Here is a 288,358-nt window from a genome sequence, read left to right as displayed (position 1 = left end):
GGGTAAAGGCATGACGAGCCGAGTCGGGCTCAGTAAGTCCTAGTGCAAAAGTGCCATAAGCCACCATGCTGCCCAAAGCTTTGTCAGTTAAAGGAGCATGAGGCAGGATTTATGAAAAAAATTCGTATACGTTTTAAGTTTTCTAGTAATATTGTCAAATGAAGCGTTCCAATCCAAAAAGAATGAGCCCTCTAGCGTATCTCTCCGCTGCCTTGAACAGGCTGTGTGCTGCAAAATGTGCTGCAATTGTGGGGCCGAATTTCCCGCGCTGGGCTGCGGATGCGACGTCACATGACGCTGCATGCACGTTCTCCCCGTTCTCCCGTGCCGGCTTCACTGTTGGCTGCAGTACCCCCAACGGCCGTCGTGGCGAAGGGTGGCGCTAATGAGTCTCATTTCTTAAAAGGAGCCTCATGCTCCTTTAAACAAGGTTATCTGTGATCAGGCATGTTTATTCAGATTTAATGTCCATCATGCGTTGCTACATATGTAATATCTTTTTTTTTTTTTTTTTTTTTTTTTTCTTTTTTTTTTTTTTTACCTTGTCTGCACACATATTATTGATTGATACCATGACGGTAGAAACCAAAAGTGTATATACACTGCAGGAACACACGGAGACACACGTCAAGCACTGGAAATCTGCAACAAAAAACCACAAACAAAGCACGAAACCGGCACGGAGCCATCCAAAACACGAACAGCAATCGACCTAAATCTTGAGATCTGATCGCAGTCTGAGCTAAGCTATCGCTACCGCTACCTAAACCCAAAAACTAGAGAGCCAGCATGCAGGTGAACAAGCCAGTGTGTATGTCTATGTGTGTGTGTGTGTGTGTATGTATATGATCATGCATGTGTGTGTGTGTGTGTGTGTGTGTGTGTGTGTGTGTGTATGCATGTGACTAAATGACTATATGTGTGTGTGTGTGTGTGTGTGTGTGTGTGTGTGTGTGTGTGTGTGTGTGTGTGTGTGTGTGTGTGTGTGTGTAATAAACCAAACAAAGCTCCACCTGAAGTGTATCTATAGTGGGGGAGGGGGGGGAGCAACCCCGCCACCCGTGAGACCAGAGGCCGACAAGGAAGAGCCCGGAACCCAGGCCACCGGCAACCCCACAGAGGGGAGAAGTAGGAGGGAGGCAACCCACCGCCTGCGAGGCCCCCCCCCCACCCGGCGGCGGCCGAGGGGGCCCGCGGGCGGGGCCCCCACGGCGCGGAAAGAAGCAGCCAGGGATCCCGCGGCGGCGGACCGCGACCCAGGCAATCCCCGGCCACCCGGTCCGGGCCGGACACGTGGCCAGGAGGCCCTCACCCTTCAGGCCAACGACCCCCACCCGGCAGGGGGCCAGCCTGCCCGGAGAGACAGAGCCGCCCCGGCCGCCGACGCGGGCAGGCGCACCCGTCCCCCACGAAAGTGGCCCTCCAAGACCAGAGGGGCGCCCCGCCGTAGAGGCAGCGGGGGGGACCGGAGACGGGCCCGGAGAGAGGGAACCCCCCAACAAGGCGACACCCGCGCAGGCCCGACAACGGAGGGCCCCAGACCCAGGCATCCCATTCATTCATCCATTCACCTATCCGATACCTATACTAATAATAATATAATATACTATACATAATAATAATAATAATAATACTAATAATAATACTAATAATAATAATAATAATAACCATCTTTGTATAATATAATATTGATAAATTATTAAGTTTTTGATGTCCTGCCAATGGAGGCTCAAATCCTCCATGGCAGGACCCTTCCATACCGCATTCTCACCGACACAGACATACAATCACGCACCGTTTCCCTCTCCCCGGGGGGGTCCAGCACCGCCAGAAGGCACCCCAGGCTGCACGGCGGGCCCCGCCAGGCCCGGGTAACCCGACCCACCCGTCCCAGGCCCAGGCCGGTGAGGGAACGCGGGTGATGTGGGACCCCCTCCCGCCCCTTGTGTTGAGTGCATGTGATTAATGCCATAAAAACAGGGAGGAGGGAGGGCCAAGTATCGATTGACACCGACCCCCCCCCCCCTCCCGAACTACGTGTCCTTGTCAAGTGTATTTATAAAGTGTTGAATGTGCAGTGTCTATTTTGCTGTTAAAACCGTGAGGCGGGGAGTGCCAGGCCCCGCGGGACAGTGCCCCCCACGACCCGGACCCCCCGCCTTTCGCCTATGTGCGTATGAATCGTGTAGGGGGGGCAAGAGGGGGAGCGGAGGCCGAAGCCAGGAAGCAGGACCAGCAAAGCCGGCCCTGATAAGACACCCGCGTCCCCCCACCGGCCGTCCAGTAGACGGGGGCCGGCCCCCCGAGCCGGGCAAGGGCCCCACCGTACCTCCAAGGGCGCCCCCGGCGCCGCCGGAGCCCCCAGACGGAGGGGGAAACGGTCCAACATCCTCCCATTCATACTGACAACATAAGACATAGATACCTGGGAATGGTGCCACCCCGCCGTCGCGCCCGCCCGTGCAATTGCTTTCTAACGGTGCCTCTGAAACCTGGATGTCACATTTTATTAGATTTCTCCCAGACTTCTTAGCTCACACAACACTTGGTATGTATGAAGATGCAAGTAAAAAAAGGAACAGAGGACATCTCAGAAATGAAAAGAGACACAAATTTTTATTCTCATTTTCATGGTTGCAATTATAACAGCTGAAACATTTATTTGCAGCACATCTATTTTTTTTTTTTTTACATTGAATAACTAACTGCTGATGTTGTGGTGGAAACAAGGAAACTGACATTGCTGCATAGATATGATAGAAGCGGCAACAGCCGGAGTTTCAGTACTATCAGCAGGAAAGTGAGAAACTCCCAAATATCTGTTTGGTCTATTTATTTACTGTCTGGCACCTGAGGTATTGATGCTGTATGCCCAGAGGAAACTGTATGAACAGATCAGGCTTTCACTCAGCAGGTTCAGCTGCATAGAATGACTTACTATTGACTGTATGTGGACTATATAGTGAGTTTCCAATTTGTAGTGCCATCTGATTCTGTAATGGGTTTTTTTATGTCGTATATAGTGGACTTTTTTAATGCATTTTGAAATGTAGTGTACAGTCAGTGGTTGGTAATACATCAAATTGCAGCACAATACATCCAAAGAAAATGCATGAGACACGAATACAAGTTTTGACATGGGAATTTTCCATATACAATATTAATAATGTGATCCGCGCTAGAACTCTTAGCAGCATTGGTTTAAGTAAAGTATTAAAAAGTAGGGAAAATCACCAATAACCTAACAGAGTGATAGCATAAGATTAAGTTTCAACCCTTGAAAAAAAAGTACAATCTCAAGGATATGTCTTTTAATAAATTTTGTTTAACTTAATATGCTGTGCCTCCGAGGAATTATTTTTACAAATTACAAAGACCCATCCACTATCTCTACCCACTTTTTCCACTGCAAATCAGAGGGATCAACTGGAGCCTATCCCAGCTTTCTTCAGGCAAAAGGGACTGTACATCATGGACATGTTACTTCTCCATCTCAGGGCCACATACAGACAAACTATCACACACAATTTAGAGTCACCAATTACCTGAGATACATTTTTGGACTGTGAGGAAGGTGGTGTACCCAAAGAAAATCCATCTTATTTCAAATCCAAGCACTATGGGAGCATGCAGACTCCACACAGAAAGACTCCTACTAGGAGACAAACCAGGAACCCACTTGCTGTGAGGCAACATAGTAAACCACTATTGGCGCTTTTGCATTAGTCCGCCCGGCTTGGCTCGGTGCGGCCCCGTCTTGCACGTTTGCACTAGGGGCTGAGACGGGTAGAGCCGCTCCAAGCTGATACTATTTCTGTAACCATTCTGGCGAGGTTCTTTGCAGGCTGAGCCGGGATTATTTCTGACGTCACCACCCTCCTCACCACTGATTGATCAGGGGCGGGGCCGTCAGACGTTTGAATCAGGAAGCGGGAGTCAGCGCGAGAGCGACCCGCGGCTCGCGGCGATTTTATTATAAAGCGCAAAACGTCTGTTTGGTGATCCAACTCTGAGGTGCAGATGTTCATAAACCTGTTGACTGACGAGAGAATTAAAAAAGGGATGTAGACGGGCTGTTTTATTCTCAGCCGCTCGCGGCTCCAGCTGATTTCTCATCAGCGCCGACACAAACAAAGCGGTTGCGCAATCGAGTACGTCACAGTAGCTTCACCCCAACCTGCACGCTTCTCCCCTGGCTGTGGAAAAACAAACGGGTAGAGGCGGGTAAAGGCATGACGAGCCGAGTCGGGCTCAGTAAGTCCTAGTGCAAAAGTGCCATAAGCCACCATGCTGCCCAAAGCTTTGTCAGTTAAAGGAGCATGAGGCAGGATTTATGAAAAAAATTCGTATACGTTTTAAGTTTTCTAGTAATATTGTCAAATGAAGCGTTCCAATCCAAAAAGAATGAGCCCTCTAGCGTATCTCTCCGCTGCCTTGAACAGGCTGTGTGCTGCAAAATGTGCTGCAATTGTGGGGCCGAATTTCCCGCGCTGGGCTGCGGATGCGACGTCACATGACGCTGCATGCACGTTCTCCCCGTTCTCCCGTGCCGGCTTCACTGTTGGCTGCAGTACCCCCAACGGCCGTCGTGGCGAAGGGTGGCGCTAATGAGTCTCATTTCTTAAAAGGAGCCTCATGCTCCTTTAAACAAGGTTATCTGTGATCAGGCATGTTTATTCAGATTTAATGTCCATCATGCGTTGCTACATATGTAATATCTTTTTTTTTTTTTTTTTTTTTTTTTTCTTTTTTTTTTTTTTTACCTTGTCTGCACACATATTATTGATTGATACCATGACGGTAGAAACCAAAAGTGTATATACACTGCAGGAACACACGGAGACACACGTCAAGCACTGGAAATCTGCAACAAAAAACCACAAACAAAGCACGAAACCGGCACGGAGCCATCCAAAACACGAACAGCAATCGACCTAAATCTTGAGATCTGATCGCAGTCTGAGCTAAGCTATCGCTACCGCTACCTAAACCCAAAAACTAGAGAGCCAGCATGCAGGTGAACAAGCCAGTGTGTATGTCTATGTGTGTGTGTGTGTGTGTATGTATATGATCATGCATGTGTGTGTGTGTGTGTGTGTGTGTGTGTGTGTGTGTGTATGCATGTGACTAAATGACTATATGTGTGTGTGTGTGTGTGTGTGTGTGTGTGTGTGTGTGTGTGTGTGTGTGTGTGTGTGTGTGTGTGTAATAAACCAAACAAAGCTCCACCTGAAGTGTATCTATAGTGGGGGAGGGGGGGGAGCAACCCCGCCACCCGTGAGACCAGAGGCCGACAAGGAAGAGCCCGGAACCCAGGCCACCGGCAACCCCACAGAGGGGAGAAGTAGGAGGGAGGCAACCCACCGCCTGCGAGGCCCCCCCCCCACCCGGCGGCGGCCGAGGGGGCCCGCGGGCGGGGCCCCCACGGCGCGGAAAGAAGCAGCCAGGGATCCCGCGGCGGCGGACCGCGACCCAGGCAATCCCCGGCCACCCGGTCCGGGCCGGACACGTGGCCAGGAGGCCCTCACCCTTCAGGCCAACGACCCCCACCCGGCAGGGGGCCAGCCTGCCCGGAGAGACAGAGCCGCCCCGGCCGCCGACGCGGGCAGGCGCACCCGTCCCCCACGAAAGTGGCCCTCCAAGACCAGAGGGGCGCCCCGCCGTAGAGGCAGCGGGGGGGACCGGAGACGGGCCCGGAGAGAGGGAACCCCCCAACAAGGCGACACCCGCGCAGGCCCGACAACGGAGGGCCCCAGACCCAGGCATCCCATTCATTCATCCATTCACCTATCCGATACCTATACTAATAATAATATAATATACTATACATAATAATAATAATAATAATACTAATAATAATACTAATAATAATAATAATAATAACCATCTTTGTATAATATAATATTGATAAATTATTAAGTTTTTGATGTCCTGCCAATGGAGGCTCAAATCCTCCATGGCAGGACCCTTCCATACCGCATTCTCACCGACACAGACATACAATCACGCACCGTTTCCCTCTCCCCGGGGGGGTCCAGCACCGCCAGAAGGCACCCCAGGCTGCACGGCGGGCCCCGCCAGGCCCGGGTAACCCGACCCACCCGTCCCAGGCCCAGGCCGGTGAGGGAACGCGGGTGATGTGGGACCCCCTCCCGCCCCTTGTGTTGAGTGCATGTGATTAATGCCATAAAAACAGGGAGGAGGGAGGGCCAAGTATCGATTGACACCGACCCCCCCCCCCTCCCGAACTACGTGTCCTTGTCAAGTGTATTTATAAAGTGTTGAATGTGCAGTGTCTATTTTGCTGTTAAAACCGTGAGGCGGGGAGTGCCAGGCCCCGCGGGACAGTGCCCCCCACGACCCGGACCCCCCGCCTTTCGCCTATGTGCGTATGAATCGTGTAGGGGGGGCAAGAGGGGGAGCGGAGGCCGAAGCCAGGAAGCAGGACCAGCAAAGCCGGCCCTGATAAGACACCCGCGTCCCCCCACCGGCCGTCCAGTAGACGGGGGCCGGCCCCCCGAGCCGGGCAAGGGCCCCACCGTACCTCCAAGGGCGCCCCCGGCGCCGCCGGAGCCCCCAGACGGAGGGGGAAACGGTCCAACATCCTCCCATTCATACTGACAACATAAGACATAGATACCTGGGAATGGTGCCACCCCGCCGTCGCGCCCGCCCGTGCAATTGCTTTCTAACGGTGCCTCTGAAACCTGGATGTCACATTTTATTAGATTTCTCCCAGACTTCTTAGCTCACACAACACTTGGTATGTATGAAGATGCAAGTAAAAAAAGGAACAGAGGACATCTCAGAAATGAAAAGAGACACAAATTTTTATTCTCATTTTCATGGTTGCAATTATAACAGCTGAAACATTTATTTGCAGCACATCTATTTTTTTTTTTTTTACATTGAATAACTAACTGCTGATGTTGTGGTGGAAACAAGGAAACTGACATTGCTGCATAGATATGATAGAAGCGGCAACAGCCGGAGTTTCAGTACTATCAGCAGGAAAGTGAGAAACTCCCAAATATCTGTTTGGTCTATTTATTTACTGTCTGGCACCTGAGGTATTGATGCTGTATGCCCAGAGGAAACTGTATGAACAGATCAGGCTTTCACTCAGCAGGTTCAGCTGCATAGAATGACTTACTATTGACTGTATGTGGACTATATAGTGAGTTTCCAATTTGTAGTGCCATCTGATTCTGTAATGGGTTTTTTTATGTCGTATATAGTGGACTTTTTTAATGCATTTTGAAATGTAGTGTACAGTCAGTGGTTGGTAATACATCAAATTGCAGCACAATACATCCAAAGAAAATGCATGAGACACGAATACAAGTTTTGACATGGGAATTTTCCATATACAATATTAATAATGTGATCCGCGCTAGAACTCTTAGCAGCATTGGTTTAAGTAAAGTATTAAAAAGTAGGGAAAATCACCAATAACCTAACAGAGTGATAGCATAAGATTAAGTTTCAACCCTTGAAAAAAAAGTACAATCTCAAGGATATGTCTTTTAATAAATTTTGTTTAACTTAATATGCTGTGCCTCCGAGGAATTATTTTTACAAATTACAAAGACCCATCCACTATCTCTACCCACTTTTTCCACTGCAAATCAGAGGGATCAACTGGAGCCTATCCCAGCTTTCTTCAGGCAAAAGGGACTGTACATCATGGACATGTTACTTCTCCATCTCAGGGCCACATACAGACAAACTATCACACACAATTTAGAGTCACCAATTACCTGAGATACATTTTTGGACTGTGAGGAAGGTGGTGTACCCAAAGAAAATCCATCTTATTTCAAATCCAAGCACTATGGGAGCATGCAGACTCCACACAGAAAGACTCCTACTAGGAGACAAACCAGGAACCCACTTGCTGTGAGGCAACATAGTAAACCACTATTGGCGCTTTTGCATTAGTCCGCCCGGCTTGGCTCGGTGCGGCCCCGTCTTGCACGTTTGCACTAGGGGCTGAGACGGGTAGAGCCGCTCCAAGCTGATACTATTTCTGTAACCATTCTGGCGAGGTTCTTTGCAGGCTGAGCCGGGATTATTTCTGACGTCACCACCCTCCTCACCACTGATTGATCAGGGGCGGGGCCGTCAGACGTTTGAATCAGGAAGCGGGAGTCAGCGCGAGAGCGACCCGCGGCTCGCGGCGATTTTATTATAAAGCGCAAAACGTCTGTTTGGTGATCCAACTCTGAGGTGCAGATGTTCATAAACCTGTTGACTGACGAGAGAATTAAAAAAGGGATGTAGACGGGCTGTTTTATTCTCAGCCGCTCGCGGCTCCAGCTGATTTCTCATCAGCGCCGACACAAACAAAGCGGTTGCGCAATCGAGTACGTCACAGTAGCTTCACCCCAACCTGCACGCTTCTCCCCTGGCTGTGGAAAAACAAACGGGTAGAGGCGGGTAAAGGCATGACGAGCCGAGTCGGGCTCAGTAAGTCCTAGTGCAAAAGTGCCATAAGCCACCATGCTGCCCAAAGCTTTGTCAGTTAAAGGAGCATGAGGCAGGATTTATGAAAAAAATTCGTATACGTTTTAAGTTTTCTAGTAATATTGTCAAATGAAGCGTTCCAATCCAAAAAGAATGAGCCCTCTAGCGTATCTCTCCGCTGCCTTGAACAGGCTGTGTGCTGCAAAATGTGCTGCAATTGTGGGGCCGAATTTCCCGCGCTGGGCTGCGGATGCGACGTCACATGACGCTGCATGCACGTTCTCCCCGTTCTCCCGTGCCGGCTTCACTGTTGGCTGCAGTACCCCCAACGGCCGTCGTGGCGAAGGGTGGCGCTAATGAGTCTCATTTCTTAAAAGGAGCCTCATGCTCCTTTAAACAAGGTTATCTGTGATCAGGCATGTTTATTCAGATTTAATGTCCATCATGCGTTGCTACATATGTAATATCTTTTTTTTTTTTTTTTTTTTTTTTTCTTTTTTTTTTTTTTTACCTTGTCTGCACACATATTATTGATTGATACCATGACGGTAGAAACCAAAAGTGTATATACACTGCAGGAACACACGGAGACACACGTCAAGCACTGGAAATCTGCAACAAAAAACCACAAACAAAGCACGAAACCGGCACGGAGCCATCCAAAACACGAACAGCAATCGACCTAAATCTTGAGATCTGATCGCAGTCTGAGCTAAGCTATCGCTACCGCTACCTAAACCCAAAAACTAGAGAGCCAGCATGCAGGTGAACAAGCCAGTGTGTATGTCTATGTGTGTGTGTGTGTGTGTGTATGTATATGATCATGCATGTGTGTGTGTGTGTGTGTGTGTGTGTGTGTGTGTGTGTGTGTATGCATGTGACTAAATGACTATATGTGTGTGTGTGTGTGTGTGTGTGTGTGTGTGTGTGTGTGTGTGTGTGTGTGTGTGTGTGTGTGTGTGTAATAAACCAAACAAAGCTCCACCTGAAGTGTATCTATAGTGGGGGAGGGGGGGAGCAACCCCGCCACCCGTGAGACCAGAGGCCGACAAGGAAGAGCCCGGAACCCAGGCCACCGGCAACCCCACAGAGGGGAGAAGTAGGAGGGAGGCAACCCACCGCCTGCGAGGCCCCCCCCCCACCCGGCGGCGGCCGAGGGGGCCCGCGGGCGGGGCCCCCACGGCGCGGAAAGAAGCAGCCAGGGATCCCGCGGCGGCGGACCGCGACCCAGGCAATCCCCGGCCACCCGGTCCGGGCCGGACACGTGGCCAGGAGGCCCTCACCCTTCAGGCCAACGACCCCCACCCGGCAGGGGGCCAGCCTGCCCGGAGAGACAGAGCCGCCCCGGCCGCCGACGCGGGCAGGCGCACCCGTCCCCCACGAAAGTGGCCCTCCAAGACCAGAGGGGCGCCCCGCCGTAGAGGCAGCGGGGGGGACCGGAGACGGGCCCGGAGAGAGGGAACCCCCCAACAAGGCGACACCCGCGCAGGCCCGACAACGGAGGGCCCCAGACCCAGGCATCCCATTCATTCATCCATTCACCTATCCGATACCTATACTAATAATAATATAATATACTATACATAATAATAATAATAATACTAATAATAATACTAATAATAATAATAATAATAACCATCTTTGTATAATATAATATTGATAAATTATTAAGTTTTTGATGTCCTGCCAATGGAGGCTCAAATCCTCCATGGCAGGACCCTTCCATACCGCATTCTCACCGACACAGACATACAATCACGCACCGTTTCCCTCTCCCCGGGGGGGTCCAGCACCGCCAGAAGGCACCCCAGGCTGCACGGCGGGCCCCGCCAGGCCCGGGTAACCCGACCCACCCGTCCCAGGCCCAGGCCGGTGAGGGAGCGCGGGTGATGTGGGACCCCCTCCCGCCCCTTGTGTTGAGTGCATGTGATTAATGCCATAAAAACAGGGAGGAGGGAGGGCCAAGTATCGATTGACACCGACCCCCCCCCCCTCCCGAACTACGTGTCCTTGTCAAGTGTATTTATAAAGTGTTGAATGTGCAGTGTCTATTTTGCTGTTAAAACCGTGAGGCGGGGAGTGCCAGGCCCCGCGGGACAGTGCCCCCCACGACCCGGACCCCCCGCCTTTCGCCTATGTGCGTATGAATCGTGTAGGGGGGGCAAGAGGGGGAGCGGAGGCCGAAGCCAGGAAGCAGGACCAGCAAAGCCGGCCCTGATAAGACACCCGCGTCCCCCCACCGGCCGTCCAGTAGACGGGGGCCGGCCCCCCGAGCCGGGCAAGGGCCCCACCGTACCTCCAAGGGCGCCCCCGGCGCCGCCGGAGCCCCCAGACGGAGGGGGAAACGGTCCAACATCCTCCCATTCATACTGACAACATAAGACATAGATACCTGGGAATGGTGCCACCCCGCCGTCGCGCCCGCCCGTGCACCCCCCGGTCAGGGGAGGCCCGCTCCCCGGACCCGGCCCCACCCCCCCCCCCGAGGCCACCCCGGCGGACACCCCAAGGGTCCCGGAGTCCCCACATCCGCAGGGGCACTTGGCCCCCGCCCAGCAACGGAGGACCAAGGCAGCAATGCCCCCCCAGCGCAGACAGCCACCCCCCTACCAGGCAGGGCCGGGCCCTCCGGGTGGGACCCCCACGTCCACGGCCCCGCCCCCCCCGGGAGGCCCGGAGACGCCCCAGCCACAGCCCCCCGCCCGAGCCCTCCCCAGCCACCCCCCCCCACCGCCATGAGGTAACCCCCCCCACAGGCCCCCAAGGCCCCCACCGGCTAGGGACAGGGCCCCGCGGCCCCCCCCACCGCCCCCCAGGGGCCACCAGAGGCCCGCGCCCCAGACCCCCCAAACCGACCCCCAACCCCAAGGGCTACGAGATCACCACCCCCCCGCCCCCACTAGGTAACGAAGCCAATAAACGGGGACCACAGAGAGTGCAATTCAGCCGAATGTTGTTCAGTGGAGGCAGACATTATCTCACTACTAATATGATCTGATAAAAGATTCCTAAAATGGTTGATACATAAACTGGATTTTTGTTTCCAATTTACTAGAATGGTTTTCTTTGCGATACATAAGGCAGTGAGAACCCGGTGTGTCCAATTAGGATCTATTTGAGTGTCTCCCAGGTGACCTAATATACATACCGTGGGGCACACTGGGATTCTGTGGTTGATCCATGTGGATAAATCCTCACAAATCTCCTTCCAGAACCTCTGTACCGGTGTACAGAACCATAAAGCATGCATATAATTATCTGGGGTGTTCTCTGTGCACTGTGAACAGATATTAGAGGTGACAAAGCCCATCTGGAACATCCTTTGTCCAGTATAATGTATTCTATGAAGAACTTTGTACTGTATAAGTTGTAGGTTTGGGTTTTTAGTCATAGTAAACGTATTTAAGCATATTTGTGACCAAGAAAACTGGTCGGTATTAAGAGAGAGATCCGCCTCCCACTTAGAGATCGGGAGAGAGACTGAATCGTCCAGTTTAGACACTAACCTGTAGAGTTTTGATAACAACTTTAAAGTGCTTAGATTCAATAAATCTATTATCTTAGCGGGAAGTTGTAAATCTAATTGGCTAATTTTGTATGTTTTATTTATTATTGCCTTAAGTTGTTGATACTCTAAAAATGTATTCCTGCTAACTCCGTATTGAACAATAAGTGTATTGAAAGGTACAAACTGTCCTCCTACAATTACGTGCTGTAAGTACCGTATTCCTTGATCTCTCCATTGAACGAAGTTAACCATCTTTTTATCATTTTTCACGATGTCTGGGTTGTTCCATATGGGTGTACGGTCACATGGAAAAAGTGAAATTTTAGCTATTTTAAGAAATTCCCACCAAGCTGATAAAGTTGTGCTAATATTAATGCTTTTGAAACATTGATGACGTTTGATACTTTGACTAATAAATGGTAACTCTGAGATTTCTAGTTCATTACAAAACACTTGCTCTGAGTCCAGCCATTGACTATCTAAAGGATGATCTTTTGACCATTTTACAATATACTGTAACTTACTGGCTATGAAGTAATACTGAAAATTAGGTAATTCTAAACCTCCATATTCTTTGGATTTTTGCAATGTCTTTAAACTAATACGTGGAGTTTTATTTTTCCACAGAAATTTTGATACATATGAGTCCAACGATTTAAACCAGGAAAGAGGGGGTTTGCATGGTATCATTGAGAAAAAATAATTTACTTTTGGTAAAACCATCATTTTAATGGTGGCTATTCTACCCATGAGCGAAATGGGGAGAGAGCTCCATCTGGAAAGATCATCTTCTATTTTCTTTATAAGCTGAACATGATTTAATTTTATTAACTCTGACAGCCTAGGGGAGATGTTTATGCCTAAATATCTAATGTTCCCTGATTGTAATTGAGTATTTGTTATATTCCTAAAATTGCAGTTAACACACAAAACAGTGGATTTAGACCAATTAATAGAATAATCAGAATAATCACATATGTAATATCTATGATATCAGTTGTAACACCCATTCACCTGAGATACACTGGTGATTGCTCCCAGGCATACCCCCACCTTCCACCCACAAATAGCTTGGATAGGCCACTGTGACCTTCAACAGGATTAAAGTGTATAGGTAATGGACAGATGGATGAGTGGAAGGGGTGTAAAATTAGATCCAACTTTTATAATCCATTATCAGCTGATAATTTAAGAAATTAACCCCCCAGTGAGACATATATTTCAACTGACAAGGTCCCAATGACATAAGCTGTAAAATACTGAGGAACAATGATGCTATAATGCCATCAACACATCTTATGCGCCACCACTACACAACTCATTACTGTTCTGTTTCAGGAAGAACATTGATTTTTCTAATTCAAAGTTAATCCTGAGCATGTGAGAATCAATGTTTTGATAACCTTTCTTTTTACACGTTTAAATTCAGTCAATATTGTGTTTAAACTGACCATGAGTAAATTTAGAAACTCATGACCTGAAAACAACCTTTTCAGGTGTACCTCAGGGCTCTTATTACTTGGAGATGACACCAAATGCCGGAACAAAAACATTAAACTTGATTTAAGCAAATGACTAATATGAATGAAAAGAACCAAATTCCAGATTGTTCAGTATTAATTCACTTTTGCACAAGAGGGACACATCACAAAACTCACTGCATTATCTGCTTAAATACAAATGCAAATGTGCAACAAGAAAGACTGTTCATGGAAGCCATAAAGACGAAGATCATTATCAACATCATTATAATCATCATTCTACACATCTGCGTGTACAGTCTGTAATCAATTTCTTCGTCACATACTGAGTGTTTTGAGGCAGCAGAGCCAAGCACCATGCCTTTCCTCAGCAGGAGACAGAAGAGTGTTTCTAGGTTTCAAACCTGGTAGTGACCTTGGAATATCACAGCATTTAAAAAAGTTCAAATTTCACATTCCCCTCAACTCCATCACTCTAACTCCTTTTTCTCACTTTCATAGCGGCTGCACAGGCCTGAATGTTTATATAACATGCCCGTTCAAATACTAGCAGGACTTTAATATTTTGAAAAAGACTAGTCGCTTTGCATGAGTGCCCAGAGGACGTTCAAAGCGTCCTCTAAAGGGTTCTCCAATCTCTTCTTATCCCAGAGTGACAAATACTGCTTTTTTGTCAGAACTCTTTAGCATCCCTGAGAGGTGAACAAGACATTGCTGCACTGATGAACTGGCAGCACAATATTAGAAGTCGGTACAGTTTTGCTCAAAAACAAAGATAAAAGTGCTCCTAAAGGATATTGATGGAGAGCTAGTACAAAGCCACTGGAAGAAATTAGCTGATACAGTTAAGTTTTAACACCAGTAAAAGTGATTTTGTTACCAAAATAACATGTGTCTCACCGTACACACTAGTGCTTTTAATATTTACTGTACTTTCATGTATGCCCATACACTCATATAATCTGGGACATAAAAATAAGGCTATGCCTCAATATATTTACTGAAATAAAAAGATAAAAGATAAAGATGTACTTTATTGATCTCTAAATTATAGACCAGCAGAAAAATATACATGAATAATGTATTATTTATTCATCAAGTATATTAACACAGTGCGAAAACGCACACATACACAAACATAAGTGTTCACCAACTGCTTTAGGAAGTCAGTACATCTAATAAAGTGTATGTATATACTGTATAACACAACTTTAGAGCTATTATTAACCATCTAGCTTCAGATCTAAAGTTATAACTTTGTGATGCTTCATAGCTCCATAATCAGAGCTAAAATCACAACACTGGTGGTGATTCACTTTAGCTAACGTTACTCCTAGCTACTTTATTCGAGACAAATGCTATGTTGCTATACAAAGATTGCGATTAAAAAAAACTTTAAGTAACATTAGAGGTAGGGCAATTAGTTCTTGGATTCATCTTAGAACAAATGTAAACATCCTTGTTGATCCCCTGGATGTTGATTTGGCAGTTTAGTTCAAAGAAGACAGGCTTATCTGTCTTTGGATCGAAGAAATTTAATATAATTAACGTAATTCCCTCAGACAACAAGTAGCCTACTTTAGGTACAATTTTTTTTTTTTTTTTACTTTTTTTTGTTGGGGGGGTGGAATAAAACAGATGAGATTTCTGGATTTCCCAATGTTTTTCTGTGGAGCTGAAAGCTGATACTCGACAGCCATTGGGTCTTGGCTGATTGCACAATCTGCAGTGTGGGTAAAAAAAAGTACCTGGATGATGTACAAATTCAAATTCAATACTTTATTTATCCCCCAATTGGAAATTAATTAAAAGGTGTTGTACTTCTGGGAAAATGTCCATTAATACTGACAAGTTTCCCTCATATAATGTGTTTCGCAATTCAGTGCACCACTGCAGTGGTAGCTAGTCACAGCAGTCATAAGACCAGCTCTCATTTGTGTCATTGCACAGTTGCTTTTATGGTGGCGTTCTTAACAGCAGTTGCCAGACCTTTATGTATCCCCCCTTTGAACAAGTCAACTGGCTTATCTTTGTGCTGGATGATTTGTGTCCAAGTGGCATGTTAGCTTGTTCAGATACAAGCTGTCAAGAGCTAGTACTCTAAGACAGACAACACACTGCAGCCTCTCCTCATTATTACCCACCATAGGTGAAGCCAAAGGCAAGATATGTGTCGTCATTTCTTCTAGTCTTTACCTTGGAAGGAAATTGCTTTGGAAGGACATCTGGTGATGCTTCATCCTCTTTCATCCAGCTTTGCGTTTACGTGGGAGCTGCATCAAAAATCTGTCCATCTTATGCTAGCAGCGTGATTTAGCCTGCTGTATTTTCGTTCATTCAGCTCACATCCCGTGCCCCCCTGCAATTGCTCGGCACCTCCTCTAGGGGGTGCACCCCCCATTTTGGGAACACTGGTTCACACCAAGCATGTCCTGAAAATAGGTGTAGCCTATGTGACATTGTTGGACTGAGAATAGTCTGTGTACAGAGGTTGTCATTCAGAGCTCACTTTATTGATGCTTGCATGTCCTCATGTCATCTCTGCTGACCTGTACTGTGAATTCATGACTAATATTGTGAAAGAAAAGGGTCAGTAGAGACAGACAAAAGCAGCCAGTAGTAGTTGCTATTTTTCTGTTAGGTATTTGTATTTGCAAAAGTTTTAAAACATTTCAAAAATTTTGACTTTACACAAAATGTGAACTCAATGGAATATTTCACACTCTCAATTTACCAGTCAATATCTGTTTCAACCTTTACTATAGTGAATAGTAAAGTTTAGTATAGTAAATTTTATTTATATAGCGTTTATTACAACCAGAGTGCTAATAACTGTTGGTTATTAGAAAATGGAGGGTTCTTCAAAGAGGGGACGCTAACCCTTAGGGACAAAGTATGCAATCAAAAGTACCTCCAAGATATATCATTTCCTTGGTTTCTTAAATGTAAAAACTGAAAATGTAGAATTCGATACACGGAGTAACAACAAAAATAAAGTCCCTGAAAGTCCTGTTTTCTAAAATGTTTACTCCAATAGTTTTCTTTTCTAAAGTTCCAAACACATTTTGTTCAAATGCACATATTCCCCACATGTTTTTTTCCCCTTATACAACATCCCACAGCTGATACAGCCCCCTGACACTCACCTCAGATATTCACCTCAGCGAAACACATATCTTGTCTGACCGCTACAAACACATAATGCACCCAATCAGCCTATCTGAAGTTCTCCACAGCTGACAGTGTGAGAACAGCCGTCTGCTTATACAGTGTACGTGAAGAGCATTCAGGGTCTGGATTTACCTATTATGAACATTTCTCACCACCCCCACCTTTTTTTTCTCTCTCATTCTCTTTGATCCCTCCTCTCTAATGCTTTCCTCTCCCCCTCCCATCTGAGATCAATTTGAGACATTCTGGGAAAAAAGCTTTTCTCTACAAAGTTGTTCTACAGGGTTGTACCAGCCTGGAGCCACAGAGCTTTTATAAAGAAAAAATATTAATTATTTCTATATAACTTTGTTTATATAAATACACATCAAAGTTAAAATATGCATTTGCAAAACTACTGAATAACTACGGTTGTACAAGGCCAATAATGATTTCTATGCAGGGTTTATTTCAAAATATATAAACAGTACATTTGTTGACTCATTGTTACATTGTTACTTTGACAGGGTCTTGTGTTACAAATTCAGTTTTTCCAGGCTCTTCAGTTTATTGAGTTTTGTTTTGTTTCTTGACACAGTATCTAATTTTAGTAGCCAGTTACTCCAACAATGGACTATCTTTTACAGTTATAGTGATATGTTGGTTTATGGCATCCTTGGCTCTGAGGCTGAGGAGTTAGCAGACGTCCTTGATTAGTTATCAGCAAACCCCACCCAGGTCCCACCATTCCATGTCAATTTATTTACATGAGACCAAACCTGCGTTCAAATGTAACCTCAGAGGCGGGTTATTGAGGGGTCCGGCTCGACACATGACCATGTGTCCGTTAATGTAAAAAGGATAGGCGACACACTGATTTGGGATAAACATGGGGAATCCAGCAATATCAAAGGGGCTAAAGACTTGTCCACAAAGTTGTCAGAATGAAAGATGGCCCTTTCCTCCCTGGAGAAAGTTTTCTTCAATGCCTTTCTGCGTGGGCTGTTTTTCATTATTCCCTTAGCACTGGCTGGTCTCGATTCTTCAGGCATACAAAAGTAGCATCAAGAATTCCCTCTTTGAAGTCCACAAAACTCTCCAGGAAACCAAGAGTTTCAAACTTTAACAGGTGTTGTTCTTCCTGAAGTCTGGATGGATTCTGGGTTTGCAATCATTAACTCCACAGTCCAGGGACTCTAGTTTTTTTACTAGGTTACACCAATTTAGCTCAGTAGTGCTGATGAAAGCTTTTTACTAGTATTATACACTCATTATTCCAATACATCTTGACATTTTCAGTTTTTCAGAATAACATGAATGTCCATCACCCAGATTACATGAACTTCACCACATTTTCTGTTCACACTTTCATGCCTTGCTCATTACTTGTGGTTTTGAAAATTAATGAATAAACTGTCTTCATGTCCTCATGTAATCAGTATTTTCTGATTGACATTCCTCTTTGTATCCATCACCATGAGCACAGATTTCATGTTCTTCCAGGTCTGACACTTTATCAGGACCTTATAGAACAAAGACTTCATCCTCTTTGTTAAAATGATTCTCTTGCCTTCCTCACTTTGTTCATGAAGATCTGGATGATGTTTCACTTCATTAGGAATTACAGCTTCAAGTCCATTATAGATGCTTCAAGACAGGAACTTATTCAGTTGTTATTGGCAGGATCTATGAGTCTTCTTATAATCCAAAAAATAACTAGCCGTCTTTCACTGAGGTGTTGTTTCTGATTGTCTTTGGTTTCTCATCCTCATCTGAAGATGTCTGTTTGCTTTCTGTTATTCTTCTGAACTGACTGATTGGTAAGAAATGATATCTGTGCATTGCTCTCTTACCACCTTTTCTATCCCTAGGCTTGACACCATCAACTTTCAAGGGCCAGATTTCTGAGCAACACTTTGTCACTGGTGTCAATAGAATGAAAATGTATTTTCTGGTCAAATGTTCTTTTGTTTCTGTGGCTTATCTTTTGCTTTTGTGGTTGCTGTAAGGCTCAGTCAAAATTTCCCTTTAGATTCTTCATTGTTGTGCCACAACAACTAAACAGCAAAATCACTCTCAAAGTAGCTGTTATTCCATATGAGCTAGCCTGTTATCATGGGTGGCGTTACAGAATAACAGTGAAGGAAGGAGTCTGAGCACAGACCAACCAGCAGCCGTGAAAAATATGTATAAAATAAACACAAACAACTTATCTCATTCAAATGAATCAGAATTTATTTACACAAATGTTAAAAGATAATGAAACAACACTTGGGATAAATTCTGTTGCCTAAACTACACATAAACAACAACTAACTAAACATTAAACACAAACTTCATATCTCTACGTGAGGGTGTGAGGGTGTCGGGATGTGTACATCGCTATGTGTGTGTATGTCAGGACAACATCACATAACGTAGACCAAAAGGAAAATGGCGAACAACGTCACGTCATGTAAGACCCTCAAAGAGAGATAGCAGACACACGCTTTTCAAAAATGCCGAGGGAGGTTTCCTCCACCCAGTGGTAACTTGAAGTATTGGAGGCCTGATGGCCGGGATACTAACTTGTCCGTGTGGGTTAGTAAAGAGGGGAGGAAAACTGGTGTGATCTCTCACCACCGGTACCTTTATCATTCCACTGTTTCCCAGTGTGTGGAGCAAAATCCACCACACTCGCTTTAAGCTTTTGACGGGAAAACGGGAGCACGAACCGCTTCGGTAGTGACGAAACACGTTATATGGGTCCACTTACACTATATACCGGTATATATAAAGTAACGACCATCTGTCCGCTTGAGATATACATATATACATATATATATACATATATACACGAACGCACGCACGCACGCACGCACGCACGCACGCACGCACGCACGCACGCACGCACGCACGCACGCACGCACGCACGCACGCACAAGCTTATCAGCACTGGTGCCACACAATGTATAAACATGAAATAGTAAACTAAAACAAAAAGTGCAGAATAGTTCAATTAAAAAAAATCACTTCAAACGAGGTAGTTATACCTACTAGGTTCAAAAGTTGAATGACATCCAGCCAAACTCACAATCAGTAAGAAAAATTAAAATACATTTTGGCTTAACCTTAGTGCAGAATTCTCAACAGCATGAAATGAATAGCAGCAGCTTTTCATCGCGGCTGTTAGTTTTGGCCCTGCAAGGGAAGCAGAGACGCCCATGGAGCGCGAAAATCCCACAACAAGGAGGCATCCTGGCAAGCCCAACAGCAAAGAGTCCCAAACCCAGGTTAGACAACGCACAGCCATTCACACAGATAGATTAATATACACTCACTGACAAAGAGATGGACAATCATTCTCTCACCACTCCCATTTTCCCCTAGTGGCCTGGCAGCCCCCCCCACTCCCCCCAGGTAGCACAGTGAGCCCAGACCCGGGCCCGACTATCAGTACTTCCCCTTACAGAAGTGTTTTTAATTTAGCAGTTGGCACCATTTTCTGGATCTCTGCAATCCCAAGTGGTCAGAACCTATTAAAGCTGAGTTCGACTGGAACTCTGCTGTAGCGTCTCCTTTGCTCCCAACATAACAGCGTCCTCAAAAATTAAGCTGCTACCGTAGATAGGATAGCACTGTTCTGTTGTGTTCACTTCATACATACATACATACATACATACATGTTCTCTCAAGCTGGAAGTATGGAAGGCTTGTTGGGGTATGTAGACATGAGCCAGCAATTGTTTTTAAACCACTAATGTGTTGTTTTAATTATTGAAGTTATTTTACAAGAATACCTGTATAATGATCACATTGACTCATAACTCAATAACTTCATTTTATTTCATGCTATCAACATTCAGTCTTTGTAATCAAAAGTCAAAACCATATCATTCTCACTACAAATGTAAACTGTCTTAAATCAGGTGGTTATTATTAGGGCCCGAGCACTTACAGTGTATCTGTAGGAATTTTTCTTCTTTCTTTTTTTTTCCGATGAAAGGAGGGCCTTTTTGCCCCCCTAAATGTGCCCCAAAGTCACCAAATTTTGCACGCAAGCCAGGCCTGGCGATAAATTTGATATTTCATGGTTTGCAATAATGGCTCAACAGCACCCCCTAGAAAACTTTGTGCCTCAAGCCCCACAATACGGTTTGACGTACATGCACGAAAATCGGTTCACACCTGTATCATGTCGCAACTTAAAGAAAAGTCTCTTGGCGCCATGGCCGAAACCGAACAGGAAGTCAGCCATTTTTAATTAATCGTGTAATTTTGGCGCAATTTATGCCATTCCTTCGGCAGTTAATATGGCCCGAACCGTAACGTGCACCCAGGTGTGTTATACATCAAAATGTGCATTACTTTTCTCAGTCAAAAGCGTTAGAGTCATGGGTGGTGACATCGGACTCGGTATTGAGTACTTGACCTTCATTGGAATGAATTAGCCCCGTCCCTTCTTCTGATTGCTCAGTATTTGATAGTCCCTATTTTCTGGCATAACTTTTGAATGGTTTGACATAGAGTCGTGGGTGGTGTCATCTGACTCGGTTTTGGGTACTTGACATTCATTGGCATGAATTAGCCCCGCCCCTTCTTCTGATTGGGCGATATTTGATAGATCCTTTTTTCTGCCATAACTTTTAAATGGTATGACATACAGAGTCGTGGGTGGTGTCATCGGACTCGGTTTTGACTCCTTCACCTTAATTGGTGCAAATTAGCCACGCCCCTTCATCTGATTGGTCGATATCTGATAGTCCCTACTTTCTGCCATAACTTTTGAATGGTTTGATATAGAAAGTCGTGGGTGGTGTCATCCGCTAAATGTCCAAGCCTGAAGACATCTACATGCAAGTCATGCAAGCGCTTCCACTGCAGCACGCCTGAATGTGCACAAGGGTGCGAGGGCCCGTTCATCGCTGCTTGCAGCTTTAATTTGACATTGTATTCATGATTTTAAGTATGCATTAAAAAAAAAAGATATATATGTTACATGAAATGTATGCCCTGAATGGCTTGAATCAAATGTAACTATGATCATTCAAACTACTTTGTTGACCACAAGTCTGCTTGGTGATTCATATTCTAGAGTTATCCCCTTTACAGAAAAACAGTAATTTTTACTTTATGTTAAAGATTTTACAATATTATGCTAAATAATTAACAATACTGTGGATAGATAAAGTATATTAATACGATAAATTGTGTCTTTATCTGTGACTGTCATGTTTTCAACTATTAGTCTACTTTCAACTTAAAAATGTTCCTGATAAAAAGAGAAGAAATATATCATATTAAATTAAATTAATGGCAGAGAATGTTATTATGATGTACATTAAGACTTCTCTACATCTGCATCTTGACTGAAAATTACCACAACTTTTACACAATGCAAAATTCATGCAGGTCCTGGCTCAGCTCAGGCGATTTCCATATAACACATAGTATACCCACTATATACAATGGCCCGGTTTCCCAGATCAGTTAAGTAGTTCTTAACAGCGAAAGACTTCTTTCAAACCTTCTTAAGGAGCCTGTGCAGAGCCGGATTAACGCAAAGGCAGACTAGGCACGTGCCTAGGGCCCGACAGGGGGGGGGGCCCAGACAGAGGGACAAAAAAAAAAAAAAAAATTTTTTTTTTTTTTTTGTCTGCACACATATTAATGGTTAATAACATGCCGGTAAAAACCTAAGGCATATATATATATGTGCATTATTACTATATTTAGTATACATACATATATATATACGCATACATACGCACAGGGCCGCCGCAAGGGATGTGCGAACCGTGCGACCGCACGGGGCCTGGCGCCCCAAGGGGCCTGGCGCCCCAAGGGGCCTGGCGCCCCAAGGGGCCTGGCGCCCCAAGGGGCCTGGCGCTATGGGCCGTTTTTTTTTTCCCCCAATTTTTTTTTTTTTTCCTTATAAATATCAACAGTCACGTTCCATTACAGACCTAAATGTGTACTAGTCTGTGCATATCAATAAATATATGTGCAATGATGACGCGTGTCTGTTGTTCAATACAACTGATCAGACCAAGCGCGGACACAAGCTGCTCTGATCCAGACGGGTGGAGTTGGAACAAACTGTCACACAATGTCGAGAGAACGAGACAGATTCAGGAAATTTCCATCAGGGGATGAAAAAAGAAAAAAACAAAAGAAAATGGAAGAGTTTAATGCCTCTCTGAAAGGCACGTTTGATAAATTTGTTACAAAAATCACCGATCCGACCGGGTCTCAAGCAGCCGTGGGGCCCCGCGTCGAGGTAAGCCAAATGATGATGAGGCAGGGGAAGGTATCCAGTATTTTGCTAATTGGAGAGTTAAAATTGCGCATATAGACACCCGATCCGACCCGAAAAACCCAAAAATTTTGCGCGCGCTCGCTACGCTCACGCGCGAGGCCCCCCTGGCTATTTCACACAGGGCCTCGCAAATCTCTCAAACGGCTCTGCATACGCATACACATACATACATATACACATACAGACGTACGGTACATACTACAGCACACTTTGTCTTACTGCAAATTGTATTGGTCTTTGTAGATTTGACTTCTTATTTAACTATTCAATTTAATCAACACATTTAATTAAGATTTTATGCAAAATGCTCACAATCGATAAGATAAGGATAATTTAATAGCATTTAATAGAGCATTGTAATAACGTATAAATAATAAAAATCTAAAAATAGTCTGATAGACTGTTTAATATACAACACATGACTTATTTTAGAATACAAAGAACCAACTTGACTATGACTTTGCTATGTAAAATGTGAATTAAGTTTTATTAGTAACTTTGGTAAGTTTAAGATTTCATAAATAACATCGATGGAGGGGGGCCCAAAAATCACAGTCTGCCTAGTGTAGTCCATTTATTTAATCCGGCTCTGAGCCTGTGAAAGAAGTCTTTCGCTGTTAAGAACTACTTAACTGATCTGGGAAACCGGGCCAATGTCTTATAAGTCCCACTGAATGTGATGGACATTACCAAGCTGAAGAATTATAGTGGTGTAAAATGTTATGATTCTATGTAGTTTATACCTAAGTTTGGTTCACAAGGAAGGAAAAAAAAAAAATATTTTTTGACGTGATGAGCCACAAATGAGAGATGCTGTTGAAGTTTGTACATTGTTTAGAATAAGAGATGCTTATTGGCAATGAAGCCAAATGTTTATTGCAATGGGTCACCTATTAACCATTTTAATAATTTCCACAACATGACTGTGATGGCAAGCTGATGACCACCTGGCAGTGTCCCCACAGCAACAACAGCACCAGTAATATTAGACAAGTATTGATTATTGGTTCTCTATGTGTCAAGACATGTCAGTCAAAAAGTTACAATAAGTTGGTTATGAGGATTTCATTTGGTGAAATGTCAGTGTAGCAGGGCGAGTGCTACGGGGGCCTGACCGGCAGGATAGAGGAGGACACGGAGTTTAGTGCAGAACCCTTTTATTAGCAATATCACCGCCACACGTGCACAAGCACCTTCACACAGCTCCAGCTTCAGTCTGAACGAAGCCAGACGGTGCGTCCAGGACCACCCCCTCCTCCGTGACGCGGCCCCGCGCCGGCCGCTGGTCCGCCTCCAGGACCGCCTCCTCCGTCACGCCGCACTGCCCCGAAACTGGTGCGTCCAGGACCGCTTCCTCCTTGACGCAGCCCTGCTCCGGCTGCTGGTCCGCCTCCACCTCCGCAGCCGCCTCCGACTCCGCCTCCACCTGGCGACCTGCAGCCACTGCCTCCCGGCCGGTCGGCTGCAGCCCCGCCAGCACTGCCGCGGCAAACCTCAGGCGTGGTGCCGGGGTGGGCTGCTCCGGGGGTCCCACCGTCTCGGGAGCCGTCGCTTGGCGGCCCGCAGCTTCTGCCTCCTGGCCTCTCAGCTGCGGCGCCACCAGCCCCTCCCGCGCTGCTGCGGCGAACCTCAAGCGTGGTGCAGGTGTCGGTCGCTCCGCGGCCACAAGCGCTTCGCGAGCTGCTCTCCCTGGCCCTGAAGCACGGCTGCCAGGTCCGCCATGGCATGGGCGAGCGCATCCAGGGCCCGCTGCGTGCCTCCCTTCTCCATCCCGTCGGGCCCCACGTTGGGCGCCAGTGTAGCAGGGTGGATGCTACGGGGACCCGCCCGAAGGATGGAGAGACACGGAGTTTTCGTGCAGAACCTTTATTAACAGTAGATCACCCAGTGCACAAGCACCTCACGCAGCAGGTTCTTCATTCTGAGTCTCTCTCACAGCTGCAGTCTCCCAGTCCTTATCAAGGCTGGCAGGGTGGAGAGGCAGCCTGAGTGGCTGCAGCTACTCCACCCTGCCACACACCCCCAACGCCAACCTTGAGCCGGGGTCCGTCCGGCCGAGCCTAGCCGCCCCCCCCCCCCGCCCCCTCGGAGCGGGAGAGGAACTCTCCGGGCTTCCTGGTCGGGTGGTCGCCCCCGGCGTTGGCCTGAGCCGCGGAACGGTCGGGGTGGTCGCCCCGCGCACGACTGCCTCCTTCACCTCCAAGACGCAGCCCTACGCGGGCTGCTGGTCCGCCTCCAGGACCGACTCTTCCCCCACACTCTGCCCTGGCCGCAGGTCCCTGTCTCCGCGGGACCCGCCGTCGCTGGCGGCTGCGCCTCCGAAGCCGCCTCCCCTGCCAACTCCGCCTCCGCCTCCGCCTCCGTCTCCGCCTCCGTCCCGGGAGCCGTCGCCTGGCGGCCTGCAGCCACTGCCTCACGGCCGGTCGGCTGCAGCGCCACCAGCGCTCCCGCGGCAAACCTCAGACGGGGTGCAGGGGTGGGTCGCTCCGCGGGTCCCGCCGCCTCGGGAGCCGTCGCTTGGCGGCCCGCAGCTTCTGCCTCCCGGCCTCTCAGCTGCGGCGCCGCCAGCTCCTCCCGCGTTGCTGCGGCGGCCCTCAGACAGGGTGCAGGGGTGGGTCGCCCCGCGGCCACCAGGGCTTCTATGGCGGCCAGCTGCCGCTCGCCCTGGTCCCGGAAGGCGGCCGCCATGCCCGCCATGGCCCGGGCGAGCGCGTCCAGGGCCCGCTCCGTGCCTCTCTCGTCCATTCTTCGGGCCCCACGTTGGGCGCCAGATGTAGCAGGGTGGATGCTACGGGGGCCCGCCCGAAGGATGGAGAGACACAGAGTTTTCGTGCAGAACCTTTATTAACAGCAGATCACCCAGTGCACAAGCACCTCACGCAGCAGGTTCTTCATTCTGAGTCTCTCTCACAGCTGCAGTCTCCCAGTCCTTATCAAGGCTGGCAGGGTGGAGAGGCTGACGGGACACACCTGTGTCCCGTCAGCCTGAGTGGCTGCAGCTACTCCACCCTGCCACAGTCAGCATTGTAAGCTTTTTGCTTAGCTCAGGCAAAGAGCTACCCCTGTTGAAGCTGTTGCCTGGGCAACAATAGGGCAAATCTGTGTACATCCTTGAGCTCCTGTATCAAAAAGGACAACTCTTAGCATAGACTTCTGTTGCTGACAGCATTCGTCTGCAAGGCCACATTAGACATGTCAAGCTCCACAAGAACCATTCATTCAATTCAATACCGACTAAATGTTGCATATTTATGGAAATACACCAACTCGTTAAGAAATGTAAAGCATATTTCAATTATAGAGTTTTACGTACAGTATGTATCCATTCTGAAAAAAAAAAACCTGGTCTACAAATGATCAGCAATATTCAGTAGCTCTCAGTAGCTTTTACAATAACCATCAGCAGTAACAACATGCTTTTTTTTCTGGTGAAATAACAAAAAAAAATTAAAAAATCAGTTGACAGAAACTGAATTATTCAGTAGTAATCATGTTTTTAGCTGTTTATTTTGCCCACAAGGCAATGACAGCTCTCAAGTCAGGTTTTTTGTAAAGTGGGTTACAACATCAAAGACTGAAATTCTGATGCAAAACATCAAGCATAATGCTTAGCTGAATGAGCTTGATTGGAGGCTTGCTATTACACACACACACACACACACACACACACACACACACACACACACACACACACACACACACACACACACACACACACACACACAATATGTATGTATATGTATATGTATATGTATATATATATATATATATATATATATATATATATATATATATATATATATATATATAAATATATATATATATATATATAAAATAAATGCCAATATGCATGCAGTACATACCAAAGGTTTGGACACACCTTCTCATTCAAACAAAAGGCTATAGCTTATCCACGATATGGGGCCACAACCCATTTCTGATCTTTTTGTCTCTTATGGACCATATACAGCTCTGAAAGCTTTTGGGAGCAGTTAGCTGGAAGAACCTCATGTATGAACCAAAGAAGATTAAAATACATTTATCTACTGTCCTGTTGATAATAAATCAAGTACAGAGTTAAACTGAAAACTGCTGTGCTTTACTTTAATTTCTTGCTGCACCCATTAAAGCAGCATAACCGTCTGTGAATATTTGTGTTGTGTTTTTAGAAACTTTGTTTTTTATTACCTGTTTTATTCTAGTGTTTATGTAAAGCACACTGACTTATCTATATCCATGAATAAACAAAAATAATAATGGTGAAGTGGGGTGAACAGTGGCTTTGTAGTTAGCACTGTTGCCTCAAAGCAAGAGACTTCCTGGCCTGATTCCCCTCAGGGGTCTGTCTATGTGAGGTTTGTGTGTGCTCCCTGTGCTTGCATGGGTTTTCTCTAGGTACTCTGGCTTCCTCCTACAGTACAAGGACGTGTATGTCAGGGTAATTGGTGATTCTAAATTTCCCTTATAAGTGAGAATGTGTGGTTGTTTGTCTCTGTTGTCCTGGGATGGACTGCTGACCTGTCCAGGGTTTACCCCTGCCTCTCGCCAAATACAGCTGGGATAAGCTCCAGCAGATCAAAATTACCCTAAATTGGATTAAGCGGTTATAGATAATGGAAGGATGGCAAAGTGAATACTATTACTAATTTTGTAAAGATACATTACCACAGGAAAGGCATGAGGAATCTGCAACAAAGGTTATTTTCAGCACACTTTTCAGCCTGTTTCCACCTGTGTGTAATCATGGGAAATACAGTATTATGGTGTAATCCTGGAGGTCTTTTCCAACACTGAGGTGAGTAGCAAAGATGGAGATCACATTTGTTTTTTAAACTAACGTTTTTGACGGATAAGAACTAGCGCAGATATAAACCTTTGCCCAATTTGCACTGGATTAAAGTGATCTGAGGACTTGTGATGATTTGTAATAACTATAGAGGATGTCTGTGATTTTAATCCTGTGCGAATGCACCATGTCTGTGATTTGTAAAGTAAAAATTCCACTGCAAATTACCAGCAAACATAGAGGTCATGAGATTATTTTAATCCCATCCAAATGCACATCTCAGTAATTCTGTGACATTAAGGCTGGAATCTAGTTTTAAAAAAGATCTTCTTGTTGCATTTTCTGCATCTACCCCAGCATTATTATGGCACATCCAGTACATAGTCTGATGATGTATTAAAATTTTAGCCTACATGCACCACATATAGCGTAAAGATCGGCTATTTTTAGTAGTCTACCATATTAACATACAGAAATTCATCAACATTAAGGTTAACATGGAGACTTAGTAAACAGGAAGTCCAGATCAGCAGAAGAACGATGATGAGATGAAACTCAAATCCTCTCTGACAGCACACAACCTTTTAGGCTTCAATGAAAGCTCTGCTTGCAGATACTGTTTAGTTTATTGTAAGCACTTCAACACTTCAACGCACAGATTTTGTCCCTTGTAAAAATGTGATGTGTAGTCATTAATATGTAACTTTTGAGTGTTCGCATTTAAGGTGGCTTTTTACTCGACATTCAAAGTTACTGTTAAATAAAAGGTAATCGTTTGAAAAAAAAAATGCCTCAACGTCTCTTCCTGGATACATGTCGGTTAACTACAGTAAATCACAGACTTTATTTGTTCATTCCGCCAAATGGGCTGAACTAAATACAGATGTCTGTGTGTAACTTAAGAATTACTGCAGGTCCAGAGGTCATTTTAGTTAAGTGTGTTAGTACAATAGTTAACCTTGTTACTATTGCATTAATGTACTGGATTACTCTGCAGTCAGTTGTAACAGCTGCCTGACAGACAGTCTCAAGCTCAGAGGAGACCAGACAGGTACTGTCTAGTTTACAAACTAGTAGTGTGCAAGAATGCCGACTTCTCTCGTGGGATGTTTGTACGGTACATGCCTACATGATGACCTGGACAGCTGCCCATTTCCACTCACACCTAAATCCACCACTGCGTCTAACAAACGCAACATTGCCTCCCAGCTAAAGGTGTGGCTCTGACTATCAGAGGCCAAATATTCACTCCCCTTTTCATTATATGTTTTGTTTGCACAACCCCTGAGGGTTGTGCAACACAGTGAGCAACACAATTGCTCACTGTGATAAGCAGCTGGATGGTAAATGTATCTTTCTGTTATTTGGTGTCAAACATGAGGTGCGTCCAAGCACTTTTACTGAAAAAGCTGCTGGTGTAATTAAACTGAAAAAAGAAGCATGTTGAGGATTTTGTCAAAACAGATAGCAAACACAGCTAAAAAAGATCTATCTAAGGAAAATCATTATTGGAAATAGAATTATTTGAAAATGAAAATTTTAAGAGAAAATGAGAGTCTCTCTATATATAATGTTAATTCAATCCAGTGTTTCTCAATCCTGGTCCTCGTGTTCCCTGTCCTGCATGTTTTAGATGTTTCCCTGCACCAACACACCTGATTCTAATTAAAGGTCCTCATTAGCTTGTCACCAAGGTCTGCACAACTCTGTTGATGACACAGATACTTGTATCACGGTGTGTTGAAGCAGGGTAACATCTAAAACATGCAGGACACCGGGCCACGAGGACCAGGATTGCGAAACACTGATTTAATCCATTGTTCATTTTGAGTTAATGATACATTTATAATAGTGTGGTGTACTGGTGACCGGTCAAGGGTTTGCCATACCTCGCAGTGACTGGAACGATAGGCTTCAGCTGACCCGGAAGAGGACTACATAGATGTAGGAAATGGATGGATGTTCTTTCCAAAGATATAAGACAATATAAGCCCAGATAACTAGACAATGACAAACATTATTATAATAATTTTTCATCTCAACTGTTTATGCCACATTTTAATGATATTACTTATAATGGTTTTGACCTTTTAGCCTCCAGAGACAACTAACAGCTTCAGTGTTGTTTTGTTTGGTCACTGAGTGCCATTCAGGGATTTGTCACAATTTAGCTTCAACCTACACAGAGTATACTGTTATGTGGGTTGCTGTATGTTTTAGCTTGTTTTATCGATTTGGAAGGATGCACCCTAGGCTGTACACAACGTAATGCATGCTTTGTTGCTGTTCTTCACAGCAGGGGCTTTTTATAAACCATTTTAACTAAAGATTGTTGCCCAGGCTTTGTCTTCCTTGCTTGGCAGTGAAAGAGAAAACAAGTCCTACGAGACATTTAAGGTGCATTGTGGTATATGATTACATCTTCCAGAAGGGAATCAAACAAAATCAGTGATGAATTTGGCAAACTATGAGAAAGTCTATTTTGAATTTGTTGCTGACAGCTTCAGAAAAGAAGTCTGAATATGACATTTACATTGGTTATAACTCACAAGTGATGGATGTAGGCTGTGAATAGCAAATTGGCATTTTTTAAAGATGGACTGAGGAGATATAAACTACTCACAATGGGAAAATGAGTTGGAATTCATATAAAACACCCGCAGAAGGCGAATGTGGTGCTTGTAGAGAACATAATGAGCAGCAGATGAAGCCATGAGGCTGATAATCTGCGACAAGACTGTAAACAGAGTTTTGGGAATACAAATGTCAGCAAGCGAAATACATAAAAGAAGTAGCAGAAGAGAGCAAACAGAAATAACTCACACCTGAGAGGAAACATGTTCGTATGTGACAGATGGGGAACAGTTGGAGCAAGCACAACCAGAACAGACTAAAACAAACACGTAATCACAGATGCATTAGTCACTCATTGTACATGTGAAACGTCTGCACTGATTTTATAGGATTTTTTTTTTTGCAAGGATTCTAGCTTCTGTGTTTTTTTTCTTTTGATTTTCTGAACAAATGTATGCAGTGCAGATCTACAGTTGTTGAGTTAAAGGGAAAGTTTCGTTTTTTACAACCAGGGGCCTCATTTAAAATGGACTGCGTAGGAGTCATACTAAAAGTGCACGTACGCTCAAAAGCCGAAAATGCCGGGCGCAAAAAAAAATCCGGATCAATAAAACCATGTGCACGCAGATTTGCACGCAACGTTCCTTTATGAATCACAGACCTGCGCAGCTGAATCTGCCTCTAATCCCGCCCTCTACACGCCCATAAATGCATATGGATGAGCCTACGCCGTAGACCCTACACCCTACGCCGTAGGCTCTGCGTCGTTTTAACGCGGGACCCTAATTTAGGCACACCTGCACCTAAAGGTTTCACGCGCGCGTAAAACTCATATATATGAAAAAAAATCTGAGTCCCTTTAGGGGCTCCGTGGGGCTCCCTAAACGCAGCCCCTCATTTGTTCTGTCCTAAAGCGGGTGAAGAAGAGGCTGCAGCTCCAGCAGCAGCAGAGTCCTGACTGACTGAGCTTCACACACAGAGGACACGATCAGCGCTATTTTATTTTATTTTATTATTTTATTATTTCAAGTCTGATATATGTTGTGATATGTGATGACATTATTAAGAGTATGACATGAATCTGGCTTCATTTCACCACCTCAATCCCTGCGTCGCCAGTTCCCCGTGTCTTAAGTAAATTCTTACGGGAGGGTCAGAGTTGCCGTAAAGATAAGCAGATTTTTCGGTTAGTTTTTTCTTTTTAGATCCGAGGATTTCTGGCATTTTTTATGGTCGTATACTCACCCAGAAAAGTTTGCTGTCATTTGGAGTCCTTCGGAAGATATTAGGAGTTTTGTGCGAGCCGCTTCTCCATATAACGGTAGTGAACGGGGCACAGCGAGACACAGACGATGCAGCGTCTAAATAACACATTATTGCCGCGAAACTCGTTCATTTCTTTTATGAATCACTACATCTGCTTCTGGGCATCTTCCAGGACCTGTTGTCTACATCCGGGGCTGTGTGTGTAACAAATAAATCAGTTTGTAAACAAGACCTCTGAACTCATGACGTCATCTCTGTGCGCGCGTCCCAGACACAGCTCCGTGTACAGCTGGAGTTCGCTACTGTTAGTTTACTGTTAGTTATTTGAAACATGTCTGAATATTTGTCAAATTCTAAGGTTGTGGACGACGACTTTGAATATGATGGACGTCCTTACTGTTTTGTACCGTTTTGTACCGTTTTGTCTGTCCGGGATGCGAAGAAATGAACGAGTTTCGCGGCAATAATGTGTTATTTAGACGCTGCATCGTCTGTGTCCCGCGGTACCCCCATTCACTACCATTATATGGAGAAGCGGCTCGCACAAAACTCCTAATATCTTCCGAAGGACTCCAAATGACACCAAACTTTTCTGGGTGAGTATACGACCATAAAAAATGCCAGAAATAAGGTCCAGGTTGTAAAAAACGAAACTTTCCCTTTAAAGGAGCTTGAGGCCGGATTGTGGCAAGATTTATGAAAAAAATCCGTATACATTTTAAGTTTTCTAGTAATAATGTCAGATGAAGCGTTCCAAACCCAAAAGAATGAGCCCTCTAGCGTATCTCTCCTTTGCCTTGAACAGGCTGTGTGCTGCAAAATGTGCTGCAATTCGGTCCCGAATTTCCCGCGCTGGGCTGCGGATGTGACGTCACATGATGCTGCATGTGCGTTCTCCCCGTTCTCCCGTGCCGGCTTCACTGTTGGCTGCAGTACCCCCAACGGCCGTCGTGGTGAAGGGTGGCGCTAGAGAGTCTCATTTCTTAAAAGGAGCCTCAAGCTCCTTTAAGTTTAAAAAGTCTAATTCCACACTAAATCGTATCTGGTGCGCATCGGTTCTCACTTATAATCAATATGAACCACTGTCATGTTGATTAGGAAAAAAAAACTATCCCGACTATCTAAGACTATCTACTTATCTTTCATGTGAACTCATTTCATGTGGATGTTTCTCATCAGTTTTCAAAGCAGACAAATGCAGTATATTAGACATGTTTGTTGGATGAAACAGGCAGTTTCCACTTAAATATATTAAAATACAAAACAGCCGGTTTTAATCAGCCAGTTATCATAAATGTAGCTGACTCTCTAGCTGCGGTTCAGTTTTACAGTGGTTTTGCTCTGTCGTCACCCCGACTCAAGTCCCACAGGGAGCGCTCCACCACGCATGCTGGGACTATTCTCATTAACTAGAATGGTGGTGATTCTCAGGGCGTGTTACCTTTACGTTCCACGTCCTATGTAAGTCAAACTGTAACTGAAAATGTCATTTTGACCAAACTTTTGAATTTTAATGCTCTTTAAGTGGTACTGGAGAAAGAGCTATGAAGCCAATAGATTTGAACTCTGTGATTTATAAAGAAGAAAAGGAATAAAAGGAAGACATTTTCTGAACTTTGAATATTGACATTAGACATTGCTTTTGAATTGTGGTTCAACAGCCAAATTATTGAAATTGGCACCAAAAAAAATGATGGAACCCATATCCCGATTTGTCTTTTGAGGCGATCACTGCAATAAAGCGATTTCTGTAACCATCAATAAACGTTTTGCACCTGTAGACCGGTATTTTTGTACTCTCCCTGTAAGCAAACTACTCCAGCTGTCTCAGGTTTGAAGGATGCCATTCACCTCTTTCCGCAGATGTTCAATTGGATTTAAATCGGAGCTCATAAAAAGCCACTTCAGAATTGTCCAATGTTTTGTTGTTAGCCATTCTTAGGTATTTTAAGTTGTGTTTTGGTCATTATCTTGATGGAGGACCCATGGTGGATAATGGTGGGTACCATTCCCATTATGCACCTCTTCAAATCGTTATCAATTTTCCTCTTGCAGCCACATTCGGGGACATAGTCTATAGTCCTGTGAACCCTAAACTTCTGAATGAAATTTGCAACTGCAGTTACAGGAACATCAAGGTACTTAGAGATGGTCTAATAACATTTACCTTTAACATGATTGTCTCCAATTTTCTTTCTGATCTTCTCAGACAGCGCTCTTCTTTCCTATCTCTGGTCCATGTTCAGTGCGCTGAACACCGTGATACCAAATAGCAGAGAGATTACTTTTCACCCGTTACATAGACAGACAACAAGACTCAGGACAACTGTGATGTAGGCTTGGGCGGTATTACGGTAATACCGTATACTGTCGGTGTCTAAAAATAGCAGCGGTATCATTTTCAATACCGTCATGAAAAAATGCAGTGGACTTATATAAGAGATAACAATTAAATATCAAATAAAAGTCATTTAATGCCTAAAATTGATTCTATGTCCAGTAGCACTTATGTGTGGTTGGATTTTCAGTTTTACTTAAATAGTTGAATATGTTTTAGCCTACATTTTGAGACTTTCCATAAAGTTTATGAACGTGATATCATCACCTGACAGCGCGGAGGGGAGAGACGCACTGGGAGAGAGATGGGGAGAAAGATGGCAGGTCGCGCACCGAGTGATTTAGTGTCAAAAAAGAAAACAACCTCGAACTAACAAAGTCAATAAAAACTGCAATTCTAAAAAAGCTGGAGGCCAAGTATGAATCTGATTCAGTGCGCAAATGAATGCGAAAGTGCACTTTCCTCGACCCTCGTTACCGCGGAGGATATGAGACTGATGATAACGCACTGGCTGAAATCAAGGCTGAATTACAGGCTGAGAGAGACAGAGGCACAACCCGAACCCCCACGAAAAAGATGTCTCTGGGAACCCTCCTGCAAAAACGACCCGCTGCAGCGGCAGGTCTACTTTTAAACGGTCTAGGAGTAAAGCCTGATTTACGGTTCCGCGTTACACCAACGCAGAGCCTACGCCGTAGGGTACGCGGCGACGCACACAGTATGGTGATCCAGAAAGCTGCAGACAGAAAGCTGCAGACAGGAACTGAAAATTAGCAACAGAGATCATATTTCTCCAATTTTATCCTCATGTCATTTGTTTCTGATTGATTGATAGAATTCAAAAGTCTCCTCCTCACATAGGCCCTTAAGGGTTTGTCCTAGCTACTCCACACTTTGAGGAACTTATGGTTTCCTATCATACAATAAAGCACTCTCAAACTCCAAGCTGCTTGTAGTTCCTAGAGTTTCCAAAGGTGGAACTATAGGCAGAGCGTTCAGTTATTAAACTCCCATTTAGTGTTTGGGACACATAAACTATCTCTACCTTTTAAGATTAGGATTAAAACCTTTCTTTTTTTAATAGAATTTGTAGTTACAGATAGTATCATCGAATGGTGTGTATATACAACAAAGTGAAGATGTGATGCACTATTATGTAGTCTGTTGGGTTACTCAGCTCAGCTGTTTTTTATGATTTGGTATGACATGAAATTTGAATTTTTGACTCAGATGAAATGAAATGGATCATAAATTGGATCATGAGTTGGAATGAATTTAATTATGAACTGGAATTTATTGGTTTATGCATAAATTATAAGGAATTGGACTGAATTGGAGTTTGTAAACTTTGAGAAAAGTGCCTTCAGTTTAGTTTGTTGTGAACTGGCACTATTAATGTAAACTGAAATGAATTTAACTGTTACGGTTTATCAATATAACTTTTCTGAGACTTTGTGTTTCAGATTTCTTTGTTGTACTTTTCATTTGATAACCTACCTGGATTACTGGAAACCCAGTTCAACACTCAGGACTAATTCTATTCCATCGTGATCAAAGATGCAAAACTAAAATGTAGATTACAAAATAAAAAACCTAAAATGTGTCTTCATTTTTGTTGACCAAAACGAGACAAGATGAAATGTTATAACAAAGATCCTTAATATACATTTTTTAAGTTGTTTCCTCTGGTTTAGTGGCTGCTGCTGGGTGACGTCACTTCTTCAATCCCAGTCGCGGCCCGTGGGGAATTAGATCCAGTAAATGCAGCTGCAGTGGTTAGAGGCTATGGATGGATGGATGGATGGATGGATGGATGGATGGATGGATGGATGGATGGATGGATGGATGGATGGATGGATGGATGGATGGATGGATGGATGGATGGATGGATGGATGGATGGATGGATGGATGGATGGCCTGTGAGTTTCTGTGCTATCAATGTTTACTGTGAGTTGGAGATGTTTAGAAATCAGCTGCAGATCATTAACACCTATTCCAGAATAGGTAGAAGCTGCATTTCTTGGGGTTTTACAAGATTAAAGACCCACCACTTTCTGCAGCAATTCTTCCCACATTATCTTCTGCTCAAACCAACAAATCACCATCACTTCAGCCTGGGCTTGCTTTCAATGAGATATCAAATGCTAAATATGTCCCCATTCTGAAGCCTTGCCAAATCTTGTTACATAATGAAAGCTGAAATCGTATCCAAGCAGAGCAGATAGGAACTCCCAATAGTTTTGTATTAATTAATTGCAGTAAATGTCAGTAGCTGCTGGGCAAGGGTTCAGGGTGCTAAAAACAGTCATTATTTAGGAGGTCATGATTTTGATAAGGGCAATTAGACCACAAGCTACTAGAGAAAATCGATGGGCAAAGCAAGAGGCCACCTCTCAGAACTTGCCAGGAATAAGTTGGTGCTTAGTGGAGAGGAGGAGGAGGAAGAGGAGGGAGCATCACAACAAAGAGTTGTCACAATGGAACAGAGACGCATACAGATAATCCCTGGGGTATCTTAATATCTCTCCTCAAAAAGAAAGAAAAAAATGTTGATATTTGTGCAGAACAGGCCTATAACTTGTTACAAAACTGATGGATGAAAAAAGTGAGGAGATGAAACGAAGAACAATGTAAGGCTTTTACTCAAACACAATGAAACCGTGAAAAAGCTGAATGTCAAGTCATTTATTTCAATCTGTAAATAACGGATCATCTTCAGGAAACAACTGATATGTCGATAGAGGGCTTTCCCTCTCTTGCTCTTTGAGCATTCATCTCCATTCCTCTGATTATGTGAGCTCTGGCAGGTTTGGGTCACATTCATATGCATAATGCTGACAACTGATAAAGCATCTTGTGGTAATGAAATACTCCACGGTTGACAAATGGTAAGTCTCACAGCCCAAATCTTATTAGGTTTAGCCATCTTTAAATTTCTTCTTAGTGACTTGAAGAAAACATACCTCTCGGCTGTGAGGCATGCAGAACACGGATAATATTCTGGGCCATTGACTTTTCAGATGAAAAGCTTTATCCGCCTTATGTACTCATCTGCCTTTTGGCTGAAGACCATTCTCCTGTCACCCCTCAAGCACTGTGTAGGCATTAATGGCACCGCATTGGACTGGTTTAAATCCTACTTCGCAGATAGATCCTTCTATGTGCAGCTGGGACAGTTTTCCTCTTCGGTGGCCCCTCTGACCTGTGGGGTCCCCCAGGGGTCAGTTCTGGGTCCTCTACTGTTCTCCCTTTACAAGCTATCCCTAGGGTTGATATTTAAGAAGCATAATATTCCTTTTCACTGCTTCGCTGATGAGGTGCAGGTTTACTTGCCATTAAAGGCTCCTTCTAAGGAATCTCTTAATGCTGTGTTCAATTGCATGAGGGATAGTAAGGTATGGATGAAATTGCTTAAGATTAAATGAAAGCAAAACTGAAATTGTCCTGTTTGGTCTAGGTTCTTACCAGCTCCCTTGGTCCACTTGCCTGTGATATACGATCACAGCCTGTGGCCTTGCATTGGAATAACTGGGTACAGATAATGGACGGATTGATTAATGTCCTCATCTTCTTGAGATGCTGAAAATATTGTGATATTTACATTTTCCTGTACAGAGGTCAAAGTATCAACATGATTCAGGCACAAGAATTGTTCGGCTATATTTTACATATGTTGTTATTTAAATGAGAAATAAAACTGAACTGACTAGAGATACTTTCTATCATGTAAAAACTCATATGAGACCAGACAAAAAACAGAGGGTTTTTGTTGTTGTTTGTTTTGTCTTGTTTTGATTTTGAGTCAGCAGAGATTTGTCATATTATGGCAAAAGCCTTCGCTTTGCCCTTTAGCTTCAATAAAGTCAAACAGAAAGCATTCCTCACTGAAGCGATATCTTGCAATGTTGCCAGGTTTTGTGTGGTGTCCAAGAGGTGAAATTATTGTAGCATTTTATCTTTGAACGTGACAGAGTCACACACAAAAATAACAGTATGAGTAGATACTACACACTTATACACACTTGTTTAGCTTGTTCCCTTGGGATTCTTTTTAGATACTTTCTTGTCTTCTTAACAATACACAAAAATGTTAAATGCTATAGAATATAATATATATATATATATATATATGTATATATATATGTATATATATATATATATATATATATATATATATATATATATATATATATATATATATATATACTGTATATATAATTTTTTTTTTTATCAAATTCAGTGGAAAAAAACACTGTTTTTCTTTCTCGATTTTGTTCATTGTCTTGGTGGTTTATTATTTACCCATGTGCACCTGTGGTTCTGCTTTGTACAAGCCAAAGATAAGATACTTCTGACCAAAGTCTAATGGATGTACACTTGGCAACAAGCCATAAAAGCACATCTGGAGCATCTAAACTAAACTATGTCACAACCATCAGCAAACACGGACCGTTCTCAGTTGATTTCCATTGTCATTCTGGGGATGGTGTCTGTAATTATTACCAGATAACTGAAATAATACAAAATACAATTTTTAAAAGATAATTTAATTTATTACAGAGAAAACACTATCCAAATTAACCTGGTCCAATGTGAAAAAGTAATTTTCACAAAAAAAGAGCCTGACTGACGACATAAAGTTGGGTAAAAGATCTTAAAATAGCAACACATCATGCCCCAATCTAAAGAAATTGAAGAACCGATGAGGAACACAGTTATTGACATCTGTCAGTCCGGAAAGGATTACAAAACCATTTCTAAGTCTTCGGGACTCCAGCGAACCGCAGCGAGAGCTGTTATCCACAAATGGAGAAAAACACGTGACAAAAATTCCAAGGTGTGGCCAGGATAACAAAAGTACACCAAGGGAGCATTGACGACTCATAGAGGTCTCGAAAGAACCCCAGAACCGCATCTAAACCGCTGCAGGCCTCAGTTAACGCCTAACTTACCTCACTTTAGGTCAGTGTTCATGATTCAACAGTAAGAAAAAGACAGAGAAGAAAAACGCATCTTTGGGGGAGTTCCCAACGAACCACTGCTGACCATAAAGAACACAAAGCCAAATATTTGCCAAAAAAATGAACTTTTTCATGATACCAAAGATTTTTGGGAAAATATTGTGTGGACTGATGAGACAAAAGTGCGTCCCGTTACATCTTGCATAAAACTAACAGTGTTTCAGAAAAAGAACACCATAGTGACAGTCAACATGGTGCTGCTTTGCTGTTTCAGGACCAGGATGACTTGCCATAATTGGTGGAAACATGAATTCTGCTCTCTAACAGAAAGTCCTGAAGGAAAATGTCCAGCTATCGGTTTGTGACCTTAAGCTCAAGCTTGAATGGATGTATACTTTGGGGAGATACATTTAGGGGCAATGAGGGGAAGAGACACTAACCATGAAAGATCACCCATTTAACTGGATAAATGAAATGCATCGCAAAAAGATGCAAACGGATATTGCACAGACCTCAGCGTCGCAGGATGAACCATTTTTTACAAATGCAGGACAATAATGCGATGCCTACCTGAAGTCCACATCTGAATTACTCAAAATAAAAAAGTGAATGTTTCAGAGTAGCCCTGTCAAGGTCCGGACTTAAATCCAATTGAGATGCAGTGGCATGACTTTAAACAAGCTGTTCAAGCTCAAAAACCTTCCAATGACTGAGTTCTAAAATTCCTCTGCAGTGATTAGAAAGACTCACGGCCAGTTATCCAAAGCACTTCATAGCAATTGTTGTTGCTTATGGTAGCAGAAGTGGCTATTTTAGGCCGCAAGTATTTTTTCACAAAGTTACTTTGGATAACTTTATCATAATTTGAAAAGGGCATTTTTCATTTGGTCGGTTAGCTTTGTCTAATATCAATATGTGTTAGATGACCTGAAACAAGTAAGTGCGAACAAAAAATAAAGCAAGAACAGAAGAGATGTGTAAGGGAGCAAAGGCTGTTACACAGCGCTGTGACTGAGACATATTAAAGGAGTGATGTTCCCTGCATTTCCAGTAAGTCTGTAAACAACTGTGAATCTGTTTGTGCTGAGCAGCTTACAAGTGTAGATGTATGTCCATCCTTCAGCGCTTCTGCTTTACAAAGCCCAGGTGTTCTTTATGACTGTGGGTGTTCAAACAAAGGCAGAAGGCTGCTATAATGGAATCAAAGTAAACCAGTGGCACTGCTTGAAAAAAACTGAAACTGAAAAAATGCTGAATACAACAAATACAACAGAAATATTCAGCTTTTGGCTTTGAGGTAAAGAAAAAAAGTCTAGAAACTTTGACCATTCTTTCAGTTTTGAGCAGTTTAACAAAAAGCTTAGCAGGTTAACAAAGAAGGTAGAAAAAATGATATCAGTAACCTCTTTTGAATCTCAGTGGGTACTTTTCTTTTCTTTCTTTAATTTTTTTCCTGGATAGCAAATCCTTTTATTAATACCACGTCTGTATACTTTGGGGAGATACATTTAGGGGCAATGAGGGGAAGAGACACTAACCATGAAAGATCACCCATTTAACTGGATAAATGAAATGCATCGCAAAAAGATGCAAACGGATATTGCACAGACCTCAGCGTCGCAGGATGAACCATTTTTTACAAATGAGATGTCTACTCATCTTTTGCAGAGAAACAAAAGAGGGGAAAGGGCTGGCATATTAAGCACAGAGTATTCAATCACAATGTCTGACACAAAAATCACCCCAGGGTTTTTGGCTAGGCTAAATAGCTGTGCTTCTGTTGCCTAAAACACTATAACCATGGTCCATGACCAGAAAATTGCTGCCATTTATACAATAAACACTCTATTTTCTTAGTGTTTGGATGGCAACACATTAACGGAAAATGTTGCCAGTTCCAGCTGTGATCAAATGACAGTACAATTTATTCTTCTCTGTTTACTTTTTTCAATAATCTAGACGTATAAACACATTCATCATACTGTGACTATTCATTGTTCTACATCAATTTAAAAAGTGACATCACACAGTTGGATGAGTTTATAGAGGATGATTGTGTGGCAGGTTCATATCATGTAAGTGCAGTTGTAGTAGTCCATTGTCACCACAAGGACTGGTACAACTGGATCTGAAAGCAGATAGGAATAAACTGTTTGAAGGTTGTTGTGAAACTCCTGGAAGATGCAGACTACGCTGCAGCTTTGAGGAGAAAAGGTGAAAAACTGACTGATGAGGTCAACTGAGAGGTGAGTTAGTGAGCCTGCGAGCAAGCAGGCAGGTCAACAAGAGTCGTGGCAGGTGGTCTGGGCTGCCAGAGACTGCCAAAGAGCCAGTAACCACACACACACGCACGAAGGCACACACACACACACACACACACACACACACACACACACACACACACACACACACACACACACACACACACACACACACGCGCACACACACACAAGGTGTGTCAGAGCGAGGCAAGAAATCACCACTTTTGCATGGAAATTGCAGCATAAAAACACAGAAAATCAGTGTTGCCAAAACAGGAAGTTTTAATTTCATCAAGGTGCATTTACTCCTTCCTAGTCAGAGCATCTTGCTTTTTCAAGCCAAGCAGGGCTGGTGTTATGAGCTAAGTGCAAAATAAAGAACATAAATAGCAGGTAAAATATTTGATCCAAAAAGCTATTTATATAATAAACGCATCTTTCACAACAAGTTATTTAGTATGTTTAGTATGTGGAAACAGCACCTCCCACTCATGAAACAATGGTCATACGTCAGGGCACTCTGTTTCAGAGGCAACAGTCTATAATCTGGTATTACACTGCACTGTGTTACCATCAACTACGATTATATTGACTCCACTCCTTACTCAGGCTAGTCAGTCTGTGGAAGTTTCCGGCCTTGTTTTCATCTTTCAGCTGAAATCCCTTCATCTGAGCTCACCTCTGCCATCTCCCCTGCTTTAGCAGTGAGTCTGTTATAAATGCTTCGGTTGCATTGCTTTTTATGATAATCCTCGAGCCAATCCATGTGCTTAAAATATTTGGAAACACTGCTGGAGATAACTTCTTCATTTCTCATGCGCTCTTCAACTGTGGATTCGCAGTGATTTCACAAAGGCACGCTAACCCCCCTCTGGTCAGTGGCAGATTCATTCAGTCCTTGAATAAACCACAATGCAAAAATAAAGCTGACTAAAATAAATGAATAAAATGCTACCTATTTGTTCCCATGGGACACATAGCTGAGCTGGCCTCACCTTTGCTGTCACTACTGGCATTTGCAATGTGGCTGCAGGAGGGAGACACCTGCGTAACCAGTGTGGGCATGTAGAAGGACGTGTTATCCCTACATCAGCAACATTTATATGCCGCCAGACAGGTGTATTTTTCAAAAGGAGGACGGATGAACATCGGGATGACCCGGTTTTGCTTCTGGCAAAGCGATTTGCAGCGAATGGCAGCGTTGGTCAGTGTAAAAACTAGTGGCAAGCATTTTTAGCTTGCTTGACACGAGGCGTGATGCAACAGCTGGACTGGACGCCGTTGCCCGACTGCCTCAACACAGACTGCCTTAATGCAGACTCAACATCCCTATGACGGACAGATTTAAGCACTGCAGAATAAAGGTGCTCCAGGAGCAGAAGAGACTGGCTGTCCGCAAGGGGCTAATGACCCATTGAGGATAGGGAAACAAGAGGAAAGACACACCTAGCAATCTACAGATACCATGACATTTGCAGTGCTTTAGGCTGACATGTTCTTAGTGCAAAAAACACACCTCACTTTTTTTGCATTTCAAACAACTTAAGTTGAGGAATGCTGGTGTGCTCTTTGCCTTACAGCTGCGGGAAAGTATGTCCAGCGGTAAGGGAAAAGGAAAGAGAATGCCTTTTAAATGCAGATTGAAACTTTCATCTGCTAGAGTATATGTCACCCTGAAACTAAGTTATGGATGAGTCATCAAGATTCAATGTGCAGTCTCCCCCGTTGTGACCTGGCGGGCTTTTAACTTTCAAACCAGAAGTGAGACATATGCTGCATCAACATTTTCAAGAGAGATAAACTATCATAAATAAACATCACAGCATATTTAGTCATGCACTAAAAGTAGAACATTTTATTTCAGAATCCTTTTTATTTGATTTGTCAGATGATGAAAAATAAAATATTTTAGTGGGCAACTTCAGGTATTCCAGGTGGTTAGTGGAGTCTATCCAACCTGATATCAGGAAAGAGGCTGGTTACACCCTGAACAGGTCACCCGTGTAAATAGGCCCACACAGAGACAAATACTCATGTATCCTTACACTCACACCCACAGACAATTAGTGTGTCACTGATCAACCATCCTGCATGTTTCTGGACTGTAGGAGGTACCTGGAGAAAACCCACACGAACACGAGGAGAACAAACTGCACAAACAACAGGCCCAGATGGATTTATACTGTATTTGTGAACCTACATGGTTTGAGGTAATATTACTAATCACCACACCCAATACAACTTCAGATGAACAGCAACATACGACAAATCCCTGTTGTCATTCCTTAGTGAAAAATTAAGCCAAAATGGAAAATGTAAGTGAACTTTTACTGCACCTATTTAAATAAGGAGGGTGATCCACACAGCCAGATGCTGATAATCAAATGATCTTGATTCATTCATTATTACCAACATTTGTGTAAAGGTACAAGTTTTAAGCAGTTTTCTTGTCTGGAGCATTCTGGTCTGTGAACCTGATGTCAAAGTGGAAATAAATCCCCATTGATCTTAAAGAAGCAATTGTTTCTGGCTTTGAAGCTACTTCTAAACAACCCAAAATCCATCATTTTGCACTAAGAAAGATTATTCACAAGTGAAAGACAGGTTAGACCGGTTCCATTTATTATCATGAATTAGTTATTTCAATATGAAATTGAATCATGTTGGTGTACCTCTTTACACACAACTACTAATTACTGCTAATTAAATACTAATTTCCAACCTTCCATTTGTATCTAAAATTCTGGAAAAGGCAGTTTCAAGCCAGTTATGTGACTATTTGTATAGAAATGATCTGTTTGAAGTCTTTCAGTCTGGGTTCAGAATGCATCATAGCACAGAGACAGCACTGGTTCGAGTCACGAATGACCTCCTTATGGCCTGAGATAAGGGATTAGTGTCCATACTGGTTCTACTGGACCTCAGTGCTGCTTTTGACACTATAAATCATGGCATTTTACTGCACAGGTTAGAGCATGTTGTTGGGATTAAAGGGACAGCTTTACGTTGGTTTAAATCATATCTATCTGACAGGTTCCAGTTTGTTCATGTACATGAGGTTTCTTCAGAACAGTCAAGGGTCTGTTATGGTGTTCCGCAGGGTTCAGTGCTAGGGCCAATCTTGTTCAGTTTATACATGCAGCCATTGGGAAGTATATTCCAGAATCACGGCATACACTTTCATTGTTATGCTGATGATACGCAGCTCTACTTGTCTATGAAGCCGGATGAAACAGAACCGATATTAAGGTGGAAAAGTTACGTAGTGTCGCTTTAAACTTCAGGCCTGTCTTAGGGACATCAAGGACTGGATGTCCAGAAATTTCTTGCTTCTAAATTCAGATAAAACAGAGGTTATCATTCTTGGTCCAGAGCATCTTAGGAAGGGATTAGATGGTGTTGCGATGGCTTCCAGTGCAACTGTGAGGAACCTTGGTGTTGTTTTCGATCAGGATTTGTCGTTTAAACCATATGTTTATCAGGTTTGTAAAACCAATCTCCTTAATATTGCAAAGATTAGGAAAATCCTCTCGCAGAGTGATGCAGAGAAACTAGTTCATGCGTTTGTATCTTCTAGACTAGATTACTGTAATGTGTTATTGGCAGGATGTCCAAGTAATTTGATGAATAGGCTCCAGCTAATCAAAAATGCAGCAGTGCGAGTGCTGACAGGAATTAGCAGGAGAGACCACGTCTCTCCAGTGTTAGCGTCGCTCCATTGGCTACCCGTAAAATTCAGAATCCAATTTAAAATTGTATTACTTGCGTATAAAGCCCAAAACGGCTTAGCTCCGCATTATTTGCAAGACCTGATAGTACCTTATGTTCCTGGCAGAGCTCTCCGTTCTCTGAGTGCAGGTTAACTCATAGTTCCTAGAGTATCCAAATGTAGATTTGGAGGGCGGGCGTTCTGCTATCAGGCACCATTACTATGGAACCAACTTCCAATCTGGGTTAAGGAGGCTGACACCACCTCCACCTTTAAAACTAAACTTAAAACCTTTCTGTTTAGTAAAGCCTATAGTTAGTGTTTAGTAAACCTCTAGCTGGTGTTGGTAAATCTCTAGGTAGTGTAAACTGTGTTTAGAGTCGTTTAGAGTCGCTCCTGTAGTTTCTTGTGCTGGCCCACCTTTTTCTCCTCTTTTTTCTCTTTTTTCTCTTTTGTACATGGTGCAGCATCCTCTGCCGGCCTGGGACTTGCTGATTGGGCCGGAGCTTCGGGAGCTGCGTGCTGGCCTGCGGTCCCCACCCCCGGTCATCCCGTTGCTGCTTCCACCTGCCTGCTGTGCTGTTGACGTCCCCGACCCCCAGTCTGGCCCTCGGCAGGAGGGTCCCCCCTTATGAACCTGGTCCTGCTCAAGGTTTCTTCCCTCCGAAAGGGGAGTTTTTCCTTGCCACTGTTTGGCTTAAGGCTTTTCTCCCACTATGGGAGTTTTTACCTGCCATTGTTTATGTTTATGTAATAATTGCTCTGGGATCATGTTCTAGGTCTCTGGAAAGCGTCTAGAGACAACTTTTGTTGTATTAGACGCTATATAAATAAAATTGAATTGAATTGAATAAAATAATTAAGCGAGCAGATTAAGCAACTCAGATTGCAGACAAATCGAAGGAATCATCTCCTGCTTATTGTTGATAAGTGGGTGCATCTCACATGAAGACTCATTTCAGATATTCAGTGATTTTATTGAGAGCATAAAAGGTTATTTCACAGACCTCTGGCCGGGCTAATTCATTAAAAAGCCAGTTAAGACCCGTGCAAAGCAGTTTAAAACAAAAAGTAATTTGGATGATAAAGAAAACAAAGCAGAGAACAAGAACATCCACAGCTATTCAAGAAACAAATGCATAGTTATAGCAAAACACTCAGTCACCCTGACAAATGATCTAGTCTACACCAGTGTGAACATCCATGAACACACATCATCATCACATCAACACACACAAGTGTTCTGTTACTGGCCGTGACACAACAGGACTCCTTTTCTTCCCTACATATTTGCTCTGTGATGGACAGACCTTCTTTCACATAAACATCATAATCTCTTTGCAATCAAATATCTCTACAGGTCTTATCCAGAGGCGAGTCCTCCGCACTCCCCACAACCGAGCTGTATACCCAATTTTGTTTTGTTTTTGATTGTTCCAGATATTTTTTGTCACGTCTGCTTCAGCAAAGATGGAGATTCATTTTCTTTGTCATTCTTCCTCTGTGGGTCTTTCGTAACTTGTCCACATGGCTCCAGTTATCTTTTTTCTATCAACCACAGAACATTTAACAGGGCAATTCTCTGTAATATAGGGTTTAGACAATTGCTAAGCAACAATACAGCATTCACAATCCCATTCCCTGATTGTTTCAGGTGTGCTCAAATATTAGAAAAAAACAAAGTAAAAAAACACAGCAAAGTTTTCATTACAAAATACTTGGAAAAGTTAATTTGGTAATGCAAATACTATATTCTGAGAAATGGAGCATTGACTGTTTGGATGCACTTAACTGATGGTACAAATGGTACAATAAAATGCAGCATCACATCTTTGCATGGGGTTGAGCCACAAGATCTTTCCTACATCACAGGCTATGTTCACTGAAACAGGGAAAAATAATAATAAATAGAATAAACTCTGCGGTCTGCCAGATCCAGCATTGGCAGGACTCTACACCTGTAATAGCAAACCAAATTCTGTGGCTCGTAGGAGATTTTCCCCTGCTGTAGGCTTGTCAGTTGCCATAGTGAGAAAAACTCCTCCATTGGCTTGAAGTAAGGAGATTATGGTGAAGGCAAACATTTATAATGTGCTGGTTGTTGAAACACTGTCATAGTCGCAACAGAACGATGAAAACTGATGTCGTCCCAAAGTACAGCAGAGACCGGATGCCCTGCCTGGTCAAGATCCTGCTGCTCCTTCCCTAACAAGCCCACGGAGAAATGTAAGACTGTGTTATGAACCCAAAAGATTACACTGACTCTTCACTTAAAATTGATCCCCTGTTCTGAGCATGCACGAGGTGTAGCATTGTAATCCAACTGCCAAACTTTGAATCCAAGTCTATTCTCGATTCCCTAGAACAGTTATAATAGTTTAGAATTTTTTAACAGTTAGGATCTTTATTTCATTTTTCAGTTTGTGGGGCCCGCGCGGGTGTCGTCCTGTTGGGGGGTTCCCTCTCTCCGGGCCCGTCTCCAGTCCCCCCCACTGCCCGCACGGCGGGGCGCTCCTTTGGTCCTGGAGGGCCGCTTTCGTGGGGGCGGGTGCGCCTGCCCATGTCGGCGGCCGGGGCGACTCTGTCTCTCCGGGCAGGCTGGCTTCTCGCCGGGTGGGGATCATTGGCCTGGAGGGTGAGGGCCTCCCGGCCGCATGTCCGGCCCGTGCCGGATTGTTGGGGTTCGCCTGGGTCCCGGTCCGCCGCCGTGGGTTCCCTGGCTTCCTCTTCCCGTAGTCATGGGGGCCCCGCCTGCGGGTCCCCTCCCCGCTGGGAGGAGGCGGGCCTCACTGGCGGTGGGTTGCCTCCCGCCCTCTTCTCGCCCTCTGTGGGGTTGCTGGTGGCCTGGGTTCCGGGTTCTTCCTTGTCGGCCTCCGGTCTCGCGGGTGGCGGGGTTGCCCCCCCCCCCACTATAGATACACTTCAGGTGGAGCTTTGATAGGATTATTACACACACACAGACACAGACACACACACACACACACACACACACACACACACACACACACAGACACAGACACAGACACAGACACACACACACGCACACGCACACGCACACACACATATACACACATTCACACACACACATAGCCACACACATATACATCGGCTCGTTCACCTGCATGCTTGCTCTGTAGTTTTTGAGGTTAGTTAATCGCGGCAGCCTAGCTCAGATTGTGATTGGATCTCGAGACTTGGGACCGTTGCTGCTCGTGTTTTGGCCGGTTCCGTGCCTGTTTCGTGTCTGTTCTGTTTTTTTTTTTTTTTTTTTTTTTTCAGATTTCCAGGGCTCGACGTGCGCCTCCATGTCTGTTCTCGCATCCTGGATTAGCAGCGGATGTCTACTGCATTGGCAGGAGGAGGAGGAGGAATGCGCCTTGCTTATGGGAGACCCAAGAGCATTCAGTACCTTTATGAGCAAAAATGGAGAGACGTCATCTGTGCCGACAATCCCCTCCTGTCCCTGTTCCAAGGGTGGTCCCGGAAGCAACAACAAAAGTCTTTCATTTGGAGTGACAGAGAAGTGGAGTTACTTTTAAGTGTGACTTTAGAATATAAAACAGGTAAAATACAAGAAAATATTGTCGAGGCCCAAACAAATTGTAAACACAGGTCGCACACATGAGACTGGTGACATTTCTGTCACATAATGTGACGTTCTGAAGCCTAAAGGTCCGTTTCCCTCTGTTTACAAGCAAACGTGAAGACGGAGGTTTTGCAAATCTCCACTTTGGCCGGTTGGCCAGTTTTCAGAACTGATTGTTTTCGGTGACTTTGAGTTTCGTTTTCATGTAAACAAACGGCCAAAACGCATGAAAACACCACTGTTTTTGCTACGTGTAAACGGGGACTGATTGTCTGTTCTTTGTTCCTAACTGATCAATTGCACCTGTGTGTCGTCAAGATTTCTGTGTATATCTTGTCTTGAATTTCCCTTACTCCCTGGACATCCGTACTGTTCTCTCCACTATGTCTCTTGTTTTTTTGCAATCCTGCTCAGCATCGCTTTGGTTTTTTTAAGTTATTAAACCACGTTTTTTTTGGGGTCCTAATCATCCGAACCTTGACAGGTTACGCTCAAGGGTGAACTGTGGATTTGCTCTGTACTATCACTGTTGTGATGAAGGACATGTCAGATGTACAGAAGCATAATGCTGGCTGTTATGTCTTAAAAAATGTGTGTTGCCTAATAAGAACTTATTGTTGTATTTAATGCAAAGTGAGATGTGAAAGCCTACTCATGTTCCCAGATGACTGGACTCCCTCCACCCACACATGGCAGTCTTACAGTTATCAAATAAATGATAATACAAAGAAGAAGAAAATGACCATGCCATTACAAAAGTTACCTGGATTACAGTAAAGACAGTAATGTTCTTCTCTTTAACAAAACTCCACAAGCCATGTACTACACATCTATCACACGTTTAAAAGTCAAATACTGTCAACAATTACCTGGATACAAAAGGACGCTAGGACGCTAAGGACGGATTGTTTCCTTTGTTCTGCTTCTCTCAGGGCTGTCAATCACAACAGCTCTGATTACATCTGAAATGGCTGTCCTTGGTGTGACTCGTCCCGGTCCTCTTCATATACAACCCTCTTACACATCTCTGCCTCTTATTTCACATTATTTCTATCAATTCTTATTTTCAAGCTTGCCCTAATGTGTGCACGCTGAACCAGATTATATTGATCACATCACTCTCAGCCAGTGGAATCAGTTTTGAATGGTCATATGTTTTTGGTGTACCTCTGCAAGCTTTGGTGCAACACAGTGAACAATGTATTAGATTGGCTAAAATTACATTTAGCCTTTTGCAAAACAAGTAGATGAGATCTGCAAATTGAGTGCAACTGAGTGAAACTCATTAAGGTTTTTGCTGAAAGAGTGTTTGATTTTAAAAGAAATGGATTCAGGCTATTGGGGATCTGGCTCAGAGAATCAGTTTAGTGTATTAAAGTAGCTTTGATTGTGAATGTTCCCACTGATATTGCATCTCCCTGGTGTTGCATCATAATGATAAGTTCATCATCCCCTTGCAAAATGATGGTGTAATGGGAGTATGGATGCAGAGCCTTTGGGAGGTCCATGAAATTGAATCCTTCTCTGGTGTAATTCTTGTCCACCAAAACAGAGCGTCAATTACCTGCCTGCTGCCACATGCACATGAAACTCTGTGAACAAGAGAGAGAAAGAGAGAGGGAGAGATGAGGAGGGACTCTACAGAGCTGCTGGCAGCTTGTTTCTTATCTCCAGGCAGCAGTTACATCCCTCCTGCCTTGTGTCTGGTTTGTTGATTTCATATTTCTGCTACAAGTTCCCACTTAGTCAAACTGTCACTGGGGAGGAGAGGTCACCATACACAAGAGAAGGAAAAGGAGGAGGAGAGAAAGGTTAGGAAAAGGGAAGACAAGGAGTAAAGAGGGGAACGATGAGGATTGGTAGAATGGAAAGAAAAATAAGAGGAAAAAAATGACAGAAGGTGACTATGGGACAGGCAAAGGGGGTAATTGGAAAGATAAGAAGACAAAAGGAAAAGAGAAAAAAGATGAACAATAAAAAAATGTGAAGGGATAGATGGCGAAATAATAGAAAAAGAAAGGGGAAGAGCTGAATTCAAGAGAAATGGAAAGGAAAGCTGTTAAAAGAAGGAAAGGGATATACAACAACAATACATTTGAGGAGAGGAGGGACCATGGGGGGTGTGCAGTTCCAGAATAAACCTTGGCTGTTTATCGTTCAATCCCCTCAGGAAAGTTTGAAATCTTGTGAGAACTGACTACTGTGGAACCCTGGACAGACTCCATGTGGAGTCTCACACACACACACACACACACACACACACACACACACACACACACACACACACACACACACACACACACACACACACACACACACACACACACAGGCTACCATCACAACTCAGTGGGGCGCAAAGTGTTAAGAACTGTTGTGCAGCAGCTTGCAACCTGCTCAAAGTCTATTGTGACAGCTGAGATACTGATGGAACCGAAGATGTTCAGTGACAGTTTTATCAAGGCATAAAATTACAAGAATATGACTGTCAGGATGTTTATGATGAATCATGACGACCAAGAACCAGAATGTCAGCGTTACTTTCAGAAACTGATCAGGCTGCTCAAGTCAAAGTGTTTCTCATGCATTTGAAATATGAGGACATGTATTTTGACTTCATGCATGTCTCTGTAATTCTAGAGTAGTGCCCAACAACATGCTGAGAATGCTACTTTGACGCGTTTCTATTTTGCGTTTCATGTTATGGAAGATTGATGTCTGTATTTCCTGCAGACAACTCCCCCACGGTCCAAGTAATTCCCCCAGAAACAAACAAGAACTCAAAAAACGTGACGAAGCAAGAGTGCGAGTATGTGCCAGATGTCATCATCCCTGAAGCTCGGTTCAGTTTTTTTTCTTTTTTTGTCTCTTTCTTGTCTCCAAACCAGCCTGATTCGGTTCTATGTTCATGCACAATTACAAAACAAATGATTCTCCCATCAGTATTCCTGCCCAAGCTCTCTCCCCGCTGGCGTCTAATTCTCTGCTGCCCATCTGTTTTTGTAATATTCTCCAACTCATCTTTCAATTCAAATGGATGAGTGAAGGATCAATTAATTAATACATTATATTTGAATGATTAAGAATCTTAAAATTAGGATTAATGCAGGAAAAATAATAATTCAAAACAGTTTTAAATAGAAGAAAAAAATGTGTGCCTTATTTTTTGAGTTTCCTGAAAACTTATCCACATGGGATGCGAGGGGAAGAGGCAGATGGATGAGGTTAAAGGCCAGACACAGCACAGAGGATTCCGAGCAGATCTGGAAATCTTCTCCTTGTGTTTCTACTAGGATCAAAACATTTTGCAATGCAAATCTAAACGCTAGATTTAGTACACATAAATGCGAGGCCAGATCAGCAAAACACGCTAAGAAAAAGCACTGTATTGACTAACAGCGGTCTGTGAAGCTGAGGGCGAGTCATGTGGCTCCCTGTAGACTTGCTAAGAGAGCAATTTTAAGGCTGACCTTTTGTGGGAAGGGATGTTATGAATTCATTGGCATAGTTTAATAGCCTTTCTGCTGAAGACAACCTGAGCACAGATCAAGCGGAGAGGCTACACGGAGGAAAATCACTCCAATATGGTGGTTTGACGCTCGTGTGATAAAAAGAGGGGTCATTGGAAAACGTCATTACTCAGAGGAAGTAATTGCTTATTGGAACAATGCCTTAAAAACTGTTATTTATTCAGTACAATACAGTTTAATAGGCTGCAACAAAGCTCCACTGTCACTCAATTTGGATTTGATCAAATTGATTCAGTAGTAAAGTCAGGGTTCGGCCAACTCTTTTCTCCTTTTCCACTTAAAGTACAATTGTCCCCAAAATTACAATAACTACAGAGTTTGTGCACTTAAAAAATAAATAAATAAAGGCTGAGGTCTGCTACTTTTGTTTCAAGTGAAAAGAAAAAAAGGTATTCAAGTTAGTTACTTTTTTTGTTATTATTTTAAATCCTGGACATTATGTTTTATTGTAATTATTATTGTTATTATAATTATTATTATTATTATTTTTTTTTATTATTATTTTTATTATTGTTGTTTTATTTATTTTGAATTCTTTGTAAAGCACTGTGAATCACCCTGTTGATGTGCTGTATAAATAAACCTGCCTTGCCTTGCCTTACAAAAATGCAGCTGTTCTTGTAATGACTTTTTCAATTTTGCATAATGTCTCTAGGGTTCCAGACCCATTTTCTCTCAGCTGAAGCAATGTTTAATGTACACACTTCTAGTTTACTGGACCCTGGTTTGCTGGGAACCTTTCCAGAGAGAATACCTGTGGTTTTCTTCTTTGTGTTTGTCAGCCACATAACCCAATTCTCCCATAAATATGGGCTATCGTGTCCATTTTCCATGTCTGGGCCTCAGACTAATTTACCAGTTGCATTGATATGAAAGATGAGCCTTTTGTATCAGTGAAATAGGATTATTGTCATTGCTGGGAAAAGGCAGAATCACATCTGCCTTGACCAAAAAAAAAAGGAGGGGGATTGCTACAAGAGAGGATGATAGTCTGAACACAGTTTGGATAGGATGTAATATATACAGCAATTACAAGAGCTTGTACGGCTACAGAGGCTTCAAGGTCTTCTTCACACAAAATAGAGCCGGTTTTATCATATAGATGAGATGAAGCTTGTTTTCCTGCCAAAGCAAACTCACTTCCTTCTCTCTGAGGTCTCTTTCAGGCTTTTTCATTGATACATATAACAGGCAAGTGCTGCTTGCGAATTTTGGCTCATCTCAGTTAGCTGTTTGTTTTCATCATAATAAATCCTCCTGATAGTTTACCTTGTACTTTTTACCTTCCTCTGATCCTGTCTTTCCATTTTTCTTCTCCCCTTTTCACTCTCCTTATTGCATTTCAAGCAACATTTCCTCCCATTTGTCTCCCACGATACAAATAGGATCTATGTCTCGATAACACCCACATATTAGATAATCAGCATCATTTGGATTCATGCTCACCAGCACACCCCTTCCAATTTTCCACAATACAGATAATCACCTTTAATGTGTTTCTTTGTCTGGGATTTGCAACCTTCCACTTCTGCTTTTATTTTCACTGAAAGGTTTAAATTACACATAAAATAACATGACTCTGAATTATTCATATTTACCCTGTTGTGACACAACCGCTGCCCTTGCTGTATGTATTTATTTATATATTTATAATGAGTTTTGAGCGGACGAGAGACTGGGTGCACAAGAGAAAGTGAGTCAGATACATGACCGATACATGACATGGAATGACAAGTCTAACTGCCTCCAGAAGTGTGTATTATTGCATCCGTTTTTTAATTTATTTAAAAAAATATTTGTATCCCCTGATTTTTTTTTTTTTCACGCATTTTATCACCCAGTGCTTCTACCTAAGTATCAATCCTGGGCATTGCTCTCCTTCTGCCAACCCCGGGAGGCCCTGCACTGAGCTCAAGCCTCCTTCTTGCTTGAGGAGTGAGCAGGCCCTTCTTTTCACCCAGGTATCAAAATGAGGGTTTTGTGGATTTCTTGTCTGCTTGTTGGAGGCATCACCTGCTTGTCTCCACAATATGGTATTGGAGGTATGTACCCCATGTTTTCATCCTCTGGGCAAGGTCAATCCAAGCCAACCTACCAGAAACCTTCTGGACAGGACACTTGTTCTGGTAGTCGCAGTGGCACCAATACTGCTGGAGGTGCTGGGGGCTACTCTGTCGGCGATCAGGACAGTTAGTCTCATTACCAGGTTGCAGGGCTTCCCTGGCCTGATGTACCGCATGGAAGGATCACGTTATTCCAGCCAGTTCCTCCCCACTAGTTCCTCCCTGCCCCTTCGGGCTCCCCGATTGGCCAGAGGGGGCAGTGTACAGCCGTTTATGTAGATGCGTGTAGACGGAGGCAACTGGAGTTTTGCGTTTTCGAACGTCACATTATGCTCCAAAACAACAACAAATCTGCTCTGACGTGCGACTTTTGTTTATTACAAAACTACAGATGATCCAGCATCTGTTCTCCAAGCTATTTATTAAATAAATGGTCTCTGCTCTTGACCACCACTTACTGCGTTACACTGACACAGGGCCTACGGCGTAGGGTACGCGGCGATGCGCACTGTACACCGGACTCTACGGCATAGGGCTGCGTCGATAACGCAGCAGCTCCGTGGCGGGACACGGGGGGACTCGGGCTCGTTAACTGCGGCTTACCGAGAAGGAGACGCGCCGCAGATGATCTACAGGTTTAGAATGCTTATGAATGTGGTCGAAAACGCAGATCTTCGGTTACGTGTGGAAGGGTTTTTTTTTTAAAACGATGTAATGTGGATGCAAATTATTTTATAAACGGAGGGGGAGAAATATTCGGTTTTAAAAATACCCGGCTACGTGTGGACGGAGTGTTAGTTTATGACAGAGCTAAGAGCTTCAGCCACATGCTGCCAGCCTTAGGCCGTAAGGTGAACCTTATCGTTTAACCCCGCTCCCACCTTTGGGGACGACACAATCTTTACATCATAAAAAAGATTGATTCATGCTCACCTTATAAGTAAAAGTTTGGAGCTCAAAACCCTGCAAGAGTCCCGTGATCGGGACCGCAAAACGGTACTAGTTTCTTCTGAGCGTAGTAAAATTTTCGTCCGCGGGTGGAGGCGCGGTCGTCACGTGATCCCTCTGCACCATGCCAGGATGCGTGTTACTAGTAAACACAATATATTAATATTAATAACCCAATATCGCGCTACAGTTTGTCACCTCCACGACACGTATCGTGACGTTTTTGTATCGCGAAATTTCGTGGCACGATACATTGTTACACCCCTAAAATATATATATATATATATATATATATATATATATATATATATGTGTGTGTGTATGTATTGTGTCCCGCATCAAAATGTCACTTTTTCATTTGAAACCCACAAATCGAGAACCTTTCATCTACTTCTCTTTCCACATCTGTTAGTGTGGTGATGGCCATCTTATATCTTATATGTATGCATCAACGCTCCAAAAGTATGCCAATCAAAACCCACACATGCCTCTGTGACTGTGAGAAAATTAGAAGCTGTTTATGGGAGGCAGGTTTCCTCACCACAGAATACCACAGATCATGTATGGCATGCCTGTCTTTCTGGCCCTCATTGTTGTATGGCTACTCTTCCCTACAGTACATCCCTATACCTGCCCTCCAACATCTGCTGCAAAAAAGTTGCTGATGATGTAGATATGAACACAGCAGTCCCCCAAAAAAACGTGTCTGAGACTTCTACACATTCGACATCAGCCAGTGCCATGATTTAATTTATTTTTCTTGGCCCTCATAGCTTTTTCATTCGAAATTTATGTTTGGGTCCATTTAGACATGAGAAATTAAGGGGCTGGGGTAGAAGACACTGTATCACTCAAACTAATTAATTGGTGCGGATGTGGCTCAGGAGGCAGAGTAGTCATCTGCCAAACAGAAATCTGGTTCAGTTCCTGGCCTTGCAGTGCATATGTCCTTGGACCATGCACTTAGCCCCACATTAAAGGGAAATGGCAGGGATAGTGGATAAATGTAGTATCTAGTACATTTGTGTAGTTGTGGGTGTTCTGTATCGTATGGTAACTAGCAGCTAGCCTTAGTTAATATTAGAGGCATTATCTAGAAATGTAACATGGCCTGGTAGGACTCCTTCTTCAGCCTGACGGTATCCCTTACTTCCTGTGTCCACCACCAGGTTCTGGGGTTGCCGCAACATAAGGCACCAGAGACTTTGCGTCCACAGCTTCGACCTGCTGCTTTGACAATGGAGGCAGAGAACATGGTCCACTCGGACTCAATGTCCCCAACCTCCTTCGAAAGTTCTCTCGGAGATGAGAGTTGAAGACGTCCGTGACAGAGGGCTCAGCCAGACAATTCTAACAGACCCTCACAATAGATTTGGGTCTGCCCAGTCTGTCCAACTTCCTCCTCCACCAGTGTATCCAACTCACCACCAGGTGGTGATCAGTTGACAGCTCAGCCCCTCTCTTTACCCGAGTATCCAAGCCACATGGCCAAAGATCAGGTGAAACGACAACAAAGTCGATCCTTGACCACCGGCCTAGGGTGTCCTGTTGCCACGTGCACTGATGGACACCCTTATGTTGAACACGGTGTTCATTATGGACAAACTGTGACTAGCACAGAAGTTTAATAACAGAGCACCACTCGGGTTCAAATCGGGGAGGCCGTTCCTCCCAATCACGCCTCTCCAGGTATCACTGTCATTGCCCCCGTGAGCATTGAAGTCCCCCAGTAGAACAATGGAGTCCCCAGTTGGAGCACTATCGAGTACTCCTCCCAGGGACTCCAAGAAGGCAAAGTACTCCGTACTGCTGTTTGGCCCGTAGGCACAAACAACATTGAGAGACCTTTTCCTGACTCGAAGGCGCAAGGAAGCGACCCTCTCGTTCACCGGGGTACACTCCAACACATTGCGGCTGAGCTGGGGGGCTATAAACAAGGCCAGACCAGCTCTCCGCCTCTTACCCTGGGAAACTCCAGAGTAGTGAAGGTATGTGTGGAGGTGAGCCCGACTATCTCTGGCCGGTATCTCTCAACCTCACGCACAAGCTCCAGCTCCTTCCCCCCCAGCGAGGTGACATTCCATGTCCCTACTGAGAGGGTTTTGGTCCAGGGTTTTGGTCGTCGCAGCATCCCGCCAAGACTGCTACCCAGACGACATTGCACCAGTCTGTCATGGTCCTTCCTGCGGGTGGTGAGCTTACAGGAAGTAGAACCCCAAGGCCTGAAAAGCATATACAATGAACTATCAATCTGAAAAAAAGGAACACATGTGACTGAGAAGGCAGAGATCCTAGATTCAACAAGAAAATAGTTGTATTAACATAAACAAGCTAAAACAACCAGCTAAATCCTTAAATATTTAAATATAACAAAGCTGAAATGAGTGAGCTGGGGTCTTCGGTGGGAGACCACAGTGCCTAGCCTCCCACCTGATGACACCCAGTCCACACTGAAACAAGAACAAAAGGTTAATAAAATCCACAAAATACAACACAAATACAACCTCATATAACTCTATATATGAACTCATATATATGAAAAAAAATCTTAGTCCCTTTAGGGGCTCCGTGGGGCTCCCTAAACGCAGCCCCTCAGTTCTGTCCTAAAGCGGGTGAAGAAGAGGCTGCAGCTCCAGCAGCACCAGAGTCCTGACTGACTGAGCTTCACACAGAGGAACACGATCAGCGCTATTTTATTTTAGTATGACATGAATCTGGCTTCATTTCACCACCTCAATCCCTGCGTCGCCAGTTCTGCGTGTCTTAAGTAAATTCTTACGGGAGGGTCCGGGTTGCCGTAAAGATAAGCAGATTTTTCGGTTAGTTTTTTCTTTTTAGATCCGAGGATTTGCGTAGAAGGTGGCTTCCGCAACTTTCAGGCGCTTTTTCTGCGCAAGCAAGCTTTATAGATGAGGCTCCTGTACAGTAATTGCTCCTTTTTGGCTCCAAAGACAATTACCTCAGTTTCTTTTTTATTTAGTTGGAGAAGTTGTGGCAAATCCAATCATTAATCTTCTCAATTAATTTACCCAGAGCCTGTACAGGGCCCCGGTCTCCTGGGGACATTGTAATATATATGGTAGTTTATTTTGCTGTTCTTTATAATCTGTGCCAGTGGGATCATGTAGATGTCAAACAGAAGAGGTCCCAGGATGGAACCTTGGGGAACTCCACATCCTTCTTGTCTGCTCAGAAAAGTTACCTATTGACACAAAAGCACTTCCTGTTCTTTAAGTATGTTTTGAACCAGTTTAATACAGGTCTGGAAAGACTCGCCCAGTTCTCCAGTCATTTGAGTATATTGTAGACAACTGTATCAAATCCAACACTGAGATCCAGTCAAACTAGGACAGATATGTATCCACTGTCTGTTTTCAGACATATGTCAGTAAACACTTTGGAGCAGTTTCACCATGGAGACTTCTTGCTTCAAGAAATAACCTTGACCCTAATGGCAGCAATAGTGTCCATAGCATTTAACAGTTTAGGATTGAAGTTAAAATGTAAAATATAAACACAGTCCACTTATCTTTTACCTATTTATGCCAAATGATCGGCTGCAGTATAGAAGAAAAACGCCTGTGTTGACTCTCCACCATCTAGGCCCCAACTTCAGAAACTTCAGAGTCTTCAGAAAACCTCCAGGAGACATCGCCTGCGAGCTTGTACAGTTTTTCTTATAGTCTATGGCTATCATGAGTTTAGCCCCACACTGCTCCTTTAAAAAGTTATATATACAGTGGGGCAAAAAAGTATTTAGTCAGCCACCAATTGTGCAAGTTCTCCCACTTAAAAAGATGAGATATACCTGTAATTTTCATCACAGATATATCTCAACTATGAGAGACAAAATGAAAAAAAAAGAATGTATTTGCAAATTATAGTGGAGAATAAATATTTGGTCAATAACAAAAGTTAATCTCAATATAATACACTGTTGCTGGTATTTTGGCCCATTCCTCCATGCAGATCTCCTCTAGAGCAGGGATGGTTTGGGGCTGTGACTGGGCAACATGGACTTCCAACCCCTTCCAAAGATTTTCTATAGGGTTGAGATCCGGAGACTGGCTAGGCCACTCCAGGACCTTGAAATGTTTCCAACAAAGCCACTCCTTCGTTGCCTGGGTGGTGTGTTTGGGATCATTGTCATGCTGAATGACAGCACAATGCCCTCGCTGATGGAAGTAGGTTTTCACTCAAAATCTCACGATACATGGCCCCATTCATTCTTTCCCTTACACGGAACAGTCGTCCTGGTCCCTTTGCAGAAAAACATCCCCAACGCATGATGTTTCCACCCCCCTGGTTCACAGTAGGTATGCTGTTCTTTTGATGCAACTCAGCTTTCTTTCTCCTCCAAAAACGACAAGTTGTGTTTCTACCAAAAAGTAATATTTTGGTTTCATTTGACCATATAACATTCTCCCAATCCTCTTCTGCATCATCCAAATGCTCTCTAGCAAACTTCAGACGGGCCTGGACATGTACAGGCTTCAGCAGGGGAAACGTCTGGCACTGCAGGATCTGAGTCCCTGGTGGCGTAGTGTGTTACTGATGGTAGCCTTTGCTACTTTGGTCCCAGCTCTCTGCAGGTCATTCACTAGGTCCCCTGTGTGGTTCTGGGATTTTTACTCAATGTTCTTGTGATCATTTTTACCCCACGGGGTGAGATCTTGTGTGGAGCCCCAGATCGGGGGAGATTATCAGTGTCTTGTATGTCTTCCATTTTCTAAAAATTGCTCCCACAGTTGATTTCTTCACACCAAGCTGCTACCTATTGCAGATTCAGTCTTCCCAGCCTGGTGCAGGTCTACAATTTTGTTTCTCACATCCTTTGACAGCTCTTTGGTCTTGGTCATAGTGGAGTTTGGAGTGTGACTGTTTTAGGTTGTGGACAGGTATCTTTTATACTGATAACCAGTTAAACGAGTGGAGGACTGTCACGGCTCAAAAGACAGAGAACCCAAAAGCACAACACCAAACAGCGTATCAGAGTCCAAGATGCTTTAATCAGGTCAAAAATCCAAAAACCAGGAATCAGGCAAAGTAGCAGGCAGGCAGGCAGAAACAGACAGACTCAGGAACACTGGAAAGCTAGGCATGAACATTAGACAATCTGGCAGCGGGCATATGGAAGTGGGCCGGTATATAAAGGGGAACTGATGACCATGGAAACCAGGTGTGGAGATGGCCGGGGAAGCACAGGTGAGGGGAATGAGTAGATTGTCTGGCTGATGGGGGTGGCAGGATCTGGAATGACAGGAGAGTGAGTGATCATGTAAAAAACATATCCCCAACTGAGAAACCATGACAGAGGACAGAGGAGCCTCTTAAAGAAGAAGTTACAGGTTTGCAAAAGCCAGAAATCTTGCTTGTTTGTAGATGACCAAATACTTATTTTACCAAGGAATTTACCAATTCATTCAGTAGGAATTCTACAATGTAATTTCCTGGATTCTTTCCCCCCATTCTGTCTCTCATAGTTGAAGTGAACTTATTATGAAAATGACAGCCCTCTCTCATCTTTTTAAGTGGGAGAAGTTGCACAATTGGTGGCTGACTAAATACTTTTTTGCACCACTGTATCGCTGTTAGTTTTGAAATTGTGCCCACGTGGGAAATGTAAAACCAGTATTGGCTTTCTTTTAACTCTGTCAACCAGCAACTGGTGGAAAGATTTGGTTCTTCATCTTCGACATGTTCAACTCTTTTTCATGTTCAACTCTCTATTTAGTAACAGCCTGTTACTAAATACGTCCGTCAGCCTGGTTGTCCTGAGAGGTTAGTGTACAGCTGGCTTTTAGAGCAGTTTCGAGGATAACAGCCTCCTTTTCTTGCCAAACATGATGCAGTGAGAATTTGCCTGTACTAACATGTGTGATAGCAGAATCTGGCCCCCTCGAGGTTCATCATCACACAACTCTTCCCACATTGTCACATACTGTAGCTTTCATGCTGTCATTTCATATAAATAAATGTGATTGATGCTTAGTCAGTTATAGGCCTACTTAAGTAGTTGAGGGAATGACCTGAAAAACTGTTTACACAAGAGATTTTTCATCCAGCGTTATCTGCCGTTGCGTGACAGTTTGTTATAAAAAGCGCAGCCTAAAACTGACATTAACGGGTCACCGGGGTGCATCCAAAGAAACTATCTCATTAAAACTCACAAACACTTAAACAAATTAATGAACCAGCTGCTTTCATGTTTTCACTGTCGTTATGAGCTGCAGCAACGAAACAGCAGAGCGCCGCTTAGGTGTTATCTCCTTCAAACGCCCACTGGCCCGTCCATCAGCACACCGTAGTCATTACAGACTCTACAGCAACCCACTTCAAATGCCCTTTACCACACTCTACTGCTGCCATGTCACCGTACAAGTATTCTTCTCTGCTGTCAGTCATCTGTTAAATTGTGGGAAGCTCGAGAACAAAGAGCTGAAATAATGACAGCACTCGACTTAAAAAAAAAACAAAACTAATTTTATCTGCAATAATTAGAGAGTTCAGCATGCCCAGGACTACAAATCTGTTGGGGGATTTTTAATCTTCCACCTCTGTTAAACCCTTTTCCATAATGTTCTTTAAATCATGACTCTGCAAAAACGGCACTCTGATATATTAACTGATTGATTTGTGATTGATGTGTGACAGGCCGAGTGTTATAACATCGGTCTCAAAAGATGTGTTTAGAAGTAAACTCGGTTTTTAGAGAGTCTGTGTTCATGTACTGCTGAAAAGGAGACCCAGTTTATCAATTGGTTGTTAAAAAAATATTTTTTTTGTTGCGTTTGCTTTAATTAATCCATATATCCATGAGCCACCTGTTAACTTTGACTTTTCAGGTTGCAGGGGCAGCAGCCTAAGCAAAGAGGCCCAGACCTCCCTCTCTCTGGCCATCTCCTCCTCCTGCTCTTCTGGGGGGAAATAGCAAGTTTTCCATGCGAGCCAAGAGAGCTAATCTCTCCAGTGTGCCCTGGGTCTGACCTGGAGCCTTCGACCCGTTGGACATGTCAAGAACAGCTTTCTAAGGAGTTTTCCGGGGCTTCACAGTTTAACTATCATGTTGTGTAAGTACATGTAATAAGAACAGCTGGTTTAAATCCATTTGTCAGTTTAGTAAATCCAGTGACTTCATGAGTAGGAACATGTAGTAAGAATTAGATTTTTGAAACTTAAAGTATATATATTCAATTGAATAAAATTGTTTTGTACAGCTTAACACACACACACGCACGCACGCACGCACACACACACACACACACACACACACACACACACACACACACTTGTCACACTGCTTTGACATAGCATGAGGAAAAGAGGGCAGCTTCAACAACAAGAAATATGGATCCACACAAACCTTTTGTTGCTGAACAGACTGAGAGCATGCTGTAAATACACACATATGTGTGTGACATACTACAGCCTTATAATCATAAGCTTTATTAAAGAAATCCATTAAACCAGGGACTGGGAGAGATATCAGCCATCAGAGACACATTGGTTTATGCAATGAGGAGAACCGGCAAAGAACTGAAGTAGCATTTGGGTGACTTACATGAGTCAAAGATTGCTAAACTTACACAAAACAGCTAAACAGTACTGCAAAGTTTGCTATCTCATATTAGAGTATATCAAAACAAGAAGTGGGGATTTGCTGCTGAGTTATTAAACCAGACCAAAAACAAGACTGAATGGCAACGATCAGCTGGTAGGCTGTTAGTCATCTCACACATTGTTTCGGATAAAGTGACAAACCAGGAGAGCAAAAAGGTAATTTAGAAATGCAATCAGAACTGTTAGATTAGAAAGAAAGATTACAACGCACACCTCCTGTTTCTGCCGAGCTGGATCTCTCACTGTTGTGGAACCATTACTCCTGTGGTTGTACAGCATCGTCCCAGCAGGATGCTGACACTGGAAGCGCTGAAGCAGCTGCTTACACTCCAATGAACTGCTATCAGCTAACAATCTTAGACAATTCTGGTTACATCCCAACTGGAACTGCATCAAATCTCTAGGTGCATAATCCTCTCTAAAACGAGCACCACACACGGACGCCTTCAGATGAGGAGGTGAAGTATCATTTTTTCACTCTCAGAAATTGCACCCTGGGTGGAACGATTATTATTATTATTATTATTATTATTATTATTATTATTAGTAGTAGTAGTAGTAGTAGTAGTAGTATTATGTTAATAATAATAATAAGATGCTTTACAAAACAAGAGACAAAGAACAACAACACAAAAGGAAGAGAGGCTATTGTTGTAAACTGTAGGCAAGACGAAACAGGTGAGTTCTGAGGAGTGTTTTGAAGGCTACTAAAGAGTCCGAGTGAGTTCCAGAGGGTGAGGGCAGCAATGGAAAAGGCTCGATCCCACAAGGTCCCCAAGATTAGATTGTACCTTTTAAGGCTTCATGACTTTGATACTCACAGTAATGAAAATCATTTAAAAAAAATAAGAACATTCAACTACATAAAAACTGTTGTTTTATTGACAGTCACTGTACCTATACTGCACAAAATGTTGAAACACAAATGACAACCCTGTGAGACATGACAAGTTTTCTTTGAACTTTTCCACACACACATTTTCTTAAAATACCATTCATGTATTCAGAGAACTAGAAAACATCCATCAAAATGGCCTGAATTGAAAGTACTGCCGTGTAGCATTCCTGTAATATGTTCAAGTACTCTAAAGTGTCATTAGATCTGAATGTTACCGAGTTTTTCATTTGTAGATATTCCCCATTAAGATAACTCTTCAAACGGCAGGAATCCTTCACAAGTTTCCTTTGTGCATGCCGTTCGAGTGCCACTGCTCTTACTATATGGATGCCTTTCTATGCAAATAGAGAAGTGCTGCATATTTTGTAAAAGATTTGGTCCATAACTTACTCCTGTGAAGAATTTGATTTATGTTGTCTCGTTGAAACAAACTGTCCCTTCAATTTAAATGTGAGCATACCTTCAACTCCATATCCTAGCAATTTACTCCATTTTCTGAGTTTCCACGATTTTGTCAATTTAGCCACTTTGATTGATAAGCCATACATTCTCAGATCTGCAACTTAATTTAAAGCTTTTGTACATCACAGAATAACTCCTATGTCTCTGCTTGCTTTTTTTTCTCAGTTTTCTGTGCATGTAGTGGATAAACATGCTTGACGTGGATTTTCCTGATTTTACTACACTGACAACTCATTTCCAATACAAGTTGTCAAAGGACATATTTCCGAACTGAGGCCTTGCTGCTTCAGCACTTAAACATGGCTGCATAGGCCCCTTGAATGTCAAACCCTGCACCCTCTCCTTTCTTCATCCAGAGCGAATTGCTTCACAGGTGTAATAATCACGTCGCAGAATGCCACGTGTTCTCTGAGACGCTGAGAACTGATTGCTCTCGTTCATAATGAGCTCTTGGAAAACAGATTCGTCCAGACAAATTATTTTCTTGGGAAATATCCAGTGAGTTGTATGAGGTACCCAGTCACACCCAGAGGGACCGGCAGCTTGTCAGGCTGCTGATAATGAGACGAGGGCTCAATTCGAGATGACGTCTCAGAAAGCTCCCATGCACCCCAAAGTGGAGCTGACAGCAAACCACAAGCAGACTGTTTCTAAAATAAAATTTAGTAATATGTTCTCCGATGGTGTGAAGTTTGATTTAGATGACAAGCAGGCACTTCCTGTAAAGCTGCACGAAAGCAGGCAAATAAAAGTAGGAGCAAACAACGGTGAGTCATCACTGGGAATATACATGCATATTGCTGCCACCTCGAATGGGCGAATGTCACTAAAAAATATAAATAAAGAAGAAGAAAATATACAAAGGTTGTAGTATGTGGGTATGTGAGTGCTTCAGGAAAGCGTCATCATCGCCATGACCTGCCCACGTTGGCCACCTACAGCACATGTATAACACAGACACACCCCTCCTCCCACAGCCACTTATCAACACTCATCTTCGTGTTAACTACGACGTCATCCCCGCATGCATCCTCCAGCTGGAAATGTCTGTTTGTCCGCCTCACTTCTGAAGCTTCTGATATTCTGTCCCACGTGCATTTGAATGGTAGCCGCACTGAGCCGCCGTGCGAGGCATGGGGGCTTGGAGACGGATGTGCACTCTAACCTGATGATCCATGCCCTGATTCCCAGAGGCCAAATGTGTGTGCATTTGTGTGTGAGTGGGTGTGTGGAGAGGGGTCTGCAGACTTTTAACAGCTGGCTTCCTACAATAGGCTGTCAGCGAGCACATCCACCTAATGCTATCACCACTGTGTGTCTATGTGAGAGGTGGAGAGAGTTACACAGAGAGGAACGAGAGGACAAGATGAAACAAACATGCACATAGCGGGGGTGTGCTGTGCTCAGTTTATATGTAAATAAGCTATATTTGACATAATATTGTTGCATAAGATAATATTAGTAGTAAATATGAGGTTAACATTCACAGTTTTTCCAGTTTTGTTACATCAGTTTAAATGGTTTGTTTCAGTGCTATTACTAATCATTTTCTCTGCCATAAAAATATCAGTTATTGCTCTTTTTTCTGTAAAAAAAAAAAAAAAAAGCACTAGCTCTTCTGTGTGTCCAGCCAAGTCAGTCATTAATGTGATTTGCACAGTGATGTTTATCCAGGGTTGCCTAACATTAAGTAAGCTACCACTAGTACCAGATACACAACAGACGTGTAACCACACAACAAAATGTGCTTTTGCAAGAGGTAGAATGTGGAATTATTTCTCACAAAAGAATTTTCTTTTTAAAATTGTTCTTGATTTTTTTTTTTTTTTAATTTGAGGCATGTAGATTTTGACTTTTATTGCTTGGAATCTTGTTGCATATCAAGCACTCATTATTTGTATTTGGAATACTTGAAACATGTTTTTTTAGGTAGCAGGAAGGAGTTTAGTTTTTTTTTCATTTCCATCAAATTTACTTTCATATGAACAAATATTTGATTACAGGAGGTGCCGTCTCGCTCTCGAGATCTCCCGTAAATACTGTCAGCAAAAAAACACCCAGAAGGATTTCAGACTCCCATCCTGTTCATTTCTTGTGACAACTGCACGCTGCTTTACAGCTGTCATCGCATGGCACGGTACAGTGGACATCATGGCAGAACTGATAAACTGAAAACAAAAAAGTGGACGGCCGTGACACCGAGCCAGAGTAAATCTTGGACAGGGTAATAAAGTGTCCTCCCTCACCTAGAGGGGGGCCTATTGTCCTAAAACCTTAAACAGGCAATATCTAGTGTAATGCACAACTTAAAAACGATCACTGGGTGTCACATGAGTGCAGATAATTCTAACACCTAAAACCAAAACTGAAACTATCATGGAATTAAAACAAACATAAGTGGACTCAGATTGTACCTGCTCTTTGTTGGAAACTTTATAACCACAGAAGGTGCGTCATTCGGTAGAAGAAATGCAAACAGCCACCAGGATTGGGATTGAGGTAAAGTTTTGCAGAACAACAAACAAAGCTGCGTTAACCAGAGAGCACTTTTAAATCCCACGACTGCAAACATGTTTTGGTTGTAGTTTGTGTCCGCTGAAAACCTGGACAGACGAGTTCAAGAGGCCGCTGGACCGGTGATCAAGGCCGAGCTTTGATGCAAATTCTCAAACAGAGGTTCACAGATGTCAAGAAGCCTTTTGATGCATTCATAGATTAATTTGCTAGCTCTTCGGAGAGCCCTGTCCCTGTAAAGGAAAACAAAATTGCACAATCACAAGGAGGGCTCAGCTAATTTCTTGGAAAATTAGTGTTACTGCAACGTAACTGATCTTGTATTCTATTTTATGTCAACTGAATAAACTTCCTCTAAAAAAACAAACAAACACGAATCTCACACAGAAATTCCCCTCAGCATGACTTTGGGCTTGTGTGTCTTGTGAGAGTGCACCCCCTCTGTTTATATGTGAAGCAAGTACTCATGGACATTCTGAAGCACATAAACTCCTCCTGCACGTACACATTTATAAGCGTGCAGGGAAACACTTACAGCCTCTCCATGTGAGTATATATTGTACTCTTTAGTATGAAGTGCCTGGTGTACTGACAGAAATCTCCCTGAGGAACAATTAAATTTTCTGCAGATTGCACTGTGCGGCGTTCACACTGTCAAAAGGAATCTATTTACATTTTCTTCCTCCGCAGGATGGAGCTGCATTCTTTGTATTCAATGCACAGATGACAGCAGTTTTTTTTATCCATCCATTCTTCTCAACTTTATAAAGAGCACGGATACAAAAAAAAAAAAAGCAGCAGAGCTATACCAGTCAAACAGGTTATGGTTAGACGGAAACTGTGTCTTTAAGTTAGTGACACATAACAGAAAATGGTAAATGAGCCGCTACTTCTTTTACTTCCCTGATCCTCACATTACATCATCAAAGTTAATTCATAATCGTCCTGAAATTTGAGGTATACACACACTTGGAGGAATTGGGTGGGTGGGTCATTAAAAATGTAATTTAATTTGGGATTTTCACATCACAGACAGACCCCCATCTTATCTCAAGCATGATTAATCCTGAGACCAAAAACACATTTGCACATGATCTGTTCAGGCTCATTTAGAGCCGGACTGCTTGTTAACCTCCAGCTAAGGTCAGATTCAACAGACCAGTACATTTTTCTTTTACCAATCTGGATTCTCGAGTTCACTACACAGGACTACACTTTGCAGTAAACTGTCGGTTTTCCTCCCAGGAAACGACATGAAATTACAAATCTTCCAGTAATTCTACCAGTGCCCCTAAAGCCTGCTGGTGTGTGTGAATGTGTGCTGTCAAGAAGCAAACATCTGTAATGAGATGACATCAATGATCTGGTGGTTCACATGGATCATTGTGGCTCGTTCAGAAAATGTGCTCACTTTATTCATTAAAGAGTCTGCATTTTTACCACAAGTCATCATCACCGTCATCTTCTTAGGCATCATTGTCTTCATATCATACAAAACGGCACAATACTATCCATAACAATTCAAATAGACAAATAGACAGGTCATTTTGCACAACATACAAATTCAATACATATCATGGACTTATCTTTGTTAACTTATTTTATAAAAAATAAAAAATACAAATTAAAAACTGCATTTACAATAAAAACATGTTCTGGCTGTGATTCTTCTGCATGACTTAGGTCAGCGTCGAAGCTGCGGCGTGTGTGTTCTTTAAAAAGAAGATGTTGCACATCAGTGGCGGCTGGCGGTGGAAGCAGACTACCAACCTTTAAACTGTGACCCTGAATAAGCTTGAAATGTCCAGGAACAAGCTCATGGATATTTTTTACTTTTTCTTTTTTTAAATAAGCCCATATATTGATATTTATGGCAAATTCTGGGGGAAACAAATTTACAGATTGCAAGAACAGTACGTAACTAATTATTTTGATATAAATCCCTAACTTAGGTCCATCACTGAAGGACCTGTGCTCCATATTCAATTAACATATGTTTAGTTACAAAATGTATGAAGCTTATAAAATTCCAATGCTTTGTTAAAGACTACGTTTTATATAGAAGTGAAACTGAAGTGTTATACTTTTTTTTAACAAAAAATTTACTTAATAATCACTGATATGCTTTTTCACCTGACATTTCTATTTCTTGTGTTTTTACTGCTTTTTCTGTCATTATTCTTTCCATTTACAGGTTTGGACAAAGCAACCATTATCATAGGGGTCTTTCTGAGCTGGGAGACTATTTCATGACTATTAACTGAGAAAAGAATCAAAAAATGAGTGGCAATCAGTTCCAACATCCATTCATAGTTTTTCTGCACCTGTTTCTTCCTGTCCAGGTACACTGGCGGGGTCTGGGGGATGTTACGAGTCTATTCCATCTGTCCTCAGACAATTTACTTGTGAATGTCAATTTACTTGTATTTGTACTTTGGACAGAAGACTCAGATTCACTGCAGTATAAATCAAGGATAATTCACTGCAATTATATACCAAATCTATTACGCTCCAATTCATTCCAATAGAGTCGATATTCATAGTTCATAATAACATGAAGACAAGAGGTAAGGAACACCCTGAACATGTCACCAGTCCTCGGTAACAAGTAATATAATGTATGTATAGATACATGCATGAGCATAAAAGGAATGAGAGGACCTTCATTGCAAAAATAGTGATGGTGTTGTTTTGGTCATTTTTCTTCAGTAAAAACTCTAAATGCTTCTTCCACCAACGATAAAATAATGGTTAAAATCACGGCACTGATCTGACCGACTCCGTTGATCACTTTCACTGCCTGCTCCCTGACACCCTCATAGACCATTTACAGTCTATGGACTGTACGCCATGTCCCTCAGCAATTGAGGAAAAAAGAAAAAGAAAAAAGTATCCTTTAAAGGCCAGAGAACATGATGATGCAAAGATCCTGTCTCATTTGAATGCGATAAATAATCCACTATAACCTTGGAACACTGGGAACCTACAAATATTTATGACCAATCACAAAAACAGCTCACTTCGACAGAAATCCACTGAGCCATGAAGCAGAAGAAACTTGACTTAGAGCTTTAAATAATTTTACATTTGGCTGGTGACCACCACTGTTTGTACAACTTATTGTAGGTGTATCTGAACAATATTCAGCAACAACAAATGTAACAGCCAGTTGTTTTGTTTTGTTTTTTAAGGCTCCTCATCTGCTTAACTGGACGAGGCGCCACCGCTGCTCTTAAAGCTCCTCCAGGTTCAGCGAGAGCGCTCACCAACTGCTGGTCCATGCACAATGGGAAATATGCATTACAATGTATGTACACTTTACAGTAGACAGAAAGAAAGAATGTAAATGGAGTTACAAGTATCTTCTAGCGTCCCTCCTGCATAGTATCTTTTTGAACGATCTCCTAAAGTCGTTGTTGAAGATGGTGTAAATGATGGGGTTCAGTGCACTGTTGCAATAGCCAAACCAGAAGAAGAACTTGAACAGGGTCATAGGCACAGGACAGGACTCACACAATGTCATCAGCATGTATGTAAAGAAGAAGGGTAACCAGCAAATGACAAACACTCCAATGACTACAGCCAGGACGAAGGTGAAGCGTTTCTCTCGGTTCTGCCGGCCCTTCCAGCGGCTGCCCTTGCTGCTGCTCTGCACCCGCTTTGGAACGTCTGTGTCCCCCGGTTTTATTTGACTCAGTCTAGTTTTCCCCTTGGATGCTTTCTTTTTAATGGAACATGGATTGGTCACTTTGTGATCTGATGAGGACGACTCCTCGGCATCCACCCCATTGACCTCACCTTTCCCCTCATCTGCTCCCTCTTCCTCTCTCACTCCTTCCTTCAGCTCGAGGTCCTGTTCGCCGTTAATCTTCTCATGGCAGAGGCGATCCTCCGCATCACCCACACCATTCTCCTTCAGGTCGGCACCCCCAATGGCGGCTGGTTTGGACAGTTCTTTACTCTTCCGGTCTCCAGGTGGTGCACGTGTCCTCTTTTTGGCAATTTGGTAGATCCGTACATAGACCAGTACCATGATGATGCAAGGGAGGAAGAAGGAGCCAATGCAGGAGGAGATGACATACCATTTATCATTGTTGATCTTACATACAGGGATTTCTTCACTGTTCTCTTTCTCCATGGTGATCAGAGGCGGGAAGGAGATAACTGCAGAAAGGACCCACACAATGAAGATAATGCACTTGATGCGGCGTGGTGTTCTCTTCAGGTTGTACTCAATGGCCTGTGTGATGGACCAGTAGCGGTCCAAGCTGATAGCACAGAGGTGGGCGATGGAGGCAGTGCAGAAAAGAACATCAAGGGCGAGATAGATCTCACACCACACCTCACCAAAGTACCAGTATCCCATGAGTTCATTGGCCAAGGAGAAGGGCATCACAAGGGTGGCCACTAAAATGTCAGCTGATGCCAGAGACACCAGGAATAAGTTCTGTGGAGCCCGAAGGGCCCGGCTTGTAAAAACAGCTATGACCACCAGCACATTACCAAAAACTATCAGCAGAATCATCATCCCCACCAGCACAGTGATCGGCAGGGCAATCTGGACGCTGTACGGGGCCACACTTGACAAAGTCTGGTTGGTGTGGTTGTCAGACTCCATTGGAGCAGAGTGTTCTACTTCCTTTGTGAGTTCACTTCAGGTTAACAAATATCCACCAGAAAGGACGGAACTGGTAGCTCAAAGCAGGGCTGAGAAGAGACGCAACCACTCCTCTAAGGTTTTCCCAGATTATTCCTTTCCATCTTGAGCTGCCTCCTCCAAAACAAGCCCTTCTTATTTGCAAGGCAGTCAATTCATCTGAAAATATTGCAACAAGAGAAAGAAACACATTCTTCAGTGTTTTAAATTTGTATTTTGATTCAATTGTGACATACATTTGGCATCTTTACTAGTATAATCAGCTCAGGTTTTATGTTGACACTTAAGTTTACAGGATTCTTTTTTTTTCTGTTGATTATTTATTTATGCTTAAAGGAAATAAATACAAACCAAAGGAACAGATCATCCTACCTGAAACAAGGAGAGCTGACACAACCTCTCCGGTGCCGGAGACGCACGGACTCTAAAAAACTGTAAGCTCGTAACTTCTTCAGGCAAATCGACAGGACGCAGAGATGATCCATGTGGCGGATGAAGCGTTTCCTCTGCGTCTTCTTTTTCTCTCCTCACAATGATCTCTGTGCTGCATCTAGTTGTGCTCGGCAGCGGACTTAATAGAGCGCTAATCACGTTATCCCGGCGCTGCCGTGTCCCTGTGTGCGTGTGGAGTTTCTCTCCTCAGTGATGGGCGGTGCGCCACTCCCCTTACCATTAAGGCTGATTTATGGTTCCGCGTTACACCAACGCAGAACCTACGGCGTAGGGTACGCGGCGTCACGCACCGTACGCCGTAGGCTCTGCGTCGATTTAACGCAGAACCATAATTGAGGCTTTATAACCCGCTGCAAGAAGTGTCCCGTTCTCCGGCTCAGCCGCGCCGCGCACTGGCATCCTGCCGGGCCGTGTTTATAACAACAACAACAGCTGATAGTGTGTTGCAGGAAGAAAATAGACGGGGAAAAAGAATATCAGCAACGAGTCTCAGTGGCGGACTTTTTCTATGCGAGGAGCCGTCCAGGGGCCACGTACACTGGTACAAATATTGTGCTTGATCTACAATAAAAATAAGTCAACTTTTTGCATGAGATTATTATGTTGATCAAGTCAAGAAATACTTGTCTTTGTATAAACTACTTAATTTTATGTATGTGAATAATACATTTTGCAAGTACAGTCTTGTGTTAAATTTGCTTTATTTATCAAAATTAAGTTGACTTTACTTGCAAATGAATTTTGTACGTACTAAAAATGTTTTAGTTTATACAAAGACTAGTGTTTCTTGATCTACATAAAAATCTCATGCGAAAAAGTTGCCTTAATTTTTTTAAACTTAAACTTAAACTTTATTTATTTATATAGCACCAAATCATACAATATAAATGCAACACATGGTGCTTTACATGCAGAATAAAATAACAATAAAAAACACAATTTAAAACATCCCATACGAACCCACCCCCCACCCCCCACGCGTACACACACACTCACTCACACTCATACACATGTGCACACACTCACACGCCCACACACACACACACACACACACACACACACACACACACACACACACACACACACACACACACACACACACACACACACAGTAAGTGGACTGGTGACATGGCTTAAAGTAGATCAAGAAATATATTTTTTACTGTGGTGTTCTACTTAAACAAATAAAGCATGTTTCATCTTAAATGTTGGTCAGTCTGCCCAATAGATTCAAATTGTTCAACTAAAGGTAAATACAACAAGATCATTGCTTGTTGTTTGTGTGTAAATTAAAAGATTGCCTGGGATTACATAAATACTGCTTGTTAAGGAAAAAATGCAAAATGTCTTGTTTTTTGAACCAATGCAGATTACGTTCAAAACTAGATGTATTCATGTAAAGCAACAAACTTCATTTTTAATTGTTAATATCACAGATTTAAACATGTTATATTTACATGCGCTTAGATTTATTTTTTTCAGTGTATTCTTCCAACACCCTTTGCAGACAATCTTTCTTCACCTTTTTGGTGAGGTGTATATCTGTTTCAATAGTTACATCTTGTTCAAAAAACACTTCATGGGGAAAAAAAAGAGCTTAGATTGTAAACTCCTTAAAACATTTAATTGTTTTACTGTGCAAAGACAAAATACCTTCAAACTTACACAGCACATGCAGAACATGAATTAGATTTACTGGTGACAACAGAATGCTAACTTTCTTACCTAAACACAAGTTAGTTATTGTTAACTGATATCTAGTGACTGCTGGTAGATTAGTTCTGACTGACAGCAGTGAGTAAATTATGTTTTATACATAAAGTACACGGACAAGTATGTGGACATTTGTAATTAAACTGTTATAAATGCTTCAATGTAACAATTACACACTCAGTTTAGCTGTTATCTACTCTGTAATTGTCATTTATTGTTACGCCACTAAAGGAATGAGTTTGCTTTTGTTTTCTTCATTTATGCAGCTCAGACGAAGTCCCAAACATCTAGCTTCTAGGTTGAGACCATAGACTTGAGTTACTTGACGCATGGTTTCTGAAAAGGGTTTTGAGGCCCATTTTCCTTCATACAGGACACAGCCGTATTGCTTGCAAGTGGACGGGAAGACGCTCATCGTATATCAATCAAAGTTAGTTATGGCTACTAGCTCCATCAGCGGATCCCCGATAAAATGTCTCCAAACTCCCGGCAGATGTTTAGATATACCATTTAACATATCCTCAGAGGTCAAATCAAAAATTACTGTCACATTTAGTTTAGTATAAACAGCTGGTTGCTTCGCTAAGCATGGTAGCATGACAGTCACAGATGAGGAGTGATACTGGCTAGCATTGGCTGAGACGAATATCAATCACATTCGGAATTAATTTGATACTTTATATAGTTTTCCTGGCGTGGTACAAATAAATGAACCTCCCTCAGAGTTATCACAGGTGTGATATCACACGATTGAGACCAAAACAGTTTTTTGAGCCAGGCTGTAAATATGTTTATCTCTGCTTTAATGTTGGACATTTTTGGCACTTTCGCACTAGGACTTACTTGGCCCGACTCGGCTCGGTGCGGTACGGCACGGTTCCACACGTGTGTTTTCGCACTGCCAGGGGAGAAGTGTGCAGGTTGGGGTGAAGCTGCTGTGACGTACTCGATTGCGCAACCGCTTTGTTCATGTCGGCGCAGATGAGAAATCAGCTGGAGCCGCGAGCGGCTGAGAAAAAAACAGCCCGTCTACATCGCTTTTTAAATTTTTTCTCGACAGCCACCAGGTTTATGAACATCTGCACCTCAGAGTTGGATCACCAAACATACGTTTTGCGCTTTATAATAAAATCGCCGCGAGCCGCGGGTCGCTCTCGCACTGACTCCCGCTTCCTGATTCAAACGTCTGGCGGCCCCGCCCCCCGACCAATCAGAGGCGCGGAGGTGGTGACGTCAGAAATAGTCCCTGCTCAGCCCGCTTTCAGAACCTCATTGAAATGGTTACAGAAAAAAGTACCGACTTGGAGCGGCTCTACACGTCTCAGCCCTAGTGCGAAAGCGCAAACCGGGTAGAACCGAGCTGAGGTGGTACCAGTGCAAAAGCGGCATTTAACATGGACTTTCAGACCCATTCTCCAGCAGCCAGTCAAGGAACTACAATGAATCTTACGTCTGTATAAGACTCAATAAGTTATTTGCTGCCAACTACCTAACTTCTTGGTTGAGGCACATTGGGACTGCTAAATGCTGAGAGACAGCAATTTGTACTTACATTTCAATCATCTTCCTTCTACAGCTGTAAAGCAACAAAGGAGTGTAAATCTGTAGGCAGACATACAACACTACCAACCGTGCGTTACCGTTGGCATTGACCCGACACGTCGTAATGTTTTGGGGCTTGTCACTATAGTGCTTGTCGGACTAGGTTAAACGCATATTATTGGACATAAAATCACCCTTGGCATAACTGAAGAGCTATTTTGAAGCCTGTTTTCCACCTTATTGTGCGGTGTCATGGCACATGTGGGCGGGAGAAACAGGTTTATTAGCCTTTCTTGATCTCGCCCACCTTATGTCAATCAAACTTTGCTGTGGCTACCACCTCCTTCAGTCAATCCATCCGGAGACCAGACAGGGACACTTCAGGGGACCGATGGGTTTTCAGCTGTGACCAATGCCCCATGTAGCTCTGTCCATAGCAGCGCCCATGATTCAAGCCATATTAAAAGATACTATCATTATAATTTAAAATTAAATCCTAACAGTGATAATAAAAATAATAAATAATTAGAATAATGATAAGAAGAAGAAATTAAAGTAAAAGAGTGTCATAGTGTAAAGTTTCTTCACATAAAAGGGGGAACAAAAGTTATATGGTGTGAAGACAATACCGAACTTTCATTTACTGAAGCGTGAACTGCATTGACAGATATTTTTTGCAGTGCAGCTGCTACATTCTGTTGCTAAGCAGCAGCCAAAGCCACACAACGTGGACACCAATGGTGGCACTTTTTTTACTTTGTCCAAATTTCAATTGTTTAGGGCCCTCTTCAACTTTGGTACCGATAACTGTGATTTAGGAGCAGTGGATCAGAGAGGCAGACAGCGCAATCATCCTCCACACGAACAGTCTGAAGCCCCGCTCTTACTGTAGGTGAATTTAAGAGGAAGAAGATGACCTCTGACAGGGAGTCAGAGTTTACCTGGTGTCTGTTTATTTTGTAATATCATCTCATATGTATTTATGCATGTATTCTGCAGGACAATCAAGCGGATGTTTGAAGTTAAATATTTAACTTCATCTGACCCATGTTTTTTGATATGCCCGCGAGTGCTCAACCATCACATTTGGCTGTCAAACGCATTTAATCTTGTTTACTTTGTCCGCAGGATGAACATATGACAGGTGATGTTTGTCATGTGACAGCTTTAGTGAAGTGTTTTCTTTTCGCATGAGAAGAACTGGGAATAAGCGAGAAAATGAGCAAAATCTCCCATCCAGCTGTTATTCAATATAAAACTGAGGCTGAAAGGATGTGACACTTTAAAAATATGAAAATAAGGCCAACTGTTTCTGTATTCTAGCATGATACAGAGAAGAATATATTTGATAGAAATGTCAATGTCTGAGCAATTTTATCTCAACAGCAGAGTCAGTCATGATAGAGGTGGACGTGGGTGGGTGGAAATCACAGTCACATGACTTTACTAAATGTACAAACACCAATTTCTTTTTTTCAGCTTCATGAATAATTGATGAATAGCGATAGATAATCCATTTGAATGTGTCATTGTCTAGTCTACCAGAGTTTCCTTGAAGCTGGAGCTCCTTTTTCAGCATGAAAACCTCTCTGAAACCTCCGCTCGTGTTCCCCTCCCATGCAAATATAAAGTGACTCCAGGAAGGCGATTAGCAGGAGGATATTTCTGAAGAGTATTGGACTGAGCATCAGACTCAGCATTGTCACAGTGATTTGGACTCTGCTTGTGACTAGTACCATGTAAACGCTGCTAGTCCCACAGACACTGAGGTGTTACCCTCACAGCTTTAAAATGTGATATTAACTCCAAGGCCTTCAATGCAGGTACATGTGGGTCGAGGATGGACTCCAGGTTACAACCTTAGCCTTGATTTTTTTATTTTTTTATTATGCTGAATGCAATTTGTATTTAAAAAATGGGAATTAACAGGTCTGCTATTTCCAAAATAATTACCTGGGTATAACTTGAAAAAAAAAACACTTAATCTAATAAAAACAAACAAGGAAAATGAGGGCAGAGTTGAGTTTGTAAGTATTTTATTCATGGGTGTCGAAAACAGTCGAGCATGCAAAAACTGTTGAAACTACAACTAATCACTTATTTTTGTCACAATTAACTTAATTTCCGTAGCTCAAGTCTCACTAAGTCTCACAGCGACTTCTTTTGGTCCGAGCAAAATTCTGGGTGACTTTACAGGGAAGCGAAAGTGTGTCACACCGGTTCTGTTCTTCTCCACGGAGTATATATATAAAAAAAGAAAGAAAAGAAATAGCTTAATGGATTCTTAGATATTCTGATGATGCACTGTTGAAGCCGTAAGTGTATTTCACAATGTGTAAAGCAGGGCTATTCAATTGGCGGCCCGCGGGCCACATGCGGCCCGCCAGGAGCTTTTATGTGGCCCCTGGTCATATTTCAAAAAAGGGGGTGTTTGTTGGGAAAAAAAAAAATAAAAAAAATTGAATAATATTTTTATAACTGGCTACTATGGACTAAAATGGTTGTGCTCAATGCTTAATATAATGTTCAAATAAGGAAATCTTGGTGGAAAGTGGTGCTTTGTCATTAACGAGTGTTTTATTAAAAGTAGGTCAATATCAATTTCATTAAGTTTGCTCAATGCATGGTTTCAAAATGAACTTGCATTCAAAATAATATTTCTTTATCTGAATATTATATTTAACATTCACAATTACTAAATCTGGAGACAATTAATACATAATTCATATGTAAACTAGATATATTCAAATGTATAATACAAATGTATTATATTTACATAAGTCTTCGTCTTTGAGTGCAAAAATACATTTTGAAAACCCCCACATTTTCAAATTGTGCGGCCCTCTCCATACAGTCCTTTTGCAGATGTGGCCCCCGGCCGAATCTAGTTGAATACCCCTGGTGTAAAGGCTTTTAAATGGAACACGGTGAACATTAGAAGCGCCCACCTGCAAGGCGGTGCGCGTTCACACGATTCCTGACAACTGTCTGTGTGTGTGTGTGTGTGTGTGTGTGTGTGTGTGTGTGTGTGTGTGTGTGTGTGTGTGTGTGTGTGTGTGTGTGTGTGTGTGTGTGTGTGTGTGTGTGTGTGTGTGAGTCCAGGCTGGAACAGCAGCAGGCGCATCGGCCCAGTGTTTACGGGTAAACACCGCGCCGTGGCTCTAATTGAGCCATAAAGGCGCGCACAAAGCGCAAGCATACAGTGACACCTGTCGTCTGTGAAGACTGCAGAGACTCCTGCTGCAGCAGCCCGGCAGCCCCGGCACTGCCCTGGGAACAAACACAAACGCAAGAGTGTGAGCGAGTGATGGTCAGGCCAAGGAAGAGTCTCTGTTGGCTGCAGGATGTTTCTATCGGCGAGAGAGGACTGGCGGAGACAGCTCTGCAACTGCACTCACGTCAGTCAAACTAGACGAGTTGATTGACAGAGCTGCGGTTTTTTCATTGTTGTTTTTTTTTCTTAAAGAAAATCCTTTTATTATGTGCATATTTGTTGAGTTATTAAAGAAACGCAGGCTTGACAACTTTCAGTGATTCTTCAATGCACCAGCTGAGGGCAGTGTTGCACTGGACTCTATCTATCTATCTATCTATCTATCTATCTATCTATCTATCTATCTATCTATCTATCTATCTATCTATCTATCTATCTATCTATCTATCTATCTATCTATCTATCTATCTATCTATCTATCTATCTATCTATCTATCTATCTATCTATCTATCTATCTATCTTGTTTTCATCATACTCAGTACCGTTTGGTGGGTTGATTTTTTTATTTTAAGGATAATTATACAAGAATTCACTGGAAAAACACTCCATCTTTTCAACTTTTCCAACAGGAGGCCTTGGGGAAAAGCAACTCTATCTCCTTCACAGGTCAGTGGCAGCAAAGGCTGGAGTTATTCCTCAGTGTGAACACCAAGAATGACGGACATAGCAATTATTTGAGGAGTTTGCACTGAGTTGCTCAAAGATTCCAGTAATGTTTGGCAGGATAAATCCCCGGTGCTGGAGCACTGCTGAAAAGACCGTTGTGGTTCTGCTCCTGTAAAGCTGCAAACAGACGACAAAAGCTGTGTCCAAAATCTTCTCTCACTTACTATTTAGAGCACTACATTACTACATTTCAGGGCATCCCTCAAGGCATTGTGAGAAGTAATGTACAAATTAATTTTTACTTTATTAACTGATAGATATAAGCTCATTAATACTAAGCTCACTTCAAAGTGACTATGGAAAAGTACACTAGGTAATGAGTACATAGTGACTGCGGACACCGCACCTGACCATGTCAGAGGCGTGTTCCACTTGTGTCTGGAGAAGTGGGTCTACTCTTAATTTCTGGCCTGAATTTTTAAAGTGGCTCATCCAGGAAACTCTGAACAGTGACAGCATGGAAGCCTGCTTGGACATAACTAGTCCATCTGAAAAAGGGATCAGTGGTATTTTTACATAATTAACTGTGTGTGTGACTAGATGTCAAAGAGTAAGCCTCAGTACAACACGAGTGACTAAAACCCCAAGCCTAAACCTAACCAACCCCGTCAATAGGAAAGGCAAGCACAAGGCCTCCTCTCCTCCTCCTGCCCCCCCTACAGGACTCACACACACATAGTGCGAGGGGTTGGGGGGGTCCGGGGTGTGCAAGACACCATCTCTTGAAAATACAAACCACTACAATTTGTTGGGTTTGAATCACAGCTCAGAAACAAGGCTCAGAAGTCAAGAGTGCTATGCAGCAAAGTGATTACAGCCAGTCATTGGTTGTGTCGTCCGCCAATCAGAAGTCCAGGCCCTTATTTATAAATATGATTACTGCTGCAAATTATTTTACTTGATACAAAGAAATCCACCCCCTATATAGTTGTCATAGACGTGCACAACAGTTGTGGATCTCAGCAAATGTCTTTTAAGCCAGACTGTCAAATATGTCTATTTCTGAATTTAAAGGGGACCTATTATGGCATCTAATACCTATTTTAAACAGGCCTTGAATGTCTTAAAAAACAAGCTTTTGATTGTTTTTGCTAAATAAATTAGAAATTCAGCCTCTGAGGAATGTCTTTATCATTCCATTCTCTAACCTCATTATCTATGTGGGATTCTGAGTGGGCGGGGCTATGATAATGAGGCTCTGTGCTGATTGGCTGCCTGAATGACGCGATACACCGCTATGAAAAAATGGTGGAAGCTCCGGTGGAGTTAGTTGTGGGCGTGGATTCACGCATCGGAGGCCAACCTATGTAAATCGCTCCCGTCGTTACGAAATAGGGAGCAGAATCTGAATGGCTCGTAGAAGCCACATCACACTGGACGGCTCATCCGGGCGGCTGCAGAATTTGGTTTCTTTCCTCCTCCTCTGAGTTGGCAGGCTGAGGGGAGACCACTTTATATATGTTAAAGCAAGAAAAAAGATGTTTTTCATAATAGGTCTCCTTTAAGTTGAACATTTTAATGTTGGAGAGCAAGCTGGTAGTGGTCAGTAGAGGAACTGCACCCTTTCTTAGCTCCTTGTTGCCTTCAAAGTGGAAGTCTTGACTCAAACAAAACTCAACTTCTTCTTGCCAACAAGAAATAATATGATGTAGTGGATGCCTCCCACTGTGGCCCACATTGAACCGAGTTTCCTTGTTCTTGATTTTATTGACTGGAGAAGCTGAGTCACACAGGTATTATATGACGCTGTCATGTACCACAGGGAGCTACAGCCACCTGGCCCGCACACCTGGCAGTGGAAACCCATGCTATTGATTTACACGTATTGTTATTGTTGTGGATGTGTTTGTTTTTTGTAATTTTAATAAGAATTAGTGAAGTGCTTAAAGGAGACTTATTATGAAAAACACGTTTTCTCTTGCTTTAACATATATAAAGTGGTCTCCCCTCAGCCTGCCAACTCAGAGAAGGAGGAAAGCAACCAAATTCTGCAGTGTCTGTACAGCCGTCCGGATGAGCCGTCCAGTGTGATGCGGCTTCTACAAACCGTTCAGTTTCTGCTCGCGTCGTTATGTAACGATGGGAGCGATTTACATAGGTTGGCTTGGATTGGTTGGATTGGATTTAAATAGGTACTCTGCGCTCAGTGCGAGGTTTTGTGCCCTCCCCTGCTACGCGTCATTCAGGCAGCCAATCAGCACAGAGCCTCATTATTATAGCCTCCCCGCCCCTCAGAATCCCTCATAGATAATGAGGTTAGAGACTGGGAAGATAAAGACATGCCTCAGAGGCCGAATTTCTAATTTATTTAGCAAAAAAAATCAAAAGCTTGTTTTTAAGACATTCAAGGCCTGTTTAAAATAGGTATTAGATGCCATAATAGGTCCCCTTTAAGGTAAATAAATGCTTTCAAATAAAAAAATAATGCAAATCTAAGAAAATCCATCAAATACTTTACTTAACCTTATGAAGAAGTTTTTATTTTCTATGATCATGTTGGGAAGTGTTGTCAGACCCGCGTCCCTCTTCACTCAAATAACAACGCACAACTTCTGTTTGGCATTGAAATTTCCCGTGAAGGTAAGATACTGAAAACGGAAATATTCACACTCGTCAACAATTTGTAAATATTTATCAGTTTATTACAGTTAAAAAGATGTATATACATACAGAACATCACCAAACATGGTTGTTTTTACCCATTTGCAAAGTAGCGCTCTGCAACTAGTTGGTTTCATAATAACTGCCTTACAACGGGGCGACATTGATTAAGTTTATCACTTACAACCAAGCATGAAAATCAATGTAATTCTCTTCTTCTCCATTGGATAAATCATTGTTAATAAAAGCATATATCCAAAAGAGAACAATGAGAGGGAGCTTGGCAAGACAAACTGTTCATCTGCTCTTCTGAAACCCAAGTTCCGGCTTGATACGGGTCAGAACATCTCAGACTGGGTGTTGGTCACTGAAGACTAACTTAGAGGTAGTCGTGTCTGATTATGCTCATCTGGTCAAGAGACGAAAACTTCTCTGCAGTTCACATCTGTGCAACCCAACAACCCGCATCCTTTTATCTCATGTAAAAGAAACAAAGATACATGATTATCTGACTTTACTGATCAAATCAAATGGTCATAAAGGTTCTTAGTGCATGTAAGGCAGTCATGTAAATGTATGAGGGTACCGCTGAAGGGTGTGAGCAGAATTTAGGTAGATATTGAGAGTGGTCAAAAAGTGAACAGTCAACATCACATCAAAGGGCCATTCCACCAAAAAAAAAAAGGATTTAATTACAAGAGGTGGTGTTTTATGAAGCTACGTCTTCTTGTTATGGAAGTCGTCTAAAGAAAAAACAAACTTTTCTGAAAACTATCACTGCCTGTCTCATCTGGATCAACAGTTTTTAATAATTTATTCAAACTGTAACGCATAATTATTCAGACTTTAGCCACAAAAGTGACATGATTTGTGAGATGAATATAGAAAGAGAAAACATCTTTGCTGAAAATGGCTAAATTGTAACAAAACAGCAATGCAAGTCAGTTTTGGTGGAATTCCCCTTTAATGCCACAGACAAGTGAGATGCAAGCTAATGCACATTGACCTGGTAGCATAACGGCATTATCTTCCAATACACTTTTTTTTTCTTATAAAACTCATCACATTACAGATTTTGTAATACTGAGTCTACTGTAACATCAGATTACTGTACAGAGTAAAAGAAAAATAAGACAGAGGAAACTAGAGCCAAATTTACATCGTAACAACCAATTGCTCCCATCAATTACAGCCAGTGGCCATAGACACAAGGAATAGCCAAACAAACACATAAAAAGAGACCAGTAAGGCTGCTCATCAATGTAGATTAAGTAGTATAAGCATTGCAATGCAACGCTTCAACAACCTTTGCAATATACAAAAGGGGAGCATTTGCAGAAACACCAAATAGCCACTAAGCTGAAGTCGTCTATGCAAAAATGCCTGATTCTGACCCAAATAAAACAATCTCAGATGGGTTTCAAACATGCTTATTTTACCATGTTTGTTACAAAGTAACCAGGCAAGAACATGTCAGGTTGCATGATTCAGAAACGAAGGAGAGAAAAAAAAAAAAGCAGGAGTGAAATGTCTGACCCTGTGATGCGTTCCATGACTTAGAATAATAAACACAAACGCTGCACCGGTATGCAATATATCATCATTTTTATCAAGCAACATCTCAAGCTGAGTGACATCAGTGACCTCTTCTTCAGCACATTAAAACTACATTCCACAATCTGTTGAATGTGATGCTATTGATCAGTTCAATTCTTCTCCTGCCGCCCTGCGTCTTCATACATGGCATCCTCTACGTTGCAAAATGGCACGAGAAAAAAGTCAACACAGAGAATGAATGAAATAACGGGTCACAGCAGTAACGCTGCATACCTAATGCACATCTCACTTTTGAGTACTTATCAAAGGCATTTTTTTCCCCACACAATTGTATACAGTTAAAAGTAAATAAACACACAAAAAGAAACTTCCAAAGCTCTTTTATAAAACCCAGGAATGCAATGCCTCCGGTGTGTTGAGCATGATCACAGAAAGCCCTTTTTACAATTGTTTTGTCTTTTTCTGACAGTCTTGTACTATGACTGTGTCAAGCTCAAATATGCACCTTGTGTTGTCACATGACTGTGTCCGAAAGATTTGATCTGTGAGGAACCCGCCCAGCCTGGCATGAAACCGCAAAGGTCAGTGGGTTTGTCACTCGTTAGGTTCTTGAGGGAAGTCTTCCTGTGTGTCGAGGGTGGATCGCTGTCCCGCCTCCTGTCCTGAACCGGCTCCTGCCGTCTTGAAAAGCAAATGTTTCAGTCCATGAAAAGCAGCAAAAGGTTCTGCTGGTAAATTAGAAGCAGCGTGTCATCATTAGCCCCAAATCCGACCCAATCTAAAGGTGAGGCGTGGCGCTCTCAGGACCCGACTGTACCACGATCCACTAAACTGCTGTAATCAAGAAGACCCATTTCCACACAAACCTGAATCACGATTCAATACAAATAATATGGGTCCAAAAAACAAAAACGGAAAAAATAAGTGTTTAGCTTGTTTACCATTTTTATAGGGATTTTTAATATACTCAAAATTAAATGAAGTAAAAACACATTTAATCCTTTAAAAAGAAAAGAAAAACATGCTCATTTAAATTTTCTATATGTGATTTTTCTTGCATGACAGGAGGAATCAGAATTAAGACGGGAAAACCTTAAGATTGACAGGATTTACATATTTAACCTGTCCTTCTTTGACCATTTCAGCTTGTTCAGGGGGGATCATTGGAATCGTATCCCAGCTGTGACTGGGTACAACCCTGGACGGGTCACCAGTCCATCACAGGGCCAAACAGACAATAAGCACCCATGCTCACGTAACTGAGAATCACCATCCTAATGTGAATATTTCTGGACTGGAGGAGGCCACGATACCCAGAATATGCAAGTATGGAGAGCACATGCACAGTCCACACCACCCCTGCTGGGATTCAAACCTGGAACCTTGTTGTGAGAAGCAGTGATAACCACACCACCTTGCTTCCATGAATGATTAACCATTTGGCATAAAGATTTTCATGAGAATTAATGCCCCCCACTAAAAGGGAAAGGAAAAGAAACAACTGTGTTTGCGTTTAGGAAGAGGACGCCAAGAATTTAAAAATGTGCATAAAAGCAGCAGCATCGCCGGGACAGTGTGGGACAAACAATATATAGAAAGCATTAAATTACACATCAATTTAACAGTTTTCCAATATTCAATCAAAATGAGAAAAGCCTGTCAAAAAAAAGAAGAAATCTGAAAAAAAAAAAAAATACTGAAATATTAACAAAAATTGAACAAAAAGAAAGTGTCATGTGGAAGTTACCTGTCAAGATTTTATTATCAAATATTTTTGAAGCTCTGATACACTTACTACTTGCTCCAGAGCAGAGAAAATGTGTTAAAAAAAAAAAAAAACAACACTTGATATGTTGGTCAATGATCAACTGGATGACAGATAAGAAGACCAACACTGGAGATAATATCAAACAAGTAAACATAACTAAAAATTGCACTCAAGGCAACAACCATAAATTGCATACATATATAAAAACATCTATAATTTATTCCATCACCTATTTGACTTTTTTTTCGAATAGTTTTTTGATGCACATAATCAACGTACAGGGAGACACCTCACCACCCATTTTTGGGGGGACAAAAACAAAAAAATTAAGAAAAAAAGAAAAGGTCCAAGCTGTCCTCCCAAGAATGTATGTTGGTATTCCTCATATCTATACAAGTCTTGCTCCATGTTGAACAAATTCTGCTGCTATTTTTTAAAAGCGATCTCAAATAGTCATATTTTAAAATTGAAATCGCTTGCAAGACAGATTAATGCAACAGCAACACTTAAACCAAGTAAGAAAACTAAAAAGTAAAAAAAAAAACAGCAGTGATAAAGTATTTGAAATAATTTATATCTTTGTATTTTCATGAAGAAATTTGTTTAGAAATGAACCACTGGATCACTCTAAACATAGGCACAGTATTTTTTTAAACATTTAAGGTAAAAAAAAAAAAAAGGAAAAAAAATTAAGTGAGAAAAACAAAAAAAATATATATATAATAATCATAACCTGTACACCATCATTAGACCTTTGTTCTCTATGGTCAAAAAGCAATTAACACAAGTTATGACCTGGGAAAATGATGTTTAAAAATATTAAAGAAAGCACAAGATGACAAAGGTTGAAAGTATGGCAGCAGCAGAAAATGAGAAGTTCCAAAGACTTGTTTGTTTTTGCATACAGTTGTATCCTTGCTCACATAATAGATGTGATAATTACTGTAAGTACATTGGCAATGGGAGCATGGTTTAAACGTTTGAAATCTTGCCCTTTAGCTCACTTTATGTTTATGCATGTATGTATATATATATAAATATAAATATACACACACACGCACACACAATTTTGGCAAAACAGGTGGAGATATTTTCCTCTTGTATGATTTGGGATGGAGGATGAATGGGGTTGGTGACTGGGGTCCTAAACTGACTGATCAACTGTAGAGGAGCACAGGAGTAAAGTCTCGAAAAACATTTGCTTTGCTTCTGCCCAGAAGTAGAGAACAAAACATCTTCATAAACCTCCCCCTTCCTTGCCACTGACACTAACCGTGGCGAGTCCCTTTTCTTTACAGTGTATGATACACATAACAGGGGCAGGCAGGCAAGAGGGTGCTGAGAGAGCAGGTGGAAGGTATGCAGGACTGGCACCGAGCTGCTCCGAGGTCAGACCATGGCACGGTACGGTCCCTGCATCTTCAGGAACTGGATGATGAAAGAGGGGCCTCCTGCCACAATCTGAGGCGGCAGGTGTGTGAGGGGACAGTTCTCTATGCTCATTATGGACAACTTGCTGCAGAGGGCCAGCTCGAATGGGAGGCTGTGAAGGTTAGGGTTGTCGTTGAGGTACAGTTCCTCCAAATTCTCCAACGTGCCTATGGACAGACAATAGATGGTCTTGGTTTAGTATTTAATTGCAATCCACAGAAACCATATTTGTATTTATTGATTAATTGTTCCCACGGCTACAATTAATATAAAGTTTATGAAATGTTAAAGTGGACCTATTATGAAAAACACGTTTTCTCTTGCTTTAACATATATAAAGTGGTCTCCCCTCAGCCTGCCAACTCAGAGAAGGAGGAAAGCAACCAAATTCTGCAGTGTCTGTACAGCCGCCCGGATGAGCCGTCCAGTGTGATGTGGATCTACGAGCCGTTCAGATTCTGCGCATTTTCGTTACGTAACCAAAATGCAAACCACGCCCACAACTATAAAACCTTGTCCTAATCCAGCCTTCTGCATGCGAGCGTCCGACTATCACGTAGCACTGCGTGACATCGGACGCTCTCTGTCCATCTCCCTCCAGCCAGCTGCCACTTTATTGAGGTTTTTGTGGTGAAATGAGGAGGAATCATAGAGATAACTTCTCATTTCAACTAACTGGATCAGCTGTTCCTCATCCGTGACCGTTTCCTACAGCGCTTTCAACCGGCTTTCAACGTGAGCGACAGGAAGAAAATAGAAGCAGGGCATCCGACAAATGTTCAGCTCAAAACGGAGCGCCGCATAGCGTCGCTGTGGCCAGTTAGGACAGTCCAATAGAAAATAAAGGAATAGAAGTGATTTTGTCGCTGACGCTCGCATCGCACACGGTTTAAAGCTTGAATTATGGTTCCACGTTAAATCGACGCAGAGCCTAAGCCGTAAGGTTCGGCGTAGGTTACGCGACGACGCGTAACGTACGGTGTGCGTCGCCACGTACCCTACGCCGTAGGCTCTGCGTTGGTGTAACGCGGAACCATAAATCAGCCTTAATAGTGTACGCAGCCGCTGCTCTTCTGCCCGGAGAGAGGCTTTGTGCCCTCCCCTGCTACACGTCATTCAGGCAGCCAATCAGCACAGTGCTTCATTATCATAGCCCCGCCCACTCAGAATCCCACATAGATAATGAGGTTAGAGAATGGGAAGATAAAGACATAGTTTAGAGGCCGAATTTCTAATTTATTTAGCAAAAACAATCAAAAGCTTGTTTTTAAGACATTCAAGGCCTGTTTAAAATAGGGATTAGATGCCATAATGGGTCCCCTTTAAGAGTGTACAAAAATATTTATTCTAATTTACATAAGTGATTAATCAACTATCTTAGGAACTCTGATTAATATTTTGGGGATTGACTAAGTCTAATGATAATCTTTTGCTTTGCCAATGATGAAGTTAATGTCCCTGAAAGCTCTGGGTATTAATAAAGGATCATATTCATATTATCAACTATATAAATAGTCTGTTTAGCTTTTGTGAAACAATATGTATACATAAATGTGAAACCTGTAAGTAATGTAGCACCAATTTTTAATATTTCCTCGCCAACTGGAAACAAAGAATCCATTTCATTCACAATAGGTGTATTTAGATTAGATACTTTCCTAGGACAAAGAACTTCTGTTTAATGCACACTGGGCAGTGCACATGCAAGGGGTGTTATTTCTTCCCCGGTTGCCTGAAGCCAAGTGAGGGAATAGGAGGCGTTATCGAGTGGTACTGTGTAACATGACGACTCTGTCTGTTCGGTTGGCCTTGCCGGCTGTGCTGGGTGCAGGAGATGGAGTAGGTGCTGGATTCAGGCTGAATGACAGTGAGATTTAAGGAGTGGCTTCCTCTACAAATCACCTGATTGAAATATGACCAGCCCAGTGTTGTAGAACTTCTTTCTAACCGTGGATTCACACCAAAAGCGTCACGGATGTCATAGGCGTCCGGCTGCCATTCATTGTCTATGAAAGCTTGCTGCAAAAGGCGTCGGGAGCGGCGTGATGGAGGCGCCCAGAGCGTCAATTTGAATGAAAATGAGGAGCGGAGACGCCGAGGCAGCATCCAATCACAGACCGGGATTCCCAAAGCAAGAAGCCTCAATGCAGATTGTACTTTCATGTACACACAAACATACACTCGTTCACATGCATACATTAGCAGAGCTGTGCACTAACAAACTTATTTTATCAGGAATTAATATATTTAATATATTTCATCTAGAAAACATGCTCATTAATTACAAAACACAGTTTAAACATCCATCCATCCATCCATCGTCCCCCCGCTTATCCGTTCCTGGGTCGCGGGGGCAGCCGTCTCAACAGAGATGCCCAGACTTCTTTCACCCCAGACACTTCCTCCAGCTCTTCCTCCAACTCCTCCGAGGGGAGTCCGAGGCGTTCCCAGGCCAGCCGAGAGACATAGTCTCTCCAGCGTGTCCTGGGTCTTCCCCGGGGTCTCCTCCCGGTGGGACATGCCTGGAACACCTCCCTAGGGAGGCGTCCAGGAGGATCCGATACAGATGTCCAAGCCACCTCAGCTGACTCCTCTCAACGTGAAGGAGTAGCGGCTCGACTCCGAGCTCCTCCCGGGTGACGAACTCCTCACCCTATCTCTAAGGGAGCGTCCAGCCACCCTGCGGAGGAAACTCGCGATCTTGTCCTTTCGGTCACTACCCAAAGTTCATGACCATAGGTGAGGGTAGGGGCGTAGATTGACCGGTAAATCGAGAGCTTTGCCTTTCGACTCAGCTCCCTCTTCACCACGACGGTCCGGTACACCGCATGTTACAGTTTAAACAATATGACCAAATCCGCTACTCCCCGGTGTGTCAGTGGTGATCACTGCAGACAGACTGCAGCTTCACCGGGACCAATGGCTCTCTGATAGTTTCTGTTGATCCGCGGACCAACCTTGTTAAAGAGAGCATCAAACTCACTTATCTATGCGGAAATAACGCTGAAATATAAACAATGCTTCCCAAAGTGCGATCCATGGTGAGAGATGAAACCGAAGATGTGCATGCTATATATAAATAGATAGATTGATATATGTATATGTACTTATTTCCCCGCCAGTTCTGCAGCGCAGCTTGAAAGCCCCGCTTACTGCAGGCGTCGGCAAGCAGCGCGATGCAGGAGTCCTGAGTGACCACAGGCGACTTTTGACGCTTTCAGTGTGAATCTACAGTAAGGCTCTTTCTGAGTTTCATTTCTTGTAAAGCCTTGGTCTGTCATTTTAGTACCCAGTTGTATATTACGGGTCCCCTAATATGTCTCTTTATGGCTTCCAGCTCTGTTGGTGAGGAGCTTGCAGACTTGTTATAAATAAATCCCACCCATGTCCCGCATCAACCTATTTACACAAGAGCACATCTGTGTTTAAGTGTACCCACAGAGGTGGGCAAGTTAAGGGGCCAGCTCAACATCTGATCCCTTGTCAGTTAAAGGAGCTTGAGGCTCCTTTTATGAAATGAGACTCTCTAGCGCCACCCTTTGCCACGACGGCCGTTGGGGGTACTGCAGCCAACAGTGAAGCCGGCACGGGAGAACGGGGAGAACGCACATGCAGCGTCATGTGACGTCACATCCGCCGCCCAGCGCGGGAAATTCGGAGTCCGAATTGCAGCACATTTTGCAGCACACAGCCTGTTCAAGGCAAAGGAGAGATTACACTAGAGGGCTCATTCGTTTTGGTTTGGAACGCTTCATCCGACATTATTACTAGAAAACTTAAAACGTATACTAATTTTTTTCATAAATCTTGCCTCAATCCTGCCTCAAGCTCCTTTAATATAAAAAGGACAAGTGACACCCTACATTGGGGTAATTAACACAGGTTATTCTGAATGTAAAAGGGGCTATTAACAGCTCCTTGGATCAGTTCAATTCTTCACCATCAATGAGGAACGCTGTTGCCATGCTGTTACAAGCAGAGCGAGTAGCGTAACAAACAAGCACAGTAATGCAGTTGAAGGAACCACTTACCAATCTCCTCAGGAAGGTGTTGTAGAAGGTTCTCCCCCAAACCCAGATGGGTCAGGTTGGTGAGGTGTCCAATGCCTCTGGGTAACGTAGTCAGCTGATTATTGGTCAACACCAATTTCTGTCATGACAGGAGAGAGATGTGTATTATTGAAACAATGTTGATGTTAAACAATGTGTCTATCTGAAAAATAAAATCGTAAATTATCTGGAAAATAAAATCATGGAATCATTAAATTGTGACTTCTGTGTGCATTATGAAAATATAAGCCAATATACATCAGTCTAAAAAATAAAAGATTTAGGAAGGCTTGTCAAAGTGAGAGAACTTGAGCATTTATTTACGCAACATGACAGCTCAACAGTAAATGTAACTAATAGTCCACTATGAAAATAACCCTGCATTTATCATTAGACAATCCCTCTGCTCATGAGTCTACCATATGCAACATATGTAACAGGAAGGGTGGACAATGGTAGAAGAGAGGGGGGGGGGACTGATTTAAAAATGTATGAGTCTATTATTGTGAAATGATTCAATCTCATTCTATGGAAAACTAATCTAGAAAAAAAGTTAGTTTTAGTATTTAGTTAAATAATGTCACAGGGTAAAATGTCATGTTACTGCATATCTGAAAATGCATTCATCTCATTTCCAGATCAGTGAAAGACCAGATGATTTTATTACACCCCGACAGGCAAGAGTACTTTCTTTTATATGGCTGTGCATTGAAATGCGATCCAAACTACAATACTTGTGACTGATTCGCTGGGTGCTCCATGTTTATATGACAATGATCAAGAAACTACAGGGCTCAAAGATAGCACTTCTCTGACAAAAATGTCAGAAGGTGCAATTGTATTTGAATTACACATATTCCTGATTCACAAACCACACAATGGGCATCACAGAGTGAGGCAATCACATCGGCACAAAGATCAATGTGGCGGCACAGTGACCTAATACAATACATACAATCAAGGTTACATGGATATAGGATTTCTTGAAGCTTCAAATTTTGTCTGCATCTTAAATCACAAAGGATTTATGATGGGTAACTCAAAATGGGGCGATGAGAAGAGCAACTCAAAACTCGTACACCCAATTGTTTTTTCATTAAACAGTTACCAGGAAAAGCGTTGTAACATGGATGTTCTGCAGATGAGAGAAAAGCAATGACAAACTAATTGCCCGATGGAAAAGTCATGCAATGTAGGGATTTCTTTTTTAAAATACCGGAACCAATTCACATGTTGGCATTGTACTGTATCATCAAGCAAAGCAATGTCATCTGATCTATCCCACAATCATTGTGGAGGTTGGCAATTAGCCCACTTATAGAAGCAAACATCCAAGACCCTCTTCAGTAACAAAGAACAAGGGGTCCTAAAACAGATGGTATGACGGCCTTGGAGCTCTGGTCTTAGTATGCCAAGCACAGTTAAAAACTGTGTAAGCATACTAAGAATAACTGGTCCAGTTTCAAAGGCAATGTTGGGTAAAACCAAATACTGATAGACTTTATGTTTATCTTTACTCTGATTTGCAGAAAACTACAACATATAAAATTGTGCAAAATGTAAAAGGGTCTGAATTAACTACCATACTGCACTCCTCCAACTGTGTGAACAACCTGATAATTAATGGGTACCCAACATGTACAGTAACCGTGTACTGTGTGAAGGTACTTATTTTCTCTGCCTGCATTAGGTTATAAGGTTTGGGTAGTAGTGGCACATACCATCGTGCCAGTGGAGAAGCAGAGATTACACTTCTGCTTTTCCAAACAATCCACATTAATTTCATGTTTCTGATCAATTACGCAGCAGTTCTTAGACATGAAACGACAGTTTTACAAAGATGATGTGTCGAGAAAAATACACCCGTTTATTCTTTTATTTTACTGCAAAATTGAGCACAACTGGAAGAGCTGCACGTTTTGAAAACTTACCTGTAAATCTTTAAGGTAAGCGATTTCATTTGGTAGACATTCCAGCTTGTTTTCCTCCAAGTCAAGCTCTCGCAACTTTCTCAAATTCCCAATACCATGCGGCAACTTCTTGAGAAGATTATTGGACAATATTAACACCTGAGAAGATATTGAAGTTCAAACATTAAGAACAGATCTTAAGTGATTATTCTCATGCAGTAAAACGTCATTTGAACCATTTGGACCAGAGACACTTTGGTGTGAGTACATTTGATGAAGTTGGAGATTCTATTCTCTACTCTATTCTTTTTTTTCGTCTCCTTGTCTGCTGCTGGTCGTGTTTGCGAACAGCAAAATATGTGAGTTACTGCCACCTGTTGGTCGCTGGCGCTATTTTTTAGGGCTGAAACGATTCCTCGAATAATTCGAGTAATTCGATTACAAAAAATGATCGAGGAATTTTCTCTGCCTCGAGGAATCGTTTAATGTATTATTTTTTTTTCGTTTAATTTCACCAGCTCAAAGCCTCGTATTACGCCCGGACCACATTTAATGCGACACAACACGCTGACACTGCGCCGGACATCCATGCGCTGCGCACGTTAAAGGGGGGAGAAAGAGGCAGCGGGTATGTTTGGTTTTAGTAACATGCCATGCTCAGGCAGTCTGCAATGGCCCCGACGGGAGACTAATGTAGTTCAGTGCTTAACTTTTATTTTTAATCCACGCTATATTCTTCTGGTCCGTTCTCCTATGTTCCCCCTCTAAAGCCAAAATTATTGTTCCGCGTTAAATCGACGCAGAGCCTACGCCGCTCTCCGGCGAGGGCGGAGAGCGGCGGTCCGGCTGGCGTTGCCACGGCTACGGCGTAGGGTACGCAGCGACGCGCTACATTCTGCGTTGTTGTAACGTGGAACCATAAATCAGCCTTTACCCGGTATATAAACCTCTGTTCCCGCTACAGTTTTAACTAAAAGAAAAGGCAGAAAATGTCAGAAAAATAAAAACGTAATAAAGCTAACTGGGTAGTTTTCATTTCATTTGATCTCTGTAGTCATTCATGGATAAAACAAGCAGCACTGGTGCCTAATGTGCTCCAATACAGCAGGTCTCATTTTATTTTGAACACTGCCAAAACTCTAACTTAAAACTTAACTACAACTTAAAATTTGCTTGACACAAATGAAAGTTCAATTGAAACACGTGGGAAAACACCTAAAATTTTAAGTTATGTCTGATATCAGGTGTAGTGGCATTTTTAGGTTAGAAATAAGAATATTTCTTGGTAAGATCCTTAGTTTTTTGAGTGAAGGCAGTGAATTTAGTCAACTGGTGTAAGTTCAGGGTTTTTAAATGAACAGCCATGAACCTACTGTATTATATAATTTAGTCTTGATGTCAATTAACATCTAACATCTTATGTATATTTATAATTGCTCTTTAACTAAACAAATATATGTTTTATCCGATTTACTCGATTAATCGATGGAATTTTCAGTAGAATACTCGATTACTAAAATATTCGATAGCTGCAGCCCTACTATTTTTTCAGTCGACTGTTGTGTGTGGCTCTACAGCAGGGGTGTCCAAAGTCGGTCCTCGAGGGCCGCAGTCCTGCATGTTTTAGTTGTTTCCCTGCATCAGCACACCTGATTCTAATTAACGGTCGTCACCACCTTGTCATCAAAGTCTGGATAGTTCTGTTGATGACCAAGCTCCTTGTATCACGGTTTGATAAAAAAAGGGACACATCTAAAACATGCAGGACACCGGCCCTCGAGGACCGACTTTGGACACCCCTGCTCTACAGTGTAATGGAGATATGCCGGCTGAAGGGCCGGGGAGACGGTGGATCCTGTTAGAGGTTCCTGTCTGGCGAGTTTACCCTGAACTCCTGCTGTTAGAAACATGCCTATTTACATTAACAAAAGGATTAAAAAAAAAAAAAAGCCTTACACGTTAAAGTGGCAGTAGACCTGGGGCCTCATGTTCGAAACGTGCGTACGCCACTTTCTATGCTCATGGTCGAATGTTCGAAAAGTGATTTGAACGTAGAAAGTTGCAGTCTTTCACCCGCACATCATGTCTGGAGCACGCCCTTTTCTGAGGTTCTGTCCGTTGGCGACACTCACTGGTGATGCAGTGAAGTGCAGAATATGAGGAAACGTGACGTCAGCAATAAGTTCATGACCACAGGTGAAGGACACGACAGTCCCCACATCACCAGATAATTTACACACGAGTGGAGCTGCAACAATCTCACAATCAACCACATGATCTGAACAAACAACTAAAAGGAGCTCAACGATGGAACCTGCAAATCCTGATGGCAACCTTGGCTCCGTTAGAGGACCCTGCTGATGCATCAGATCACACCGACCTGCTGGTCCAGGAGTAAGACTGGACCATCAGCTGGTTTAGGTACCAAGAGGATCCTTCTGGATCTCTGCCCTGAACTGGACCAGCTGCTCCGGTTCAGACCAACATGATCTTTCAGCTGGAGCTGCTACAGGTTGGACATCTCTCAGTCGCCATGACGACCATGGGACGAATACTGGAGATTAAAGCCAGATCCTAAAACATCCCATAACTGTGTCTGGACAGAAAAACATTAAAATGCATTTTGCAGCCAAGAACCGGTTCTGTAAAGTTGTCTTTTAAAATAAAACTAAGATGTCATGGAAAGGTTGGTCTGTACGAACTGATGTGACTCAGCAATGAATTAATAAAGTTGTTATTGGATGTTTAGGCAACTTTCAGAGTCTGATATGGAGTCAGCTGCAGGTGCTGCAGGTCCAGAAAGTGTTTCTCCGATGATGGACCGGGACCTAGACCGGTCTCTCCTCCTGTGGATGCAACACTCTCGAGTTACAGCAACTTTGCTCTTTATTTCTCACGTTTGCACCTCGATAATCCTGTTGGCATAAGTTGTCTTTATTTCTGCAGCAGAGGAATCAGATTGTGATGCTTCAGGTTTTAAATATAAGTTTATATTGCTCACATTGTTATACTTATGATAGAGGTGATCGTGGACATCCACAATGTGTAAGACTCCATACACGTGTACATTGGTCTTAATCCGTCAGTATATATTGCGCGTGACAGTAAAGCGGAACGAGGAGCCGTTTTTCACCCACCAACTTAAGTTCTGGTGTCGGTTCTTAAAATACAAACAAGAGAAGGAGAGTGGGATGCACTAACGCTGCCCATAAACATTCACAAACCCTTACGATCATAATAAAACCACAACTCTTAACGGAATGCAACACAAAGCAAAGAACAACAATACCCATAATGCAATGCAGCTTCAATCGGAAGAAATGCCCCAAAATAAATAATTTTTTCCAGGCCTCAACTTTTGACAGGAATATCTCTAGCTCACAGCCGGTGATTTTTTTTTTTATTTGTTTTACCTGGTTTTGCAAGTTTCTTGTTAAGATGAGCGGTTTTTAATGGATAATTATCCTCATTATCATATTCAAATATATGTATTTGAGGGAGGAGACAGGGCGGAGTGTTGTGCTCCTGCATGTGCGCTCAGATCCACGCTGATTGTGATGTTCAAAGAAACCTACGTGGATTTGGACGAACGCACAGTTTTGAACATCTGAATTTTTTTTGCGTACGCAAAAATTCCACGCACGGATTCACGTTGAAATCCACGCACGTTTCGAACATGAGGCCCCTGGTCTTTCAATTTTTTTAGGAAATCTAGGTATATCTATAAAATCTGTTTTAAATTCAATCATAAAAAATTAAATTCAGGTATACCATTTTGGTGTCGGTGCAAGAAGGTCCCACCAACTAGCCTCAAAGCTGTCATAAGAAAACTGGTCCAGCATACTGCCAAATGGCACAATGTATGAGCAATAACTGGACACTGCACTGGTAAACTAAAAATCCTTACAGAAGCACATACCGTTTGTATTTGGGATGGCAGCCCAGGTGTATTGACGTGATATAAAAGTGTCTTACTGTAGAGCTGTGTGTGGGCACAGGGAAACACCAACAAACGTGTCTGCCAGCCTCACCTCCAGAGAGACAAGACCACAGACGTCTTCTGGGATCTTGGTCAGCTGATTGGTGGCCAGGTTAAGTTCAACCATGCTGGTCCACGTTCCAAAATCCAATGGTAAAGATGTTAGTTGGTTGTCCTGAGGAAGAAAACAATATACCTTTATCAGCAATGCGACAAATAATTCAATGACTCACAACAAGGACAACCCTGTTTTCAGAGGCTGAGCAGATCAAGGAATTGTGGCACGTGTTATTTTTGGTGCAGAGAAATGGGTTTGAGGGGACAATGAAATGCAAACATAAAAGAAAAGGATTAACTTTGCCCAGGTCTAGCCTCAAAAATTGTAGAGAAGGAGAAAGAGTTAAAGTAGAATTTACCAATCAACATGGATTTCAGAAAATCAAGGAGAGATTTAGAGGACATTTTACGGTAAATGGGATTATATACTTGTGGGAAGAAAAAAATACAAAGAGTTGGTGGATTTTGTTGCAGCTGCAGATCAGAGCAGAGGTATGACGATGTGGAAGACTGCGTACACATACATACATGACTAGCATAGTACCTAAATGTCTTTAACTTGTCAGCTGACAGTCACCGAATATGTAATTACATCAGGAAAGTCAATCCTTGGCAGTTGTCTAAGATTTTTTGTGAAACGCTTATCCATTCCACTAAGATCCATTCATCTTCATATAGACTTCACTTATAACGCTACATCTTTTGTGGTCTGAATTAGTGTGAGACCCTCTCGTGTGCTGTTTTCTTGGGTTCTTGGGTTACCTGTAATCAATTAACTAAGGATAGCTGCCACATGTTATTTGGATTAAAGTAACTGCATTAGTCTGGTCATATTTATCTGATAAGAGTCCAATTTGTTAATGTAAATGGATCATTTTCCCTTGTTTACCAGGGCAAGTGGGAGTTACACAGGGCTAAATACTTCGACCGATTCTTTTCACCTCATGTTCGCTTCCATTGGGTAATACTAGACAGCATGCCATAAATTTTCCTTGCTATCCTGATGATACACAGTTATAGCTGTCCATGAAACCAGTTGAAACGAACCAGTTGGTCTGACTATAAGAATGTCTTTAAAACATTAAGACCCAGATGGCTCAAAATCTTCTACAGCTAAATCTGAAGTTGTTGGATGGACATGAATGCTTTCGGGACATACTGGCTCGCTATACAGTTACTCTAGATGACATTACATTGGGCTCTACTACAGTGAGGAACCTGGGAGTTATTTTTGACCAGATATGTCCTTCAACTCACATGTTAAACAGCTTCTTAAGATTGCCTTCTCTCACCCTTTTTGATATTGCTAAAGTTAGGAAGATCCTGTCTCAGAGCGATGCAGAAAAACTGGTCCATGCATTTGTTACTTCAAAATTGGATTACTGTAATTCTTTATTATTGGGTTGTCACAAAAATTATCTACAAAACGTCCAGTTGATCAAAAACGCTGCAGCCAGTGTTCTAAGGAGAACTAGCAGGAGAGATCATGTTACTCTAATCTTAGCGTGTCTTCACTGGCTCTCTGTAAAATCCAGAATGGAATAAAAAAGAATCTTCTCCTCACTCATAAAGACCTTAATGATCGGACTCTGTCATATGTTAAAGTGCTTATAGTTCCATATTGTCCAAGCAGAGCACTTGACTGTCAGGCAGCAGGTTTAGTTGTAGTTCCTAGATTTTCTAACGGTAGAATGGGAGGTAGAGCTCTCAGTTATGAGGCCCCTCACTGTGGAACCAGCTGCCAGTGTGTGTTCTGGGAGCAAACGCCCTCTCTACCTTTATGATTAAGCGTAAAGCTTTCCTTTTTGATAGAGCATGGACTTGGAGCAAAGACTTAGGGGCTGCTAAAACATCCCTCATACTCAGATTATTTGAGTCACTTATGTCACTGTTGTGACTCCTTCCAGCAGGTGTTCTGATATGATGTTGTTCTTGTTTTCTCTCATCTTTCCTGTGCCCTCAAACCCCAACCAATCAAGGTGGATGTCTGTGCTCTTGTTTTTCCTTTCCACAGTGGCTTTGTGCATGGTCAGGATGGGACACTGTATTGTCTTGGTGCAATCTATTGACTTCCTTTGCCAGGCAGTTACTATTTTTTTCCCTTATTAATTGGACAAAATTGGAATGAGTTTAATTGCACTGAAGTGCCTAGAGATAACATTTGTTGCGATTTGGCACTAAATATTGAAAAACCCACAAGAAACTTGTGCTCTGAAGAAGAATCAGCACTCAGTAAAAGACTGGCACAACTCGACTACACTGGCCTGTGAGCAGCGATAAATAAAGCTCAACTGAACCGACCATTCGGAAATGTCCTTATTTTCACAATAAAACATTGCATTAAGTTCTGCTGTTGACTTTTTTTTTTTAAATTAAATTACAAATGTTTATTCAATCTCTGGTCACAAACAGTCAAGATGTTTTTCCAATTACACCTCCTGCTCTTAAGTGATTCTTCAACACAATCCTTTCAGGTTTTAATAATGCACTAGATAACTCTTAAACCAATTTTAGTAGTTTCAAATAATCTCCTTAGTTATTCTGTTTACTTGGCGCAGAGCAATAATTTGACCCTTCTCAAACAGAAATCTCTTTTCCACAAGCATAGGGTGTGTCTTGCAACATAGTTTAAGTAATAAGAAGCGACTTGGCATCAGTTAGGGTTAAATTCGTTTTTTCTAGCTTAAACATATAAATCACCGCACAGCTTTTCAAATGAGAGGCTCTTATCTGTTTGCTTACATAAGTCCAAAGACTAACTTTTTTTCCAGCCAAGCAGAAATATCTGTTTAAAAGTAGCTTTAAAAAGTGCTGCATTTGTGGAAAAAAACATTTTTTCGTTTGTTTGTTTTTTTGTAGTGGAAAATCAATATCTGTTATACAGGTTTAATAACTGTACCAGACCGCAGTAAACCAAATTGTTGTGTACGTCCCACACCTGCACTATACGTGCCTGAATGAGCAAAGGTCGAAGCAAATATGACTTTACAGGCAATGTTTTTCAATACACTTGTATTCTACACAACTTATCTACTAAGGAACACGGTCTTCTATGTTTTTCTAAGACTTATCCAGGGCTGTATGTTAACTTTTTGCCTGCAGCACTGCTGCTACAGGTCAGTGATCTTGTTCTATAAGGAAAAAAAAAACTTAAGACAAAGACTTGAGAAGATAAGGGATGAATGTGTGACTGTTTGTAAGGCCATTTTTCAAAATGATATGCCCTAGTACTAGTGCACACTGATTTTTACAAAAATGTAGAATGCAACATGCAATCTACACAACCTGCAGTACGTAAAAATTAGCCAAATGGCCACAAGAATGATCTCCATTATGCAACTGACCAGACTATCTTGCACAGTGTCTCCCATAACACAGTGCACAACATTGTTTACTTAACAGATTTTTTATTTATTTATTTAAAGCATTCTTAACATTGACCTACTATGCAATAATGATGACTGTAGCTTATGGGCTCAAAAACAGACTGTGAGGAAGTATGTCCTGCCACTTTTAGAAGGACAGCTGCTTTTCTGTTCCCCCAGGTCCCAAGGGTCCTTTTGATTAATTTCTATGAAATACTTGAAAATACTGTTTAATCTTTCTGCCACTAACTGCACTTTTAACTTGCTGACAGTTCAGGCTGCTGTGGAAATAGTGATGCTTATGGAGGAATTGGTGGAATTGGTGATGAATGCATGGACTCCAAGCAGGCACGGGATTACAACAAAGTACAGCTACTATGCACTTTATGACATTAAAATCGTGAGGAGCAATGACACATTTTCCTGTAGCATGTGCAACAAATATTTCACCGTACAGGCTTTATGCTCTTACAATTTTGTAGGACTCTGGTAACATATATCCCAGCGAATGACAAAGGTTCAACTGAGTTCACATCAATAAGTGAATTAAATAATGCCATTTGAATTCTACTGAGCTGCTTCAGTTTCAGCCTCTTACCATTGATTGTACACACTATGTCATTGCTGGAGTTTACTGAACTGCTTTAATAAAACAGGAACATTTTTAATGACAAGGAACACATGCAATTTCATGACAAACAACAGTCTTAAACATTCAGTTATGCCTATAATATTTTAACAACTGTTGCCAAAGAGTTTTAGAGAAGGGAGGACATACCTTCATGTTAAGCTTGCTTAGCACTTTGGCCCTGGAGAAGATACCAAATGGGATCTTGTTGATATAGTTGTGCTCCATGTTGAGAGAGTAGATGGTGGAGAACTGCGATGGTCCACCAACTGGGTAAGATTGGAAACAGTTTCTCGCCAGTGTTAGACTTGTCAGGTTTACCAAACTTGACAGCAGGCCCTTTTCAAACAAAAGACATCACATTAACTATCTGACTTAGACACAACTCTTCCCCAATAGATATGCAGAACTTTCAAGAACAATGTGTGTGTAACAAGTCTATCCATTATGGATGAATGATTTACCAAGCAAATAAGAGCACTGTCACAGAAGCATCTACATTTTGATATAATACTAATGATGTCCATTTTACATATTTGACAATATTGCAATAAACAAAACAAAAAAAGAAGCTAGTATTCATAATAAAATTATTCATTGTAACAATTTAACATTAATTTTGTGGCATGAACATGTGTGTTCTACTTACCTCTGGCAACACTGAGATGTTGTTGTTTTCAAGATTTAGCTCCTCCAGTTCTCTACATTTGGCTAATGACCTGGGAATGGCTGACAATCTATTATATCGCAGACCCAAGCGATTAATGCTTGCCAAATTACCTGAAACAACAAGAATATATTTTTTGATATATGCCTTCACTCCAGTTGTCATCTAGCTAGAGTTCAATGTTTACAAATTAAACCTGGAACCAAAAAGAGGAAAATTAAAACAATCCCAAACATCAAAATATATAAACTAAAATTACCTATAGTCTCTGGGAGGTCCAACAGCTCATTGTGCTGCAAGTCAAGGTTGGTTATCTGTGTGCAATTTCCAATCTCCTTCGGAAGATGTTCCAACTGGTTATGGGCAACATCCAGAGTAATGAGCCTGCATAGCTCCCCTGCAAAGATCCACAAAATATGATATTTTTTATTATTATTTAAAGTCATAATTCTTGCAGTACCATTAACCAGTGCATGTAACACAGCAGTGCCAATCACAACATCATTGTCTTTAATTTTGATTTGAAAAAAGTGTTTGCATCAAGAATATGTGAGTGCCACAGAATTACGTACACAGAAGCCTAAACCGTATAAAAACATGAACACCTATGCTCTAGATCAGGGGTCGGCAACCCAAAATGTTGAAAGAGCCATATTGGACCAAAAACACAAAAAACAAATGTGTCTGGAGCCGCAAAAAATGAAAAGTCTTGTATAAGCCTTAAAATGAAGGCAAATGGCAAAAGGCGAAATGTCGAGAAAAAAGTCGAAATGTCGAGAAAAAAGTCGAAATGTCGAGATTAATGTTGAAGTACAATCTCGAAAAAAAAAGTCGAAATGTCGAGAAAAGTCGAAATCTCGAGAAAAAAGTCGAAATGTCGAGAGAAAAAGTCGAAATACCGAGAAAAAAGTCAAAATTTCAAGAAAAAAGTCGAAATGTCGAAATTAATGTTGAAGTACAATCTCGAGAAAAAAGTCAAAATGTCGAGAAAAAAAGTCGAAATGTCGAGATTAAAAAGGAAAGAAAAAAGGAAAAAAAGGACAACAAAAGAAAAAAGAAGAAAAAAGGGGAAAAAAGGAAGAAAAAAAGGGAAAAAAAAGGTCAAATTTTTTTGAAAAAGCTCCAGGGAGCCACTAGGGCGGCGCTAAAGAGCCGCATGCGGCTCTAGAGCCGCGGGTTGCCGACCCCTGCTCTAGATGAAAAATGGCATTAAGGCCATCAACCAAAAGGTCTGTGGTTTACTTGTTCTAAAACCTGAGACACTCATCCCCTTGAACAAAAGGTTTTACTGACCTATCTCTGCCGGTAGCTGTTTAATCTTGTTCTCACGGATGCTTAGCATGGTGAGTTTAGACAGGTTTCGGATGTCCTTCTCCACTGTTGTGATGCGATTGAAGCGCAGGTACAGCGTGGTCAGGGATGTCAGTCGATAGACAACTGCAGGTATCTCTCTGAGCTTGTTGTGCCGGAGGTCAAGCATTTGAAGCATCTTCAATGAGTCCAGGGAGTCGGGCAAACTAGTCAAGGAGTTTTCGCTGAGGGCCAGAGTGACCAGCCCTGACAGGCAACCCACCTCTGCTGGTAGGCTCTGTAGCTTGTTGCTATACAAGTAGAGTTCTGCCAACTGACTCAGTTCCTTAATAGAGGTGGGTAGCATGTGAATAGACCGCTTCGATAGGTCCAGTCTCATTGAGTTCTCCTCCCGACATTTATTAAGCTCTTTGATAACCTCTGCATTACTTGATTTCTTGCGTGTACCTTGTGCCGGGTTTGGCCGTTTTATTGTATTGTCAACAGAAAAGGCAACACCCGGTGTCGAGCTGCTTGTGTCCTTCTTTCCGTCTTTGGCTTCTTTCCCTTTGGTCTTCGTGTCTTTGCCACCATCTTTGACTAAGCTGGCCAAAGCCTTAGCCTCTTTTTCCCTTTCTTTACCCACTGGACCACCTTTGGGGTCCTTTTCTTTAGAATCTTTTTCTTTGCCTAAAGTACTACTCATGTTGACGTTATTGGTCCACCAGCAGAGTTGCTCATGGGACTCTTTCGTCAGGTTACTTATTTAGAAATAAAGGGACACAGACAGTGAAGGAGACTTCTAAAGAAAACATCCCCATGCAAGCCAAAACATTTAGAGTTACCTTAGAAATAAAATCTCTGTCATCCAAAGGTCTGTCTTGTTTTTCTTTTTTTTGGTATACTTGTAATGCTGTGTTCCTTTGCTAAAAGGCCATGAGAGAAATAATCCTTTGAAGTAGGTCATTTGGGGTATATATGGGCCACATGCTTGAGCTTTGAACTGCATACAATCCCTGGACCTTCAGAGAGAAGTTCTTTCAGGCTGCAAAGTCCAACAAGATGTGTGTTTTTTTGTTTTTTAAACCGTCCTATATTTTCTGTTGAAGGGAAAAGAAAAAAAGAATTTTGTTAGCACTTCCAATTTCTCCTGCAAACTTTACAAACATTCTTTGCATTTTAAGTTTTACCAATTGAGATGGTCTGCCTTAACACATTTCTGGTCCAGAATCTATCAATTGTAGCAACAATTCTCATAAATATAAAAAAAGAAGAAAAAAAAAAGAGAACAAGTTCCCTTCTGAAAGGCTCAACCAGAAAGTATTTTTTTGAGTGTGCTCATTAACATCAGTGCTCTTAACGCAAGGAACTTAGATCAAATTATGTGTCTGGAGATGAAAGGCATGTGGAAAGAGTTTTAAAAATGGGCTGTTCCAGAAAACAGTAATTAATGAAACTAGCAACAGGAAAATACTTTCAAATACTAAATACTGGTGATAGCCAATCCAGACAGACAACCCCCCCCCCCCCCCCCCCGCCCCCCCCCCCAAAAAAAGGAACATACTGTTAGAAAATCCTCTTAAAGCCCTGGTATAAAACATGCATTATCCAGAAAAGGACAACAAAAACAAACCACTGATATATTTGTTTGTTTGTTTGCTAGCACCATGAAATACATGGATCAGCCATAAGGGGTAGATCCTACTTCTTTTTTTTTTATAAATATCATTTTGATTATAATTTTCCTCCAATAGGTGGTCTAGCATTTCACTCAGGTTTTTGTCTAATACTGCAAAAGAATGAAAATATATTTTGCTTAAATGGTGAGAGAGACTGTTCTGCCATGCATCTAAGCTGATTCATTGCCAATATAACCATTGTTTCCAGGTGCACAACCTCCCAGCAAAACCATGTTGCTGGAATAAAAATAATAAATCACATTTGTTTTCTGTCTGTATATGCCATCTGATGTCGAGATATATTTATGACAGTAAAGTAGAAATACATCAACACCATATAAGGAAATATCTGTTTACATATTGCAAGTAGGGTTGCAAAATTCCGGGAATTTTCAAAGTTGGAAACTTTCCATGGGAATTAACGGGAATATATGGGAATTAACGGGAAGTAACGGAAATTAACGGGAATAAATAAGAAATTTACAGAATTGAAGGTTGGCCCTTAACAGGGAACTTAAATATAGTTGGGGGAAATATATTGTAGCATAGTCTTGGCTAAAACAACCAGATTTAATGCAAGTACAATCCTCAATCACATGCACACAGCACATTGCTTACTGCAGGGCTATTGAGGCCACACCCCCTACATGCACTGTGCATTCCTCCATCACATGCACAGGTGATTTCTTGAAGCCTGGAGGCCACACATTTGAGCTCAAAGCACAAGACTATTGAAGCCACACATTTGAGCCCACGGACTATATAAAGTCAAGTAAGTTTTGATAATATTATGGGGTAAATATATTTGATCTATAATGGTATTAATGTTTAACTTGCAAATATTAAATAAAAATGTATTAACACAGTAGCTAGCTAGCTGGTAAGTTAGGTGCTAAATGAAAGCTATTTGTCATTTCATTGACCATTTAAGAGGCTAGCTTATTATGGTGGTAGCTACCTCAAATTTGATGCTGTTTTTTCTGACTCCAGCAAGACGGTTTTCTGTAACCATTCAAGAATTTATATATCAATTGTCAAATATTTTGAAGACCATTCCAGAGGCTATTGCCTGAAAGGTTTTGGCAAAAAAGCAGAACATGCAGAAACTAGGCTTGTGAAGCTTGAGGGAAGAGGCTTTTGTTTTACATGTTGAATGGGACTTTTTTGGAGGGAGTGGGGCTCCTTTCATTTAACATTTGGGACTTTTTTTGGGGGCGGGGGGTTGGGGTCATTTTACTTTTTGATTGGGTGGGGGAGTGGGGTGAGTTAGTATTTACTCAACATTCATGTTTTTGTTGTTCATTAAAATAATTGTTCATACAAGAATAAAAACTAAAGTTGTTTTTGTATTATCTTGCATGGATATCTGCTTATGACAAAATAAATATTTACATTTATGTTTGGATATGATACAGTTTGTTTAAATTACCCCCAATTTCCAGTTAATTCCCATAAATTCCCAATAATTCCCATAATTTCCATAATTCCCATGGAAAGTTTCCAATTTGGAATATTTCCAAAATTCCCCAGCTTAACTTCCCATGGAAAGTTTCCGGAAAGTTTCCGGAAATTTACCGGAAATTTTCCACCCCTTTGCAACCCTAATTGCAAGTCATATCAGTATTGCAATTTTCACCAAATGATATCACACATATAAATATCCTTAAGGTCTTGACATTCAAAAACAAGTCACTAGCCCTGTCTCTCTAGCCTCCTTTCTGTTTTTAGTCTCTGTTTCTGCTGAACCTCAATGACTGTGTAAAGCTCTCCGGCAGTAGTACAAGCTAAGCTGTGGCAAAAAGAGAAGTAGGATTGGCTTAGGATCTGAACCAAGAGAAAAGGTTAGGACTGCTGAGAGTAATCTTTAGAAGTGGCCTTCAAAGCATCAACTCCCAAACACAACAGGTCATATGACCTTTTAAGCAAGAGAATGAGAGAAAAAGTAAATGGTGACACACTCTACATGTTTGCATGCCTTACACTGTTTCTGTAAATAATAAAGGATAATTGTTTTCTTTTTATAAATAAGGACATGGACATGCAATGTTGGCTTTAGGAAGCATACCATTAAATGAGAATAGCCAGGCAAACCAGATTTGCTGGGGCCATGTAAACTTAACTGTGCAAGCCATTGCCTTTTATGGTTGTACTCTTTGTACTCTCCTTGTTCAGATATGTTGCTATCACTATAACAAACAATATCTGTGCAGATTTTTGTCTATGCTCAATGACTACTTGTTTGTCCCTGAAATAAATAAGGAAAAAAACTACAAAGAAAAATAAAAACAGAATTAATTGAAAATGCAATAAGATTTAAAATAACCATGTAAATATTAAGAATTTCGGGAAAATTACCCTTACTCATGAAAGAGCTTTTTGGATTTTATCAGGAGTCGTGGTAACAAATATCACCCATGCCAACCAGGTATACTCTTATTATTAGCATCTTTCAAATGAGTATAGTGTTTTTTTCAGTGACAACAGTATTCAAGTGTCCATAAATAGTAATCACCTCAAAATGGGGTAAAAAATGCAAGTTTTATTTATGATTTATTGATTTATGACATCCAATCACTCCACAATCTCTAATAAGGATTAAGTATGGAGCACATCATAAGCAGTGTCTTCATTGCATGCCAATTTCAGATATATTTGACATCTTTCATCAGGTAAAAACCTCTGGCACTGACAAAGTAAACCTTCCTTCCACAACAAATCTACACTTAAACACAGCTGAAACATTTAAACATTGCAATTTAAACAAACAATAAGGTGGATCTTTGGTAGTATAAGTAGGTCATATAAACTCCACAATGCAGAAAGAAAAGAATTCAACATACGGAAAGACCCACCAAACCGGTCTGAGCCCCCCTCCCAATCATTTCAAGACAAATTTGTTAAAGTTACTGCATAACCTCACATCAGCTTACTGACACTAAACAAACATGGCCCAATAGGTGTTAACATCACTGTAAACCTACAGCTCCACCTAAGCATACATTCATCTAGTTAGCAGTTTCCTCTAAAATCTGTAAAACTACCACCATGTACATTTCTGGTCTGGTTTAAGCACACAAAAAAAGGATAGTAAGACATTTAACTAACCAATTATATGAGCTTAAGGTGATGGGGTCCATCAACACTACCAAAGCACCACCATAAAAAGCTTCTTGGACTTCCCACATAAACACAAAAGTAGTTTCCATTAAGCATCTCTTGGGCCCATCTGCTAAAACCAGTGCAATTAGGCCAGAGTACAACCCTTGGCCATTCTCATTTGTTTATCCATTATAATGCCTTTATGATCCAATTTGATATGCCCTAACCTCTGTTAATCATAGGATAAACGAAACATGAGCACAGACTCAGAAGTGTTGTGATTTGACAAAATGCATTAGACTTGGAGGAAGGAAATCCCTCAGACCTCAGTCCAGCTCTAGTGATGTTGCATGACTTAACTGTTCCAGGGGCGTCAATTGGGTATGGCAAGGTACGGCAGCCGCCACACCTTGGCTTCAAGGGAAAATGTAAATGTTTGTTTTTTTAAATACATTTATGGAATTACTCTGTGTCTATTTGTATTGATTATTCTCTTACTTAATACATATAGAATAACTACAAATGCAAATCAGAAAAACATGATCGATTTCACTAGTTATTATACACTGCAAAAAATCTTAACAAGAATATTTGTCTTAATTCTAGTTAAAATGTCAAATTTTTAGTCAAAAAATCTCATTACATTTAAGACAAGACTCAAAAACAACCATTTTCACCTGTTTCAAGTAGATTTTCAATTAAAATAAGTGGAAAAATCTGCCAGTGGAACAAGATTTTTTTGCTTGTAATGAGAAGATAAATCTTGTCCCACTGGCAGATTTTTCTACTTATTTCAAATGAAAATTTACTTGAAACAGGTGAAAATGGTCAAATAACAAGTTATTTTTCTGGTGATGAATCTTGTTTTAAGTGTAATGAGATTTTTTGACTAAAAATGAGACATTTTAACTAGAAATAAGACAAATATTCCTGGTAAGATTTTGAGTTTTTGCAGTGAGCGAGACTGCATTTGAAAAAGTTCAAATTTTCTTGACCACACAGATCAGCTCCATAGCAGACTTCTGTGATGAGTATTTGCTGGACGTGTTGATTGATACTCTAGTTAAGTTCTGTGACTCGTAACGTTGCCATACCTTAGCTTCCACTGAATTGACGCCACTGGTAGGTTCACATCAAGAATAAGCTTAGCCTGTGACTTCTGGCGACTAGTTCTTGTGATATTCGTGGCAAAACAAGTAGAAAGCAGAGGTGAGGTGGCAGCCATGGCGACTGATACTACAAACTCCCCACATGACCCGCTAGCTGGGAGGCTGCTGTGCAGATAACAGATTCTTGGAAACAGATTACTGACAAAATCGGAAGCTACCAGGTCGAGAAGTCAAGTCGCCTTTAGAGATTAATTTATTTGCATAAGACGGACACCAAATAGGAAAAAAAAAAAAAAAAAAAAACCCATGCAGGGGATCAGGGTCACTTGGTGTCACAATCACAACTTTGACATTTATTACGTTGTGACTGCTCACCTATGATTGTCAAGTGGACGCTAAAAATGCACCACGGTTGCAGACACGAAATCTGGCCATTAAAACCATCTACACGCCAACAACTGGACGGCTATTTTAGACATAAGAAAAAAATACAAGCCCCAAGTCAAATTAGACGTCTGGCAAAAAAGGCAGAAAACGTCAAAAAGCAGAGCAAAACTCAGTTATGCGGACTGCTAGCGCTCAGCTAGCAGGCTAGTAGCCCCTAGTTAAGGCTGATTTATGGTTCCGCGTTACACCGACGCAGAGCCTACGGCGTACGGTGCGCGTCGCCGCGTAAGCCTACGCCGTAACCCTACGTGCGTAGACTCTACCATAATTCAGGCTTTAGCAGGGTTTCAACCACCCTTTTCAGTCAAACACCACTTTCACTCTGAATCCATTCAACAAACGGCTTTTGGTAGGACTGGTGCAGTGCACCGGGATGTGGCCGGGTGTGCCGGGGACCGGAGCTGAGCCCGGGCGGAGCGGGGCGGCGGGCCCGGGGAGAGCGCTCCTCCAGCCGCGGAGAGGGAGCTGCAGCCCCGGAGCCCCCGGAGCCCCCGCAGCCGGGCCCGGGCGGGCTCAGCAGCCCCGCCGAGGAGCCGCAGGAGACGCTCAATGTGCGGACCGACTCCATCAGCAGCGACCCTCACAGCAATTTCCGTGTTGAGCATTTGCGGGAGAAAAAAAAGAAAACACTCCGAAAAAAACAGCGGCCATTCCGAAGCTGAACAAAAGAGTGCGTTCGCGTTAGGAAGCCCCCAAAAAGGGCAATTTTGAGTTTAACACGCCGCCTTTAGAGGCACACCGGCCGCGTATACATTGACATTGGTGTAATGTTGCTGGGGGGAGAAAGGTTTAGTGTTAATGTGGTAAATCAGTGGTTTACCTTCAGAGGTGTGCCTCCGCCATCCCCGCTGCTTCCTCCTCTGCTACTCTGCTGCTGCTCAGGCCCCGCCCACACCCACCTGCGTCATCACCGACCCGACCAATGGGATCACGAGACTCTCACATCTCATTACATATTCAGTGATTTACACATATTTACATATTCAACAGACATATTCTATATCACAACTGTTATAGAAGGTATTTTATTTATAATTATAAAAAATTATGTTTACATGAATTACTAAAATAAAATGTGTAATATATATATATATATATATATATATATATATATATATATATATATATATATATATATATATATATATATATATATATATATATATATATATATATATCTATTCCTATATTCCTTGCCACTGTTTGGCTTAAGGCTTTTCTCCCACTATGGGAGTTTTTACCTGCCATTTTTTATGTAATAATTGCTCGGGGGTTTATGTTTATGTTTATGTTCATGTTCTGGATCTCTGGAAAGCGTCTAGAGACAACATCTGTTGTATTAGACGCTATATAAATAAAATTGAATCGAATATATATATATATATATATATATATATATATATATATATATATATATATATATATATATATATATATATATATATATATATATATATATACATATATATATATCCAAACAAAAGAAAGTACTCAGAGTACTCAGAAGGTTCATCTAAATCATGTGACGAAGGTGCTCTTGGGTGGGAAAAAGGTATATATATATTTATATATATATATATATATATATATATAATATATATATAAATGTATATATATAATTCTTTTTATATATATTTAAATATATATCAAAACATTATATATTAAATTGATATATTAAAATGCATATATATATATATATATATATATATATATATATATATATGCTTTAGGTTTTTACCAACTTGGTATTAACCATTAATATGTATGCAGACAAAAAAATAAAAAAATAATTATAAAAATATAATGATTATAATAAAAACATATGCTATACAGTAATTCACGTAGTGAATTTCAATTTATTTTAAAAACGCTGACTTTCTTTACAGACTCTCAAAATTCTCTGCTTGGAAGAACATATTATGGCTGCTCTATTTACCCATCAATTGAGGCACATACACACCCAGCATACATTGATTATAAAAGAAGTCAGTACAGTCTACTTCACATATTCATTAAGGAATCATTTAAAATGGAGTCACTTCCTAGAAATTAGATTTATAAAGCTGACAAGCACATACTTTTCTCAAGAAATCCACAACAAATACTCAAGAAAGACTAAGTTAAAAATGCACACTTCTAAATACACTTGATGTTATAGATGTATGCACCTGTTTTAACAGAAACACAAATTTAAATATTCGTGTTATCCGAATAAAAATTTGAGTACAATGTAACAATGCACCTTTCAATAACTATGCCAACCTCATACAGCTGCACTTTTCACTTTTTTTTTAAAATTGTATATATGTTAATAAGAGCCATTTGTCTATTTACTGTACAGGGAGCAAAAATAATCGAGTCAAATTCCCTATCTTGTGTGACCTGACTTGGCCAATAAACCTGATTATGATTATATGATTTTCAAATTGCTTATTTGCATAAAAATGATTTGTGAACATCATACATTTCTTGTCTTTGTAAGTGTTGATTGTGTTTACTGCATGTCTGGATTATTGCTACGCATGGAAATAATTGCCAGGAATGTCAAAATCTGATCAGTTATTTGAGATATTTCATAAGGTTTAAAAAAAAAAAAAAAAAAAAAAAAAAAAAAAAAAAAATATATATATATATATATATATATATATATATATATATATATATATATATATATATATATATATATATATATATATATATATATATATATATATATATATATATATATACTGAGACATAAAAGCATTAGAAAGGTACAGTGGCAATTGGAATGTGAAATACTTAAATATTTTAGATGCGACAAACAGAGGATCGATTTCCTCCAGCTCTTTGGGGCAAAATGTCAAAATTAAAACTTGACCAATAAGATCATGAGTAAGTAAACCATCAGGGCAGACAAAGTTGATTTTTTATGTAAAAGTTATTGTTTTTCTTCCCCGATTTTAAATGGGGTATAGATTCTGATGGCTTGAAACTGACCAGGACTTCCACAGGGAATACACAGTGTTATGATCTGGACCTGAAAGAGTGAAAAGATGCAGAAGAGAAGCTCTTTTGATAACGTCTTAAATGCCTGTAAATATACCAAAAACACTGGCAGACAAAAATCTGATATTCTCCAAGGGCTTGGCAGAAGAAGAATTTTCCTGGATGTCAATGACCCAACGAACAGTGCCAAAAATAAAAGCGAACAAGTGAAAACCAGGACTTGGCCAAGTACTGATGCCTGCCTTGAATCTAACAGACACCTCTGGTGTGTTTTAATGTGTAACGTAAAACACAACCTTTCAGCATTTAAACAAAAACAGCAAAAAAGGGAAAACTCAGAGAGCATCTTTATGGAAAATTGTGTAACACTGATATCCTCCATGTTAAGGGGGATTGAGTGTGTTAGAAAAGAGGTGTTGCAAAATACAATTTGTAAATGTATAGTGCACTAACATTTGCATTGCTCGTTTTCTGTGGGGCTCTGTGAATCTGAAATTACATGATGTATTTTATTTATTGGAATAAACACCAATTGTTCAATTTAGAACAATTTAGTTTAAGTTGCATTTTGCGGGGATGACTTTTTCATTTCAGGAGTGGCTGCCTGACACATGATGTGTCCTATTTGGCTGCAACATCAATGAACCCTTTAAGCACAGTAAAGTCTGAGCTGCTGCACTCACATAAACACAATGAGTAAATCTTCGAAAGTATTTACATACTCTAAAAACGTTAAAATCACTGATGATGGAGATCCATACTTTTCAGAGAGAGGCATACTCTTATATTATTTTCTAATTACTAGTGCAATATTTAGCTCCATATCAGCATTCATTTGGTTATTGTCTTGTGGACAACAAGCCCTATACTTGTGTAAATACAATTAGTCACATTCATGCTCAGTGGCGGTTCTCATACAAAATTTCATTTTTCATAAATTTAGATAATTTAATTGCTGGATTGTCAGTATTGTCATAAAAAACCTAAAATACAAATAATGAAAGTGCACATACTTGGGCATTTATTTAATTCAGCATCAAAATCCTGCAATTAGATAGTATTACTTGTATTTAGTATTTGCCCCTGGGCTATTTCTGTATTTTGTGCAATAAAGCTGAAAAATACTGCAATGATTAACTTCGCTTCGGGGATTAATGCAGTATTTTTGAACTGAATTGAAATTGAATTGCTAAAACAAGCCAATCAGAGCAATCTAATTTTAAAGTATCAATTAATACATCTAAATGATTAGTTGATGCTACAACGGCTCAAAGGAAAAGTATGCTCTAAGTCAATAATGCATAATAATAAGGGATGTGAAGGACAAGCGGAACATGTGTGGGTGCAGCTTGTGTGTAGGGTGGCCATTTCTACAACACCAAAAAGGAGGACACTTTGCCGCATTTAGTGAGAAAAGAAAAAATCGCAACATACAACTCTAGTGTACTACCCACTACAATATAATTTACAATACCACAGTGATTCTGAGGTACGCTGTTCATCACAAGACAATTTTATCTATCATATATCATGTATGTGTATGTGTAAGTGAAAGGTGAAAAGTCTTTGTTCACACAATTTGAATTTATTCAATACATTCAAAGTGCAGTACCAGTACAGCAGAACATGTATGGTCTGAAATGTGCAAATAATAAATGTACATAAAAATAAATAAATGTTTCAAAAAAATACATTCCGGTTCTTAAATAAATAAAAAAAACTTAAAAGTGCACCTGCTTTGAAAGCATATTTGGCATTAAATTGGCATAAAAAATAAATTAATGCAAAAAATACACATTCCAGGTCTTAACAAGCATAAAGAACATTTGTTTTATGTAAACAACAAAAGACTGAGAAAAAACACCATGTAACAGGTGAAAACAGTACCAGTAGCCTACAGCAGAACAAGTATGGTCTGAAATGTGCAAATAATAAATTTACATAAAAATAAATAAATGTTTAAAAAAAAATACATTCCGGTTCTTAAATAAATAAAAAAACTGGGCTGCACACAACTGTCAGTACTGGTCATGGATGTATTATGGTGCTGTTACTGACAGTTGTGTGCAGCCGCCTGCGTGTGTCAGTGAAGCCATGTTGTTATTCGCTTTGAGAAAGTCACGTGACTCTGGCGGAAGCGTTGGCTTGACAACTGCAGTAATCTTTACCTGCTGCTGCTGCGGCTGAAACAGAAGGTGCGATTTTATATTTGTACGAATTGATTTACATTTTCTCCACGTTATAATTAAAACCAAATCACAGTGTATTTTAAGAGATAGCTAACTAAGTTTTATTAGTGGTCCATAAAAGGCAATATACCGTTTATTTTGTGCATGGCGTCGCGCAGCTAGCTCTCTCGCCGGATCAGACTAGCGGCTATGCTGCTATAGGGTGATTTATGGTTCCGCGTTACACCGACGCAGAGCCTACGGCGTAGGGTACGCAGCGACGCGCACTGTACGCTGTACCTTCCGGCGTAGGCTCTGCGTCGATTTAACGCAGAACCATAAGGTTAAGGTTTAACTCTGTTTAACTAACTCTATTTCTCCAAAGGTTTATAATCCAGGTGCCATAAAGTAAAAATCCTGTCCAGCAGTTGTTCCAACCAGCTCCTCTGCAGGTAGATGGTAGGTTGTTAGTCAAAACACCTGTTTTAAATGTACTGGCTCATCCACAGGTATATGTTTTAATCAGCAAATATCATGTAAAGAAAATTATTTGACTAATGGTGCTTTGAGACTGACCCCATTTCAAAATGGGTCTTAATTTAAGATTGATTCAAAAATATATTTTTGATTTTGTAAAAACAAAAAACAAAAAAACATTAAAGCACATTCTCTTAATGTTGGTGAGCCCAACTGTTTAATCAGTTGATTTGTTTCTGTGGTAAAAGTCGTAACGCAAGGACAAGGCTTTTGCGTGGCCAGTTAATTTAATCTAAGAGTGAAATACATAATGCAAGACCTTCAAATATATAATCTTGATTTTTTTCAGTGGAAAGTAAACATAAAATAAATACACACGACGACACAGTGTAACATGTCATTTTTTTCATTAAGAGCTGTCTGATGCTGTACGAACTATAATAAGACATACATCTATGCAATTTTTCTTATTCATTATTCTCAGATCTCTATTGTGATTTAAAGCTTCGGTTAGATGGCAGGACTCTCAATTACTAAAGCTACCAAAAGTCACAAATCAAAGCAACATTCATTATGAAGTGTGAAATGCCAGTTACTGTAAGTAAAACAGTCTTCATGCTGTCCACTTACCTTTCAGCACACAGCAGGAGACACCATGCCAGAGGTCAAGTCAGTATTCAGAGAAGTTCTGCCCAAACAAGGTTTGTACAGCAGTGTTTACAAAATGTTTTGTGGCGCTCCATACACCAGGTGAACTGTTGAGAAATGTGCTCTGTTGTCTCTTTTAAACCTCAGATCAATTGAGTTTATTGTAATTAATGGGCTTTAGGTCAATACCATAGCTAGACAATGATAATGCACTTCTTATGTTGAAGGTTGTATTTCTGGGCTTTACCAGTGCACGTACAGTATACAATGTCCTTATTTCATTAAAAGGAGGATTGACCATCATTGATACAGGAATTTGAAACATCTATGAATACTGGAATAATTGGTCTCTGGAGTATCTGCAGATCTGCTTGGTGGTCATGGTTTCAATACTAGATAAATAAAGGCTCAGACATGACATGTTCTTTTGGTAACATCCACAGGACAGCTGTCCATGGAAGATGTCCCTACCATGGTTCTGTGTAAGCCAAAGCTGCTCCCACTTAAATCCGTCACACTCGAGAAGCTGGAGAAGATGCAGATGGAAGCTCAAGAAGCCGTCAAACAGCAGGAACTAGCAATGAAGGAGCAAGAGCCCTAGATACTCAGTGGAAGATTTTAACCCAATACATTTTTTTTTATTGTATCTATAATTTGGTGTTTGTGGATCCGTTTTTCTGATAGCTTTCTTTGCTTGAAGGTGAGGTAGCCACCTACATTTATGTGTGTAGCGCTGAGCTGTAATCTGTCGTAAATACTGTGGTTCAATGGTGACACTGAAACAGTCATACATTATTGAATAGGTATTTAATGAACAAACAAGGAGTAATATGGATGTATTTCACTCTCCTAATACAAAAATAAACACTCTTTACACGGTATGATGAAGTTACCCAACTGGCATTTGTTTTTTGATGTTCTGATATTATTTTACATCATTGTGTGATTTACCAGGTAAAGGAGAAAGTCAAGCACAACACCAGCTAGTTAAGGAGCGAATAAAGCGCTGAACCAACATTCTCCCTTTATTTTTGTTTTTTAGCCACACTTGGTAAAGCTAATAACACAAACCAGTTATCTCTGTACAAACACTTTTTGGAAAACACAAAAGGAGTGGCGGTGAAACCAGAAAATAAAATACTGCACAAAACAACATGGAATGACTGACACTGAGAGGTGTGGCACTTTAGGAATAGCTTATGTAAATGTTTCTATAAAAACACCTTGGATAAAATTATCTACTTCAGTTTTAATCAAAAGTGCAGTTTTTTTGTCTACCCCACCTCAATTTCAGAATTTTACTGTCAGAAGAGAGAAAACTTTACTCGACTATTTTTTTTAAAATATGTTCGTAAAAGAGTAGTCTCATCCTCTTCTTTACAGGAATTCTGGCACATAAAAAGGCCTCCTCAGTAAGATTCAAGTTTCACAACACCATCTCCCTCGCTGAAAAACCTCTTCCGGCTCCTGAAAATACAGATTACCAACATGGTTAACAAAAGTCAAGAAATATTTACAGATGAGTATATGGTTTTTGTCATGAAATCAGAGCACCTACCAGCAGGGACACTGATCTTTTAACTTCACACCAATGATTCCCATGCGGAAGCTCTTGTCAACAAGTTGCTCCAGGATAAAGTATGCACGAGGTACATCAATGTTTATTTCAGCAATGTCCATGTAAACTCTTTCGTAGCCCTATAAAACAGAAGTCCACTATACGTCAGCCACACCGTCCTTAGCAACAAATGAGCCAAGTGAAATTACTTAATGCTCAATTCAACCACCAGGGGGCATCTTACCCTTTTCATTTGGTCCACAGTTATGATGGAGGACTTGGAAAGCAGCTTGAGTAGATGCAGCACCATTTCAGATGTTTTTTCCCCTTTGGATTCCAGCACCATCACGATTGCCTGAGAAAAGCACCACAGATGTTCACCTTCTTTTTATAAATCTTGTTAAACATAAAACCCTGCAGTATCTAACATCAACTAACTAGTATCTTCTGGGAGGAGGTATGACATTCAAAAAAAGAACAAAAAAAGACAGCCACTGCTTTAAGTACAGCTCCAAAATATTTAGTTTTCAGTGAGGATTTAAATACAAAGATTCAGTCAAAACCAGAACATATGTCTTAGCAGTTTGCAAAACATTTGTGCACTTTAGTGTTCAAAAAAACATGATTGCCACACTTGTTTTAGGCTACAGTTTACGCCTCTTGAAGTGAAGCCATGAATTTACCTCGTAGACAAACTCGTGATGGAAATGGGGAACCTCCAGATCCTTAAGGCATCTCTCAGCTTCTTTGATGTCTCCAGAGAGTAAGTACTCCTTCAGTAGAAGGTTCATCTGGCATGACAGAGAATCAGTGATTATACTTTTAAATCAATGGCATTCTACTTATAAAGCACCAAATCATTCGTGAGACAGATGGCCTACTGATAGTGTTTGCACAAACATGCCTAATTTAGTTTATTGGAAAGAATTATCAACAGATACCAAACATTACACAAAAATAAATAAATAAATAAAAATGGGAAAATGTCTTACCCCTTTAATGAGCTGTATGACAGGTCTTTGGCCTCCACCTGCCCCCCACTGGCTGTCCACGCGAAGCCCACCCATAGTCATCTTCTGCAGCACAACAGCTCGGTCTAGTGCTGCCCTGAGGATTGGAAAAATACAAAAATAATTAAACTCCAAAAAGATTTTAACAATGACAAAAGATTTAAAGTGGTTCAATATTTTGTGTAATGCCAAAGCAATTTTTGTATATTTCTTTGTAGTCTTCCCTGCAAAATAAAAAATAAAAAAAATAGATATGACCAAAGGGTGTTTAGAAATGTGGCCACTTTGAAGCAGGGCTGGGCAATATGGCCAAAAACTATAAACACCTTTGTATTTTATGATCGACATCATTAGTCACCTTTGCAGCGTACAGCCAGACCGCAGCTGCTCCTCAGACAAGTGAAGGTGGAAAAGTGGGTGTTTGAGAAATGTCATCAGAACAGCCCAGTGAGCACAAAGGAATGTAACTCAAGTTTGTGCAACAAATAAGTACATTTAGTATTAGCTTCTTCTGGATTGCTATGTTTGGCCCAACCAGGAGACGTAAATAAATCAGCAGCTCACCTGTTGCTGACAAATACTGAGGAAACGGTAGGGGCAGAACTGTGCTGTGAGGGCCTGACATGGCTTTATAGTGGAAAAGATGGTGTGAGATCATCTTGATCTAAAACAGTTTTGTCTGATTTTATATCCAATTTGAAAAAAAAAAAAAAAAAAAAAAAAAAAAAAAAAAAAGCCTTAATTACAGTAGCCAACCTAATCATGAAGCCACAACTTTGGCATTTGACCATCACCACCTAGGCCTTTTCTAGAGAGCTAATACTGACACAATTATAGTTATTTTCAGAATATCTCACACCACACTGATCACAATTAGATCAGATAAAGACTTCATAATGACCAGTGGGAAAAATGTACTGACATAGCATTTCATGACAGAAGTATAACTGAATTAGCCTATCAAAGGCAGGGATGTTTGGAAGCCAGTGACTTAAGTGGAAACTCTACTTATTGGCCATCTGTTTTAGAACCAGTGGCAACTTTCATCTTTTACATACGTTCTGCACACAGAAGTTGAATTTTACATTTAACCCAAAACCTCATGCAAGATGTTATTTTAATTTCTGACCAACAGGGCTGATGAAAAAGGACAAACATACATTATATACAGTGTATATCATCAGTTGTTCAGTAATAATCCAAATCAGCTTTGCTTTGTAAGTACGGTACGTCTATCCCCCATCCATTGGAGCTCATTAAATATGTAAGAATATCTCAGTGAGGCAATCAAATCAGTCCATCTGGGCAGGCTTAATATGTTGACGACAGAGCATGGATGTAATCTGGAAATAAGCAGTGTAGATATCTACAAGTGAGAATAAATAGCTGTTTGAATCTGCTTTGGCATCAACAGTCGAAGATTCTGACTCTGAGGATGGCACTCAAATCATTCCTTTGCAAGGTAGATGTATTTGCCGTTTTGCAGACAGGCTACGGCAAAAGTTTAATTTATTCTGCTACACAACACAGTCTCCTGTTGCTCTGAATACGCCGCCTTGTTCGTTGCTCTGATTGGTTGCAGCGCTAACCAACTGTGTACAAAGGCAGTTTGACAAGCAACTGTCGGTGCTGCCCCTTGAATAAGGAGGATCGTTTTCAGGCCCCACATCTTTCTAGATGCGAGTCTGATTCATCAGGCTAGAAACAATTACAAGTCAAAAAGACTTGAGTGAAAATCAAATACCTTGCATATTCACAGTCAACTTTGCCTTTGTAGCCTTCAATGTAGTTCTTGGACAATATTTGGTCACCGACAGCACGTGCAATGAACTGACCCACCAACTGAAAGAGACGAGTGCAAAAGGTAAAAATGTAAACGATCCTAAAAACAATACATAGCACCACACAAACTGTAAAAGAAACCAGGCAGATTAATTAATCTCTCATATGACATTTTATTCTCTGATCATATCATAAAGTTTCCAAACATGACAAATGTTTTATATTTACTTGTTTAATCCAGCTAAGTAAACCTAACTATCAACATCCTGGTATGCATTACTCAGGGAGGATTTTGGTTTTTTTCAGTTTGAAGGCCTAGCAAAAACACTGACAGGACAGATGACGACAATGTCCTCGGGGCCACGTGTGTCATTGTTTACAGTAGTGTGTGAGCGCATGATTTATGGAAATGAAAGAGCTGGCTTTGCTCTTCTGGCCTCCACAAAGACAGCGCTCAGTACTGCTCATTGTTCCTGTGCAGACGAGAGGCAGCTACAGTACATCTCATCTGACCAGTCACTGTGGCTAGACTGGCAGGCATATGTGGAGAAATAGACACTATGAGTATGTGTGACACTGAGAAAGACCGAGTGAAAGAGCAGAGGGTGGCGAGTGGGGGAAGGGAAGTCATAATGCCCTTTAAACCCACTGAGGGCTGAAAGAGTGAGACACAAATGACCAGCGAGACCAAATCAGACAGTGCAAGGCAGGGGGGGGGGGGGGGGGGACAAATAGCCCCCTGAGCATCCTTTGCTGAGCTTGCATTTTACAAGCTCAGGCCAACAATGGCTAGAGATCTCGTCTGTGCTGACTGAAAAGGAAAGAGCTCAAATGTGCACGCACAACACACCAGCTCTCACAAACCAACACATGAAACCACAGCGTTGTTCCCCTCTGCTGCACCACAGGCAGCGTTAAAGCTCCTCAAACAGAAACAAAACATGTGGCTGACTTTAAATGGTTTTGTGTGTTTTTGTAACAGGGCTGACAGAAACAAGCGAGACCTTTTCTGATTGGGTGGTGTAATTTTGTACATGTCCAAATACATTAGTAACACTGTATAATGCATACAGATTTTGAAAATTGCAACATAAGCCAAATTTTGTTGTTTTAATTTAAAAAATGTATTTTAAATACATTTCTTTTATCTTTAACATTTAAGTACATTATGAGATGAAATGGAGAAAATTCCCAAACATACGTATTTAAGAAGTGGATAACTGTGCTTATGTTATACGTACATTAGGGATGGGCGGGATGGACTAAAAAATGTATCACGATAATTTCTGGAATTTATCCCGATAACGATAAAAATGACGATAAAAAAATACCAATACAACTCCACCTCTGTAACTATAAATCTATCTCGCTCTCAGATCCGCCATGTTTGTTACACAAAAACGTCATCATGGGAATCCTTCAATCCTTCCTTCCTTCCTTCCTTCCTTCCTTCCTTCCTTCCTTCCTTCCTTCCTTCCTTCCTTCCTTCCTTCCTTCCTTCCTTCCTTCCTTCCTTCCTTCCTTCCTTCCTTCCTTCCTTCCTTCCTTCCTTCCTTCCTTCCTTCCTTCCTTCCTTCCTTCCTTCCTTCCTTCCTTCCTTCCTTCCTTCCTTCCTTCCTTCCTTCCTTCCTTCCTTCCTTCCTTCCTTCCTTCCTTCCTTCCTTCCTTCCTTCCTTCCTTCCTTCCTTCCTTCCTTCCTTCCTTCCTTCCTTCCTTCCTTCCTTCCTTCCTTCCTTCCTTCCTTCCTTCCTTCCTTCCTTCCTTCCTTCCTTCCTTCCTTCCTTCCTTCCTTCCTTCCTTCCTTCCTTCCTTCCTTCCTTCCTTCCTTCCTTCCTTCCTTCCTTCCTTCCTTCCTTCCTTCCTTCCTTCCTTCCTTCCTTCCTTCCTTCCTTCCTTCCTTCCTTCCTTCCTTCCTTCCTTCCTTCCTTCCTTCCTTCCTTCCTTCCTTCCTTCCTTCCTTCCTTCCTTCCTTCCTTCCTTCCTTCCTTCCTTCCTTCCTTCCTTCCTTCCTTCCTTCCTTCCTTCCTTCCTTCCTTCCTTCCTTCCTTCCTTCCTTCCTTCCTTCCTTCCTTCCTTCCTTCCTTCCTTCCTTCCTTCCTTCCTTCCTTCCTTCCTTCCTTCCTTCCTTCCTTCCTTCCTTCCTTCCTTCCTTCCTTCCTTCCTTCCTTCCTTCCTTCCTTCCTTCCTTCCTTCCTTCCTTCCTTCCTTCCTTCCTTCCTTCCTTCCTTCCTTCCTTGCATGGATTTAAATGATGAAAACGTCATCAAGGGGAATTTATCGTTTTTACCGTGAGATGACAAATTCTTATCGTGAGGAATTTTTTTGACGGTATATCGTGAACAGTAAAATATCGCCCATTTCTAACGTACATGTAAGTTCATTACCACAAGACTCACCTGAGGGGCTCCAGGCGTGTCCAGGACCAGATCCGGCAGGTCTCTGAGCAGCTTATCAAAAGAGTTTTCCATATTACTGTGGGATAAAACAGTCCCACATAGTTCAGCCAGCAGCCTGGAGGTGAGCTCCCGGTGGCTGGCCTTTGCCTCCAGAGCCAGTGATACAGCCAGTGAGGGCACCTCGCTCTGCATGGGCCCAAGGTTCAGCTCTGCCAGGAGCTCCTGCAAGTGGAAAAGCAAATTGCCTTGGCATAGAATTCATGGTTGTGAAGAAAAGACACAAAAATGGCATTTTTACTGCACAGAATTACACTTTACAGCACTTACAATGACTTCATTTGTGTCTCCGTGTTCAAAGTACTCTTGTACTATAGGGGTGACAGTCTTCTCAAAGTCCCTCTCATCCAGCGGAGGGACCACAGTCTCATACACACAGTTCTCCTGACAAGAGGAAAAAAAAAAAAAAATCATCAGATCCTTTTACTCTTAGGACACATGGACATTGTCTGCTCAGATTCAAGAACAAATGACAAAAGTAACACATTACAAACAGCCTTGCCATCAACAAAAAGTAAATGATGTCTACAAAGCATATATTTGTGACAATCCAATGCACAGACTTGTGTCAGACGTGTATATGATCATGCTACTTAAAAACAGTAGTAGTGTAGTGGTCCAGTCATTACCTGATCATCATAGTTGGGGTCTTTCTTATCTACTGCTACCGGCTCATAAACTTCACCAGACCTGCCCCACACACCTTTTCCTCCTGCCCCACCTGCAAAAAGCAGACATAGTCATCTTTAGATTAGATCCCGCTATTATCACTGGATGATGAACGTGTGTTTAATGCACGTTGGGTAATATAAACTCAAGGCGTGTTATTGGCCACCGAGAGCGTGTAGAATGACGTATTATCCCTGCATCAGCAAGATGTATACGCCGTCAGACAGGTGTCATTGTCTGAACAAGGATGGATGAGCATCCGGATGAGTGTTTTTCGGCCGAGTTTTGCTTCTTGCAAAGCCCCAGTTTTGTCATCTTTGTGTCCACTTGTTCAAAAAAAAATGTACCATCCGTTGTGGTTCTGGACATACACTTGTTTATGGCGTCCTTAGATCTGAGGCTGAGTAGCTCTCCTCGTCTCCCCAGTTACTCATTTTGTAAATATAGATCATACCTGTGACGTCTTGCTGCTGCGGTTACTCTCATCAGCAGTTTCCTTATTTTATAGAATAATAAAAAGAAAAATTACCCTAGTGGGTTCTACTCAGATTACAAACCCCTCCCATCCCTTGTTAGTTCTCTTTACATTAGGCCTCACCCGGTTAAGTGTACCCTCAAAAAACCTTTATGTATGTATAAAACCAGGTGGTACCCAGACAGAGTGCTAATTTATAGACATAATCTAAATATATAAATATAGACCTTTCTACAATAAGTTTGACTTCAAAGAGACATTGCCACATATAATGGTGTAATAATTGATATTTTGCTATTCTATTATTATTTTTTGAATCGGCATGTGTAATCTAAAGGAATCCCGAGGAGACAACTATTTTAATCCCAGGACTACCATGCTGTGTTATAATCCTATAATCTCTGTATGTGGATTTGGCACTTTTGTGTACATTATATTATGTAGACAATTTGTTTACACAATTCAGACACATACAACTGCATTTCGTATGAAAAACTGGCTTCTTGCTTTTCAAAACATTGAATATAACTGGAATACTGTGCTTAGGTGTAATGTTGCCTGTGTAGATAAAGCACACGCGGCTCTTCAGCTGCTGCTGATATGCACTTTAGACAATGTTTTCTGCATCACCACAGAACAAAAATAATTTTGTTTTGGGGTCAGCACCAGCAGCAGACTGCAGACAGGTTAAGAGGGTTAATACCAAAGAAGCTTGTAAACATACTCTGGAACCCCTGTTACTCACCCAATGTTCAAATGCAGATCAGCACACACACAGGCTGTTCCATTTCAGCATTAGAATGATTTGTGCGCTTGTTTGCCTTAACTTAGAACTTTGCACACCCACTGTGTCGGTCTGTCTAAACTACAATGCATAACGTTTTAATGGAAGAGAGCTTGCAGCTCACTTTACAGGGCTTCACTGGTGTGGCACTCCTGTTATGTAACCAGAAGAGGGTGGAATCTGTGCCAAGACAAACTAGACATGCCCATGGGAAGAGCACAGTGGCTGAACCATGCCGCTGTCTGAGGGTAAAATGGGCAGATCATAACTGCATCAGTGGATGAAGACCTGCAGCAAGAGACAGGCAAATGTTGGCACTTACTAAAGTCTGACTTACAAACACACTTAACATTGTTGCCTTTGAAGAAACCCAGGCAACGACCCCTTGGTTCGGCGGAGCTAACTTTGACTGGAAATGAGATAATGTGATAATATCAAGTCATTTGTGACTGAATTCCTGATGCTGAACTGGATTAACATATTATATAAACAAGTTACATCCCCTTTTTTTCCTGTGATTTTACCTTTATATGCAACCGCATTGGGTTTGAAACTAAACAAGCAAGATGTGATCAAACCATAGACTTTTAGATTGGATTACATTGCACTTAGCAGATGCTTTTATCCAAAGCAACTTACAATTGAACACACACGCTTTTGGGGTGTAGGAGGAAACCCATGCAAGAATGGGAAGAGCATACAAACTCCATACAAAAAGACTCCTGTCAGGAATCGAACCAGGAACCTTCTTGCCGTGAAGGCAACAGTGTTAACCACTACTAGAGTATTTAAACATTACTTAAATTAATTTGCTCATTACCTCAACACAGATTAGGCAGATAAAAGATTCAAGCTAATGTTATTTATATAGTGTCTATTACTATACAAATTGTCATTAGGCACTTTGCAGAGCAATTATTACATAAAACTCCCCTTGAAAAGGGAATAAAACCTTGAGCAGGACCTGGATCATAAAGGGGGACCCTCCTGCCAAAGGCCAGCTGGGTATAGCGTGAAAAGGAATGTCAGAAGGAGAGAATGAAGAACAGAGAGGCACAGGTACAGACAGGATATACTAGTATTAATTATTCGTGGACAGGAGAACTAAGAGTTTTATGTACGGTTACTTGGTGTACTACAGGGATGACTTGACTATATAAAAAGATGTCTATCTGGAGGAGATGGCCCTTTATCAATTCCAAATAACGCAAGCCTGTGCTTGCATTCTTGGGAAATCTGTACTTGGCAAGTACGAGTAAGGAGACTGTACTTTGGAGGACGCAAGAACGCATGACTCTCTTTGTGCAATTGGAACAGCAGCATACTTGTGTTCTCGTGCTCAGCTAAAAGGCTAACACATACTGTACACGCAACATCTAATTGGGAGTAAAAAAAACACCCTATTACATTAAAACAACTTTGAATGGGCCATATATTGCTCTTGCTTACGTTTTCATAACCATTACATTTTTCGATACGTTTTTCCAATGGATTTTACATTTTTGTCAGTCACGTGAACAAAGTTAGGTGGAAGTGAAAAGAAAAATAAACTGCAAACATCTGATTAAATGTCAAATAAGAGTTTAAATTTGTAACTTTACCATAAATATAAAGTTATAATAACTATATCCTCGCATGGAACTTGCAAACACAAGTACTCACAAGCATGCATATTTATAAATGGCTGATATCAGTTCAGGTATTGAGCTAGCAATCAGCAGCTCTTTGACTGAAGCTACCAATATGAAGTCTGAGAAAATCGAAATGAAAGTAAAATAGGACATTGTTACGCTAAAAACAAACAAAAAATAAAAATCTGAAGACAGATTTCAAAACAATAACTTAAGGTTAATTGTTTCGTAGACTTAAAAAGGAAGAAAGCACGGGTGAGTTCCACAACATCAAAAGATCTGGAAGACAACTTGAAGAAAAACTCCTTCAACATTAGCATAAGTCAAGATTACTCTGGAGAAGGTAGGTGTCTCATTGAAAAATGGCGCAACCAAGAGATGCCTTCATGAATGTAGAAGTCTTATAACAAGGCACAAACCACTGACAACATCCAAGAACAGGAAAAGATTAGACTTTGTCAGACAAAAGTCTCCCATGCTCTGGAATCAGAATCTTTGAGCAGAAGCCAAGACCGGTATCAGAATATTGGGAAGAGAAAAGTATGGAAAAGGAAAGGGACAGCTAATGATCCAAGATTAATTCTGAACTTTGAGCTCCTGAAAACAGAGGCACTTTGCTGAATGTGTCTGTAAGCAATATTGTTGTGAAAGCTCCTAAATCAAAGAGGAAAGTGTACAATTTGATCAAATCTTGAGTGTTTTATTTTAAATCCATTGTGATGTTGTGCAAAGGCAAAAAAAAAAAAAAAACAGTGCCATCATTGTCGAAATATTTCTAGATCTTGCTCTATCACTGTTGCCTTGCCCTGGACATAAGACCACTTCTCTTTTTAAAAACAGAAGAAAATCTGATGCCCCAAAACAACTTTAAACCAGATTTAACAAAAACATGTCTTGTATATATTTAAAAATGTTGCCATGTTTTGTAACTATTCTGAAAGCGCTACCAAGAAGATGGCAAGTCCAAGAAAGAAGCACATTAAAGGGTGTAAACTGCCTAAAATCAAATAGCCATTTGTTCAAAGACTAATTGGTTCCTCACTGGATTATGGATGCTTACTGGAAAGCAAACATGCTATGACAACAGCTTTGGTAATGGCCCTTTGATCAACTAATTGTTGGCTATAGTAAAGACTAAAGAAATTTGACATCTTTGATACCCTCTCACAGGATCATGTCTTCATGTAGCAAGAACTCAAAAGACACAAAACCCTCTTACCCTTCTTTGGCAAGCCTCTGCCTTTCCCAAGCCGGGATTTTCGGTCCAGCAGTTTGCTCTTGGGACTTGTGGGTGCTGCTGAATTTCCTCTTACTGCATCTCCATTGTCACTGAGGGAGTCCCCCCTGCCAGAGTCCCTGGAGGAGTTCTTCCTCAGCCTACGTTTGGCTTTTGCCTTGAGACGTGCCTCGTGGATGCTGTTGCTGGATGAAGTCAACCAATTGCCATTGATCTCGTTTATATTCTTATTGGTGACAACCCACCCTCCGTTGTCTTCCTCTCCAGAAATGATGGCATCACTGAAATGCCCAGCCTCTATTAAATCAGAAGGACAGACAAGGTTAGGTTTGTGTAAATGGTAAATAGACAATGAGTGCAGAGGTGTCAAGTAACGAAGTACAAATACTTCAGTACCTTACTTAAGTAGAAATTTTGGTTATCTATACTTCACTGGAGTAATTATTTTTCAGACGACTTTTTACTTTTACTCCTTACATTTTCACGCAATTATCTGTACTTTTTACTCCTTACATTTTAAAAACAGCCTTGTTACTCTATTTAATTTCAGCCTTTAAAAAAAAACTATCCAGTTAAATTGCTCCATCCGGATAGAGTGAATTTGGTTGTGGTTGTTTCAGATGTTCTTGTCCAGTTTTGTTCTTACATCCGTTCCCTCAGATTCCTGCAACTAAACTTGGATGTACATTCCAATAAAGGTTAGGATAAATGATAACATGCCTCTGAAGTTTGACTTTTTGCACCATTACAATACTTATAGGCAACTAGTCATCATATCTCCTGCTCTCTGAAACACATGTTAATGCTCAATAGTACACATATATGGTTCTTTAATATATTTGAATTATACTAAGATGCATTCATTTTCAATGGCTTTTGTCCTTAATGGCTTTTTCCCCCCTTACATTACTTTTACTTTTATACTTTAAGTAGTTTTGAAACCAGTACTTTTATACTTTTATACTTTTATTTGAGTAAAAAACTTGAGTTGATACTTCAACAGGAGTATTTTTAAACTCTAGTATCTATACTTCTACCTTAGTAATGAATGTGAATACTTTTGACACCTCTGAAAGAGTGTGCAGTATTCAGATATATTGAAACGACAATCACAGCAGATTGTCACTAGAAAAACCTTCAACATGAAATCAACCGCAAACAGTGATGAGAAGCTGCAGATTCAAAACAGCAGTTGTTGCAAGGAAGCAAGCAAACGAACCACTTCCACATTAGAAAGTCCCACTGCCCCACATTAACACCCAGCTGATGAAGCATTTAAAGACTCTGTGTCAGTGTGAGTGTCTCTTACCCACGGGATTAGCCTTCAGCCAAGCCTCACAGTCGGATGCCATGTTTTACAGTAGAAAAGAGCTTAGGCAGTGCAACCTCCAACAACAGAATACCGGAATAATACCTGAAATATTGAAGAAAGCATTGGAAATGTGACATTTCCTGTGTAGACGTTTATTGAAAACAAGCCCAGACATGTCGGTTCTCCCTCCCCCTTTTCATTCAGCCACACTGTTGACAAACAACTGGCACTAACTGAAGTGTAATAGCGATTATTGCTCCCTAAAACAACATTAAATATCTAACAATTGCAGCTTGTGCAAGTTTAAACGTAGCCGTTTGAGCTAACGGAAATGTACGAGATAAAATCAAAAAGTAAGCGAGCTCGGTAAGTTCCTTTCAAATAAAACGACGCAATAACATTATCAACAACACTGATGCAAAAAAAAAAGCATGCACGTCTCTAGTTCTGCGTATTAAGTTGGTAAAGAAAGCAGAAAAACAAGCACTAACCGTGTCTCGCACCGAAGCTTCACTGACGCGAAGGCTGTTGTTATTGTTTTACTTACCCAGCAACGCAGTCACGTGACCAGCAGTTCTCTAATCTGATTGGCTGAAGCGAGTTAGGTTTTTAATTGAGGACCAATGAAAATGCTACACGGGATTTTCTTCTCGCAAATTCTGTGATGTCAGCGTAGTTTATAAAACACTGCCCCCCATCGTTGTAACTGCAGCCTAGTACCTTTAGGTTTGTTTTTGTTTTGTTTTTTAAATTAAACGCTCGCTTATGGATCGTTGAAAACATTAAAAACTATGACTATAACGATATTGAAGGTGATATTTAATTTTTCGACCTTTGTCAATATGTTTTACAAGCAAAATCATCACCACAAACATTTAAACAATTATTTCCCCTCTTTGAACATAAAGCAGACTGAAAATATGTCATTATTGAAAAAAAATTAATCAAAGGAACTGTTTTTCTATTTAAAAAAAATACACTATTTAAAAAAATGTATTAGTCCTGCTAATTTAAGTTTACTTCAAAGTGAATCTTATCTATTTCATTATCATGTGATGCAACATTACATCACTCTTCAATACCTGTGTTATTTGGATGCAACTGCAACATTTCCTTATACAACCTTTTAAAAACAACTACTTTAGCAAGGCTGTACTGAAAATGAATGCATCTGAAAATACTGGCACAGCATACCCTGAAATACAAACTAAATTGTCCTATTACACTAAAATCACACAACTAAATGTGAACAGAAGAAACATCTCAGTTTTGAACATGTATCTCATGCCTATCTATGTCTGCATCATGGCTTCCGAGAATTGTTTTTTTGGCATATGCAATATCACTAGGTCTGCTCTTTGGTCAAAGCTTTTCTGAAACACACTAAGTGGATGTTTTCTTGATATCCATCTGTTTATTCTGTAATAAACAGATGGATATCAAGAAAACATCCACTGCTCAAATGAGTTCCAGATTAACTATAATCATCTTAATCTGATTCATAAACATAATCATAAACATGCATAATCTGTCAAGAGGTGTCAACTGTCTGCACTGAAGTCGCACTGTGATGCCTGCATTTTAAAACTAGTTAACCAAAAGTTAGTTTTTAAATTAATTTGATAGAAAACCATGAAAAAAAATAATAAGTAGATGTATTGGAATTTCTATGCCGTTTTGAAATATCTGCATTGTTGTATTCATTTGTACACTTTAGACGTCGGACCCAAATGTGTTTTTTGCCTCATCACACGGGGGAGCTCTTTTACAGCAATTTCAAGTCTTCATATCAGAACATGCTCTCTTGCACTCATGCGTCATTTAGACTCTAACATAACTATTTTAACACGATTTTTTCCCCCTGAACAAATCACTAATTATTGGTCGACAAAGCCCGTATGTTGAGAATTATGTTTCATATAAAAAGAGGCAGCTTCTTTGAGATATTTGTTACATTTTTTTTATTAATTTTTTTATTGCATCACAGGTCATATGAAAAGTTCACCCATGAAAACAAAAGTATCATTGATGTCACAGGATCAGCATTCACAGTATACAAAAACAGGGTTTGGCTTGGTGCTGCTGTGTAAACTAAACTAAACAAAAAACTCTTGATGTTTAAATTATCAACATGTGGTCCAGTTAAAGGCTTTTGGTGTTTTAGGTATGACATAAAATTACACATATGACTGCTTTTGTTTCACGAATTAAATTGAATTTAAAAAGAAAGAAAAAAACCTAATGAAAAAAAAATCATAGTTTCATCACTAATCGAAATTCTGTGAGTTTTACTACACAGACAAATATGGCAATGTACAATCAGAGAGAGCACAAACGAAAAACAACAGCAAAGCCACAGATATAAATAACTTAGGTGCAGCAATTAGCATAATTAAATCTATTAAACAATTACAACAAACCTGAGAATGTGCCTCTGTTTTTTTTAACAGAGGAAAAAAAATAGAAAGAAAAAAAATGCCCCTGAGAGCTCATGCCGCAACTAAATACAAGTAGAGAAGCTAGAGATAAAGTGAAACAACCGAGTAAGCAACTAAAACAATCTGATGTAGGCATTAAATGTAGATCCAAGATAAAAAGCAAATATTCGTATTTTTTTCCCCCTGGCTCCTGACATGGCTAATTTAACTCTGAAGCGTATCACATTCACATCCACATAACACATTCAAGTTATTTTTAAACTATGGTATAAATGCGACACTGATGTTTGGATAATCCAGGCACAAAATTTAAAATGATATATACCCATCAAATTAGCTATTTTAACCCTAACTGTAAAATATTGCCCTCTCAGAAGTCATTTTATCTCACACAACACTATAACACAAAGCCGTAAGAAAAATGATAAATCCACAGAAAACAAAAGAAAGATTTAAATATTATAGCCTCACTATACATTTCACTTCAAATATGTACAAAAATGAACAGTTCAAGAACTAGTAGCGTCCCCCTACAGACAGTTATTTCCGTTGTTCACAAATTCAAGCTTCTCTGTGTCACATTATCCATTTGGTAGTTCTCCATAGCTTCAACACAAACTGCACACGTACACAAATCTTCCCCCTGCTGCTCGCTGAGCCGGAGGTGAGAGGTTAAGCTGTTGTCACTGTACAGCAGAGGTTTCACTGAGTGCACCAGGCAGATTTTCCTCCGCCAGCCGGGACAGATATTTCTGTAAAAACAAATAAACAAGGTTTATAATCCACAGACACATTTAAATATGTTGAAAAGAAAGATTATCCGACATTAGATCTGCATCAAACTACTCAACCTCCAGTTGTGTCTGACAAAAAGAATTTCAGCAGAGCTTTTTGTGCTGTATATCGAGTGTATGTCTGTATTTCAGATCCCTGGTGGATCTGACTTCCTTCAGCACATCATCCAACAGCCACTTATTACTGACGTGCCCGTCCTCAGAGAGGTGATAGAGAAGTGGTGGCGAATGCATCGATGTAAAAAAAGTAATGCGATACATTTTCTCAAACAAGACATTAAATAAATTAATTAATAAATAGTGTAAAACCACATTGCATTTTCACTGAGATTCATTGTTTTTTTTTATCAAAAGAGTCCAGGAAAAGAAAGCAATGTCTTAAAGTTTCAATAAAAATCAAACTTGATGGTTATATATTTATATGATTTGCCTGGCACTATACATCATTTGGAAATTAGTCGGTGTTCCAAAGAAAAAAGTATTTTTGACATATTAGAGTTTTTTATGCCCTGAAAAATGTCAGAAATGTACTGCATTCTGGGTCATATACAAATGAAAGAATAAAATACACCATTCAATAGTTTCTGCAGATCTGCAGCAAAACAGTAGGAGGGGCCAGACCAGACCACCGGAGTTAACCAGTCAGAATAAAGCTGGAGGGAAAGAGACAATCGAACTTAATTCTTTTTACATGTACAAGTAAATTAGACTAGTGGAGGTGACTTCAGTTCCCTTAAGGAAAAAATCATTACTGCAATTTAGCTTATAATCAAACATGAAAAAACAAACAAAACTGCAACAAACAAAGAACAACTGTCTGACCAGCTGTTTACTTGATCAGTAAAAATTTACAGACTATGTATATATATACTATATATATATATTCAACACCATGATGTTCATAAGATGGCTCAATATTGTAGACCGGTGGTGCAGAAATCTAGTCAAAATTGATTAAAACTAAGGCAGAACAAACTCCTAAAAACCCAGAGCTCGCATACACACAGAGCTTTGATGGGCAGCACAAGTGTTCAAACGTTTTGGTTTTTTTCTCTTGGAATGTAATCCGTTAAATGTGAGCAAATCACGCGCCTCTCGTTTGCTTCAGCTGTGCTGCTGGGGATGAAAGAAATGCAAGATGGCTCGGTGCTGACTGGCCAACAACTGGAAACGTAATACATTTTATAAGCACTGTGTATTCTTGTGTGAATGTGTATGTGCATCTACGTTAGTATATGTCAATATAAAATACACAGTATTGTACTATTTATTTATTTATTTATTTATGTTTTAGTTTGGACATTTGTTTGCAATGGTTTTTACATTTTATTTATTCATCTGTTGGTCTTCTTATTTTTTCAGTTATTTAGAATAGCAGATCTAGTATAAAAAAGTCAAAACACCTTTTAAAAAGCCCAACTACCTTTTTTAGTCCACCCAGCTGATTGAAGTATCGGCTACACATATACGTGTGGTGTGAAATCTAATGATTGAGCCCAAAATGTCTTTTTGAACCAGGCTATCAGCATGTTTAATGGTATATTCCCCTGTAAACACCTGATGGCAGTTCTGCACTTGGACTGACATGTGCAGGGTGTGTTCCCGGCAGCATGGCTGCGGCCTGTACGAAGTAAAACAGGCTTCAAAACTGCTAATTACAAACTAGTGGGTCACGTGACCTCATGCTCCGCCCAATGTTTTATACGATCTATGATCAATTGCTGAATCCAAAGTAAATGCAATTAATTTACATTATTGAGGGTCACAATGAGACAACAATAATTTCATTGTCACTGGCTCTTTACATAAAAAGAAAGTAAGATTCATCCTCAAAAGAAAAAAAAACATTTAAGGCTGGATAGCCTTTAATGCGATGCCAGAAAAGTAAGAATAAGTGTTACTTTGAAAATGATTAAATGGTGACTTAGTGCAACCTGCTTCCCTTTGAAGAGGGTTTTACTAAGACACACCTCCAGAGCACCCACATGGAAATGTGTGTTCGCTCAAGAAAAATAGTTTGACAGACAAGCCAGCTGTCCAATGACTCATCTGGGTCAGTCACAGGTCAGTTTTTCTGTCACTTCCACAGGTACTTCATTTTTTTTTTTTTTTGGTTTAATGTGAAAGCATTTAATACATTTTCTGTAACAAGGATTTCTGGTAATACAGCAAAAAATGTTTCAGGAATAGCTCTCCTACCCAACCTTTAGGAAAGTTTAGTAAAACTGATAACTTTATTATTCTATCTACAATGATTCATTCATAAAATTATGGTATGTAGTATTAAAATATAGATAAATATATAAAATTCCTCTAAGACCCTTGTAGGAAGGAAACAAGATTTTTTTTCTTTTTTGTGAAAATACAGATCAATTTTAATTCAAACCAGGAACAACAAAACATGAACTGTAATTCCACAGCGGCTGGTGTGTCACAGTGAGGGCCGTACCTGTAGGTTCCTGTAGTGTACGGCGCTGCGGCAGTGAGTGCTCTTAGCAGTGTTCTCACTGGTGTAGAAGAGTCCACAGAGTTGACAGAAGAAGCCTGTCCTCGGCACGATAAACTCCACTCCTGTGAGACAAGGAAGCCCATAAACATAAGACAAGAGTTCAGTGTTGCTGATCAGTGAAGGGCTGGTGAACTTTCTCACACTGGGTTCTTACAGTGAAACTGAAAACAAGGATGTGATATTTTTATAACAAGTTTTTCTGCTGTTATGTGTAGTCCTTACGTAGTCAGTGGAGATGCCCCTGTTAACGTAGGTAGTGTAGTATAGTCTCCTTCATTATTCCACTTACAAGCATGAACATATAAGAGAGAACCCCCACCCCCCACATGTAACACAATTCAAAGTGTCTGGAAGAATATCAATGAGTAAAGGGCGAGGCTGCTAGTCTAAGTTAGACATCCGTCATCTTGGAATCGGACTGGCACTGCGTTGACCGCAGTTATTCATCAAGGAAATACAGCCACATGTGCAAGGGTTATTTTGGGGAACCTTCGTAAAGCTCTACAACGGAGCTATGTTCATAAATATTACATTCATGTCTCTCTGTCTCTCTTTCGCTCTTTGTTTTTTAGTAATTCCCACTAAAAGTAAGAACTGTTTTTTTTGCTTTGTCGCATTTTACGCAACTCTTGGAGACGTATAAAATAAAATACATTTACTTAGCGTAATACAGGCACTCTTACATTTTAACAGAATATTCTTCTTTCCCTCTTTTACATTGGTATGACAGGGATATCGGTTGCTACTGTTTAAGTATACAAGCTTTTACTGACCTCCAAATCCTTATTACACCACCAGTAGTGGCCCTGATTAATTGTACCACAGTGCCAGCAGATCACAGCAAAAAAAAAACACCACCTATGCACGTATGTAATTATCAAGCAGGTCTAAACTACAATTATCTTTAATATTTACATTTTTACTTCTACATTAGAAAATGCAGATCCCTTATTTTTCATCCCCTGGTCTTGTTGCACTGTTTGTTATGGTTTGGTATGTGCTGTCTCTAAAGGCTGAAATATGCTTCTGCGTCACACCAACGCAGAGCACACGCCGCAGCCGTGACGCCGTGCTGAACCCTTCGGACTTCTCCGTCTCTTCATTTGGTCGCGGTGCAGTACCCCCCGCGGCCACTAGTTAGCGATCTTTTTCTGAATGGTTTATCCGACTTTTTCCGGTCACAGTAAATCAAAGAGATAAGGACAACTATTGTGCAAAAAACAAAAACAAAAAAAATCACATATAAACGAAGAAAAGAGCCCTGGAAGTTCACTACTGATTCAAACCGGAAACCGGAAATGCTTCGCTTTCAAACAAACCAATCACAGCCCTCTCGGTCTGCGTGTGGACGGCGTCTCCTCGACGCGTAGTTACAATTTTCAGGAGGTGCACGTCAGTGACGGCGCAGGTGACGGCGTGTCCTCTGCGTCGATCCAAACCACACGCCGTAGGCACGGCGTCATTTTGACGCAGAAGCATAATTCAGCCTTAAGTCGTGAACAAGCACAACTTAGATACGTTACACAGAATGGGTGAAGTTCACACACTTTGAAGTGTGAAGTGCTGTTCCTAGGAGAACAAACTTTAAAAACTACAAGGCGTGGTGAAAATAAGGGAATGGGATGATAGTTTAAATTAATTAGATAGAAAAGAGGGTCGGATGATCAATGAAAACAATGCACAAGTGTTGCAATTGTTTTTGACAGTTTCCCTGCACACAGCTCAGAGCTGATCCACAAACGTATACACTCTTGTGGTGTTACACAACCAAAAATCCAATAAATCTCATGGCACTCACTATTGTTGTGTTTGGCATGATGTCTATTGTTGTTACACTGCAGCGGGACATGCGCAAGGGTCGTTGCAGCAGGCCCAGCAACACTGACCATATGCTCAGCCATGTGCTAATGATAATACCCATGTCCCCAGGGCGCATTTCACAATAAGCTTACAAAAATGGTCAGCAAGGTCATGCCATTATAGTCAATTAGAGTGTTAAAAGATTGTCCATCTGTTTATTAATGAGTTCCACGACAATGCTGTATCTTTAGGATGAAGAACGCAGTCTAAACTGCTTTAACTTGTTAATGATTTAAGGAATACCGGACTTCTACAGTTGATGATCTTTTACAGCAGACACTAGAGAGAAACTTGGAAATGCACGTGCTCAGCTGAATTCATTCCACTGCCGGTCATGCATCCTGAATCACACGACCGTCCGGATAACACCGGCTTGATAGTGTTGGATCCACTCCCACTGATTTCCATTTGGTACTTTAGGAACAACCTGTTACTCACAATCATTTAACCCAGTCTGTTTGATGGAAGAGGAATTATTTGAGGAGCATTTTATGTTTTTACCTCTAAATTTCCTGTTAAATACTGACAGGATGTCAGGAGAGACTGAATTACCCTAATGCATTAAAACACATTTAAACCCTAAACCAGGGAACCAAAACACAGAAGAGGGAATCTCTGTGTGTCTATACCTAAACCAGATGGTCAGAAAGTCAAATAACTGGGTTTAAACAAACCAATAAAATTTGATAAAGTGTCATTCACATGCCATTACATCTGTTTCGTATAAACGGACAAAATAAGAACCATATGGACTCTACTTCATCCTGAGTGAATGTAATCTCGTTAATGCAGAAGTCATGGTAATAAATTGTGTTTTGCTTACCCAAAGGGATGCTGTGTTCACTCACAGCTTTGTCTTGCTCCACAGATGGTGAGGGGGCTTTAATATCTAGGACAGGCATCAAGGAATGAGAAAATCAGCATGTACAAAATCTCCGTTGCACTTATTCACACTTGTTACGCTGTTTTTCTCTAAGATCAGTGCACTATGGACTTGAAAATGATTCATAAACAAATCAACAGTTTTCTTTGTGTGAAGAAACCTCTTGTTGTCATACACAGCCTATGTGGATCTTATTAAAGGTAGGATAAGCATTTTCTGGATGACATCGTGGTTGATTTTCTCCCTGACCATCCCTGCCATGCTGCTCAGCTAAACATGCCACATTATGGGTGCACATTATAGAACACATGAACTCCTCCTAGGTGATTGGCAAATGCAATGTTTATTAAGGCTTCAGAGTCAATCTGTTTCCAGATAATGGAAATAGGGCTTACAGTTTTCTTCTTCCTTTTTTTTTACAGTGTATTTATTAATGGCTGATCAATGGTGATGTTCCCCAACAGCCTCCCTCTAAGATTGTCATCATACAAGAACATGGAAAATTAAACTTATTTCAGCAAGATGACACATTATGCTTTACTAAGACAAATGATACATAGCCTATTTGTAAAATAGAGTACAAGCAATCCTTAGATATTGCCTCTGAGGAAATTTCTGCAGTGAAATAAGTGTAAAATAAATACAGTAGAAAGCATGAAACCTGTGGAATTGGGGTTCAGCAGTTTGCAATCCTTAGGTCCCTGTCATAGTTTGGGGTTTTCTTTTGGGTCTCCACATCAGTGTCTGTGTCTTCTTACCTTTTATATAAGTGTTATGTTCTTCTTGCCCTGAATTTTGCAGAAAGTTGTCTCTTAGTCTGATTTTAGTTTTGCTGGTTATCCTACCCTGGTAGCATTTCTGGTTTGGGTTTGTGCATATTCCTGCCTGCTCCTTTTTTGCATTTTAAGTCCTCTCATTACCTCCAAATCATAACAGTCCCAGTGGTTTTATATTTTATTTTATAAAAGACATTCAAACTGTAAAAGACATGTGAACCACGTCTCACAGAAATAAGATGCATGAGGTCCAAGGATTCACTTGGTTTTATCTTCCAACTCCAATAATCTTTCATGGGTGTCGTCAACAAAAAAACGAGATCAACTTAACCATTTAAAATATCACAAAAAATCCCTAATTTATTTATATTTGAAGCGTTAATTATATATTGGAAACAAATACATATTGTATTAAAACAATTTCTAAATCATTATTTTTGTTATCCTGAAATTGATTAGTTAGATTTACATATTTTTTATTTTTTATTTTGTTGCGTTTTTTTAAAATAATTTTTTGGTTTGTATGAAACATTTTCTTTTTATTAAAGTAATGCTACAAATGTCTCAGAAATTCACATACAAAATGGGATACAGTACATCTGGGATCGAGGGTCTAACACATTGTGTTTGTCTATTATTGTGACTCAGCTCCAGATCAGATCTTATTTTATAGCAACTTAACAGATAAATCAAAAATAAAGGGATATTTAATGTGCTGTCTGGTTTCCCTTTCTTGAAGGTACCTTTTTTTATGACGTTGTCCCTTTGTTGAACTCCATTATTGATAACTTCCATGGTCTGCCCTTCTTTCTTGCTCTGACTGTCCTCTGGTAAGCATGTATGATTTTCCACTGGATCTTCTGCGGGCTCATTCTTTGGTACTTTACCGTCCTCTTTGCATGTCTCCTCCAGCGCAGCTTTGAACTCTTCACCTGGGAATTCACTGAGGTTGGTGACCGGTTGTTCAGAAGATGCTGGTGTCATTTTCTGGTCTTCAGGACTGGATTCAGTTATTTCACCACCTGCTCTCTCACTTACAGACGTCTCCTTCTGCCCTCCTGCTTCCTCCTGAGACTTCTCCTGCTCACATTTCTCCTTGGATTTGTCCTGCGCCTCGACAGACGATGTAGACGGGGATGCATGCTTTTCCAGTGATTCTTCTTCTCCAGACTCTTTGGGGCAGGAAGCGAACTCCTCTAGCTCAGAGAGGTCTGGCTCAATTATGGAATCATCTTCCCCTACTTCATCTACAGTGACCAGCTCCTCCATGTTCTTAGGATACCAACACTCCTCATCTGTGTTGTCACCACTCTCACCCTCCTTTGTCTAAAAAAAACATAAAAAGAGTGGGAAATCATTGACTTGAACTGCACATATTCTGCATTGTGAGAGAGTCTGAACATGTTTACAGTCAATCTGTGAGTAGGGTTGCCACCTTTCAGAAATAGAAATAAGGGACGCCCCGATTTCAGCAGCGCAGGAGCCAAAAAAAAAGCCCCAAAACTTCTAAACTGAATAAAAATGTGTTTATTTTATATGAAAAAACAAAATGCTTTGATTTAAAGTTTAAAGTGCTTTAATAGCATTGAACTTGCATGACTGTACAGACAACCATACTAGTAACTGAAATAGCCTCCTATGCTCTGTATGTCCACATCAGCCCAGATGTAATATAGCTTACAGGTGAAGAATATGGTGTAAAAGTTAATTTATTTCAATAATTCAACTAGAATATGGTGTAAAAGTTAATTTATTTCAATAATTCAACTAGAATATGGTGTAAAAGTTAATTTATTTCAATAATTCAACTAGAATATGGTGTAAAAGTTAATCTATTTCAATAATTCAACTAGAATATGGTGTAAAAGTTAACTTATTTCAATAATTCAACTAGAATATGGTGTAAAAGTTAATTTATTTCAATAATTCAACTAGAATATAGTGTAAAAGTTAACTTATTTCAATAATTCAACTAGAATATGGTGTAAAAGTTAATTTATTTCAATAATTCAACTAGAATATGGTGTAAAGGTTAATTTATTTCAATAATTCAACTAGAATATGGTGTAAAAGTTAATTTATTTCAATAATTCAACTAGAATATGTAGTAAAAGTTAATTTATTTCAATAATTCAACTAGAATATGGTGTAAAAGTTAATTTATTTCAATAATTCAACTAGAATATGTAGTAAAAGTTAATTTATTTCAATAATTCAACTAGAATATGGTGTAAAAGTTAATTTATTTCAATAATTCAACTAGAATATGGTGTAAAAGTTAATTTATTTCAATAATTCAACTAGAATATGGTGTAAAAGTTAATGAAAATACGGTACAAATCGTGTCCCGTATTAGTTCAATACGGGACGCAACATTTTTTTCTCAAATAAAGGACAATTCCGTATTTTACGGGACGGGTGGCAACCCTATCTGTGAGCCTGAATGAGTTTGAATGTCCAGTTAGGTCCAAGATTCTCACCAAGGGACTCACCGTATCTTTACTACATTCAGTAGCCTCTTTTGGCTTATTGCTTTGTTGGGGTGAATTTGATTTTTCTTTTGATTGGTGATCCTGAAGGAAAAAATTACTTGCAATGAACATATGCTAGAGCTGCTGTAAAGCTGCAGCATAAGATTTACAAAAAAAATACTCACAGTGTTTTCAGTGTTTTCTCTCTCCTGTTTCTCTGAACCCGTGTGCCTCTTGCTCGACTTTTTGCTCCTGCTCCTTCCTGGTGACACCTGCCTCTTGTCTTCTGCTGTTCTGCATGGTGGCTCTTCACTCATCTCAAATTCAGAATGCCTCGACCGAGCATGGTAGTCGCCACCATCCCTCCTCTTTGACTTTGTGTCATGCCGCTGGTAAGAAGACCTGAGAGGCTTTTCTGACTTGTACACTTGTTCCATGTAGAAATCATCTTCCATGTTCCTGTAAGAGTTGAAGGATGACCCTTGAGGGCTGCCTCGTGTGTGCCGGTCTCTGTTAACCCTCGTCGCTTCACTTCCTCCTCGCTCATCTGCCGACCTCAAGCTGAGATGATCTGAGTGTTTCTGGTAGGTTTTCCGACGGTCAGCCGCCCGACCGTTGGGCCGATCTTCATCTACGCTGCCTCCATTTCTCCAAGGATCTTCCCACTCCCTGTCATCCTCACCCCTCCTTTGGTGTGGCAGCCAGTCCCAAGAGCCCCGATTGGGGCCCAGGCCATTGCTCCCTCTCTCTGGACCTCTGCAGGGGGGCCCCTGGGGGCTGTGAGTAGAGCTGCATGACGTAAAACTGGGACTGTGGGAACGGGGACTCAGAGAGCGGCTGATGGGACTGCGGGAGCGTGCTCTTTCAGGCATGTAACTGCAAAAAAAAAAATTACAATGGTCACGTTAGAACATTGTCAAAATCTTAATTTTCATTTTTTGAGATGAGAAATAGAAAACCGATCAAAATAAAGCAGAAACAGGCGACATTGTTGTATCAAAGAATTTCCAAAGAGCTCTGCTGCACAAAAAAAAGCACTTGAGTCTGAAAAGAGGGGGACAAAGTTTCCTTACGGTTCAAGTTCTTGCATCTCATCCCTTTCTCGTTGTGAGGTAATATCGTGAATGATTGTTTGAACATCTTTGCCTGGTTTCTGAACAGAAGAAGGTTATTCAAGCTTTGTAGCTACCAGACCCTACACACAAAAAACCCTGCCACCATAATCGTTTCTCAGTTTTTACCTTCAGCTGCAGCTCCTTGTACCGCTTAGACATCCGTATGAGGACTTTCTGATTGTTAATCGTAGCTGGAGTCAGTTGGTAGTACTGAACCATTGCCTGAGCAGCTTCAACATATGCCATCTCCAGAAATGCCTGATGAGGGAACGTAAAGTTAACATGAACAATAATCCAACTGGGACAGCCTATTTCTTTCGATGCTGACATGCTGAAACGTAATTCTCGCTTCATATGTCGGCACAGCAAGCAGACCTTTGAGAATCATAGCCACAGGTTATCACGTTTCATTACCACGATAAAACAAAACAGTTGCTTTAGTCGCTGCAACTAACACCAAAATTTGATAGGGGGGATATTAGTGTTACAGATCCGTTAAATCAAACTGTAGTACGTAAGTGAGTTGTCAAGCGCAGCTAGTTAAAATGTCAGTGGGTTATTACAAAGTTCTTCTTTTTTATAACAACTGCAGCAGAAAAAAACATGCGGATGATCTTCAAGGAAGATAACTTAGGGAAAAGAATAAGATCATCTTGGTTGAATTTGATGCACGCATTAAAAGCACAGAAAAGTAATTATTCAGCTCTGTGTATGACAAGCAGCTGTCCTGCAATAACACACAAACTGCTAAAAAAAGAAGCAAAAATGTTGCACTTCATGGGAAATTGGACATAAGAAAATTCATATAACTATTTTCTCTTCTAATCTGGTATTTGAACATTTATTGATAAAAACGAAAAACATATTTTACTAAATGAAAAGCAATTAAAAGATCATACCTGGTGGGTCGATCGCATCAGGATGTAGTTGGTGACTTTGCCGAAGGGCAGTCCTAAGTTGATGACGTCATTCTCTGTGCAGCTGCCTTCAGGGAGGTTGCAGATGTGAACAACACGGCCTGGGGAGGTCTTTCTGGGAGGAAATGGCTGTGAATGACAATAGAAATATACTGTTGAGCTGTCGTCATGTTATTTTTGATAACTGACAAAAATCTACTCAGTAACTGAAAAAAACAAACAAACAAAAAAGAATTTCACCACGTATACAGAGTCATAAACACAAATGAGCAGCATATGATGAGCAGTGTTCAATTGTTAACTTTGGTGTACAAACATGTACAAAACTATGTACTGTACATGTTTCAAAATAAGGACAATAAGGTCAATCAGGGCAGCTGCTGCTCAAAAACTTCAGCTCAAATAGGAAAGCTTAGAGCAGTGTCTCCCAACCTGGGGGGGGCCCAGGGGGGGCCCGGACCCCAGGTTGGGAGGGCCAGAGATCTCTGGAGGGGCGCGAAACTTTGTCTGCTTTGAAGATATGCAGTTGTAAAAATTATATTTACTCATGTTAAATAAATAAAAAATCATAATAACACACCTAATGGAATACAGTAATCCAAGTCTGTATAAACCCACGTAGAAGTTATTTATCAGGATAAAAATGTAAAAACTTATTATTATATCATTATTCAACATTTAATCATACTACTACTCCGACAGGTTGTTAAAGGAAAAATGTTAAAAAATGCTCTCATATTGAAAGAGACATTTTTCAGAAATATTTTTTATGTCCATATTTTATACATTGGTGACACAAAAGGAAGGTGAGAAAAACAAATTACGGGGTAAACCAAAGAGAAATGTATCATAAAAACATAATTAATGTTCATTCTTTCAATTAAAGGTTTGTAACGAATAACTTTACTCTTTTGGTGCTAGTACGTACGGGTCTATGTAAATAGGTACAGACTTGGCTTTGCTCAACGGGACAGAAATAGATGGAGTCTGGAATACTGTATGAATCACGTCTCTCTGACTGTATCCAACATCATCACACTGGATGTCATCTATTAATAGCTTAATAGCGGTCATGCAGCAGTGATAATGCAAGTTTTCTTGTTTGGATTCTGGGACTTGTCAGGTGGTTTCAGACTTCCACAACATCTGACCCGACACCCTCTATGCTTTCAGGTACTAGTGACCTGTCTTTGTCCGTCTAGCTATTGATGAGGAAGAATGCTGGGTAATTGAACAGTAGATAATGATATCTATTTCCAGAAGGACTGGGAAGTTTTCTAAAATATGAGTACAATGCCAGAGCTCATTCTGCAGAACTTGCCGCAGCATAGATTCTTGAAGTCAAAAAAATAAAAAAATGAATGAATACATATCTGGCATCTGGAATTCAGCAGAAATTAGGACAGATTTGTCTTGTAAAATTGCAACATTGACTATCCCCAGCTCCCAAATAATTAAAACATGTCAACAAAGATGGATAAACATGCATCTTTTCCAAATTTTATGAGTGTGTCGTTGGCATCAAATGTTTAGCTCATACAAACCAATTCATTGCGTTTAGAGTTTCATTGCATTTCATAAAACTGTCAAACATTTTCAGAAATGCAATTTCGGTGCACCGCAGACAATTCTGTCTTTCACCTTCTGATTTGGTTTTTTTATATTTTCTTTTCTGACCAACGGGTTCTCAAGTCTCTCTTGATTAAAAGCGGTATATTTTGAGCAAACATGCTGAGCAGCTCACTTGTGCTCCTCTTTCCAGGAGAATACAAGTATGTCCTGGAAACCAACAGTCATCTGAATAATTGTTGTGGACATCTGTGATTTTAAACCAGAGCACTGCACGATCCCTGTAATGTTTGAAGTGAAAATTTCACTGCAAACTTCAGCAAACACAGACTTCATGAGACCATTTTATTCCCAAGCAAATGCACTTCTCTGTCACTCAGTGTTTTGGAAGAGGGAGTCCCAGATATTTTCCCAGTTATGGAGCTGCAAATTATATTATGACTGATTACATTTTTGGAGTACAAAGCATTTGACAAAACAAAACATTTGTCAGCATTTAGGCACAGATGGAGAAGCATGAATATAATCAGGCCCAGAAGAGTTATGAGATTGATTACATGCAAATCATTTTCAGGTTTTCACATGTCAAAGTGTGATGTATTGTCACTCAAGTCTAACTCTAGATAGAGTTTGAGATCAAGCACTTCATTTCAATATTTTTTTTCCCCCAAATCTTGCTCTAACAAGCCAAGAATTTATACGATTCAAGATAATGTTAACAATTTATGCATTATTTCATACCAATTATTGCTAGCATTCAATGTCATAAATGAGGGAATAATGTCAGTAAACTTTAATAAAAAACAGACTTTGTTTGACATCTGCAAATGTGCAGCACAAAACAGAGATATTGAGTGTAAAAAACAGCAGTTCCCCATGTTTGCTTTGATGCTCTGTACTTTTCTTGTGAGCTACATACCTCTTTTTGTGGTCGTTTAACTTTTGCAAAGAATGCCTCTTATACTATATAAATGCAGCAACTTTGAAATGGAAATAGTATTTTCATCAAGCTAACTGCAGACAGCACTAGTGGATTATATTTGAACTGCAGCTTCGTTGCAGTTTTCCCAGTGCCCCTCCTCCTCTTCCTTGCCCGACAAAGTTGACGGACAGTCCCATCTGCAGGACAGTCTGGTGTCCTAACAGACCAGCAGCTAGGGTCTCAGGTTTTAAAGGCAATTAGTTAAGCTAAAATACATAACACTGATTTTGCTTCACTCCATATTAAAATGTTAATAGGGTGTAATTTAATACAGAAGTCATCCATTGCTGACAAATAGTCCATAAATATCATGCTCCTATTTCTCACAAAAACACGACCCGAAATTGACACAAAGAAGGTCAGTTGGTCAACAGTTTGATTCTGCTTTTCTCTAAAAGGCTGCTTTTTGCTGATGACATAACTCTTTTGCATACTTCACATATTGCCAACTGTACAAAAGGTTACATGATTGTCCACACAGCTTCAACCTAAAGATGAAGTGTAGAATCTGTAATTACTCAAATATTGTGTCACAACAAAAATTAAATTAACAACTTCCGACGCAATGGGGACATTTCTCTTAGCATCACCACCTCTCGCGCTACCTCCACCAGAGTAGGTAAAGGTCAGCACAGGTTGGGTTCAACAAACAGATCCAGGAATAGGCTGTTTATGTCCTTGGAATATTAGAGAGAAGGAGATTCTTGGTTGTTTGTGTGCTCACAAACACTTGAACTGTAACATTGTGTCTGTTTGAAAGCTCAGACAGTTTGATCCCAGACCAAGTTGGCTCAGGCTTTGGACAGTAGCTGTTTCTGCAGCAGCTAACCACTGGGGAAAAGTTATGCGTCATCATTGCTGGTTTACAAAAGGCCATTTCAGACACCAACAAAGCTTCCTAATAATTAATCAAAAATCAATTTGGTATGGCTCCTACACAAAAGACGTTGGTCAGTAAAGATGCATTTTAATCAGCCACAGTGTGGTCAGCTGTTTGTCAAAACTTCACACTCTCGGCTATGACCTTGAAAACCTGTGCCAGAACGTGCAAAGGATGACAGCCATTTCACACCATGTTTTCCTGTTTTTAGTGATGGTATGCTGGCTGGCACTCGCAGCAATCTCTCCTCGGGACATGCCAGTTTATTTCCACCAAGTAAGCTTGATGTTTGATGATCCGCGTAGATGGTGAGTTTGGTTTCACAGTTTTTCCCCACGTTCCTATGCAGACTGCTCGCACGCTGACACCCCGGATCGCTTTACTGATCTCTCACTAGTCTGAAACCTTATACTGTTGTCTAGGGGTGCGACCCAGGGGTCCTTAGGTCTGAGCTCCCAGCAGCAGTTAGCTGTAATCCTCTGTTTATCGCTGCTCAAGTTCTGTCACAAGAGGCTACTGTGTTACTGCAAGCTGAAGCGGCAGACGCTGCTGTGCCACAGTGCTACGTACGTTCATCTATGCGCGCAGGACAGTTGCTGTACAAGTGATCTCTTCAATTTTAATGACATACATCTTTTAAAACCTTCCAAAATTATTTTCTTTTAGCTTGATATCTTCTGTATATTTCACCAAAAGTTGCTTTACACTTTCTTGACCTGACTTGGCCAATAAACCTGATTCTGATTCTGATTTAATCACTTTATTTTTACTTCAAAAGTTTATTTTATTGCCTGTAGTTTAGTGTGTCCACTTAAGAGCTCTCTGGTTCAAACAGGGTGATCAAAGCAGTAAAGCCCACATGTCCTGTTTAGACAGGTGCGTGTTTATAGCAACTAACATTAGCTCATGTGGAGAAGCTCATAAATATTTCTATGTGGATATCATACTCCCTTGTCTATTACCAGTGATTGGAGAAAATGACACATGACTGCATGGAGTTCAAGCCACTGCTGGACAGATTCTCCTGGCAATGACAAAAAGAGCAAAAGGCTGATTCAAATAGTGGCTACGCAAATGAAGTCTCTGGCTTTACAGGATGAAATTCAAACATGACATCCAGATATGGATCCATGTGTCATCCTCATTCAGTCATTTGTTGTCAGAGCTTTGCTATGTTCTGTAGCTTACCAAAACCCTTATGTTTGTTTTTTTTTAAATTAATCTTTCACCAGAAATTTTTTTCCAAACACTTTTTTTTTATTCATCCAGTTTCAACTACTCCATACATGTAAATGCCAGCCCTATTTATCCATATTATTTGAAAGGTACAGCACTGCATGTATAGATTAGATTAGGAGTGTTTTTTTTCTTTTTTAATTTTCAATGAGCCAAGCTTGGTTTGAAAAACGATTACTGGTATTTTTAGTGTGCTTTGCTATTTGAATATGGTCATTTTGCATGTATGAGAATTCAACAGCTTAAATCAACTACATTTATGCGGTGCTAGTCTGCACTAGGTAGCTGAGTAAAAACAAACAATGTTGGTTGAGGAATAAATGTGAGAGAAAGAGCAGCACATCTTAGTCATTTCTTTCTCATAATTCTTCATGTGAAAATCATTTGAATGAACATCAGAGTAGAAATGAAAGGTTAACACTTGTTGACCCAGGATACCTCAGTGGCTTGAGCAGGTGCAGCATATACAGAGGCTATTGCCCTTGTGCAAGCGGCGCAGGTTCAAGTCCCAGCCTGTGAGACTACTATATGCATTGCATAATATAATATAAAATATAAAGGCCACTAGAGCCTTAACAAAATTTGACAAAATGCCCTGTCAAGAGTAAATAATATCTGATGTGTTTTTAGTGGCATTTCTTTTGTTTTTGGTGGTATGTGACAATTGGTGGTGCAGTGAAAACAGAAACATATAATACAGAAGACATCAGGGCGCTTTTGTTTTATTTGAGAAAATATTGAGATGGACCATAAAGGAATAAGACAGCGGAGATCTGTTATGTTTTATTCGTGTGACAGAAATGATGCAATAAACAGCGCTGACAAAATTCCCATAGTAGTGTCCAAAATTTCATTCAGCTGATGAAAACGCTGCGTAGTTCCCTACATGCTAACCCCAACATTGTGTGTGGACCAGTGGTCTGTATAGGGACCAGGGGGCTGTTTCAGACAAAGCAAAGCTCTAACAGAGCATAATAATTCTCATTTTAAAGAAGATATGCTGTGCTGTGCTGTTAATTGTACTCTGCGTCTGGCTCTGCACTGGCCTGGAAGCCGAGGTTAGCAGCAGATAGTTGTCACCAACACCCCTGCCGAAGGCTGCTACCTAAGACTAACAGCAGGACAGATGTCTGAAATGAGGATTGATGGACAGATTTGATCAGAATGAATGCATAAATTAGGATTATAGCATAGCATATGCTAAAATATGCTAGAATAGCTGGTTTGTGGTGACTGAGGTTAGGTGGGCAATTAGTTGTTGGGTTTATTCATGCAATAATATATCCCACAATCCATTATTTATTTGCGCACTCTTGGATTAACTAAAGCTGGGCAGATTCAGCTTCTGCCAAGATGGTGATACCCATAGCTCTGAAAAATAGGCTTTAAAATCACTCTGCAGACCACCTATGAGTGATGTTTCACAGGGTTTATCTAATTATTTTTATAATACACCCTATTATAAGTATAAGTGTGCTAGTTATTAATATTTCAGATCCCCAAATTTAAACCCACTTGTGCAACTTTTAAAGATTTGCCAATGATCATCTGGCTGAAAAATCAATTTCAAAGCCATGTTGCTGCAAAGATTGCGTGCATTGTAAATGGGTTTGCTGTCTGACTCAGTATGACAAAAGTCCCACAAGTGAGATTATTTTAAATCACTTGTGCAGCAGGGTTATTCGCGGAAATCAGGAAAATCATTGCATAATGTTCATCCTTCATGCATCCTTCAAGTAAAGGAGAAAAGATCTTAATGAAGCACTTGACAAGTTTATACCAAAAAAGCACGTTTCCTATTAGCTTGTTGATAGCATGAAGTTAAAGCACATCTGTTTATTACCATATACAATAGCTGGTCAGTTTTCAGGGGCCTGCTGCATTATTATGTTCACTATTTTCAGGCCTGTGCATTTGTGCCTCTGACTGAGTGTATCACATTCAATTCATTATAATAACTATTGTCTAAGTATATTCCCTCTCTATGCTAATTAGTTTTATCTCAAGCTTTGTATTTGACGATATTGGTGGAATAAGTGTGAGTTTTTCATAACAGGGCCAGTCCGTTACAGAGGACTTTTTGCTTCCTCTCTGTCACCAATGGTACAGATTTGTATAAATGTATATACCCCCATTATTATGCACTTTAAGTCCAAACAGTCAAAAGCTGCACGCTAGTCCCTAGTGTGGTCTATCTACAGGCTTACTAGGGGTAATTTCAGGCAGCTTTCACCGCTCTCATCGTCTGCAAAGTGCTTTTTCAGACATCTGCTTTGATGATGGATGCCTATCAACAACTGCTATTTTTCACCCCTGTCGAAACGAACAGTTTTAGCCCGGCACGCTAACTGTGGGACAAGAGCAAGGAGCACAGTCAGACCCGCTTTTACGAACATACTTTTAACAGGACATCTACATTCACATTTGTCTCATTGACCATAATCAGATAAGATAAGAAATCCTTTAATAGTCCCCCAGAGGGGAAATTTCCAGTTCCTGGAAATCTTCCATGTTCAGATAATGGATCACATTTTTAATTTCTCCTTTAGCCCCCCCCCCCCAAGAAAAAAAAGAAAAGAAGACAGAATAAAAAGCCTTAAATTAACCAAACATTCTGTACTTAGTTAAATGTTAAAGTAATTTTCAGTCTAGAAGCACAAATGTTAACGTCCCCATACTAAAAATACATGTATGAATTAGTCAAAATAATAATAAAATGATAATAGCCTAATAGGTTTAAAATGCAAATGGACAGTCAGTAAGTACTTTATGAAAATAGGAATATTTGAAAAATTTCAATATGTTTAGTTTTTTCATTTTTTTTTATTCTTAATAACAGTTTAGTTATTATTTCGTTTTTTAGTTATTAGGTCCAGGAAACATGTAATTACTGCTTTTATGTCCCAGCAACTGGAACTATCTGGGTCCATGTGTTACAAAATGTCTATACGGTGGTTATGCTGCTGGGCTAAAAAAAATCTTAAACTATACATGAAAGAAATTTAGCTAAAAATTCAAAACAAAAAAGAAGAAAACAAGACAGTAATAGGTCAATCCAGAGAAACCACTTGTAATAATTAAGGAAAATCCTCACGAAATGTTCATCTGACCTTTAACTCGGATTGTTGAGAGGCGAATCCTGTTTCTGGCTGGGGATATATTTTCATGGCTGCAGCTGGTATGTATGATGTATTAGCGCCGGAAGATACATCTGTGAAAAGATTAATGAACACGGATATAAATATCTGGTGAGAAATAAGTGAACGCAAAAAGTTTTTCGTAAAACATGCCAGTAAAAGTCATGCTCAGTATCAAACTTGTACCTTTCTGTCCTTTTCAATTTTTGAATTAAATCCACATTTCCTCTAAAATGCTGCTAACGGATTTATTTGCAGTACTTGTTTCTTGGGAAGTTCTACATCTTGGTGTTCATAGAACTTTCTAAATAAAAAAATTTACATCTGAAACATACAAGCAACTAGAGAAAAATGATCATATGAATCCTGAGTGTAACTAAGATTTGAGAATCAGCTGAGTCTCATCACAAAACTGAATAAAGGTAAAGAGAAATAGTTCAGCACAGCTGCTCTTTTACCCTGTCTGAATCACTGTTTAGCTAAAAGGGATATTCAGTTCACTGCAAATGTGCACATTTCTTTTAATACTGGTATGATGGCCAGCAGGTACTCAGTTAAAAAAAAGAAAAGCGTTCTAATTCATAAGGTTTGCGTTATTGTTGCAGGAATAATGTGCATCAAAAATTACAAGTCCACCAACTGTCACAGATTGGGCTCTGGGCTAGGACGTAGTGTCTGTTTTCTAACATGGATCAAAATATACAGTGTACAAACTATAAAAAAAAAAAAAAAAACTCTCAAAATAGCTTGTTTCACATTCTCTAGCAGACGGATTAACATTACTCTCACATCAGCGGGGCAACAATGAAAACAAAACCAAGGGTACTTGGTTGGTGGTGGTGACGGGTGAGCTGTCCTACCTTGATTTGCAGCAGAGCAGACGATAGGGTTCGTAGCTCCAGGGTTCAGACCTCCATCAGAAGGCCTACTGACAGCATAGTGTACGGCTCCAGCTGATGCCACCGCTGAGCTGCAACAATCACAGAAGGCTGATTTTAGCTTCTGCTCCCCTGCCTTGCTCGCTCGTATCTTGTGACAGAGCTCATATTCATAGAAAGATTAAGATAGCCATTCATGAAGGAAGGAAAAGTGGAAAAATAAATGCTTAATAAATAAATAAATACAAAATTCTTAACACCACAGAATGTTGATCCGGTTTGATTGAACCTGATGAACATTTTGTTGGTGTTACTTGGTCAAAACAGAATAACATGGTGATAACAGCAAGCATTTCAACTATTATTGCTCAAAAAAGTCAGAATCAGAATTATCCACAATTATCAAACTAGTTGCAAAGTGAACGCATGTTGTATGTTGTCACTCAGAAGTAAAATGGGGGTTTAGTCGGGTTCCTAACCACAGCATAGTTTAAACTCTGCCCAATGGAAGTGGAGTTGCAGATAACTCACCCATCACTTGAGTACAAAGTTCGATTCTGCAGGTGCAATTTTCCCTTCACGTGCTGGTCCCAGTCCTAAAACACAAAGACAGACACACAGTGTCCAAACATAATCTGAAACAGCTTCCACGCCCTGGACGCTCACTGCCTGCCCTCCACTGGAAACTTAAATAGCTTTTGTATAACCTCATGGCTGGAGGTAACTGGAGAAGTTTGTCAGATAGTGGCTTCCAATTAAAACATTAAGCCAGAGTTTATGAGACATTTCAACCACAAATTACTTTTTATTATCCTCAAAAACTAATGTAAAAATTATAGCACCATTTGATCTGCTGCTTTATTTGACCACAAACTACCCTGTCTATTTTTTTAAATTAAATGAATAATTTCTGCCTTAGATACTAATGATCAAAGCATTCTATGGCTGAAACCATGTTGTACTGTTTAGATTAAAGGATTCTCACTTTAACCAGTTCGTGTTGACAAGAGTGTGGCAAATACGGAGGTTGGTATGAAGCTATACGTGCTTTTCTTGGGCAATATTATTTGAAGACTCAACTGGATATTCATTGTTATGCAGATGATACCAAGCTATCGCTCCACAGAGCCAGATTAAATAAATGCATAGGCGACCTTTATTTTCTACTTCTGAATTCAGGAAAACAGGGAGAGACTACAGAACCCATGTGACAAAAGGCTGTTTAAACTCTGGAATGTTCCTTAAGTTCTCCAAACAATCAATGGGAATCTTTGAATGCTCTGCACATATTACAGCATGATGGAGCAGCATGCCACCAGTCAAAAGTGATTAAATAATGATTCAAAGATCATGGGACTGAAAACTTGGATGTATGGTCAGGAAACTGCCGCACTCCAAATTCCATTGAGAAGCTGGGGATGGTAGTCTAGTGGCTACAGAGGTCGGCATGGCAACCAAGATGAACCACCTTGAACCCTAATTGCTCCATGGTGTGTGTGTGTGTCTCAGATTTAAGTCGCTTCAGATAAAAGTGTCTGCTTAATGACAGCAGCAGTGCTAGTAGAAGCTGTGGTCATTCCTTGTCAAGGAGGTGGAGAGAGAAAAAAAAAAGAAAGATAAATGAGCCAACAAAATGTATTTCACTGCAAAAAACGTTTAGCTACAGGTGCATATAAACTTAGACTGCCGCGGGGACTCTGCTCACTTTGTTCATCGTATATCTGCCATTAACTTTGTGTTTTTCTCTGTCATCTTTCTCATAGCACATTTCTCTAGCCTGTTATATTTGTGTCTGGTTGGGTTTATGTCCTGTCCTCTCACCCCTAACCTGGTTGAGGCCATGGCTGTACTCCCAAAGTCTGGTTCTGGTGGAGTTTCTTTCGCTTTAAAAGTCTTTCCTCTCCAATGTTGTCCATTACCTTGTGCATAATCAAGATGGGGGACTGAATCAAATATATTGATGTTCAATGGCTTCTTTAAATGGGGAACCTTTTTCACATTTGTGTTTTAAAAGAGAATAATACTGTACTGGACTTAGCATTTGCTAAATTAAGTTTGATGGCTGTAAAAAGAACAACATGGAACTGGTGTGCTTGCTATGTAAATACAATTCAACGAAACACATGTGCTCATATTTTGGTTGATTTATTCACTCACCTTGAGGTTATAGACCTTTTTGTCACAGATGCTACACTGGTGTGGCAGTTGAGTGGGTGTGACTGCACAATAATCATTCACTTGATAGGGCTGGAGTTTCTTGATAGCTGAGGTCAAGCTTTCCTCACTTCCATGCAGGGGCTGGTAACTTCCAAACCCCTTCGGACCACTTGAACCAAAAGTGGAAACCCCACCACTGCAATTTAACTTAGGCTCAGAAGTGGGCTCCTCTGGGTTGTAAAGTTCTGTTCTGGGCTGAATGGGCTGCCCAGCTGCTGTCCATACCATGGGATGATTGGAAATCATATCCACCTTTCCAGATGAGTTATACATATTATTTTTCTTCTCGTTGGGGCTAAACCCAGGTGGTTGCCCCTGCATATCTTGCCCATAAAAATCTCTCTGAAAACCAGCAATGGTTTTAGCCTGAGTGTTAATCGCTGTGTATTGTCCGTCACCACCACTTACTGACTCTGTAGACGTCCCTCCAACTACGTTGTACTGAAGACGTCTGTCACTGTCAGAAGGGTAAGTTGACCCAGTTTTTTGGCCATACTCTCTACCCTGTTGACCCGTTGCGGTGCCTCCGCAGGGATGATTTGGTCTCAGATTCCCTGGGTTTTGGTTAAATCCACCACCCACCAAGGTCCCCATGGCTGAAGAGGGAAAACCTATGACACCAGGGGGGAAAGCCCCTTGTGGATTCCCAACCACAGATGAAGTCCGTAGCTGATTGAATAAGGGTTGAGACATGTTGACATTGGAGAGAAACTGATTGAGAACGCTGGCAGCATTAGCCGTGTTGCCTCCCTGAGCTAGTTTAAGGCGATGCAGAGTAAGCTGTGCCTGGAGCTGGGCGAGCTGGAGGCTTGCTGGAGTCAGGAGAAGCTGCTGGTTCTGCTGCTGAGGAGCTGGCAGGTGAACACCCAGGTGGAGGCCCTTCTTCTCACTACTGTCCAAAGGTGGTGCAGTGATGCTGCAGAAAATGAAATACCAATGTCAATGTCAATTTTATTTATAAAGCACATTTAAAAACGGCCGAGGTCGACCAAAGTGCTGTACAGCATACAAGAAAATAAAACAATACCAAAAGAAAAACACAGTACACAGTGTAGAAACAACAAAATCACTAACATACTAAAATGATCAATAAAATATTAATAAAAAATAGATAATAGAGAATAGCCGACAAAGAACAGACACATAAAGTGCACAATCACTTCACACAGATGTGGGGAACTAATTTGTCACACACTAAAAGCCAAAGAAAATAAATACGTTTTCAAAGAAGACTTAAAAACCACTAGGGTCTGGGCAGATCTAACATTTAGTGGCAAACTATTCCACAGCTTATACCACATGTAGTAACTCTCAAAAGACAAATACATTAATTCCAGATGCTATCATACAGGAGCCAAAACGTTTATTGCTAATATATGTGTTTATGATGAGAAGCATGCATCTGTGGTAATATTAGATACAGTCGCTTGAAAAGGTTCTGGTAACTTAACACCAATAACTTTTGTCTGAACCTTACTATAAATACATCAATGAGATTGTGACACCTTAAATATCATGTTGGACTGTCAAAGGTCTGTGTAAATAACAATTTACACACATTTCATCAGCGGCCATACGCATAAATCCAGTCAATGAAGTCTTCGGGAATCATGTATGAACCTTGCATGCATGAAATGCATGTGATGCCCAAGATATGACACACACACAAGTGCATATTAATCTACAAACTCAGAAGATAATGTTTCGACATTGTAGCAGCAACAAGATTCTAGGCAGTATATGGAAGTGTGGTGATTGGAAACTTAGAGGAATGTTATATGTTTTAAACACAAATGCTTAATACTGCCTATACCAAGAAGAGTTAGTGGGAGGTTACAGAGACGGTTTTCTAATATATATCTTAAACAAATTGTAAAACAGATATATGAAAAATACATGTCATTGATGCAATTAACTGCAATATAAATTTGTTCTCATATAACAAGTGTCTGTCATGGATTGCATCATATTTTATGAATTACAACCTGCTGCATTATCGTGCCAAAATATCTTCAAAGACAAAAATAAAAATAGTAAGAAAGTGAATTTAGAGGTTATCATTTAGATAATATTGAGCTAAAAAAAATACCCATGGATTCTAATCCCCAAGTTTCTTGTTTCCAGAACAATCTCCAGTGGATTCATAAACTTTGGGTTCAATTATTGGCATGGCTGTAGTATTTCTGTTTTCAACTAAATGTATTTAGAACAATATGTGGGTCAAAAAGGTCCGGAAGGTTTATCAGAGTAGCACACTGCTGTGCGTTGTCAGCTCCAGGGTTTTATTTTAGATCCAGGGTGCATAAGTAAAGACATGCCAATGGCACAGTTACAAGTTCAGATACTGTTTTATTTCCCAGAGCAACAATCTGTGGTCTAGCTCTAGGTTGGTTTAAATCATATCTATCTGGCAAATTCCAGTTTGTTCATGTACACAAGGTTTCTTCAGAAGAGTCGAGGGTCTGCTATGGTGTTCCGCAAGGATCAGTGCTAGGGCCAATCTTGTTCAGTTTATACATGCAGCCCCTGGGAAGTACAGTACAATCCAGAACCACGGCATAAATTTGTATCGCTATACTGATGACACGCAGCTCTATTTGTGTATGAAGCCAGATGAAAGAGAACCTCTAGCTAAACTTCAGGCATGTCGTAGGGACATCAAGGACTGGATGTCCGCAAATTTTTTGCTTCTAAATTTTGATAAAACAGAGGTTATCATTTTTGGTCCAAAGCATCTTTGGAAGGGATTAGATGCTGTTGCGATGGCTTCCAGTGTTACTGTGCGCAACCATGGTGTTATTTTCAATCAGGATTTGTTGTTTAGACTGTATATTAATCAGGTTTGTAAAACAGCATTTTTCCATCTCATATCGCAAAGATAAGAAACATCCTCTCGCAGAGTGATGCGGAAAAATTAATTCACGCGTTTGTATCTTCTAGGCTAGATTATTGTAATTTATTGTTAGCAGGATGTCCAAGTAATTCGCTGAATAGGCTCCAGCTGCTGTAGACATGTAGACATGCTGCTATACGCCTACGCTCCAGGGGGACACCAACATGATCCGCTGAGCGGTGCCCATCACCCCTCCTTCTCTTTCCTTCCTCAGTTAACTATCATAAGTATCTCATAACCATCATTGACCTCCATTGTCTTGTAGTTTGTTGTGCTGGTCTGCCCCATCATTTTCTCTTCTGTGCATGTTTGCAAGCCAGAGCTTCAGGTAGCTGCATGCTGCCCTGCAGTCTCATCATCCGATTATCCCACTGCTTGCTTCCACCTGTCTCTTATGGATGTCTGGCAGATGCCTGCTGACATCCTGACCTGAAATTCCCCCCTCTGACCACCTCAGTGTCTGCTGTCTACATCTGTTTATGTAGTCATCCCTGTAGTGCACCAGTTAGCCAAGTTGTCTGGGTCTCTCCTTTCTCTGTTCTTCTTTATCTCTGTCTGTTTTCCTTTTTCCTGCTCTGCCTGGTTTTTCCTTGCCACTGTTTGGCTTAAGTTTTTTTCTCCCACTAGAGGAGATTTTTACCTACTACTACTACTACTACTGCTACTGCTACTACTACTACTACTACTACTACTACTACTACTGTCACTTAGCAGATGCTTCTATCCAAAGCGACTTATGTGAGAGAACAAACACACCATTTCGCCCGGGGAGCAACTAGGGTTAAGGGCCTTGCTCAGGGACCCAAGCTGGTTCATCTTGGTTGTCATTCCGGGGCTTGAACTTGTAATAGACACTATATAAATAAAATGGAATTGAATTGGATTATTTTTAACTTGATGGCACGACAAAAAGGGAAAAAAACAAAGCTATAATGATATCTGATACAGTCCAGTCAACATACAGTATCTTGGTTACTATTTTGTTGAAGTTGGCTTTCGAACGTTGTTCTGCAGATGCTATCCTCTCCCTCACTGTCCTTTTCTTCCGCACTCTTCAGTTGGTCTTTGTCCCGGTTCCAGAAAACCCTTAAAAATGCTAGCTTTGAAATAACCCATTCTGGGTCATTTTTGGACTATACAACTCATTTGCTAAAACACAATGAAGCAGGTAGTTTTACTCTTTACTCAGAGAGATATGCAACTTATTTAGTTTGTTGCAGTAGCGGAACATAAGAGCCGGGCCGGGGGGCGGGGCATATGACCGGGCCCTTTGAAGCCTGGAGCCTGGAGCCTCTCGTCTCATGACTCGATTCATTCATTCGATGAATTGCTACTAACAACGTCAGGTTCATGTCCCACAGGGGGAGGATTAGGGCGAACAAAATATGTCTCTAGCTTGGGCAATTTCGCTTTTTCTTGCTCCCTTTTTTCTTTTTCTTGCGTTTTAAAGCTCCACTTTTATGTTTAACTCCCGCTCATGTTTAGGCTGAATGATTACTGCGCTCTGTTGACAAGTGATCGATGATGACGTTGATAGACGGCAGTTGATGACGAACGATTTTACCGAAAATACATTTGGAGATTCACTTGCAATTTTTGTTTTAATGTTAACTGTGAGTTTGAAAATCTCAGCACAACATATTATACAATGCTTTATACCTAATATGAACCAAGTGGTGCCCCATTGGGCTCCGGGCAGGGGGAGTTGTGCCCCCCCAGCCCCCCCTGAAGCCCCGCCCGTGGTTTTGTTGATATTTACCACAGCTTTTGGTTATTCTGCCACACAATATATATTATATACATACATATATATATACATACATACATTTAAACACAAAAATCAGGCTAGTTACTTTTTCAAGCCTCCACAGATGAAGATATGGGATGAAAGACAGGGGAAGCATGAAGCAAGTATTGAAGTCCGACGATACAGCAGATTTGGAAAAACAAGACGTTACCCATCCGTGGCCATATTGAAAATAACTGTTTGATGTTGTTGGCTCTAAGAAGATTGATGTGTGTCTTGTACAAACCTAAAACCCACACACTTCTGGTGTACAAGAATTTTCTGTCTAATCTGAAAACATAATGGTAAACTATATTTTCAGTTGTTCATATTGGCTTATTTATCAATTTATGGAAGTCGTTTTACAAACTTAGCAAACTATGGACCTCTGGTCAGTTCAGTCTTGATTATGGTTATCTTGCAGCAAACGGAATCTGTCTCGTGATTTTGCTCCCTGTTCTGCAACTGTGCAGGTGAATAAAATGTTTGTTTTTTTTAATCGAAAGATGTGTGTCATTGATGGCAAAAACATACATTTACTTTTTACTTTTCTACTGAAGTACTTTTAACACACTGTACTTTCTAACTTTCACTTAAGAAGAGAAGGTGAATCAGTACTTATACTTTTACCAGAGTCTTTTTTCAAACAAGTATCTGTTCTTCCACTAAAGTATAGATCTGCTGGAGTCACTTTCTCAGCTTGGAGCTCACAGCGAGAGAGTCCTCTAACTACAAGTGGAACAACTGTTACCTTCACCTTCCACATCTTTTCCATCTTTTCTTTCAACCATTTCCTTCCTGCTTTTGTGTTCCTTCTTCGTATTATCACTTGGGATTGCAACATATATCACTACTGGTTCCTTCTTGAGTTTGTTAACCTCGACAATGTCCTGCTGGTTAGCCATCACCATTTTTACCTGACAGTGTCTCACATGCAGCTAATTTGTGCTGGACACTGGGAACGATAATGATAGAATTACATGGCTGGTAGGACTTCTCCGTGCCAGCCACCTCTTCTTTCTCTCACACCAGCACACCCTCACAACAGCAGTGGGGACAAAGAATATCCTTGGTACATATTACATTTTTTAGTACAATTGGCTTTGAGTTGGTTTCTTGAATAGCCTTCCACACTCCTGTCAAATTCTTGATGAAAGTTCTCCTGTGACTGTTTTTAGAACACAGATTGGAGTGTATTTGAGTCTCATGACATGATAGAGTACATCAAGCACTGCGTAGACATGGTCACCACTGACAAATGAATCTGGGTGTATGCAATCCAAAAACCCTGGATAATAAAAACAGGAACTTTGCCCTCCGGTCAGGTGGTGTGCATCCAGGCCAAACCTGAGAAGGGGCAGCAAACAGGCCAAACTGGACTACAAAAGTAAAATTGAAAGCCCTGTTTCAATGACTCGAGGCAGGTGTGGCTGGAGCTCTAGAACCTCACCCAGACCTAATATGTGGGATGGCTTTACTGAACTGTTTCTCTGCCTGTTTCGAATGGAAGACATCAGAAGCGGCTCCACCACGTCATACAGCCAACACCAAATATTTCTTTAGGGTGGAGGAACATGAATAACTTTTGCACATTAACAGTTACTATGCAGAATTTTGCAGAGAACCCAGAGTTACTATGCAGAAATTTTTCAGAGTGTGGGATATATTTTCCCCCTTTGATGTAATCAAAGCTCTGCACCTGTTGCAACCAAGTGCCAACCATCTCAGTCCCGCATTGATGCAGGACTAAGGTTCGCTGCAGTTCCTCGACTGACCGATAGAGGGTGGCTGCAAAAGTGAGTCAATCTCCATTGAACTCCATGTGAAAATGTCTCACTTTAAAGCAGAAATATTCATTTACAGCTTGGTTTTAAAACTGATGGGATTGGTTTGTACCACGCCAGGAGTTTATATCAAGCATTACATTTATTTCTAACATGATTAATTGGCAGTCGGCTCAGCCAATCGCTGGCCATTATCATTTCCTTATCTGTAATCATCCAGCTACCCCCCTTCGCTAAGCAACTATTCGTTTGTACGAACCCAGCGTCGGGTAAATGGGACGGTTATTTTTAATTTCACAGCTGATGCAATATATTAAACGGTGTATCCCGCTGTAAAGGTCTGAGGACAGATCTGTAGATTTTTCCTCGATGTTCTGCTGAGGGACATGGCTGCACACTGTACGAGAAAGATGGGTTTCAAAACCGGTCCTCAGAAACCAATGCTTCATCCATTGTTATATACATTCTATGGTTGCTCCTGGCCCAAGTATTTTTCGTGAAATATCATCAGCTTCTAGAGCACCATGGCGGCGGGTCATTTGGGGAAAAATGATATATTTATTTCTTTCATATTTTACAGTCTATGGGAAAAAAAGAGGCTTCAAAACTACAATGCTCAAAGTAAGTGTACAATGTTTTCCAGTCCATTACAGTCACATTCCTTCTTGTTTTTCTCCAAACTAAAGACTGGGCAGAGGGTCATATTTACAAAAATGTGCAGGATTTGTTTAATGCCTCTAATGTGTGTGTGTGTGTGTGTGTGTGTGTGTGTGTGTGTGTGTGTGTGTGTGTGTGTGTGTGTGTGTGTGTGTGTGTGCGTGCGTGCGTGCGTGCGTGCGTGCGTGCGTGCGTGCGTGCGTGCGTGCGTGCGTGCGTGCGTGCGTGCGTGCGTGCGTGCGTGCGTGCGTGCGTGCGTGCGTGCGTGCGTGCGTGCGTGCTTGCTTGCGTGCGTGCGTGCGTGCGTGCGTGCGTGCGTGCGTGCGTGCGTGCGTGCGTGCGTGCGTGCGTGTGTGTGTATATATACAGTGGGGCAAAAAAGTTTATTTAGTGAGCCACGAATTGTGCAAGTTCTCCCACTTAAAAAGATGAGAGAGGCCTGTAATTTTCATCATAGGTAACTTCAATTATGAGAGACAGAATGGGGGGAAAGAATCCAGGAAATCACTTGGTAGGATTTTTACTGAAACAATTGGTAAATTCATCGGTAAAACAAGTATTTTGTCACCTACAAACAAGCAAAATTCTGGCTTTCACAGACCTGTAACTTCTTCTTTAAGAGGCTCCTCTGTCCTCCACTTGTTACTTGTATTAATGGCACCTGTTTTAACTGGTTATCAGTATAAAAGACACCTGTCCACAACCTCAAACAGTCACACTCCAAACTCCACTATGGCCAAGACCAAAGAGCTGTCAAAGGACGTGAGAAACAACATTGTAGCCCTGCACCAGGCTGGGAAGACTGGATCTGCAGTAGGTAAGCAGCTTGGTGTGAAGAAATCAACTGTGGGAGCAATTATTAGAAAATGGAAGACATACAAGACCACTGAATGAAGAATGAATGGGGCCATGTATGGTGAGATTTAGAGTGAAAACCTCCTTCCATCAGCAAGGGCATTGAAGATGAAACGTGGCTGGGTCTTTAAGCATGACAATGATCCCAAACACACCGCCCGGGCAACGAAGGAGTGGCTTCATAAGAAACATTTCAATGTCCTGGAGTGGCCTAGCCAGTCTCCAGATCTCAACCCCATAGAAAATCTTTGGAGGGAGTTGAAAGTCTGTGTTGCCCAGCGACAGCCCCAAAACACCACTGCTCTAGAGGAGATCTGCATGGAGGAATGGACCAAAATACCAGCAACAGTGTGTGAAAACCTTGTGAAGACTTACAGAAAACATTTGACCTCTGTCACTGCCATTGAGAGGAACTTTTGTTATTAACCAAATACCAGTACTTATTTTATGGATGTGATTTTCTGGACTTTGTTTTTCATTTTGTCTCTCATAGTTGAGATACACCTGTGATGAAAATTACAGGCCTCTCTTATCTTTTTAAGTGGGAGAACTTGCACAACTGGTGTCTGACTAAATACTTTTTTGCCCCACTGTGTGTATATATATATATATATATATATATATATATAACATAAAAATTATAACGCCAAACCCATAAGCCACCCTTGTGTTGTGGAGCCTAATCCTAATATAATAATGACTTACTTGTACCTCCGGAGACACAAGAGAATGTATCATTTAATGCAACAATGAGACTGATTAATCGCCTGACAAGTTCAAGGGCAGAGATTCAACCATTACCACACACAGAGAATATACCCAGACCTTGTGAAATGTAGTGAAGATGTAACATAAGAAGGAAAAAAACTGCACAAAGACACAGAGACACAAACCATATGCTGTGGCTTTTTCAATAAAGAGAAAGTGCCTGAGGCAAAAAAAAAGAAAAAAGACAGCTGTATAATGCACAGTTCATATATCAAAAGGTTGGCAAGCCAACTGGTTGTCTGGCTGTAACACTGCATTGTCCACCAGTTTCTAGAGGTTTGGCACCATTTCAACAAAAATCATACCCTCCGTGAAATGGGAACAAAAGTTATAATATAACAAGATTTATGATGAATAATAAATTCCTTTGAAAATATTTAAATTGACACGTTCAACGACAATATAAGACATATAATTCATTAGCTCAATTAGAAAAATCTGTTTGAACATTTGTTTTTCCTCCTAATTTCAAGTTTAAGTTGTTTTTTAAATTGTTGTTTTCTGCTTTGACTGATACTTAAAGTGTCACAACTTGGGAACATTTTGTGAAAAGAAACCTCTGAAAAATGGCATCGTCCTGCTGGTGTTTCAAGCGTGTGAGACCGCGCTGCTGCTTCAGTTTCTGATGAACGCTCTCACGTGGTGGCTAAACTTAGTCTATCACATCAAATATGTTAAGCACCTGACACTCCTCTGTCTGGCCAGAGCTCCAGTCGCGTGTGTGCAGTTTGTTTAAGACAAAGCTTTGTGAGAATGCAGAAAATGACTAATTGGATATATTTTTATATTCAGTTTTATTTGCCCAAAACAACTCCCCAAAAAAAGAGTCTGGATTACAGATTTAGAAGACACAATAATAGAGTACAGGAGGTTATCCTTTGAAAGAAAATGATTTCAGGAGGCATTTTCAAACATAAACTTATGTAACTGAATCTTGTAAAGGATTATCAACTCCGCATTTGTCTTCCTCTGGGCTTTTTTCTTAAGCTGTGATAAAGTCTTGTGAGAACATTTCCACGTCATAAATTCATCTTATCACTGGTATCACTTTAGGCTATAAAGTATCTTGCTATGCACATATGCTCTGAACATCAACACTTTAGCACAACCAAACAACCCAATTTAATTCAACAGATACAGCTCACAGCTCTGCAGCACGAGGACTAAGGCATACCTCTGTCTCATTCCTTACTGAATACTGAACATATTAAGAAATAATAAAAACAATTAAGACACCAGAAAGAAAAGAGAAAAATGAAAACAAGTAAACAAATAACATCACATACAATATATGTAACAATGACATGTGCTCTTATGAAAGGTCATATACCACAGTCCAAGACGGCAGACGTGTATTTACAGTATGATCATTTTCTCATTTTGTACAACTGACAGGTCCAAGTTTCTCCACTGATTTGTACACACTCTTAAGTGAACAAGCATGCTGATGGAGAGATACCCTTACACCATTCCAGCTTATGACTCAAAGCTATAAATACAGGAGTCACCCTCCGCCATCCCGATACACAGTGTCCTTAAAAGACCAATATGGACTCTTGGAGAACTGGCACAGTGGGCCAGACACCTCTAACTAATCTGGTGATGATGATCTGGAATATGTTGATATGTTCTATACATTTCAACCAGGTGTGGAACAGAACAGTTTCAAAGAAGTATTTTCTTCAGGATGACTCTACACTGAAGTACCGTATTTTCCGCACTATAAGGCGCACCGCATTATAAGCCGCACATTCAATGAATGACGTATTTTAAAACTTTTTCCAAATATAAGGCACACCGCATTATATTATAGGCGCACTAAATATATGGTAAAATACAGTACTATAGTGGCTGGGGTTGAGTTACATATCTACCTGATGGAGCTGCGCTGCAGGAAATTCTACAAAATCCTACAGCAAATGCAAAAAAAAAACAAGAAGAAAAGTACCGTATGTCAAACTTTATTAACAAAATAAAAACCAGCTTTGCTCAGTCTCATCAAAGTCGCCACTATGCGAGTCAGCGTCGCTGCTGTTGTCTTGAACGTCTGTGACGATTCCTGACGTTTTTAGCGCCATTACTTTAGCGACACAAACTACATTACCCACAATCCCCCTGACTACAGTAACAGAAATTACCGTAATGATCATATATAAGGCGCACTGCATTATAAGGCGCACTGCCGGTTTTTGAGAAAATTAAAGGCTTTTAGGTGCGCCTTATAGTGTGGAAAATACGGTAAACTTAGTGTATCTTTATATATACTTATCTAAATGTTGCCATGTTGGGATAGCTGTGACAAATAATATATAGAAGGCAGGTGGATTTTAATGTAATGTAGCAAAAAAGCAAAAATCGAATTGATGTAATTGATAATCCAAAATAATGAAATTGGAGATAAAGAAATTCTTTGAAATTAAGTAACTCAGCTGCCTGTGTTTTTATGTTTTGTATTCTTAAAAAAAAATCTTATAACTGTTGAATGAGATTGTTTTAACACCACCTCCTCACTTGTGGACTGTTTTTATCTGGATTTCTAAGGAACTCTCAATATAACCACAATATCTTGATTGATACCGATCATTTTTGGAGGTGCGTAGTTAAAAAATACAGATTTAAATGCATAAAGTTGAGCTTCCTCCGTTTTTGTACTGCAGAATTGTTTTATGTGTAAATGTGAAAAACATAAATCTTCAATAAAGATATCAAATTCAAAAAAAGTGGACCAGAGAATTTGGATTTCAGGTCTTGCTAAACAGCATGTGTTTGTTCCCATCATCTACCATCCTGCTAAAATCTCTGCACATAATGTGTTATAACAACACACTTTTATGCTGTTTCCACGAGAATCTTTTAGGACTGCTGGTATGCTCCAAAAAGAGAAGAAAAAAATGCAAGAGACAGATAAAGTGGTGGGAAGGGATGCTCGCCCAGTCTGCTTCAGTCCGGAGATGCAGCCAGCTGTCGGCAGTTTGTAATTGTGTTCAAACTGTTCCATTCTTGGCCTGCACTTCAATTGCTCCATATTAACGCCAATTCTAAATGTTTATTAATTTAGCATAAGCTTTAATAGAAAGCACCTTGTATGTGATGTTCACACCCATTAGCTCTTCTGGGTAAATCTGGGGTTTAATTCAGTGTCCTGGCCAAGGACATGTCAACATGTGGTCTGGGAAAGCACGGGATGAAAACATCACAACTCCAGTCATCCTTTTGTGGCTGACTGCTCAATATGTTTGCCAAAATGATTTAGTTATTTATCTTTTTGACCCACTCTGGGTTCTCACACAGGAGGCAACCAGGTGGGTGCAGCTATAGGGTAAACACCCTCTCATGTAACTTAATTCAATCAGTGTCAAAATCTGTGATTTCACTGTGCTTTTATTCTTCTACCCTTTTTTTTCTTTTTGCCTCCTAAAACCTGAGTAAAACCCACTTTGTGTTCCGCTCAGTCTCAGCACTCCGACTCCATCACAGCTCACCCTGCCCACCCAGACTTTAGCTACACTCACACAAGCAGCTGCAACAACACATTCTGATGTGGTTGTGAGCTGGTAAGTATTTTATCTAAACGTTCACATTCACAACTATAACCAGTCCTGTCCTGCATCAGATGTTAATGTGAATGCAGCAGCCCTCTGAAACAGCGCCGGCTGTCTCGTTAGCAGGGGATTCGATGAAGGATGGATATAAACACAGAACCGGCTTCAACCATGTTATTGGGGACACCTGGCCTCGCTGTAACATTCCTGCAGTGCTGCTGATTGATTTGATGCTGCTGCAGGTCAATGACAACGGCACTCAGCACGTGTGCGGAGACATAAATGCCGGGTGATTTCTGATGCTCCTTTCTTCATCCTGCAAGGCCAGGTATCAGCTCTATATCTGATCACTGAAGTGACATATTTCCAATCAGAAAATATCAGTTATGAGTCACATCAACAGAAAAGCTCAAACATAAGTGACTTCAATCTTTTTTCTTCACAACGACCAAGTATTTACTCAAAGAACAAAAAGGAGGCTGCAGCATAAAAACAGAGGCTTCTGCTGAGAAACCATATCAGCTGCAGGCTTGCTGATCAAAATTTTTAAGAAAATAATAAAAAATCTGCCCTTTTTGTTGCTGAAAAAGACTAGAGCGTTTCCTTTGTTGGGCGCACTGCTACAAGTGCAGTGATTCATCGAGTGTGTGCTTCTTCAGGAGGCAGAAATGTGGTGAGTGCTATATTATTAACTGTATACTGTTCATATCCTGTGTTTATACATATTTTATACATATCTTTTTATCTTTTTGTATTCTTTATATATTTTTTTATTTCTGACTTTTCAGTCTTTTTACCCCTCCCCTACATGTGTGTGCTAAGTGTACTGCTGACAACAAAATAGGTTTCCCCACTGAGGGAGAAAATAAAGGATATCTTATCTTAATAAATAAAATAAAGGATATCTTATCTTATCTTATTACAACCTAAAGAACAGTTTATACACCTGTACCCACCTCTTTAAAGCAGCACTATGTAACTTTTCCACCGTAATATCATATTTCCAGAGTAATTGTGATGGTACATCAACTTCCAACAGGTTTAATGACACCTCTGTCATGGTCTGAGGGGTCTTTATCGCCTCCACTGGCACTATGTAACTTTGAGGTGCATGGTAGGAACCCTTCTACAATTTTTTACGGCTTTGACTGCTTTACGGCATACGTCACTTCCCCCTCCTTCCCGATTCGTAGTCGAGACGAAAGTGGGCGGGGCGTGGAGCGCAGAGCTCAGCAGGAGCTGGTGTTGAGCTGAACGCGGAGCTGGTTTCATGGCCGAAGCAGCGAAAAATCAGAAGACAATAAAAGTTTTATCGGAGGAGGCAAAAAAAGGAAGAGGGAGAGTAACAAGCTAAATGCCCGGACAACAATAAACATTGGCCCGGTGTCGTGACAAAAAGTGATTGCGTGCCAGAATCTGATTTGTGGCCGCGGGAGCGCGCACAGCAGCCCGTTGAGCGGTAGCGTTTTAAACGTCAGATCTTCAGATTATGAAGCTCAAGAATGAGATCAAGTCATATTTAGGTAGAGACAACCTTCCATTAACTGTATTTGGCCTTCAATCAATTTTTGGCAGGTAAAAAGACCCATTTTCAGGGGAGAAATCAGATTCTAGCAGGCAATCACTGCGTTCACTCGCTGGCATGAGCTGTAAGACGAGGAGGGATGTCCGACCGATGGGGATTTATGGGGATAAAACAAGAGACAGAATTGTTATGATACAAATGTAAATGTAGAATTCTATGTTCAATAAGAATAAAAATTAGAATGTTTTCAAATTCGTCTGAGTTTTGGTAATTCTAAAATTAGTGACAATATCAACGACAGACACAGAATAATAATAGTGATCATAAAATTGTGTAATTGGCAATGAGGAAGCTTTATAAAATAATGATACAATTGAATAGAATTACAGCACTAGAGGAAAGAATGCAATGCAAAGAAAATGTATAGAAATTACTACTATTTTTCCTGAGAACTGTAAAATTGTGCAGGGCTGATCTGCAAAACATTCAGTTATTCACAGGTTATAAAGTATTTTTTTATTTTGTCGGTAAGTATGTTGGACTACTAATTTATGACCAAGTCCCTCCAAAAAACATGACAGGAAAAAGGTGCCGTAACAAAACCAGAGCACATTATCAAATGCACGCGACGGGGACAGGAGTTTTCCGGCAGTACGCGCTGGTGCTCATGCTGGTGCTCTGGTGCGCTGGTGCTCATGGGAAACGTAGTGTTCTTTCTGGTAAAGCACTACCGCTTTTGTCCAAAGGAGCCGCCAAACTCAACAAAAGCTGAAAGTTACATTGTGCTGCTTTAAAGGGTTTATCCTCTGAAAGGGATGAGTCTATTCAACAGTGGTTGGATGAGCAGGTGGGTTTAACATAGTCATCGCATCGACCCTCATTTGGTCTTACTCATCCAGGATAAAAGGCAATCAGGTACAGTGCAAAGTAACTCATGTAAACGGCATCAAGAGCCCAAAAACGACCTTCTTTTCTTGTCCATTAACCCATCAAACAAGCACAACAGTTCATAGCCTTGTACCTCTGGGGCAGTCAGAAGCCTCCGTACTGCAGACCACCATAAACATGTTGTGAAGTATAACATAATCGTAAAAGTTTGCAATGGAGAAAGAAAAAAATTTAAAAAAGAAGAAAGACATTTGACAGTGCATCAACTAAAACAGCTTGTCAGTATAAAAATAAGCAGCAGCTTTCAGTTATCACTGGATTGGACCGGACCAGCGCGATCCACCAACTGTATCAGTTAGAAAACATTTATGACTAGTATCAGTCACACACAGCGGACATCGACATAGAGCAACATGGGTCTCTGATAATTCACTGCTGCATATATTTAACGATTGATTTAAAAAAAAAAAGAGCTTCAGATATCAGAATAATATCCAAACACAAGTTTCAATGACATAAAATCCTGTTAGATATCAAATTTATATTTGTACTTTACAGGAGAACAGTTCAACTGGATTCTAAATCATATTTTTATTCTTAACCCTATCTGCGCTGGAAGAGATCAAAGTCATAACAAAGTGCCTCTTTGAGGGAAGTAACAACTTAGAGTAAAGCTTCAAGGCAGTGTTGCCAGAATGCCGAGGCATACACAACCAACCAAGCACACTGCAGCTGCGGCGACTCTATGCAGCTTTGCAACGCGCCAGAAAGTGCAACAGGCCCACCGACAAACACACACAAACAGACGTGCTGTAAGAAGTGCACAAACCTTAGAAAATCACGAACTGGAAGTCCAACTTCCACCTCTGACACTAAACTCCTTTCTGCTTCTCCAGTGTGTGACCTCTGCCCAGCATCTGAGACTTACATCCGTCTCTAGCCTCTGACATGACGTCTAATTGTAGCACATGTACGCCAGAATAACATCACAGCCAGTGGTCTTTACTCTAATGTGAGCAGCCCTGCTTCCCTGCGTTCAGTGGACAGGCAGAGACACATGTGATGAAAAGCCACAAGTGGTCAGCATGTGTGTGTGTGGAGACGGGGTCAGACCAACACAGACGGACCGAAGTATTTGGCCTTTGGGTAACGATGCTTCCAGAGCAGCAATAAACCCTAAAGTAGAGTCACCTGTCAGGTTCAAGGTGGGAGGAAACAGTAAATCCTCCAGATTCTGACTTTGAAACACATGCATCCATAATGGGGAGACAATAAATCAGACATTTTACTTGAAACTGTGTATAATCATTATTATTTCTAAAGAATACCTATCAATATGACTGTAACTTGGTAATATGGTAAGTGAGGGTAAAAAGGCTTGGACTGAAAAAAGTATTTTTTTCTTCATATTATTATGATTGTGATTGTTTTTTATTTTTCTTCTTAAATTAACATGGACAGTTAAAATGTTGCTGAATGTTAATTTGAAAACTTACTTTCAAAGCATCAGAAAAAGAAACCATTGCCATAAAACACAGTCGCTATGTGACGCACATGTACACCAGAAATGATGGACTTCCTGAGGAAAAACTGCAGAGCAACATTTAACAAAACTGAAAAATGTTTCCGGGTGGATTTTAAATACGCAATGAAGCCTTGAAGCATTGCAGATTAAATTTAAAATCAATCAAAACTTTATAGGCAAGAACAAAGAAATGATAGGAACATAATAAAGTGTTGTTGTTTTTTCTTGCTATTAGAATTTTTTTTCACACTCTTATTTACCAAAAATTAGTGTAAAACCCTATTTCTCTTTAATTATTTTCTAATGTTTGAATAATAAAAGTCTCACTGGCAAAACAAGCCATTCAGAATTTCACAATAAAATTCAGATGAAACTAAATCAAAGCACAGACAGAAAAGGCATGAAAAAATCATCAACCTTTGCTTGTAGCTCTTTCTTTTCACATCGTAAAAATTGTTTTTATTTACAAGCTTTTTTAAAGAGCTGTGTAAGTAGACTTCTTGCAGCTGTAATGGGTACTTTATTTTAGTGCGCCAGCATTCGGCTCTGCGGGAGACTTCACCCTGACAGATTTACAGTCACTCCATCTGTTAGCATCACACCCACATGGCAGAGACACAAAAAGGCACTTTTTTATAAGCTGTCACTATCATACGGAAATACCGTTTGATTATTACTGTTATTAATAGGGGTAGGGTAAAACAATATTAAAGAAGTTTTATGCCATTGTTCAGATATCTCTCCCCAAATGTGGACTTTTTAATGTGGGTTCACATCAACTCGACAGTATTATTTAGTGATGTTAAAACTCCAAATTGAGGCTAATTTATCGACATAAAAAACAAAAAAAAATGAAATGGACATCTTAAGATATCTTATTAGTTCCAGCAGAAGAGTGCAGTATATTACTATGGTGTTGAGCATGTTTTTAAAACTATATATTTATTAACTTATTATTACTTATTTGTATTTATTTCATCGTTTTCATGCTTTCAGTGTGGGTGCTGAACAGCCCTAAACAGTGGCACCAGTAAGCTTTGCTGAGCAGCTGCAAGTACAAGCAGGTTACCCCGAGTGTGTGTGGGAGTTTTTCCTCGAAACTGCCCCTGGACATGGACTAAGTTACCAGAATTTACGTAACTCTTTTTGGGGTCTATTGTTTTTCATTTTTTCACTCTACAAAGCTTAAAAATGATACTTATTTACTGAACCATTTGACTTTTTCTTATTTAGGTGCAAAACTGCACTTGTTTTATTTCCACTTGTGGTTTCACAGACAGTTTATTATAGTTTATTATTAGTGTCTTTATTGCAGATGACAGAGGTGTCAAGTAACAAAGTACAAATACTTTGTTACCTTACTTAAGTAGAAATTTTGGTTATCTATACTTCACTGGAGTAATTATTTTTCAGACGACTTTTTACTTTTACTCCTTACATTTTCACGCAATTATCTGTATTTTTTACTCCTTACATTTTAAAAACAGCCTCGTTACTCTATTTCATTTCGGCCTTTAAAAAAAAACTATCCAGTTAAATTGCTCCATCCAGATAGAGTGAATTTGGTTGTGGTTGTTTCAGATGTTCTTGTCCAGTTTTGTTCTTACATCCGTTCCCTCAGATTCCTGCAACTAAACTTGGATGTACATTCCAATAAAGGTTAGGATAAATGATAACATGCCTCTGAAGTTTGACTTTTTGCACTACAATACTTAAAGCAACTAGTCATCATATCTCCTGCTCTCTGAAACACATGTTAATGCTCAATAGTACACATATATGGCTCTTTAATATATTTGCATTATACTAAGATGCATTCATTTTCAATGGCTTTTTTCCCCCTTACAGTACTTTTAATTTGATACCTTAAGTAGTTTTGAAACCAGTACTTTTATACTTTTACTTGAGTAAAAAACTTGAGTTGATACTTCAACTTCTACAGGAGTATTTTTAAACTCTAGTATCTATACTTCTACCTGAGTAATGAATGTGAATACTTTTGACACCTCTGGCAGATGAATTGTAGGTGTCAGACTATTGTTAATGCAAACCCAATTCATTTTATATTGAGCCCACAAAAGGGTCAATCATCAAGATAAATGTAATGATATGCCACAACATTATGATCAACCTTTGAAAAGGAGCTCTGACCAGTCAAAGTCTAGACAAAGAAAATCTGAAGGTGTTCTTGATTGTCTGTAGTAGTAGTGTAGTCGTGGCGTAGCGTCTCCGTAGATTGGGACTGCTTCTCACAGATGCTATCAGGTCCTATCACATTGGTATCTTGAGATTTTGGAGATGAAATGAACATGATGAGCACTTCCTAAATAAATGAGCTGGTGTCCACTGGTGAGCTACTGTGGTAAGCAGCAGCTGTGGGGGACTGATTGTCTCCTTTCGGTCTGCAAAAATGTAAAAGTAAGTGGCAAGTGCCAAAATAACATTCATATAAATGCCAGGCAGCAAAACGTTGCCTTGTAACAAGATGATTGGTGTTTGCTTGCGTTACCTGTCAGTGATCACAATATAACGGCTGATTGGTGTTTATCCCTCATCGTTAACTTGAAATACTTACCTTGACTGTAACAGCCAGTTACCTGAGTCTCCTCAGGTAAATGAGTGAATCACCTGAATGGATTACGTGGACTTAAGTCCCTCTGAAAGGTGTTGCCACAGTGTGACAGCATTGACTGCTTTACAAGTTGTCATCATGAGAAACACCACAACACGCTTTCAGTCTTCTGAAATCTTTTTCTCTCTGTCTCCCACTAGGTGGCGCCCCATCCTTGAGTCCGGGAGGTTGTGACAGAGATGTATTGGGCCACCGTGTGAGGGCAAACTATCACACTATACACTTTCAGCAACGGCCCTTATGTATCCCTTAAGAATAGGAACTACTATGTTTACATACACTGACTTTAACTCATAACGTCACTTGTGTGATGAATTTGAAAACACACACACACGCACACGCACACACACACGCACACACGCACACACACACACACACTTTCTCATGCAGGTCCATCATACATCCAGGCAAGAATTTGATCACATGTGGTACTAATCAAGGGGAAACTATCCAACCTTTACACAACCGTATACGGTATTGACACTTACACACATTCCAGAGCCTTAATTTAACTTTTCAACAAATGAGACGTAGCTGTGACCTGCATAGTCAACACATAGTCCCCATGAAGCTATGAGAGACGGTTGCTTCGGGCGGGGTTAAGGGTGAGGAAGAAAGCTCAGCTTCCCTTGCTCCACATTTGGCACACTTGCAAGGGGGGTGGATCCTGATTTATAGCGTAGTAGCAATGGGTGAGAGGTCCTGGGCCCCAGGGACACGGGATCTAGCTCTTCACAAGCTCCATAAGGTCAATACATCACTTTGATTCATAACACATTTCACAATATGATGATTGTGAAACGGACCGGAAAACACTTGCGGTGGAACACGGGGTTTTATGAAGTCATATCAGAAGATAAACTTTGTGAGGTAACTGGATTCGCATGTGCCCAGCCTCGGCCCCTCGCTGCGATACTATTTCTCATGCGGGACGTAAAGTCGCTGAGCCACATACAAACACGAGTTAAATCCAAAGACATGCAACTAAATCCCGTGAAGCTTATCCTGGAGAAACATTTCTCCCTGCATCTTTTACATGGAAGCTGCAGGTGATCTTGTTTCAGGCATCAGGATTGTGTACCGCGGAACATTGGGGTCAGAGCAAAACACGCGGGTCAATGAGAAACTTCTGACAAGACAGCTGCCTGCCGACTGCAAACTTAAAAGCATTCCAACAAATACATCCCATTACAGGAAATCAGTGATTGGTCTTTTAATCTCTGCTGACATAGTACCCACTTGAGCATTTTAGAGCTACACCTGTTTGATGGATTAGCTATACGGAGGGAGACTTTCCAAAAACTCTCCATACATCCAGTGGACTAGAATGCTTTGAAATGAAAACGTCGACTCTTTGTTAGCTCACGCACCTCTTTTTGAGCCTACAAAGTGTTTTGCAACCAGTTTTGATGCAAGAGTGCTGACAAGAATGAGGAGAAGGCCCTCGGTTACCTGGGATCCACTGACCGGGTGCTGAGCGCTGCCTTTGACTGACTGACTCTCAGCACAGCTTGGCTCGACACATGATTGACATCAGAGATGTTTTAAGAGGAGCCCCACGTGTAATTTCAAACACTGAATGACGACGTGATACACGTGATACGTCATCAAAGCCGATAGCTACCGAGTCCACAGTAATGGCACTCAGTTTTCTTTCCTCACCTTTCACATGGATCACTTCTTGATCATGAGAGGTTCTGACGGACAGGGCCGTCTCTAGCTTTTTGGGGGCCCTAGACAAGAATCTGTATTTTGATGGGTTAAGGGGTTTGTAAAACCTTTGAAATTATGTGTAGGGGTGCATTAGTCTGTTCCACTTTAAAAAGAAAACAAGCCAGATTCAAGTTACACTAGCCAAAAAGACTTTTGTTGAATCTAGCTCAGTTACTGCAGCGGCAGATTATGACCTTCAGATGGAAAAAAAAAGAAAAAAAAAAGTGTTAAAAATTCAGGGAAAAAAGAAAATCTTAATACACAAACTCATTAACTTTTATAAAAGAGATTCCATTTAAATTACAACATAGACAGTGCATATCTTTGGTATAATTGAAGTGTGTCACTGAGAAGTACTTTAGGGCTCTTGTTCGGCTGGCTAAAAATGAATACAGGTCATTTTATTTCTCTCCAAATACAGGGCTTAGAAGTTGACCTTGTAACCTCCAAGCCCTGGTAATTTAGTGTGAATACAGCAAAAAACACTGATGGACAGCTGTGTTCTCCTATTCTGAACTATCTGCATGCAGCTTTATGTTTCAATGTTTTTGATGCTTCCAGCAACACTGTGGCTGGAGCAAAGCTGTGAAGCCTTTTAGTCAGTAAACACTTGCATTTAACATCACATGAATGTATAAATTAACATCACTGCATTCAACCTAATAGCACGGTTAATATTAACATAAACCAGTTTAAGGTACTCAGTTGTGCAATTAAAAATAAAATATCTTGTAAAATGAAGGTGGGGACAGGTTATACCCCACTCATGTCATAAGCAAACCTACTGCCTCCTCAGTATGTCACTGTGTTCTAGATGGTCTGGTTCCCTGCAGGATGCAGGATTCAAGACACCTCAAAGATGGATATAAGGAAGAATAATTATCCCAAAATAATAATAACCATTTATTATTATTATTATTATTTTGATTTTTTTTTTTATTATTATTATTCATTATTTTAATAAAAAATGGAACAGAATAAATATAACAAATCTGATTCATCACTTCAAAAAAAAATATTATTATTATAAATGATTATATTATGTTCACTGCTGTGTCAGGTACATATTTAATGTGCCCATTAGTTACCAAAACATTTAATAGAAGTCATTATTTGATTGTTTCTGCTTCAAAAATGTCCTCGAGGGAGCAAAGCCCCATGAGGGATGTTGTGTTACATGCTGAGTAAGCCCCAGACGTTTACAATGTCTGGTTCAGAGATCAATAACTTGTCAAAGCTGTTGCTGTAAAAAAAAAAACACCTTTGGGAAAAATGTTGCTTCTTTCTTGACCCATGTGTCAGCTAAAAAAAAAAAAAAAAAAGAAAGAGCAAGAAAGAAAATGGCAATGCAAAATTGAAGTAATTTTGCCCCTCTCAAGGAAACTAAGGTGGGAAGTGAAGAGCAGGAACTGTCACAAGACTGAGAGGTGAACACGAGCAGTGAGAGATCATTATTTTGACTTTGGCAACTTAGCTTGATCAACTTTTTTTTTTTATTTTTATTTTTTTGCTGCTTTGAAATAGTTAATAATAGCCTCTGCCCGGGTGCAGACAGCAAGTTTCTTTTTTCCAGGCCTCTGCTGAGCATAGGCAAATTCGAACTCTAAATGTTTCCCTACGAAATTCTGTAATTCCTCACGCAAGTTTAAGCTGTATAACAGACAGATAAAGTTTCCACGGGCCTGAGTCTCAGCTCCATCCGTGAGTCGCTGCAGGGGAGGGGGAGGAACTTCTAACTGAAGTCTTCCCGGGCTGCAGTCAGCAACATCAGAGCTATATTGGTGTACAAGGTGACGCAGTGCTGATTCCCACAACCCCTCCTTCTGTCCATGTCACCATCCTTCCTTCCTTCCCTTGAAATCATCCTCTCTCTGGTCTTACCTCACTCTCACTCTCCTCTTTCTCACTCTGCAGCGAGCATTGCTTTTCACCATCTGTCACTGCTGTTGTGCTTACAAATACCAAACACACCCAGCAGTGTGGTTCTGTTCCCTCGCAGCTCTCTTCTCACCTCCCGTCAATCTTTAGAAACACTAATTGACACCGGACCTCAGAGCAGCCTCGTTGGTTTCCAAACCACTACCTAATATTGGTTATTTAGAGTACTAGAACACGAGAAAACAGCATCTTCTTCAAACAGATTACATTACATTACATTCTGTGATTTAAAACAAACAAAAAAAACCATCATAATCAGATAAAGCTAAATGTTTAAATTGGAAATGTATGGATGAAAACATAATAAATCATAAAAAACTTAGATTAAACTCTGGCGATGAGCTTAAGCAGATATTTGCTCATAAGAAGATAAAGGCCTCCATACTCAGCGCTCCCGATAACAGCCAGACTATTTGCATTTTAATTTAAAAATAGTAACCTAACTGTTGACATTATGCAGAGGAAAATGAAATGTAATGGTATAATCTTCACATTTTTTTTTCATAATGTTAATGGTACAATATACACAATTCTATAGTATATTGTACAAATTCGTATAATTGTATCATTTATAATTCATGGATAATAAATTCATCTTACCTTAGTATGTCCCAAAACTCCTTTGCCATTGCAAAGCAATACTAAATTTGCTTAAAACTATAAGCTGCTATATGGAAACACATGTGGTAGTTATTGTGTGAAATAAAAATGCTAAAGTTAAAATGACCTGTTACAAATCATTTTTGCAGCCAAAGAAATCAAGAGGAGTAATAATTGCCTAAAAGTTCCTCTCACAGCCTTTTGTCTTGCAATCATAGATCAGGCCTGCCACACGTTTGAGGCACGTGTGGCGACTTCAGACACACCGGCATGTTCAGTTCCTCCGGATCAGTGCACAGAGGAGCGTGTCTAAAAGGGGCTCAATTGAAGTGCGTGGGGACACCCTCAGATGATAACATTCAAGCATTCGTACATCACCGGAGCCTCACACCCATTTTTAGGGGAAAAAAATTGAAGAAAAAAAAATGAAAAGGGTCAGTTTCATTATAAATATTGAAATCAGTGACTGGATCAGAAGCAGTTATTTAACTGCAGGGAGATTTAGAGTGCAGCCTCTACTAAAAGCAAGATTCAAGTACAGTAATTGCTAAAACAAATGCCCTTTCTGTTAAGTTAGTAATATAAGGAATGGCATTTAAATGTAATACTTTCCTCATGCAATGCTTTTTTTTAAATAAAAACACATGTGTTCTTTGGTCAAATAAGTCACGCGTATCCATGCATCTAACTTATGTAATAATGAAAAACGGCTCAAATATGGCACTTTGAAGCTGTTAAGTGATCAAAACTGACTGAGTCAGGATCCCAGGTGGATTGTAGATAAATAATACTTCAAACGTGTTGAGTAGTCTTATAGGACAGAGTCTAATCTCCATCTGAAATCAGCTGATTCTTAAAATTCAACACAGTGAAAATACGCTGCCATTTAAAATATATAAATTCAGCATTGTCTTAATTGATTAACATTCATTAATTTAAATGGTTGTCTTGGATGAGTTGATATATTGAGATAAATTCAAGAGGAGCGTCACAGGAGATGACATTTATGATAGTCTTGTTTGAGGATAAGATCGAATAAGATGGGAGGAGGAAGAGGATGAAAAAAAAACATTTAGAGAGAAACGGCCAGTCGCATCCACACATGGTGAACATGGTTGCGGTCTGACAGCGCTGCCATATGGTTCAACATGTCTCATCTCATGAAGCTGGTGACACAGCAAGCTGCTCAAGTTGCCTCTCATTCAAATTTGCCCAAACAATGAGGGCGAGTTATCCTCACCGCTTCTCCAACAGCTGCCCAGAAGAATCCAGAGGATGCTAAATTGCCAGTAGAAGTTAAAAAAAAAAGGAAAAAGTGATCCAACGAAACCCCACTGTGAATGAGAAATCCCCTGAAATCCAATGAAGAGAAATATTTGGCTCCTCGCTGTGTGATGAAGGGGGATGTCTGTACTGCCTAGTCGTTGACAAATTACACACATTCATTTATGGCATCAAATCTAAAATACTGAAATCGATCCTTAGTTTAATTCATTTAAAAAAAAAAAAACCTAAAAGGCAACCCGCAATTTTCCACCTAGGATTCGGGAATGGAAGAAAAACTTTTCCCATGTCGAAGGATCTTTTGTGATTTGACTGTTAATGATGCTCATTATTAACACTGTTCGTCAAACCTTTGCCTTTTATCTTCTTGTTTAATGCTTTCACAATGCAGGTATGATCCCAAACTTTGACAAACCTTGGTTGCAAACATAGAGATAATGTTTCTGAACTGAATAACTGAATATTTGAAGCATAGACATCGGAGTTGCAGTTTATACTGAAGGCTGGCATTCACCAGATAACTACGACGGAGTATTAGGGCCAAACTAAGACAAAAAAAATTGGAAATTACGAGAATAAAGTCATAATATAATGAGAATAAAGTCGTAAAATTACGAGAATAAAGTCGTAATGTTGCGAGAATAAAGTCGTAATAGAATAAAGTCGTAATATTATGAGAATAAAGTCGTAATATTACGAGAATAAAGTCGTAACATTACGAGAATAAAGTCGTAATATATTATAAATATATAAATAGAACTTCACAAGATGCTCAATATTCCTCATTTTAACACAGGGAGAAGAAGCTCTTCCTGTTAGAGTTCTCATAAATTATATTCTCATAATATTACGACTTTATTCTCGTAATATTACGACTTTATTCTCATAATATTACGACTTTATTCTATTAAGACTTTATTCTCGCAACATTACGACTTTATTCTCGTAATTTTACTACTTTATTCTCATTATATTATGACTTTATTCTCGTAATTTCCAATTTTTTTTTGTCTTAGTTTGGCCCTAATACTCCGTCGTAGTCTTCTCCCTTTGTTAAAATGAAGAATATTGAGCATCTTGTGAAGTTATATTTATATATTTATAATATATTACGACTTTATTCTCGTAATATTATGACTTTATTCTCATAATTTTACGACTTTATTCTCATTACATTATGACTTTATTCTCGTAATTTCCTTTTTTTGTTTTTTTGTTTGGCCCTAATACTCTGTCGTAGATAACAGACTAGCTTTCAGAAACTGTAAAACTAAATGATTAAAAAACGGTAATCAGAGAAGACATTTTATTTGATTTAAATACTTTTTGAACGTTACATTTTTATGTCAGCGGTGCATATACCAAAAACTCACACGGCTACATGGGGCTTAGAAATAATGGTTAACATATCAGTTATCAATAGAAAACAAAGAGCTTTAGCTGAGTCTAAGATGAAACGGTTTGTTCTTCGGTCTTATCTCTCTAACAGTGGACATGAGAATCTCCAGACTCTAGGAAAGCAGGAAGGTTACTGCTCTGCTAGCGTCCTCCAGATGAGCAGCTGTATTAGAGGTCACCCAGACCCACTCACACACAGACATCTGCTGCAGTGTTGTTTCTTTCTTATCGTGCACTAGGTTTTCACGGTTATATGTGAAAGGAACCAGTTCTGTTTCCCGCGCAGTTTCCTTGTGGGGCCAACTGAGAGTTTATTTGACAGGAACCCCTTTAGTAAGGATTTGGACCACGTGATGACAGACAGGAACCCTCTGGACCCGTCACCTTCATCACACTGGGTATTTTAGGAGCGCCATTAGCACTCCTGATGTGTAATCACTTTCTCAGACTGTGGGGCATGTGGGGCAGCGCTGCCAAATAATTTGATTTCTCCCTCTAGCTACTTAGTTTGCATCTTCATATCTCCGTGCTGCTCACTGTTTCACTCCTGCTGCCTGTTTCTCTCGTCTTAAACGCGCTCCCCCGGTCTTACCCTCATACACACTTACACACTCACACTCTCGCCATCACCCGTTGCCGACACTTGATGATAGCGTCGGAGGAGGGGGTGATAGCGAAGGCCAAGAATAGGAAGTTGGTTTATCATTGTTACTGCCTTGGAGCCAGCTCCACGAGACAGCGCTGGAAATAGGGCGTTGGCGAGTACAAACAAAATCACTGCATATTTTTCAGTATAGAGGAGGAAAATCTCATTTCTGGCAGAATCACAAACCGTTGTTAATGCTTTGCAACTTTTGAAAGGACTAATAATGTGCTTTTTTAATTCATGTGCTAGAAGATAACTATGTAAAATCAGCTAAATGTAAGGGTATTATTTACATTTTACATTTGAACCTGTCGTTCTGCCTCCAAACACACCAGCAAGTATTCTGCGATGCTGTTTTGTCATATTTATTCAAAGTGTGCTGGACTGGCACAAAGCTGGCTTTTAAAACTTTCTGCATAACAAGAGTGGCTCATTATTACAACAATGCTCTTTTTGATTCACGGGGTTGGCTGATAAAATTAAAGTGTGACGATGCATTACAGCAACGAGTTAAGCCTCGTGACTAAATTAACATCCTTTTACTTCCTCTGTTTCCGCTTGCAAAATTATACATAAAGTGCAAAAACAAAAGCTATTGAAGGTGAGGTCTGAGTAAAAGAAAGTGAGAATGGGCTGGTTACATCAACACAGTGATGCTGCACAACCTGACCTGGTTTTCAGAGAGTTGGTAAAGTTTGTTTGGACAGATAGCGCAGTGACTCATTCCATGCAGATCCAAACACCTTCACATGACTCATCACTAACCCCAAAATATTCTGACCTTCTTTCCTCACCATAATTTGAGAGCAGAAATAGCACATAAAAGAGGTAGACGAGTCTCGTCGCGAACCAGACTCTTGACACACATTTGCCAACGGTAGAGTTTATTTCTGCATTACACAACTGCAGAACTAATGTTCATGTCTTCAGAGAGCTGCATGCATTAGTTATGACTGAAGAAGCTGACTACACTAGAAGTGCATTTAGGACATTGAGGAAATATGTCTGTTCATAGACAGCAAATATAATGGGACCAACTATGTCCCTGAAAGATCCCCAGAGCAGCACTTTTGATGACCCACAAGACATACAAAAGCAGATCAGATAACAAATTAAGACCCACTATCAGCACGTGTGCCTGGTCATTCACATGAGTGCATGCATTTCACAGTTAAAAAAACAACAAAATTACTACAAGCGCCAAACTAGCCGGTTTGCAAAAGTGTCATCACAGTATCGGGACGATGTTTGATCAGGGAAATTCAAATAATCAAATGCTTTTTGGGAAGGTGTCAAAAAACATGATCAGTTTAGAAAGGAGTTGGAAGTTTCAGGGCTTTCTTGCAGCTGCATCACTTGAACAAAGCATTGGCTGGGGATTGTTTTATATTAAACTGACGATAGAAGCTTAATTTACATATCTAATCTTTTCCTATTTTTTGACTCTATTGTTTGAGTTGCAAGATGATTTTTTTTAATGGTTTTCATATTCTTCCCCCATACAACCTGCTCTTCTTCTGAATTAAATGTCACTCTGAATGTTGTGCAGAAGATGCCTCAAATAACATGTGCCTGCCTCTTTTTAATTTTTTTTTTTTTTTTCAATTTTGGAAAAAAAGCATACTTATTGTCGACGATGAACGCATGTTAGTACAAACACTTTTCTCTTCTCCACTATGTTTCTCCATTACATAGATTACCGACTGACATTACTGTAGTTGGCCGTGGTCTAACAGCATCTATTTCAGCTGCTGCTCAGTCGGACCACCCTGTACGGTGAACGTTAGAACGGGATGCTCTTCGATAAAATGTGACACCAAGGGATCCGAACCAAAAATCTGAGTTGGGAGGTGTAATAGTTCAGCAGAGGGCCATTATCACAGGAAATTCAAAACTATTGCTTTTACAGCGGCATAAATGTACCGGTCTTCGTATAACATACGGTAAGATTAGCAGATATCTGGTTGCTGACCAGCTGCATGTTATGCTGTGGTTTACCGTACAGTGCATAAACACATTCTCTAATTTTATTTTCCATTCACCCATCCATCCATCCATCCATCCGTCCGTCCATCCATCCATCCGTCCATCCGTCCATCCGTCCATCCATCCATCCATCCATCCATCCATCCATCCATCCATCCATCCATCCACCCGTCCGTCCGTCCGTCCGTCCGTCCGTCCGTCCGTCCATCCATCCATCCATCCATCCATCCATCCATCCATCCATCCATCCATCCATCCATCCATCCATCCATCCATCCATCCATCCATCCATCCATCCATCCATCCATCCATTTAATCCTACTTTGGGATCACAGGCATCTGCTGTTGCCTATTTTATCCATACAATTTGAAATAGTTTAACCGTTTTCAAATTATAGTGCACAGATATTTAGTTAATTTTGAAGTTAAGTAATTTTTTAGATTTTTTTGATTTTGTACTCATAAATACCATTAATTTTCTATTATTCTCTGAAGATTCAGATTCAGATTCAGATTACGTTTATTTGCCATTTGTGTAACACACATAGGAAATTGTCACGTTGGTAACAGTGTGCCTACTCAGTATTCTTTTCACATTTAAATAAATAAATAAAACACAGACACAAACACTGTAGTGAGGAATAAACAAAAATTAAGTGCAGGCATATACATAAATTATAGTCCAGTTATGATTACTATTATTGTTATTATTATTTCTGTTCGAAGAGCCTGACAACGTGCCATATTTTTTTTTATTAAAGATAATACAAAATTACTTGATGACAGATAAAGTGGTTCTCACTCACTTTTGCAGTCGTGCAGAGACATTGAACAAAAAGAAAGTTTCATGTCCAGCTGAAGGTTTTGAAGCTTTAATGGGTAAAACAAATCATGGAAATGTTGTAGGTTGTTGATATTTTGCCTCCAATTACTTACTAAATTATCAAATTCCTGTAGTTAATGACTGCATGATTTCGGTGCACAGGTGTCTTGGTTAACATCCCCTGGAGAGATGCTCCGCCAGGCCTGCACTGCTGACACCTGACCCCTACTTGTTTCAAGACTGTAATGTCACTAAATATGCCTCTAGGGTTGTTTTCCTGCCTGTCCACTAACACTGACCTTGAAAACAAATATCTATGCTTAGTTTCAAATGAACTTGTGCAATGTGCCTCATTAAAAAAATATCAGACGTCTGCTACTGCACTACTGGACAGTAAGAAATATTCAGATGGCTCATATTCATCAGCTCTTCGACACAGTAGTGACAACCTTCATTTGTCTTGACACGGGCCACGAGGCGACCTGTTCTCAGCTGTCAATAATGTCTGTTAATGTCAGCTGTCCAGCTCACCTGCTCCTGCTGCTGCTGCTGGCAGAGGCTGCTCTGTACCAGGACTCCACGCTGGATAGCACGCATTGCTACCCATTACCACTGCTCCACTTTGCTGAGTTGTTAAGTTATATATTAATTTTAACTTTAAGAGATGTCCAACACCACGTTTCTCTTCACACACACACACACACACACACACACACACACACACACACACACACACACACACACACACACACACACACACACACACACACACACACCCTCCAGCTGAATTTAGGCATGAGGAGAGCGGCAGGGTGGGCCGGGACTGTGGCATTTCTGGTAGATTCATACATTATCGACCGGGCGTTCTCCAGATAGTGCAGATTCTGAATGTACCAGACATACATGCCCCCACCCCGATATTTTTGAAACACGCTGTTGGCGTGAAATTCAAACTAAGCATGTTTTCTCTTTTTTAAAAGAAGAAAGAAAAGTTAGCGATAACATTTGACTTTTTATTTGAACCAATTAAATATCTTGTTTAAAACAATCTGATAACTGGAAATGACTGATTCCTGTTTTTCATTTAAATGGAAATGGCTTTGAGGTCACATGACCTTACAAACCTGCCTCAAGCCCATTTTGATCTCTTTAGAGAAACACAGTGTCCAGTGCCATCTGTGTAAGCCTTCATGAGCATTAATAGTTTTACCCGCAGGAACAGATCATAAAGAAATCCATGACATTTTCAACTATGACAGCTCCTGCTGTAAAATGTCAAAGCCCACGATATCTAACAACATGACAGAACCAAAGCTGAATGGCTGACACATAACTGGATTACTTAAGCTTGTGTATAGCATTCTGTAATGATCTCTAATGCTCATTTTCTATTAAATAATGACTGTGGTTTCATAGTGGACTAGTGTGCATTCTTCTAATGAATATCACATGGTAACCTCCAGACTATTTCAGAAGATGCAAGATACTATAAATAAAACTGTTAACCTTGCAGCTCCACTGTCTCCCTGTGCCACATACCTGTGTTTTATCACTGTTACCTCTGCGCCAACTATTCCCTTGACATAAAGGTCGTCCCACTTTTCACGTTTTCATCATGTAACACACCTTGAATTGCCTTGTTTGCTGAAATGTGCTGTACAAATACACTTACCTTGCCTTCTAATAAGAGATGACTTACTTACATAAAGAGCAGAGGGGACAAAAAGTAGAAATCAAAGTGTCAAACAGAAATAACTCCTGATCCTTTAATATGTTTATCAGTGCATCTGTCAGTGGTATAAATACGGCCTCTGCAACTGCATCCAGTTTCTTAAAGAATCCACCTTCAGCATTCCTCAGACCTGCTAAAAACTTGACCAAGTTAAGGGTCTGCTTGTTGTCATATTAACCATTCGATACAGCTAAAACCCATAGCCCACCCGACACTTTAGCTTAGTAGCTAGAAGAATAACATTGGTTCATAACAGTTAGCTAAAAAATAAATAAATCATAAATCATAAGTTGCCTCTGTGGCTACTGTATCTCATTTCACATACGGAGCATTTATCTGGTGATTATGAGTATTCATATGTAGGCAATTATCACCTTTCACCTCCTCTCAGATTTCATGGGATCCCCCGCCTGAGCGCTGTCTCTTAGCTTCTCAGCTTCTTTAAAGACCAAGAGGATGGGCCGATCAAGTGCTAACACAAAGTACAGCAAGTCAGAGCAGTCAGTCAGAAACTATGGGAACCGTCCCAATGGCTGCTAAACAGTCAGGCTGATGCTCTATTTGGGGGAAATTATTTATTTGCACGAGTGTAATGGAAACGCTTTTTGTGAATTTCCACCTGTATGGCATCCAGCTGGATGTGACGTAGTCGGTCAATCTAAAGTGATAAAAAAACTAGTTTCCAGCTGTTTTTGTCCTCATTAATACGATGTAGTTGTCCTGCTAATAAATCATTATATATGACATAAGGGCTCTTCCGCTGAATAATCATTTGAATGATCATCCGTTGCCTTCATCAACTGGCTAGTTTCTCAACAGCGGCAGCAGCGGTCGCGATAATTTATTAAAGACAAACGATGTTATTGTCCATTTTCTTAAACGTTGACATTTTTTTTCCTGCAGTGCTGCCTTTATTGAACTTTCAGAGATTCGATTTTCTTTTCCGCCAAAGAAAACGTAGCTTATGTCTGAGGTCATGTGTCTTATGACACACATCACTCCAGTTCTGAGATCTTTACACTGGCTCCCTGTAATCTCAGAGAATAGACTTTAAATGACTTCTGTTAGTTTGTAAATCACTGCTCTGTGTCCCCAGAACCAGAACCAAACATGGAGAAGCAGCGTTCAGATTTTATGCTTTTAAACTGCAGAGGCGCTGAAACCCTCTGTTCCTTTAAATCAAGGTTAAAAACTCATTTGTTTACAGCTGCCTTCGACCGAATTACTCAAACCATTCTGAATTTAAAGGGGACCTATTATGGCATCTAATACCTATTTTAAACAGGCCTTGAATGTCTTAAAAACAAGCTTTTGATTGTTTTTGCTAAATAAATTAGAAATTCAGCCTCTGAGCCATGTCTTTATCTTCCCATTCTCTAACCTCATTATCTATGAGGGACGGGGCGGGGCTATGATAATGAGGCTCTGTGCTGATTGGCTGCCTGAATGACGTGATACACCGCTACGGAAAAATGGCGAAAACTCCGGCCGCCGGAGTTAGTTGTGGGCGTGGTTTCACGCATCGGAGGCCGACCTATGTAAATCGCATTTTGGTTACGTAACGAAAGGGAGCAGAATCTGAACGGCTCGTAGATCCACATCAGACTGGTACAGACACTGCAGAATTTGGTTGCTTTCCTCCTTTTCTGAGTTGGCAGGCTGAGGGGAGACCACTTTATATATGTTAAAGCAAGAAAAAACCTGTTTTTCATAATAGGTCCCCTTTAACTTTAAACAATGTTAGTTTCAGTAATAAACTTTAATTCTAGCTTAAGTCTAACATTTCTTTATTCAGCCATTGCACTGTAGCTCTTTACTTTTCATGTTTTTATTATGTGAAGCACCTTTAATTGCCTTGTTGCTGAAATGTGATGTACAAATAGCTTTGTAAAAACAGTCCCCCTAGAAATACGCCTAAATGTCCTGAATGTACTGTAGTTACATTTGCCTTTATGTTAAGCAAAAATATCTTTGCCAATCAGGTAAGAAAAATCTTCTTGACCATAGATCTTAAAACTAACAAAATAGTAACGGACTGCAGTCTTCAAGAGTATCATTATCAGAACAATCTTATTCAGCAACACATTTATGTACATTAAACACGTGGTCTTTTATTAGTGGCTGGAAGATTATTTCAGGACCCTTCCAAGCAAACGTCTGCTCGGACCTGGAGTCAGTAAGTTTGTGACGCTGGTCCCAGGGGAGCTCTGCTAGTCCTCATCATGTTTCGGATGTTGTCTTGGTTGTGACACTTGAAAAGATAATGTTTGGTCTTTTGATCAGAATATCGGATGCCATTAGAATCACAAATTAACATAAACTAAGCTAGCCAAGCTAACATAGCTAACTATGACTGATACGGTGGATGGGTCCGAGCCCGTTGCTCAGACCTGTTAATTCCACCGATGGGGTTTGTCCAGTTCCTCTTATAGCTACCTCTTATCTACAGTCTGCCCTACCACGCAGAATAAAGGAGGAACAGTGTCTGCTGCGTGAGGAAATATTATGCTGTTCTGCCTCCATGCAGCACACAGGTGGGATAAGGTGCTGGAGAAGAGCAATGACCTGAATGTGTGAATGGGGGTTAAGAAAGCCATGCAAAGTGACAAAACAATAATGATCTTGTATAACTTCAATTAGACTATTTTCCAGAAGGTCCAGTTCTCAAAGAAGCATGTGAATGGAAGCAGATCAGACCTTCGGGGTAAGACAAATGATTCTCTTGATCCATACTATTTTAATCGAACTTTTTGGTTCTGTTCCTCCTTTCTGTGAGTGTGTGAGTTCTACATGTGCTTCACAAAAAGTTCAATGAATTTGATTTCCAGTAATCCGGCCAGCTTTCTCATCGTGTGGTTGAGAAGAAGATGCACATGCTGCAACCATCCATGGGCTCAGCTGTTTGTGCCAGCCTTAAAGGGGAGCTAAACAACAGGGAAGGTGTATGTGTCATTTAGGTGCCCGTTTTGTTAAACTTGCAGAGAAATGTATACATTCAGCACATTTTCCAAATCCACAGGGCAGGCAGTTCATCAAACGTCTTTGCTTTGTATGACTAAGATACTTGTGTCATGGGGTGATATCACAGCAACGATCTGAAAGTGTTTAAGAGGACTTAAAATCCACCATTGGATCCTTATTGATATACAGTACTTTTGATCATATTTCAAGTAACATATGTCGGGCCAATCACAAGACGCGCGTTGCAAAAACATTAAGCTCTAAATTGTTTGCATCTTTTCTGTTGCATGGGTTTAGGGTTTGCATGGAACTAAGTGCCATCAAAAAAAATTATAAGACAACTTGCCCAGCAAAGCAGGAAGCTCAAACACTGCTTCCTCAGCCAGGAAGGTCATGTGTGGGCCGTATGTATCACACAGAACACGTGAGTATAAATGTTGTGCAAGCGTTAACAATACTGACACAACCACAAAGTCGCCTTAGAGTTATCTAAAGAGGTGGACTGTCTTTTCTATCTGGACAAATGCACTTTTGAAGCTTCTTAGGTGACTAAAAGTAAACTTTGTTTGCCACTTGGGGGGAGCATCAGAATTCAGTCTTCTCTCTTTCCTCCCTTTATTTTGAATACTGACGGAGGAATAGAGGCCTCCTACTCATGTTGGCCTTGGCAGAAGCAAAGCGCAGCAGCAGCAATGGCACAGTCTTAAAATGGCATCTGACTCACCTATGACTCATGAAGTCTAATGTGGGGATTAATCATAATGGATTCAAGCTAAGTGCCTACTTGATGAAAAACTCGACAGGACATTTTCAAGGACTTTATTCCCCTTTAAATCTTTTACTAAATGAATTGTGTTTTTTGTCTTTCTCAAAAGTGAAAACAGGATGCTCACTTTATGAACCAATATCTGGAAATGTAACTGTTTCAATCCAGTCCTTCTGAATCAGAATCAGAATTAACTTTATTGGTCAGATTTGCACAAAATAACAATGAATTTGATTCAGCAGACATTCAATGAAAGATATACAGGACTGTCTCAGAAAATTAGAATATTGTGATAAAGTCCTTTATTTTCTGTAATGCAAAAATGTCATACATTCTGGATTCATTACAAATCAACTGAAATATTGCAAGCCTTTTATTATTTTAATATTGCTGATCATGGCTTACAGCTTAAGAAAACTCAAATATCCTATCTAAAAAAGATAGAATATTCTGGGAATCTTAATCTTAAACTGTAAGCTATAATCAGCAATATTAAAATAATAAAAGGCTTGCAATATTTCAGTTGATTTGTAATTAATCCAGAAGGTATGACATTTTTGTTTTTTTAATTGCATTACAGAAAATAAAGAACTTTATCACAATATTCTAATTTTCTGAGACAGTCCTGTAAACTCATTTCCAGCTATGAAGCATGTGGGGTTGTAATGAGCAACTTTCTGCATGACTGCTCTACCTCTCACCTCGGTTTTCTTTCTAATGACTTCTTTGCACCAAAGCATTTCTTCCCACAACAGACCTAAGAGATTCCTCATGTGTTTCCTACACTGTTGAGCTTCCCATCTATACCAGAGCAGCACAGACGTAACTAACAGGACAAGGTCCCAAATTGAAATGAAAAAGATAGTAGTTGGGTTTTTTTTGTTTTCTTTGAGCTTAATGACACAGAAAAGCTGTATTTACAGCTGATGTCAGTCACTGATCAAGGTTTAAACAACCATGAACCTAAACTTTTAAAGGCAACAACACATGTGAAATAAAACTGAGCATGTCCCTTTGTTCACAGCTTTGTAAAGTTCTGAATCTCATGTGTGGAAATAACTCCAGTTTTATTACACACTTATTGCAAAGGGTTGAAACCTTGGGCTTACAGACGCAGATATGCATGCAGGGAGGCAGAGGTGCACGCAGCGTTATTCGTTAAACACATCACTATGACCCGAGATAATATCACTTGCATTCTTGATTAATTCAATTCTAACAGCCCACATATTTTTCCAAGGAGCCGCAGGCTTCATTAGTTTCATATGAAAGGCCTTTTAAATTTAGATACTGTTTACACAGTAACCTTTAAACTCTGCCAGCTAATATATTTAAACATTAAGGAGGGGAGTTAGCGATGAGGAAACAAGTCTGATTGTCTCTTGTAACTTGAGCTAAGGTCAATCGCTGCTCATATCAGGGGATTTAAATATGTAACAAGGTTTTCCCGTCTTTACCTCCTGAAGGAAATACAACGCAACGATGAAAATGTTAGCATTATTGCACACCTGAAACTTCAGGATAAACGTCTGGTTTCAGTTTGATGAAGGAAAACAAGCCAGCACCAGATTGCGGGTGGCTATCTTTACATGTGTTACAAAACCGTGACAGTCTTAATATTGCGACCGACTCTAAATATCCCTGCTAATCCTTTATTGGTTTGTGGTCCCAAAGTAGAATAACAATTAATAGTGTAATACTCATAGCAGCTGACACTTTGAAACTTAAGACTTCCGGTTCACACGATATGATCTCATTTTGCTAATACATAACAGGCCGACATTTTTTTTTCTACTTTACAGCTCAATAACCTTTATGCCACCTGACCCACATAGCTTCATTCATAGAGGCACTCGAACTGAACCCTGAAACTGTGACGATTTCAGGATTAACCGATGTAACCCTCTCAAGCCTGTCCAAGTTATGTGCAAATCTCGTTGGTAAACGTATCCTTATGGAGATATTTGACAACTTTCTTCTCTCATTACTGTCTTTTACTGTTGATACAGTCGACAAAGACGTTTAAGCCTCTTAAAGTCTGCCTTCTGCCATTTAGTTCGACAGTTAGCCCTGCTAAGTCTACCAACTCAACACTTGTTAATGCTACTCCACTACAACAAAACCTTGCATGTGGTCTGGGATCAGAGACACAATCAAACATCTACTGCAGTTGAAGAAGTTCGGGGATATGTTTACTGATGCAATCTTACATTGTATAATTCCATACTTGTGTTTCACATACACCGTAAAAGGTGAAAGGGTAACTGTTACCCCAAAAAACCATCACAGCCCCTCTACTGTAGTTTCTTCTCATCAGTCCATATCTGCAGTCGACAGTAATTTTTTAAATTATTCTCTGAAGGTCAGTTAAAGTTAAGTAAGGTGTACACTGAACAGGCTCCTAAAAGTCTTAGCACCAGACTCGTGCGTTGAACGGCGGGTGCAATACTCATGGAAAACACTGTACCTGAGAGTTGTACCAATGTTGTAGTACTTTATTCATCCAGTAAGGTTACAGAGAGCACTTTGACGTGACCAATAGTGGACTCCAACCTGTCCACGATAACAACAAAGCCTCCGCTGGTGCAGACAAGTGTCAGCCATTTAACATAAGGATTAACCACAGTTGTTGCTAAGTGTCAACACAGCAATGAACACATACTTAAGGTGGTGGTGGGGGACAGAGATTGCAGTGACACTACAGGAGGTGTAATAATGAATGTTTAAGGGACTAATGTTGTCTTGTAAGGGACAGGCTGTGATTAATCTCAGCCAGCGGTGGTTAGTTGCACTACAGAAGAGGAAACATCCAGTATCCAGAGCACTGGGGATGTGACTTTTATTATCAATCCAATTCCATTTGATTTCTATAGCTTCTATTACAACATAAGTTGTCTCTAGGCTTTTTCCAGAGAACCAGACCATGATTATCACAGACTTTGGTATTTTGAAACACATTTTGTATGTGGAGAGAGACCCGGTGTTCATGCATAGCCACGGTAATACTAAGTAGAAGTAGTAGACTACTGGATTTGTTTATTTTCATCTTGTTAAAAAAAAAAGTGGTGTTCGAAACAAACATCCATGTACAGTCATGAGGTTTGGGACAAGGTGAGATCGGTTCATGTTTATTACCTTTTGGTCATCATGTTTGAAACTTTGCATGAATTAAAGGTTTTAAGTGGGATTTTTAGAAAACCTGGGTTGCTGCTGATTGAACTTGTCAGCCTCTCGTTCCTGATTCAGGTGCTTCTGCTACAAAGGTTAGCTGCAGAACTGAAGAAAAAAACAAACCTGATTATTTTGCCAAAGTTTATATATTTCGAAATAAAAACAAAAATAGGGTAAGAACTACTATGCATGCTCCATCTGAAAATAATTAGCTTTTCATGACTGGGGGACATTCAGATGTGGCTTTGCAGCTCGCCGCACAGAGCCACGTGTTGCAGATTTAAACGAGCAAACGAAATTAGTTGTGCCGACAGCTGCAGGACACTTTCAACATAGTAGGGTTTTTTTGCTTCACATCATCCTCTCTGTGCATAAAGTACCTCTGTTCAAACTTTTACAAAAGTCTTGCATTAACTGCTAACAATGAGTCGTCAACATATTTGGGATATGGTTAGTAACTCTTCATTGCTTCTTTGTCCTAATAACGTTGCTGACGTGTTTTACATCCGAAATAAGTAGGTGAAAGTCTTACAAGGCTTGTGATTGACATTTATAGGCCATTAACTGAAATCTGTTGGTCTTATGCTCAAGCGGTGTCAATAAATCACGGATGTCGCTGGATCTTTGTCCTCTTTAGTAGACATAAGTACCATCTAAAATAACAAACATTTTACAACTACCCACAACAAGAAAAGCGAATGCCATTTCTAAAGGACATATTCATAATTGATGCGCAATAAAAAGTTATTTTTTACAGTTGTTGAGCGTTAAAAAGACATTATGACAGCATTTGGTGCCACGCAGTCCTCTCCTCAAATCCAGATCTGCCTTAGCTGTCTCAGCAGCTCAATAAAAAGATGAAACCCGAAGAGACGAGGGTTATGCTGAGTAAATCAGGCAGACAGATTGATTGAGATGATTTACCTTTCCTGTGGTGAGAACACATGTCGATGCGCTTATGAAGATGTGCTGGGACTATGCAGGTACAGTTTACACAGACAACTGACTGTCCTGTGTGCGCCCTGCTGCCGGGTGATATACAGCCAGCAGCTGGGACACACGAGGGAGGTGAGCGAAGTGAAATAGCCAAAAGAGAGAAGGTATGAACGCTAATGTGAAAACGGTGTGACAAAACATGTCGGCCATGCTTAACTAATCCTTTCAGCCACAAACCAAACAGAGAACTCAGTACCGAAACAGAAGAAAAACATGGCTGTCATACCCCACAGTCGAATGTACGTCTGACTGGTTTTTCAGTCTTGCTTGACCGGTACCAGACCAAGTATCAGCGGCATGTGCTCCCTCGAACAACAAAAGCCTTTTTCCTTGTCTGTCCGGCTTAAAGGTTTCACATCTGGACCGGCAGACGTTGACACTGCGTTTGGCAGAGAACGTTAACACATATGGAAATGCTAAAACTGTAGCCAATAAAATAAACCAACAACCACACACACACACACACACACACACACACACACACACACACACACACACACACACACACACACACGACTTCTTTTTAGGCTGTTCGTTCCCCTGTTAGGACCATCAGGGTTAAGGCTGGTGTTTTACTTACTCCTTTAGTATTCTGCTGCGATAAACCAGTATGACAATTAAAAAAGGAGGTTTTTCAGAGGAACGTTAACACCACCACCTGTATCTTGTAACATCATAACCGAAAAGACAGCTGCTGAGAAAGCAAATGCAATTCCAGACGTGAGCTCAAGGCACAGAAAAACAAGGTCGGGTCTCTGGAAGTGTAGGAGACAACACTTAACGCAACATTTTAATGTAAAACAGCTCTGAGTTGGACATAAAAGCTGATAACGTTGGGGGAAAAAAACGAAGTACATAAACTTGTCATTTCTCTTTAGCAAAAAGGATAAAGAAACGAGCTGAGTTTGGCACAATGATCATGATAATTATAGGCTGAAATATGACTTTGAATGGTTTTACATTTTATCTTCCCTTCTTTTTTGTTATTTTTCTGTCGGCACCACCACGGTCATCACTTTTTTTTCTCACTCTTTACTAAATCATTTCACAATGCTACATACTAACCAAACACTGACATGAGTTAAATACGTAGACTCTGGGGCTTCAGGGAATCATATTCTGTAGACTATAAAGCTCCAGAAACAAAAGTGTGGCGTATAAATGTGTATCTTCTAAACCGAACTCGAAACGAAATTGTGCATGTTAGCTTTATCAAGCATATCCGTCGATTAAAAGGATTACGTAGCGTGTCTTTATCGAAGCATCGAGAGTACGAACGGTTAAGATGCAGCTTATAACTGAAACAGCTAAAATGTCAAGTCGAGGTTATTAAGTCGTCCTTCTACAAATATATTTCACAGATGGAATACGACTCTTTATAAAAGTCAGAAGGTAGTGACGTAGGCATAATCTGCTGATGATCTAAATTAAGCATCAGACTGTGAATCCATGTATGGATTGCTGCCGGAAACCGAAGAAAATGTCACGACCTGCAAGTTTGCATCGAGTACAGAATCACGACTTTACAGCGAACGGTTATAAACTTTATTATCACTACGGTATTCACTACTTATTACAGTTTCTGACCATTTACACCATATAATAAGCAGAGGACTATTTATTAATAGTGTGAATTACTCTGTTAAATGCTACCAACGTTTGAAGATAAATAACAGTTAGCGCTGTCTGATTGAAATGCTTCACTGAAAAAGTTGATATAAAAACAACTGTTATTTGTGTCCATAAATCACAAATGTACTGGAGTGCATGGAGGCTTAAGTAAGGATCAGATCCAGCACTTACGCACAGATAAATAGCGATCTGACAAACTCGGGTCATGACGTAGTTTTTAAATGACTTTATCAGATGCAGCTCGGCTCAGAGAAATTATTCTTGAATTTCTAATGTGGAAGAGATTACAAAATATATATATATATATATATATATATATATATATATATATATATATATATATATATATATATATATATATATATATATAAAAAGCAACTATAAAACCCACCTAAAAATGTTATAGAAGCACATGTTGAGTTCAGCAGTTAAATCAGTCATTTTCATGTGTTCGGTGGTGAAAATTCAATTTTAAAACACAATGTAACACAATAAATTCTCCTGTTGATTAAGTTATAAAACATATGTAAGATAACATAACGGCAGAGTCTTTGATTAAATGTCATTTAATTTAAGTCAATGAAACATTTTACAAAAATTCTACTGCTAAAATAATATGTGTAATGTGTCATGTTAATTTCCATACTCTTTTCATATGGCTGGCTTTCTTGAATAATGCAAATAATTATTGTAATGTTTTATTTATTTATTGGAAAATTATAAACTCAATTTGGTGCAACTGTTGCTTTTTCTTAAATTACCAAATGAGCATGTTATGTGTCCAATTAATACGCTAAACACAAGATTTTGTTTTAATTAATTTCTCCTTGGGGATTACAAAGTATTTGGAATTTAAATTTGCAAATTTACTAAAATCTTTCATGAAGGAATTGTTTGTATTCTCACTTCAAAAAGGTTTTTAATATTACATGGATGTGAATGTTTGATATTTTTTTTGTCTTCAAACTTTTACCACATTTGAATTACAATTTAAAATTGGATTCGTTTTAAAAATGAGAAAACTGCCTGAAAACTTTTTTTAAATCTTTTTTTCAATATCTGTTCATAATTTTCTACAGTTTACAATTCCACTAATGTCGAGTGTGTAAAGTAGAAGAGCAAAAAACTGCGTCTTTTTCATCACAAAGAAAATGTATAATAAAAGAACAGTATTTTGTAGTAGTAGAACATGTATTTTGTAGATATAATATATGTATGTATATAATATGTATGTATATTATATATTATATTATATATAATATAGTATATTATATATATAATATGTATGTGTGTATATATATATATATATATATATATATATATATATATATATATATATATATATATATATATATATATATATATATATATATATATATACACACATACATATTATATATATAATATACTATATTATATATATAATATACTATATTATATATAATATAATATATAATATATATACATATACATAGTGATATACTTTACTGACCCCAGACTGGAAAGGTTTCACAACTTTTTAGAGCAACTGGGGCCTCATTTTGACTCCAATGAAAGAGCAGAAACAGACAAGCAGGCAGGTAGAATCTGTGAATTACAGTGAATTTCTGTGTCTACATGAGGCACCTGAAGACTGTTTGTTTAGTGTTTAGTTTGTTCTTTTTCATTCAGCCTTGGAAACACCATCTCCTCCTGATGAGAAATGTCCTCCAACTGTGTTTACCTTCTTATTTGATGCTTTACATAATGTCCTCTTACCTCTGCAGGGCTTCTCCCATCTCAGGGGGGTATCCGCCGCTCTGTCCTTTTCCCAGCATTTTTCTTCGGCCTGTCTTGACACTTTCGCCGCCGCTTGCTGATCCCAAAGCTTGCTGCACGGAAACACAACCTCACTACAGCACCACCTGCAGCCTTAACACCTCTAACCTCCAGAAACACCCCACTTGAAAATAGCTACAACAATCCAAAGACGGTAAATCCTGACGAGGCCACTTTCTCTAGCCGGCTGTTTCCTCTCGCCTCAGACCAGATGACCAGAAGAACAGCAGCCGAGAAAAGACGACCACTGAGCACTTCCGCTCAGCTACTCCTGATCGACAGCTGCAACGGCACAAAAAAACACCCTTCAGCCTTGTCCCTTCAACTCTCTTTCTCTGCAAACTGCACTACACACACATTCTTCACTCCCTGTGTTCTCTCCGGAGTCAAAAGATGGGGACATCAGAGTAGTTGCTCTTGAGAGGAAAACTGGGGATTGACTGAGGGAAGTTAAAGAATAACACAGGAGGTTGGGCTCAGGGGACGGCAGAGGGGGCTTAGTTGAGAGAGGGACCAACTGGGACTCCCTGCTCCACACGGCACAACAACAGGGACAAGAAAGTCCCTCCAGCCACTGCTGATTATCACCTCTACAGCCACCGGCAGAGACTCTGGCACAGTCCGGCCAGTGAAAAGATGCAGTCCACTGAGGCTCGGGGAATGCCATCAGTCACTCAGTAGATGTCGGGATCAATTTAGCTGCTGAATCATTGGAGGAGTCCGGTTTCCGGCCCGGGAACATGGTGTCAGATTATTGACATTTGGTAATGGTCTGGCAGTCGGAGTTTTCGCATGTATGTCTCAAAGGGTTGGGCCTGAATGATGGTAAATCAGGGATATGCAGAGGGATATATAGCTAGTAGGAGCAAGAGCAGCCGTCTTTGACATAAAGGGTCTCAGGGGGTTTGAACATGTGTGATGCGGTTGAGATCCTCAATTATCCATTTTGGTTGAATAGGGAATTGTCCTTTTTGAAGGGCGAATGGATGCACGTAGGAAGCTATACAGCTAATTCCAAGAAGCTGGATTTTCCTGAAAAAGCCCTACTTGTACCCAGAAACACGCCCCTGACGGCAGACGTGTGTCTGAAAGGGGATTTGACTAACGGCCACTAAAGAGGATGACAAATCATATCAGAATCAGAATCAGAATCAGAATCAGAAAAGGGTTTATTGCCAAGTTTTCACACGAGGAATTTGTTATGGGGATTGGTGCAACACAATACAATTATAAAAACAAATATATAAGAGATAAAATAAAATGAAATGTATAAACAATAAAAAGTATAAACAGTAAGATAAAATGTAGACCGGAAATGTACAAAATGAGGTTTTAAAGTGCCGGGTGAGTCTGTACAAAAGTGACTTAGGAACTTAGGATAGGTAAAAAGTATAGACAGAAATGTACAATGAGGTATAAATAAATGTGGCTAATTGAACATAGAAGTGTCAGATAAAATCATTGATGAGACTTTCAAAAATGCCGTGACGCTGATGCGGCCCAAGTTTGCACATTTCCAGCTGGAATCTGTCAGTTCTGTTCGTCCTTCATAAATCTACTTCATAAGGGCGGGGAGATGAGTGGAGAAGCACTCCATACACTTGGGCCGTGCTCAAGGTGCCAACAAGCGGAAACTTTGTCTGTTTACACATCATCGGTTTGAGTCAAACATACTTTTAAATGCACAAGAAGTTCAAATATTTAATTGGACCCTGAATGCAGCACACGAGGTTAGAGGATGTAAATCACAGTAAAATGGCTCATTTTCCTTCTCCGCCAAGACGGGAGGCCTCCTCTCCGCGCCGGCACTGTCAGCTTAAATGATGAACGGCAAGAGGAGAAAGAAACATGCAACAGTCCTTGCTGACGATCCACAATCACTATGCGTTGCGTGTGTGCAAGTGCGTGCATATATTCATGTGACAACTCTACATAACAATCCTCCCCACCACACTTATTTTTGGCCCTGCAAGAAAGCAGATACCACTGTAGCATGAAGTGGTTTCTATAATGGTGCACGTCTGGATACCTCAGCAGGGCAGTTACATTTAAACTGTTTGGCCAGTGAAATCCCTTGTGATGTTTTAAAACCCCTCAAACGACACAAGTTAACACCACAAATGTTATGTGGTCAAGAATTTTTTTTCTTATTCTGAAAATACTCCAAAGTGGGCAAAGGCGGCAGATTAAATAAAATGAGCTAAATCACATTTTATGGCAAGGACTTAAAGAAACATAAAGATGAAATAAACACATCACGCGTTCACATTTTTGTGCACGCTCTTCACAACGAAACGAGGACGGCGCTCAAATGAAAAAAATCAGTTTTGAAAACAGACACCCAGACCGCTAATCCAGCCTTATAAATAATGACCACAGGGATGGAACTTCACTGTCATCCATCTGAGGGAGTCCACGAGAGGGAGCGTCCACGCGACGGCGCTAACCCCCCCGACCCCCAGGGTACATGTAGTGAGGTAGAACACGGACACAAGTCTCTACGTGTGCCATCAAACCCCAGTTCCCACAATTCACCGGTGCCGCCTCGCTGGCTATGATTAGCGCGGTCGTGCGAACTGAGAACACGGTGAAAGGTAATTTGTCATATTCAGTGTAGCCACCTGGGGCTGAAAAGCCAAGTGATGAAAAGTCGTATTTGATGATCAAGAGTGGCAACAAGAGAGGGAAAAAAAAGGTTGATCATGTGATCAAAAGTCGCAGATCTGCATACAGATTGATCTCAAAGTGTTAATGCATAAGCCCAAACTGCTTATAAATGAAGATGTTTAGTAGTGATACTGATACCGAGTCAAGATAACATTCAGAAATCCTTCCTGATTCCCTAGAAATGAATGATGAGAAATTTAGCTGGTTGGACTCAATTTGGAGTCCAACCAGCTAAAACCACAGTGGGTTCTTTTCTTTTCTTTCCTTCCTTCCTTCCTTTCCTTCAGACTATTAATCTTGTGTGTTCAATAATTGTTTGTGTTATATTGGATTATTATTATATTAAGTAAGTAATTAAGTAAACTTTATTTGTACAGCGCCCTTCACAGACCATGGTCACAGAGCGCTTCACAGTTACAATAAAAACACAGTTAAAAGATACATACACATTTCAGTTTAAAAGGCCAAGACAACACATTGACGATCATAACAGCCCCAAGACAATTAGGCAAAAGCCTGCACAAATAAAAAGGTCTTAAGTTGCCTTTTGAAGGAGTCAACAGACTCCATGCAACGCAGAGAGAGTGGAAGATCGTTCCAAAGCCTGGGAGCAACGGTCTCTATTACAAACTAATAATTGTAATATTATTATATTACAATTATTATTGTATATTGTTTTTTTATTCTATCATTGTGGTTTAAATGAAGATTAGATCATATTTTCTGTTGCACCCCTCATCTGAAACCAGCACCAGTGAGGGTTTAACAGGGCAGTCGTTAGAGTTTCTGCAGCAGTGAACGAGTTAAACAGAGTTAAACAGAGTATGTGCTAGCCACAAAAAACTACTTGTTTCTCAGAATTCCTTCACACTTTTAATGTTTTTTTTTTCTCAGATTTTTCATAAAGCTACAGTGCATGTGCTTCCACAGATCTTAAAATCGCGTCCACCAAGTCTTGCTTGTAAAATCACCTCTACAATAAAGTGAGTTTTCACAAATTACCTCTTGGATTTTTTTGTTTGTTTTGTTTTTTTATCTAATCAACTGTGCACTACAAAAACAGGTCTTCTACAGATAACCCTTATATTCCTAAATCTAGTCACAATTGTCTTATTATTACAAAAATATCTCTGCCTAAGGGGGTAAGCAAACTTTTCTTAACTAGAGTTCTTAAAACTACTAAAATAGTTTTCTAGAAACAAGGTTGTTTTTTTTAACTTTTAGATCAAATTAGTTTTGCCCGTAAACAGTCAATGTTTTTCAGTCATTTGCTTACTAATGCATGTAGTGAAGTGATACTTTGAATAAATTGTTTTAGCCCAGTCGGCATCTCTAAAAACATGTCCGGCCGCCGTGTGACTGCTGAAACATGCTAACAGGAATGATGTCGTAGCTTAATGTCACAAAGAGAAGTCGTCCGGAAAGCATAAGATTCAAATTTAACTGGCATGTGCTCGACGTGGCCACTATGAAATACACGTTTCTTAGTCTGTGGGGGTAAACGTTTCACTGAGGGTGTTACGTCCATAAATACAGCCGCTATTCATGATTTCCTTTTTCAAATAAACAAAACAAAGGGTTTATCACCGGTGTAATTTTTGATGCAATAATTCAGTAAAACAATGACGATCATGCAGCAACACTTCATAGTATTTGCAAAATGCTGAAGTAATACTGTGCTAAGTAAGAAGCGGCTCCCTTTCCAAGCGATCAGTTTTCAGAAAATTCTCCTGGTGCAGCTGAGAATGTCTGTCTGAAGCCGAGCCTTCCCAGGAGGAGGGACGGTTTGATTTGCAGAGGAGTTGAGCTGACATGTGTAAAGCCAGTCACAAGACCATTAATTAAAGTCATTCTAACAGTCTACCTTCTGCCTTTTTATAGACAGATGGGTGGGTGGCTACGGTGAGCTAAAACATCACAAATTCACCCACTAACACCTGCGACCTGCTCACACGTGCAGTATAAAAGGTTAGAAGTCTCACGCGTGACCCGACTGTATTTCAGCAGGAAACTTGTCACATATCTTACAATGCAGATATACAAGTCTGGTGCAAAAGATGCTTGAGATCTTTAAAAATTGAACTTAAACTCGTCATTTATGTCATCGTTAAAGAACATGTAGATTTCTCAGGCAGCTTTTTCAACCGCGAAGACACAGAATTAGGCACAATATGAACAATATGAACACTACCATCTAAAATCACCGCAAAAACAACAACAAATTCACACTTTCAACAGTTGTGCCCTTGTGGTACCAAGATATGACCAGTCATCAACATTTGGCCGAGAACCAGAGCCCACATGATCCCATAAAACCAGCTTAAAAAAAGAAATGAACAATGACAGCAACAGCCTGTAAATTCCAGCGTTCACCGCGGGACAGCAGTTGTATTATTTTATTGTTGAACTAGAATAACACAGTGACATGCAGCCGCTCAACGGCGCTCAGAGATGCTTTTGTCCATTTATGTCACTGGCTTTGTGGGGCACGAACTGATTTAAGCCGTCGCAGAAACTCATTATACACTGTTATTGCTTAAAATAAGACAATTTTGACTAGATTTATGGGACATTAGGCCCCAAAAGGGACGTTTAAAAACAGAAGAGAACATAAACAAAAGAACATTTCTTGGACCTGAACAGGATGTAGCAACAGGGGATGGATCGGCTGGAGACCCTTTAAACTGTTGAAGTTAAAAGACTTTATTAACACGGTTTACTTTTTATAGAGCAAAGGAGCCACGAGTAAACAATAAACTTTTTAAAGTCTTTTATTCACGGATAAAAGTTATTTTTGAGCTTGTCGGAGTTTTGGATGCTCACAAGTAGCCCCGAAACACACTATCCTGTATCTCTCCTAATGATATGTATCAAATTTAACTTGTGAACCCATTTTCAGTGTACCACGTTTGTAAAGTGAATTAAAGAAACATTTCACATTAGGAATCTCAGACCACTTCGCCTTCATTTTTAACACATTGCATAAACAGAAGCCATTTGAGGGAAAAATGGATGCACTTTTGTAGCACTTGGGGGTCTGGCGTGTAGAGACGGAGGGTGGACGCTGATGCGCCGCTAATGCGCCTCTCAGTCTGCAGCGGAGGGGGTCGCAGGGCAGAACTGGCATGTGTGTGAGGAGCGAACTGGAACCACAGAACACCCTGTTCTTAGCGATTACTGACTGCGCTGCTGTCACTTAGCTGATCCACCAGCGTCAGAGCAGTCATCGGGGGTCACCTACGTGACCCCTGGTTCCACCGAGGAGGCTCTTCTGTCGGGCGCCAGATGCTCCACAGCCAACGTGTGACTGGCTGTCAAGCCATCACTCACCGAAAATAAATGATACTCTGGGGAAAACCTTGATCCAAGTTTTCATTTCAAAGTCATCTAAAAAAACACAACCAACCACTGAGGCCATTTTACAAAGGAAAAAAAAATAAGTTGGACAGAGTCCAAGTGAATCCAAATATAATTGAGTTATATTCTATTTCTTCGTAATCCATTTATGATCCCGTTTAATCCACTTCATGGTAATGGTATCCTTAAAATGCCAATTCACATAAAAAGCAACCAAGAGAAGGAAACGAGCAGATGTCACTGAGTCTTAACTTTGATTACCAACCCGGGGCGGGGCAGGGCAACAGGTGACGGAGAGAGAAAACATCTCTCTTTTAATGGGAAGACGCCTCTGGAAGAATAAACTGCTAAAACTGATCTGAAATATGCATTTTCGATTCAGTAATTCAGGACATTCTGTTAACAGGTACATGCAGTAGTCCGACACTGAAGAATAGTTTTCCTGCATCACTCTGAAATAAGACTTTTACTTACTTTTCCCTTATTTTAACAATATTATACAGTGGGGCAAAAAAGTATTTAGTCAGCCACCAATTGTGCAAGTTCTCCCACTTAAATAGATGAGAGAGGCCTGTAATTTTAATTTTCATCATAGGTAACTTCAACTATGAGAGACAGAATGGGGGGAAAGAATCCAGGAAATCACATTGTAGGATTTTTACTGAATCAATTGGTAAATTCATCGGTAAAATAAGTATTTAGTCACCTACAAACAAGCAAGAGTTCTGGCTTTCACAGACCTGTAACTTCTTCTTTAAGAGGCTCCTCTTTCCTCCACTCATTACCTGTATTAATGGCACCTGTTTTATTTTATTTATTTTATTTATTTAACCTTTATTTAACCAGGCAAGCAATTTAAGAACACATTTCTTATTTACAAGTGCAGCCTAGGGGGGTAAAGGGGAGGGAGCTAAGATGGAAAAATACATTAAAACACAATACAAAAGATAAAACAATTAATCAAGTAAAACAGTCAGTATGCATGAAGGAGGACTAAAGGCAAGTGCAGGAGTCGGTTGTACTAAATAAAAGATGAAGTTTGAAGGTTTAGATGGAAGTGAGAACAGAAAGTTTAAGGGTTTTTTGTAAGGTGTTCCAGTCAGAGGCTGCAGCAGTTTTAACTGGTTATCAGTATAAAAGACACCTGTCCACAACCTCAAACAGTCTCACTCCAAACTCCACTATGGCCAAGACCAGAGAGCTGTCAAAAGACGTGAGAAACAAAATTGTAGACCTGCACCAGGCTGGGAAGACTGAATCTGCAATAGGTAGCAGCTTGGTGTGAAGAAATCAACTGAAAGCAACCTCATTGCCAACAAAGGGTTTATAACAAAGTATTGAGATGAACTTTTGTTATTGACCAAATACTTTTTTTCCACTATAATTCTAAATACATTCTTTAAAAATCAGACAATGTGATTTTTCTGGATTTTTCTCTCATAGTTGAGATATATCTGTGATGAAAATTACAGGCCTCTCTCCCCTTTTAAGTGGGAGAACTTGCACAACTGGTGTCTGACTAAATACTTTTTTGCCCCACTGTATGTGTATATATACTTTTTTTTTAATACTTTTGTGAGTATACCTGCTGAGCGCACAAGGCAGGAAACGGAGGATTGCTCCTCCCTGTCCACCGGGATGAAACCACACTGTATTTAGTAAAATTACCCTCATCACTCACATAATTTTACCATTCTTGTGCAGCTTTCTGCACAAGCTTCAGGACTCAGGCTTTGGATCAACTGCAGCTTGATATAAAAGCTTTATTATAAACCACGTATGGCCTTATCAGTGACAGAGAAGAACAGGGAGACAGTCAGGCGGATGGCCGACCGCCTAGCTGACAGTCGGTTAAAACAGACTGATGACTGTGGGGCAGCTAACAGAAATAACCCGTCATCCTGGAGGCCTGTGAGGCAGATGGACCACCATAAAGCTCAATATCTGAGCCAGTCTTCTCACGGGCCTCCCCCCCTTTCCTCCCGCTCCACGCCGCAGTTAATAAACACCTGTTAGACAACAAATTAACTTGTTGACTGTAAAATCCAAGACAGCTTTATGCTGTCTTGGATTTTACAGTCAGGAGACAGAGTGGCTGTTTGTTTTTTTTTTAATGATAAGAAGCATAATTATGGGAGATAGCTTTATTATGGATCCATAAATGATCTCAACACTGATACTATAAAGGCAGCTGGACGGTTGAATACTTACACGGTTTCAAGTTTTTACTGGAGAAGAGTGCATGCCAGGGGTGAAAGCAAGCGGCTCAGCGCTGTTGGACATTTGCTTGTAAAATAAATAGCTGGGCTTCTATAGAATAACAACAATAAACCTTAATAATACAAAGTGTATTTGGATTAACCTTCTAATAATATAACAAAGAGGACATGTGGGCAGTCGGTCTCACAGCGGAGAGGTCGTCCTGATTAATCCTGGGACTCAGGAACCAGGACTTCTCTTCTCACTGAAGATTTTAAAATACAAAGAGGATTTTGGTGTTCAAGCGTAGCTTAAAAACGCAGCAGCTGTGTTATGAACCAGCTGCAGCCATGAGACAGTTGCACCTTGACCAACAACTTCTGCTGGATTGCTGCTCAGATATTCGTCTTGGAAGAACTGAGTTCAGTGAGATGTGATTCTTTCCCTGTCTGGACCCAAACCTTTACATGGAAGTGGTTTTTATTTATTTATTTTTTTTATGTCTATTGAATGGTTACCTATTTTCAACCTAGCAACGACACTCTCTTCAACTGTCCAATGAGAGGTCACAATGAATTACGAGACTAAAAATAAGTGAGCCTTTGTCTCTTTTGTGTTATAAAAAATATCTCTTTACCTTTTCAGTTTTTTAGGAACTTTGCTTGTGCAGACGGGCCTCTCCTCTACCCAACCGCTCCCTCTTTGCACTACATCTTTTTATGTAGACAGAAGACTTGCAACTTGGAAGCGTTCAGTATTTTCTTTTTGCTAACAACTGTCAGCATATATATGGTGGATTAGTGGCGGGGTTGGCAAAAGAAATCCTTTGACACACACGTACATACATATATATATATATATATATATATATATATATATATATATACAGTGGTGGACAGTAACGGAGTAAATTTACTTGAGTACTGTACTTAAGTACATATCCAGAGGATTTGTACTTTACTTGAGTATTAGATTTCTTTGGTACTTATTACTCTTACTTGAATACATTTCCAAGACAAATATTTTTACTTTTACTCAAGTAAATTTCTAGGAAGGCTGAAAAGTACTCGTTACTTTCAGGTCTGCTCTTTCCACAGACATTTATTTTCAAATGTTTATTGTGTCTGCCGAAGCAGAACTACCTCTCTGCTTTCAACAACTCAACATCGAATTCTCAGAAACAAGAGTTAAAAGATCCTTAAATTAATTTAGAAAAAATATAGTAATTTACTGATGTGGAAAATAAGACATTTACTCTTACTCTTACTTAAAGTAAATTTAAAAGCATTTACTTTTGGATACTTAAGTACCTTTAAAAGCAAGTACTTTTCTACTCTTACTCGAGTAATATTTTGACTGAGCTACTTTTACTTGTAACGGAGTAAATTTTGACCAGTAGTATTTGTACTCTTACTCAAGTACTGGGGTCGAGTACTCTGTCCACCTCTGTACATATATATATATATATATATATATATATATATATATATATATATATATATATATATGCAACTTGATCTTGCAGAAGATGTAAGTTTGCGTGTGGATATGTGTAAAAGTGAAACATCAGCATTCATATTTTCTTTTCCATTGTTTTAACCTACGGTTTTGAGTGAAGTTGGTCACCTAACGTTCGCTTAACCTTATATAATTCAGCATCTCCTTTCTGAGTAAGAGGTGTTTGCAATCAACTGAAAATGGACTTCAGTAAAATACAAGGACATCAGAAAGATGTATATGTATCAGAAATGGCACCGACAGGTGAAGCAGGGTGGGAACAGGGTTGTTATTCCTAGTTTTACGTGACGGGTGTGAATGAGCCGTGCTGGGTGGAGAACATGAACACGGAGAGAGACAAGAGAACGCCTGTCACGTGGTGTATAAAGCTCGTGAAACCCCACTTATATAAATGTTTCCATTATAGACCAGAAAAATAAGTCTGTCAGTGCAGGGATTTCAAACCCAATGATAATACTTTAATATTTTAGTCAGTCTAGGACTACTACATGAGAATTAACCAATAATTGTTCCTAAAAAGATTCAATTAGTTAGAGGAGATTCATGTAAACATGTTGCATGCATGAGATCAAATAAATACAATTATATCCAACCTGAAAGTACTCTAATCATGTCACATTCACCACAAATTAAATGTTTCTTTCTTTTAAACGTACATTTTAAGCTGTAGCGTTGGTGTCATAGTCGGGTTTTGAGCCCCACCTGGTGGCCTTTTTAAGAAGAATAAAACACAAATGTCAGTTATTTTTTAAAACTTTATTTTTTCAGAGTTTTTCTAATTACATTAAAAAAAAAACACACAAACTTAAAAAGCAGATTGAAAGATAGGTACAACAGTACAACAGATAATATGTGAGGAGTTTAGCCCCAAACAACATGTCTATTTAGGAAATAAAGGAGGAATGACGATGTGACCACTGTTTTAGTTACGGACAGCTTCACACAGCAGCGGTCTTCTTAAAAACAAAAATCAGTATCTGGAATTAAACTTTCATATATTGAAATAGCATAAAAAGCAAAGAATGACACACTACAGTAAGAGCCATAAGGAGGAACCACAACTACTGAACATTTCACGCTAGGTGGCTTTTATGAGACTCATCTCCTCCTTGTTTGGTGAAAACACAGAATACATTGCTGAAACCTCGCAGAAAAAGGAGGCTGGGAACAAAAGTTTAACAATCTTTCCTTTAAATATTTAAAAATTGCCTCAACTGCACGTATGAAGGTTTGATTTCTGTGAAAATCTTGAAGGTTTTTACACCTTTGGCACTTTTCACGTCACAGATAAACCTCAGCTCAGATGCATCGTTAGGGAAATACGTCAACGTAACACATACTTGAAGTGCTCTCTTAAGACCTTTTCAGGGAAGAAACAAGCTAACTGTAATTGTCAGATCCAGTGTGGCTGAAACAAAAAGTTACAGCAGAGCAGGAACATGCAACACGCACAAATGCCCTTTTGCCTAATGATTTGAACCCTTTTTTCAGATTTAGACTTCAACCTTCAACGATGAGTAACAGCAAACAGTTGATGCCTCTTTTTGGCATTTAAACACTCAAATTCAAATGCAGTTTCGGAGAAATGTAGACTCTGTACTGTTTATCTTTAACAGGGCTAAAAAAGGCTGTGGATTGAGTGGGATATTTCTGTCTGTGACCCTCTTTGGAGATGTGGAGCCCTGTAGAGGCGGAGGAGGAAGGAGTGAGGGGGCTGATGGAGAGCAGGAGACCATTAACCATGGGTGGTGTCGTCCTCCACAAAGTCTTTCGCCTGCTCCGCTGTGATCACATCGATGTGACTCACCTACACAAAGAGACACACATACACACTTGTTCAATGACCAATCCATGTCTCCATCACAGCTGCTCTGACTCAGCACTAATTGTTACTAATCATTAGGTTATAAAACCTCAAAATCGTTTTCTTTTCTCTCAGAAGAGAACAGATGGTGACCTGTAAGGCTGCAGTGAATAAGTGATGACAAAGTTACCTGCCAGCGAATGTAATAATCGATTATAAGTTGGTTACGGCATCACTCGTTTGTCTCATGCGTTTGGAAGTTCCTTCTCAAAGGAATAACGGTGTCCATATTTCTTTTAATGACAGTAAATATAACAGTTTAAAAAAAGATTTTTTTTTTTCTGTTGGTTGATGCGACACATTTTCCATAACGCTGGTTCCAGCAGTGGGGCTGTCTCAGCTGTGAGCCACGCATGTGTGAGAGAGAGTGGATCGGGGAAGAAGAAGAGGAACGGGAAGAAGAAGAAGACGGAGGGAAACAGCTGTAGACATGGTGGGAGGTTTTGAAGAGAGGTTGTGTGAGTGTGTCTGCAACTGCGGGCAGAGATCGCTCCCAATTTGGGAGCCAACGACGGTCCAAGGATGGCAAGAGACAAATGGAGCTGTGTCTGTTCTGGGATGAGGAAGCGATGCTCCCATATCTTCTCTTTTGTACAATGATGCTTTAGTTGATATATTAGTAGGGGTGTAACAATATATCGTGCCACGAAATTTCGCGATACAAAAACGTCACAATACGTGTGGTGGAGGTGACAAAGTGTATCACGATATTGGGTTATTAATATTAATCTATTGTGTTGACTAGTAACGCGCATCCAACCGCGACCGCACCTCGACCCGCGGACCAAAATCTTACTCCGCTCAGAAGAAACTAGTCCCGTTTTGCGGTCCCGTTTTGAGCTCTGAACTTTTACTTATGTAAGGCTGGTGTAGAGTTAAGCCTTACCTTATTAAATTAAACCTTTTTCGGGTCGTGAGTAGGATAAACACGCGGGCAACTCCAGTGTAGTTCCAGTGTACTTTAATGTCCGCTCAACAGCGTAGGATTTTAGAGCGTCAACACAGCACCTAGTGCTGTATCACTCCGCCCAATCTAAAACAGACTAATCACTACAGATAAACTGACTAGTGTAATTATAGTCCCTGATTTACATCAGAATATAAAGAATATATTTATAAAATAATAAACCATGAATTACCAAAATAACCTTCTTAACAAAAATAAATCTCCTCTTACACTTATAAGGTGAACATGAATCAATCTTTTTTATGATGTAAAAATGTATTTATTTACTTTTATTTATTTATTTAATTTTAGTTGTTAAATTAGAAAGAAAAAAGTCAAATCATACATGAGAGAAACTATTCAGTTTGATGCAAAATATTTGTACTTGTATGAAACTGAAGATGCATAATGCAAACCTGACATTTACTTTTAGTTCAGTTTGTGGAAAATGGTTGGCCTGGTTTTCTCTTTAAAACTTAAACAGATATAAAGCATTACAAACTGTAACAATAGGGCAAACACAGCATTGTTTTGTATTTTGTGTCTTTCAAATAAAAGACAATTTTTTCCAGTCATATGTTCCTCATTTAAGGTTGTTAAAAAAATACTGCTATAGTATCGTATCGTATCGTTATCGTGATCTCAATATCGTGTATCGTACCGTATCGTGAGATTAGTGTATCGTTACACCCCTATATATTAGCTTTTATTTGTTTGCATAATATATTTCTGGTTTGCTGTGCAGTGATATAAAAACATTTATAGAAACCTCATGCACCTTTTCATGACCTGCTAGACTCTAGAAGTACAATATCTGAGACAAGAAGAACTCCCCAAAACGCCCCCTCACATAAAATGATCCCATATGAAATAAGAGCCAAAGTTTCTGGGAAAGTCAGCTGACGGGACTGAAGTCCCTGATCACTTGAGGCTGGGTCGTTCTACTCTGATCTGGATAATGATGTCACGATGCCCTGCAAATCTGAAGTGCTCACTGAATGACATTTTCAAACAAAATAGAGTGAAAGGTTTGTATTATAAAATACGTTTTTGAAACATGAGTCACATCAGACATTAAAATACGCTCTCTCAGGCACCGGACTTCAACTCTTCATAATTTCCCTTTTAACCTCGTTGAATACTTTAATCATGATGTGTTGTTTAGATACAATTTAGCAGCTTGTTTTTAACTTATTTGGCCTGTTAATAATTAAGATCGGCATATCACGGGCAATAATTCATATGCATTTCATTTTTTAGAAGTGTGGAACCGTTAAGATGCCCCTTAACCTTCTGAGCAACATCAAAATATAATGATCCTAAAAGCTAAAACGTGGCCCCTCCGTAGAAACAGAAGCGAAAGCCCCACCTTGTTCCTGAACTTGACTCCGTAGAACTTGTCCGCCGACTCGAGCAGCTCCGGCCTGAAGGTGGTGGTGATGAACTGAGCGTGGCCGGCCAGCTCCACAATCATGTCTGAAATTAAGCAAACAAATCTCAAGTTTTTATTTGGTCCATTAGTAAATCAAAACATGCACCACAGTAAAGCTGGATATATAAATAAATGAACCAAAAAAGGTGTAGACTGAAGCCGTAGCTTATATGATGCCTACCCTTTTTTACAATACATCACAACAAATCAAAATCAAAAGTATTACACAGATCAATTACAACAAAAACATGTGATATAGAGGATTTACAGGAGAAGCTGCTCTTGGTCATAGTTTACACAGTATTTATGCATTGCCCTAAGTTTAAACATTTTTTTGAATTTGCAGAGAGAACTACACATTTTTAGCTCATCACATTAATAGGACATGCAGAATTTCACTGAATAATAACAAAAGAATAGAATAACTGGTTTAGTTTTGCTATTGTTTGTTTGTATGTAGGACAGGCATTAATATAAGCACTATGCTTCTGCCTGTGCCTTTTCAGTCACTATTTTTTCGATGTTTGTTTAATGCTTGTAGTGTGATGTGACTGAATGAAGAATTTCAATAAAGAAAAAGACGGTTTCTGTTTTCTTCCTCACTACTTACACTTTCATAGATTAGAGTTTTGTCTCAAAAACTTAAGTAAAAAGAAAAAAAGTGTGGCAGTATGAAACATTCATGAAGAATTTATATTAAATGCATTTGTAGACAATTGATAAACTGTTATACTGGATGTTTCAAATTACTCTGGGGCCCTTTGTCTTGTTGCCTCAGCTGAGGATATTTTACAGCCGACAGATTTACCGAAAAATGTTAAAGGTTGTCTCTGCTTTTAGCCCAAAAGTCAATGAAATTGATCTGGATCGTCACCGAGGACAAACGGATTGTTCGAGTCTTCTTTCATTCACATGCGTCCTCGTCTTCACATACACACACTTGTGCCACCGGTTTACCTGAAACAGCTTTCCTGTGTTGAGCGTCCAGAGCCTGGTCAATCTCATCAAACAGGTAGAAAGGAGCAGGGTCGCACTTCTGAATGGCAAATATCAGAGCCAGAGCCACCAGAGACTTCTGCCCTCCAGACAGCTGCTGCATCTCCCTCATCTCTCCCTGCTTCCCCGTGAACGAAACCTGCAAACAAAACGTGGATGGAGTTAAACTAGGGCAGACCACAATAATAAATTCCCTCTGACATGATGGTTACATCATCGTGAGATTCTGTTGTGGATGACGGTCGAAACATCTGAACTGTTAAGACAGCCTTCGTACTGATCCAGATAAACTCAGTGTGAGCAGAGCTGTGTGTTACTCACTGTGATGACTAACTGCACCTTGGTTCTGTTTTGCGGTGAAGAATCAGCGGTTCATTGATATTCGCAGTGTTCCAGAAATACACCTCTACGTTTTACCAGGCACAAAACTTCAACCAGAGAAAAGGCTCTCATACATTGGAAGAAACCAAAAGAATCAAAGTTGGGAAACGTATCCAAACTAGGGCTGAAACGATTCCTCCAATAATTCGAGTAATTCGATTAAAAAAAATGATCAAGGAATTTTCTCTGCCTCGAAGAATCGTTTAATTTTGTCTGCTCAACGCAGGTATTTCACCCGGACTTTGTTTAATGCGGCACAACGCGCCGACGCCACGCACGGAAGAAGAAAGAGGCGTCGGATTTGTTTGGTTTTAGTAACATGCTCAGGCAATGAGTCTGCAATGGCCCAGACGGGAGACACATGTAGCTCAGTGCTTAACTTTTATTTTTAATCTACTCTATATTCTTCTGGTCTGTTCTCCTACAGGACTGTCTCAGAAAATTAGGATATTGTTATAAAGTCCTTTATTTTCTGTAATGCAAAAATGTCATACACTCTGTATTCATTACAAATCAACTGAAATATTGCAAGCCTTTTATTATTTTAATATTGCTGATTATGGTTTACAACTTAAGAAAACTCAAATATCCTATCTCAAAATATTAGAATATTCTGGGAATCTTAATCTTAAACTGTAAACCATAATCAGCAATATTAAAATAATAAAAGGCTTGCAATATTTCAGTTGATTTGTAATGAATCCAGAATGTATTACATTTTTTTTTTTTTTTTTAATTGCATTAAAGAAAATAAAGAACTTTATCACAATATTCAAATTTTCTGAGACAGTCCTGTATATGTTCCCCCTCTAACCCGGTACATACATAGGTTCCTCTAAACATCTGTACCCGCTACAGTTTTAACTAAAAGAAAACGTGCTCCAATACAGCAGGTTTCATAATTCTATTTTGAACACTGCCAAAACTCAAAATCTTAAAGACTTTAACTTAAAACTTAACTAGAGCTTAAAATTAGCTTGACACAAATGAAAGTTCAATTGAAACACGTGGGAAAAACAGCTAATCTTTTAAGTTATGTGATTTATCAGTGATGTGTGTTATCAGGTGTAATGGCATTTTTAAGTTAGAAAGAAGAAGATTTCTTGGTAAGATCCTGAGTTTTTTGAGTGAAGGCGGTGAATTTGGTCGACTGGTGTAAGTTCAGGGTTTTTAAATGCACAGCCATGAACCTACTGGATTATATATTTTAGTCTTAGTAATGTCAATTAACATCTAACATATTATGTATATTTATAATTTCTCTTTAACAAAAATATGTTTTATACGATTAAATCGATGGAATTTTCAGTAGAATACTTTATTACTAAAATATTCGATAGCTGCAGCCCTAATCCAAACTAACGCTCCCCAGCGCTGTTTGAGTGATTCATGGAAACGGCATATCATGAAAGTGAAAACGGGAACGGGACTCACACGAATGCCGACTCCAGTGAACTGGTCGACTGAGGGGACGCTGCTCTGTGAACCGGAGCCTCTCTCGCTGTCCGCGCCCTCCTCGTCCTGAGACTGGCTGCCTTCAGCGTCGCCCTTCTTCATCACCAGCGTGGCTTTGCCACCTGGCACCAGTTTCTGGAAAACTTCACTGAAGTTCTTTGACACCTGCGAGGAAAAAAAAAAAATCAGTGGAAAAGCCCATTGGAGTGAGTTTTAATCACATTAATCTAAATGTATTTCATAGGAAACTTATACAAGACTGACAACAAAGTATTAAGACTTTCTCAAAGAAGAAATCTGGAAATCTAGCTAAAACAAAAAAAAAGTTCAATACACTACACCTCTAAAATCAATTGAACAATTTTGAGAAAATAATTCAGACTCGCATAACATTTTTCAGAAAAACACTTCTTCTTAATTAAACTAAACCTTTGCAATAAAACTACCTCCCTTCCCAGTTCAATCTATACACAGAAAATGAACTTCCTTTCTTAAGAAGTGTCATACAATGAGTGCGAGTCCCGGGTTCGTCTACCTGTTTAAAGGTGAGCTGGATGGCCTCGTACTTGCGCAGCTCCAGGACGTTCATGAGCTCCATGATGGACTTGTATCCACGATCCAGCTCATCCTGACGCTTGATCAATTTCTCCTTCTGCTCTGAGAAGTTCACAAACTGGTCCAGAGCTTTCTTGTTAACGTGACTGTACTTCTTCAACTCGGTGTTGCACTGCTCCAATTTTCTGAACAGCTGTTGAAACAGGAAATGAGACATTATTTTATCATGAAGTAAAGGTGATACGAGTCCAGCATTCTGTCTGCATCTCCATCTAAACTTCACATTCAGAGGAAAATAGTGATGATTTGTTACATGTATTTTAACCCATATTAATAGACTGTAGTCTATTCTTTAAAAGTAATTCTAAAGTGGTCGCTGAGCTGTTTTCAGTGGGACCTTTGCCCTCAGGTAAAGGTTTATGACTCTTTTTGAAACTACTTCTCAGTTGTTGCGCTTTATTTCATGTTTGTGCACAAAAAAAATCACTGCTAATCATGTACAACCTGAGGTTTAAAGTGCACCATCTTCTCATTAAACAGCTGTAGCTCGCCATAAAACGGTGATGGAGGGTCCTGAAGCTAGACCAGTTGAGAACCACTGCTTTTCCATGTGTTGCTCATCGTTTTACCTGGTGGACAGGTTTTTAAGAGACTATGTAACCAAGCATAATAATCATTAGCTACCAAAATATTTTGAGTGTATAATTATTTGCCAATAAAAGGTAAAAAAATAAATAATATTAGCTGTAAATCAGATTTACTCAGACATTTATTCAGATTCATCAAGCTTTTAACAAATGTCTTGCTGGCTTCTGTTCATATCTAAAGTTAGCCTGGCCTGATTAATAACAAAGTGGCAGGCGCCAGCACAGTGCTCCGGCTGTACATTCATCCATTTAAATCACTGATTTCCAAGGGAACGAGAACAAGTGCTATTACTGCTCAGCTCTCTTGTCCACTTCTGCAATCAGATGCAACCATCTTGCCCCCGTACAGAGTCCCGGGGAGAAAGATAAACCACATGAAGTGTTTGAGAAAGTGTGAAGCTATTTTCAGCTTCGTCAAGGAGGGGAGACACACAGCAGACACTCAGACACTTAAGATGCAGCCAAGTCCACTCATCACAGTGTTTGTTCCCAGAGGCAGCTGGTTGAAGGAAGAAAAGAAATAGGCAGACCACCAAGTCATCTCTGAGTCACTGGTGAGGGGGTGGGACATGACTGAAATCAAGATGCACCAAATGTAGTTTTCTGGTCTTATCCTGACATCTGGATTTTAAAAAAGTTAAAAAAAAATATATATATATTTTATATTTAGTTGCACCAACTTACAGAACGTTATCAGTCTGTGGAAATATTCCAAGTAAGAGCAACAAATCACTGTGGAGAGGAATTTGTGCAAACTGGAAACTGGATTTGTACTAATCACCAAACATGATTTCTTACCAACATTCAGCTGCAGAATGAAGTGTGAGTGAACATTAACAATGTTAGTGATGCTATATGTTTACTAGGGGTGTAACGATACACTAATCTCACGATACAGTACGATACACAATATTGAGGTCACGATAACGATACGATACGATATTATAGCAGTATTTTTTTAACAACCTTGAATGAGGAACATATGACTGGAAAAAATTGTCTTTTATTTGAAAGACACAAAATACAAAACAATGCTGTGCGTTTGCCCTATTGTTACAGTTTGTAATTCTTTATAACTGTTTAAGTTTTAAAGAGAAAGCCAGGCCAACCATTTTCCACAAACTAAACTAAAAGTAAATGTCAGGTTTGCATTATGCATCTTCAGTTTCATACAAGTACAAATATTTTGCCACAAACTCAATAGTTTCTCTCATGTATGATTTGACTTTTTTCTTTCTAATTTAACAACTAAAATTAAATAAATAAATAAAAGTAAATAAATATATAAATTTTTACATCATAAAAAAGATTGATTCATGCTCACCTTATAAGTGTAAGAGGAGATTTATTTTTGTTAAGAAGGTTATTTTGGTAATTCAGGGTTCATTATTTTATAAATATATTCTTTATATTCTGTAAATCAGGGACTATAATGACACTAGTCAGTTTATCTGTAGTGATTAGTCTGTTTTAGATTGGGCGGAGTGATACGCCACAGTACGGCACTAGGTGCTGTGTTGATGTTCTAAAATCCTACACTGTTGAGCGGACAGTAAAGTACACTCGAACTCAGCAGAAGTTGTCCCCGTGTTTATCCTACTCACGACCCCAAAAAGGTTTAATTTAATAAGGTAAGGCTTAACTCTACACCAGCGTTACATAAGTAAAAGTTCAGAGCTCAAAACGGGACTAGTTTCTTTTGAGCGGAGTAAGATTTTGGTCCGTGGGTCGAGGTGCGGTCGCAGCCGCTGTCGGATGCGTGTTACTAGTCAACACAATAGATTAATATTAATAACCCAATATTGCGATACACTTTGTCACCTCCAAGACACGTATTGTGACGTTTTTGTATCGCGAGATTTCGTGGCACGATATATTGTTACACCCCTAATGTTTACATATATCCTCATTAAGCAGCAGGTGTGTGTTTCTGTGTGTGTGTGTGTACCTGTTTGAGTGTGAGGGTCTGGTACTTCTCAAAGGCCTCTTGAGGCAGAGAGCCCAGCTCTCGGATCTTCTTCATGCACTCTTCTTTCTTCTTGAGTAGCATGCCCTGTCTGTTGGTCATCTTCTCAAGCTCCTTGGTGTCGTGGTTGATGGCGTCATTCTGCTCCTTCTCTATGTTTTTCCATCGCTCCATGCTCTTGATGTGGTCTTTGATTTCCACCTCTGTCTTGTCAACCAGAGTATCCAGATCTAGAAAAAGGCGGTGGAGGGAGGTTAAAAACGGGAAGTTCAAGTGAAAGTGAGCTGGGTCAAACTGAGACGCTGACACGCTGTGTCTAAATGTCTGGTTCTGGGCGATGCCACATGATGGCCAACTCTTCGGAAAAAGATCAAAGTAAAGCAGACCAATTACTGAATACAAAGTGCCAACAATTAAGAAGAAATTAGTGAAAATACCAGCTGCTTAATGTCTTTAATTAATTCAAGCCAACAACTGAATCTTTATCTGTGAAAAAGATTTCTGCTCAGGAACAAGTGCTTTCTGGCAGGTGCCTTGTATTGATTCATCTGAGTCACATCACAAACAGACATTTATACAACCATCTGTGACGAGGCATATGATCCATTTTGTGACTCAAACATGTTACAGCGATTCTTCACCATGTGCATGCGGTAGCAACTAAGCAGCACATAACTACATAACTTAACACATTAGCAACTCGATAACCAGCCTCTACTATACATCTAATCCAACAGTGCATTTTTACTAAACTACAGAACTTCAAGGTCATATGCATTTCTTTTAAGAAGTTCCACAACACAATGTTTTTTTGCCTCATACTTGTATAAATGTGTTTGTGATGATGCGATAACATATAAATATGGCCAAAACTAACAGCTAACTACTGTATTTAATAATGACTGGCTCCAAACTACGGGTGCACAGAAGTGTTTAGTGTGACTGCTCGGGAGTTAAAGCAGTATCAAACCTGTTTTCTGTTTTTTCTTTCTTGGCTGGCTCACTTTGCTCAGAGCCCTGTCCAAGCAGAGTGCTCTTCAGATTACCTTCATCTCCCTGCAGCGTTTTAAGTCAAATGCCTACCGTCTGATCGAGCCAAAGTTTCTTTGACGCGTTTGTTGATGCCGTCGAGCTCGGATGTGGTGGCTGTGAGCACCGTGCCCCCCTCAGTCTCTCGCAACTCGTTCAGCTCCTGTGTCGATTCAAATGAGAGACCGTCACCCACAGAAGACGACAGGTAAATGTTTCCAGACAGCGTCCTGGGGGATGGTGTACCTGCTCTACTTGGTCAAGACGTTTACGTAAGTTCTCATTGAGATACGTTTCCACTCTGGTCATGATTCCCTCCAGCTTGATTCTCTCATTCAACAACTGTCTGTTGTCCTGTAAATAAACAAAGGGATTAACGTACAACTATTACTCACGCAGTGTCCTCATACAAATAAGACATTTGTTCATTGCAGCACATTTGCAGGAGATGGAGCATAAAGAGAAATGTTGGAATTTTTATTTCACATTGAACTTTAATGAAACCTTTGCAAGACCACAATTTTATGGCTTACTTTGTTGATAAAACACATTTTTGGAATTTGGGAATTTCAAATTAAAACACTAAAAATGCCTTGGCATTGTGGATGACTTTTACAACTTTAAATAAACCATCAAGGATCTTCAAGAAGCATTTCACTGCACAAGAATTTCAGATTTTTAAGTGAACAGAAATACACAAATACTGGACCAAGCAAGGCTGGCAAAAATCCCCAAATATGGCTTTACTTCTACAAAACCATCATTTCTGAAACAAATGTGTGACTCAACATCTGTGTGAACTGTGATGAAACATGACGTACAGTGGGGCAAAAACGTATTTAGTCAGACACCAGTTGTGCAAGTTCTCCCACTTAAAAAGATAAAAGAGGTCTGTCATTTTCATCACAGGTTTATGTCAACTGCAGATGTATTGATGCTCATGTCTTCTATAAGAAGGCAGAAGATCTCACGTTTATCAGGCCACGTGAGGTAGAGTGGTATGGATGCTTACACATTGATGAATGGCATTTCAGGACTTTTTTTTCCTCACGAGTATGAGTCTTATGTAGAAAATATATAAATAATTACACACATCCAGATTATTCTATTAATAGAAACTTGACACGTAACAGAGTGGATGTCCCTGTAAACATCATTGGTGACCCTGGAAGCCCGATCGTGCATGGAGGCGTGAAAGCAAGGCTTCACTTTCTGTTTGAGCTCTGTGACGATGGTGGGGAAAAAATGCATTGGGCCCTTGAAAGGTCGTTGGAGGCGTTTGAAACAAAAGTTGATGAAATTTCATTTCTCTTGGCCAGAGATTGTTTTCGCCTCTTGCACAATACTTTTTATTCGAGTTTCAAAAAGACCTCTTTCTACGAGTGAAACATGAAGTAGGCCGAGTTTCACAGCATCACTTACTTGGGGTTTTATTTACTTATTCATTATAACCTTTGGATTCTGGCTTTTTTAGAGAAAAAAAAAAAAGGAAAAAAAAGGAAAAATTGTCAAACTATAACATTTCTACACCAAAATGTGTAGAATGAGACGGGTGGATCGAAGGAGCTGTCTTATCAGTGATCATATTTGCAGTTATAATGGATAGAAAGGTGTTCTCATTTACTTTGTGAATCTATATAAAAAAAAACCTTTTAATTCCTCCCAACCTGAACTAAATGGATGCGGCTTGAGCAAAAGTACATTCATTCAACTGTTTCGTCAATCCATCTAAAAGTGGACCACCTTTCTTAATCTTCTGCTAAAAGACTTGGATGTTCTACTTCTGCATCTCCCCAATTCACCACTGATAGAAGAAAAGCCAGTATGCAAGGGGCTGCAGACATCACTGGTGAGTGTGTGTGATGATCTGTAGATCACGTGCATTTCCTGACCTGTTGCAATTGACGGATCTCATCATTGAGGTCGTCGACGCGCCTCTGGTCCTCAAGACTGAGCTGAGAAAGAAGATCTGTGCCGAGTTCAGCTTTTAGCGACTCCCTGGTGGACTCCATGGCATGGAGGCTGGCCTCCAGACTTTGGAGACTACGTTGCTGGTGAGGAAAGGAGGGAAAATTGGTTACGAATACACACGACACAAATACACACGACACAGGAAAATGACTAATTCGCACAGGATTAAAATTATCTTGCGAGCTGTGGTCATATGTAGTAATCACAGCGGCCAATCTGTGACTTTAATCGTGTCCAAATGTCTGTGATTTGTAAAGTTAAAATTCCACCGCAAATTACCTACCCTATTTCAGCAAACACGGAGGTCATGGGATCATTTTAATCCCATCAGAATGCACATTTCAGTAATTTAATGATGTATGGGATGGAATCTTTTATAAAAAAAATTAACAAATAAATACAATTCCTCTTGTTGCCTTTCCTGCCTATTTCCTGACCTAATTTTGGCAACTGCGATGCGTAGTGAGATATTAAGTTACGTCAGCCTATATCCACCCCATGTAGTGAATAGATCTGATATTTTTAGCTGATAAAACAAAGATATTAAACTGACATACGACTTAAGAAACAAAAAGTCAAGATCAGCAGAAGAACGACAATGGGATGATGACACGTGTGGTTGCATCACGTGGTAAGAAACTTATCTTTCATCAAGCTTAAAGCCTCTCTGACAGCGCAAAACCTTTAGGGCTTCAACAAGAACTCTGGACCGGCTCACCTTTACCTTTAAGTTAATGTTACCACAGAAACTTAAAACTGAGACTGATACACCATTTTCAGATTTTGTCAATTGTCAAAATGTAACGTGTGTCGTTACTGAAACTCTAGTCTCATCAAGTGCTTCTAATTCAATATTTTATATATTAACATTTAATTTTAAATAAAAAGGGAATAGTTTAATTAAATGCAACGGCTCAACGTCACTTCCGGAATCAATGTCTTACGCTAAAACCACAGACTTTAGATAATAATAAAATCATAATTCAGGACATAAGATGTCATCACATGCTAAGGATTTCATATTTCCATCTTGATTGGCATTACAAGTTTGAATTTTATCACAGCAACAAGGGAATACAACCTTGGGCATAAAAGTCTTCTCCGACTGCTGCCTCTTCTCCTTCAGCATTTTCATTTCAGACAGAATGCTGTCTCTGGATGCCTTGAACTTCCTCTGTTGTGTCTCGATCTGCTGCATTTGGTTCATCAGTTGGTCAATCTCATTGTTGATGCGTGGAGCAGCAGTTAAGGAATGGTAATCCATCTCCATGGTAAATTAGCAAAGAACAAAGCAAAACATATTCATCAGACTTCATCTTTGTAAGTGTCAATAGGCGACCGCTGTCCATAAAAGACACGTTGTCCAAAATACTAACTCCACACTAAATACCAGAAGATGCGTACAGCACACAGGTGCGACAAAATACAGATGTTTTGTACAGTACAAAACCTGACAACAAAAAACAACATATAACCAACCATATAAGAACACAGAGAAGAAGAACATACTGCAACACCTTTAAGAGTGAGTACTGACTCCCAAACCTCAAGATTAGACATAACTAGTTTCTATAACTGGTTTCTGGCTGTGTTTCTTCTGGAAATATTCATATAGGCAATAAAAAACATATTTCTTTTTCAACTGGAATTCACTGAACGGCAAAACTAATCTGACTTCCACAGTGTTGTGGCCCTATGCAGCTTCAGGGAATAGCTTGGCTCTCCGCAGCGTTTACCTCTTGCAACAAAAAGATTAGTGAATATGAAGTAAAACATAACCCTCCAGCATTGTGCTTTATTCTAGTCATTAAGTTTCTTTTTAATGTGACTGGTCTGGTAACAGGCTTGTAAATCACAATAAAAATGATCTACTATGTTATTATTGTGATTAAAAAAAAAACTAAAACAAGCTAAAACTCTAGTTATTTAATTACAGGTTTTCATGCACAGTTAACACTTGCTCGGCTATTTTGCTCAGAAAACGTGAAGACAGAAAGCACAGGATTTCTTAATCCTCAACAGAGCATAAAATAATCAGTAAGGGGATGAACAAATCTACTACCATAAGTGGTTTCGAGGCTCGATAATGATTTGATAAATTGCTACTAATTAAGAACTAGAACTAATTAAGACCATTTTGTAGCAGCTGTTCTAGTTAGGAACTACAGTCATGGGGCACCTTATAGGCTTTTTATTGCAACATGAAGTGCTAGAGAGGTGGGGATCCCTGATATCAGGGCAGAGGATAAAGAAACGTTGCACACACTCACCATTAAATTAAATGAACAGACAGGATTATTGATCTACCAGGACTGAAACACTTATCTGGGCCTTTGAGGTTTAATCGGACTTAATTAATACTAAGGCCAATCAATGGGCTACTTTCTAAAAGCATTGAGCATTTCAACTCTGAATAAATAATGTGCATTAAAAAAAAAGAAGAAAAAAAGACCCAAGACCTAGTCCCAATGTGTTGGAATCTACTGCGTAAACTTTACTCTTTAAATAAATTGCGGTATTAGCAGTAGTGGAGTGCCAGCATCTATTTTCGGGCTCATTGAAAGACATGCACCTCCTTCTCCTGTTTAATATGCTTACACTACAGCCATACGTTATAGAGTTAACTCGCAAACACGAGACTGACCGACTGATCAAAGCTGCTGTACACCATCATACAGGTATGCATGTACACACTAAATCATACTCGGGTGGAAGTGACCATATTAACAGGAACTGCACATGCTGACACAAATCCTCTCTGATCCACTTGTTCTGCCTTCATGTGCAATCCTGGAGTGAGTCATGGCTCTAGCAGATATGGCCCAATACTTATTAATCCTTCTTGACCTGCTTAAACCCTCCTCCTGCTGGTTTTGAGTCAGCTACACAACCCTGATGGGTTTAATCTGACTTCAGAATAGAGGCTCTGGATACCACATCATTCAATTGAGTGCAGGTGGTTTAACTGTGTACTTTTAAAAGGTCCTTCCTACAAATGTTAAACTGCATGGTAGCGCAGGAACAGAAATATATATCAGCAGGAGAGGTTTTGTCCACAATTTATGACCTCACTGCCCTAATAACAATTCCTGGAGTCCATCAACGCAGCAATTTTGGCCCTGTCTACTAAAGCAACCTGCGAGCTAAGCTTTCCCATGTTTAACCTCATCACACACACAGACATGTTAAAAGCTGTTGAAAGTGAAAAGTAGCAGCTGAGCATGCCTGTTTTAGCACCACAATAACAACCTGCACTGTCCAACATCGATTCAAAGAGGAACAGGCCTTATATGTGGCAAAGACTAAACAGGCTAGGTATTTAAATTATCTTCAAGTATAGTCCACTGAATCAAACATATTTTGAAGAAAAAAGAATTCTCTTTCCATTCAAAGAAACAAGAGAATATTAGGCTGAAGCTGAACAAGGCTCTGAATCAAATCCCCGTGTCTGATTCAGATCATGAGCTGATGGTTGAGCTCTATGTCTTTGAAACATATTTCAACTTAATATAAAATAAGTATTTGTTGATATGGAATATGTACAGTTTGACACCACTTAGTATCCTAGTCAAACTAGTCTCCATCCTTTGTCTTAAATTCACATACAGGGGAAAAACATTCACAAAACAACTATGACAAAAGAGAGAAAGAATGACAGAAGGGAAGGGAAAAATAAAAATACAAATAAAAAAATCGTATAATCTATGACTTAAAATGTCCTGAGATAAAGAAGTCGGTTTAGTTTTGTCAATATTTTTTCATATGCATAAACATCTGATGTCAATTATAACTCCATTCTTGGGATTCCTGGGATGAGTCTACATTTACTTGAAACTTTGACGTGATCATCAGCAGAAGTTTTTACAAAACCTACTGACTCACTTTCCAGTAAACTCCTCCCAAACTCAGGCAAAAAGGGAATGAAAAAAGAGCTTTTTGATTTGCAAACAAACCCTCAGATTTCATTTTTACTAATACTGAAAAGATTTTGGCAGCACCATTGGACACGACACAGACACACGACTTTAAAGAAAAAACAAAACCAAATAAAAATAGTGCGGTATACTCTCAAAGCTGCTAATAAAAAGAGCACAGCAAGGTACTGATCCTCTAATCATGGTTTCCCAACCCCGCTAGCCCCCCCTGTCCTGCATGTTTTAGATGCTACCCTGCTTCAGCACACCGTGATGCAAGTAGCTGTGTCATCAACAGAGTTGTGCAAACCTTGGTGACACGCTAAGGAGGACCATTAGTTAGAATCAGGTGTGTTGGTGCAGGGAAACATCTAAAACAAGCAGGGCAGGGGGGGCTCGAGGACCAGGGTTGGGAAACACTGCTCTACATCAGTGGTTTTCCAATGAATATACCCATAACCTGTTTTAATAGAAAGGATATGTTCGATGTTCCTACGCAGGTTCTCATTGAGCTTGGCCTCCAGCTCACCCAGCTCCTCCTCAGCCTTCCTCATATCTTTCTGTAGCTCCAGGCGAGACTTTCTGGTATCATAGTAGCCTCCTGTCAGAGCGCCACGATGGCTCACCTGATCACCTAGGAGGTCACATTACAAAGTGTTATTTGAAAGGAATACGTAGCATCGATCTATGCTCAGTATTACACAGTGTATGGTTATGTCATTGTTGAGAGCTGAGATAATTAAACTAAAATACATAGTTAATATCTTCCACAGTCAAGTGGAACGGCTCCACTGGTCGATACACAACTACACACCTTTTTGTACCACCTCGTTCAAGTTCTCATTCATATTTTTCAGCAGTGGTGGATAGGGGTGTGACGATACAGTAATCTCACGATACGGTACGATACACGATATTGAGATCACGATAACGATACGATATTATAGCAGTATTTTTTTAACAACCTTGAATGAGGAACATATGACTGGAAAAATTGTCTTTTATTTGAAAGACACAAAATACAAAACAATGCTGTGCGTTTGCCCTATTGTTACAGTTTGTAATGCATTATAACTGTTTAAGTTTTAAAGAGAAAGCCAGGCCAACCATTTTCCATAAACTGAACTAAAAGTAAATGTCAGGTTTGCATTATGCATCTTCAGTTTCATACAAGTAAAAATATTTGGCCACAAACTGAATAGTTTCTCTCATGTATGATTTGACTTTTTTCTTTCTAATTTAACAACTAAAATTAAATAAATAAATAAAAGTAAATAAATACATACAATTTTACATCATAAAAAAGATTGATTCATGCTCACCTTATAAGTGTAAGAGGAGATTTATTTTTGTTAAGAAGGTTATTTTGGTAATTCAGGGTTCATTATTTTATAAATATATTCTTTATATTCTGATGTAAATCAGGGACTATAATTACACTAGTCAGTTTATCTGTAGTGATTAGTCTGTTTTAGATTGGGCGGAGTGATACAGCACTAGGTGCTGTGTTGATGCTCTAAAATCCTACGCTGTTGAGCGGACATTAAAGTAGACTGGAACTACACTGGAGTTGCCCGCGTGTTTATCCTACTCACGACCCGAAAAAGGTTTAATTTAATAAGGTAAGGCTTAACTCTACACCAGCCTTACATAAGTAAAAGTTCAGAGCTCAAAACGGGACCACAAAACGGGACTAGTTTCTTCTGAGCGAAGTAAGATTTTGGTCCGCGGGTCGAGGTGCGGCTGCGGTCAGATGCGCGTTTCTAGTCAACACAATAGATTAATATTAATAACCCAATATCGCGATACACTTTGTCACCTCCACGACACGTATTGTGACGTTTTTGTATCGCGAAATTTCGTGGCACGATATATTGTTACACCCCTAGTGGTGGATAAAGTTTGCGTTGCAGGTCGGCTTACCCTCTAGAGTTATACAGTCCATGGTGAAAGCTCTCGCCAGCTGGGTGGAAACCTCCATGCTACGACAGATTAGGGTCTTCCCAAACACATGCTTGAAGGCCTTATCAAAGTTATTACTGTAGCGCAGTTTGCTGATCATGGGGATGGCATCCTTGGGGCAAAAAATAAGATGATATTATGAACACAGCTTCAAACATTGCTTCATAGCTTCAACAGCAGCAGTTGTTATGGGTCTAAATGGCAAAATGACGATTTATTTTTTCCTTTAGTTCCATCCTCCTCCTGGCAGTGTTTAAATCAAGAGATGCGGCTCATGCATAGCTCTTACATTGGTTTCTGGGTAGGCGGTGTCTCTGACATCCAGCTTGCTCAGGGGAAGGAACGTGACTTCTCCTGGCAAGTTCATTTTGTTGAACTCCATGAGTATTTTAGTGCTGACTTCATCAGTCTCCACGATGTGATAGAACAGCCTGTAACACACAAATTGCCATTTTTTACTCATGAGCATTCCTGTGACAAACATATGTGAAAGACTTTAAATCATTTCAAGCACTTTTTCAGATCAAGTACATAACACGTGTGATTTTGATCAAAAATCCAATTCAGATGTAAAGATAAGGATTAAGTTATAGAACTCACGCCATATGAAGAGAGGCGAGGATACAATAATACAAAGTTTTTCAAGCTGTATGTTTTGAATTCGGAGTAAAGCCAAGTCAGAGGTGTACACGGAAACACTTTATATACATCATGAAATAACAGCTTTAAAGTTTTAATGCACTGAATTGTGGACGTTGAGTGTCAAATTATTCCAAATTAATGACATAGTAGAGAAGACAAGCAAAAGCTAACCATGACCCTAAATATAAATAAATAGGACTTAACTTATGCACAAGGCTACAATTAGCCAACCGTGATATCCATCTTTGTACCGGATACCAAGCTACTTATATGGTCTTCCTCCATCATCCAATCAATCAATAAATACATAAATAAATAAGATGCTCTCTGGATCATACTGGAACAATTTACAAGTCATTTCAAGGCACTGTACAGAGGAGGTACGTGAGTTCAATGCAGTACAATCAAGCTCAGTACAATTATGATTCAATTAGAATCAAATTAAATAAAATAGCTATAATCTCATTGTGAAGCAATTCAAATTTATGAGAATTTGTAGAACTTGGTCGGTCTACTTAAACTGACAAGAAATAATGATTCTAAGAATAAATTGATTGACTAATAGATTAACTAATAAATTAACTTAATTAAAGTGCAGTAGAAACATAGGGCAGCAGATTCTGAACAGGCTATATACTAGCGCAGACAATCAGATTTCTCCTGGATAATATATGCAGTTGTTAGGAGACTACACAAATTAAAATTTGTGGATCTTGTGCTAAGCCACAGATATGCTGTGGATGTTAAATGGTGACACATTAACTGAGAAAAATGTAATCAAAATGGAACAACTAAAGTGAATGTTCAATTATCTAATTTTGGCCAAAGCCAGGGTGATATCATTTTCTAGATCAATGCCATCACCAGATTAAAGTTTCAGTTTTACAGACTTTCACCAGAAGCCACGTTTCCACGACACTTTTGCGCCAAAGAAAATCTGTTTGATAAATGTAGCGCTCCAGGGGGTCTGGGTTTCCATTGATCGCTGTTGCATGTACAATACTTGTAATGCTCCATAACTCGTCCTGCGAGACTTCTCTTCAAAACAACCAAAAAAGAAAATCTCAACGTTGAATAAAATTAACTAAAACATTGTTAGTCTTGAATAACTCTTGAATATTGCGATTGCCGCTACCACCGTTGAGAGAATAGCCAGAGGATGAAAGCAGCAGATAATCATCCAAATGATTAATCAAAGGTAAAGCGTGAGAACTAATTATGTTTGGGAATTGCTCAAAGACATCAAGTGAAGGAGATAGCAATGCCTTAAATCATCAGTTGTGGACAAAATACCTCCAGCATTGTCTATAACAATTATAGAAGCAATCCTCACCTGGTTCCAGCAGTCACTTCAACACAGGTGTAGAAAGCAGGTTCACATTCAAAGTTATTCATGACAATGCCATGGTAACCATTGATGACGTGCTGGTTGATCCCTTTACGCCGGAAATGCTCCAGGACTTTATTGATACTGTCAATACCGTTCAGGATGGCCTGGATGAGAAAGAGGGGCAGTCATGGAGACATATGTGACACAAATATTTTACATAACATCAACACAGAAAAAATGTAACAATTTATATTTAGTTTATTAAAACTACATTTTTTTTATAGAAAAAAATATTCATACACAATGTCTTGTGTTCAATAAATAGAAGACAAACTCACATTTATGCATTTAAACCAAGCAGAGAAGAAAAAAAATATAAATTTTGTGGAGCACTAGAATACTCAAAAGCAAATATAAACTACTGGGGACGAGGATAGAAAGACTTGAGTCCATCAAATGTCAGAGACGGGCTGAGTCAGACGGTACCAAAGAAAGAAACATGAATGCATGACATTTGTACATGAAGCAACAGCCGCCTTTCATATCAGCTATTATTTAGAGGTGACATTTGATTGTGTATATACCCGCCAGAAAGGACTGGACGAGGCACAGAGGAGTGAGTCATATTTAAATTTAGTGAGCTATCATAAAGTGCTGGTAGTGAGGCAGATGAGTGATTCCATTTGATATACCTATCCTGACAACCGGCTGAGTCACAGTGTGACTCCTTCGCAGGTGGGCTAACTTGGAGAACGAGGCACTTTGTCTCCACTAGCCAATTTCCTTTTCGAGTCCTCTGATAAGCAAGTGCGGGTATAAACAGTCATTCCAAATTAAAATCAAACAAAAAAAACCCCAGCAAACCTGACTATATGTGTTCAAGTAACAGGGTCAGGGTAGTGTCACTGACTGGACATTGCCTTCAGTCATCTGGAAACTAATTTCTATCCCTACGTACACAGACATATTTTACTCACATCTAATTTATATGGTAGACCCGGCTATCCTCCAACTCCAGTTTGCATTTCAATAATTATGCAATCGTGTGTTGACACAGACCTTGCCTGTGGCCGCTCTAAGGAGCTGCTGCTTCTTCTCCAGGTCCTCTCGTTTGGCTGCTAGCGCCTGCTGCTCTGCGTTCTCCTCACGCCACAGGTAGCTGGGCAGATACACACAAAGCCACACGGTCACACTTATGGCGCTGAGAAAACTGAAGCCCGACTGCAGCTATGATACTCTCAGAAAAAGCAGTCAGTGATTAAAAGATGAAAACAACAACAGCAGCGCTGGTCAGACAAGGCTCATGTTTATTAATATATAAATATATATATAAATTATTTTTATATAATTATTTCATTCATAAATATTTACAAGAAAAAAAGAAAATTAATTTCATGGACTAGTTTATTATTCATATAAAAAAGGGAATGTTTTTATGCCTTGATGTCTCACAACTTGAAATTAATTAGATTGAGACCATTTGTTTTTATTCTATGAATATAGTATACCAATTATTGTCAATTTATTCTATTTTTTTACTTAAACCATTACTATGGGTATAATTATCAATGCTAGCTGTAAACTAACTGCATTTAAATAGCTTGAAGACCGTAGGTTTCAACTGTAACTTTTTAGTTTTTAAAACGGAAAGAAAAGGCCACAGTGTTTCAACAAACTGAGAAATCCCACTAGCACATAACTGGAAGATACACTGGTAGTAACTAAAGGTTACTACCAGCATACAACACAACCAAGTATTGTTTATAGTGTGCAGGAACATCTGCATCGAGTATGGGTTGGAAGGTGAAGACAGCAGCGGTGCAGATATTATTTGGAGCACTTGGAGCTGTGTCCCCCGAGCATCCCCAGAGATCTCGGTCCAGAAGAAAACAGCCCTACGACCAGATCCCTCAAGCTCCCAGTCGTCCGGTAGGAGAGCTTGAAAGAGGACTCAAGGAACTTGTGCAGATGTTATGACCGAACATAACCCTGTTGCTTTAATTTGGATGACTCAAGTCTTAAAATATGTCAGATTTGCAGGGTGCCGTTACATCACAGAACCAGATAAGAGAACAAACTGTTCTTCATCTCCATCCAACTTAACATCATGCTGCATCTGATAATACAGACCCGTGAAACCACTTTCAAAAGAGGTAAACCATAGACTGCATCAGAAGAACTGCACGAACCCCTGTGACTTCACCCATTATTGTTCTCTTTTTTTGTTTGGCTAGGAAGCTAGTTGGATCAGTTACTTAGTTTACTTACTAAAAGTTTGTTATTTTAGCTTGGCTGGATTAGCTTATGCTATCAATTACAAAACTAAGCCCATACTTGTGCATAAATGTGAGGCTTTATGTAACTTTATGGGATGTGGTTCATAAAAATTCACTGTTGTCATGGCTGTGAAATCTAGCTTTTTTTTCCCTTTATTTCAAAATCTGCCTGAAAATACATTTCTGCTTCCAAGTTGACAAACAACATTTTAGCATGAAGATCAGTGTCTGTATTTTTGGAGCCAAGTTTTCTTAACCCAGAAAACCCATGAGTGTACCCAAAGGTCAATTCAAGCGGCTTCAAGTTACTCCATCTCCTAACACGTTCTGCAATGAGGAAAGCTGAAAGATGTGGGTGAAAAAAGGAGGTGCTGCACTGCAACTATATAAGAGACATTAAATTAAGAACTCAGGAAACTGTCAACCACTGAAGGAAAACACAACGAAAAAGGAGAAGAGTTTTGTCTGCAAGACAGAACATTTCAAGACGGTGTGGACTTTTTAAACGGCAAATCTTTAATATACACAAAAGGCTGTAATACGTTGAAAAATTTAGAAAAAAATAATATTATTCTTACTAAAAGTAGCATTGCATCTTTAAGATTGGAGAACAACATTTTATGAAAGATAAAGTTCTTACTTTCTTTCACTCTGAAGCTCATCTTTCCTGTTCTTGACTTCATAATACTTCTTGTCCAGCTCTTCAACACGGGTCTTGACTTCATTTAGATCCTGATCAAGTTTCTGAAGTCACAAATAGAAATTTGTTGAGATCAATACTGCACAAACCTCTTTACATCACAAATCCATATAACGCAGTTTGTAAATTGACCTGAGATAAATTTAAGATTTAAGACCATCAAACAGCAGCTACACAAACATGATCCATGACAAGAAGTATTTACACACACACATCAAATCAAACTCTGTGGCATTTTCTTAAGTAAGTGAGTTTCCAGTTTTCTTACATTGTACTGCTCAAGGTTCTTCTCTTTGTTAGTTTCTGTGTCCTCCAGGTCTTTGTGGATGGCTGCGATCTGCCTCTTCTTGTCATTGATAGCCTGATCCAGAGATTTCAGCTCCTTTTTGATCCACTTGTCTCTCTCCTCCTTGGAGGTAAACTGACTGCCACGGCCCTGCTTGGCGTACAGGTCCGTCCTCTCCTGTGTAGCTTGGGCTAGCCTGAAGAGAGATAAGATCACAAATTACTTCATCACAACTTCATATAGAAAGGGGCAATTGTCATGCATCTTAATCTTCATCCCAAATTTTACATCCACACTGCTCACAAACCTGTGAGCAGATTGGATCAGAGTTGGTTAACAAGTGTTGACTGATATGGAACTGCACATTATGTCCATCACTCTTGCCCCTGATCCAGAAGAGAATCCCTTTCCAATGATGATAAAGAAATGTGCCTGCAAGAGTGAGCAGCATTGACTGACCACTCCACGGCCGATGGCTCATGGCTCAGCAGATCTACAGCTGTGGAATGTCCCAATGGCTGTCCAGTCAATCCACACTCAGAAAGTCTTCCCCCCTGTTATTTAAGCTATGATTACGATGGTCCTGGCCATTTACAAAAAAATTATTTTAATGTATTATTCACGTGTGATTTACTTCTGTAGATCCCTCTTTTCACAGAGCATGTGAGTATAGAAGATAATTGCATCAACATCTCAATCTGGAGAGAAATTTCTTTCGCGGCATGAGCATCCAACACTTCCTTGGATTAGTTTCCTTGAATCTTGTTTTCCAAAATTGTTGCCTGGATGAGTGGTTTAGTGAATTGTGATATTACTTTTATTTGAGCTACAGCTAAATGCTCTGCTACGCTTCAGGCTCAACACAGATTACAGCTAATAATTCAAGGAGAGTTAGCAGGGCATGAGCCATGCTCGCCATAACATTTTGGACCCCTTAGTGCTAATTTACTGGGTTCTCCCCTCTGTCTGAAAGGGATATATGATGGCTAACTCAAAGGGATGTGTGCTCTCACCAGCTGCTTAAAAAAACAAAGTTGTAAATGACTCATCCCTACCTGGAGATGCCTCGCTCCTCCTTTTCCTTAACCATGTTGAATTTGGGTTCAGTCTCCTGAAGCTCCTTCTGTTTCTCTTCTATTTTTTCCAGCAGCTTCTGACGCTCTTTCAGCAGGCGTTTCTAAAGGGCAAGACCAACCAATACCAAGGTCAATTAATTATGAATGTCTTCACAGGATAGAGTAATGAAGTTGTGTGGCTATAGCTAAAGCTGGGGTGGGGGAGGGATTAGCGACTGCGAAAAATGTCCTTATAAATTTCTGAGGTCAACTCAAGTGCCTTTGCACAAATGAATGAACATGTTTAGCCTGAATTCCTCCTCAGGCTAGGTGGTATACTAACTTTATAATTTATACTGGTACCTTTCCAAAATGCGATACGAGAGGAAACAAAAGCTATCACATGTTGGTACGATCATATTGACGGATTTATGCATTAATTATTATGCATTTGTTTGTTATGAAGTAGTGCAGAAATGGTAAAAGTGACACAAGCAGATATTGAGATATTGATTGCTGTCAAATAACAAGTATATACTAATTTTGTTGCAAGGAGTCAAACACCGTTTCAAACACAGAGGGCATCATCAAAGTGATCATGATACAGACACTGAAAATTTAAGACGAGGCGAATTTAACAAAGCATATGTTGCCGTTGACTACAGAGCAGAAGAATAAAAAGCAACGAATGAAGAGAGTAGGGCTGCACGATTAATCGTTAAAAAAAAAAATTGCGATCTCGATTCATGCTTGAACGCGATCTCATTTCCAAATGACGACGATTTAAAAATAAAAAAAAAAAAAATTATGTTTATTGTTTTTATGTTCAATGTCAGCTGTTACAAAGTTGATGCCAGTCTTTTATCAGGCACCATCATATTTTTTGTAACGTTTACCTTTTGTATCGGCAGCTTCTTAACAGCAGCAAAAGGCAATGGGGGGTTCATCCCAGCCAGAGGAATAATTTGTTGCCTCAGAACTACAGGATCTGTTACAAGTCCCCTTTCTGAAAGGGTGTTCAACTCAGGGAGGAACAAATATTGTTCAAAATTGTTATTATTGTTTAAATTATTCAAAGGTTTGTGTAAAGAAGACAAGAGATGTTTATTGTTATTATATTTTTGTTCAGCTGTTGCAAAGTTAAAGTAATAAGTGCAATACATTTTATATTGGAAAAAAATCGTGAGAGAATCGTGATCTCAATTCTAAGCAAAAAAATCATGATTCTCATTTTGTCCAGAATCGTGCAGCCCTAGAAGAGAGTACGAATGCTTGCGGGAGAGAAATAAAGTAAAAATCTGAACATGTTAATAAAAATAAATGAAAATAAGCACAAAAACGCAAAGCATCATTAACAGCATTCTAGCTTCCCTCCCAGTCCTACTTGTTGGATCAGCCGCCACAAAGCTGAAAATGCCAGCACCACCGACGGCTACTGAGGCTTTTCATCTTGCCCCAGTAGATTTTGGCTGTTGATGTGCTAGTGACTACCAGGTGGGCCGAATCCAACTGCCAGCCAGCAACCTGGGACCCATCACAGTTCACACACAGGCTGGCCAAGCCAATAAAGCTGTTATCTCTGATCTTCATTTTCATGCATGTTCAGAAAACACACACTCAACACAAAGCCATATGGAGAGTGAGGTATGCCAACAATAATGTATACTTGACAGAATCTGACGCAACTTATTCTGTTTATCTGCTTCTCCACTGATCTCATAGGGCATCCTCACACTTGTATGCAGGCAATGGCTTGGCGCCACAGTTTAAAATCATACGTAACATGATATGAATATTTTGCAGTTCCATGGTGTATAATGCTTTTAAAATTTAGCATAACAAAACATTTTTAAAATGACCCATGTTTCATTTCTGCATGCATTAAAACAGCACGCAGGGCCCTCCTCCTATAGGCATTCTCAGAGGAGAGTTATTAGCAGGGCCAGCTCGACACTAGGGGTGGGTAAAAATATAGAAAAATCGATGCTTCGCAATTATCCCCGCCCTGATTCAATATCGACTAAGCAAAGCCTCTGAATCGATTCACCTCCTGGCCAGTGGGGGGCGCCGTGCGCAACATTTTCTTATGAGTCGCGTTTTGTGGACGGTGGCTGCACGCAACAAAACAATAAAAAAGGGGAAAATCTTTCAGATCAGACGTTTGGACTCATTTTGAATTCCCATTTAAAGAAGGAACACGAGAAACAGACAAAAGGTAGGGTGGTGTGTAAAGCCCCTTCCACATAGAGCGCAAAGCGCAGACCGCCGGCGGCGACCCCATTCATTGTGTATGCTGCCACGGCGCAAGAGCGGACCGCTCTGCCGCCGAGCTCGGTGCCGTGCCTCCCTGCCCGAATTGAACATTTTTTAATTTCACCGTGCCGCGCTGTGACGACTCTGCGCCCTACCCAGCGGTGGGCACGGCGCAAACTGCGCTCTATGCATGTCGAAATGTCCAACTTTACAGCAGAAATAAACATTTACAGCCTAGTTCAAAGAACTGTTTTGATTTCTATTGTTTGATTTCACATCAGTGTGAACTCTGAGAGGGGGTGGATTTTTTTTTGTTACCGTGTCAGGGGGAATTTATACAAATCAATAAACTTTTAATATGATTGATTGGGGGCAGGGTGGCACAACAGGTAGTGCAGCCGTCTCACAGCAAGAAGGTCCTGGGTTCGATTCTCGCCAGGGACGCTGTGGGCGCTGAAATGCGTGTTAGTTCCCCCATGACTTCAGCGCCCACACCATGGGTGGGGTTGGCGAAAGGGCCTTTCTGTGTGGAGTTTGCATGTTCTCCCCGTGTTCCTTGGGTAGCTAATGTGAGCTATCCTCACAAAAACATGCAGCAGTCCTGGGCTACACATGCCCCTCTGGCCAACCGGGGTGCCAGATGGGGTGGGGAGGATCCGGCCGGAATAACGTGATCCTTCCACGCGCTACGTCCGGCCAGAGAAACCCCACCCTGTCTGGGGAAAAGATGCGGCCTGCTCACTCCTCAGGTTAAGGAGGAGACCCGAGCTCAGTGCAGGGCCCTCCCGGGGTTGGTAGAGGATGGCAATGCCCAGGACTGTCTAGATAGGAGCACTGGGTGATAAAATGGGGGGAAAAAAAATCGGGATAAAAATATTATAAAAAAAAAAAAAAAAAAAAAAAAATATGGATTGATTGACAGTTGGATAATAAAAATAACCATTATCACATTCTGAGCATTCAAGGCCATGTTACAAAGCTAAGAAAAGTAATTTGCAGTTTAAAACTAACCTAGTTTAGATTAAATGCGACAGCAATTTTGATTTCGCTAAAAAATTACATCTGATACGGGATATCCCACTGTAAAAAAAACAAACAAAAAAAAAACATTACTAATGCTTCATTCATTTTAGTATATGGTTGTTACTGATGGTGAGGACAAGAGACGATGGTGAGGAGCTAGGCGACACTTCCTAAAGGAAGCAAATATTCCTTCAAATAAAATTGAAAACAAGTATTTTAACATAAAAATAAAGTCTGGATTTGCTTAAGCGGTTACTGTACTATAACAATAATAAATGAGACAGTCCTGGTTTGAGAGGGGGATATTCTGGGTCTTCCTTACAAGAATCCACCATATGTATAAATTAAAACCAGGAGGTGCAAAAAGGAGACTTTCAACACGCACTCATTATTTTACTTTCAATGAGTTACCATAAATATGACCCAACAGAGGACTACACAAACATATTAACACCTGTATTTTCAATATGCAATGCAGGCCATTGATCTTCAATAAATATCTTACATGGAGGTGATATTGCTAACCGACTAACACCTGATTAGACATGTAGGTTCATGATTGTGAAAAGGGCGCTCTAGGTTTAAGTGGAATTGATATTTATTAGTTGAAAATAAACATTTAGTGGGTGAAAGTGTCTTGCTGGTTGTGTTTGAAAAACAAAAAAAGATGAAAGAAATATTATTCCTCTTTCTTTCTTTGGGAAAAAATAATCCCAAAACTAAATTACATAAAAATTCGTAGACTCTTTACACAATGGAGGTGAGGGGGATGGAGGAAGGGGCGTGTTGCTGGTGTAACATCACATGTGCAGTGTGACGCAGATGGGAGGCTTCCGTACCCTCTGTTCACTGTTGCCTGCCAGCTCGTCCTGCAGGTCCTTGGCCTTCAGCTCGAGCTTGGTCCTCTGCTTGATCTGCTCCTGGCGCTCTGCCGACAGCTGCTCTTTCTCTTCCTTCATAGCAGAGACCTTTGACTTCATCTCGCGCACAATGCGCTCCGTCTCCTACAGCAGGGAAGCCAAAATAAAGAAAGTGTGAAAACAACTTCCTTTCTCTGCAGTGATTACGGGAAGGTCCATTCATTTACAAGACCGCGTTGTGTCAGGAGTCAACAACATTAACCCTCTAAAAATATGTCCACACCTTTAAGTCTAATTTCTAGAAAAAACTTCTTGCTACAAATAAATGTAACAATGACAGACATAAGGTTAAATGTAAAGCTTCTTTTTAAATAATATCTAATTAACAGGCTATATTTGCATAGTTTCTTTGACCTAAATGTTCTCAAAGATATTATTCTGGTGAAGGTTTTAATACTTTGGTGTCCATAAATGGGCACCAGGATTTATTTTGATTTTTTTACCTCTACTTTGTCTCTGGCATCTTGTTGAGCGTCACGTAGCTGTCTGGATTTGTCTCCACAGGTCTCTCTCTTAGAGGACAACTGCAGAATACAAGCCAAACAAAATACAAGTCTTGGTATGGATGGTATATACAAAAAACAAAAAACCTTTGTATACACAAACTGATTATTTCACTTTTCCACATTCAAGTTAGAATCTTTCTGCATCTCAAAAGTTTGTTTGTTACCTCGTCCAGTTTGGCACGGGTCTCATTGAGCTCCTGGTTGTAAATAGTGTACTCAAGCGCTCTCCTCATCTTATCCCACTTCTGGTACTGAGCCAGCTCTTCCTTCTCATCTTCCAGAGTGTGCAGACGCTCCTCGATGTACTTCAGAAGCTCATTGATCTTCTCTCGCTTCCCCTCTGGGGAAACACAAAAAAGGTATTTTGAATTAAAAAAAAAAAGTCAAAACATTCACTAATTGCAAGATGATTTTAGGCTCGATGTACCTGCAAATTTGAATTTGCAGGTACATCTTGCTACCATCCCGTTGGACCTCATTACAAATGCCCAAAAGTCTTTGAGGCGATCAAATCACTGTATCCCTGTAGAGTCTCTGGGCGGTCATAACATGATGACAACAGAGTGGAGAGGTAATCTGGATGTAAAGTGTAGATTTTAAACTTACTTTTCTACACAACAAACTCTCCAAGCGTGGACTTCATCGCTCTGAATACTTCACCTTGTTCGTTTCTCTGATTTGTCGTAGCGCTAACCAACTGCAGTTTGATAAGCAAATGGATGCCTGTCAGATGCTAAATCTTTCTAGATGTTTCCGATGGGTCCGATCTGTCAGGCTAAGATGATTTCACTGTGGATGCCCTTTCCAGCTGAAAATGCATTGTTCTACAAATTTGCTATTATAATAATAACAACAACAACCGCTACATAAAACAATTGCTATAATATGATAGAATATTATACTGCATAATTATCCAAATCAAATGTGCTTTTGCTGTTATGAGATCATATCAGCTATCGTTCCAGGTTTCATTTCCAAATCTACCAAAGGAAAATTTTAAGTTAGAATGCTGTGAGCTGTCTACATACTTGTTTCTAGGATTATCAAACTTACTGAGACCATATTGATGAAAACATTTTACCAATAGAAAAGCAAATGCATAAGAAAAAAAAGATGCAGTTGATCTAATTCAGATAAATAATCCCTAACAATGTATAAAAAACGAAATGACTTGTGTTAAGATGCATTTACCTGTCTCTTTCATGAGAGAAATGCTCTCCTCCTTACGTTCATCATACACCCGTGTTCCTGCCACCTCTCTCAGAAGCTTCAGACGCTGGGAGTCAGGTGCTGTAGCCATTTGGTTAATCTACAAAAGTTGAAAAGTTGAAATCATGCAATAAACGGGGTAAAAATGGAATAAAGATGCCGTAAAGATTGTGTTAAACCCCTAAAGTTCTCCTTCCAGAAAAATTACATTTTACCAATATGACTAACTTGACTTAAGCCCTTTGCTCCTCTATATATGTAATAAATAACAAAATAAATTAAGAAATAAAATACTTTATTAAAACCAAAAGGAAAATGAATTGTTGCAGTAGTCATGATAACTAAACAAGTTAATTTAAACAGTTACTTAAAACAGCTGAAACTGTAAGGGATGATTTTGAAAATGAGACTGAAAGACAATCAAAACATTTCTTTGTGCCTTTCTTGAAAACTCCAATTCACAGGACACAACTAGTCATGATGGTGGCGGAGATGGGAAACCATCGTGCCACAAACAAGTGACGGGTTGGTGCAGACTCCTTTCTCACCTTCCCCTGCTTGACAATGTAGTACGGGTTGCTGCGAGAGAAACCGGCACTCTCCAGAAGGTTCATGACGTCATTCTTTCTGCAATAATAGCAAATGGATAACACAAGATCACTAATTTATCACTTTCTATGATTACAAGCATGTGGACAGTCCATCTTCAGAAATACTTACGTCACCATCTTTTTGTCCAAGAAGTACTGGTCCTTCTTTGCGCCAATGACACGTCGAAGAGAGACTTCCTCTTTGTCAATCTACAAAGAGATGAATTTGTCACCGGCCAACTTGAGAATACTACATAACAGCTGAATTGGCTGTGGTATTAATGGGCTGAGTACAGTTTAAAATCTTTACTGAGAATATATCTGTGTTGATTTAAACATCCAGTCATTATAAAACTGACATAATGGGCATTAGAAGCAGCGTGGGGCAGATTTTTGGAAACAAGAAAACAAAGGAAGGAGAAAAAAAACAAACAAGTGTCAGTGGATGTTGTTGCAACTCCAGAGAGGAGGAGGCATGAAGACCTGGAAGACTACGAAGAAGCTGAATTTGACCAAATACCGGTACATTGGTAACCATCTCAGTCACTGAACGTTTTTAACTTTTCAGGCAACCACTGACAGACAAAAAAAAAAATTATAATCACAAATACATCAGTAATGTCAGCCTTTTGTAAAATGCACATCCAATCCATTGAGATCCATCATCTTCCTGCTGACTGTGCTCATCACCCGGCACCTCATGGGGTCAGATTCAGCTTCATCGCAATCTTCCAGGTCTTCAAACCTCCACTAATGTTTTTTATTATCACAAGTATATTGATTTCAGAAATGTAAAACCTCTTATCTGCAAAATTATTTTATTTTTCATTCATTTTTTTTCCAAAATGGAAGGAAAAATCTCCACTTTGCAACTCATCATTACCTAGTGGCTCTTGTTAAGAGATAGAGTAATCTAGTCCAAAAACAGTCACATGTTTTAGCTATGCAAAAAAATATTGTTTAGGAAAAACTGTTTTTATTTGTTCTCCCAGGAGAGTGCATTTTTCCAGATAGGTGGTTTTGCATTTGGGCCATCAATATAATCAGTTTTGCTATAAAATGTCCTCAAAACTTCTCCTTGATTTTCTGAAAGCCACATTTATTGGTAAACTCTTCACCAACTCGTCTTTTCTAGGGTGAAATTGGAAAGGCCCAGGTCTGCAAACCCCCTGTACTGCACCGTCACGTGATGTTTTGCAGTACTCGGATTGACCGTGGTATCAAACACTTTGGGATTTTAGTAAAATAAATGGAATAGTACAAAAACCCAAAAGAACCCATAAAACACAGCTTCCCCTACTAAACAACTGAGTTGTTTAACAGAAACTCAGAGTTAGCGCTTTATTTAAGTTGTTACAAACACAAAAGTGGGCATCAATGTGTTTTTTTTTGTGTGTGTTTTTTTTTTTTTTTTTAAAGAAGTGCTTAAAGAAAACATAGGGTCTAATGTGTTTAACTTGTCTCCAGACTCCCCAGATACCAAGCTGACAGGACCTGATGACAACTGTGGGAAGCTATCCCGACCCACAGAACCCCCATGCCTCCTACAAGACCAAAAGGCTCCATTGTTTATATGCCATTATAAAAGGTCAGGGAGACGGGAGACGACTTTTAGTCCGACTGCTTTTCTGCCGACAGTCGGCTGTCGGGTTGGTGTGCCCCGGTCCTTAAACACTCCAGGGCAACATTAAGCACATGGTTATAATGTTATAGCTGACTGCTGTAGTTGTGGATGACTTATGCCAAACCCTCGAAGTAAAAAAAATAATTAAATAAATAAAAATTCACATAGACCTAATTCATACTAGTGGGATCAAGAGAAAAATATTCAATCCCTACCGGCAGCCGGTTGTCAGAGTTGTCAAATATAATCTCCACAAAAGCCGAAATGACACGAGGACCAGTTCCTTCCTAAAGGGGCACGAAGGAAAAAACACATTGAAGACGACGGTTAAAGGCGTACCTTAACTTAAAGGCTTACACTTGATATTTGCTATAACTTACATGGAGAAGCGCCAGCCTCTGTTCAGGTCGCAGGTGGCTGAATTCATCACTGAGCACAAACTGGATGGCTGTGAAAAAGAAATAGTCACAGTTTTAGATGACCAAAAAAAGAAAAAAAAACACACAAAAATGTTTAGCTACAGTATGGTAAAATACAGTTCACATACCATAGAAAAAGTTACTCTTCCCTGATCCATTTCGTCCCACTGAAATGATATAAGAATTAGAGGGGCAACAAAAAAAACAAAAAAAAAAAAAAAACGGTGAGATGAGGCACAAATCTTGGTATGACGATTTCTTTTTTTCTGTTAGTAATCATGCTCAGCTAGCTCATCTACAGATATTAATAATAAAGGTTCAGGGTTAGATGGTCAAGTACTCACCAATGACATTGTGTTTCGGGCTGAAAGGGTCAACTACAGTTTGATCCCTGTAACTTCTGAACCCCTGGATGATGACCTGCACAAGAGACCATGGTGACACAAATCAAAACAGTTTCCCACATAACTAGAGTTGCCAACCGTCCCTTGAAAAACAGAATCGTCCCGTATTTCTAAACTAAAATACGCGTGCCGTATTGAGCTGAAAAGGGACGCACTTTGTCCCGTATTACTGTGAGTCAAAAAATAGTAATGCCAATGGAAATGGCATTGAGCTGTTGAGTTCATAAGTTATTTTTTTCTGTTTTACTACAACTGTAGCCTACAGTCATGGCCTTTGAGGCACAAATATGTTTACAAGTTTTCTACAGACTTTCTGTTTGCACTTTTGTTATTGCACTAAAAATGTGAACTATTACAGAATGGATGTTCTGCTTTCTTTCTATTGTTTTATATTAATTTATACAATTTTAAGTTAAGCAGGACAGGTTTCTGTTTGAGAAAGATACTTATTTTATTCAGTTCATTTTGTATTAAAGTGAATTGCTGGATAATTTGTTTTCCATGTGTTCATGGCATTCAAAAATATGCATCTAATTCAATTCAGGTTAGAGTCAAATAGTTAAAAAATCGTTTCACTCACAAAAAAAGGGGCTAGAAAATTTCACCACGCCGGGAAGGTTGAAGGCAACCGGGCGATGAGGTGTCGCTTATTTATTTTACAGGGAGTTGGCAACCCTACACATAACTAACCACATCCACCTGGCTTAAAAACACAGAGGAGGGTCTGAGTGAAAATCCTCAAACCTTTTAATGGCAGTAAGAAAAGTTAAGGCTGTAGCTGGTGCATGAAAGGCTGCAGCAAACCATCTCATACTTGGCCTCGACTAACAACTGCTTTCATCCAGGGTGTTACCGGCTACAACACAACCTACACGTAGTCCAGGGACCAGAGCCCAAAATTTCACTTGTCAGTACCACAGGTGACAAAACTTATAATTTTTGAAAATATCTATGTCTGTAGATGATATTTTGGTATGATAACCCTTCCTGAGTGGCAGCTGTATCATAGTTATCAGCTCATGAAGTTACCACCCCCTTCAGAAAATTACATTTTAGATGCTGGTGCATATCCTGGTTTAGACTCGTGTACAGGATAGTGTTAGGAATGGGCGATATTTTATCGTTCACGATAAACAGTCAAAAAAATTCCCCACGGTAAGAATTTGTCATCTCGCGGTAAAAACGATAAATTCCCGTTGATGATGTTTTTGTGTAAAGCTGATTTATGGTTCTGCGTTAAATCCACGCACAACGTACGTGAAGGAAGGAAGGAAGGAAGATATGAGCCTGAAAGAAAGAAAGAAAGAAAGAAAGAAAGAAAGAAAGAAAGAAAGAAAGAAAGAAAGAAAGAAAGAAAGAAAGAAAGAAAGAAAGAAAGAAAGAAAGAAAGAAAGAAAGAAAGAAAGAAAGAAAGAAAGAAATCTTCCCGTTGATGAGGTTTTTGTGTAACAAACATGGCGGATCTGAGTCATTCCAGTTTTGCAGTACAGGTAAACTAATTTAATGGGTTTTTATCAATTCAATTTAATTGGTGTAGTTCAGTAGCATTTAGTATCTTTTAGAGCAGTGTTTTGGGGGCTCCAAAGACTGAATGTGGTGATAGATTTATAGTTACAAAGGTGGAGTTGAATTGGGATTTTTTTTATCGTCATTTTTATCGTTATCGGGATAAATGCCAGAAATTATCGTGATACATTTTTTAGTCCATACCGCCCATCCCTAGTCAGTGTTTCACAATATTGTCTTTGGTATCATTTTGAAGGGGACCTTTTAAGCATTCATTCAAGCTAAAATGTGAATCTTTCTGACCAACATAGAGGTCACTGCAGCTCTTTAAACTATACACAACACACATTTTTCTCCTAAATAATATACTATCCTTTATCCCTGTGTCATCTAGGAACAACAGAGACACAAAATACAAAAACTGGAATACTCACAGGACCATAAGGACTCAGGACATGTATAATATGCCCACACATCTTAGCTTGAATGAATGGTATCATTTTAAAGGGGACCTTTTAAGCAAAAACAATATTATGAAACATTGACAGATATCCTGTACATGAGTCTAAACCAGGATATGCAGCAGCATCTAAAAGGTAATTTTCTGAACTTCATGAGCTGATAACTATGATACAACTGCCACTCAGGAAGGGTATTATCATACCAAAATATCATCTATAGACATAGATATTTTCAATCATAAGCAAGTTTTGTCACCTTGAGTGGTACTGATATCTGGTCTGGCTCATGGACTAAGGCTGGACACATATCCATCACTACTTACACTTCATATACTCAAATGTGCAAACAAACGAAGCCAAGATAAGGTTGATTTATGGTTCCGCGTTACACCAACGCAGACCCTACGCCGCACGGTACGCGTCCTACGCCGTAGACTACGCCGTCGATTTAACGCGGAACCATAATTCAGCCTTTACCCGGGCAACGTTAGCTTAGCAACTTGACAGGGGGACATGCAACTAAAGATTCAACCAAATAGCACCAACTACTTGACTTGTGCGTACTTTGCAGCGACTTTGCTCTATTGTGCAACGCAGGGGTGGGTGTAATGTAGTGTTTAGCGTGGCCGCGGAGCAGCAGCGGAGCTACATGCTGCTGCTGCTGCAGGCCGGCCAGACGCGGCCGCCGCCGGCTTACCTGCTTGATATACATGGCTGCTGCCTAAGCCCGGCGTCTGCTCGGCGGAACCCGGAGATAAAAATCCCCCTCCACAAAACCAGAGAAGCCAGGAATTCAACTACACGAATTTAAGAATAAACTATTGCATTCAAAAATTAATGAAATGCTGCGAGCCAAACAGAGAATAACATGGAAAATGGCGGCGGGGGCGGGATGAAGTGGGTGATACCATTCTGTGAGAACGGGGCTGGAGTAATACAGTAAGAAATAAAGATAATACAATAATCTGAGTGTGATTACAAAAAACGGTAACTACAGAAATATATAGATTATAATATGGTACATATTAATTGTGTATTTCTATATAAAAATGAGTTTAACCTGTGTTTATTTGATCGACTCCTCTACCTGCACAGTTGGTATATTCCGTGTGCTCTCGTCTGGGCGCCAAAGACGGTTCAGTTGTTGTAAAGGCGTTTGTACAAATAAAATGATTGATTTTTTTAATTTAATTTTTGTACATGTAAAAAAAAAACAACACTTCAAGAAAAGTTTAAGAAAACAATACAACAAAACAGAGAATGTCCTCCTTTAGCACTTGATAACCTGATAATACATGTGCAAAAAAAGTTTAAAAAAATGATTATTATAATATATAATATAATTATAATAATTAAATAAAATAAATAATAATACAAAAATAAAGAAATACAGCTAGACGTTCTACACTTACGCACTTTTCAGTCTCTTGGAAATATGTACTTTATTTAATTTGAATATCTCTGATTTAAATAATTGTTCTTGGGGTTCGTGGTTATAAAAAATAAAAAAAATGTTTTCAAAAACTTGTCAAGGTGCCTTCCTGAGTAGTTTAGATCGATGCCCATCCAATGGAAGGAACTATTTAAAAAGGGGATTATTATTATTATTATTATTATTATTATTATTATTATTATTATTATTATTATAGCAAATTGATTCATCTACATTTTCAAGATGAAATAAAGGTTTGATAAAATAATTTAAAAAAGGTCCAAGAGTAATAAAAAAATGTTATTGATTCTATCTATCTATCTATCTATCTATCTATCTATCTATCTATCTATCTATCTATCTATCTATCTATCTATCTATCTATCTATCTATCTATCTATCTATCTATCTATCTATCTATCTATCTATCTATCTATCTATCTATACATACATACATATGTAGACACACACACACACACACACACACACACACACACACACACACACACACACACACACACACACACACACACACACACACACACACTCCTATATGCATGCACACGGATAACAATACACATAAATCCTATGTACACATGTTTGAAAATAATTTTTTTTTAAAGATAAAAAAACAACCTACTAACAGAATGTGTGCACAATGCTATGAAAGATGTAATTTCAATATTAAGGACAAAAAACAATATGAGATACCTAACGGAGCAAAAATTATTAGTCTAACTGTAAAGTCAATGGCAGATGCAAGTCATTGTCACAGTTATGAGATGAGATAGTCGTGAATAAAAGTAAGTCAATAAATATTCACGAGTCTAATAATTAATTATGTGACAGTTTAAAATGTAAAACACAAACTTATTAGTTTAGAGATTTAAGAACAAAATTACTTTAATCTTAATTTGTCCATGTTTTCCAGATTGTAACAGAGCTCCTTGACCCTTCAAGCAGAAACCTGGAAACTGTGGATAAAAGCGGCTGAAATTAGTTTCCTCTGCAGGGTTTCCGGGCTGTCCCTGAGAAATAGGGTGAGAAGCTCAGTAAGCCACGAGGGACAGTAAAGCCGCTGCTGCTCCGCACCAAGAGGAGGTGGCTGTATTCTGTTTTGTACTTGCAAGGCGACAACTGACATGTAATTCATGTAATTGTGGTTGTGATGCTGCTATTGTTTCTAGGACTGCGATGCCTGGACTGTGTCTCCTGACCATGATTTCTGAAGACAATGTGGACTCTCCAGACTCGCAGCATTTACAGGCTTCAGGTACTGCAATCATTTTGATGGATGACCTTTGAAAAATCTTCCAAATGCCATGTGGCTTCTTTTTGAACGTATTTATACGCTGAACTTGGAGTACCCTCAACAAGTGAAGATTTTTCAACTTTATTCAGAGTGCTTCTGTCACTTGGACATGAACCCTTAGACCCAAAATACAATTACTTTGTGACATATTGGCCACAGTGAGACATGGAGACAAATAAACTGAATATATACTGTATATACGTTTATATATATATATATATATATATATATATGCCTACAGTATTATCCAATATCAGTAGGAGAGCTGATATAAAATATACTTTTATAATTGGACAAAACACTGATTTTAAACAAACTATTATGTAAATTAATCTTTTGCAAACCACTCTCAGTAGGAGAGCTGATGGCCTCTGCTTGCACCCAACCGGCAAAAAAGCACTTAGATGTCATGACAAAAGACGCAAGAGCTGAATCTGAGGCCATGAACTCGAATGCCTCTTCAAACCTTGTTATAAACTAATTGTATAGATACAAAGATACAATTACCTCGGTTCGTCTGCAAGGACACTTTTTCAAACTATTGTGGAGTGACATTTTTTATTTCTTGTCAGAAGCTAGTTACTCGTTACTTATAGCTTAAAGTGCCAACATTATTTGTCATTTTGCTGCAAACACATATTTTATTCTCACTCAAAACTACTTCAATTCACATCGTTTGGTCTCTGACAAAAGATTATATGCCTTATCATCTAGACCTACAGGGTTGTTTGAACACAATGTTCCCTTAACATGAGTATTTTACCGAGATATGTTCACCTTTGCTTGTTTTCTGTGCTCTGTCACAGATGAAAGTCATTTAATGTGTGACTAAATCAGGCCAGTGAACTTGTTCAGCTGAATTGAATCAGTGAGACCCACTTTAAGTTTATGTTTCAACGTATTTTGCCCTGATAGGAAGAACTTATTTCTTGAAAAACAATCATTTAAAAGTTGTGAATTCAGTTACATGAAAAAAGTGCGCCTGCAGTATTATTCAATGTCTCACTTGTCTCATTTACCATCCATACCAAAAATAAATCCTACAGTGATGATGATTTAATCAGTTTCCCCTCTGGGATTAATAAAGTAGTTTGAATTGAATTGAATTGAATTGAATGACAACTTTTTTAGTGGTGAAAACATTTATTAAACACAACTCAATTTCCACATTATTGAAAAAAACAGACCATAATTTTCAAATAAATTAGGTTCAAATGCCTAACTGTAATTGTAATAGGCAAATAAATCACAATATCAACCTAAGGCATGTATATTGCAAGTTATTACTGTGCTCTGTTATTTATCACTGCAGTTCAGAAGACAGGAAAAAGCAGAGTCCGTAGCCATCGCTCCAATCAGCCTCAAGTCCTTTTATTTCGGTAAATACTCTTTGCAATTCTTGCCTCTGTTGCTGATCTCCCGTCTATCTGCTCAGCTGGTTTCAACACCAGGCACACAGATAATTGATTTCTTTTTTTTTTTATTTTCAAGTAAGACTACAAGCAGTCAGTCTATTTTAAGGCAGTGCAGTTATAGGGCTCAGTTTGAACTGGTGGTGGACCGGGCTCTGCAGACAAGAGGTAGGGATGGTGAACACGGATGGCTCAAAGTTTTTGGTGTTATAGGTGGTGGCGAAGTCATTGGCGAAAAATGAGGCGGACTCTGGGACACAGGGAGTGGCAGGTTCAGGCGTGCTAGCGTGAACCGGGGCATTGGACAAGACTTCAGACTCAAACTGCAGCAGTTGGCCCATGAAGCTGAAGTTCGGCGAAACGACCGTTCGCCGCAGCTTGATGATGTCGAAGGCTTCGTCCAGCCGCAGCTGCTGCGTCCTCATGATGTAAGCCATGCAGATGGTCGGTGAGCGTGAGATGCCTGCTTCGCAGTGTACCAGGACCTTCCCTCCTGATTGCTTTACATGATCTGGGAGGAGAAGAGAGGGACATCTCTGTGTTAAGAATCTGTGTTGGTTTTCTTCATTTTGATCATTAGTAAACGTTCTACACAGCAGTTTGTATACCATTAATTGTTACAATGCAAAAAGGGGAGTGTAGTAGTGCTATATCAAGTTATATTTTATTTTTTTCATTTTCATTAATTTGCACATCTTTGTCTTAATATTTGAAAGTTATATCATTTAAAATGAAAGATAGGGGATTTTTGAATAGTAAATAAACACTAATGTTGTAATCATTGCTCCTGAATTTCTCACCCTTCTCGGTGATGTATATAAAGACAGTTCTGAGGCTCGTGTTAGTCGCAAAGCACAGCTGCTCCTGAGAGCCTAGTGTTCCTCCTGCACTGCTGTGGTGGCGGTGGGGTGAGGGGGTTGTGGGGGGATTGCATGCAGCCGTCGTGTTTATAAACACGTGCGTTCTAATTTGAGGGAGCTACACTCCTGCACGTTTTTAAAGCATGTTCTAACGCCTGCATACAAGTCTGCTTTCCCTCGTCTCTAAATGTGCCCCTTGAAACGTTCAGGAATTCACTGATACTTGGAGTTATTGCAACCCCCCCCCCCCCCCCCCCCCCCCTCCACATGCCCATATTTCTGCCCGACCTATACTTTCAGGAACAACGTTCCACTGGCTACTGTAGGAACCCAAGCGAGTGTCACAAAAAACATCAACATCAAGAGCCATTTCTTTCTGCTCCCGGGAGCCACTGCAGGGGCAATGACTAATTTCTGACAACGCTGATCCTTGACAACGCATGTCAATGAATCATGAATGTCAATCTGATAGAGCAACAACAGTCGAGGATGTTTTTAATGTCCACCCTTTGGCTGGTGTTGACATTGTGTTTCAATGGCTGTTTCCACCCAGGATGTCAATAAAATGCATCATCTCCACCTCAGCCATGTATCAGTCACGCTCCTGATTGGTCGATTGATTTTTAATTGATGTCCAGCAGTGGTGACTGTTTTTTTATGACTGCATCACTTGCCATGATGGCTCAATTTTGGAGGCTTCTCTGAATGTAGGCTAAACCCACTTCCGAAGCAATTTGCTGCTTTATGTAACAGTGGGGCTTAAGCAGAGAACACATCCCCAAACAATACACAATACCAACAATAGCTGCCACCCCATACAGGTCAGCCAAGCTGCTTGTGGCTGAGCTTTGTCCTTGGGTATGCATGGCTATAAATATCCAACAGCGTATTGTGTATATCTGTGCTGCTGCTGCACTTCTCGCTCTTCTCCCACATGCTGTCTTTTCCTCTATCACCCATTATGCTTCCCTGCTGGCCTCAGATCCATCAGTGATTCCCACCTCCCAGGGACAAGCCAACTTGCTCTCTTATTGCATATTAGTCAAAAAGCATTTATGCTACCTAACATCATAAATAACCACATGTGACAGTCAGCGCCCAAACTCTTCCACCCCGGCCATTGCTAAACACAGACAGCTCACCCAGTTTTCACACCGACTGACCACACCCGGGAGAGTGTGATTTGGCTGGGAGGTGATGAGGGCATGAGAGGATTTTTTTCCCAAGCTAAATTGGACGGGGGAGGAACAGCGGAGGGGGTGAAATCGGAAGGGAACGAAGGAAGTAAACAAATCCTGACTGACATAAATCTGGCTGGATATGTTGGTGGGGGATTGTAGGCTGGTTGATCACGTTAAACTGATTACCGCTGGCTTTTTTTATAGCTTTCTATTTGTGAATGGGAGCAGGCGAATGGCTGTGATAAAAGCAGCCTTATTTGGAAACTCTTGGAAAAAAAATGAATAAGCGCACCCATGTATAGAGGTCTGTCTAACTTGGCCGGGGTATTTTTAAGACCCGAATGAGGTTGCATTATAAATATACAACAGCTAAAGATGATATTCTTCCAGGAAAAGACTGGAATTGATGGTGAAGCCCTGACTTGCTGTGTTGAGCTGTCAAGCTATTTTAAGTGTTAAGCTTGGTGAATCAGCTATTCTATGTGAAAACACAACATGAAAAAAAAAAATTATCTTGACACACCACTTTGAATGGCGAGTTAGAAGTTTTATAGAAAGCAGACCCTCTCACTCACCTATAAACTCTATGGCCTCCTGAAAGTGTGAACTGATGTCGGCCATGTGGTTGTCCTCCACCGGGATCCACTTGTAGTCATAGTGGCCCTTGGCCGGCTGCATGTCTCTGCGGGACACGTTGAGCAAGGCTGTGATGTGAAGGTCACTGAGATAGTCCTGTCTAGAGGCGTGGTAGGCACTACCGAGGTAGAGGAAAGGCAGGATCTCTACAGGTTTACCCTGGGATGAGAAGATAAAAACAGAAATGTGAGTCAAGCGTATCAGGATTAGAAAAACACACAACCTTTCTGACATGACATAACCCCTGACTGGCAGCCTTGATGCATCTGCTTTTACCCATCTACCCATGCGATAAAAAGGGTGCCATCGAAGCACCCGACAGCGGAACCATTATGCTCATTTGCGGACCATAATGCACAAGAAGGCGAAGAAATGGATACTAGGGATGGGCGGTATGGACTAAAAAATGTTTCACGATAATTTCTGGCATTTATCCCGATAACGATAAAAATGACAATAAAAAAATACCATTTCAACTCCACCTTTGTAACTATAAATCTATAACCACATTCAGTCTTTGGAGCCTCCAAAACACTGCTCTAAAAGAATACTAAATGCTACTAAACTACTCTTTCTTTCTGGCTAATTTCTTTCTTTCTGGCTAATTTCTTTCTTTCTTTCTTTCTTTCTTTCTTTCTTTCTTTCTTTCTTTCTTTCTTTCTTTCTTTCTTTCTTTCTTTCTTTCTTTCTTTCTTTCTTTCTTTCTTTCTTTCTTTCTTTCTTTCTTTCTTTCTTTCTTTCTTTCTTTCTGGCTCATTTCTATTTCTTTCTTTCTGGCTCATTTCTATTTCTTTCTTTCTTTCTTTCTTTCTTTCTGGCTCATTTCTATTTCTTTCTTTTTTTCTGGCTCATTTCTATTTCTTTCTTTCTTTCTTTCTTTCTTTCTTTCTTTCTTTCTTTCTTTCTTTCTTTCTTTCTTTCTTTCTTTCTTTCTTTCTTTCTGGCTCATTTCTATTTCTTTCTTTTTTTCTGGCTCATTTCTATTTCTTTCTTTCTTTCTTTCTTTCTTTCTTTCTTTCTTTCTTTCTTTCTTTCTTTCTTTCATTCTGGCTCATTTCTTCCTTCCTTCCGTCATCAACGGGAATTTATCGTTTTTACCACGAGATGACAAATTCTTACCGTGGGGAATTTTTTTGACGGTATATCGTGAACGGTAAAATATCGCCCATTCCTAATGGATACCCTCTTTATTTAAGCCATCTACAACAATAACCCACAATGCACCGGCCACAGACATAAATGCACTCTCAGATCTAAAACTGCCTCTTGCTTTCTTTTTAGACAAGGAAAAGGTCAGACATGAAAGAGTTGTTTTCTTCTCTAAGGGGTGTCCTGATATGATCTGGGCATCAATGAATGGTGGCTCACATTGTGTACCAAATATAAAAATGGAAAAAAAGAAAATGGCCCAAAGAAGGTCAGATACATATGATGTAACCAATAGTGAGATGGTTTGGAGTGTGTGTGTGTGTGTGTGTGTGTGTATCCTAAATAAAGCCTGGGGCTGGGTGTTCTGCAGCTGCATGAGGCAGGTGAAGGGTGCTGCTTTGTGAGAGGTGTTTCCATACCTGATCATAATCTGGTTTGCGGTGAGAAAGCTTCTCGCTGTTGCTGCTGACTCTTTTCTCGGTTTCAGTTCCGCTCTGGTCGATGGTTTTCACCTCAGTGCAAAGTTCAGGGTATTGAGAGTGGAAGCTCTGGTATCCCCCTGAGATAACCGGGAGAGAGGGAGAAAAATCCCACATAGAACATGAATACACACTTTAAGAAGCTTATCTCCACCTCCACCCACTATAGCACAGTCATCTTGTGAAATGCATGGCAGCGTTCATGAAAAAGTCTTATCACCGAATTACAGCCTTTATTAACCTGATTATGGACACGTAATTAATTACAAGAGCCCGCACGGAGAGAGCGGTAATCCGTTTAGCCAACATCCTGAGGACGGAGACGTGACAGACGGAGATGGGTGCGTTTCAGTACATTATCACACAACCCCCGAGGAAATGATTTGGTTAAAAAACAAAGATTTGAAAGGGGGGAGTGGGTTTCCGTTCATTTTTTAAATCAAATAATGATATTTTTTTATCAACGAGAGTCGTTGCACCACTAATTTGCCTGCGTTACTCCAGCACTGAGTCATCCGCTCCGCTGACGCACGGAAAGAAATTTATGTCTCTGAGAAATGAGGGAGAATGTCGGCTGCTCCCAATAAGATCTTGGATGCTCAAACAATAGAGCTATCAGGCCATCTAGAAACAAACCTTTGAGAGTTTTGTTCCCCTATAGTGAAAGAAAATATCTCCCTCCATCACATTCAGCTACAAATATGGTGCATGAACTCTTGACTCATTTTTCTTCTTCCTTTTACTCTGGCCCTCAATTTTCAGACCGGATGGAAACATATGAAAATGATTGAATTTCAATTTGACTCTGGATAAAGACTTTCTTAAACCAAATTCATGAATACATATGGAAAAAAAAAGGTGAATGGTTAACGACACGGTGTTGTTTCTACCTAAATATGTCGAGTGAGTTGCCTGCCAGAATTTTCAGATTATGAAGCTCAAGAATGAGATCAAGTCATATTTAGGCAGAAACAACTTTTCATTAACTGTATTTGGCCTTCAATCAATTTTTGGCAGGTGAAAATGCCTATTTTGTGTTGTAATTGTCCTTTAAAAGAGTTAAACGCAATCCTGTGAGCTCTAGTGTTTATATTATAAAGCTCAAGAATGAGATCAAATCATATTTAGGTAGAAACAACTCATTAACTGTAGCCTATTTGGCCTTCAATCAACTTTTGTCAGGTAAAAAGACCCATTTTCAGGGGAGAAATCAGATTCTGGCAGGCAATCACTTTTTGGCACGACGACACACTACACAAAAAATACGTTTAATTCTCAGAAGCTCTCACCTTTCAGGAAACAAATGCTTGTCCCGCTCGCGACATGCGAGAGGGTGTTTATTACTATTTGTGCTACACTGTCCTTTTTCAGCTTTTGCCAGTGGGACGTCCGGTCATCGAGGGCCACGATGGCCGATATGCTCCCCTCCCTGAGGCGGTACAGGGCTCTCTCATCCGGGATGACGAACTGCAGAGGCACCGGGCCCCCTCGACATCTCCGGACCACCAGCGAGTTCAGATTGACATTGACAGAGCCTTTGATATTGGAGTCAGTGAATGAAAAATAAGGTCGGCAATCCACAATAAGGCAGCTCCCGCACTCCTTCCTGATGATTTTCTTCAGACGCCGGCAGTCAATGCTGGAGACCTTCATTTTCACTGTTTAGGAGTTAATATTATTGCAGAAAGAATTAAAGTCCGTGTCTCCTAAAAGCGTGCGAGCGAAGAGCCCCGTGCGCGTCTGTGTCTACATTTCCTCCAAGGGGATTCCGGTCCATCAGTTTTAAGTGAATGGGACCTCCGGCGCGGCGCGTCACGAACCATATATGGACATCGATGACGTGAGCGCTCAGGAAAAACCCGCCCACGTCTATGACGCGGCCGCGGCTCCGCCCATCGGCCTCGGTAAACAAGACACACTACAGCCTGATTCATGGTTCTGCGTTAAATCGATGTACGGCACGGTGCGCGTCGCCGCGTATCCTACGCCGTAGGCTCTGCGTTGGTGTAACGCGGAACCATAAATCAGCCTCACTGCGGTGGCTTTGATTCAGCCATTACTCACCCTGCAGTTTCACCTGTCTTTTCGTCTACAGGTTCCTCTTCATATTTAGAAGATGTAGCTGGCATTTACGCCGCACAATGCCCACATTTCCAAAGGACTGATATATATCCATTTAAAAGAGTAAAAAAACAAACATACAAAAAAACAACCTGAATCTGGTCTATAATAAATAGAAACATATGTAAATCTGAATTACAAAAAAAAGGTTTATATTATTATTGTTATATTATTATTATTATTAGTAGTATTATTAGTATCAAAGTAGTCGTATCATTATTAGTGTCATCGTTATTGTCAGTCATTAAAGGTGATTTTAATGTCAAGGTCTTATGAATAATCTTCCATGAAGTGTTCAGTTGTGTGGGAAGTTTCAGGAAGAGATCAGATAAAGTAGCTGACAAGAGCAAGCTGCAACTTCCGCTCAGGGCCATGTATAGCTCAAAGAACCAGCCTGTCATATCCCTCCAACGTCCCTCAGCCTCTAAGTCTAATCCCACTGAATGAGAATTAACAGGTTTAAACATCGTACTGCATGCGCTCACATGATGTGGAATCAGTCCTGACGGAAAGTTCAGCACTTTGTCTGGGTTTAATTGCAATGGGATCTAAAGATGTAGGCTACGTGTGAAACCTTTGTGAATTTACCTCACAGTTTATCCGACAAGAAATATTTATAGGTACATTGATGCACATGTTTTAAACATAGTTTTTTCATGAGTGGAAACTGAGAAGGCGAGGAGGGTGATCTGCAGTCTCCTGAAGGGGAGTATTGGTGTGTTTGTTTGCTACAAGACAATAAGGAGTAATCATCTGTATTTTTCTAACCCTAGATATGTATTTTAAGGCACGTATTTACAGTATCATAACTAACTCTTAACTTTAATCATACACAAATGAGAGGAATGTCAAAAAGTGAAAGGCCCTTGGAAAAGCCTTGACTTAGTGTCAGATGGATGCTGAGCTCAAGTTTTCTGGCATGGAGTTTGTTGTTGCACAAGCAATGCAGTATGCAATATGTAGGGCATACTGGTCCGGTATTAGAGTATAGCATGTCTCTGTAAACCAGATTACACTAATGCACGAGTGGAAGCTAGTTACTACTGTGTCTGGTTTCTTTTTGCATAATGGGATGTGGTATCCTAGGCAGACTGGTCAGTTGCACACCGTACATTTTTCTGGAACGATGATACCATCCAGGAATTTTGAGTTTATTACAGATTATGCAATTGTTTATCCTGCATTTTGCAAAATCAGTGCATAGGGCCTATTAATGTCATAGTTCTTAAATTGTCCATATAATGACATGCAGGAAGATGTTGCATGTTAATGTCAGCACATAGTGAGAAAGGTTAGAGATTTTAAAAATGCATATGATGAATTAGAGATATGTTATGGTGATGTAGTGACATAGTTACACATAAACTGTGTATATGTATACATACAGTATATATATATATATATATATATATATATATATATATATATATATATATATATATATATATATATATATATATATATATATATACAGGGGTATTTTAATAGGCATCAGAATGCTAAAAATGATATAACTAATTGGTTTTAGCCAAGCCAAAAATAACCTACGTATTATAAAGCCTTTGAGAGACCGTGTGGGCAAACAAACCCAACAATTCGGTGTTGCATCATGTTGTGTCTGCGGCGCAAATGCACATGAACGATAACAAGCGAAACAAGGGGAGAGGAAGAGAAAGAGAATATGGATTGACAGTGAGACAGGCATAGTGACACATCCAGGGACAGACTCAGATGGACAGAAAATAACCCCCCCCCACCCGCCCACACAAACACACACACGCACAAAACAACAACAACACAATAGACAGTGCTCTCTCTCGTTATCGTGATGTCTCATTCAGCTGTGCAGAGGCTCTGCCTTTAGTGCTGAGCATTGCCTATCAATGAAAGAATGGGATGCAAGGATAAGAGGTGAGGTATGAGATGGATGGCAGTAGAGGATTAGAGGTGACAGCAGGCAGTGTGCCATATGGTCTGGTCTAATCTGGATTTGTGACATCATGGTTCTTGAAGGGGAGGCCCACCATCCATTTCCGAGCCCTCACTGCATTATGGGGGTTTGTTATTGTCAGCCGTAAATAACAACAGTGGACTCAGGTGAGCCACATAAACAAAATGTGTGCTGGACTGGCTTTTTTACTTAAGCCTGTCACTCTCCATTAGTCCCTTGTTTTGCCCTCTCCCTCTCTCTCTCTGCCCCTCTGTTGCTTTGTCCCTCTCCCTGACACATGAATGGTCTGTACCAGCACGTACTGTGTCGCCGTAACAGGATTGCTTCAGTGCATCAGCCGCCCGGGGATATGCAGGCAGTCAGAGTTCTGCAGGTCGCCTTCTACGACTCCATTGTGTCAGCTGTGACTGCCTGACGCAGTTGTTAATCCGTAACATGTCGTGTGATGTCATTGGGTCACGACTGCAACGGGTCAATTTTTTAAATCTTTTTTTATTGTGATGCACAAGGTTATATTGATCGGTTAAAACGTGAAAAACACTCAGCTTTTTATTTTTGAAACCAGCCATGATGAAAGGAGTACTGAGAAACACGATCTCCTCACAAAGCACACACCATTACCATCCCACTCCCTGAGGGATGAAGGGGAGGAGGGAGATTTCTTGAGCTGAACAACCTCACTTGTGATGAAAACATAATATTCACCTCAAAAGATTGGTCACGTCTTCCCTTCGCTGTCCACATGACATAGATGTGTATTATTGGCACACAGAATGAAAAGAAAAACTGATATTTGTACCTGGTGGCAATCAGGTGATCCATTCTCCATACCCACAGGGATGTGCTGGAGCTTATGCAAACCCCACACAGAAAGACTCCTGCACATGTTTGTAAAACTCACTCCTTCCAAGAAATTCTCTTATGGTTGTGCTGTTTTGTGTCCTATTGACTGGCCTAGGTTTTTTTTTTTTTAGTTTAGTTTAGTTTATTTTCGGTCATGACACACAAAAAAATAAATAAAAAACCAAGAATAAAACTGACAACAAGAAAACGTTCAATTGTTCAAAGAAAACATAACAAAAAAGTTTCCAGTATACAAATAAACAAATAACATCTAGACCGAAAAAGGGGTAGGCTGAAGCAAAGCTTATTATTTGCCTACCCTCAAAAAGATTAATTAAATTAATAAAATAAAAGCAAAAAGTAAGAGAAAGACTGCCCGTAAAACAAATTGCCTCTGTAGGGATAACAAACATTCCTCAAAAAATAAAAGATTTTTAAAATAAAGGTGCAGTCTACATGTTACCTTCATCCTTAAAAAATCAAAGCAAATCACCAATTAAATAAATAAATACCCAAATCAACATCAAGCCACTCATTAATTTAATATAAGGAAATCATCCTTCTTTTCAATGTTTTTTTAAATAAAGTTAAAGTTCTACATAATTTCAAATCTATATCTAATTTATTCCATACATCCACCGCTAGGTAAAACAAGATGCTGTGTCTCAAAAGAATCACTCTCTCTTTTATGCTTTGTAAGATTATTTGTTGACAGAATACTGTTTTTGTGCTGGTTTTAGCACCTTTTTCGCCAGACAATGACTGTCGGCCAGGCTGGATTTGTACGGTATGTTACTTCGGCAAGTCACTTCCTGCTGAGAATGTCCCTCTTTTCCATGTGACTTATAAAAAGAACTCGCACACAATAGGTCGCCTTCGCTGGGACATGCAGCCCAGCTCACCCTTCCTCCTCGCTCAGCTCCGCAGGTGCTTCCTGGTTTGTGGACAGCGGCTCCAGATGCTGATGCTGTTTCCCGACGAGGCCCGCATTACTCACCTCTCCTCAGCTGACCACTGAGCACAGCAGGTTGGAATTCCACCCAGACATCGCAGTGTCTCGCAAAAGGAGCGTAAGTCCAGAACAATAAATAATAGTTTACAGCTCTTTTGTTGAAATGACCTCAAGCCTGTTTTTGGACATAGCGCTCACAAAGATAAACCAAAGATCATCACAATGAACCGATAAGTCGACAGTTTGATCTGAAGCCTGAGAAGAGCGTGAGCTTCTCGACATTCATTACTGACGAAAAGAAAAATCACTGCACACAAATGTCTGAACTTTGGTCGAAGAATACATATTTGTGAGGCTGTGTTTAGCAAACAAGAATAAATAATTTAAGGAGTCCATGTCAAAATGTACTTTGCTGAGAATGACTATAGACCCACAGTCTCACACAGCAGCTCCTCTTGGAAGGGAGAAAAAACAAATGCTCTTTCAGAGGCATTTTATTTATTTACTCATTTTAATGAGAAATCATCAGCGTATAGGCACATTAATACCTCTGTTCTGTCGTGGCAGGAAGAAAAAGGAAAGAGAAAAGAAGAACCACAACCACTACAAAAAAGCAGAACAAAAGAGATAAACCTAACAAAATGTCAAAAAAAAAACACACCAGCCACTTAGGATAACAAAAGGTATTTAAAAAAAAACACAATAACAAAACAAGAACCCCACTATTATTTTGGAAAACACACACACACAGAAAAGAAATACAGAAAAGAAGATAGCAAATTGTGACGTGCACACATCAGCTATGTGGGTCAAAACGGCAGATTAGTTTAAGGAGGCTGCACAGTTTCTATATTTCAGAACTCTGTTTGGATGAAAATACATTTCAGAAAGAGGTTTTATGGAGGAAGAAGACTACGTACTGTAAGTACGTTGCTATTTCCAGAGAAGATAAATTGGCCTACTTGTGAACACGCACCTGAGTTTTCTTTAGTTTTCTTCGTAAAAGTAAAAGTAATTACGAATTTCTGTGGAACTGCTGATGGCGTGTTTTCACATGCTGAGTCTTATTTATGTAGATTATGATCAGAGTCATCAAAAATAAACTTCCGTGTTGTGAGTAATCAAGTAGTCAAGTCATTTCGCCTCCACCAAACTTGTGGCAGCCAGTTTGAATATGGACAGGAATGTTTGGTATTCCCGTGTTCAAGTCATGATATGATGGCCCTTATGACACATGGTGAACACACACACACACACACACACACACACACACACACACACACACACACACACACACACACACACACACACACACACACACACACACACACACACACACACACACACACACACACACACACACACACACACACACACACACACACAGAAATGCTTCAGAGGCTTGACTCACCATTTCCACCCACCACTCTTCGTCATGTCATGACTCTTAAAACCAAACCGAGTGCTTGGGCAAGATGAGGAAATGAAAGAAGAGATGGCGAGACAGCTTGGCATATCAAGGACAGTGTCAGTCACTATTTTCACATGAGTCCCGTAATCTTTCACTTCTGGCACATGCAGATGAAGCTTCCACTGCACAGTTGGGCCTCAGGTGGTGACAAATTCTGCTTGACCTGTTCACGCTGCATTTGTCTGAGATCGCTCAAACACATGCGTGCACACACACATTCATGTGATCATTTAGCCTCTTCATGTCCCAATAATAACAGAAAACTTCCCTTGATCTGGATGCTGTAACTCCCAGTAAAGCAGAATGACATTATGTATTGTGTTGCATAGCTGTGAATCACCACATGACCTGGTTATGAGAGAGGAGCTTTTATATCAGAGTGCACAGTTTATCACATTTCTTAAAATAACACGAGTCTGCAGATATACAAAGACTAGCATGGCGACACACACAGTTTGATGTGGATGCTGCTAAGACAACTGTGCATAAAAAAAAAATAAACAAAACTAAGCATTGCTTCACTGAAACCTGTGTCCCAGATCTCTGTTTACATACCTGGGGGACGAGAAAAAAAACAAAACAAACGAGAGGTAAAAATACGATAAAATGCCAAACAAAGTTGTGTAGTCGTTTCCTGTTTTCAACTGGGTTATCCGGTTTTTTGCACCAAAAATATGTTTCAGTGCTGCAGCGCTGTGATCCATTCCTGGTACGACCAGGATTACACCGCTTTCCATTTGCCTCAGAAGTTGGAACTCCAAGCTGGGAATAACATCATGGCCAAGTTGACAGCGTTCAAGCTGCTCGTCGGACAAAACTGTTAAACTGTTGCTTTGATACTAGTCTAACTTTGCGTAGCTTTTAAAACCAGCTTTCCCACGCGCTGTGTGGGGCTGATTTAATGAGACATGCACTGATATATGTATTGTATTTCCAGTAGAAGCTGGATTGCCTTTGAAGTTGGGAGCTGGATAGGGTCCTTGTTTTTTATAGTTGGAAATTTGACATCATCGGGTATTCCAGCTCATTTATACCGATGGGACCTCAGAAATTCAGACTTTTAACTTTAAATAGAGTGCAACAAAAAAGAAAAGTGGCCTTACAGACCAAATGGTTGGTTGACTTTGTTTCCTGACACTACAAGTAGCCAAGAGAGGTAGAGCAAAACGGTGGCTGAACAGACCATGCATGAGAAAACATACATCTAAAATATTTGTATTCATGCTGATAGACATAAATTGTTAATCTTTTTTTGAAGGTTTTGTTCATGTGTAAAATAAGGTTTGCATCATATGTTATGAGAGTGTCCAATTTAACATAAGCCATGATGTTTCATAACACCAGAGGTGCAAATGCTGTACACATTAAGCCTCAAAGCAAAGTAAGTGTATAAAGTAGCGCATTACATAGGAAACAAAATCAGATAACCCTCTTGATAGTTTTGTTCGACTCTGTAACAACACCTTTCCAACAGTACAGTTTCCAACATAGTGCAGTGCACTATGCAGTCAATAGAGTCAATAGACTGAGGTCAGTGACATCCTCACAAACTGAAACTGTCAGAACAAAGTCCATCGATTGTATGACAGCGTGTATAGTTGTTTATTCACATGTTGTGTTGAGTGTGTTGCAGCAAATTCTTGTCAGAGATAAAAAACAGGCTCGCCAAGTTTTTTATTCATGACAGTTTTGATCAAAGTTGGTAAAAACTACAGTTTGTAGTTGTTTTTGTAAATAACAATGCATTTTTAAAACATGAAACCATCAAAAATATATATAGTTTGCATACTTTTGTGTAAACAAAATGAGCTACTATACTCTAGTCTAGAAAATATTGTTGTTTGTATTTACAATTACGAGAAAAATAACAGAAAGATATATTGTGTCCTTCATTTATTTTTGGGGACATTAGTCAAAATGCCCTCTTTTTTTTATTATGGCATGAAATTGCCTCACCTCTTTACTGGAGCCAACTGTACAAACACAAACTAACAGAAAACAGTCCAGTGCTGTCTGCTTGGTCCTCCTCTTTCCAACACTTCCTCCCTCTTTGTAACAATGCATCCGCAAGCACTTCCTCTTTGGCTTTGCTCACTAACCATTTTAGTGCCCATAAGTATACACTACATTCTTGTCACTATGTTGTCATATATCTAAACTTCCCCTGAGCACAGTAGGTCACGTAAGAGAAGGTGGAAGTCAGAAGAAAAACAAACACAACAGCAGTACTGAAAAGCCACTGCTTATCCCTGATGTTAGTTACTTTGAGTAGGCAGAAAATACCAATCTGAGCTTTTAGCATAATGGATCACCAGCCTTGGAGTATCAACCTACGGATGAAACCCAATGTGCAGCTTGTATGACATATGCCACGCTTTTATGAACAGAGACTGGAGATGAAAGTGATCAATATTACAGCCTTTGTGAATATTTGATTATTATTTTGTTCATTGTGGATGGATTATATACGATACAAATATAACTGCCAGCATTCAAGGCTGTTCGTGGATCATTGTAGAGGTGACTGGGAGATTGGACTCCTGAATTTAGGATATTGTAGGAGACCGGTTCAATTATGATTATAATTACTGATATTGCTTATATGTTGTTTGTGTTGTATTTATTTATTTTTTGTTATTTTGTCTTTTTCCTTTCTTTTCTTTTCTTTTCTTCTCTTTCTTTTCTTTTAATTTTATTTAATTTTTATAGGTTATATATGATATGATATTGTGAGGAAGGGACAGGACTAAATAAGCGTTCTGCTTCCTCCTGTTCCCTCTCGAACACATTGTTTTGCTGTGTGTTTTATTTTTGAATGAGACTGTTAAATTGTTTTGCTTTCTTTTAAATATTTTGATGCTTTTAATTTGATTGGGGTTTGTTGTGTTCGAGACAAAGCCAATAAAATAAAAAAATAAAAAATACGTTCAAGTACTCAAAGATAGCTAATGTAAGTAAGACAAGGTACTTTTACTAATCCACATGTTACAATAACTGGTTTCAGCTGTTTTCATGCAGTATCCGTGAAGGCCATGTGAAAGTACGTCAACATATTATGATAATGATTGACAGCCCGTTTCTAAGCATGCTTACCTGCCAATAATTTCATTTGATTTTATGGGATTACATTCAGAAAACTGAATGTACTTGCAGTTTTGAGAGTGTGTGTTTAGGTCTGAAAGTTGTGAGGCGTACTGAAAGAAGGAAAGAAAACATTGCAGATAAATTCAGGTGTACAGTGTGTCTAAAATGTAAATAATGTGGCAAACAAAACTGTTAATCATGAAGCCTCACAGGGATTTCATCTGGCATTAGCGTTACACCACAATTAATGACATTATTTGCAGCAAGCTTTATCAGCATGCCCTTCGGACACAGCAGAGGAGTTCTGCAACATACTCATTTCTTGACAAAGTAACATAGCATACTGTAGCAGGTAGCTGTACAAATAAAGCAGAACGTCGGTGTTGAAATGCAACTAAGTGGCCACTGGCCACTGCTGTGGTGCTCTATTTTACTGTGCAGGTTTAAAACAGAGCTGTGTAAGGAATATCGTTCATCGTGGAAACACATACAGCCCACGACCTTCAAATAAAACCCTATCAGAAATCCTCTCCTGAGCAGATCCGCCGTGATAATGGATTTTTTTATTTTATCTTTTCATTTTTGAAGACCAGAACTTGGGTGTCACTAGTGCACTTGTCCTCCCTCTGTCTCTCCGTCTCTCCTCTGCCCTCCCCCTGTCGTTCTGGGTTTCATTCCCATTCTGTTTTCTCTTCCCTAGTTGTCCAGCGTATCACCACACTCTCCTTTTCCTCTCCATCCTTTCTCCTCTCATCAACTGTGTGGGAGGTACAAAGCCACTCAGCTGGAATTAAACTCACTGGGACCTTACAGATTGCACTGCTCCTCTTTAATCACACACACACACACACACACACACACACACACACACACACACACACACACACACACACACACACACACACACACACACACACACACACACACACACACACACACACACACACACACACACACACACACACACACACACACACACACACACACACACACACACACACACACACACACACACACACACACACACACATGGATGGAAAGACTGTGGCAGGTATGGAAAGATGTAATATACGGGAGGGCTGGGAGTGGGTGGTGGCTGGGGAGTGCCCACGTCATAGAAAGTAGGAATAAACACTGCTGTCATAACAGTGGAGGCTGTGACAGCTGTGGCTCTACACCTCTGCTCTTTAAAGAAATATAACCCAGCATTATAATCCACTGTTTTTAAAATCACTGCTTGTTTTCAAGACAGATATTTGTAGTGCACTCCTCCGCTTAGGGCCGCTGGCTCCAGGCTACATGAGATCCCACTGGTGTAACAAGACTGCGTTCTGGGTCGCTTCTCCACTACGGGTCAAGGCGGGTGGAGGCGTGCCGAGTAGATACTTTTTCTGTACCTATTCTGCCGAGGTTCTAAGCGGCTGAGTCGGGCTGCATCTGATGTCATCACACTACAGGCCACCGATTGGGAGTTGGGGTTGGGAGTCAGACGTTTGAGTCAGGAGGCGGAAATGAGCGAAAGAGCGAGTCACGGCTTCTTGTTCATTTTATTCGACCAGCAATGGCAGCGCAAAAGTCTGTTTCATGATCCAACTCTGAGGTGCAGATGTTCATAAACCTGGTGGCTGAGGAGAGAATTAAAAATGGATCTAGACAGGCGTAGGGCTGTTCGATTAATCGATTTTAAATCGTAATCGCGATTATGTAATTAGAACGATGTTAAAACGTTAAAATCGTAAAATCGATTTTTCACTTTTTTTTTTTTTTTTTTAAACCTTGTCTGCACACATATTAATGATTGATACCATATTAATGATTGATGGAAATACCTCTCAATACCTGCGACAAGTGCCCCATCGGAGAGGCTCTTTAGTGTAGGAGGGGGCGTTGTAACATGCCACCGGGCATCCCTCAAGCCAGATGCGGTAGACCGGCTCGTGTTCCTTGCAAAAAACTTGCAAATGTGAATAGCAAATGTAATGACTGACATTACACACCTCTATCTCCTTCATGGGTTGCATTATTATTTAGCATGCAAAGACCCAGTTTAGTTTAATTAGAAAATTTCTTGTTTTATTTTATTGGAAATATAACTTACTGTGTTTGCAAGTGCGGATTCTTTTTTTCAGAGATAAAACTTTATATTTTATTATATTTTTTAAAACTTTTTTTCAACTTATTTTACAGAGTTTTGCACTTTATTCATTCATTTTTGGTTTAATAAGAGCAAAGTTTGCACTTAAAGCCCAATGGGGCAAATGTTCAATAGAAAAACAGCATATTTGAAATCATTTCTTTGCCTTTTGTCAATTCACAAAATAATCGTAATCGTAATCGAAAATCGGATTTTGAGAGAAAAAAATTGAGATTTTATTTTTGGGCAAAATCGAACAGCCCTAGACAGGCGATAAGGAACAAAAAGATCCACCAGGAGCTCTGTCACTTCATACAGTAGCTGCTCGCGGCTACCTGCTGACCTTTCAGCAGCACCGAGAACAATAAAAAAAAAATAAGCGTCGCGCTTGAAGCTTCTTTCACTCTCATTTTTTAACTTGATATCGAACACAAGCCACAGACCCAGCAGCACATATATCATCTCCTCCAGGTTCTACATCTTTAGTGTTGTTGTCTTCTCCGTTTAGATCACACAATCAAATACATCACAGCAGTTTCGCTCCAACCCGCCCACTTCTGATCTGGGTGTCTAAAAAAAAACGAGGACAAGGCGAGTGGACGGAAGACGAGGCGTGGCGAGTCGAGTCGCGCTGAGTATAAAGTATAAAAGCGCCATAAGTCTCATAAGTCTCAGACTTCACTGCCACTTCTCTACTTGTAATGCCAGTTTCCATGCCAGTTTACTTTTATTGGAATTACTGATCAGGCCCCTTTATAGGAACAAATTCAAATGGGCTGTGTAGGAAAAAATAGAAATAAACACAAATTTTGATTGTATTAGTAAGGACATTCCTCTCTTTGACACTGCGTAACGGTTTAGGAAGGTTTCTTTCATTTCAGTGTGCTAAAAGAGACACAAGTTGACTTACACATTCTCTATGTAGTGAAGGAGGCATAATAAAAATGAATAATATCTTAAAATAAACAAACACCAATTGACATTCGGTTCATAGAAAGGTTAGGGATGGTTTTATTAATAGTAGTAATTCATAAATCTTTCATCTGTGAGAAGCCTGGTGAACAGATGTGCAGCCTGGTTTTGTGGGTAAAGCTTTCACTATCAACACATACAGAGCAATTCAACAATCAGGTTCTATATTGTATCGGCTTGTCTTTTCTTGCACACGTTAGTGTCTGATATGTCTTTAATTTGAAATCCAGCACACTGACATTAATTACAAGATGCAGGAAAGATAACTCTTTTCCTGGTCTCCGATATTTCCCATCTCTTTATCACTCCTAACAATCCCTCAGAGGAGATGAGGGGGGGGCTGGCCTGGTGACTCATATGTTGCCTGTCTCCATTTAACTTCCCGCAGTCTGTGACAGTGGGAGGTAAGGATAAAGGCTACAAGTTTGATTCTCTTCATATATTTTTCTTGTCATATTGCCTGCGCTCTCAGCAGCCAAGTCAGGTTTTTCTTTTTAACCCCCACCCGTAGTCCTTTCCATGGAGTTATTATACAGAATACAAGGAGAACTTCATCTGAATAATTCCCCTGTCCTGATTACAAGGAACTGGTGTTTCTTCATAGAGCTTGTCTGTGGGAGGGGGTAAGGACTTGGAGTACTATCAAGAGGAGAGCGTTGTAAACGAAAGGAGTAGAATCTCAACTGTCAAGTGGTTACATCCTACACAAAACTGTCTGCTCTGTTCAGACATGACATATTTCCAAAGATGTTATTAAAATTACGCCATGCTCTGCCATCAGGGTTCTTTTTTTTGTCTTCTTCAGACATCCTAGGGAAGCGGTTAGTTTGATGACATAAATATCCAATCATGGCTTTGGTATCTTCAATTCAGTTCAATTTTATTTCAGTTATAGCATTTATTACAATAGAAATTGTGCCTAGGTGCTTTCCAGAGACCCACAGCATGACTCCTCAGCAATAAATAAATGTACAATGGCAGGTTAAAACTCCCCTTTAAGAGTAAAGAAACCTTGAGCAGGATCTGGCTTAGGGACCCTCTGGCCGAATGCCAGCTGGGTAAAGGAAGAAAAGAAGAGGAAGATGGAAACGCAAGGATGACGAACAGAGAAACTATTATCAGTAAGTTCAATTCAATTCAATTCAGGTCAATAATACTTTAATAATCCCTGAAGGGAAATTTATTCAAAGGGAAATTGATTTAAATTGGAGAGCTAAGAGCGATATGTGCTTATGTTATGACTGATTCATGTTTAGTTAATGTATACAGAGATAAATATATACACAGTTATAGACAGCAAGCACTCAGGAGGTCAGAGGGTTGGACTGCAGGTCAGGATGTCGGTAGGTATCCTACAGAGACATCTATATAGGTTGGACTGCAGGTCAGGATGTCGGTAGGTATCCTACAGAGACATCTATATAGGTAGGACTGCAGGTCAGGATGTCGGTAGATATCCTACAGAGACATCTATATAGGTAGGACTGCAGGTCAGGATGCAGCACAACAAACTACAAGAGAAATGGAGCGCAATTAGGCTTATGAGATACTTCTAATAACCTAGGATTGAGCTGAAGAAAGGAAAGAGAAGAAAAGGGGTGAGGGGCACCGCTCATGTTGGTGTCCCCCTGCAGCGTAGACCTACAGCAGCATATCTACAACGAAGCCACGTTTAAGACTTTTAGGACTTGTCCCGTAGTTGCAGCAACTACTCACCCTAGCACACTAGAGTTTACAATAACTATAGGCTTTACTAAGCAAAAACGTTTTAAGTTTGGTTTTATAGGCGGAGGTGGTGTCAGCTTCCTTAACCCATATTGTGTCATGTTTTTGAGTTGGTCACAGTTTATATGTTTAAGTTCCTATTTTATTTTGAAACCCCATGTCTTTGTGTTTTTTGTCTGGACTTCCCTTGTTCCCCTCTGCCCTGATCGTCTGCACCTGTCTCTCGTCAACCCTTGTGTGTATAGCTGAATCCCAATCCCCACCCTAAACCCTCCAGCCCTGAACCCTCACATACTTTCAGTGACATCAGCGGCACGTGATCAAGTGTGAGAGGGTGTGAGGGATCCAAATGGTATAAATAGGAATGGGACAGCACTTAGCAGAAACCGGAAACAAGTCAGATAAAAACGTTTGTGTTTTTTTTTTTATAAACTTTATTTAAAATTTCAATTTACAAAATTCCTAGTCAGATCAAAATGTTACGTACCGGTATTATAAGTTTGGGAATGATCATCCTACGGATGTTTGAAAACAAAGTGGTAGCCTATATAAAGGAGCATCAAATTCAACAAAGAACACAATTTAAACATGTACAATATGTATTTCCTTGTTAATGTAGTGTATTTCTTTCAATCTACCCATACCAGCGCATCCAGTATGCCAGGCTCAATCGCCGAGTAATTTCATTTTTGTAAGAGAGCGTATAAATTGATGGTAACCTGAGCTAAATATTTCAGTTATATTATCACTATTTACTGCAACGTTTTTGTTCAACTTGCTGGAATTGTTGACATTTTGTGGTTATAAATAACCAAATTACTGCCTGACTTGTTTGTGTTGGATCTAAAACTGTCTTGCTAGTATGTATGCATTTCTGTTAACATAGGGAATCTTAATTCAAACACTGTACTCAGATTAAAGAAAAGCAAGTCTTGTTTATTCAACACCAGGTCAACTGAGGATTTGTCTAATATAAAATGAAAAAGACAAAAGAAATTGAACTTCAAATTATGAATAAAATAAAAAAAAAATAAATAAAATGTTTGTAAAGGAAATAATAGGGCCGTTGAATAATCCTCACGGGACAACAGTTTCTGGATTTAAATCACCAGTGGGCTATGTATTTATACTTACAGGTGAACTTCTTTCGTCTCGCAGTCGCACATGGTTCCTTTTCCTCCGCCCCCTGTTTTGTTTACATTCTCCCTGGTAACCTCCTTTTATGTCACAACGCAATGAACTGTGGGCAATTCCCTTTCCAAGAGTCTGCGGAGATGCAGACTTACAGTAAGTGGCAGTAAGGGCTCAAAATGTCTGCCGGGAGCCCTCGCGCACTTAACTATTTTAGGAATGGGACAGCCCTAAACCCTTACGCAAGCTGCGAGAGCACACACGTAAGTCTGTGAGTCTGTGAGGGTGGAGATTGGAATTCAGCCTATATCTTGTCTTGTCTTCCCCTTGCTCCCTGCTCGTCCGTACTGTTTCCTTCCTCCATGTTTCAGGTCAGGTTTTGGGATTTTGTCATGTTCATGTTCTGGTTTTTGTATCCTGGTCAGCAGCACTTTTTTTTTTTTCTAATAAATCACAGTTTTTTTTTTAAATCCTACCTTCTGGTCTCCTGCATCTGGGTCCCATATCCCCCACATCCCCGGCAGAATGAACCAGCTGAGAGGAAGACAAGACATGTCATTCTGGAATATAAAAACTTCCAAACACACAAAATATGGACTGTAGTTTAGGTCGCTTTCACACTACAAGACTTGTAGCTCAGCTTGTCGGTAACCAACCTCTCAGACTGGTTGGAAGTAACCATTTCACACCGTCCTCAGGTCCCGATCATAGAATTACAAAAGTACTTCAAAGTGCTGCCTATGCGGTTGGATTTGCAAGACTGAGTTTACCCAGAGGCTTCCAGATCACATGAGAATCGTGCTGTAGTTGTATTGCTGTTTACCACTTTTCAGAATGATTTATTTATATAAAAAAGTATGAGTTGTGTCATATAAAATTACAGTTCTATTGTCTTTTAAAAGCCTTTGTTCTTTACAGCCTCTACAGGTTAATATGTCAATATATGAGTCAGCTCAAGTTCATGGTGTTTTCCTTTGAAAAGTCACTGGAATCTCTTATCATTCTCATGTCTGATATCCTGCAAATTTGATCTGTCATATATAAACTGATTTGGCTCAGCTGTTACTGTTACACGTGAACAACTGAAAAAAGCATCAAAGATGATCACCGAAACATTCCTAGGATTCCTGATTATCTTTGATCTGTTGGCAAATTTGGGAGTCTTGAATTGAAGAATCACATCTTAGTAATAGGTCAGCTAAACTCAGCAGGGTGAGGGAATCACAAATCACATACACAAAACGTTTTACAGGTGTGCTACTGTAGCTGTTATCTGTTCTTTACTGTAGTCAGGAGCCACCTCCTGCTCAAACTATGAGCATGTTAGCTGTACTGTTGGAGACTAGTCCAGAAACCTGTGGACTCCCCTGAATTCACAGATTCAGCACATGAGAGAGCAAAACAAGACATGGGGCAAGGTAGGGAAACAATGGAAACACAGTGTAAACATTCAATGACACCCAAGCTGCCATGCTATAACAGGAGTTATTCTATAATTTTGTCAAGGTGTGGCTGAGTAGGACCCAGTCTGGGACCAGCTGATTCAACTCAAGGCCAGACCGGGCACTGGACTTCAGACTCAGATCAGGGCTCCAGACTGCGACCAAATGCTCGCATTTTGCGACCAAAATTTGAGTGTGTGCGACTGAATTTCATGTCCACTCGCACACGTGCGACCAGTAAATTTGCCAGTGTTTTTTTTTTTTTTTCTTTTTTACACGTTAAACGTGGAAGGAGTGCCTCAATGAACCCCCATATTTGCAGGCCAATGAGTGTGAAAGGGAATGAGTTGGGGGATCTATTTATTTATTTATTTTTTTCGTTTAATTTCACCAGCTCAAAGCAGGTATTACGCCCGGACGACATTTAATGCGACACAACTCGCTGCCGCCGCGGCGCGCACATAAAGTTAGAAGAAAGAGGCGGCGGGTATGTTTGGTTTTAGTAACATCATGCTCAGGCCATGAGTCTGCAATGGCCCAGACGGAGACACATGTAGCTCAGTGCTTAACTTTTATTTTTAATCCACTCTATATTCTTCTGGTTGTTCTCCGATATGCCCCCCCTCTAAAGCCTGATTTATGGTTCCGCCTTAAATCGACGCAGAGCTCTGCGTTGTTGTAACGCGGAACCATAAATCAGCCTTCACCCGGTACATACATAGGTTTCTCTAAACATCTGTCCCCGCTACAGTTTTAACTAAAAGAAAATGTGCTCCAATACAGCAGGTCTCATAATTTTATTTTGAACACTGCTTAAAATTTGCTTGACACAAATGAAAGTTAAATTTTAACACGTGGGAAAAACACCTTTTAAGTGATGTGTGTTGTCAGGTGTAATGGCATTTTTAGGTTAGACATAAGAATATTTCTTGGTAAGATCCTTAGTTATTTGAGTGAAGGCAGTGAATTTGGTCGACTGGTGTAAGTTCAGGGTTTTAGTAAAGACACAAGTAGGGAAATGTTATTGGCCAGTACCCCCAATATTTGTACATTTGTTAAGTACTGTGTTTAACAGTTACATTCATGGCTGAAAGGTTACTAAGCACTTTGTTACCAAGCACTTTTTTATCATGTGAATGTATGTTTTTTTTATATATAATGACAGCAATGGTGCTGTCAGTTTACTTTATGTTGCGGCATCTTTAAAAATGCACAATAAAATGTAACACTGCATTTGAAACAGCACATTGTGGTAATTCATTAATCTATTATGAAATACGTATTACTAATACACTGAAATGTAGTAGAAATGTAAACATTTGGTTAGCGTGTCGATAAACGATGTGCGCTCCTAAAATTTCTGATTGTGCCCCTAAAAATTTTCAGTTAGGGGCTACTGTGCTCCTAGTGAAAAAAGTTAGTCTGGAGCCCTGCAGATGGTACATTGAATGTTGCAAAAGTTTGTGCTGGGATGTCTTGTTGTAAAAGATTGCTAGGAGAAAGCATATTCTCTCTAAAAGGAACATGGTAGCATGGTTTAAGTCTGCAAAGTTGCTTTTGAACAAACCTGGAGCAACATCTTTTAGATAGACTAGACCATGGTGGAAATCTTTGGCCATGATGCTCACCACCATGTTAACCCAAAGAGCTCAATTATTACATAAACCTCAAGCACAATTTTGGTGGAGTGAGTCTCTAGGCCTGTTTTGCAGCCACGGGACCTGTGTTCCTTACAGTCACCCTGTTGACCACGAGGTCTGTAAACCAAAATGTACTGGAGTCAAATGTGAGGTCATCTCTCCAACAGTTAAAGCAGGGGTGAGGAACCCTGGAGGAACCGGGTTCACAATCCCTGAGTTACAGCTTGGTAGAATCTGGTAATGAAGCAAGACAATAATCCCACAGTAGCACTCCAGGGCCTCACAATGTGAGACAACATCATGCAACATCATGCATGCATGCATCATGCTTAAACACTCTTCTTTAGGACCAAAGGAAACTATGGCACATCAACCTATTGATTTCTTCTATGCATCTACTCAACACTATAGGCTCATTGTCACCTGGTGAGATTTTAATGTAAAATTGTGTCACATACCGAAGATATGGTTACTTATCTTGTTGTGTATTATAATCCGAGCTAGACGAAGCACGTTGATGTTAAATAGGAGGGATCCTAAGATAGAACCTTGGGGAACTCCACATGTAATTTTTGTCGATTCAGATGTAAGGTCACCTATTGACACAAAGTAGTCCCTGTGTTGACTCCCTGTCTTGACTCAAACCAGTCATTGTGCCATAAGATCTGAGCCTATTCTCCATGGTCGCATGGTAGCAGTCCCGACTAAAGTAACAGCTGTGTACACAAGTCACAGTAGCCTACAGCACAATGTGAGTCAGTTTGCTGTAGACTTATTGGGATTTCTGAGTTACGGAAAGAAAAAAAAGATGACCAAAAAAAGTCACATAGACTCAGAAATGCCTAGGGGAATACCGTTGCACATTCATTTTACCATTTTACTTAATGAATTTAGGGAGAATAAAGTACCTTTTATCCTACAAACCAGTGATGCACCTCTCAACCCTTTGCTCATCATATGTTTTTTTTTGTTTGTTTGTTTTGTGGTTTTCAGCCAGTCCTGCAGAATTTGAAAAAGAAGCTGACGCTCATCTTTTTGCAGTTTTGGTCAAATTTTATATTTGTAAAACGAGCACACCCTTTGGACGCTAGTAAAAAAATTTGACCATTTCATTGGTCAGGATCAAATGGCTGGGGGAATTTTGACAGTGAATTCCCCAACAATCCAAGCGAGCAGAGAAAAATCCATGAGATGAAACTGCAAAGAGGGAGGTTTGTGTGACCAGCTGTGAATTTGAAAGCAGAACGGCAGTTCTGAGGACGAAAATAATGTTTCTGCACACAAGGAGGGACTTTTTGAGTTTGAACACAGTTTTGAGAAAGAGCAGAATCTGAAAGTGAAACACAGACTAATGCTCTCAAATCTACTAAGTATGCTATTGAGTAATAGCTAATAACACTAATATACTCCTATACTAATCATGCTGATGTTAACCTGCAAGGTATTCATAAACCAGCTACACATTATTAAGACTTTTTCAAATAAATTAGAATATGAAGTCTGTGCAGACAAAAAAAACGAAAAAACCTTTTCTCTTTCACAGAGGACTTTAACGCATGGCTGATTTCTCCTTAAATAATGGCTGTCGTTCATCAATAGTGAAATGCTTTGATAAAATTATGTTACAGTTAGGGGGATTCAAGAATCTTTATTGTGTCTATTCATATTAAAACTCAATATACATCATCTTTGTCTAGTGATTAATCGGGAACAGGACTTTCCTGACATCATTTACATTGTTTTTTGATGAGGTTCTCCCTGAGAGCACCAGTGTACAACATATTTCCATTAGCGGGGACTCAGGGTAAACCCGCCAGACAGTAACTTTTAACAGGGCCGATCGCCACTTCAGCCGGCATATCTCCATTACACTATAGCCCACCACAAAAAAAACACTGACCAAACAAATGGCACAGCTGACCACGAGGTAGCGGTAATTAATATTTTTTGCAAGTAAACAAAAAAGAAAAAGAAGAAGAATAAAGAGAAGAAGAAACAAGTAAACAATGGATGCTACTTGTGTTTCTGCTTTTAGCGTACACCGTGGCTTTGCTATTTAGATGAAAAGAGGACCCCCTACCGGACCTCTACGTTAGCATAATAAAACAACAAGGCCCGAACTGAATCAAATATAGTCACAGCAATGTTAGTGGTCCAATAGATTCAAATAATAATAATAATTAATTAAAGCTAAAAGCAATTTTCACCAATAAAAGTCAAGGACTCAAGACTAAGTCCGATGACACCACCCACGAGTCTTTATGTCAAACCATTCAAAAGTTATTGCAGAAAATAGGAACTATCACATATCAACCAATCAGAAGAAGGGGCGGGGCTAATTTGCACCAATTATGTTCAAGGACTCAAAACCGAGTCTGATGACACCACCCACGACTCTTTATGTCAAACCATTCAAAAGTTATGGCAGAAAGTAGGAATCAAATATGGAGCAATCAGAAGAAGGGGAGGGGCGCGCTTTTTGGCGTCTATCGTCACCACGGTAACGCATTTGACTGAAAAAAGTAATGGCCATCATCACAGGATGGAGACGCACATTTTGATGTATAACCCACCTGAGTGCACGTTACGGTTCGGGCGAAGAAGCGGTCGAGGAAATGGCATAAACTGCACCAAAATTACACGATTAATTTAAAATGGCCGACTTCCTGTTCGGTTTCGGCCATGGTGTCAGGAGACTTTTCTTTAAGTTGCGACATGATACAGGTGTGTACCGATTTTCGTGAATGTACGTCAAACCGTATTGTGGGGCCGGAGGCACAAAGTTTTCTAGGGGGCGCTGTTGAGCCATTTTGCCACGCCCATTAATGCAAACCATGAAATATCAAATTTTTTGCCAGGCCTGGCTTGCTTACGAAATTTGGTGACTTTTGGGGCACGTTTAGGGGCGCAAAATGGCCCTCATTTCGTCGGAAGAAAAACGAGGATAAAAACTCCTACAGATACAATAAGGCCTTCGCACTGTCAGTGCTCGGGCCCTAATGAATGTTACATGAAAGAGCTGAGCATAATTTAGAGACCCCCCCACCGGGTAGTTCCTGTTGACCAACATACCTTTCCTACTACAGGAATGTTTTTCCCTCCATAGAAGTTCCTGAAGGCCACTTTTGCAGGGCCTTTCCTGGTAATGGAGAATGGGTCGAAAATCTGGCCCCGAAAAATCTACCAGGAACTCCCGCCAGTGGAAACACACCTGCTTTGTCCAAGGAGGATGTCACCGTTTTCAACTTAAGGCTCAGGTTAAAAACATTGTTAAGGATTGGGAGAGCAAGAGCCAAATACAGGAGATCCGAAACAGGAGTTACCATCAAAGTCATTTAATTTAAACAGATAGAGCTGCAAGGCTAATCACAAATAAAACTCTCTACTACAAGAAATCAAGAAAAACAGACGACACACAGCCATGAAGACAGGTTAGGAAAAAACAGACAAACCAGCAGGGAGGAGGGGAAAGATAGACAACATAGAGACAGGGCTGAAGAGAGTAAGTGAAAACAATCAGGATCAACGGAACAAGGAAGATCAGCTTAAGACACAAGGAAGCAGATTTTCAAAATAAAACAGGAAGTACATAGAGCAATGGCACGTAAAACAAGAAAAGAAACCCAAAACTGTGATAAAGATACGTGTTACACAATACTTTGTTTACTTTACATAATAGGAAATATGTGTTTACAGTTTGCAATCAAGTGCTGCCCACATGCTGCATGACATCAGGCAAAAAACAACATGAACACATCACATCTTTGTTTGTTTTGTTTTTTAAATGAATTAAAAAGAAAAAAGATTAGGATATTAGGAAACATGAGAGTTACAACATTATCATTGCAAAATAACTTGAAACGTGTCAGTTAATGATGACTAATAGTGAGCAGGGAAGATAGGGTTTCTGCGAAATGTTTCCTTTTCCCAGAAAAGTTAATTCACCTTTTCATTAATCTATTCAATCCCTCATTTTTGTCCTCCATTCCCTTTGACACACATCTTTATGATATCACATGAATGTTCAAACCTGAAACACATTCAAGTGTGTATTATCTTCACCAGGATGAGAGAATAACATCTTAACATGACTCCAGCAGCCACAGTGACTGGCTGGCTGTGATCATTTGTTTTTCTGCCCTTCTAGCCACTCAGCAGCAAGCAAATCTTCATATTATGTGTACCGTCATGCTGTAAAAGTCACTGTGACTCATAAAGAAGGAAAAAAAATATATTATCAAAAGATAATTTCCTGTCTCGAGCCACTGTTGCACAATAATGGCCCTTTTATCTACTGCTGCCACTAACGGAGCATTTGGCTATATGCATTTGTCTGAGGATGGAGGTAATACTCTGATGCAGGTTATCTCTGTTCATTGTTTGTTTGAACTGTGCCACTATAAATGTAAAGTTTGGAGTCTCGATAGGAAAGGCTCCTTGGTGTCTGCTCTTTACGGAAGCGATCAATGCCCTGGAAATGAGCCCTTGTACCTGAATTCAATCAGCAACGGAGCTAAAGCCTGTTATCATGAATTACCTCTGATGAAAGGGGATGAAGCAAGCGGATGCTTCTTAGCAAGGAGGAGCCAGGCTGTAAGAGAAGTGTGCCATTTTCTCTAAAAGTGGAATCCCTTCTGAGGAACTCAGACTGGGAAGCTTGTATTCTTGGATTTCTCGCCTTAAAACCAGTGGTGGGAAAAATTACTCAAACTGAAATCTGGGAACATGAGCAGTGAAATAATAAATGACTATAGACTTGATGTCAAAAATGTTACACCCCAATAACCAGTAATGCAATCTCATGACAGCGAGATTATATATCTATTCGTGGTTACTTGAGATATTTTAGTTTTAAAGATTTAACAGAATTTTACATATTTAAAAGCAGCGAAAAGCCTTTAACCCCATAATCCTAGCTGTATCATATTTGATAGATGAACTTCTGAGACTTTGCCACCACTCCCACAATGAAAACAAACATAAAAAAAACATTTATACATAAACAAAATTGAAAAAAAATAAAACCAATAAATAAAAAAGTACATAAAATAACCAAACTGTATTCATAATGATACAAAAATAATGATTTAATTATTTGTCATTACGGTAGTTTTCTATCATTTAGGAATGTTACATGTTATAACAGGCATTAAAGGGCTGAGTTTCACATCCTATCACTTATAAGTTTCTTGCTTGTAGTTATATTGGGTACACGGTAAATAGCAGCCGCTTTCATAACAAAACAAGTGTTGAATTCATTTCATGCAGATTCCCTGCTGGTCAGCATGCACCGTGCTTTGCTTTATGTTCTATATTTTACAGGAAATGTTCTTACTGTATAAACATGCCTTACAGATATTAACTGCAGACATTTTGATTTGGTTGTTCTTATTTTATCATAAATTGCAGATGTATTATAAATTTCAAGATGTGTTGAGGCCAGACCTAACTGTGATAAAGCCAGCGTGTAATAGCAGGTTTGAGCGACCAGTCATGCTCTGCAGGTACCCACTAACTAACACACCTCAAGAAAAATGCACCACGTTGATTAAAATATGAAGGAAGTGATTGGAAGAAAGAGCCTTCGCGCGCAGAAGCTGGATAAACATAATAAATGATTCAGACAAGGGACGGCCTCCACATGGTACAGCTGATGCCTTCTAAGTCTTTTTGTTTTAATCCTGTTGGGTGGCTTTTATATTGCGGTTTGATTCCTCTGGAACAACTTACTTTCATCCATTGCTCTCACTACAAATCTGATAAATGTCAGCTTAAACTTCAGACTTCACTGGCATCAACCTTGCAGCCTCTCTTTTCTTGTAAGTAAGTAAGTAAGTAAGCTTCACCTGCTGTGCCTGACCTGACATATTCAAAAAAATCAATTAGCTTTCTCTCTTGGTTGTAACTGCTCCAATGCGTTCGGCTCTCTGTCTTCGTCTCCACCAAAAAATACACACCAAGCTATCCTGTTGCTTACGTGCATTCGGTTGAGGGTGTCAGGCATCGCCCGATGAGTCACCAGCTGTCACCACCCACCTGCATTTACACTCCTGTGAGCAGCTCCCATTATCAGAGGGGTAATGATGCAGCCGACCTCAGTGGCCATGACCTGTGAGGTCATGGTGAGACCGCACTGAGCCCATTGCAGGGTTTTTTTTAACTTAGATTTCGCTGTTGAGAGGATGGGGCTGTGTCAAAATGGAGTTATGCTTTAGCATGTAAATAGACAGTACAGAGGAGGAGGTTAAAGCTATTCTAAAGCTATTTTATGTCATGTAAACTATGTTTTATTTTATTGTATGTATTTATCTTATTAGTATAAGGACAACAGACTTAAATTTGATTTCAAACATACTTTTGCAAGGCTAAACATACCGTAAAACAAATGTGTATTTCTGTTACAGGTGTAAAAATATGGCATAGACAAAGCAAGGAACTGAAAAGTTGCACAAGTTTGTGTCAGCTTAAGAAAATGTTTAAAAAGGAAAAGATAAGTGCCTACAAAAAAGAAGAAGGAGAAAGAGGAAAAAATAGATAGAAGAGTGGTATTTTTGTTTGTTTTCTTGTTTATATATGTATAGATAGATAGGTGTTCAGCAAGTCAATGTAATTGTATTTACAGAGAGGGGCAGGTATCATAAGTTTTCTTCTTCCTGCTCCTTTTCTTCATGGTGATAATGTGTACTTCTTGGAATTTTGTACAACATTGTTAAGAAGATATACCATGAATGGAATAAATGAAATGAAATGAAATGAAATGAAATATTATTATTAGGATTATTAATATTATTTGTTTAAACTTTAAATTATGCTTTTTAATGTCTTTGTAAAGCACTGTGAATCATCCTGTTGTTGAATTGTGCTATATAAATAAACTTGCCTTGCCTTGTCTTGCCTATTCCTCCTCCAGGTGGGCATCTTTTGGTTGGTTTCAGACTATATCTGTTGAGGATTGGGGAATGAAAGGTCAAAAATAAAAACAACTTTCCAACTTTATTTCTGTATTTCTCTTAGCATCCCTTGTAGCCTCGCCCCACCTAGCAAAGAGCAGCATCTTCTGGACTCTGTACTTTCAGTTTGTAAAACAGAAGGTTTAAAAATCCAAGATGAGATGACGCATGTTGACGTCACTGTGGAAATACGAAGGCTTTCACCAGCTGTGTGAAGACATTCTCATCACAGTATGTTATGATATAGTTTGTACAGGCCTGTATTAATGATATAATTCAAGACTTACTTAAGTCAAAGGCTTTACGCTGCAAATGTCACATGATAAGATGTGATGCGCAGTTTCTGTGCTTTTATTTTAGTTGATTACACCATACTGTACTTTACTTCTGAAATGTGGCAGTGGTTTCTGTTTGGACGGTAAGTTCCCCTGAAAAGGAAACAGGTGCAGTGCTATATTTAAAAAAGAGTAAAACTAATGACAAGCACATTTTACTGATCAAACTCTATTTTGATCAGAGTTAGTATATCAGAGATATGAATAGAAATGTTTGATAGCTCTCTTTGAGTTGTTGTCCAACCAATGTTCAGCAGTTCGGTTGACCCACAACATTAGCAACCGAAATGACCGTTTTGTAGAAGGCAGCGCTTATGTTTACACATATGGATGTTTCTTTATGTACTTTCAGAGATGCAATTGCATTACCTAAAAGAGATATTCTTTGTAAAAATGGGAATTTTTGTTAGGGAAAGAAAGTAATTATTTTTAATCTTTGCTGTGTGCTGCTTAATTTACTCCGATTCAATCACGTAGCCTATACATACTAATGTTTAAACATCTGAACCAATTTCCCGAGTGGTGACAAAGAGATTTAAATAGGCCCCTCCTACCTTCTTATATAAAATATTCAAACTATTCAAATAGGAGGTACAGCGATATACTCAATTCATTTTGGGTATGTCATTTTCAAGCAAATTTATGAAATCAAAGCTAAAAGGTGAAAAAATAAGAAATACAAATATTTCAATAAAACTTAAATGATCAACTTTCCTGGGGTGTTTTACCAACCAAATTTAGGATGGGAGCCATACTTTATTTCCTGATTGGCTAAACCTATAAAGAAACATCTTCTGGCCATTTGTTTCTTTTTTTTTTCCAAAACTTGTAACTGAAACTTGGATACATTTCTTGCTTTGTGTTCACTAAGTGAAACCGATTAAGTTTCAAAAACTACCAAGGCTCCCAGAAAACACCTTCCTCTTCTGACAAGGCAAAATAACCAAAAAAAACAACAAAAAACGAACTCTTTTTCAGTTTGCAAGGGTTCTGACTAACTATTCCAGAAACATTTTCCTTGCTTGGAAGAAGAGGTAATAGGATGCAATAATATTGCGTGCATGTATTTTTTTTCTTGACAGGATCAACGAATGTTAACACTTTCCGTGTGTGAAACAAAACTGTGGATTCAGCAGTAAAGCAGCACAGATTAGAAGGTTATCCAAACATTGCTCTCGCCAATGTTTAGTGTGCTGCAGGGAACGGTTTCCTGTTGGCCAATGTACTCTTCCTGTCCTCGCTGATGCTGAACTTCCTTTAAAACAGGAAATTCCCTCTTTTATTTTCAGCATGCCAGTTAACAATTTTTGGATTATGAAAGAAATTTACAGTAATTTCTTTTTGTCTTGCAGGGACAACGCAGTGGTAGGGAAGATGCGCTGTTATTTGCGTTATTTGTGTTGGAGGTCTGTGCTGCAATCAGCGGTCAAATCCTGCATACGACAATCTTTGAGTCAACTATTTCGACTTGAGAACTTCTAGGCATGAAAGATGATTTACCGAGCGAAAAACTGGTGACCATGACAACAAGGCACTTGTCAGGGTGTTGACTTGTTTGTGTAACCAAAAGAAAACAGCGTGATTAACAGATGAAATGTGCCAGCTGGTAGCTTCAAGCTCCATGACTTGTGTCATCTTGCGTTTATTGACATTACTACCAGATTTATTTATTGTGAAGTGAAATGCATGTTGATGCTGTATGAGAGAGATTCTGCAACACTGGAAGCAAATATGTCAACACTTCATCTCTGTTTCATACAATCATTAATAACCTTACTGACCATCTTTATGGGTTAATCATCCTCCGCTGCATTCGCCGTCACTGAATGATCTCCATCATTCTCTTGTTAAATCCTTTTTATAATGCTAAACATTGTTACGTTTTTGTTCAGGTTAAGCAAACGCTTGTGAAATCATGTAGGTCTTGATTTTACCAACTGATTGTATGTAACCTGAACCATGTTTTAATTCAATCATCCCATGTGTGAGTCTTTGTCTATAATATGAAATGTTGGCCCTATGAGGGAAAATGTTAATTCATAGAATAAAAAATGTCCACAACTTCTAATTTCTTTTTCCTCTGAGGTCAAGGAAAAGTACTTAGAAAAAGACACAGAGGGGGCCTTTTTTTCTTTGTTGTTGTTTGACTCTTTGATCACACCCTAGGAGTTATGATTTCACAGGAGCTGACACGCAAATCCCCCCCATCTTCCCTCGATATCAGAGCACTGGTAACTAGGAACAAGGAACTCAGAACCATCAGTTACTGCTTATTTCCAACCGTAAGGGAACATTCAAACCTGCTACTTAAATGCAGTACGACTTTCATTCCAACTGAAAGTGTAGAAAACTATGGTTTTCTTTAGGAATCATTTTCTACGACGGAGTATTAGGGCCAAACTAAGACAAAAAAAATTGGAAATTACGAGAATAAAGTCATAATATAATGAGAATAAAGTCGTAAAATTACGAGAATAAAGTCGTAATGTTGCGAGAATAAAGTCGTAATAGAATAAAGTCGTAATATTACGAGAATAAAGTCGTAATATTACGAGAATAAAGTCGTAAAATTACGAGAATAAAGTCGTAACATTACAAGAATAAAGTCGTAATGTTGCGAGAATAAAGTCGTAATATTACGAGAATAAAGTCGTAACATTACAAGAATAAAGTCGTAATGTTGCGAGAATAAAGTCGTAATATTATGAGAATAAAGTCGTAATATTACGAGAATAAAGTCGTAAAATTACGAGAATAAAGTCGTAAAATTACGAGAATAAAGTCGTAACATTACGAGAATAAAGTCGTAATGTTGCGAGAATAAAGTCGTAATATTATGAGAATATAATTTATGAGAACTCTAACAGGAAGAGCTTCTTCTCCCTGTGTTAAAATGAGGAATATTGAGCATCTTGTGAAGTTATATTTATATATTCATAATATATTACGACTTTATTCTTGTAATATTATGACTTTATTCTCGTAATTTTACGACTTTATTCTCATTACATTATGACTTTATTCTCGTAATTTCCTTTTTTTGTTTTTTTGTTTGGCTCTAATACTCCGTCGTAATTTTCTTATAAAATGTTTGTCACATTAAAAAATGTGTCAATTTTGTCACAAATAGTTATTTGATTACTCACGTTTTTGAATGTGTCTGTCATGGTAAAAGCATGTAAATCTCTCTCAGGGGGTTTACGGTTACTCATGAAACAATTACCTGTTAAAACCTATCCAGGGTGATACTATATCTTTCTCTGGTATATTACTTTCTGTTACTAACTTGATTTGAAGGGCTTATCTTATGCTGAACACTCCCTGTGAAATTGGCTGGATCCTGGGGGGGAAGGAAACAGACATGGTATCTGGACCTAGCACTCTCGGCCGCTGTTTACCCACTAACATCCTGCACAAACAGGCTTGCCTCAGAGTCAGACAACAGTGAGTAATCTTGGCCAATCTGTTCCTCCGTTCCTCTGGCTTCAGCTTCCTCCCAGCAGGCTACAACTCTGAGCCAAGGGCTCAGCTCGCGTCATGCAGAGCCACCGGGCGGGTGCGCGGTGTGCAGTGTGCGCATGCAGCCCACCTGACTGTTAAACATGGTGTGATGTGTAAGGCTGATGATAACAGGGACTAGTGTAGTGTCCAGGGTGATCGTGACAAAGCTGATATACAGCAGCAAATGGGATCCCATCTGGGAAGACGTGCTGATGAGCGTCGGAGCTGGCCAGTTTGACTTATGCACCGGTGGAGCTGCAGTTTTGCATAATTTTATTTAATTCAGGCTGACACGTGGGCTGTTCGTGCTGGGCCACTGACTGCAGTCAAGAAACAAATTTGTACTGAACCAAAGAGGAGCTGACAATGAAGCAGGATGTGGCATGACACAGGTGTATCATCTCTTGAAATTAGTTTGACGTCTCAAAATAAAACTCGTGAATTTTTATGTTAGAGAGAAAAAAGAGGGAGAGGTTAAGTCCAAAGCAACACAAGGTGAAAGTTAAACATGCAGCGGAAAGTACCAGGAAACATCTGGTTTTCTGAACCAAAAATACATTTTCCAACCTTTTTTTTTCGAGCCTGAACAAGATGGTGTGATTAAAGTTTCCATGACATTTACATTTAGTCATTTAGCATGTGCTTTGATCCAAAGCAACTCACAAAATGAGGAAGAACATTAAAGTTAAAGAAAAAAAAAAGGATATCTATCTTAACCTGACTGAAATTTGAGTTTTTGTTTGTCTCTACCGACAACAGATACTACAGAGATGCTGACTGTTCTCAATAATCCACCTATGAACCTGTAAAATGATCTGCTGGCTAATAAATGTAATCTCAGCTCACAGTGGTGATTTGGCCTCCAGTCCCTGATGGTTCCTGATGCGGCTGACTTGTACAGAGGAGTGGGAAGTGATGTTTGAGGCTGTGGAAACGCTGTGTGAGCTCCCACCATGATCCTGATCCATCATCACATGCAATGACTTCAGTCATCATTCAATTCAATGTTTGAGTCATTTGAATACATGCTGTACGTGCTTCGCAAGGTTTTAGAAACATGAGCTGGGTTTCCATCAGCCTTTTTTTACGAATATTCTTTAAGTTTGACATTATCGTCATTTGGAGACAATATAGGCTATAGCAGGGGTCGGCAACCCAAAATGTTGAAAGAGCCGTATTGGACCAAAAACAAAAAAAAACAAATATGTCTGGAGCCGCAAAAAATGAAAAGTCTTGTATCAGCCTTAGAATGAAGGAAACACATGCTGCATGTTTCTATATTAGTTATAACTGGAGGAAGAGTTTTTTTTTTCATTATCCACTTCGAGAAAAAAGTCGAAATGTCGAGAAAAATGTCGAGAAAAAAGTTGAAATTTCTAGATTAATGTTGAAGTACAATCTTGCGACAAAAGTCGAAATTTTGAGAAAAAAGTCGAAATGTTGAGAAAAAAGTTTAAATGTCGAGAAAAAAGTCAATTTCGAGAAAAAAGTTGAAATGTCGAGAAAAAAGTCCAAATTTAGAGAAAAAAGTTGAAATATCGAGATTAAAAAGGAAAGGAAAAAAGAAGAAAAAAAGAGAAAAAGGAAAAAAGAAGAAAAAGAAGATTAAAAAAAGAGAAAAAAAGGAAAAAAAGAGTAAAAAAAAGGTCAAACATTTTTTAAAAAGCTCCAGGAGCCACTAGGGCGGCGCTAAAGAGCCGCATGCGGCTCTAGAGCCGCGGGTTGCTGACCCCTGGGCTATAGCTTTTTTCTTCCTCGATTTAGGTGGTTTTGAAAAAGCTGATGTGCTTATGGAAAGACTGAATCACCTTGTGTGAATACATTCTGACTTGGCAGAACCATTTCCATCGCAACACTCACTGATGAAAGACTGACGTGCCTCTCAAGTACATCTCTTAAAATATTATATTTAATAACTATTTTTAATATTTCATATCTTTATTAGGGCGCATTAGAAGCTTGGAGCTGACTGATGGCACTACAAGGCTAAACATGCTGGAGCTTGAGCTAAGCTACACGGCTGCTGGCTTCAGCTTTGATGTTTAATGTACAAACAAGAGAGTTGGAAAGCAATCTGGTCTTAACACAGACGCAAACACGCGAGGATCCCCGAAATGTCAAGCAGTTTCCGTGTGAGTTAACTGTGAGGCTTTGGTCAACAGTGTCAGAACAGAGCGCGAGGCTGAGCTAACATTCCCACAAATACCGAAGTATGTGCTTGGTTCGGTTTCACATGTGGTATTTGCTTTCATGCCCAGCAGACGGGAACGATGAGACCCTCAAGCAGACTCGGAGTGCTGCAAGAGGCGAGGCAGAGGTCTGTGACTCAGCTGTCACACTTCCCAACGAAGATTACAAAGAGTTATTCATGACTTATCCAGTAAATGTGACAGAATTTGAGGTCGTCAATTTCTGCTACTCACGTTAACAGCATACATACTCATAGTCTATGTTTTCATTTTCTTACAAAGATCAGCATCAACACACGATACTGACTAAATATGACGGTGAGGTTTCAGTCACAAGGTGCGTTCAAGCTGTTGCACGAGGTTTCAACAGCAAACAGGTCACACCCCCGTACATTGTGTTGGAGCACATACCTTCCTTATTAGTCACCTGTTTCTTTTTTTTGTTTGTTAGTTTTTTTTTTTACTTCCCATGTGTCACAAAATAGCCCCCTGTTTGTACAAGATGTTTTACAAAAAAATCATGTGACTGTGAGTCTACATTTCAGCCTAATTGGTTATTTTAAAGTAGCTAAGGGCTGTGTCACAGTCCCGTTTTAAATCTAAACAATTTGTATTTTATTAATTTGTCCACCTATCAGATATTTCTCCCATGAATACAACAATACAATCACACAATTTCATCACCAACTCATAGATTAGCTCAGTTCTGCTTTTTTTCTTTTTTAAATTTCACAATTTCTTTGTTTGGAAGAAAAAATGTCACGCTGCCAGACAATGTTATCTTCCTTAAATGTGAAAAGGAAAGTTGCGTTATTTGTTGGGTAACCATTAAAAACGTGTGCCTAGTATTTGCAGTCGGGACAAGAGTCCTGCTCATATACCTCACAGATTGCAGATGAATAACTCTCAAGGGACCACCAGTGGTCTGACAGTCATCCCCTCGGTCTAATTTCAAATAAACTCTTGTGAAAACAAACGTCAAGAGGCCAAGTTAGTTTAACTTTGCGTGAAATCCTGGGTTTTCTGCATCCTGAAGGTGGTTCTTATGTAACCAGGTTTGGGATGAGCAATAGCTTTAAAGGCCAGCTCACACCAAGGAGACTGCAGTCTCTTCACTTTTGTTTCTTTCTCCATTTTCTCCACGCGGTTATCTATCTACCCTGCATCTTCCTTGTGTGTGTGTGTGTGTGTGTGTGTGTGTGTGTGTGTGTGTGTGTGTGTGTGTGTGTGTGTGTGTGTGTGTTTGTGTGTGTGTTTGTGTATGTGGGTGGGGCTCCTGGCTCAGCTACAGCTCTTTGACTCATCACTACTGAGTATTACTACTCCGATCTCCTCCCCACTCGTCATCAGATTGTTGATCCATGGGGGTAAAACTCAAACTACCTGAAGAAGCTTTTACCTGCGTGTCCAGTCTGGTAACTTTGTTTTTCTTTTTGCCTCAGACCACCTGCCGAATCTCTCGGGTGACAGGTGGTAACTTTTTTTTTCCCTTTTCAGCTCATCATTCATTTATTTCTACTCTGAAAGAACCTAAGAAAGAGAAAAACATAACCCCCCCCCCAAATGGAGAATAGAGAGCAGGGGCGTCAATTGAGTATGGCAAGGTATGGCAGCCGCCACACCTTGGCTTCAGGGGAAAATGTAAATGTTTTTGTATTGATTATTCTGTTATTTAATACATATAAAATAACTACAAATGCAAATCAGAACAACATGATCGATTTCACAAGTTATTACACTGCAAAAACAGAAAAACCTTAACAAGAATATTTGTCTTATTTCTAGTTAAAATGTCTAATTTTTTGTCAAAAAAATCTCATTACATTTAAGACAAGACTCAAAAACTCAAAAAACAACAATTTTCACCTGTTTAAAGTAGATTTTCACTTAAAATAAGTTTTCTTGTAATGAGAAGATAAATCTTGTCCCACTGGTAGATTTTTCTACTTATTTCAATTGAAAATTTACTTGAAACAGGTGAAAATGGTCTAATAAGTTCTTTTTCTGGCGATGACTCTTGTTTTAAGTGTAATGAGACTAAAAATGACTAAAAATGAGACATTTTAACTAGAAATAAGACAAATATTCCTGGTAAGATTTTGAGTTTTAGCAGTGTGAGCGAGACTGCATTTGAAAAAGTTCCAGTTTTCTTGACCACACAGATAAGCTCCATAGCAGACTTCTGTGATGAGTATTTGCTGGACGTGTTGATTGATACTTAAGTTTTGTGACTCGTAACCTTGCCCTACCTTAGCTTCCACTGAATTGACGCCACTGATATGAGATATAGGACCAGGACCAGACATAAACTATTCCTACAGAGTTCTGTACATCTGAAAAAACAGGCACCGGTGAGGTTGAAAGAGACAGGTTTGTTTTGTTTTCCTGTTTTGCAGATGATGTGTTCGAGGTAAGACATGGTCATGTCTGTGTTCAGGCAATACCATCATAATGAAGCACTCATTCATTGTGTAGAGGCACACACCCTTAGTTTCTGATGCCATTTGAGCTGAGTGTCATCTTTGGCATGGATGATGGTCTGACCTGAAACCCCGAGGGACCAGTCCTCTCCTCGCCCCTCAGCCCTTTTGATGACTCAAGGCCAGATACAGCTGTCTCCAGCTGGGGAGACAGTTTCCTTATGTCAGTCTCTGTTTTCAGAAACCCCGGTTGAGGCTGGAGTCATCAACTTCCCTGCTTCCCAACCTCCCACGAGCCCTCAGGCAGCTCTGAGGCGAGTTAACTCCCACAGTACGAGATGAAGGGTGGGGTGTTATTTTCAGCTTCACGCTTACGCATGAAGGTGCATTATTACGTAAAGCCGGGTTAAGTTTGAGGTGTGAGTTGGACAAAGAGGCTGTACTTACACGTTTTTGGGCAGAGTTTCTGGGATTACATCTGACCATGACGTCCTTTCTGCCTGTGTATGAATTCCTCTAAGTGATCTGGGGCATTAATGTACCTCTGCATTCTTAGGCTGAATGACTCAACAAACTCATTTCTCTCTGGCCATCGTTATTGCTCTTAATCCTTGTCTTTTCCTGGTCTCATCCGACGCAGGGCAGGCAGGTAATTATGCCTGTGGCTGTGGTTTGCCGTGTGGTTGTGCATTTGCAATTCTTAATTATGTTACCTCCAAAACGCCTGTGTGGATCCAGGTTTGATATTGTTAAACATGTTCTTGTTCATCTCTTTTATGCTGCTTCTTTGCTCTAAAAGAGTTCAAAATGTTATTGTAGCACACATACAAACCTAAATTTGGCTACATTTTCTTAATGAACTGAACTTATTTGGTTCTCTGGGGTACACATTGCAAGAGCAAATGCTTCTAGCTTACCGGTACATTATTACCCACAACCCCACATACCAGACATGACATAACAGGAGCTTTTCGTTGGCAGAAAACAGGTCAATGATTTTTGTGTTTATGACATTTTATATGCACACATTTTGTGGGATGAGGTCATATTTTGCTCATCAGATAAAAATGGCTTTGGGGAAATATCTTAACAATATAAGAAAACATGTAATTTGTCCAATAAGGACAAATCAAATTATAGATTATTATGTGTCTACATGAATAGGTCAGGTCTGGTTCTGATCTTGAATGTTGTCTTTGCTTTATATCTTATGTCATCCTCTAATTTTATTGTATATCTTATTGTATTGTATTGCATTTATATTATTTTTTTAAAAGCCTCCTGTGGATAAGTGTTGCAAATTAGCATGTATGCTAAAACACTCAAACAGTGCATTTGGTTTGTCCTATGTTATTGTGATGTCCATACCAAATAAAGAAATATAATAATAACAAGTGACAAGTGGAAATTAGGCGGAAAGGTGATCGTTCATGTTAAATGATTTATGTACAAGTTATATAAAAGCTTAACTGAATTAAAATCACATTTGGAGCAACACATTTGAAGCAGATTCAAAACGCCAGACCCTGATTGATCAGATCGGGCTGTTTTTCGAGTCGCTGCATTCATGGTTGGTGATTCAAGTATCACTGTTATTGTGACACATTTATAAGTTGCACCAAACACAAAGCACAGTTCAACAATAACACAGCGGTTGTACAACTGCATACCATAGTAAATAGCTTTGTTGTAACTGTCTGGGAAATTGCTGTAAACAAACATCACATCAAGCATGTTAGCACACAAACAAGTCTGAAAACATCCTGGCACATTAAATACCCTAAAACTCAGAAAAATGCCACTGGTGTCATTTCCCAGAAGCTTTAGTAGTTGCTGCCTGCCACATTTTCCAGATAAAAACAAAACAAAGATAAACTATGTTACGGTAAGCGCTTAGGCAAGCTGATCTACCATCAAACACAGGCCTCACACACTCAGTTGGCACGAGAAGCTGAGGAGATAAAAGTAAGACAGCAGTCCTACTTCTAGTCGTACAAATATTGAAATGTCTCCTTCTTAAACTAAAAAATAGACCTTCATTATGAGGACGCCAGGCCTGCTCACGTTGTCGTGCAAGTTAAAGACGTTATGACAAACCGTTTTCAGACCGCCTCCAAATACACACAAGAATTTACACATTTATTCAAATTTGGATTTGAAAGAAAAAGAAATACTACAAGATCAAACAGTTTCAAGGTTAAGGTCAAAGTGAGAATAAATAAAACAAATACCGTATTTTCTGGACTATAAGCCGCTACTTTTTTCATAGGTTTTGAACCGTGCGGCTTATACAAAGGTGCGGCTATTCTGTGGATTTTTCTTCCACCGCTAGGGGGAGTGCTAACCGGAATTAGAATGAAAACTAAGAAATAAATGCAAAGAAGAATACGCTACTTCTTCTTTAGCAGATAGAAGTAGGTAGAAGCAGTTTTCAAACAGATAATTAGATAAATAAATAGCGGTTATTTTCTCTTGGTTCTGTCCCGTTTTAATCAGCAAAGTTGCTGCCGTGTTAAAAGACACTGTTAGGAAAGGATCTATTTAGGTACAAACATGTACATCATTTACAGTTCAAAATCCTTCTGTACATGTAGTAAATATCTAATCTAACAACATAAATATCTGGGCTTGCATATCTTTTTTTTTTTAAATAGAGCGGATGCGGCTTATATACAGGTGCGGCTTGTATATCTTTTTTTTATTATTTTTTTAAAAATAGAGTGGGTGCGGCTTATATACAGGTGTGGCTTATAGTCCAGAAAATACGGTATATTTGGCATGAAGGAAGAGGACATTTATTTTGAAAGTGAGCGTAAATGTTCTAAGGAACATTTAGCCCAGGAACATTGACTGCAGCCAAAAACTGTGCTTGCGCTTAGTTTGGGGGGTTATTTCAGGCTTTAGTGGGCTCAGAAATACAAGATGAACACATTTACATCATGTACCTCAGTTCAGCAGCTGCTGCAGCCCTGCAGCCACTCGCCAGAGTCCAGCATCAGACAGCATCACTGTCTCTTTTGTCTGCCCAACTCTGCTCGATGCAGAGACATCACTAACATCATTATAGTACACCTGCCCAAGGGCATTCAGATTATATTAACAAACACAAAGACAAGTGCACTAAGCCATCAAAACCCTGGCTCTTATCTTCACTGAAGCATTTTTGTCTGCAGCAGTCAGCTGATCGCTGACGTCAGCCATCCCGCTCCCTGTTTGCGTGTGTTTAGGGATGGTCTTCTCTTTCAGTGAGTTCATTCAAGAATATTCCACTTCTGTTTGAATGAAATAGGAAATGAAAAATCATGTGTACTTTTCCTAAAACAAAATAAACAAAATAAACAAACAAAACAGCTTGTGATTTCCATCGGATGTTACGTCTTTTCACAGAACTCTATGTCCTCAGAAACGTATGACGTTTGTGTTCAACAGTCAATCCTTTCTACTGAAATACACAAGTATTTCATGCATAATTCTTATGTCCAAACGATCTGGAACACACACACACACACACACACACACACACACACACACACACACACACACACACACACACACACACGGTTTGTAGATTTGCAGATACACTTATTTCGCGAAAATTAAATCCTACAGGCGTAAAGACACACAGCAACTACAAAGAGAGAGACAGATGGAGGAAAAAGCCTTCAGGCATTACCACACAATGAGACAAAAAGACAGAGCCAGGCACCAGAAAGAGGGAGCTAACCAAGTAGAAGAGAAGAGAGAAGCAGCTCACATAAAAGAAGGAAGCTTTAATATAAAACTTACTGGTGACTCATGCTCTTGTGTCAAATCTGTCGCACACATGCAGCCACACAGAGATGCAGTTACACTTCTCTGGCTGAGACTGCTCTGATCTTACAGTATGCGAGTGCACATTCATTGTACTGTTTCTTTTTCATTAAGACAATGGTAAAAATACCAAAACAAATTTAAAAACTAGTGTGGCTGTAAAAAATGGACAGATAATCTTCATTTTTTGATCAACAAATGTTTAAAAACAATGTTCCTCAAAGAAACACTGATGCTGTTTTGTACTTTTTTCCTAAGCGCATCACGAACATGAGTGTAAGCTAAGCGACACCCTTGATCTCAGATCCCTCAGACCTTACTGCACCACGAGCCATCATTCATCAGTAGCTCATAAAACCACATGGGCGAAGGATTTATTTCACAAATCTTTGCCGAACACTTCAAGAAAGAGCTACATCACAAACATCTGCAAAATGTTCGGGGGAAATAAGATGTACATGTTGATATTGCTCAGAAGCATCTGGAGATGAACCATCACACACTGAAAATGTGCATTGTGGTCAGACAAATCAATATTTTAGATCTTTTTTGACATAAATAATGACTCTGTCCTCTGAACCAAAGATGAAAAGTACTATCCAGTCTGTTATAAGCATAACCTCTAAAACCC

General features: G+C 40.2%; 6 protein-coding genes and 1 long non-coding RNA gene across 8 annotated transcripts; 1 reads left to right on the top strand and 6 right to left on the bottom strand.

The window, feature by feature from the left end:
• Nucleotides 1-67,708: 67,708 nt before the first annotated feature.
• On the bottom strand, nucleotides 67,709-71,685 carry adra2a (adrenoceptor alpha 2A). The gene is made up of 2 exons (XM_061721723.1): nucleotides 71,447-71,685; nucleotides 67,709-71,233 (listed from the first exon to the last, which is right to left on the bottom strand). Exon 2 carries the CDS (start codon nucleotides 71,033-71,035, stop codon nucleotides 69,770-69,772), a length of 1,266 nt encoding a protein of 421 aa, XP_061577707.1. The 5' UTR covers nucleotides 71,036-71,233; nucleotides 71,447-71,685; the 3' UTR covers nucleotides 67,709-69,769.
• Nucleotides 71,686-84,624: 12,939 nt separating this feature from the next.
• Nucleotides 84,625-109,235, bottom strand: shoc2 (SHOC2 leucine rich repeat scaffold protein). Its single transcript, XM_061721713.1, has 9 exons — nucleotides 109,180-109,235; nucleotides 102,029-103,125; nucleotides 100,995-101,132; nucleotides 100,718-100,848; nucleotides 100,219-100,407; nucleotides 96,071-96,193; nucleotides 92,061-92,198; nucleotides 90,112-90,229; nucleotides 84,625-86,247 (listed from the first exon to the last, which is right to left on the bottom strand). Exons 2-9 carry the CDS (start codon nucleotides 102,729-102,731, stop codon nucleotides 86,039-86,041), a joined length of 1,749 nt encoding a protein of 582 aa, XP_061577697.1. The 5' UTR covers nucleotides 102,732-103,125; nucleotides 109,180-109,235; the 3' UTR covers nucleotides 84,625-86,038.
• A 4,222-nt stretch (nucleotides 109,236-113,457) lies between these two features.
• LOC133444149 (uncharacterized) lies at nucleotides 113,458-115,158 on the top strand. Its single transcript, XR_009782705.1, has 4 exons — nucleotides 113,458-113,542; nucleotides 113,901-113,974; nucleotides 114,630-114,693; nucleotides 115,084-115,158. It is a non-coding gene; the product is annotated as an uncharacterized LOC133444149 (long non-coding RNA).
• A 270-nt stretch (nucleotides 115,159-115,428) lies between these two features.
• pdcd4b (programmed cell death 4b) lies at nucleotides 115,429-128,098 on the bottom strand. Its single transcript, XM_061721695.1, has 12 exons — nucleotides 128,043-128,098; nucleotides 127,549-127,653; nucleotides 126,222-126,536; nucleotides 122,073-122,164; nucleotides 121,714-121,827; nucleotides 121,387-121,608; nucleotides 118,953-119,050; nucleotides 117,191-117,305; nucleotides 116,882-116,989; nucleotides 116,443-116,553; nucleotides 116,199-116,338; nucleotides 115,429-116,107 (listed from the first exon to the last, which is right to left on the bottom strand). Exons 2-12 carry the CDS (start codon nucleotides 127,589-127,591, stop codon nucleotides 116,050-116,052), a joined length of 1,416 nt encoding a protein of 471 aa, XP_061577679.1. The 5' UTR covers nucleotides 127,592-127,653; nucleotides 128,043-128,098; the 3' UTR covers nucleotides 115,429-116,049.
• Nucleotides 128,099-129,495: 1,397 nt separating this feature from the next.
• On the bottom strand, nucleotides 129,496-195,113 carry rbm20 (RNA binding motif protein 20). Of its 2 annotated transcripts, XM_061721425.1 has the most exons (14): nucleotides 194,473-195,112; nucleotides 152,154-153,129; nucleotides 150,528-150,592; nucleotides 149,979-150,088; nucleotides 149,092-149,192; nucleotides 141,297-141,443; nucleotides 140,524-140,655; nucleotides 140,356-140,435; nucleotides 139,468-140,158; nucleotides 139,304-139,384; nucleotides 137,555-138,137; nucleotides 135,976-136,041; nucleotides 133,233-133,354; nucleotides 129,496-130,741 (listed from the first exon to the last, which is right to left on the bottom strand). In XM_061721425.1, exons 1-14 carry the CDS (start codon nucleotides 194,529-194,531, stop codon nucleotides 130,673-130,675), a joined length of 3,282 nt encoding a protein of 1,093 aa, XP_061577409.1. In that variant the 5' UTR covers nucleotides 194,532-195,112; the 3' UTR covers nucleotides 129,496-130,672. The 2 variants fall into 2 exon arrangements, with proteins under 2 accessions (XP_061577409.1, XP_061577417.1); XM_061721433.1 differs by lacking the exon at nucleotides 139,304-139,384 and having other exon boundaries at nucleotides 194,473-195,113.
• A 9,901-nt stretch (nucleotides 195,114-205,014) lies between these two features.
• Nucleotides 205,015-241,475, bottom strand: smc3 (structural maintenance of chromosomes 3). Its single transcript, XM_061721413.1, has 29 exons — nucleotides 241,293-241,475; nucleotides 238,569-238,644; nucleotides 238,353-238,391; nucleotides 238,186-238,253; nucleotides 238,021-238,092; nucleotides 236,312-236,391; nucleotides 236,140-236,218; nucleotides 235,574-235,691; nucleotides 234,547-234,722; nucleotides 234,320-234,400; nucleotides 233,796-233,960; nucleotides 229,681-229,802; nucleotides 228,608-228,821; nucleotides 228,280-228,383; nucleotides 226,423-226,522; nucleotides 225,367-225,527; nucleotides 223,681-223,822; nucleotides 223,353-223,503; nucleotides 221,913-222,063; nucleotides 218,597-218,750; nucleotides 217,437-217,595; nucleotides 215,791-215,898; nucleotides 215,599-215,707; nucleotides 214,498-214,745; nucleotides 211,883-212,095; nucleotides 211,327-211,512; nucleotides 209,473-209,650; nucleotides 208,453-208,559; nucleotides 205,015-206,080 (listed from the first exon to the last, which is right to left on the bottom strand). Exons 1-29 carry the CDS (start codon nucleotides 241,305-241,307, stop codon nucleotides 206,009-206,011), a joined length of 3,648 nt encoding a protein of 1,215 aa, XP_061577397.1. The 5' UTR covers nucleotides 241,308-241,475; the 3' UTR covers nucleotides 205,015-206,008.
• Nucleotides 241,476-244,462: 2,987 nt separating this feature from the next.
• Nucleotides 244,463-250,827, bottom strand: dusp5 (dual specificity phosphatase 5). The gene is made up of 4 exons (XM_061721567.1): nucleotides 250,346-250,827; nucleotides 248,997-249,136; nucleotides 247,368-247,587; nucleotides 244,463-245,262 (listed from the first exon to the last, which is right to left on the bottom strand). The coding sequence occupies exons 1-4, from the start codon at nucleotides 250,707-250,709 to the stop codon at nucleotides 244,856-244,858; spliced, it is 1,131 nt and encodes a 376-aa protein (XP_061577551.1). The 5' UTR covers nucleotides 250,710-250,827; the 3' UTR covers nucleotides 244,463-244,855.
• Nucleotides 250,828-288,358: the final 37,531 nt, after the last annotated feature.

Source organism: Cololabis saira, chromosome 1 (genome assembly GCF_033807715.1).
Source record: "Cololabis saira isolate AMF1-May2022 chromosome 1, fColSai1.1, whole genome shotgun sequence".
Taxonomy (NCBI): domain Eukaryota; kingdom Metazoa; phylum Chordata; class Actinopteri; order Beloniformes; family Belonidae; genus Cololabis; species Cololabis saira.
The sequence above is the reverse complement of the archived record's forward strand: the minus strand, read 5'-3'. Positions and strand labels throughout refer to the sequence as shown.

What these genes read in the sequence shown, in the direction of transcription:
- adra2a (XM_061721723.1), bottom strand. Translation starts at nt 71,035, where the DNA reads ATGGAGTCTGACAACCACACCAACCAGACTTTGTCAAGTGTGGCCCCG.
- rbm20 (XM_061721425.1), bottom strand. Translation starts at nt 194,531, where the DNA reads ATGCTGGGAAAAGGACAGAGCGGCGGATACCCCCCTGAGATGGGAGAA. An exon ending in ATGGGAGAAGCCCTGCAGAG is followed by an intron (nt 153,130 to 194,472) that starts GTAAGAGGACAT and finishes CATTTTCTGCAG; the next exon opens with CATCACTGCACCACCTTTGG. An exon ending in TGAACACAGCATCCCTTTGG is followed by an intron (nt 133,355 to 135,975) that starts GTAAGCAAAACA and finishes CTTGTCTCACAG; the next exon opens with GAGTGGAGTTTATCGTGCCG.
- shoc2 (XM_061721713.1), bottom strand. Translation starts at nt 102,731, where the DNA reads ATGAGTAGTACTTTAGGCAAAGAAAAAGATTCTAAAGAAAAGGACCCC. An exon ending in ACAGCTACCGGCAGAGATAG is followed by an intron (nt 101,133 to 102,028) that starts GTCAGTAAAACC and finishes GGATCTTTGCAG; the next exon opens with GGGAGCTATGCAGGCTCATT. An exon ending in GGACCTCCCAGAGACTATAG is followed by an intron (nt 100,849 to 100,994) that starts GTAATTTTAGTT and finishes TTGTTGTTTCAG; the next exon opens with GTAATTTGGCAAGCATTAAT.
- pdcd4b (XM_061721695.1), bottom strand. Translation starts at nt 127,591, where the DNA reads ATGGCATCCGACTGTGAGGCTTGGCTGAAGGCTAATCCCGTGG. An exon ending in GAGACACAAATGAAGTCATT is followed by an intron (nt 121,609 to 121,713) that starts GTAAGTGCTGTA and finishes TTCCACTTGCAG; the next exon opens with GAGCTCCTGGCAGAGCTGAA. An exon ending in GTTGACTGTGAATATGCAAG is followed by an intron (nt 117,306 to 118,952) that starts GTATTTGATTTT and finishes TCCAATCCTCAG; the next exon opens with GGCAGCACTAGACCGAGCTG.
- dusp5 (XM_061721567.1), bottom strand. Translation starts at nt 250,709, where the DNA reads ATGAAGGTCTCCAGCATTGACTGCCGGCGTCTGAAGAAAATCATCAGG. An exon ending in AAGCATTTGTTTCCTGAAAG is followed by an intron (nt 249,137 to 250,345) that starts GTGAGAGCTTCT and finishes CGGTTATCTCAG; the next exon opens with GGGGATACCAGAGCTTCCAC. An exon ending in GGAGGCCATAGAGTTTATAG is followed by an intron (nt 245,263 to 247,367) that starts GTGAGTGAGAGG and finishes TTCTCCTCCCAG; the next exon opens with ATCATGTAAAGCAATCAGGA.
- smc3 (XM_061721413.1), bottom strand. An exon ending in GGACTGTATAACTCTAGAGG is followed by an intron (nt 222,064 to 223,352) that starts GTAAGCCGACCT and finishes GTGACCTCCTAG; the next exon opens with GTGATCAGGTGAGCCATCGT. An exon ending in GAGTCAAGTTCAGGAACAAG is followed by an intron (nt 206,081 to 208,452) that starts GTGGGGCTTTCG and finishes CTCTTTGTGTAG; the next exon opens with GTGAGTCACATCGATGTGAT.